This window comes from Musca domestica, unplaced genomic scaffold, assembly GCF_030504385.1.
Source record: "Musca domestica strain aabys unplaced genomic scaffold, Musca_domestica.polishedcontigs.V.1.1 3, whole genome shotgun sequence".
NCBI classification, from domain to species: domain Eukaryota; kingdom Metazoa; phylum Arthropoda; class Insecta; order Diptera; family Muscidae; genus Musca; species Musca domestica.
The window spans coordinates 2,162,794-2,446,367 of record NW_026712299.1 but is presented as its reverse complement, the minus strand read 5'-3'; the positions used below and the strand labels follow the sequence as shown (position 1 = coordinate 2,446,367).

The window sequence follows — 283,574 nt, the reverse complement described above, 5'->3', positions numbered from 1 at the left end:
TTCTCATACTAACATTTTTACCGACATAAAATACATAAATTTAACTATATATAGCGACGATATCGGCGTACTCCTTCTGGTATCTCTCTCCCTCAAAAGGGTCAATACACATGTCAGTTATAATAAAAATGATATGGCTCGACAAAAAAACTTTATCAATCATTTCCAATTAAAAATAATTTTCATTTGAAATATGATGTCCTTTTTTTGTTGTTCTTTTGTTTTTTTTTTTGTTTGCCACGAATTGCGAAAATGCTAATTGTCATTCAACAGCATTGAGTCTTTTTTAAAAAGTATATCTTTGTTATATGTCAACGTTTTAATGGCATAAACATTTAATTAGTGTCAATTAAAATAAATTTAATTAAAACTACGTGCGATTGCTGCAAATCGCGAAAACGGATGCAACTATAATGGAAACACAAACAGTGTAATGAGTCGTTGGTGAGAATCGGGGAAGGTATTAATGGTGGAGGGGGAGAGAGACATCGGAATGCATTATGAAAAGATTTTTTTAATTGATGTTTAATGATTATTAATAATACATTCTTTTAAAACGAATGGCTTTTCAAAAGGTTGTTTTTAAAAAAATAACAATAAAAGCGAAGCTAGAATTCCAAATATAACATGTGGCACTCGTCTTTAGTACTAAGTGCACTGGTAGAGCTAAACTAAGTAAAACCATTCATGAATTTGAATTATATTCTTGTTGTGACTTTTATATACCCCTAGCCATATGACTAGAGAAGGTATATATCATTTGATACGGCCAATACGTATCTTATCGAAAAACGGTTTTACACCCTAGGTCTCCTTGGGCTTAATCCGTTTCAGGATATTTGCAGTCGATCTAGCCATCTCCGTCCATCTGTCTGGCTGGTGCGCATGATAACTGTAGAAGGGAGCGTTCGATTTTGTCCAAACTTGGTACTTCGCAATTTTATTATGAACTTAGATCGAGTTCGGGTATGGGCAATATAAGTTCACTCCTTCCGGTATCCCCTACAAAAATTCGCAATTTTCAAAAAAATATTTTTCTGCACAGAAAGAGAAAGGATAATACAATTTTGGTCTTACTTTGCAAATCCTAGTACGTCAGGTGCGAAAATGGACAATATATGTCCACTCCATCAAGTACCTCCACCACAAAGGATCAAAATTTTTCATAATTATAACTCTAAATAAAAAGGGGATTAAAGAGTCCGATTGTCTTCATATAATACATATCACAATATTTTTTTTAACCCAAGGTCTTATGTGAAGAGGGAATATACCGGTCCACTCCTTTTGGTATCTCCCCCACAAGGGGTCCAAAATTTGAATATCAATGAAGATTATTCAGACTTGGCACATCTCAATATTTCCATTAACACAAGATTTGTAACAAAGATGGTAGAGATCAAGCCATTCGTTCTGGTACCTCCCCCACAAAGGATTAAAGGTATGAATAACCAAAAAGATTATTAAATCCGAAAAAAGCATTCAGTTTACCTCATACATCCCACATCTCATTATTTCTACTTACACAAGACCTGCAGTGAAGATGGAATATGTCGGTCCACGCTTTCTGGTACCTCCCCCACAATGGGTCAACATTTTGAATATCAACTCAAAAAACGTGAAATTAACACACGATTTCATTTGGCACATCTCTATATTTTCATCATCCATGGTACAGATCAGACCATACGGATACTTCCCCCACATAGGGTTCAAGAGTTTGAAAAACAAAACACCCAAAGAAGGTGAAAAAGCATCCAATAATAGATAAAGATGATTTTTTCGGAAATAAGAGGATTTCCACATTTTCCAAACATTTGCACATATCTCATATAGAGTATACGAAGTACACGATATAGTCCAAATATGGCATGTTGTAATAATTATATCAGACCTAGGTCAGATACGAATTGGACAATATTGTCCAACTTCTTTGGAACCTCAGTATGGCTATAGTTTTTGTACATCCCACCGAATTCGGTCTCGAAGCAAGCAAATCAAATTTGGAGAAAATCGGTTCAGATAAAGCTATAGCTCCCATATATATGTTTTATCCGATTTGAGGTTTAAAGTCCCTCACATGCGTAATATGCACTCCAGAAGAATGGTATTTGGTACCGGATATCAGATACTACTCGAAAATACCTCTGTCAAATTTTATCGAGATCGGTTCAGATTGGGACATAGCTCCCAAATATATCTTTATCCGATATCAGGTTTACTGTGCATCAAATGACCAATATCAGCCCAAATGGACCGATTTTTAGCCATTGCGACTGAATTTATCCTATGAACCAGTACTTCAAATTTATTGTTAATCGGTTCAGATATACCTATAGTACCCATATATATGTTTCATGCGGTTTGGGATTAAAGTCCCTCACATTCGTAATATGTATTTCACAACAATGATTTTTCGTACCAAATATTCGATACAGCTCCGAAATAAGTATATTAAATTTTGTGATATATATATTTTTAACCGATTTCGGGCTAATTGTGCACCAAATCGCCAATATTATTCCAAATGTCCTTAATTTTGGTATATCCGACCGAATTCAGTCTAGAATCAAGTACATCGAATTCGAAGAAAATCGGCTCAGATACAGCTATAGCTCCCATATATATATTTCATCCGATTTGGTGTTTAAGTTCCTCACATTCGTAATATGCACTCCACAAGAATGATTTTTGGTATCAGATATCATATACAGCCCAGAAATACCTCTGCTAAATTGTATCAAGATCGGTTCAGATTTGGATATAGCCCAGGCATACACGGTGGGGTAAAAAAACTGCAATAAACTCAACGCCATGTTTTTTTAAAATTTTATTGGATGATAGCAAAAAATGTCGGAAATAACGAATTATGGTCTTCAAACAGCCAATGAAATTGTCACACGGTGCCCGAATGTTGCGCTGCGGTATTTTGGCCCATTTTCGGCGAAGCTCTTTCTTGAGGCGATCGACAGTTCGATATTTTTTTAGTGCCTATCTTGCTTTTAAAAATACTCCAGACACAATAGTCCAAGGGATTGGTATCCGGAAATTTTGGTGGCCATTGTTCGCTGGAAATGATGCGAGGAACCTCATTTTGCAACCATTCTTGGGTGGGGCGAGCTGATTGCGATCCAAGGTCTGCGGTCAAAATATTTGCGTGCCCAAGGCTTCAATACAGCCTCCAGAATATTTATCCGATTTGGTGTTTAAGTCCCTCAACTTCGTAGCACGCACTCGACAAAAATGATGTTTGGTTCAAGATATTTTATAGAGCCCGGAAATACCTTTGCAAAATTGTATCAAGATCGGTTCAGATTTGGATATAGCTCCCATGTTTTTAGGTTAAGTGTACTAATGATGGCTAATATGTCCTACAATTGTGCAAATAATGGCTAATATCAGTCCAAATGGAATGAATTTCGGGATGTACGTGTCCATTTGGTAGAACTGGATATAAATTTCGTTACTATAATCCTTCTCGAAGTTATATCCTGCACTCGGTAGCAAAATAAGAATGTCTCTGTCAAATTTAGTGAAAATCGATTCAGAATTGGATATACCTCCGGTGTTGTTAGGTAGAGGAAAATATTTATAGAAGAACTTTGGGGAATGTTAATTGGATTGTTAAGATTGCTTTACAAATTTAGAGTCTCACGGCATCCACTGCCTTGCTTACACCACAATAAAAATATGATGAATAAAACTTAAAATATGAAAAACAAAACTAAATACTTTTTACCATTTCAACTTGTTTTTGTCAACAAAGACTAGACAACCAAAACAAAAAAAAAAAAAAAAAAAAAAAACTCGGTGTATTCTCAAAAACACCCGCACCATTGTCCTGGCATTGTTTTGTTTCGTTGGATTCCTTTGTAGCATTGTTAATAGGTAAATTCAAGCAAGCAAGCCATTTATATGTATGCATTGGTGTATATAGAAATATTTTCGTTTTTTTCTCTTCTGCGTTTTTGTTTTTAAATTCCTAGAATATTGGCTTTGAGCCACTTTTTATTTAAAACTTGTTTTTTTCTGGAGTTCTCTTTGTCATAGATTTTTTTTCTATTTCACTTTTTTCTGTTTGTGTTTCGTTCACAATATGCCACCTTTGCTTTGATTTCGGTATTCATTCAAATCTGTAAACAAAATATTTCTCTTTTTTCTTTAGTTGTCCGACTAGGTCTTTGTTATTGTCTGTAATGCCAAAGTGCATGAAAATCAAATTTAGTTTTTCTTCTTCTCTTGCGATTTTGCTTCGAAACAAAAAATCGAAGAAGACCAGTAAATATTATCAAGAATTTCTAGGTATTCTATTCTTATTTTTATTCTTTGGGATTTTCTTGGAACTTATTTTTCTCTTAAAATTGAGCAGTCTAAATATATTGGCAATTTAATTGGTAGGTTTATTTTTTATTAAGTGTTAGAAAAGTTTGGGATGAGTGATGGGGGGAAGTATTTTCACCATTTCATGTGGGACATGTGGGACGAAAATTGGAATAATTAGACTAATAAATGAAATATTAAGATGTTTATACATATCAATTGATACGACCAAAATGAGCTTCATTTTAATAGCGATTTTAGAGCCCATGACAGATTGTATGAAATCCACTTTAGGATATTTACCAAAATATATACCTATGGTGAAATTTTCCTTTTAGAAAATTGGATAGAAAATGTATTGCAAAAGGCGCTACTCCGAAATATTGACTTAAATTTAAAATTTTCTGCTAAGAGGTTGTCTACCCCCTTAGAAACCAAGATTCCAAATAAGGGATAAAAATGGTTTTCAAGGACCTCGATAAGCTTGAAATCAGGGGATATCTTCATAAGCGGGTTATACCTAAGCGTGACCGTATATTAATGGTTTCTTCCTTCTAAGAACTTAAATTACCAAAAAAGGTCCAATTCAGAGTGACAAATATGTCTAAAATAAAATAAATAAAATAATACGGGAGATACCTATACATACAATGAAAATCCATGAAAAAATGTGGCAAAAATCATCAAAATACCGAATATCGGGAGGTACCGTTACATGGGGACTATACCAAAACGTGGGCCGATATATCTCATTTTCAATACCAACCATCCTAGACACAATACAAATTATTCTGCTATATTTTAACGCTCTACGTCAAATAATGTGGCCTGTATCGTGATTTCAACAGACAGACAGACGGACATCGTTAAATCGACTTAGAATTTTATGCTGATTATGGGGTCTACGACGAATATTTAGACATGTTACAAAAGGAATGACAAAGTTAATATACCCTCCTTTCCAAGGTGGAGGGTATAAAAATACTTGAAATCGGGCTATAACCTATCGATACAAATGGGGGCTATATCATAATCTGGACCGACATGGCTCTAATTTTGTAAGAATAATTCTACATGTGACCCATAGGCCTGTTTCGGATAAAAAACCTCTATCTTAAATTTTGCAAAGAAAATAACAATATTTTTAAAGGCCTTTCCGTAAGGTTGAAGCTATGCATAACTAACTAGTTCCCGCTGCATTGTCAGAGAGAAGTTCACCTTAAAATTTTAGATTCGTTCCAAGAGTTCATGGTAGACATTTTTTGGTACTCAAAATAGACAATTTTGTCGGTATTGAAGATAAATGTATCCCCACAGCCTTGAGTCATGATAATTATAACTGTCGTCCCTTTATGGGAGAGGTTCAGAAGCAGTTGGCTAATATTGTCCAATTCGAATTTGACCTAAGTTTGATATAAATATTACAACGTTCCATATTAGGACTATATTGTGTACTTCCTATACTTTATATGAGATATGTGCAAATTTTTGGAAAATGTGTAAATATACGTAAACCCTTTATGGGAGAGGTACCAGAAGAAATGGTCCGATCTCTACTCTATTTATTACAGATCTTGTATTAATGGAAATATTGAGATGTACCAAGTCTGAATGGAATCAGATGTTAATAACGCGTTTTAAAGGCTTCAAAGATTTTTAAATTTGACCCTTTGTGGGGGAGGGGGACCAGAAGGAGTGGACCGATATACCCCATCTTTATAGCAGATCTTGTGTTAGTAAAAATAATAGGACGTGTGAAATATGAAGAGAACCGGATGCTTATTTCGGATTTTATAATCGTTTTGGTTATTCAAAACTTTGTCGGGAGGATATTAGTAAAACCATTGCAGAATGGACCCACGTCCAATTTTTCTGCCCACAACTATGCCAATGTCTTCAAATTTCAGAATTTTAGTTTAATTTATTCCCCTCAAAATCTAATTATATAACATAAAATACTAATATCCCTAGCAATCTACATCTCTCCACCAAGGCACTAGGAGTGATCCAAAATTAGTAGGATTTGCAAAAATCTCCACCAGATCTCAACACCAGATACCAATAGAAACACCGATGTCAAATTGCGGTATTTTAGCTCTATGCATTCATTTAATACCAAATTTAGTACTTTTCGAACAATTATAGTACACACTTCCAAAACCAACTCTACACCTCAATCCCCGATGCCAACAGAGATCTCAATATCAAATTTGATTTCAGCCTTATCGTTTAATCCAAAACCAAATTTACTACCATTCAGTACTTTTCGTACAAAAATATAGGGAACATTTCCATACCAACACCAAATCTCATACACTGATACGATCAGTAATTATACCCTCAGCCATATGGCTACAGAGGGTATATATCATTTGATACGGTCAAAACGTGCCTAGTCGAAATAACGGTTTTAGACCCTAGGTCTCTTTGGACCAAATCCGTTTCAGAACATTTGGAGTCGATCTAGCGATGTCCGTCCGTCCGTCTGTCTGTCTGGCTGGCTGGTGCGCACGATAACTCTTGAAGGGAGTATCCGATTTGGTCCAAACTTGATACATCGTAATATTTTTGTCAAACTTAGATCGAGTTCGGAGATGGGCAATATCGGTCCACTCCTTCTGGTACCTCCCCCACAAAAGGTCGAAATTTTCAAAAAAATTATTTTTTGCACAGAAAGAGAAGCGATAAACCGATTTTGCCCCAACTTTGCAAATCTTAATATTTGCGTCAGTGTTACCATTCATATCGGTCCACTCCATCAAGTACCTCCCCCACAAATGGTCAACATTTTGAATAATTACGACTCTCATAATATGTGATGTAAGAGTCCGATTGTCTTCAAATTTCACACATGCCAATATTTATGTTAGCCCAAGGTCTGATGTTAAGATGGAATATATCGGTAAATTCCTTCTGGTACCTCCCCCACAAATGGTCGAAATTTTAACAAATATATATTTTTTGCACAGAAAGAGAAACGATAATCCGATTTTGCTCAAACTTTGCAAATCCTGATATTTACATCAGTTCTAGGTCAGGTGCAAAAATGAATAACATAGGTCCACTCCATCAAGTACCTCCCCCACAAAAGGTCGAAATTTTAAATAATTACAACTCTCATAAAATGTGATGTAAGAGTCCGATTGTCTTCAAATTTCACACATCTTAATATTTATATTAACCCAAGGTCTGGTGTTAAGATGGAATATATCGGTCCACTCCTTCTGGTACCTCCCCCACAAAAGGTCAAGATTTTCAAAAAAAATAAAATATATAAAAAAATATATAAAAAAATTATTTTCTGCACAGAAAGAGAAACGATAATCCGATTTTGCTCAAACTTTGCAAATCCTGATATTTACATCAGTTCTAGGTCAGGTGCAAAAATGAATAACATAGGTCCACTCCATCAAGTACCTCCCCCACAAAAGGTCGAAATTTTAAATAATTACAACTCTCATAAAATGTGATGTAAGAGTCCGATTGTCTTCAAATTTCACACATCTTAATATTTATATTAACCCAAGGTCTGGTGTTAAGATGGAATATATCGGTCCACTCCTTCTGGTACCTCCCCCACAAAAGGTCAAGATTTTCAAAAAAAATAAAATATATAAAAAAATATATAAAAAAATTATTTTCTGCACAGAAAGAGAATCGATAATCCGATTTTGTTCCAACTTTGCAAGTCCTGATATTTACATCAGTTCTAGGTCAGGTGCAAAAATGAATAACATAGGTCCACTCCATCAAGTACCTCCCCCACAAAAGGTCGAAATTTTGAATATTCATCACGCTCTTAAAACACTTGAACACGATTCCATTCCAAAGAATCCGAAATAAACATCCAGTTCTCTTCATATTACACACGTCCCATTATTTCTACTAACTCAAGATCTGGTGTGAAGATGGGATATATCGGTCCACTCCTTCTGGTACCTCCCCCACAAAAGGTCAAAATTATGAGTATCCATGAAGTTCATAAAACGCAAAATTATCATCCGATTCTATTCAAACTAGGATGATGTATTTTATCTGTATTAGATGAAGTGTGAAAATGGAATACTTCGGTCCGCTGTATCTGTTACCTGACGCATATTTCCATTTTCCGAAAAGGTGCACATACCTCATATAAAGTACAAGAAGTAGTCGATATAGTCCAAATCTGTCACGTTCGTAACTCAAGGCTGAGGGTATACATCTGTCGGCAAAACCGACTGATACTATTTTACTTGTTTTAATATTAAATTGAATTTTATCACTATTTCTTCACTTATTACCAAATATAGTACCATTTCGTACTTTTCGTACACTTATTGTATACATTCCCAAAATCGCCTCTAAATTTCAACCACAGACACCAACAGTGATATCCGTATGAAATTTCAGATTCTTAGCTCCATTCCTTTGCCCAATGCCAAAGTTAGTACCATTCAGTACTTTTCGTACAATTATAGTACATATTTCGGAAACCCCCTCCTTATTTCCAGGCTACACATGAACAGTGACCCTAGTTTCGGATTTTATACACTATCAGTTCAACCAATGCCAAATTATACCAAATATAACCAAATATAAATTTTCCAAAACCGCTTATCACAAACCCACCTTTAACAGGGGCCCCAATACAAAATGTTTAAATTGCAGCTTCATCCGTTCATCCTAAAACAAATTAAGAATTCTATCTCTATTCCTTTGCCGAATACTAAATTAAGTACAATTTAGTACTTTCGTACAAATATGGGAGGAATTTCCAAACCACTGCCATATTTCAAACACAGATACCATTAGTAATTTAAGTAGCAATTTTGAGGATTCTAGTCCTATTTCTTTGCCCAATACCAAATTAAGTACCATTTAGTAATTTTCGTACAATTTTAGTACCAATTGCCGAAATCAACTCCATATGTCCAGACTACATGAAATGCCAAATAATACGAAATTTCAGATTTTAAGGGCTATCTTTCCAGCCAATACAAAATTGTACCAAATATAGTACTATTTAGTACTTTTCGTGTACTTGTAGTAAACATTTCCCAAAATTACCTACTAATCACAAATATACCACCAACAGGGACTCGAAATACAACATTTCAAAATTCCTCTTCATCCGTTCACCATAAACCATATTGTTTCAAATTTAGTACCATTTAGTACAATCCGCTCACATAGCTCACATTTTTGAGATTATCTTCGTATTTCAAACGTATATTCCATTTTTGATTCTCATTCCAAATTCTCAGCTTTTAACTCTATCCGTTCTTAAAATACAAAATTGCACCATTTTAGAAGTTTAGTACTATTTTTGAACTTTTCGTAGACTTTAGTTCGAATTTTCTTTTGGTACATTTATCCTGCTCTCCATCTGCGAGTCTCATTCCAAATTTCAGAAATCTAGCTCATATTGTTTGTCCAGTTCAAAATATTTTTTTATTTTAAATTCTAGTACATTTTAGTACTTTTCGTACTTTTTCAGTACGAATTCCCCCAAACCCTGACATATCACAGGCCTGTGCACCAAGACTGATCCTCGTGCTAAATTTCTAACTTCAGCCGTCTGAGCGTTGATTCACAGTCAGTTATTTCACTAATATTCTATATATAAATGGACCCTAAAAAAGTTTGGCCTGTCAACCTAAATTCCTATCTTTCGAACGAAAAGTTCGTAAATGGACCACGTAGGTCCACGTTTTCATATAGCCCCCATATAGTTTTAGTATTTGAAGTTCGAAATGGATACTACAGCCTTAGACAGAAAATTATCTGTACAGGTCCACGTCTTGGTATAGCCCCCATATAACGGTACGTTCCAATATTCGGTATTTTGATGATTTCAGCGTCATTTTTCACCGGATTTGTTTCAAATTACGTATTTTGAGTTCGCTATGGGAACTACAGTCTGTGACAGAAAATTGTCTATGCAGGTGCAGGTCTTCGTTTAGGCGCAATATATCACTACCTCCCTATATTCGGTATTTTCACTAGTTTAGGTACAAGAACTACCGAAATTTTTTGAGATATCGTATTTGAAGTTCGTAATGCTACAGCCTGTTACAGAAAATTGTCTATGCTCGTCCAGGTCTTCGCACAGCTCCGATATAACGATACCTCTCTATAAACGATATTTTGATGATTTTAGCTATATTATTCACCGTTTATTTCAAGTTTCGAATTGGAATATGGTAATGGTCTACGTACGTTGCGGTCCTCGTCGTATAGACCCCAATATAACGGCTATATTCAGTATTTTTAACATTTTAACAGAATTTTTTTAAGGATTTATTTGTTGAAAAATTCCACATTCGTTCCAAATGGTTGGCATTGAAAGTTCGATCCGGCCGAACTTCTTGCTTTTTAACTTGTTAATATTGTTTCATTAGTTCTTTTTAACTTCTCTCTCTATCTCTCTCCCTCTCTTACACTCTTTGAATTATTTCACTTTTAATAACAGCATGGCGTATGATTATTATAATATCCCAATCATAAAGTATACGCCCCATATCCCACTCTCAATAATTGATATTAATTAAATTATGTTTCCTGGTTCTTTTTTTCGTTTTGTAGGATCAAGACCAAGTACGTATTCCTGAAGAAACCGAACTTAATAACTCAAAAATGACGGTCAACAGTGCTGCCAGTGGTAGCGGTGATGAGCAGCAACAGCAGCAGGCCAACAGCAATCCAAAGCAAGCAAACGGCAATGGCAAGAGTATAGCAGGAGGACACGATGATCCAACGAATGACAGAGATGATGCTACATGATTTTTTGGGCAATGCCTCTGTTCTGTTGACAAATTAAGACACCCACACTCATAGACATGTCCCCCAAACCAAAACCCAACGTAAAAACACACGCACACATACACCAAACTAACAACACATACAGATACCGAGAGACACACACTGAGAGACCGACACATATGCTTAGTCGAAAAAATATGATGAAGATAAACAAATGAATGGAGGATACTGGATGATGGATGGATGGCAGGATGCATGAAATATACTGAAGTTTTACGGTTGGTTAGAAAACAAACGAGTGATATTAAGACAACAACAGCAGCACAACAACAAACAAAGAATGCTACATCATTGAGCGAACGAAGAGATATGTTTATGAAGAAATGTCAACTTTTCCCCACCCCTCTACACAAACACACACACCAACAAACTTTTATGTTTTTTGATAAATAGTCTTTAAATAAATTATTCATAATTATTATATTTTTAAAGCAACAAAAAAAGAAAACAAACAACACCAAGAATAAAAAATTGTGAAATTTATATCTTAAATTAATGCAATTTAGGGAGAAGGATGCTTAGAAGCCAATAAAGAAAAAAAAAAAAAAACAATAATGTCTGCAAAATTTTATTGTTAGAAATTTGAACAGATGTTCGAAGAAATTATCATAAAATTTTAATAAAGTAATAAACACACAAAAAAAGAAATTAAAATGAAATTGAGAAAAAAAGAAGGAATATTTTTTCTATGGGTTCTTTTGAAGACGAATTTGCATTTCACATTGAAAGAGGATTTCTCCCTGGAACTCATACCAAGGCATTGGATATTAGCCGGAGGTTATATAAAACTAAGAACATTTATATTTTATTACATGGCGTTTAATTTTGAAATTCAATTTATTCAAGAAAAAAACTTAATTTCTCTATCTAAATTCTTTCTACAGAAAGTAGATTAAATGATCTTCTACTTTCTCAATAGGATTCATTTTCACAGGTGCTATATAGCAACGTTTGTTGTACTTGTCCATTTCTAGTTTAAACAAGAGTCTAGAAATGTGCCGTCTTAAAAAAATCGACTCCGACTCCAGATCCGTTTTCGGAGTTCAAGTGTAGGAATCGAGCAATGTCGCCGTCTTGATCCCTTTTCTCTTTTTCAAAATTTTTGATCTGACAAAATTGGTTAATGGTGGCAGTAAAAAATAAAAAAAATCATCTGACTCAGCCTATGAAAATTTACCACGCATATGCATCGATCCTGTGGTCATTGAATAAAAAAACTACACTTTTTTGAGCCGGAAGTTCTTAAAGGATATCATACTTTAGATTGTTAAGAATTTGGCGGTAATTACAAGTTTTTTAAGACTCTTTCTTATTGGGCAATAAAACTCGAATGATCAATGGAAATAAAGAAAAGGTAAAACCTTATAGGCCAGTAAGAAACAGTCTTGAAATACAAATAAAAGCCCGTAAGGAAAAGTCTAAAGCCTACACCACTTTAAAGTAGATCATACCACCTATCAACATTTCGCTTTAGAGCAGTTATAATTTGTTTTCAGAGGGAACTATATATGGGAGGCATATCCAATTCCGAATCGATTTCCACTAAATTTGATGGAGACATTTTTATCTTTTATTCCAAATAACATTGCTATAAAGTACATGATATCACTTCGAGTAGGATTTTATTAAAAAATATGTATCGGAGCCGAGTTCCACCAAATGGAAGCGTACGTCCCATTATTTGCACAATAAACCTTGAATCGGAACTATATCCAAATCTTAGCCGATCTTGAAAAACTTTGGCAAATATATTTCCGAGCTCTATAAGATATTTAGTACCTAATATTATTGTAGTCGAATGCATATTACGAATTTGAGGCATTTGAATATCAAATCGGATGAAACATATGTATGGGAGCTATAGCTATATCTGAATCAATTTTAGCGTGCTTCTAAACTGAATTCGGTGCGATGTGCCAAAAATCAGCTCATTTGTTATTGACCATGTGCATGTGCACAATTAACCCAAAATCGGTTGAATATATATTTGAGCTATATCTAAATCTGAACCGTTCCAAATATCATTCTTGTTGAGTGCCAAATATCATTCTTGTTGAGTGCATATTACGAATGTATGGGACTTCACCATCAATTCACTTTCTTCTAGAATGAATTCGGTCTGCTGCATCAGGTAATTTGGACTGATATTGGCCATTTAGGGAACAATTAACCTGAAATCGATTGAAGACGTATATTTTTTTACTTACTAATTGTTCTTAAAAATCGGGCCTTCTGGATATGAAGTCTCCAAAAAAGGTTTTAGCAAATCGACGATTTTCGGGTACTTAGGCCTTACAACTATTCCTTCAGAATCCACGATATATGGATATGAAGTCCTTAGAAGTATTAATTCAAAGTATCCACTATCGTGCACGGTAATTTATCGAAAATAAGTTCTTCAAAATCCACAAATTTCCACAGAATATAAGTGAGAATGCAGTTAAAGTTTTCAAAATACCAAAGAGTGGGTGGAAATTATATGAGTGCAATACCAAGGTTTTGAACGAATACACAATTTCTTTAAATGTGGCTAATATTATCTAAACGGAGGCCGTGAGCCTATATACAGGGTGAGGAAAAAAAACTGCAACAAAGTCAAACGCCATATTTTTAATATTTTTTTTAATTTTATTAAATTAATGCAAAAAATTTCGGAAATTGCATCAAATTTTAGAATGAGTTTAGATTTGTTCGAATTGGTCATCTTTGGCACGAATTATGACCTTCAAACGATCAATGAAACCGTCACACGCTGCCCGAATGTTGCTATGCGGTATTTCGACCCATTCCCGGCGAAGCGCTTGCTTGAGGTGACCGACACTTCGGTATTTTTAGTGCCAACATTGCTTTCCAAAACACTCCAGACACAATAGTCCAACGGATTGGTATCCGCAGATTTTTGTGCGCTGGAAATGAAGCGAGAAACATCATTTTGTAACCATTCTTGGGTGGCCCGTGCTGAGTCCTGTTGGAATGTCCAAGGTCTGCGGCCAAAATGTTTGCGTGTCCAAGGCTTTAAAACACCCTCCAGAAAATTTTTCGCGATAATATTCGGCATTTACACTAATGCCACGGTCGATTAATACGAGCGAGGAGCGACCATCGGCTATTATGGCGGTACACCATCACCATGGCCGGCGCTTAAATTTTGGTGGCCAACCGAAGGCGCTTGAGTTTTGGTGGCCAACCAAAGGCGCACATTTTCAGCAGACCTCTTTGGCAAGTAAACACAATCATTTTCTTTGTTTAGGAACTGCTGGACAGTTCGCCACTTTCGGCCAAGTGAAGCCACTCTTTAGCTCTTTTGAGTCCATTTTCTTTCTGCTACTGTGTAAGTTTTTCCACTTTTTGGAATTTCAATGGCCTTACCCCGTGCTCATTTTTCAATAATTACAGAATGGAATATTGCGATATGTTCAGCTTACGAGCCATTTTTCGGCCACTGCGACGCGGGTCGCTTCTTTAGTTTTCAACCCATTTCTGCTGATGTTGCTGAAGTCGGGCTACGCTACCAATATCACGGTAACGAGCAATGGTACGAGACACAAAAGATTTATTCACATTTAAAGGCTGGAGTGCTCTAACGATAGCCACTTGTGGATTTCCCGCCAAATATAAAGAAATCACACTATCACGCTTGAGTTCCATCACGAATAACTTTTTTGCTAAAAACTTCTCATCAAAAGGCTTTTGTACGCTACTAAACAATATAATGAGCTGTCACTGGAATAATTTTAACAGCTTTCGGACGAGTGGCTTAGAAATGACAGCAGTCTGAAGTTGGTTGCATTTTTTTCATCTCTCCCTGTGTGGATCTCTTGTCTCACCGAACTAAGTCGATTTATCTATGTAAGTCCGTCCGTTCGTCCGTCCGTCTCTACAGGTCGCAATTATGACACGATTCTCATGAAATTGAAAATTTTAGGTGGGTTATGCTCAGCCTATTGTTTGTGGAGATGATCCCACAATATTTAGGGATGGAAACGGATCAAAAACAGAAAAAAACCTGATTTTGCAATTGCTCTACATGTTGCAATTTTAGACCAATCGAAGCAAAATTTAGCATCGAGTTAGACTTTAGGGCTGGGCAGGAGGAGCCTACTTATTTGGACGGTCATTGGACAACATGTAGCGGGTGAAATAGACCCTATTTTTTATGTAATAAATCCTGGCAAAACCAGAAATGTACGTAGATGTCACTTCTGACCATTATATTGACGCGGATATCCAAAATATCGGATATATAGCAAATTTGGTACAACGGTAAATTAAATTGATCTTAGTTATTTCGCTTATAAGTTAAGAAGCGCTGAGCTGATTTTTACAATTCTTTCAAATTTGAAATGGCCCCTTGCCAGAAAAAGTACAATGTAAGAAAATTGCGGAAAAATATGCCGATAGAAAAATTAATATTTGTGTATCTTTTTTCCAATTTTTGTCATATTTTTCATCGTATACGTCTTTTTCAATTTGATTTACAATTTTGAATTGTACATTTTGTAAAATTAGTTTTTTTACTACAACACTACGTGTTGAGAGTAGTACATTCAAGTCACAATTATTGTCCGATTCTTAAGAAATTAAGCATGCGTATAGGGTTGGGGTCAGAATTGAAGCCCATAGTTTTTCAAGATGTATATTTAGGGGTTCAAATGGACCAACAATTAAAAATTTCCTGATCCTGCAGTGGTTATACAGGTCACAATTAAAAACCAATCCACACGGAAGTTTGCATGAGGTTAGGGTTTTGGGCAGCCCAGAAGTGTAGCTTTTTGGACGACCCTTGAATTATATTTAGTGGGTGAAGTGGACCATAACTTTTGTGTAAAATTGTTTTGGATATCTATCTGCATGACATCGAGTGTAAATATAAGGAAAATATCCCCTGTAAAAAATCAAAGGCAACATTTGTGCAGGGCAGTATGGCATTATTTCAAATAATCGGCTAAAATGTGTTTGGACCCAAGGCGGTTTTACAATATATTATAGTGTTGAAGGGTATCACATGGTCGGCTCAGCACGGCTGTAGCCTTTGCTTACCTGTTCTTATTATAAGAAATACTTTTAAAAAAAATTCTTTATATATATTACCTTGTTAAAATATCTTGTTCGGGTTTAATAGTCGTAGAATATCTTCTATTTGTCTCTCGATGCATAAAAGACTCTTCAAGAACCATCAGCGGTTTGTTGTTATCAACTCTCTTTCAAGTGCATTATTAGGGACTCATTGGCATTTCAATGGCTATAGCCTTGTTTTTCCCCGCTTCGCAATTGACAAAGTTTCGCAAATAAGCAATGTACCTTCTATTCTATTGATATTCCGTTTCAATTTTCATAACGAATAAATTTCGTTTTGATTCACAAATTGAGTAGACAAATTGAAAATTCCTTGCAATTGCTGTGCAAAAAAAAAAAAAAACAAAAAGAAATCCCCTGTTTATCCATTTCGATGCGAATGTTATGAACTGCAAATGGCATTTCGGAGCTATGGTGTTTTGCTGTTGTGCGGGCGGCGTTACTGGTGGAGGAGTTTTGTAAGTGTGGGTGTGTGTGTGTGCCATATTGTGCATTTTGGAAGATACATGGAGTAAATGTAGTTGCAACAATCTCAGTTTGCTCTATGTGGCATTTAAGGTAGGTGGAATTGCTAAGGTGTTGTGAACAATGGTCTAGATTGGGATATTTGAAAACTTTGGGATATTTGAAACTTCATCAAAGTTTGATAATCCACGACTTTAATTTTTTTTTTTAAATTTGCCTTATCCTTTTTTGCAGAATGTAAATTTATTACCTCATTTTGTTTCAAAACTTTTATAGGAAAAATATCCTATACCACTATTTATGATATATCTGCCATATACTTGCTAGCGCTGATCATATTTTTTATATCCTACACCACAAGGTGGTCAGGGTGTTATGTCTTTGTGCATTTGTTTGTAATAGGCAAAAGAAAACAAGATAGACCCACAGTTCCTTTTGATGATCTGCATAGAATCACATTCTAAATCGATTTATGCATGCCCGTCCGTCCGAACGTCTGTCTCTCCGTCTGACCGTCTGTTTGTCCATGTAGTTTTGTAAACAGAGTAAAGTTCGCATTTATTTCCCGATCCAGATGAAATTTTGCACAAATCATTTGTTTGGCCCAATGACGAACTCTATTGAAATTGGAGATAATCGGTCAAAATTTAGATATAGCTACCATATATCTTCGTCCGATTTACCTTTTATTGTGCACCAAACGTGTAATATTAGCCCGAATAATGTGGAATTTTGCACATACAACCAATTTAAGCCTGAAAATAAGTATGCCCAATTTGATCGAAATCGGCCCACGTATAGCTAAAGCTTACATATATATTGTTCAACCGATTTGTTATTTTTGTCCTTCGCAGCCGTAATATGCACTCTGTAACAACAATATTTGGGGAAATATATCAAATACAGCTCAGAAATATTTTTGCCAAATTTTATAGAGATCGGTTCCGATTTGGATATAGCTCCCATATATAACTTCGTCCGATTTACAGTTCATTGTGCACCAAACGTATAATATTTGTCCAAATGGGATGGAATTTGGCACCTAATTTGGAATTGAGTCTAGAAGGTAGTATGCCAAATTTGGTTAAGATCGGTTCAGATATAGGTATAGCTCCCATATATACTGTTCATCCGATTTGTAATATTTGTTACCCACAGCCGTAATATGCACTCCGTAACAACGATATTCAGGAAAAAATATATCAAATACAGCTCAGAAATATCTTTGCCAAATTTTTCGGGATCGGTTCCGATTTAGATATACCTCCCATATATATCTTTATCCGATTTCAAATTAATTTTGCACCAAATGGGTAATACACGTCCGAATTTAAAAGATACAAATGCTTCGGCATATTTAGTCCTTTGAACTTTAAATTATAATTATAATCATAGCGTGTATGATTGAATTCTCCCATAAAAAACTTTTAATTGTTATGCGGAGCTCTACTAAATTAACAAAGTGGTGTAGGGTATCAAAAAGTCGGCCCCGTTGAAAAAATTTTTCTCCTAAAATTTGGCTTGAATATTAAAAATAGAAAATCGTACCACAGTGCTCACAACTAACCTAACAAACAAAATTGCAGAATTTTCATGGTCAATTCAATACGTTTTTTCATTCTCCATACCATTGTTTCTATGTATATATAATTTTTTTCTATGGCTTACGTTCTCAATTTGCTGAATTTCTCCTGATTCCTGTTTTTTTGTTGTTGTTCTCTTTTATTTTGTTATTTTGTGGAGAGGTAAACATTGTTACAGCAAATGAAACGTTTCAGGGAAATCACATGAATACACACACACACGAACCATTCGATGGATTTTCATTTGGGATATTTCGAATTTGGCACAGATCTACACGGCTTTTTTTCGTTTGGTTACTTTTCCTCTTGGCCCAATTGTATGGTTTATTCGTTGGATTCACGTTTTCCAATAATTCTCCAGCGATTTCTACGTTTACCGGACAAAGGTAATAAATCGTTTAAATGTTGTATTTTCTCATTGTGTTACTGTGTTTTTTTTTTCTCTTAAATATCTTTCAGCCTAAGCCTGGTGTGGGGAGGAGGAGGTGGAAAAGTTAACAAACAAGTAGGAGATGGAGTGGAAATCGTTCGAGCCGAAAACATTGTACCCTCAACTATTAACTGTCAAATGTTTAAAATCGAAAAAAAAATGTGGAGAAAGAGAGACGATTATTTAAGTGCGATTTAATGGACACACAATAGGTCTTCTTAGACAAATCTTAAAGAACTTTCTATGGAACGCTCTTTGAAATTCTGAAGGTCGGATACCAGATGTTCTCATATTAGATTAAGTCGTCTGCTGATGAGTGAAGATGAGGTCTTTTTAAAGAGAAACCCAGAGTTTCTTATAAATAACTAGTAAGTCTTATCTTGGATGACCAGCAGGTATTCCCAAAAAATAAGGCCTTCCTGTTGGTCTACTCATAGAAGCTTAAGGTCTTCGTCATAGAAGAGCTGAAGGTCTTCGTCATAGAAGAGCTGAAGGTCTTCGTCATAGAAGAGCTGAAGGTCTTCGTCATAGAAGAGCTGAAGGTCTTCGTCATAGAAGAGCTGAAGGTCTTCGTCATAGAAGAGCTGAAGGTCTTCGTCATAGAAGAGCTGAAGGTCTTCGTAAGAGCTGAGGTCTTCGTCATAGAAGAGCTGAAGGTCTTCGTCATAGAAGAGCTGAAGGTCTTCGTCATAGAAGAGCTGAAGGTCTTCGTCATAGAAGAGCTGAAGGTCTTCGTCATAGAAGAGCTGAAGGTCTTCGTCATAGAAGAGCTGAAGGTCTTCGTCATAGAAGAGCTGAAGGTCTTCGTCATAGAAGAGCTGAAGGTCTTCGTCATAGAAGAGCTGAAGGTCTTCGTCATAGAAGAGCTGAAGGTCTTCGTCACAGAAGAGCTGAAGGTCTTCTCATAGAAGACCAGATGGTGGTCTTCTCATAGAAGACCAGATGGTGGTCTTCTCATAGAAGACCAGATGATGGTCGTCTCATAGAAGACCAGATGGTGGTCTTCTCATAGAAGTCCAGCGGATCTTCTCATAGAAGACCAGATGGTGGTCTTCTCATAGAAGACCAGATGGCGGACTTCTTATAGAAGACTAAAAGGCGGTCTTCTCATAGAAGACCAGAGGGGTGGTCTTCTCATAGAAGACCAGAGGGGTTGTCTTCTCATAGAAGACCAGAGGGGTGGTCTTCTCATAGAAGACCAGAGGGGTGGCCTTCTCATAGAAGACCAGAGGGGTGGTCTTCTCATAGAAGACCAGAGGGGTGGTCTTCTCATAGAAAACTAGAGGGGTGGTCTTATCATAGAAGACCAGAGGGGTGGTCTTCTCATAGAAGACCAGAATGGTGGTCTTCTCATAGAAGAAGACCAGAAGTTGGTCTTCTCATAGAAGAAGACCAGAAGTTGGTCTTCTCATAGAAGACCAGAAGTTGTTCTTCTCATCGAAGACCAGAAGTTGGTCTTCTCATCGAAGACCAGAAGGTGGTCTTCTCATAAAAGACCAGAAGGCGGTCCTTTTATAGTAGACCAGAAGGCGGACTTCTTATAGTAGACCAGAAGGCGGTCTTCTCATAGAAGACCAGAAGTTGGTCTCCTCGTAGAAGACCATAAGTTGGTCTTCTCATAGAAGACCAGATAGTGGTCTTCTCATTGAAGACCAGATGGTGGTCTTCTCATTGAAGACCAGAAGGCGGTCTTCTCATTGAAGACCAGAAGGCGGTCTTCTATGAGAAGACCACCATCTGGTCTTCAATGAGAAGACCACTATCTGGTCTTCTATGAGAAGACCAACTTATGGTCTTCTACGAGGAGACCAACTTCTGGTCTTCTATGAGAAGACCGCCTTCTGGTCTACTATAAGAAGTCCGCCTTCTGGTCTACTATAAAAGGACACAATAGGTCTTCTTAGACAAATCTTAAAGAACTTTCTATGGAACGCTCTTTGAAATTCTGAAGGTCGGATACCAGATGTTCTCATATTAGATTAAGTCGTCTGCTGATGAGTGAAGATGAGGTCTTTTTAAAGAGAAACCCAGAGTTTCTTATAAATAACTAGTAAGTCTTATCTTGGATGACCAGCAGGTATTCCCAAAAAATAAGGCCTTCCTGTTGGTCTACTCATAGAAGCTTAAGGTCTTCGTCATAGAAGAGCTGAAGGTCTTCGTCATAGAAGAGCTGAAGGTCTTCGTCATAGAAGAGCTGAAGGTCTTCGTCATAGAAGAGCTGAAGGTCTTCGTCATAGAAGAGCTGAAGGTCTTCGTCATAGAAGAGCTGAAGGTCTTCGTCATAGAAGAGCTGAAGGTCTTCGTCATAGAAGAGCTGAAGGTCTTCGTCATAGAAGAGCTGAAGGTCTTCGTCATAGAAGAGCTGAAGGTCTTCGTCATAGAAGAGCTGAAGGTCTTCGTCATAGAAGAGCTGAAGGTCTTCGTCATAGAAGAGCTGAAGGTCTTCGTCATAGAAGAGCTGAAGGTCTTCGTCACAGAAGAGCTGAAGGTCTTCTCATAGAAGACCAGATGGTGGTCTTCTCATAGAAGACCAGATGGTGGTCTTCTCTTAGAAGACCAGATGATGGTCGTCTCATAGAAGACCAGATGGTGGTCTTCTCATAGAAGTCCAGCGGATCTTCTCATAGAAGACCAGATGGTGGTCTTCTCATAGAAGACCAGATGGCGGACTTCTTATAGAAGACTAAAAGGCGGTCTTCTCATAGAAGACCAGAGGGGTGGTCTTCTCATAGAAGACCAGAGGGGTTGTCTTCTCATAGAAGACCAGAGGGGTGGTCTTCTCATAGAAGACCAGAGGGTGGCCTTCTCATAGAAGACCAGAGGGGTGGTCTTCTCATAGAAGACCAGAGGGGTGGTCTTCTCATAGAAAACTAGAGGGGTGGTCTTATCATAGAAGACCAGAGGGGTGGTCTTCTCATAGAAGACCAGAATGGTGGTCTTCTCATAGAAGAAGACCAGAAGTTGGTCTTCTCATAGAAGAAGACCAGAAGTTGGTCTTCTCATAGAAGACCAGAAGTTGTTCTTCTCATCGAAGACCAGAAGTTGGTCTTCTCATCGAAGACCAGAAGGTGGTCTTCTCATAAAAGACCAGAAGGCGGTCCTTTTATAGTAGACCAGAAGGCGGACTTCTTATAGTAGACCAGAAGGCGGTCTTCTCATAGAAGACCAGAAGTTGGTCTCCTCGTAGAAGACCATAAGTTGGTCTTCTCATAGAAGACCAGATAGTGGTCTTCTCATTGAAGACCAGATGGTGGTCTTCTCATTGAAGACCAGAAGGCGGTCTTCTCATTGAAGACCAGAAGGCGGTCTTCTATGAGAAGACCAGAAGTTAGAAGACCAAGATGTCTTCTCGTAGAAGACCAGTAGGTCTTTTCTAAGAAGGTCAGGAGGTTTTCTCTTAGAAGATCAGGAGGTCTTCTCTTAAAAGATCAGGAGGTCTTCTCTTAAAAGATCAGGAGGTCTTCTCTTAAAAGATCAGGAGGTCTTCTCTTAGAAGATCAGGAGGTCTTCTCTTAGAAGAGGAGAAGAGGACCAGGAGTTCTTCTAGTATAGAAGATCTTTCATTAGGAGTTATAGGTCTTCCTAGCAGAGAAAACCAGCATATCTTCTCCATGGAATCCAATATTAGGAGACCAATGAAATCTTCTCGTCGAAATCCGTTTCGAAGCGACTCTTGGACATAACATACCGCTATTAGGACGTATTAAACCAAATTTGTTATTATTGAAATTTTAGGCTTTACAATAGCTTGAGTTACTGCTAATCCCCTCTCCCCTCCTTCTCCTCCTCATCCCTCTCCCTCCAGCCGTTCGCTTTTGGCCCCTAGAGAAATAATGAAATTAACAGAGATATGAACATGTTCAATTTGCATGCAATAAAATAAATCTCTTAATGGATTTGGTGTTCCAATTTTTGCTTTGACTGGCATTCGATATTGAAGTTAAATATTTGCAATTCATTTGTAGTTCCCCTGGGTAGCAGATGTCTGTGTTTATATTTTGGCATACACGTGTATATGTGTGTGTGTGTGTGTGAGGGTGGGAGAATATTTTCATGAGAAGTTGGGGTAGGATATAACGAATTTGTTTTTTATTTTCAACACTCAAAAAAGAAGGTGAAATATGGAAACAAATTTTTACAATATGATATTGAGTTTTATTTTTTGAGATTTCCACTAGGATAACAGTTACAGGGAATTTGTCAGATATGCAATAAATTTCATTGGGTTCGTTGTTGTGGCTATAAACAAAAACTTTGAAGTTATAAATTTAGTTTGGGATGGTATTACTTTTGATGTCAATGAAATGGGGGATAAAAGAAAAACTAAGGGAAATGGTAGGGTTCGAAAAGGGGTTATTGGTGACAATTTATTTACTATGAGAAGAAGAATTATTTTGTTTTTTATTAAGAAAAGCTGAATCTCTTGTATATACTATTCTGAGATTTAATTTAAAATTTTGAAATTAATTTAATTTTTTTCTCAACCTCTTAATTACTTTAAAATCCCCCACAGTTGACACAACATTACGACAAAATTTATGGCCACAGTTCAATTAACAACTTTCTATTCAATTTTCAACCACCCCCCATATTCTCGATATGAAATCGAAGCCGCAAAACGGAACAAAAACCATCTGAAACCTGAAAACCTAGATTAAGCATGTGTCATAGAAAAAATGGTGTTCTCCTCCACCCCCATTTGTTGCCCTTGCTGTTTTTCTTGGAGTTACGGAAAAGGTATAGGGAAAGAGAAAAAAGGCACTCCAACACACGAAAAAAAATCGAAGGTAACATAGATGCTGGCAAAACAAATAACAAACTTGCTGTGAACTACTACTGCTACCTTTCCTTCCGCTCGAACAAACAAATTTCTCTGATTGCATTACGTTCAAACTACTAAAATCGAATCAATGCTACCTACCAGTGCAAGAGTTCATAAAAAAACCGCCATTGTACTTTATTACATATTTTTTGCTGTTGCTGCTGCTCCCGCTGCAGTTGTTTTTGTTGTTGTTTTAAACAAATGGTAGTCAGCAAAAAAAAAAAAAAAGAAAAAATATTGAAGCCACAACAATAACAAGCTGGAACAAAAATTTGAATGGGGTGGAATACTTTGTGCCCTACGGTTAGAATTTTGTATTGAAAGAGACTGGATTTTTTGTTGCGAAATGGTATGACATGCAAGTTCGGCTTAAAAAATAACTCAAGGATTCATATTATTTTCTCGACTACCATAGGGGTTTGCCATCAACAGGCTTGTTTTGCCTCACTAGGGTACTTTTTAAGATCTGTAATCATAGGAATCTGTTTCAGTCTACTTGGAGTCAATTCGATCATGTCCATATGTTTTTCTGACCGGCTGGCACAGTAACTATCGAAAGGAGTATTCGATTTGTTCCAAACTTGGTACATCGCAATGTTTTTATCATACTTGAATCAATGTCGGAGATGGGCAATATCGGTGAACTCCATCCAATACCTCGCACCAAAAATCCTTCAAAATCTTAAAAAATAAAATAATAATTATTCAATATTAAATAAAGAAATGACCGATATGGTTTAAATTTGGTACAATATAACTTTTATTTAAGACCCAGGTCAGGTAGATTTGTATAATTCAACATTTAGAAGAGTCATACAAATATGTTGTGACCTGGTAATATTTTTTTAATTGGATCAAGGACTTTTCTTTAAAAATGTTTTAATGGATTTTAAACGTACAGGGTGAGATAAAAAACGTTAACAAAGACAAATGCCATAAATTTTACATTTTTTTTTTAATTTGATTGAATGAAAGCAAAAATGTCGGAAAAAGCCGATTTTAGAATAAGTTTAGATTTGTTAGAATTGTTCACCTTTGGTACGAATTATGGCCTTCAAATGGTCAATGAAACCGTCACACGCTGCTCAAATGTTGCTCCGCGGTACTTTGGCATTTTTTAGCGCCAACCTTGCTTTCCAAAATACTCCAGACACAATAGTCCAACGGATTCGTATCTAGAGATTTTGGTGGCCATTGTGCGCTGGAAATTAAGAGAGGAACCTCATTTTGTAACAATTCTTGTTCAGCGCGTGCTGAGTCCCGTGGGAATGTCCAAGGTCGGCGGCCAAAATGTTTGCGTACTCAAGGCCTTATTACATTCTCCAGAATATTTTCGCGATAATATTCGGCATTTATTCTGATTCCAAGGTCGATTAATACGAGCGGAGAGCGACGGCGCTTGAGTTCTGGTGGCCAACCGAAGGTGCACATTTTCAGCTGACCTCTGTGGTAAGTAAAAACGATCATTTAGTTTTTAAAAAACTGCTGGACAACGAATGTTTTCTCATCGGAGAAAACCAAATTCGGTAGTTCACCCCTTTCGGCTAAGCGAAGCCGAAATATTATATTCGGAGAACCGTCGGGCTACAGGCGTAGATTTTCATAGATTCTTTTTCGGAGGACCATCAGATAAGCGTGAATTATTATTATAAGTTTTCTGGGGTATCCGTAAGATTTGGGGACCATCAGATATGTAGGTGTGCATTTTTTAAATTTTTTAAAAGTACCATCAAAGCTTTATGGATGGATTTTGAAAGGATATTTTCAGAGGATCTTCAGAGCTACAGCCGTGGACTTTTTAATAATTTTCCGGATTTTTAAGGATATTTTTCATAGGAACATCATACCTACAGGCGTGGATTTTTAATGACTGGCGTTGTTTTTAAAGAATTTTTTCGGAGGACCATCAGAACTGTAGGCATGGTTTTTAAAGAATTTTTTCGGATGACCATCAGATCTGTAGGTGTGGTTTTTAAAGAATTTTTTTCGAAGGACCATCAGTACTGTAGGCGTGGTTTTTAAAGTTTTTTTTTTCGGAGGGTCATCAGTACTGTAGACGTTGTTTTTAAATATTTTTTTTTTCAGAGGACCATCAGAACTGTAGACGTGATTTTTAAAGTTTTTTTTTTCGGAGGACCATCAGAACTGTATGCGTGGTTTTTAAAGAATTTTCTTCGGAGGACCATCAGAACTGTAGGCATGGTTCTTACAGATTTTTTTCGGAGGACCATCAGAAATGTAGGCGTGGTTTTTAAACAATTTTTTTTTTTCGGATGACCATCAGATCTGTAGGTGTGGTTTTTAAAGAATTTTTTTCGGAGGGTCATCAGTACTGTAGACGTTGTTTTTAAATATTTTTTTTTCAGAGGACCATCAGAACTGTAGACGTGATTTTTAAAGTTTTTTTTTCGGAGGACGATCAGAACTGTAGGCGTGGTTTTTAAAGAATTTTCTTCGGAGGACCATCAGAACTGTAGGCATGGTTCTTACAGATTTTTTTTCGGAGGACCATCAAAACTGTTGGTGTGGTTTTTAAAGAATTTTTTTCGGAGGACCATCAGTACTGTAGGCGTGGATTTTAAAGATTTTTTTTTCGGAGGACCATCAGTACTGTAGACGTTGTTTTTAAATATTTTTTTTTTCAGAGGACCATCAGAACTGTAGACGTGATTTTTAAAGTTTTTTTTTCGGAGGACCATCAGAACTGTAGGCGTGGTTTTTAAAGAATTTTCTTCGGAGGACCATCAGAACTGTAGGCATGGTTCTTACAGATTTTTTTTCGGAGGACCATCAGAAATGTAGGCGTGGTTTTTAAAGATTTTTTTTTTTCGGAGGACCATCAGAACTGTAGGCGTGGTTTTTAAAGATTTTTTTTCGGAGGACCATCAGAACTGTAGGCGTGGTTTTTAAAGATTTTTTTCGGAGGACCATCAGAACTGTAGGCGTGGTTTTAAAGATTTTTTGTCGGAACACGAACTGGTTAAGATTCTGCAACTCTTGATTGCGGATATACAAATTTTATGCAGTCAATACGGAAACATTTATATAATCAAAATACCAATGCTCCGGTGTAGGGCATACTAAAATATATTCCCTACCTCCATTTGAAGTAAAACATATCCAGTGCATTCGAACCATTTGGTTTGATGCAGTAGGTGTTTGTGGTACAATCACAATTGTTTTTATTCTTCCAATTTGATGCAAACTTGTTTTATATGTTTACCACTACTACCACAGATCGAATGGGCGGACGGACGGACGGAGGGACGGCGGGAGGGCAGATCGACCAATTTAACTGGCGGCACCCTCATGATACGAATGCAGTTTAGATTCTGTTTCCTCTGTAAACTTGCATAACTTGCTGCCGGTATCTATGAATATAAAATATGCAGTAGTTTTGTTGTTTTGCTGTTGTTCAGCAATGGTATAAATTTCTATTGGTACACACACACACATATATACTGCCGAATATATTGAATCAAGTTTAAGCTCTGCTCTTGCTCTCTTTCGTTAGGTAGTTGCTTAATATTTACATACAATATATCTAGAAAATAAAATGATGCGATAAGGCAGAAAACGCTGGTGTTTTGATCCAATTTGCCGAATGTGCAATTGGGGAGGTGTGGGAAGGTTGTTTTTAGAATAAATCACAATCTGTATTAAAGAGTATTCAAATAATTGATCGACTGGATAACCTAGAATCAACGTCCAGATGACACGTCCGAAACTAGAATCTTGAAATTTTATCAGCAGGGCCAGTCCTAGTGCATAGACGTGTGATAAGGATGGGCTTTTGGAAATTCGGGTACGTAAAGTACTAAAATGTACTACAATTTAAATACTTTGAATTGGAAAATTGAATGAGCTGAATTTTAGAATGAGGGTCACTGTTGGAGTGCAGGATGGATGTACCAAAATGGTTTTGGGAATTCGAACATCAAGGTTATGGAAATTCTAAAATGATACCATTCGGTAATATGTAAATGGATAGAGCTAAAAGCTCGACATTTCGTATGAGAATCAAGGTTAGAAAGCAATTTTCATAGATGAAGGTGATTTTTGAAATGTGTACTAAGTGAGCGACTTGTACTATATGGTACAAAATTTGGACAGGTTGGTTTAGGGTGAACGAATGAAGTCGGAATTTTGTATAGGGCCCCTGTTGGTGATGGCTTTATCACAAAGGTTATTTTGTAATTATGTATTGCAAGTGCACGAAAAGTACTAAATAGTACTATTTTTGGTACAATATACAAATTAGAAATTTGGTATTATGGTCACTGTTTATGTACAGGGTGAGATAAAAAACTGCAACAAAGTCAAACGTCGTAAATGATAATATTTTTTTTTAATTTGATTGAATGAAAGCAAAACATGTCGGAAATAACATCAAATTTTAGAATAAGTTTAGATTTTGTTCGAATTTGTCATCTTTGGCATAAATTATGGCCTTCAAACGGCCAATGAAACCGTCACATGCTGCCCGAATTTTGCTCTGCGGTTTTTTGGCCCATTCCTGGCTAAGCGATTGCTTGAGGTGATCGACACTTTAGTATTTTTTAGTGCCAAACTTGCTTTCCAAAATACTCCGGACCCAAAAGTCCAACGGATTGGTATCCGGAGATTTTGATGGCCATTGTGCGCTGGAAATGAAGCGAGGAACTTCATTTTGTAACCATTCTTGGGTGGCGCGTGCTGAGTCCTGTTGGAATGTCCAAGGTCTGCGGCCATAATGTTTAAGTGCCCAAGACTTTAATACACCAGAATATTTTCGCGATAATATTCAGCATTTATTATAGGGCCACTGTCGATTAATACGAACTGTTGTGGCGGTCCACACCTTCACCATGGCCGGCGCTTGAGTTCTGGTGGCCAACCGAAGGTGCAGATTCTCAGCTGACCTCTTTGGCAAGTAAGCACGATGATTTGTTCGTTTGTTTGTTTTCAAACAGCTGGACAACGAATGTTTTCTCATCGGAGCGGAGAAAACCAAATTCGGCAGTTCACCACTTCAGGCAGGCGAAGCAACTCTTTAGCTCTTTTGAATCTATTTTCTTTCCGTTGCGGTGTAATTTTTTGCACTTTTTGGAATTTCAATGGCGTTACCCCGAGCGAATTTTTTAATATTTTTTATATTTGTTCAGCTCACGAATCATTCTTCGCCACAGCGATGCGGATTTCGATCAATTCGCTTCTTTACTTTTCGAACCATTTCAGCTGATATTGCTGTTTTCTTCCGTCCACATCCTTGACATCGCTACCAGTATCACGTAACGAGCGATGGTACGAGACACAAAAAATTTATTCACATTTAAATGCTGGAGAGCTCTAACGATAGCCACTTGTGGTTTTCCATCCAAACATAAAGAAATCACACTATAGCGCTTGAATTCCATCACGAATAACTTTTTTTCTGGAAGGTTCTCACCAAAATGCTTTTCTACGCTTGTAAATTATATAATGAGCTGTCACTGGAATAATTTTAACAGCTGTTGGGCTAGTGGCTTAGAAATGACAGCAGTCTGAATTTGGTTGCAGTTTTTTCATCTCACCCTGTACGAAAATAACTAAATGGTAATAAATTTGGTATTTGGTGAAGGGATAGTGCTGGTGATCTCAAATTTGATATTGAGGCCACTATTGGTATCCGGAATTGAGGTATGGAGGTAGTTTTGGTACGATTGTATACATTTTGGTGCAATTTGGTATTGGTTGAGCCGATTTAAGTCTGAAATTTTATATTAGGGCGTTGTGTAGCCTGGACATATGGAGGTGGGTTAGGAAATATATACTATACTTTTTCGAAAGGTACTAAACTATACTATATTTGGTATAGGATGAAGAGTTAGAGATAAAAGATATTTAAATTACTGATGGTTTGTGGGTTTAAAATTTGGCGGTGGTTAGGTAATGCGTCCTTTATTTGTACAAAAAGTAATAAATGGTGCTAAATTTGATATTGGAATCTCCAACTTGATATTCAGGTCTCTGTTGGTATCTGGAATTGAGATATTGAGGTGGTTTTCAAAATGTGTACTATATTTGTACGAAAAGTACTAAATTGTACTAAATTCGTTATTGGGTCAAATAATTGAACTAAAATCCTCATATTTGATATTGAGGTCTCTGTTGGTATCTGGAATTGAGATGTGGAGGTGTTTTTGGAAGGATTGTACCAATGGTACTAAATAGTACTAAATTTGGTCATGGGCGAATGAGGCGAGCTGGAAATTTGCTACTGTCTGTCTGTGTCTGATGTTGATATATGGAGATTTTTTTTGAAAATTCGTACTTTGATTGTTCGGAAAGTACTAAATTGTACTTTATTTGGTATTGGGTGAAGGGATTGGTCTAGAATCCTAAAATTTGATACAGAGCTTAAATCTTGAAATAAATACAGAGCTTAAATCTTGAAATTTTGTATGAGGACCTCTGCTGTGCCTAAGGTTGAGACATTGAGATTTTTTTTTTTTTAAATGAGTACTTTAATTTTTCGAAAAGTATTAAATGGTACTACACATGGTATTGGGTGAAGAGACAGATTTGGAATCCCGAAATTTTGTATGAGGACCTCTGCTGTGCCTGAGGTTGAGACATTGAGATTTTTTTTAAATGCGTACTTTTATTTTTCGAAAGGTATTAAATGGTACTACACATGGTATTGGGTGAAGGGACAGATCTAGGATCCCGAAAATCGATATGGATGTCACTGCTGAAGTCTGTAGTTGAGAAAAGTAGCTTGTTTTGGAAAAGCGTGCTATAATTGTACAAAATGGTACTAAATTTGGCAACGGAGGAAACTACAGAGTTTATATCTTGAAATTTTATATCAGGATGTCAGTGTGTGTCTGAGGTTGGGATATGGAAATTGATTGAAAATGAGTTCTTTAACCGTTTGAAAAGTGCTAAATGGTACTATATTGTGTATTGGGTGAAGGGATAGGAGTGGAATCCTAAAATTCGATATGGATGTCACTGTTAGTGCTTGTAGTTGAGAGAAACAGCTGGTTTTGGTGTGTGCGTACTTTAATTGTACTAAATGGTTACATTTGTATAATGGTGTAAATTAAAGAGCAAAAATCCTGCAACTTGATTTTGACGACACTCTTGCTATCAGAGGTTAAGATTTGGTGGTGCTTTGGTATTTATATAATTATGCGAAAAACACTAAATGGTACTATATTTGTTATTAGGTGAAGGAATAACGTTTAAGTTCTGAAATTTGATATTAAGATTACTTATGCCATCTGTGTTTGAAATTTGGCGGTGGTTTGGAAATACGTCCAATATTTGTACGAAAAATACTAAATTTGGTACTATGTGAAGGAATAGAGCCGGAATCCTCAAATTTAAAATTGAGGCCTGTTTTGGCAGTTGGAATTACTATATGGAGGTGGTTTTGGAAATGTTTACTTTAATTGTTCCAAAAGTACTAAATGTTACTAAATTTGTTATTGAGTGGAAAGAGAGGAAGTGTATGTCATTCTTAGTTTCTGTAGTTTAGAGAAGGAGCTTGTTTTGAAAATGCGTACCATATCTGTACTTAATGCTACTAAATTTGGCAGTGGGGGAATTTAATAGATCTGAAAATCCTGAAATTTGTTATTGAGGTCAGTGTTGGTATTTAAAATTGAGATATGGTTATTCTTTTGATAACGCGTACTATAATTATTCGAAAGGTACTAGGTGGTACTATACTTGATATTGGGCTGAAAACATGAAATTCACTATGGATGTCACCGTTTGTATTTGTAGTTGAGAGAAGGAGTTGATTTTGGGAATGCGTACTATAATTGTACTAAATATTACCAAAGTTGGCAATGAGGGAAATTATAAAGCTGAAGGTCACTGTTAGTATCTGATGTTGATATATGGAGATTGTTCTAAAAATGAGTAATATAATTGATCGAAAAGTACTAAATTAAACTAAATTTGGTATTTGGAGAAGTGATAGAGCTGGAATCTTGCAATTTGATATGTAGCTGGTTTTGGAAACACGTACCATAATTATATTAAACTTGTTAATGGTGGAATGGTACTTATTTTGGTAATCCTGGAATTTGATGTTATAGAGGTGGTTTTGGGAATGTGTACTATAATTGTACTACTGAAAAGTACTAACTGGTACTAAACTGGGTGTTGGGTGAAAGGATAGAGCTGCAATCCCGACATATGATATTGAGTTTTCTGTTGGTATTTGGGATTGAGAGAAGGATGTGGTTGTATGAAGAGTAATAAATAGTAGCAAATATGGTATTGGGTGAAGAAATAGAGCTGAAATCCTGAAATTTGTTATAGATTTCACCGTTGGTGTCTGTGGTTGATAGAAGAAATAGGCGTGGAACCATTGTGCGAAGGTTTAACTGATATGCTCTTCGGTAAATTTCAAAAAGAAAGATTTGGATGACTTTTTGGTGAAAAGATATGTATACCCTACAACACTATGTGTTGGGGGTATTATAAGTTTGATTGGGCCAAAAATTATGTAACACCTCGAAATATTGGTTTCCCACATAGCCGAGCTGAGTCGATCTAGCTATGTATGTCCGTCCGTCCGTCTGTTCATCTGACCATGTTAATTTGTAATCACTTTACAGGTCGCAATTATGGTGCGATTTTCACGAAATTTAGAATGGAGGTGGGGTTTGGGCCAGAATAGAACCCTATTTCTTTTGGAGATGATCTCATAATATTTAGGGGTTGAAATGGACCAAATACTGAAAAATTTCCTGATTTTGCAGATGCTCTACAGCTCGCAGTTATAGACCAATCGACGCGGAATTAAGCATGTGGCTATTTCAATTTTGATGGTAATCGGGTAATATTTGGTGGGTGAAAAGGCCATGACACTTGTGTTAAATAAAATCAAATTTTCCATTAAACCGCGAATATTTTTAATACCGGCGAAATCACAAAAAGACCGACAGGTCAATCCTGGCCGTTACGTAGATGCCGATAGTAAATATATCGGATATTTATAGCGAAATATGTACAATACATATATACAAAGGAAAGGGATATCAACTAAAATGCTTATATCTCAAGAATGGCTGGACCGATTTTGACAAATTTTGTCAATTCAGAATGCCCTCTTGGCATAAGAGAGTAAAATCTAAAAAAAATCGCATAAAAATGTGCCAATAATGGTGTTATTATAGATTTTGTAGCATTTTGTGACATTTTTTATTTTTTCATATTTTTTATCGCATGCGATTTTTTTCATTTTGACTTATAGTATTGAAATGTACATTTTGTAAAATTTTTACAGATTGCAATTATCGTCCGATCTTCACGAACATTTTCACAAGGGTAGGGTTAGGCTCAGAAGAGCTATTGTTTTCAAGGATGACCGCAATATTTTTAGGGGTTGAAATGGACCAACCACTAGAAATGTTCCTGATTTTGCAGCCGTTATAAAGTCGCAAAAAGAAACCAAAGGACAGCAGGTAGAATGGACCACTGAAAAAATACCAACATTACAGGCGATATCCGAAATACACAAAAGGCGAACTTCTGGCTTTTTTATGCTGATTTCGTTGATGAATATAGCCAAATATCATAGACAAGCAAATCATATAGATGAGTCTAAATTTGTAGATGTAGAACGGCTTTTTGCTTTTAGAGATGATCGCTAAATATTAAGGGGCTCAAATGAACCAAAACAGAAAAAAATTACTGATCACACAATTGAAGCCAGTCGACATGCCTGAGAAGAGAGTTAAGGATAGGGAAGAATTCTAGCTTTTTGGATGACTATTGGATTATGTTTAGCTGTAGATTGGACCACAGCAACTAACAGCACGACTGAGTGCACAAGTGTCGCTGGTCAAAATGGTAAGGACAATATCTGGGCAGTGCTCCATGACTAAATTTCAAAAGCGAAAATGGACTTGGACATAAGGGTGCTTCTAACATATTGTAGTGTTGTAGGGTATCACATGGTCGGCCCCGCACGACTATAGCCTTTGCTTACTTGTTTTTATTTTTGCTTTTCGATTAAGAAATATCTTGAAAATATGCCGCTGAGAAGTTAGCACGTAGTCCTAGGAGGTCGGCTGGTCCTTCAAGAGAGAGAATGCTAATGAGCTGTTCATCTATCGAGAGAAATGGTTAATGATCTGGCCTTCTATAAAGAGAAAAGGACAATGGGCTGCCATCCGATAGAGAGAAGGCTAATGCACTGTCCTTTGATGGAGAAAAATCCAATGAGCTGGTCTTCTATAAAGGGAGGGATATTGAGCTGCCCTGTAAGGGAGATAAAACAAATGGACTGGCTTTCTAGATAGGAAAGGCAATTGAGCTGGCCTACTAGAGAGAATAGGCAAATGTGCTAGCTTTCTAAAGATAAAAATTAGATGTGCTAGCATCCTATAGATTAAAGGTCAATGATCTACCCTTCTATATATGTAGAAGATTATGAGACCTGGTAGACGAATTTTCATCAATTTAAAATCAATGAGCTGTCCTTCATTTTTATTTCCTCTACTTTTTCGTTTTTCCATTTGGCTATTGAAACACATAAGCGGATTAATTTTCTCGGGCAATTTACAACTTAAATTTTTTCGAAAACGGATTAAATGAAGATTTCCAAATGCAAACTAATTGCTGGCTTTAGTCGAACAAACACAGAAAAAAATCGAGAGAAAGAGAAATTTATGCACGAATAACTTTAAACAATTCCACCATTGTTTTTCCACTTTTCCCATGCTTTTCTTTGTTTTTCGCCTTTTGTTATGAAGTTATTCCATTGTTATTTTTTTTTCTCCTCCAATTTTGAGGATATGTTTTTGTATGAGTTGTGTTGCTTACACACATCTATACATGAGTTGTGGTGTTGCGTGTTGAGTACCACGTTGTGATGTATGTGTGCGGTGTGTTCGAATGAATTTGCATTTTTAGCCCGAACAATACCTATACCATGAAATTCGTAATTGAACAATTTTATTTATTTCTGTAGAGAAGTACAGATATATATTTATTTCCACTAACACAAATGCAAGAACCTCCATCATCACGTAGAAATAACAGACACACACATACAAATAAGTCAATGCAAAACTAGCGCTGCATTTGCTCCAAATGCATCCAATTGAGAGCCATGTTTTCGTTTTTTTTTTGTTTCTCTCGTTATGTCGAGGTAGATTTCAATTCATTTATGACCATGGTTTTGTACTCTTCATATAAAGTTTTTTTTAGTGTTTTCGTATTTTTTTTTTTTTGGATACTAAATCCATCCTAAGCACCAAGCTGAAAGCGAATACTGTTGATTGTGCCCCAGCACATAGCAAGTGGATGGCGGTGGTAGGATGCATTCGTGCGCTGTGTATAATATCCCAGTTTGCTTTTTGTTTCAGCATTTGTTTCAAATGCTAAATAATCTCTGTTATATCAGTATATCCGGTAAGTGGTCGTATTTAGGTGTGAGAATTTATTCAAATGGTTCTCGGAATTGCGAACTAAGCGATATTTCGTGAGAAAAAAGTGTTATTGAAAAGAAGGAAATTTTGGAGGATTGAAAGTATTTTTGTTTTTGTTGGAAGGAATCCAAATTGTATGGGAATGAATATTTTTGAGAAAGATCTGGATTTTCAGATTTTTTTTTTTTTTTGGAGAATAATATTTTCTAAAGATAGGTGTAGAATATCAAAATATCTCACTAAGGTAGTCTATATTAAGGCTCCATCAGCTCAGCTGAAAAATTCCTTACCGTGTTATAATGGGATCCTACTACCCCGTTCTAAACAATGCCTATCCAACTGTTACCACTAAAAAGTCAGATATGAAATCTTAGCCTATATGCATACAAGAGCAAATGCCCATTACTTCGTCAGCGAAAAGTACACCTTAAAATTTTAGATTGGTTCCAACAGTTCGTGTTAGGCCTTTTTTGGTTCTCATAATTCACAAATTGATCGGCTTAACATTTTTTTTAAATCAAAACTTCATATTCAATTTCAAGGTAATCTGTATTATTCAAGGTTTTCCTTTTTCGAAAAGAAAAATGGGAAAACGTTTAACTTTTACACCAATGAGTTTTTAAAATCTTTTATTTTGAATTTAACCGAGGAGGATATAAGTAAAACCGTTGCTCAATAGGGCCACATTCAATTTTTCTGTTCAAAAATATTTTATGCAATCCCTAGAAACCAAGAGTGACCTAGGTACCACCTTTCAGAATTTTATCAGATGAATTCAACCAAACGGCACATTTTGTGGCATTTTTCACTTTTCGAAGAATCATAGAAGAAATTTTCAAAATCACCTCCATATCCTAACCACAGACACCAAGAGTGACACACATATCAAATTTCAGGTTTGTAGCTCTATTCCTTCACCAAATACCAAGTTTTGTACTATTTAGAACTCATGGTACCTTTATAATATAACTTTTGAAAAGCACCTCCAATTCTCCATCCCAGATAGCAACAGAGACCGCATTATCCAATTTTGTTATTCCAGACCAATCCCTTCCCATAATACCCAATATAGTACCACTCAGTACTTCACGAAAAATTAATGGTACAGATTTGCAAAACCAGATATGGACCATCTTAATTCCAGATACCAAGAGAGACATTTATATAAAATTTCTGGATTTTCGATCTATTCGTCCATCCAATACCAAATTTCGTACCTTTAGTACATTTGGTTTTGCACTCATTTGCAAAACCACCACCAAATCTCAATTCTAGATACCAAAAGAAAACTCAATATAAAAACAAGTAAGCAAAGGCTACAGTCGAGCGGCCGAGGATCGTGAGGATCGGGCGGTAATTACGACCTGCTGACAATTTTGCAGTTTTTTGGTCCATTTCAACCCCTAAATATATGGCGATCATCTCCAAAAAGAGTAGGCTTCTATTCCGACCCTCATCTTATCCCCATGCAAAATTTCGTAAGGATTGGGCCAAAAATGAGATCTGTATATGATATCCTGATATCCAAACTACTTAGTTTTGTTAGCTGTAGAAATATTATCAAATGTTTAATTCAAAATGAAAATATGCCAAAAATATGACAAAATTGAATAAATATGAGAAAATGTTACAAAATCAATATTTTCAGCTTTAGAGAGATGTTTTTATGCGATTTTTTAGACGTTTTTTCTTTCCTGCCAAGAGGCCATTCTGAATTAATGAGAACTGTCGAAATCAGTTCAGCCGTTCTCGACATATAAGAGATCTTTCAAGCATATCTTCTTTGATAGACATATATATCGCTCATATTTTGCTATATATCCGATTTGTTGGATGTTAACATCAATGTAAAGATCAGAAGTAACCTTGTCATGGCTTTGTGAATTCGCCGGGATTTAAAATATTCGCGGTTTAATGAAAAATTTTGAATTTTTTCAACACAAAAGATATGGTCTATTTTACCCGCTAAATATTATCCGATGACCACCCAAATTGGTAGGCTTCTTTCCCACCCTAAACTCTATCTACATGCGAAATTTCGCGTCGATTGGTCTATAATTGCGACCTGTATAGCTACTGCAAAATCCGGCATTTTTTCAGCATTTGGTCCATTTTAACCCCCTAAACATTTGGCGATCATCTCCAAAAGCAATAGGGTTCTATTCTGGTCCAAGCCCCACCTACATTCTAAATTTCGTGAAGATCGGGCCATAATTGCGATCTGTAGAGTGATTACAAATTAACATGGACAGACGGACAGTCGGACGGACGGACATACATAGCTAGATCGACTCAGCTCGGCAAGCTAGGAAGATCCATATATACTTTCCTATATGGGAAACCAATATTTCGAGGTGTTACATAATTTTTGGCCCAATCAAACTTATAATACCCCCAACACATAGTGTTGTAGGGTATAATTAAGGATTCCAATCCTTTTTCTTCACCTAATACCAAGTTCAGTACCATTTAACACTTTTTTTTGCAAATATAGTACACATTTACCAAACCACCTCCATATTTCAATTCCAGATATTTCCAGATCTATTTCATCAGCCAATACCCAATTTTTGTCCACTTAGTCCTTTTCGTACAAATATGGGACGTATGTCAAATCTCAAATCCAGTCAACATCATAATCTAAATTTTCGGATTTCAGCTCTACTCTTTCACCTTATATCAAATATTGTACTATTTAGTACTTTTCAATCCCAAATACCAACAGAGACCTAAATTCCACAGTTCGGGATTCCAGTTCTATTCCTTCATCTAATACCCAATTTAGTACCACTTAGTACTTTTCGAAAAAAATATAGTACACATTTCCAAAACGACCTCCAAATCTCAATTCACATACCCCATGAGTACGCCCCATGAGTACTAGTAGCAGTTAGTACTTTTGGATACAATTTAGATTTACTTTTTACACAACCGTTCCACAACACCTCAATTCGAGATGCCCATAGAGACCTCAATTTTAAATTAGAGGATTCCGTTTACCCAATTCGAAATTCAGTACAATTTAGAACGTTTCGTACAAATATAGAATATAAATAGAAAACGTTGCCAACCAATGCAAAATCTCAAACGCAGACACCATCAGTATTTTAAAAATCAAATTTCAGAATTTTATCACTATCTCTTCGCCCACTACACAAACTTCCAAAGCCACCTTCATATGGCAACCCACTCTACCCCACCTGGGTAGAGGCAACCCATGAATAGCTTCAAGCTCTATCTATTCATCAACTGCCAAATTGTACCAAATATAGTACTATTTAGTACTTTTCGCACAATTGTAATAGACATTTCTAAAACAACCTTCATATCTCAATTCCAGACACCAGTGAAGACCTCAATTTCAAATTCAAAAAAATTCCAGTTCCATCCCTTCACCGAATACCAAGTTCTACCTTTTAGTATTTTTCGTATAAGTATGGGAGACATTACAAATCCAAAACACAGACACCATAAGTGTTCTTAATATCGAATTTCAGAATTTAATCTCTATTCCTTCATCCAATACAATATTAGTACCATTTAGTACTTTTCGTAAAATTATAGTATATATTTCTGAAATCACCTCCATATGTCCAGGAATAACGACCTAATAAAAATTTCAGATACTAATACTAAATTTTACCAAATGCAGTACTTTTTAGTATTTTTCATTCACTTTTGGCACCCATTTCGAAAACCGCCTTTGTATCACAAACCTATCACGAACTACCCCTGAATACAAAATGTCAGCAATTTAGGTACACATTTCCGAAACCACCTTCATATGTCCAGGCTATACATGAGCAGCGACCCTAATACTAAATTTCATATTTCGAGCGCTATTTGTTCACTCAATACCAACCTGTACCAAAAATAGTACTATTTAGTATTTTTCGTGTTCATGTAGCATACATTTCTAAAAGGACTTCTTTATAACAAAGCTACCACCAACCGGGACCCCAATTAAAAATTTCAAAATTTCATCTTCATCTGTCGAAGTGTTCAAAATTTAGTACCATTTAGTACTTTTCGTACAAATAATAAGCACTTCCAACACTACCTCCATATATCAAGGCTGCAAATGAACAGCAACCCTAATACAAAGTTTCAGATAAATGCCAAATATAGTACTATTTAGTACTGTTTGTGCACTTGTAGCACACATTTCCGAGTTTACAACTTTCAGCTGCATCCGTTCACCCTAAACCAAACTGTCCCAAATTTGGTAACATTTAGTAATTTTAGTACAATAAAAATGCGCACTTCCCAAATCAACTCCGTATGTCATGGTTAGACATGAAGAGCAACCCTGAAACAATTACAGATTTCAAGCACTATCTTCTCCAAATTTAGTACTATTTAGTACTTTTCGTGCACTTGTAGTACACATTTCCAAAACCACTCCTTAGCATAATCCTACCACAAACGGGGAACTAACCTTTTCAAATTTTCAGATCCATCGATTCACCATTTCGTACAGTCGCACAGTTCGCACACTTTTTTCCAAAACCACCTTCATATATCAAACTCACATTTCAACCTTAATTCGCATACCAAATGTTTAGCTTTATGCGTGCACATAATACCAAACGGCACCATTTTAGAAATTTAGTACCATTTCCGAACTTTTCGTAATTGCAAAATTGGAACTTCCATAAACCCTTTGGAAACTCAATTCTGCACTCCATCATTGACTAGCATTCCAAATTTAATTTGTCTATTCTGTTTTTCCAATACCAAGTATTGAAGTTAATGTAAATTTAGTACTTTTCTTACCTCCCGTAGCCCAGCCTTATCACACGCCAACGCACCAATGTTGACCCTTTTATAAAATATGAAGATTATAGTTTTCGCCGTTTCATCTGTGCGTTGATTCTAGATCAGTCCGTCATTTTAAAACATTATTGAATTCCGGCAATTTTATTTAAAAATATATGACCCACTTCAATATTCAATTCGTAATGCAGTTTGACTGCTTCCATTGTTGTTATGTCGATGCCAGTGTCGTATGTGTTAGTGGTACTCTATAAAGTTTAAACAACCTATGAATTTAATGAAAGTTAGTAAAAGTTTGGTTATTAAAAATTTACACTTTCAGCAATTAGTTAGATAAAGATTTGATGGCACATTTTGGGTTCCGTATAGTTTATATATGCGTATGAGTGTGTGTATGTATGTGCGGGAACACACAAGCACATAATGGGAGAAACGAAAACTTTAATGGAAGAGGGAATATAAAATCGATTGAAATATAGGGAATATACCAATATTGTCAACGGCAATGAGGGAGAATAAAATTTTCTAAATAACAAAAATTAATAAAAATAATAAATCTATTAAAGTATTTCAGGAGAATATTTATTTTTTATAAATATTTTATTTTCGTCCTCGACTTAGAGGAATATTTATTAATTTTACTTAAATTAAATCAAATAACAATATAAATTCAGTAAATACCATTTCTCCATTATGGCAAAACTTACCCTCACTCATATTCAAACGCTGCCTGGCAAATTATAATAAAATTGTATTATATTTATGGTCGAGCTAATTTATATCAATTTACCCATTCGATTGGCTAATGATGGCGGTTTCATGAATTCACAAAACCATATTTTCTTTCTTTGATTGATATTGGTAACGGATATCATCACCAGCACCACAATCCTATGTGGCGTATGTGTGATTGATAATTATGGAAAAAATATGTTATTCATACGCCACGCTCATCAAAATTCTGCAATGAAAATAATACAATGAATTACTAACTCATTGATTTTGGCATTATATGAATGATTGAAATATCATTACAGAATGTTTTGCAACTAATTGACAATGAAACCATGATTCGAATGATTTTTATTTATGAAAATGTCAGAGTTGTGTTGAGTGATTGCTGAAAGCAAAAGGGATTGCTTTTGAATTGTAATTAACGTTTTGACAGAATGAATTTTCGCGGAGTGATTGGAGAATATAAGAAATTGAATTGTGTTCCACTTTTCTTATATCAATCATAATCAAGCTTTTACTCTTGCGGGGTTCTAAGGGTGTTTTACCACAATTCCAATTAAAAAAATGAATTGTTACGAGTTTCGGCTTCTTCATGCAGTAAATGCTCAATACAGATAAAATATCTTAAATTTACGTCGCATTTACCTGTATCGAAGTATTTGGAAGTAGCATCCCTATCTGCAACCGAATCGAGTGATATTTGAAATTTTGGGTTCTCTATGAATGAGACTTTAGTCCATTAAACTGTTTACACATTACATTACACACATTTAAAAGTCCTATACAGAAAATTTCCAAATTTCCAGATCTTAATGGCATAGTTTTCTTAAGAATTGTTTTAAGTAGATAACACCTCCATGTATCGTTGGTGCACACTTTATGGTATTTTGAAGGCTTTAACAGCATAAGATAGGACTTGTTCCAATATTAAACTAGTGAAAAAAAGTCAAAAGTCGGAAGGGGACGACTAAATGACACCCAATGGAAACGTACGTTCCGAAATTCACTCCATTTGGGCTAATATCAGCCACTATTTGTGCAATAAAACTGAAATCAGATTCAGAATATATAACAGCTATATCCAAATCATAGCCGTCTCTATAAAATTTGGCAAAGGTATTTGCGATGTTTAAAAGATATTTGTTACCAAATATCATTGTTGTCGAATGCAAAATACGAATGTGAGGGATTTAAGGACCAAATCTGAACCGATTTTCACCAAATTTGACGTACTTATATCCGACTGAATTCCGTCGGATGTGCCAAAATGCAGATGAATCGGACACAATTAACCCGAAATCGACTGAAGATATATTGGGAGGTATATCTGAATTTGAACCGATTCTCACCAATTTCAATTGGGTTCACCCTTGGGCCAAACAAATATTGTTTAAAATCCACGATTATGTCTTAAAGACCTTCGCGGTTATGGAAATTGTGTAAAAAATATAATTAACAATTTAATAATTATATATTTGCTAGTTTACAAAAATAAATAAACAAATGTGTTCAGAAAAGTTACCCGGAAGAGAATAACACAAAACAAAACCAGTAAAGAAAGTCCTAAAGTCGGGCGGGGCCAACTTTATGATACCCTACACCACATTGCTAATTTAGTAGAGCTCCAAATAACATTTAAAAGTTTTAATGGGAGAATTTAATCATACACGCTATGATTATAATTATTATTTAAAGTTCAGGGGACTAAATTGCCGAAGCATTTGTATCTTTTCAATTCAATTATATTGCCCATTTGGTGCAAAATTAATTTGAAATCAGATAAAGATATATATGAAAGCTATATCCAAACCTGAACCGATCTCGATAAAATTTGGCAAAGATATTTCTAAGCTGTATTTGATATATTTCCCTGAATATCGTTGTTACGGAGTGCATATTAAGGTTGTGGGTAACAAATATAATAAATCGGATGAACAAAATATATGGGAACTATAGCTATATCTGAATCGATCTTCACCAAATTTGGCATACTAGCTTCTGGACTCAATTCGTTAGCATGTGCGAAACTCCATCCCATTTGGGCAATTGGTGAACAAAAATAGTAAATCGGACGAAGTTATATATGGGAGCTATATCCAAATCTGAACCGATATCGATCAAATTTAGCATGGGTAATTCTGAGCTGTATTTGATATAGTTCCCCAAATATTACAGAGTGCATATTTCGGCTGCGGCTGATAAAAATAACAAATCGGATGAACAATATGTATGGGAGCTATAGCTATATCTGAACCGATTTCCATCAAATTTGGCATTCTTATTTTCAGGCCTAATTTGGTTGTGTGCAAAATTCCATACTATTCGGGCTGATATTACACGTTTGGTGCACAATAAAAGCCAAATCGGACAAAGATATATATGGGAGCTATATTTAAATATTTACCGATTATCTCCAATTTCAATCCTTGAGCCAAACAAACGTTGCTTGGAAAATTTCATTTCAATCGGATAATAATTGCGACCTGCATTTTGTTCACAAGAATACATGGACAGACGGACAGACGGACTGACATGCATAAATCAACTCAGAAAGTGATTCTATGGAGATCCTCAAAAGTAACTATGGGTCTACCTCACTTCCTTCTCCATGTTACAAACAAATGCACAAAGACATAATACCCTTATCACTATGTGGTGTAGGGTATAAACTGAACTGATGAGGATCGGGGGCTCCTTCCGAAACCACGTGTATATTAAATTTGTCATTCCGTTTGTAATACCTTGAAATATACATTTTAGACCCTAAAAAGTATACATATTCTTGATCAGCATGAAATTCTATGTCGATTTAGCGATGTTCGTCCGTCTCTCCATCCGTGGAAATCAATCTAGCTTCCGAACGAAATGAAGTAGATTATGAAAATGTTACTTAAATGTATATTATGTCTGCAGGACTTTTGGTATTAAAAATGGGCCAGGTAGGTTCACGTTTCGGTATAGCCCCCATATAACGGTACCTCCTGATATTCGGTGTTTTGATGATGTTTGCTACATTATTCACCGAAATAGTTTCAAATTTGGTGTTTGAATATCCTAATGGGTACTACAACCTATCACAGAAAATTGTCTGTGCAGGTCCACGTCTTCCTATAGCCCCCATAGGACGGTACCTCCCGATATTCTGTACTTTGTTGATTTTAGCGACATCATTAACCGGAATTGCTTCAAATTTGGTATTTGATGTTCGTAATGGATGCTACAGCGTATGACGGGAGATTGTCTGTGCAGGTCCACGTCTTCGTATAACACCCATATAACGGTTCCTCCTGATATTATGTTTTTTTATGTTTCTCATTTGAATATTGTAATAGCTTATGACAAATGTTAGCTATGCAGGTTCATGTCGTCGTATAGCCCCTAATATAACAGCTACATTCGGTATATTTAAGATTTCAACAGAATTTTTAACGGATTTTATTGTTTTTGAGAATTACCAAATTCGCTCCAAATGGTGGAGGGTATTTAAAATTCGGTCTGAAAATAATGGTATTAGGCTTTTTGCAAAAATAACTACAAATAATATGCCAGCACCGTTCTACCCAGAAAATATTTTTTAAAATTACAAATTATAACTTTGAAAGTTTGTTAAAAAAAATACTATAAAGAATCTATATTCAAGATCCCGAAACTCTGATAGTCGATGATAATCTGTCAAAAATATCCTTTTAAATCGCATTGTAACACCGATAATATCACTGGAAAAATCTGAAATTTAGATCTGAGGTCTTCAAAAAAAAAAAAAAAAAAAAAAAAAAAAAAAAAAATAAATAAATAAATAAACAAATAAATAATAAATAAAAAATAAATTAGAACATATTTAAGATGTATGTAAAATGTTATTTTTTATAAAATATTTAAATTATATTTAAATTTTTTAAGAATTGGAAATGTTCTAAGAAATTTACTTTTTAAGGACTAATCGTGGACTTTGTAAAAAAAACTTAATGCTGATATAAAAATTCAATATTTGTTTTAATAATTTTTCGAAACTCTTGACGTGGATTTTAAAAAAGTGTTTCTAAAATCCAATCCTTAGTTTTTTAAAAGATTTAAAAGCGGGCATTTTCTGGGAATTAGATTTTTGAAAATCTTATAATAGATTAGACGTATGCCAATTATGAGTTCGGCTATCCGCAAAAATTAAAGATTCGTTTGAATTAGTTTTAGAGGATTTATTTTAGAGAATTCTTATGATCTCGTCACTTGGGTAAATAAAGGTTTTTGTCGCAGAAGTTGTTTTTTAAATAACTTCTAGGGAGAATATCCCAGACAAAAAACAAGGGAACTTATGAGGATTGTTTGCTCTTTCCAAAACCTCCACTAATAAATAAACGTTGTTTTCATAAAAACAACAACAATGGGATTAAGCCTGACCATTTTGCAAAAACAAAATACTATGGTATCCCGAACAAAAAAGCCAACACTGTCCGGATTTATTTTAATTTGCAATTAGACAAAATATCAAATTACAACAAATTTGGAGGCAAAAACTTTCAAATGATATAGCAATAGCACCCATATATATGTTTCATCCGATTTGGGTTTTAAGTCCCTAAAATGCGTAATTTGCACTCTATAATGATGATATTTGGTACCAAATATCAGATTCGCCTCAGAAATAAGTGTTTAAAATTGTGATCAGATCAGTATAGATTTGGATATAGCTCCCATATGTATCTTTATCAGATTTCAAGTTTTTTGTGCCCCAAATGGCTAATATCAGCTCAAATGGATTGAATTTTGGCACATGCGACCGGATTCAGCCTGAAAGCAAGTGTGGGTTTTACTCCACAACAATAATTTTTGGTACCTGATATGAGTACAGTTCAGAAATAAGTGTTTTAAATTGTGTCAAGATCAGACTAGATTTGGATATAGCTCCCATATGTATCTTTATCCGATTACAAATTTTTTGTGCACCAAATGGCTAATATCAGCCCAAATTAACTGAATTATGGTACTTCCGATGGAATTCAGTCTAAAAGTAAGTGCTTAAAATTTTGGTGAAAATCGGTTCAGATAAAGCTATAGCTCCTATATATATATGTTCATCCGATTTGGTGTTAAAGTCCCTTACATGCGTAATATGCATTCCAAAACAATGATATTTTATACCAGGCATCAGATACTGCTTGGAAATACCTCTGCCAAATTTTATCGAGATCTGTTCAGACTTTTATATAGCTATGATATACATTTCCATCCGATATTACGGTTATTGCTCAACATATTTGTATTGTCAGCCCAAATTGAATAGGTTTTTTTGATATTCAACAAAATTTTACCATTTGGTGAAACTCGGCCCGGTATATCTATTGCTCCAATAAATATTTTCATTAATATATTTAAAATAATCCTTATTGAATATTATTGAATAATCCTTATCGAATCGAATATTATTTGGTTCATAGTTGGTATGATCTACTTCATATAAATTCCCAATATAATCTTATTTGTTACGTGAGTTCTATTTAAAACGTATAGTTATGTAGGGTATCATACGTTCGGCCCCTCCGGACCTTTGACCTTTTCTTACTGTTTTTTTTTGTTTTTTGGGATTAGATACCCTCAAAGTACCGAAAGATGCGTCGATATTTTTCATTCTGAAATTTCTTTTTGTATTTTTTATGGGAAAAATTTATTTTTTTTTGCCAGTTGGACCACCGAAATGGTTTTGATAAGTATTTCCGTATACGTCCCCGGGAAGCGAGTAAGTAGTTACATATCCCCAACTTGGTAGATTCAAATATCATGTGCCAGACTTATGATGTAGGGCATAAATCCATTTTGAATGTAGCCCTTTCTTACTTATTTTAATGTGTTATTGATTGTATTATATATTTATATTGCCTAATCCCCAATAGTAATTGTTAATTGTTCACACTTGCTGCCACACTTATTACATACTTATTGTAAAAAAAAATAGTTTGTAAATAACAAAACAACAACATGTGTTTGCAATTCAACAACATTCTAAATTAGATATGAATAATTTACGGATTTTCATTAATTCGCTTTTCTGCTTATCCGATCCGATAACATTTATTTGTCTGTGAATAATTTTCATTAATAAATAAGCATAAGCATTGCATATTAATGTTGATAATAAATTATAATTTCATTGACAAAAAACAAAAAAAAAAAAAAAAAAAAAAAAAAAACTCTTGAGCCCATAATTTAAGCACATAATTCGCAATAATTAGATCATAATGGGACAGAAAAATTATGTTAAACATCATCTAGAGGCATGAGAAATAGTAATAATAATAATAATTTAAATTATGCTATTAAAAATGACATTAAATAATTGATGGTAAACAATAGTGGAAATGTCATATTCAGTAAGTCAATGGCATTTATTTTAATAAAGAAATAAATAATAGCCAATGGGTAGACATCTTAACAGAAAAGCTAAAATTTCGCCATGTAAAAACATATGAGACACTCCCTATGCTCTCCCCTTAATCATATCATTATTTATAACCTGCACCACATAGTGGTAAGGGTATTATGTCTTTGTGCATTTGTTTGTGACATGGAGAAGGAAGCGAGATAGACCCATAGTTACTTTTGAGGATCTTCATACAATAACCTTCTGAGTCGATTTATGCATGTCAGTCTGTAGCAGGTATCATTTATTATCCGATTGAGATGAAATTGTCCAAAAAATACTCGCTTGGCCCAAGGACGAATCCCATCGAAATGGGTGAGAATCGGTTCAAATATAGATATAGCTCTAATATATATCTTCAACCGATTTCGGGTAAATTGTGCACCACATTGCCAATTTCCTGAATTTTTTAACATCCAACCAAATTGAGTCCATGGGCAAGTACAGAAAATTTGGAGAAAGCGATTCAGATATAGCTCCCATGTATATATTTCATCGGGTTAATTGTGCACAAAATGGCTAATATCAGTCCAATTTTGCACCAAATGGTCAATATCAGTCCAAATTACATGAATTTTGAAACATCCAACCAGATTCAGTCAAGATTTGATGAAAATCGGTTCAGATATAGCTCCCATATATATGTTTTATCCGATTTCAGGTTAATTATTCACTACGTGGTCAATATCAGTCCAATTGTCCTGAATTTTGGCACATCCAACCGAATTCGGTCAAGAAACTAGTACATCAGATTTGATTCAGATACAGCTATAGCTCCCATATATATATATATTTCATCCGATTTGGGATTTTAAGTCCCTTGCATGTGCTCCACAAGAATGATAATAGGTAACAGATAACTTATGGAGCTCAAAAATACATCTGTCAATTTTTTTCAAATTTGGATCAGATTATATGTCTCATCAGATTTTTGGTAAATTGTGCACCAAATGGCCAATATCAGTTCAAAATAACTGTATTTTGGCACATCCAACCGAATTCAGTCTAAAAGCAAGTACCTCAAATTTGGTGAAAATGGGTTCAGATATAGCCATAGCTCGTATATATATAGCTATAGCTCCCATATACAGGGTGAGATGAAAAATCTGCAACAAACTCCAGACTGCTGTCATTTCTAAGCCACTCGTCCGACAGCTGTTAAAATTATTCCAGTGACAGCTCATTATTTTGTTTACAAGCGTACAAAAGCAATTTGGTGAGAATTTCCCAGAAAAAAAGTTATTCGTGATTGAATTCAAGTGTAATTTCTTTATATTTGGCTGGAAAACCACAAGTGGCTATCGTCAGCGCATTCCAGCATTTAAATGTGAATAGATCTTTTGTGTCTCGTATCATCTCTCATTACCCTGACACTGGTAGCGTAGCCCGACGTCAAAGAAGTGGACGGAAGAAAACAGCAACATCAGCAGAAGGGGTTCGAAAAGTAAACGTGCAACTGATCGAAACCCGCGTCGCGGTGGCCGAATGAGGGCAATATTTCATTCCCCAAATATTGACAAGCTCGGAGTAAAGCCATTGAAATTCCAAAAATGCAAGAACTTACACCGCAACAGAGAGAAAATATACTCAAAAGAGCTAAAGAGTTGCTTCTCTTGGTGAACTGCCGAAAGTGGTGAACTGCCGAATTTGGTTTTCTCCGATGAGAAAACATTTGTTATCCAGCAGTTTGTAAACAAACCAAATGGTCGTGTTTACTTGCCAAAGAGGTCAGCTGAAAATGTGCACCTTCGGTTGGCCACCAGATCTCAAGCGCCGAGCGCCGGCCGTAGTGATGGTGTGGGCCGCCATAACAGCCGATGGTGGATCTCCGCTCGTATTAATCGACCGTGGCATCAGAATAAATGCCGAATATTATCGCGAAAATATTCTGGAGGGTGTATTAAAGTCTTGGGCACGCAAACATTTTGGCCGCAGACCATGGACATCCCAAGAGTACTCAGCACCATCGCACTCAGCGCACGTCACCCAAGAATGGTTACAAAATGAGGTTCCTCGCTTCATTTTCAACGCACAATACCCACCAAAATGTGCTTATACAAATCCGTCGGACTGTTGTGTCTAGAGTATTTTGGAAAGCTAGGTTGGCACTAAAAAATACTAAAGTGTCGATCACCTCAAGCAAGCGCTTCGCCGGAAATGGGCCAAAATACCGCAGAGCAACATTCGGGCAGCGTGTGACGGTTTCATTGGCCGTTTGAAGGACATAATTTGTGCCAAAGGTGCCCAAGTCGAACAAATCTAAACTTATTCTAAAATTTGATGCGATTTCCGACATTTTTTGCTTTTATTGAATAAAATTTAAAAAAAAATGTAAAAATTATGGCGTTTGACTTTGTTCAGTTTTTTTATTTCACTCTGTATATGTTTTATCCGATTTGGCGTTAAAGTCCCTCACATGCGTAATATGCACTCCACTAGAATAATGTTAAGTACCAGATAACAAGATTTTGTCGGGATCGGCTCCTATTAGGCTATAGCTCCCATATGTATATTTATCAGAGATCAGGTTTATTCGGCACCAAATGGCCAATATCAGTCCAAATGAACTGAATTTTGGCACATCCGATTTCAGCTTTTTTGTGCACCGGTCCGGTATGCCTCTTGCTCCAATTAATATTGTGTAATAAGGATAAGGATTATCGAAGTCATATCATGCTCTATACAGCAATGTTACGCATACGCATAGTGGTATAGGATATCATATAGTCGACCCCGCCCGACTTTTGACCTTTCCTTACTGTTTTAAAATATAATTTTAGTAATACGATAAAACGAAATTAATGTTTCGGAATTGCATAGATTGCATTTTTAACAGAAATTTCTAAATTTATTTATCTTTTAATTTTACATATCGTATTATGAAAATTACCTCCAACATCACCCTCCACTCCCTCTCCACACACCCTCGTATTAAATCATTATTAAAATTAAATTTCTATTTGAAATTCATAACTCATTTTTGGTAACCAATACCATGGTAATTTTTACACACACACTCTATTCCGCTAATGATTAAACACAATTTTCTGTATACATTAAATATCCTAATTGACCATAAACAAGTAACCAAAAATTGACTGAATATGAATCGCTTGTTGGTATTTACACACATACACATAAACAAATTTGCGTATTCATAATTAATTTTATGAAATTTTTGAATATTTTGTTTTTATTGTGGCGTTGCGTAAAAATTCACGATTTTTATGAATATTAAATACAATTTTATATTTCAGAATAATTATTTGAAAATGCAATTATAAATGCAATTGAATAAATGGGTACATGTTATGGCATAAATACATTGACTGTCAAAACACCAATTTGCTAGATTTCATAATTTTGTAATATTTTAATTGAAAAATATGTGGGAATTGGTGGCATGCAATTGATTGGGACGTCCTCTACTTAAAAATATATTTACTCAAATTAGCGGTGTGTTTGTGAATGTAAACATTATAAAAATTTTGAGAAATGGTTGTTTATCGGCCTTTTTATTTGATTTATAAATAATAAGATTTTTTTTTCGAGCTTTAGGCCATTTTCGTTTTTTTTTTTTTAATTATTTTCCAAAAAAGAGATTTCTTACATTTACATAAAATTGTCAGATTTACTTAACAGCTAAAGTAGTTTTTACTACCATTGTCTGGTGTTATTATTGCACTGATTATTTCTACGTATTGCACGATCTCTTCTTTGTCAAGTGTCGATAACAATAAGCTGCATTATCGGTGTCGCTTTTGTAATTGATCTTTTTGTTTGTTGGTATGGCCTAAAGCTCGAAAAAAATCTTATTATTTATAAATTATTAAAATAAATATGGTAGCAGGTATCATTTACTAAGGGCAAATTTGTAATATTTATTAGTTTTATCTCAATTCGGTGATCATATTAACATTATTGAAATTTTGTGGGAGGTGCCAAAACATAGGGACTAAAATTTTCACCCTCTATTTAAAGTATCCCCTTAATATTTAAATAGCTAATTTATATTTTCATGTGTGTGTAGAAGCCGAAAGGTTCAAAAGTTCGATTTTTTTTTGTAGATATTAGAAGATGTTTAAATTTCGGCCCGAACACGAAACTTAATTATTAAGACGCACCAATCCAGTTACAAGAAAAAAAGTATATGTCATACGTAGTTAAAATGTCACAAGACGTCTAGAAAAACAGTATCGTTTCTCGAACGATTTTTAGAGGCTTTGAAAACCTGAAAACTGGATCTTTTAATGGAATTCAAGCGCGTTAGTGTGATTTCTTTATATTTGGCTGGAAAACCAAAAGTTGCTATCCCCAGTGAACTCCGGCATTTAAATGTGAATAAATTTTTGGTGTCCCGTACCATCGCTCGTTACCGTGATACTGGTTGCGAGGTCCGATGTCAAGGAAGTGAACGGAAGAAATCAGCAATATCAGCAGAAATGGTTCAAAAAGTAAAGAAGCGACTTGATCGAAATCCGCGTCGCAGTGGTGGAAAAATGGCTGAACGTGAGCTGATCATATCGCGATATTCCATTCGGCAAATATTGAAAAATGAGATCAGGGTAAATCCATTGAAATACCAAAAAAGTGCAAGAACTTACACCGCAACAGAATGAAAATAGACTCAAAAGAGCTAAAGAGTTGCTTCGCTTGGCCGAAATTGGTGAACTGCCGAATTTGGGTTTCTCCGATGAGAAAACATTCGTTGTCCAGCAATTTGTAAACAAACAAAATGATCGCGTTAACTTGCCACAGAGGTCAGCTGAAAATGTGCACCTTCGGTTGGCCACTAGAACTCAAGCGCCGGCCATGGTGATGGTGTGGGCCGCCATGACAGCAGATGGTAGCTCTGCGCTTCTATTAATCGACCGTGGCAACAGGATAAATGCCAAATTTTATTGCGAAAATATTAAGGAATGTGTATTTAAACCTTGGGCACGCAAACATTTTTGCCGCAGACCTTGGACATTCTAATAGGACTCAACGCCATCGCACTCAGCATGCGCCACCCAAGAATGGTTACAAAATGAGGTTCCTCGCTTCATTTCCAGCGCACAATGACCACCAGAATCTCCGGACACCAATCCTAATGAACTATTGTATCTGGAGTATTTTGGAAAGCAAGGTTGGCACTAAAAATTAGCAAAGTGTCGATCACCTCAAACAAGCGTTTCGCCGGGAATGTGCCAAAATACAGCAGTGCAACGCGTGTGACGGTTTTATTGGTAGTTTGAAGGCCAAAATTCGTGCCAAAGTGACCAATTCGAACAAATCTTATTCAAAACTAAATTTTTCTAAAATTTGATGCTATATCAAACATTTTTTGCTTTGAAATTAAAATTTAATAAAAAATGTAACAATAATGGCGTTTGACTTTGCTGCAGTTTTTTACCTCACCCTGTATGACAGCTATATACTAATAAGCCCTAAACCAAATGAAACATATATATAGGACCTTTAGTTATACCTTAACCGATTTTCATGAAATCTGATGTTCATGCCTCTAGACTGATTTCGGTCGGATGTGCCACAGTTCAGGTCATTTGGACTGATTTCGGTCATGTGGTGCACAATTAACTCGAAACCGGTTGAAGATATATATGGAAACTATATCTATGTTTGAACCGATTCTCACCAGATTTAATAGGGTTCGTAATTGGGCAAAACAAATATTACGTGGAAAATCTAATTTAAATCGGGTAATAAATGCGATCTGCATTTTGTTCACAAAAGTATTGGACAGATTGACGGACAGACAAGCTGACATACATAAATCGACTCAGAAGGTGATTCAATGAAGAACACCAAAAGTAACTATGGGTCTATCTCGCTTCCATCTTCATGTTACAAAATATGCACAAAGATATAATACCCTTACCACAATGTGGTGTAGGGTATAAAAATGACCATAATTCCTAAATATTAAATTATCGGCGTTTTCAGCCATTATTTGTGATCACTTTTTTAGGCTTGAATTATTACATATTGTAAAATGGCCATAACTTCTTAAATATTGAGTTTTCGGCGCTTTTAGCTATTATTTGTGATCACTTTTATGAGCATGAATTATTACATATTTTAAAATAACCATAACCCCTTAAATATTGAGTTTTCGGCGTTTTTAGCTATTTTTGTGATCACCTTTTTAGGCTTGAATTATTACATATTGTTACATATACATATTCAGGACATTTGGAGTCGATCTAGCTGGTGCGCACGATAACTGTCGAAAGGAGTATCAGATTTGGTCCAAGCTTGGTACATCGTAATATATTTGTCAAACTTAGATCGAGTTCGGAGAAGGGCAAAAACCGTCTACTCCTTCTGGTACCTTCCCCACAAAAATCGAAATTTTTAAAAAATATATTTCCTGCACAAAAAGAGGAACGATAAGTCGATTTTGCCCCAACTTTTGTAAAATGTGATGTAAGTGTCCGATTGTCTTCAAATTTCACGCACCTCAATAATTTTATTAACACGAGGTCTGGTGCTGAGATGAAATACATCGGTTCACTCTTTCTGATACCTCCCCCACAAAAGCTCAATATTTTCAAAAAAATATATTTTGTGCACAGAAAGGGAAAAGATAATCCGATTTTGCTCCAACTTTGCGAAACCAAATATTTGCGTGAGTGCGAAAATGGACAATATCGGATCACTCTATCATGTACCTGCCCCACAAAGGGTCAACAATTTTGAATGATTACAAAATTTCACACATCTCAATAATTTAATTAACCAAAGGTCTGGTGTTAAGACGGAATACATCGGTTCACTCCTTCTGGTACCTCCCCCACAAAGGATCAAAGTTTTGAATAACCAGAACGATCATTCAATCCGAAATAAGCATCCGGTTCTCTTCAAATTACACACATTAAATTATTTTTATTAACCCAAAGGTTGGTGTGAATATGTGATATATCGGTCTACTCCTTCTAGTACCTCCCCCACAAACGGGTCAAAATTTTAAGTAACCATAAAGCTCCATTCAGACTTCCTACATCTCAGTATTTCCATTAATACCATATATGTTATAAAGTTGGTAGAGATCGGACCATTTCAACTGGCACCTCCCTCACAAAGAGTCAAAATTTTGAATTACCAAAACGATCATAGAATCCGAAATAAGCATTCAACTCTTCAAATTTCACATATACAAACATTTTTGCTAATACAAATTCTGTTGTGAATATGATATATATCTGCGAAACGCTTCTGGTACCTTACTCACAAAGGTTTACAATTTTTTTATATTTTTATCGTAAGTTATGAGAAACAAGTCAACGATTATTTATAACTGGCAATATCTAAATATTTTTCTCAACCAGAAACCTGAGATGAATATTGAAATTGTGATTTCCCATAAATTGGATATAAATGTTCGATTTTCTTGTATTTCCTTTTTTTTTATATGTATTAGATGAAGCGTGACAATGAAATACTTCGGTAGACTGTACCTGGTACCTCATGTACATGTTAACATTTTCTAAAAATTTTCATATGTGTCATGTAAATTGAAGTGAATATTTATAATGTATTTATTTAGGTCCGATACGAAATAGACAATATTGGCCCATTCCCCCAGAACGCACTCCATAGAAGGTCAGCAATTTGAATAATCATAACAGAAGTCAAAATATATTTAAATAATCGAACAATGGCTGAGCGTATTACTCTGTCGGCAGAACCGATAGATACCTTTTTTTAGACTTGATTTTTTACAAATTTTAAAAATAAAAGGCTAAATTAAATTTTTTTTGTTTTACTTACCTTAATGACATATTTTTTTCAAAAATCCTGTCTTAAAAACCCAATTCATTTCTTAAAGTTGTTCACTTTCCCACTCCAGGGCACATATCTGAAAATTATCCATTTCCGTATTAATTTTCCATTGAAATAAAAACACAAATTGTATTATTTTCGTTTTATCATCTCCTTCAGCTTTATTTTCCATTATTTCATACCTCTGCAAATAATTCATAATTGATTTCAATGATTATTTCCATGTAAGCGCTTTATAAATCCTTACGACATAAGGCTACATTTTCTCTTGCATTTTTCTCATATATTTTCTGCAATTTTCTCTTTTTTGTTGCATTGCATTATTTTAATTGTTTTGCTGTTTTTTTTTGTATTAGTGTGAGTGTGTCTATAATTAAGTTGTATTTATTTATTTGTGTTGTGTATTTTATCTTTTCTTCTTATTTTTTGTTAAACATTAACCATATCTCAAATTGTTTACTTAACTACATTTTGCATTAAATTTATAATTAAATTTATTTAGATTCTTACAGCTAAACATCCCACCCCAACAAAAAAAATAATGACATTCGCTTAATTAGAAAACCTTCTTACAAAAAAAGTTTTTTATTTTCAGTGTTAAATTTTGTTTTCTTATTTCCTCATTTAATTTGTTTTTTTTTTTTAATTTTTAGACAATTTTATTTTAGTTTAAATTTTATTTAACATTTTATTGAATTTTGTTTTGAATTGTTGTTATTATTTTTATATATCGTTTTCATAGTATTTTATTGTGTTTATTGTAAAGAAGAATTTGATTTTGTTTTCATTTTGTTGCGTGTTGTTGTTGTTATTGTTTAAAATTTGCTCACCAAACAAATATCGAAATAAAATTATAATAAAAGCCAGGCCAAAAAGGGCAACAACAATAAACTGGAAATATTGTTTTATATTAACATTATTGATTTAATTTTTTGGTTTTTAATTGTTTTATTATAACTAAATGTAATAAGTCAGTTACAATAAGGAAAGGGAATGCCTATAAACCATTATCTAAATTATTGGCATGAAAATTATATTTGAATTGTTGAACTGCAGAAAAAAGTTATAATAATATTGAATTATGATTGTGAAGGAATTATGTTCTGAGGAAGAACAAAAAAAACTTTATTTTTGTATATTTTCTATGGCCAACATTTTTTTAAAATAAATCAAAAAAAATAATCTTTTGAACAAAAAATGTTAGAAACTATTCATCTTTTTTAATTAGTCACAAACAGGACATGATACCACATTAATCGAAAAGGATTTTTGAATGGATAATTGAAAAAGCCTTCGTAATATACAAAAAAGTAAGGAAAGGTCAAAAGTCGACTATATGATACCCTGCACCACTATGTTATTTAGTAGAGCTCCCGTAGCAAAAATTGTAATCTTGGGAATTCATGTGAAGTAGATCATACCAACTATAAACCAAATAATATTGATATGACTTCTATAAGGATTGTATTAAACAAGCAAGCAAGAAAGACGTGCGGGACCGACCATATGATACCCTAAAACACTACAATATGATAGAAGTCCCCTTATGTCCAAATCCATTTAGGGAGATTTCGCTTTTGAAATTATGTTATATAGCACTGCCCAGATACTACCCTTAGTTTTTTGACCAGGGACATTTGCGCAATATTTACGCTCTTAGTTACAGCTAAATATAATCCAATGGTCATCCAAAATGCTAGACTTCTTCCCTGTCCTCAACTCGTCAACAAAACCAGAAGTTCGCCATTTGTGTATTTTGGATTTCGCCTGTAAGATATTTTTAGCGTTTCGGTAGAATGGAAATGTTGATATTTTTTCCCACAAAAGTAGCGATCTATTCTACCCGCTGTCCTAAACTCCAACTTCATGCGAGATTTCGTGTCCTTTGGTTTCTATTTGTGACCTTTATAACTGCTGCAAAATCAGGAACCTTTTTTAGTTGTTGGTTCATTTAAACCCCTAAATATATTGCGGACATTTTTAAAAACAATAGGCCTAGCGCTCCTGAGTCTAATCCTACCCCTATGCAAATTTTTGTGAGAATCGGACGATAATTACAACTTGTATATAATAACCCCAACCGGTGTTGTAAGGTGAAACAAGTAAAAAAGCAGATGAGTTAGGCCGGGCCGAAACCTTAATACCCTCCACAATTTATAAGAAACTCGAAAAAGTTCCAACGAAAAATAACGCTCAAATAAAAACCGTCATAAGTTATTTGTGTCATAAGCTGTAGCAACGGTTCCGAACTTAATATATGAAATTTGGAACAATTCCGTTGAATAATGCGCAAAAATTATGAAAATACCGAATATCTGGGGTACCGTTATATATGCGCTATACTAAAGCGTCGACCTATTTGGACAATTCTCTCCTAGGGAATAAAGTACTCAGAAGAAACCCCTTGTGTGCATTTTAAGGCAATTGCATTAAAAATTGTCTGAAATCATCAAAATACCGCATATCGGGGGAGTAGCGTTATAATTCTCCTCTATAAAATAAATTACTAGCAAGGAACCCCTTGTGAGGATTTTCAGGCAATTCCGTTGAAAAATGTGGCTGAAATCATTAAAATATCGAATATCGGGAGGAACCGCTATATAGGGGATATATGATATCGTGGGCCTATGTAGACAATTTTCTTCCAGGGGGTAATGTACTCACAAAGAACTCTTTATGTGGATATTCAGACAATTCCATTGAAAAATATGGCTAAAATCATCAAAATACAGAATATCGGGGGGTTCCGTTATATGGGGGCTATATTATATCGTGGACCTATAAGATAATTCTCTTTCAAGGGATAAAGTGCTCACAAGGAACTCCTTGTGTGGAATTTCAGACAATTCCATTGGAAAATGTGGCTAAAATCATCAAAATACCGAATATCGGGGATAACGTTATATGGGGGATACGTTATTGTGGACCTATATAGACGATTCTCCTTCAGGGTGTAAAGTACTCAGAAAGAACTTCTTTCGTAGTATTTCAAGCAATTCCATTGAAAAATTTGGCTAAAATCCGCAAAATACCGAATATTGGGGGGTACCGTTATATGGGGGCTATACGATATCGTGGACCGACAGATATGTGCAACTTTATCATCCTATCTTAATTCGTTTTGACTGCAACGTGATTACAACAGACGGGCGGACAGGGCTACGCTGATCAGAATGACGAACTTATTATATCCTCCATACTATGTATGGTATGGTATGGTATGGGTATAAAAACTTAACGTTAACATTTGAATTAGACAAATAAATTGATAAGACAAGGGATAGGGTCAGCATAGAAGCCTATTGTTGTTCTTGTAACAGTTCCCCATATTATGTTTGGGACCTGCTAATCTGGTGGTAACTCCAGGTTCAAAAATTCACTATGAATACCACTCAGGACTGTCTGATAGGATTCTTGATTTAGGGGCTCTCTCTTGTAGCGTTGGAAATCCCTATCTGGATTATGTTTGTCCTTCCTAACACGCCTGGATGGGGGAGTTTTATCCACCATACAATGGCTTGGATTTCTCCCACGATAACATCCTAGCAGGTACTGCAACGAAAGTATATGGTTATGCTGACGTACGGGAAGGACCTTCGCCACCTCATATAGATGCCTCATGAGGAGGCACCCTGTCGCAGTTCTCAGGGCATCATTCTGACAGTTCGGAATATTTTTCCACTGCGTAGAACTTATATTCGCAGACCACACTGGTGGCGCATAGCTGAAAAAAAAACTGACCTACCTCGTTATAAGAGGATAAAAAGATCTCCTCGTCCGCGCCCCAAATGCTGCTGGCTAACGCTTAGAGGACCTTGTTCCTATTTTTCATCTCGTCGCAAATAGCTGTGGCTTGGACGGGCGACTTGAACATGATATTGAATGTTACCCCTAGGATCTTGTTGTACCTTGTGGCGGACCATGTGTTAAAGAGTGTGACCCGTAATTTCGTGGCGGATATTTTCATAGCCTATTGTTGGGGTAGCTGATCGCAAATATTGAAGGGTTGATATGAACCCAAAAATAATGTTTTGCTGATTTTGCAGAGTCGCTCTATAGGTCAGTTATAGAACCATTGACGAAATTTTGCATGGAATTCGATGGGTAGAAACATATCTTTCTGGATGTTCATCGGATAACAAACAGTAGGTTAAAAAGACCTTGACTTTTGTGTAAAACATACAAAAAGGTCCATTCCTCGGCGAATATTTTCAATCATGAATGTCAATTCCGGGCGAAATCATAAGATGAGAAACCTTTACATTGATGCTATAAACCGGAATGAAAGTTTTCAAATATTTTTTGAAAGACCTTTTAGCACGACAAATGACGTAAATATTGGGTAATTTCCACGGAATTTTGCAGGGTCTCTTATCTCCGATAAACCCCTCAGCATTGCTATGTGGCACTACTTCAAGAATGCAATGTGCCAAAACATACATACATTTTGAAATCCATGAAACATTTGTGTTTTTTTCGCTAGAGCCAATTCCGGAGATGTATCTTGATGAAAAAATACCGATGTTTTACTTTTGTAATAGATACTGGATTTTTGGCAAAAATTGTTAAATTGGTGATGAATACATTACTTATAAACCCTGCTAATAGAAAAATAGGGACTGGACCTCTATATTTCGAGTGAGCTTTTAAAAAGTACATTTATGTGTTTAAGAAGAGTTAAGTTATCTTGGGCGCCATTCTGTGTTACATTCTCAAATCATACTCACATACTTATATTCTCAAAGGAATATGTTATTTAGTCCATCTTCGGCACATTGTATTATTTTTACCATTCCTAGATCAGTCTTGAAGATGGACGATTTCGGTCCACTCATTCTGGTACTTACCTAAAAAAGGTATTTTTTTTCAAAATAATTCATATTTGGTTTGAATTTTCTGTAGCAAAATTTGAAGGCTCATCCAAACTTTAATCCTCGCAAGTTTCAAGTAAGAATAAATTTCTATTTTTATACTTTTTATTAATTATTAATTAGCTATATTTGTTATTAATTTTAACTCAAAGTTTTAATGACGTAGTAACATTATGGCCAGAGAAAGCAATGTATTCCAAAATTATTATCCATTCAAAATTATTATTATTTTTTTCGACTAACCAAAAATTATGATAATACACCCACATCGCAAGTGCCTCTCAAATTCTATCCGAAATTGGCAATTAATTGGCTCATGTCAGCCAGTAATTTGCAGTTCACTTTCACTTCAAAATGAATTTTCTGTTAAAATCTTTAGGCCATCATTTTTATGATGAACGTGACATTAAATTTGTTAAAACATTCTAAAAATTCGATGGCTGGAAATGATTTTTTATGGTGTTGCTGTTGTTGTTTTTGTGTTAATTTTCTCTTTGGTGTTGTTGTGTTTTTTTTTTTTTTTTTTTTTTTTTCTTATTTGCCCTCGATTTTGTTTTCATTCTTCATTATGGCTTATAGGCATTACATAAAAATAAATATGGCAAAAATATCAAAGTAACACAGAGCTCAGAGCAAGGATGGATGGATGGATGAATGGTAGGATGGAAATGGAAAATAAGGGACGGACGAAAAATGCCAACAAAAATCATTTAATAAGTACGCTTTGTAAATTTAACTAACCAATTATTATTACTACTAGCACTACGGCAACGACCCGGATGGCTGCCATCAGCCTCGTCAACATCAGCATCATCATCATCATTTCGGTTGCTGCAGTCAATGCCACAAGCAGTTGTTTTTTTCATGCTCTTGCCCAGAGTCAAAGCAACCAAAGACTTGTGACTGCCAGGCTGACTGGCATATGGTCGAATATTATAATGAGCCAACTGTACTGCTGGTATGGGAATCGTTGCCATTCTCCCCAATGACCACCGTCCCGTGTGCCTCTTCGCCTCGCCATTTCCACCTCTACAGCTACGACTATGACTATTTGCACCATCAACGCCACCATTACTACCATCATTGCCCCCACCATCGCCAACGCCATCACCACAATCATCTCTGCCATCCACGCCGTTATTAACATCCACAACATCGCCGATAAAATGTGTCGTCGAATTTCACTGTATCAACGGTGAATGCTGTGAATTTTCACTAAAATCTACTGTATAATACATGTCGTTCTCCAAGTTCATGGCCAAATGGCGCTGAAAGGGCCGCTCATTTAATTGGCCTACATGATGATGGCGTTGCTGTTGTCCTGCTGACGATGACGATCCGGCTGCTGCTGTTGCTGACGCATTTGCGGTTGGCAAATGTCCAACACTATTACGTTGTAGTGGCGCCGATAAAGTTGAATTGGTTGCAACACGCATTGCATTGGCGCCCGTCGCCCCACCGCCACCCAGACCCTTGCCACTTAGCCAGTGTCGACTAATTTTCGATGTTGCCTGTTTGGTGCGCCAACGAAAGCCCAGTATGGGCAGAAAACCATAGGTCCGTGTTGAAAATTTACGATACGTTTGATTCACTTTACAGTGGCATATGGTAAGCTGTAATTAAAAAAAGGAAGAGAAGAACAAAACAACGAGAAAAGAGAGGAGGGAGAGAAGAAAAAAAAGTAGGAAATCATTATTTTTGTGCTCGAAAACAAGAAATGAGTTTTATTTTTACTGTTTTTTGCTTTTGCTATGCATTTTGTAAACTAACTATGCCTAAAAGGATATTATAATTGAGGTACAGTTGAGCTGACGGAAATTGAGGCAGAGCAAAAAACAAAAACAAGAAAATGCTGCATAACAAAATCATATTTAATCACAGAACAGATTTTTCATGTCCTGCAGGCAATGCAGAAAAGTTTTAGAATTGCTAGGAAAGTACAATATTTATGGCTGCAATTCAGAAACCTGAAGGGAAATTTTATGGCAGAGATGCTGCAGGAAATTCGAAAAGAAAGTATTTTGAAATGGGGTTAAATGAGATCTGTGTAGCACCAGAAATAGGGGATTTATTTGTAAGTTATATTTCAGGGGTTGAGAAGGAGCTGAAATAGAGTTTTTAGGGACGATCTAAAATGAGTTAATGAATATCAATAGATGTATCAATAGATGTATCAATAGATGTATGCTCCCAGCCTTGAGTTATGATTACTTCCTCTTTATAGGGAAAGTTCCGAATCAGTTTTCCATCAGACCTTGGGTTAATAAAAATATTGGGATGTGTGAAATTTGAAGATTATCGGACTCTTTCATCACATTGTATAAGAGCTGTAATTATTCAAAATTTTGACCCTTTTGGGGGAGGTACTTGATGGAGTGAACCGATATCATCCAGTTTTGCACCTGACCTAGAACTGACGCAGATATTAGGATTTGCTAAGTAGGAACAAAATCGGATTATTGCTTCTCTTTCTGTGCATTCCATCTTGGCACCAGACCTTGGGTGAATAAATGTATGGTGAAATTTAAAGACAATCGTACTCTTACATAACATTTTATAAGAGTTGTAATTATTCGAAATGTTGACAATTTGTGGGGGAGGTACCAGATGGAGTGGACCTATATTGTCGTACCTGATCTAGCACTGATGATAATATTAAGATTCGCAAAGTTGGTGCAAAATTGGATTATCCATTCTCTTTCTGTGCAATAAATTATTTTCTTTGAAAATTTTGACACTTTGCGTGGGAGGTACCAGAAGGAGTGGAGCGATTATTGGGATGTGTGAAATTTGTAGACAATCGGAGTCTTTCATTAATTTCTTTCAGAATTTTGAAATTTTGTGTGGAAGGCACCAGAAGTAGTGGACCGATATTGTCCATCTCCGAACTCGATCTAAGTTTGACAATAATATTACGATGTACCAACTTTGGATCAAATCGGATCGTGCGCACCAGCCAGCCAGAGACAGACAGACGGAAGGATGGACGCACAGACGGACAGACGGACATCGCTAGATCGACTCCAATTGTTATGAAACGGATTTGGTTCAAAGAGACCTAGGGTCTAAAACCGTTATTTCGATGAGGCACCTTTTGGCCGTAACAAATGATATATACCCTCTCTAACCTTATGACTATAGAAGAATCTGTGATTGCATTAAATAGACAGAAAACCTCATGAAGACCTTATACAGGTGGCTGACCTTTCATTGATAGAAGACTTTCTGTTAATAGAATACTTTCTAGTCTCCTTTGATGGAAGAACATCCTTCTATGGATAATGACTTTGTAATAGCCCTTTAAGAAAGAAACAACTTCTGAAGACCTCCTGTACACATATGACTGAATGGCATCAACTGAGAGAAGACTCCTTAAAGGCCATACCGACCCTAGTCAGGCGTTCTATGAATAATATACTATCTCAAGGCCTTCCCGGAAAAGACAAACTTTTCAAGGACTTCCATTAAAACCCTCTGTGGATAGACGATCTACCAAATTCACCAATGAAGTTAATGCTCGTCTATTGAAGTAGATTCCCTGGAGCCGACTTCAACTCGTCTGTGAAGAGCAACTTCCTGAAACCGACTTCAACTCGTCTATGAAGAGCGACTTCCTGAAGCCGACTTCAACTTGTTTATGAAGAGCGACTTCCTGAAACCAACTTCAACTCGTCTATGAAGAGCGACTTCCTGAAGCCGACTTCAACTTGTTTATGAAGAGCGACTTCCTGAAGGCGTCCTTCAACTCGTCTGTGAAGAGCGACTTCCTAAAGCCAACTTCAACTCGTCTATGAAGAGCGACTCCCTGAAGGCGTCCTTCAACTCGTCTATGAAGAGCGACTCCCTGAAGGCGTCCTTCAACTCGTCTATGCAAATAGACTCCCTGAAGGCGTCCTTCAACTCGTCTATGCAAATAGACTCCCTGAAGGCGTCCTTCAACTCGTCTATGAAGGTCGACTCCCTGAAGCCGACTTCAACTCGTCTATGAAGGTCGACTCCCTGAAGCCGACTTCAACTCGTCTATGAATAGCGGCTTCCTGAAACCCACTTCAACTCGTCTATGACGAGCGACTTCCTGAAGTCCCCATACATAGGCTCCCTGAAGCCCCCAAAAGCTCGTCTATGTGGAGACACTCCTTGATGTCACTTTCAGCTCGCCTATGTAAATATACGTCCGGCAGCCCCATGAAGACCCCTTTCAGCTCACTTATGCAAATAGAGTTCCTGAAGGCCCCCTTCAGCTCGCCTATGTAAATATATTCCCAGAATGTCCACTTTCAGCTCGCCTATGTTAATAGACAGCCTATGTTTTTCCTTATGGAACCCCTCTCCCTAATCCTGAGAGCATATACTCCCATCCCCGAACCCGCCCAATAGCTCGTGTATATACTGATCTCTACCTCTTACGTTTTTCCTTATGGAACCCCTCTCCCTCATTCTGACAGCATAGACTCCCGTCCCCGAACTGGGTTACAAAGATCCATGGTCTCAATTCTACTACTCTCTTTCTAAACACATTGACCATGTGTAATATTAATTTTCCTCGTTGTAAATGAGTCCAAATGAGTTTCCAACATTAAATTATGGCCATAAAAAAACTAATTAACATTTGCTTTGAAACCAAACCACATAATGTGTTGGGTTGGCAGAGGACAACATTTCATTCTCTTTTTCTGGGAATGGACAACAAATTCCGTACATTAAAGTTGAAGCAATTAAAGAAAAGCCATAGTGGATTGTTGGGAACAGTGATGCTTATAAAATATCGTTTAGCAGTGACCCAAATCATTAGGTTGTCTGAATTTTAAAATTTGGATTAACCAGAAAAAAGAAGAGGCTTAAGTGTGGTAGTTATATTATCAGGGTCTCATGGGACATTTTCAAATTTAAATTTAACTCCTTAAATTCCCAAATTCCTGTTTTTCTTTCATTTACCCATTTCGTTGTTTGGCTCATTTTTAATAAAAAGTCAGTACATCAGAAAACTTTTCATATTTCCCACATCTTCAACGCACCACAATCTTTACAAGTTTCCGAATTAAAGTAAATATTTGTTAACCATGTCTAGACATGGCCAACCAATAAAAATCTCCCACAATATATGAATTCAATAAATTCAACTATTTTCCAAACAACAATTAAATACTTACATAGAGTGCGACAAAGAAGATGACCAAAGCCAATACAATCGCTGCTGTATAGGCATTGTGCAGTTCAATGGGACTTTTCAGGACAACAGATGAACCGAAACTTTTGTCATTAAAATTTCGAGCACTCGTATCGTCGACCATAAATTCACTGGAACTAACCACCGTTTCCACAACAAATTCATCTGCAAGTGGATAATGTGATACCGTAACCATATCGAATGGAGGTCAGCAATAACAAAAATCGATGGCAGAACAACAGCAAAGAAGGCAGGGCGGTGGCGGGTGGTAGACATCAGACATGAAAATATAAATAAAATAAAAACAATGAATAGTTTTTCATTTGGAAAAAGTAGCAACACACACTAGAATAATAAAATTAATATTAGAACAGGGCAAGGCAGAGAGCCTCAAAAATATTTTGTGATTGTATGTGTTTTGAAATAACAAAATATTGCAAGTGTTTTTTTGCCCCTCTTTACAGAGTGAGAAATAATTGGTTTTCTTTAAATTTTAAATTTAAAATTTTCTGTTTTCAAAACAACTTCGTTGTTAAAAATTAATATTTTGATCAGACAATTCGGAGATATATTTGCACAGTTATTTCAATATGTTTCATTTTAAAATAAAAAAAATATATAAGTTGACATTTTCAAAAATGTTATATAATTTTTATTAAAAAAAATTTATTAAACACAAATAATAATTTCGGACTTAACATCCTAACCATCTAAGTTGATCCTTTAAAAATTAATACCGATTACCACAGGCTGACATACGCAAATAGTTGTAGAATTTTATGCTGATCAGAAACGCATATCCTGCGTTGGGTCCTAAAATATTATGTCTACGAATTACAAACAGAATGACAAACATCACATCCTGTTATTTTCCCTAATATTGACTAAGAACGTACATATAATTTCAGAGAAATCAAGGGATATGAAAATGTCCATTAATTTGGAAGGACAATAAATTTGTCCAACAACATGAAATAAATGCCTATTACTAACATGTGAATTCGTATGCAAATTTTGTCAAATAGAATTCAATCAAAAAAGATAAGTCTTAAAATTTATAATTTTTACAAATTCGGAAATATTTGTTCCGAATATGTAGTAAGATATATTTGTGCTCCAATATTTCTTACGGTGTATTCATAAAAATATCCGACAGCACCTTCCTCAACGACTGCTCGAACAAAACTAAATATTCTCCCAAAACCATTTTGACAGAAAATTCAAAACAATTTATTTTTTACAATTGTGTTGGTGAACACACAGATATCCCAAGGGATACTCTTTGCCTAGCCCTGTATTAGAACATGGGTATAACAACAACAATGACAACATTACCTATGGCTACAATATATAAATTTCATTTATATGCGTTCATATATCAAATATCGTGTGTGTGTGTGGAGTGTATGTAGGAATGAGGTTTTGCATTTCGGGGCTTGAGCGAAATTGTGTGGCATATCGTGATATGCGGTTTTGTTGAAATTTGCAATTTAATATGAAAACAATATCAACAATTTCGAGTTTGGTTTTGTTATTAGTTTCAAATACAAGTAAACCAAATATTATGTGCATTACATGTGTATATACCTATAGTGTTTTGGTTACTTGTATTTTTAAGGGTTGTTTACGTATAGATTGCATATTAGGCAACATAAGCTACAGAATTTGGAATTTATGAAATATTGAAAAATTTAAATACATGTTCTTGAAGAATTCAACAATTTATATGACACTGGTAAGAAGTGGCTTTACATACGGAATCTCCAACGGAGACTTGATGTTGTTAAAAATATTGTCAGGGAGGTAAAAAATACAGTGAATCTGTATTTTCCACGTTCGGTCCTGGCTTACGTCTATTGTAAATATTACCTCGTGCCTGATTTCTATACCCTACACCACAAGGTGGTCAGGGTATTATGTCTTTGTGCATTTGTTTGTAACAGGCAAAAGGAAACGAGATAGACCCATAGTTAATTTTGATGATCTGCATAGAATCACATTCTGAGTCGATTTATACATGTCCGTCCGTCCGTCCGTCAGTCCATGTATTTTTGTGAACAAAATGCAGGTCGCATTTATTACCCGATTGAGATGAAATTTTCCAAACAACATTTGTTTGGCTCAAGGACGAACCCTATTGATATTGTAGATAATCGGTAAAAATTTAGATGTAGCTCCCATATATATCTTCGTCCGATTTGATTTTTATTGTGCACCAAACGTGTAATATCAGTCCGAATAGTATGGAATTTTGCACATACAACCAAATGAGGCCTGAAAATAAGTATGCCAAATTTTATCGAAATCAGTTCAGATATAGCTATAGCTCCCATATATATTGTTCATCCGATTTGTTATTTTTGTCCTCGGCAGCCGTAATATGCACTCTGTAGCAACAATATTTGGGGAAATATAACAAATGCAGCTCAGATATACCTTTGCTAAATTTTATCGAGATCGAGATCGGTTCAGATTTGGATATAGCTCCCATATATAATTTCGTCCGATTTACTTTTGATTGTGCACCAAACGTCTAATATTTGGCCAAATGGGATGAAATTTGACACTTACGACCGAATTGAGTCCAGAAGCTAGTACGTCAAATTTGGTGGAGATCGGTTCAGATATAGCTATAGCTCCCATATATACTGCTCATCCGATTTTTTACCCACAGCCGTAATATGCACTCCGTAACAACGATATTCAGGGAAATATATCAAATACAGCTTAGAAATATCTTTGCCAAATTTTATCGAGATCGGTTCCGATTTGGATATAGCTCCCATATATATTTTTATCCGATTTCAAATTAATTGTGCACCAAATAGAAATGGAAATGAATTCTCCCATAAAAACTTTTAATTGTTATGCGGAGCTCTACTAAATTAGCAAAGTGGTGTAGGGTATCATAAAGTCGGCCCGCCCGACTTTAAGACTTTCTTTACTGGTTTATATTAGAAATGGGTAAAATTCTTTCACGCTTTATTTTGGCTCATTCATGGCGCAGCGCTTGCTTGAGGTGATTGACACTTTGGTATTTTTTAGTGCCAATATTGCTTACCAAAATACTCCAGACACAATAATCCAACGGATTAGTATCGGGAAAAAGACAGAAAATTGTCTGTGCAGGTCCATGTCTTCGTATAGCCCCCATATAACGGTACCTCCGGATATTCGGTTTTTTGTTGATTTTAGCGACATTATTCACCGGAATTGTTTCAAATTTGCTATTTGAAGTTCGCATTGGATACTACAGTCTATGATAGACAATTGTCTGTGCAGGTTCACGTCTTCGTATAGCCCCCATATAACTGTACCTCCCGATATTCGATACTTTCTTGATTTTAGCTGCATTATTGACCGGAATTCTTTCAAATTCGGTATTTGATGTTCGTAGCAGATACTATAGCCTCAGACAGAAAATTGTTTATGCAGGTCCAGGTCTTCGTATAGCCCCCATATAACGATACCTCCCGATATTGGGTATTTTGATGATTTTAGCGACATTATTCACCGGAATTGTGTCAAATGTGGTATTTGAAGTTCGTAATGGATACTACAGCCTATGCCAGAAAGTTGTCTATGCAGGTCCAGGACTTTGTATAGGTCCCACTTATAACTGCCTCCCTATATTCGGTATTTTGATGATTTAAGCGACATTATTCACCGGAATTGTTTCGAGTTTGGTATTTGAAGTTCGTAATGAATAGTACAGCCTATGACAGAAAATTGTCTGTGCAGGTCCACGTCTTCGTATAGCCCCCATATAACGGTACCTCCCTATGTACGGTATTTTGATGATTTAAACTACAGTATTCACCGTTTTTTTTTTAAGTTTCGAATTTGAATGTGGTAGTGGCTGATGACAACAATGTAGGTCCCCAATAACGGCTATATTCGGTATTTTTAAGATTTTAACAGAAATTTTAACCGGTTTTATTTTTTAAAAATTTCCAAATTCGTTCCAAATGGTGGAAGGGTATTCAAAGTTCGGCCCGGCCGAACTTACTACTTTTTAACTTGTTAATTTTTAGCTGAGCTTATTTTTGAGTTATACACCAATAGTTGAAGGGCAATAAAATAATCCAAAATGAAAATTTTGAAAAGGATTTTTTTTTTTGGTTTGGCTCCAATGCGGTTTTTTTTGACGTTTTGTTAGTTAATTTATTAAAATATTTAAATTCCATTTCCCGATTTTTGGGTCCTAAAAGATTAAGATAATCGAAGCAAAAACTCGGTTTGACGGAAGACATGTCGACGGATCCCAACATATCACAAATTATTTTGTATACGTTGTGTAAAGAGTTATGATAATTAAAAGCTTTGAACCTTCGCGGTAGCGATAGCAAAAGGAGTGGACCAACATGGAAAGTACCAGAAGGAGTCATCTTAGGAAATATTCTAAGGGAGGTAAAAAATTCAGTGAATCAATATTTTCCATGTCCGATCCTGACATATTGTTTGATGTAAATATTACCTACACATTTGTATACCCTCAGCCACATGGCCAGAGTCCATATATATCATTTGATACGGACAAAACGTCGCTCATCGACGGTTAAACCCTAGGTCTCCTTGAACCGAATCAGTTTCATGATCTTTGGAGTCGATCTAACGATATCTGTCTGTTTGGCTGGCTGGTGCGTACGATAACTCTCGAAAGGAGTATCCGAATTGGTCCAAACTTGGTACAACGTAATATTATTATCACACTTAGATCGAGTTCGGCGATGGGCAATATCAATCAACTTCTTCTGGTACCTCCACCACGAAAAATGTTTTACTGCACAGAAAGAGAAATCCTAAATTTTGGATCAATACTAGGTCAGGTGCGAAAATGGAGAATATCGGTCCACTCAATCAATCCAATCCTCCCCCCAGAAAGGATCAAACTTTTGATACTCGCATCAGTGCTAAATCAGGTGCGGAAATGGACAATAAAGGCCCTCTCCATTAATCCACTCCTCTCAAAGAAAGGGTTAACATCTTGAATAATCATCCATCCATCAAGTATCTCCCCCACAAATTGTCAATATTTTGAATAATTATAACCCTTATAAAATGCAATGTGAGAGTCCGCTTGTCTCCAACTTACACACGTCACAATATTTCTGGTCTGGTGTGAAGATGGAATATATCGGTCCACTTCTGCTGGTACATCCCCCACAAAGGGTCTAATTTTGGAATAAGCAAAACGATGATAAAACCCGAAGCAAGCCTCTGGTTCTCTTTATGTGAATCTTATTATATCTATGTGTGAATCTTATTATATCTACTAACATAAGATCTGCTGTGAAGATGGGTTATATAGATCCACTCATTCTGGTACCTCCCCCACAATGGGTCAAAATTTTGAATATGCCCAAAATTAATACCCGATTCCATTCAGACTTGGGATATCTCAATATTTCTATCAACGCAAGATTTGTTGTAAAAATGGTAGAGATCGGATTATTCCTTTTGGTACCTACCCCACAAAGGGTCAAAGTTTTGAATAACCAGAACGATTATAAAATCCGAAATAAGTATCCGGTTATCTGCATATTTCACACAACATTATTTCCACTAACACAAGATCTCCTGTCGACTCCTTCTGGTACCTTAATGAGTCAATTTTTTTAATATCCATCAATAACGCAAAACAAACATCCGATTCCATTCAGACTTGGTACATCTCAATATTTTTATTAACACACGATTTATAAAGATGGTAGAGATCGGACCATTTCTTCTGGTATCTCTTCTGCATGGGCCCCAAGGGAGCGATATAGGCATCCAACTCTCTTAAAATTTCCCACATAAAAAAAAAATTAGGTTCGATAAGAAATAGTCAATTTTGGATCATTCCTTTGGAACTATCTCCTTAGAGAGGATAGACATGTGTCGGCAAAACCGACTGATACTTTTTTTTCAAACTTTTATAGGAAGGAGAACCGATATTACATAGTGTCATGTTTTCTCCAAATTCTTAACACTTGCCTGTTTTCCAGGTACATTTTGGCAGTATCGCATGGTATCACCTGATATTAGGTTTATGATGATTTTAAATACGATTTTTCCATGAAATTGAAAAAATTGAAATTCACAAGAGTCTTCTGTACCAGAATAATTGCCTATTTAAGTTACCCTTTTCGAATAGGAATTTTGAAGTCTCTAACTGCTTTCCCCAATGTATTTCCCTGATATTTACAGCTTTAAGTGGAACTCGTTCGAATATTAAATTCAGACCCTTATATTTAATTTAATTTATTAAAAGTTAGACCCGACCGAACTTGATGTTGCTTTATTGTTATTGGTTTATTTGTATACACTCCACCATAGTATGGAGGGTATATTTAGTTTGTCTTTTCATTTGTAACACCTCGAAATATACATTTAAGACCCCACAAAGTATATATATTCTTGATCAGCATAAAATTCTATGTCGATTAAGCGATGTCCGTCCGTCTGCCCCTCTGTGGAAATCACTCTAGCTTCCGAACGAATTGAAGTAGATTGATAAAATATTGCTCAATTGTATGTTATGTCTGCAGGACTTTTGGTATTGAAAATGGGCTATTTAGGTCCACGTTTTGATATAGCCACCATATAACGGTACCTCCCGATATTCGGTATTTTGATGATTTTAGCGACATTATTCACCGGAATTGTTTCAAATTTTGTATTTAAAGTTCATAATGGATACTACAGCCTAAGACAGAAAATTGTCTGAGCAGGTCCGCGTCTTCGTATAACCCCCATATAACGGTACCTCCCGATGTTCGGTATTTTAATGATTTTAGGGACGTTTTTCACCAGAATTATTTTAAATTTGATATTTGAATTTCGTAATGGATAGTACAGCCTACTACAGAAAATTATTGTGCAGGTCCACGTCTTCGTATAGCCCCCATATAACGGTACCTCCCGGTATTCGGTATTTTGATTTTATTATTTAATTTATTATATCCGAATTTTTCTAAGTTTCGCATTTGAATATTGTAATGGCTTAATGACAAATGTTACATACGCAGGTTCATGTCGTCGTATAGACCCTAATATAATAGCTACATTCGGTATTTTTAAGATTTTAAGAGAATTTAATTTTTTAACGGATTTTATTGTTTTTGAGAAATGCCAAATTCGTTCCAAATGGTGGAGGGTATTCAAAGTTCGGCCCGGCCGAACTTACAGCTTTTTTTTCAAAATTCTTTCGTTTTATAGCTCACACCTAAAATGTCTGCGTGTGTTATAGGGTGATAAAGGAGAAGCAGGGTATTTTAAATTGGCTGTAATTCTTTAAATATTAACATTTCGGCGTTTTTAGCCTATTCATTTGTTTAGTTTCTAAATATAGAAATAAATAAATATTCTAAAAACTCCCAAGATGCTAAAAATTATGAGGTGTGGTTTTAAGTAGGCTATAACATATACTGGACCTATACAGTAACCTTCAAATTCGATAATCGCCATTCTTTTTTTAATTTTAATAACTTAAATACATTTTTGTTAAAAAATGTCGAGGTTCAGATTTCATATAGGTGGAAATTATAATTTTATATAGGTAGAGAATCAGAAGTCTCTCCTCCTGATTAGCTTATTTTACGAGATTAATCTTTTTCACCCTAAACTTTTTACTAATTACAAATTATTTTCAAACTCTAAATCTCATTTAACTTTAATCCACACTTTAATCCACACTTTAATGCATTTTAAATGAATAAATTTGCAACACTCTCCCCACAATGTGTGTTATAAAATAAAACCCAGAAAAAAAACTAATCGCACTTCATTAAAATTTTAACAAATAGTTTTATATAATTTCACAACAAATTTAGTAAGAATTTGCGGGTCATTTGTAAATAATGTCCAACCAAAACCTTGCAAACATTTACTGTTGTTGGGATATGTTGTTGTTGTCGTCATCATCGTCGCTTGACCCATATCCATGGTTATGCCCGCAGCAGAAACCGTTGCATGCATTCTAAATATAACTCACCTTCACACATTGTTCCCGTGTAACCAGGACGACAGGCACAATAGAAGGAATCACCACTGGACCAGCAGGTGCCACCGTGTGTGCATGGATTTACATTGCATTGCTGTGAAATAAAAGAAAAAGACAGAAGATAAAAAGAGACGATAAAAATAAATATGGGTAAAACATTCATTTATGGTGCGGGAGGATGTGGTGTATCCGGGTGTGTGTGTGAGGGAAATACCAATGAACAAAATAAATATTTATTTGAGGTGTGTTGTGGATAGTGGTAAATGTGGTTACCGCTACATACTTCTATAATAGAATGTTTGTTTTTTTTTTTCCGATGACAGGACAACAGAGGCCATTTAAGAGCAAAATGTCATTTGCGATGTAAAATTGGAAGTCTGGTTAGAGTAAAAATTTATAAAATTGAAGAGTTGCGAGTTCAAATCAAATTGATGATTTGCTTCTTCGTATGTGGTATAAAGAATTTCTATTAATTGAATTTAGGTAAAGAGAATTTTTACTCCAAACAGCATTTTTTGTAGTAAGAATTTTCAAAAACACCTCTCAACCCTAATGCCAAATTTCAGATTTTAAGCCCCATTTGACTTGTACCAAATTTAGTACCATTTCGTAGTTTCCGTATAAGTGTAACTAATTTCCAAAACCACCTCCTTATATTAACCAAATCCCTCAGACTTACATAAAATACCAAGAGGTCCGAAATTTAGTGTTGTCTAGTATTTTTGGTACACTTTTGGTCCGGATTTTCAAGAAACCAGTCCAAAACTCAAGCGCCGGCCATGGCGATGGTGTGGGCTGCTATAACAGCCGATGGTCGCTCTCCGCTCGTATTAATCGACCGTTGCATCAGAATAAATGCCGAATATTATCTCAAAAATATTTTGGATGGTGTATTAAAGCCTTGGGCATGCAAACATTTTGGCTGCAGACCTTGGACATTCCAACAGGACTGAGCATCATCGCACTAAGCACGCGCTACCCAAGAATAATTATAAAATGAGGTTCCTCGCTTCATTTCCAACGCACAATGGCCACCAAAATCTCCGGATACCAACCCGTTGAACTTTTGGGTCAGGAGTATTTGGAAAGCCAAGTTGGCACTTAAAAATACAAAAGTGTCGAACACCTCAAGCAAGTGCTTCGCCGGGAACGGGCCAAAATACCGCACAGCAACATTCGGGCAGCGTGTGACGGTTTTATTGGCCGTTTGAAGGCCATAATTCGCGTCAAAGGTGACCAATTCAAACAAATCTAAACTTATTCTAAAATTTGATGCTAATTTCCAACATTTTTTATTTTCATTAAAATTTAAAAAAATTTAAAAAATATGGTGTTTGACTTTGTCGCAGTTTTTTATCTCACCCTGTATAGGTTCACCAAAATCCAATTTCTATTAAATTTAGTACACATAAGTACAAATTTCCAAAAATGCCTCAATATCTCAATTCTACACTCTGAGTGTAATCATATTTTAAAATTTCAGAATACCAGCTCCATCCGTTCCTCCAAATCCAAATTGTACCAAATTTATTACCAATTAGTACGCAAAAGTACAAATTTCTAAAACTACGTCCATATATCAATCCTACACTCTGACAATAATCTTATATCCAATTTTCAGGATTTCAATTTTATTGGTTCTCCCAAATTGTGCCAAAATTAGTAGGTATTTAGTACATATAAGTACGATTTTGCAAAAGTACCGACAATAGTAATCTTATTTCCAATTTTCAGGATTCCAATTCTATTGGTTCTCCCAAATATAGTATCATTCAGTACTTTTCGTGCACATCAATGCACATTTGGAAAACTTCCTTCATATCTCAATCGTACACTCCACCAGTAATATGTGTTAAAATTTCAGGATTCCACCTCCAACCGTTCCTCCGAATCCAAATTGTAATAAATTTAGTACCGTTTAGCATTTTTCGTATACATAAGAATAGACTTCCAAAACTACCTCTTTACATCGACTCTACTTCTCAATCTTGATTCATATTCCAAATTTCAACATTTTAGCTCTAACCGTTCGCATGATACGAAATGGTACCAAATGTAGTACATTTTTGTACTTTTCGTAAACTGATAGTGCAATTTTCAAATTTAAGATTTCTAGCTCTATTGGTTCGTCAAATACAAATGGTACCATATATAATACATTTTAGTACTTTTCGTACCGTTCTAGCACCATCTTCCAAAAACCCAGCTTTATCTGACATCTTCGGACCAAGGTTGACCTCCACCCAAAAATTGCAAGATTATAGTTTCAGCCGTTTCATTTGCGCTTTGATGAATCTTTAAGTCAGTCACCCAGTCGTTCAATCAGTCTGTTTATACCGTCAACCATATGGCTAGAGAGGGTATAAATCATTTAATATGGCCAAAACGTGCCTCATCGAAATAACGGTTTTAGATCCTGAGTCTCTTTGGACTAAATCCGTTTCAGGATATTTGGAGTCGATTTAGTGATGATCGTCCGTCCATCTGTCCGGAAGTATCCGATTTGGTCCAAACTTGGTGCATTATTATTATCGAACTTATTTCGAGACCGGAGATAGCCAATATGGGTGTAAAATAACAATGTCGGTCCACTCCGTCAAGTAATGGAATATAACGGTCCACTTCTTATGGTACCTACCCCCCAAAAGGTTGAAATTTTTGGAAAAAAAATATTCTCCAAAGAAAGAGAAACGATAATCAGATTTTATTCCTACTTTGCAAATCGTAATATTTGCATCAGTGCTATCACACATCTCAATATTTTTATTAAGCCAAGGTCTGCTGTGAAGGTGGAATATATCAGTCTACTCCTTCTGGTACCTCCCTCCCCACAAAGGCTTAAACATTCGAAATACCATGAAGCTCGTAAAATGCGAAATTAACATCCAATTCTATTCAGACTTGGCACATCTCAATATTTCTGTCAACAGAAAATTAGTTTAAAGATGGAGAGAATCGGACTATATTTGTTGGTGTCTCCCCACATAGGGCTCAAGATTTTGAAAAACAAAACGCTCAAAGAAAGCGAAATAAGCATCTAACTCTCTTCAAATTTCACATATTCAAAAAATTTTGCTAACACAAGGTCTGTTGTGAAAATGATATATATCTGCGAACCTCTTCTGGTACCTCTCCCACAACGAGTCACAATTTTCAATATTTTTATCTATCATAGCATGCGAAACAAGTGAGCGATTCTTTACATCTTGCTATATCTAATTATTTCTCTCAACCAGAAACCTGAGATGAATATGGCATTTATGATAGCAATATTTGTTATCTGTAGTAGATGATGTAGGAAAATGGAACACTTCGGTCGAACATGTTTGGTACCTCACCTACATTTTAACATAATCTAAAAATTATCACATATCTCATATAAAGTGAAGGAAAAAGTCTATGTAGTCCAAACTTGGCACGTCGCAATATTTATGTCTTGTTTATTTAGGTCCGATACGAAATTGTCAATATTGGTCCATTCCTTTGGAATCTACTCCATAGAGGGTCAACAATTCGAATAATCATTTCATAAGTCAAAATATATTTAAATAATCGAACATTGACTGAGGGTATACATCTGCCGGCAAACCGACTTATACTTTTTAACTTCTTATTAATATAGATGACCTCATAAGTAATCCTAAATATAGGTAAATTTTGATGATCTTCCACCAATTGTAGAGCTTTGATTGTACTCTGTCAGAATGCCTTTTATAGACATGGATATGAAAACCTATATCTTTCTAGAGATACGTGACGAGATATTCTAGCGTCTTGAAGGACTTCTATAGATAGTACCACTTTAAAGGATTTCCCATTGATAGGATACCTTTGGAAGATCTTATCAGGATTTAATATACGCAGACGAATCTGTGAAGGTCATCTCTAAATGGAAAACTTTCGTAAGGTCTACCACAGAGATAAACTTTAAAAAGTCTTCTATGGACAGATAATTTTCAAAAGATTTCACATGAAGAGAAGACCTTTTGAGATTTCACAATGTAGAGAAGTCCTATAGAAGACCTCCCGTGCCAGAAGACCTTATGAAAGACTGTTGCCTCTAGCGGGAAATTTGTAAGGCCTTCAGTTACTTAGTCAAGCACTTCCCTTTTCTATTAAAATAGATTGTTACACAGCTATATTCAAATAGATCACACTTCACCAAGTGTATTAAAATATCAAGTACTCCATGGCGTATAATTACTACAACGTATTGAATTGTGATATAACTCATACGCCTTCCGTAATTGTAAGTTATCCACAGACACACACATAATTCCAATGCTTTATTATTATGAGATTGTATGCGGGAGAACACACGTTCACATGCGTTCAATATTTGATATGCATAAGTTTGCAATTACCATTATTTTTAATGTATCAATAATTATAGATAGTTTATGCCAAGCCAAGTGGAGGAACAGATGGCGTCGCATGGTTTATAATTATTATAAATTATTGATGCCATGGTTTTATCGGCATGACAGTGAACTGAATAAATTGTTGTATTTACTGCACAACATGTGTCAAAATTACAGGGTCGTTTGGGTATCACAAGATAGCATATAATTACGACGACGAGTAAGGATACATATGGAGCATTAAACATACTGATTTGTGCGTGTCTTCTTTTATTATGTAATTTGCCTGAAGGCAGTAATTTGTATTAAAATATGAATAAATATATGCAAATTGTACTTAATTAGTTTGCATATTAAAATATCAATTGAAGTGATATTGCTCTGGCAGTCCAGTATGCCTCCAAAAACTCGCGATTGTATTTAAATGATAAAAATAAGGTATTGAAGGAAAATTCCAATAATTATTAACAAAATTCTAAAATATTAGCTCAAATACGAGAATCCTTTTTTTGCAAATATTTGAAGGAAAATTCCAATACTTATTAACAAAATTCTAAAATATTAGCTCAAATACGAGAATCCTTTTTTGCAAATATTTGCGATGTTAGCGACAAAATCAAATAATTTTCAAAAATGCACAATAGTAGCTTTAATGGACGAAATTGGATAAAATTTTATATGGACCTTATGAAGTGAGTTTCTCTAAAATGTTTTAAAAAATATTTTACTGACACTAATAGTCCATAAAATATATTCTCTAATGATAAGGTTTATATCTTTTTAATGTACGATATACTATGTATTGTCCGATTATAGCTTTAAAGGTACTTCATAAAATTTTCATTTGCAAAATGTGATAATTTTGAAAGATTTTGCTTTTGAAATTATGTCTCGGAGCACTGTCCAGATATTAAGCTTAGCATTTTGACCAGGCACATTTTCCCAATATTTATGCACTCCGTCGTGCTGTTAGTTTTTGTGGTCCATTTTACGGCTAAATATAATCCAATGGTTATCCAAAATGCTAAAATTCTTCCCCGTTCTTAACTCTCTTCTCAGGCGTGGCGATTGGCTTCAATCGTGAAATCAGGTTTTTTTTGGTTCATTGAACCGCTAATTATTTTGCGATCATCTTCAAAAGCAAGAGGTCCCTCTGTGTCTCTAAATTTAGACTCATCTATACAATATTTGGCTATATTCGTCAACGAAATCAGCTTAAAAAACCCACAAGTTCGCCTATTGTGTATTTCGAATATCGCCTGTAAGTAATGTTAGTATTTTTTCACACAAAAGTCCGTGGTCCATTCTGCCTGCTGCCTTAAATTCTAACTTCATGCAAGATTTCGTGTCCATTGGTTTCTATTTGTGACCTTTATGACGGCTGCAAAATCTGGAACATTTTGAGTTGCTGATCCATTTCAACCCCTAAATATATTGCGGACATCTTTGAAAACAATAGACTTAGCCCTTCTGAGCCTAATCCTACCTTTCTGAAAAATTTGTGAGGATCGGACGATAATTGCAACCTGTATATAAATAATAACCCCAACCTGTGTTGTAAAGTGCAATAATATTACCAAATATACACTTCAATATTATAAGTCAAATTGAAAAAATCGCATGCGATAAAAATATGAAAAAATAAAAAAATGTCACAAAATACTACAAAATCTATATTAACATCATTATTGGAATCTTTTTATGAGATTTTTTTTTAGATTTTATACTTTTATGCCAAAACGGCATTCTAAATGTACAAAATTTGTCAAAATCGCTCCAGCCATTCTGGAGATATAAGCATTCTAGCTAACATCCCCTTCCTTTGTATAAACACATTGTTTATATTTCGCTATATATATCCGATATATTTACTACCGGCATCTACGTAACGGTCAGAGTTGACCTGTTCGCCTATTTGTGATTTCGCCGGCATTAAAAATATTAGCAGTTTAATGGAAAATTTGACTTGTATTTATCATAAATATTACCCGAAGACCATCAAAATTGGAAGGTTTCTGCCCAGCCCTAAGCTCTAGACCCATGCTAACTTCCGCTTCGATTGGTCTATAATTGCGACCTGTAGAGAATCTGCAAAATCATGAAATTTTTCAGTTTTTGGTCCATTTCAACCCCTAAATCCAAATCTCCAAAAAATTGGGTTCTATTCAGGCCCAACCTCGACCTCCGTTCTAAATTTCGTGAAGATCAGGCCATAATTGCGACCTGTAGAGTGATTGCAAATTAACATGGACAGACGGACAGATGGACGGACGGACATACATAGCTAGATACATACATAAGAAGATCCATATATACTTTCCTATGTGTGAAACCAATATTTCGAGGTGTGACATAATTTTTGGGCCAATCAAATTTTTAATACCCCCAACACATAGTGTTGTAGGGTATAATTACAAAAAAATCAAAAATGTATGTCCAATTTTATGCGAAATCATAAAGTCCATATTCGTCTAAGGTTTTTGGTTGAGTGAAATATTCAGATATAGCAAGTTGCAGATAATGGTTGATTTGTTTCCCAAGTTATGACATATAAAAGAAATGAAACCTGTGAACCTTCATGGGTGAGGTACCAGAATGGTGTTCGCAGAAATATTTCATCTTCACAACAGATCTAGTGTTAGGAAAAATATTTGGATGTGTAAAATTTGAAAAGAGTCGGGTGCTTATTTCTCTTTCTTTGAGCGTTTTTCTTTAATCCCATGTGGTGTAGGTACCAGAAGAAATGGTCCGATCTATACCATCTTTATAACAGATCTTGTGTTAATGAAAATATTAAGATCGACCAAGTCTGAAGGAAATCGGATGTTAATTTCGTGTTTTATGAATATTTCATTAATATTTAAAAAGTTGACCCTTTGTGGGGGAGGTACCAGAAGGAGTGAATCGATGTATTCCATCTTCACACCAGACCTGGGGTTATTAAAAATATTGTGATGTTTGTAATTTGAAGAGAACCGGATGCTTACTTCGGATTTTGTAATCGGTTTGGTTATTCAAAATTTTGACCCTTTGTGGGGGAGGTACCAGAAGGAGTGAACCAATATATTTCGTCTTCAGACCATTAAATATTATTAATAAGTAAAATAGCAGTAAGTTCGGCCTGGCCGAACTTTAATACCCTCCACCATTCGGAACGAATTAGGACATTTTCAAAAAATTAAAATAAGATCCCGGAAGGTGCCGATTTATGGGGGGATACTGTTATATGTGGACTATATGATATCGTGGACCCATATAGATAATTCTCTTTCAATGAAGGCAGTACTCACAAGGAATTCGTTGTGCGGATTTTCAGACCATTCTATTGAAAAATGTGGCTAAAATCATCAAAACTGCGAATATCGAGGGATATCGTTATATGGGATTTGTACGATATTTTAGACCTATGTAGATAAATCCCTTTCAGAGGTAAAGTGCTCACAAGGAACCCCTTGTGTAGAATTTTAGACAATTCCGTCGAAAAATACGGCTAAAATCATCAAAATACCGAATATCGGGGGTACCGTTATATGGAGGCTATACGATATCGTGGACCTATAAAGACAATTCTCATTCAGGGGGTGAAGTGCCCACAATGATCTCATTGTGTGGATTTTTCTACAATTCCATTTGAAAATGTGGTTAAAATCATCAAAATACCGAATATCGGGGGTACCGTTATATGCGGGCTGTATGATATCGTGGTCCTATATAGACAATTCTCTGTCAAAAGATAAAGTGCTCCTAGAGAACTACTTGTGTGGATTTTCATAAAATTTCATTGAAAAATGTGGTTAAAATCATCAAAATACCGGATATAGGGGGTATCATTATATGGGGGCCATACGATATCGTGGACGGATATAGCCCATCTTCGAGCTTGACCTGCCTGCAGATAAAAGAGAGATCTGGGCAAAATTTTAGCTTTCTATCTTAATTCGTTTAGCCTGTAGCGAGATTACAACAGACGGACAGAGGGATAACAGGGCTAAATCGTCTTAGAATTTTACGCTTATCAAGAATATATATACTTTGTTGGGTCTAAAATTATTATTTCGATGACTTACAAACGGAATGACGAACATAATATACCCTCCATACTATGTATAGTGGAGGGTATAAATATATAGTTATGCTTGTTATTTGAAGACCATCGGCCACTTACATCACATTTTATAAGAGTTATAATTATTCAAAATATTGACTCTTTTTTGACCTGACCTAGCACTGACGCAAATATTAGGATGTGCAAAGTTGGAGCAAAATCGGATTATCCTTTCATTTTTTTTCTATGCAAAAATATATTTTTTGAAAATTTCGGCATTATGTGGGGGAGGTACCAGGAGGAGTGGACCGATATTGCCTATCTCCGAACTCGATCAAAGTTTGATAATAATATTACGATGTACCATGTTTGGATACTCCGAAAGTAATCGTGCGCACTAGCAAGCCAGACAGGCGACATGATGGACGAATGGATACCCTTAGATCCAATGTGTTCTTAATGTCCTTAAACTGATTTGGTCCAATGAGACCTATGATCTAAAACCACTATTTCGGTGAGGCACATTTTAACATCAAATGATACCCTCTATAGTCATGTGGCTGAGAGGTTTTTTTCCTCTAAAAAATCGTACTTATTTTGTTTTAAATTTTTTGGCTCTTGTAAAAATATTTTTGAGTTCCCAATCGGACAGTTCTGGAGAAATTCTGCATTTCTATTCTAATAAAGTTTGAAAAATATTTTGTGTGGAAATCTGAACTCTCCTGCTCAACTTTTTATACCCTACAACACTATATGTTGGAGGTATTATAAGTTTGATTGGGCCAAAAATTATGTAACACCACGAAATATTGGTTTCCCATATAGGAAAGTATATATGGATCTTCCTAGCTCGCCGAGCTGAGTCGATCTAGCTATGTATGTCCGTCCGTCCGTCTGTCCATATTAATTTGTAATCACGCTACAGGTCGCAATTATAGCCCGATCCTAACGAAATTTTGCACGAAGGTGGGGTTAGGGTCAAAATAGAAGCCTATTTCTTTTGGAGATGATCGCCAAATGTTTAGGGGTTGAAATGGACCAAAAACTAAAAAAATTCCTGATTTGGCAGTTGCTCTAGAGGTCGCAGTTACCGACCAATTAGCAAAGTATATCTCGCTGAGCTGAGCCATGTTAATTTGTAATCACTCTACAGGTCGTTGTTAGCTAGAATGCTTATATCTCAAGAATGGCTGGACCGATTATGACAAATTTTGTCAATTTAGAATGCCCACTAGACATAAAAGTATAAGATCTAAAAAAAAAACAAGTAAGCAAAGGCTACAGTCGAGCGGGGCCGACCGTTGAATACCCTACAACACTATAATAAACCATACATTTTATTAGGCGAAATACTCGACAGAATTCCACAAGATATTGTGACAAATAATAAAAGAAAACCATCAGGTTTCGTTCTCTAATTTTCGAATAAAAGCAACTTAAACTAAGTTGCTCATTTCCAATTTATTTGTAGATGTTGCACTTAAATGGTCTTCCTAGATCTGGAACCAATATTTCCCAAAGACCCATAATCTCTCAGAAGTGGCAAAAGATTAACATTTATTATTGGTTTTTGACTGAAACACATCTATATGACGTTTGACTATAATCTTCAACGAAATCAGCGTTAATGAAATAGTCAGAAGTGGGTCTTTCCTGTATTTGTGAATTCTCCAAAAAGTCACTGGAATGGACATTTTCGTATTTTGTGTACAAAAGTTGGCAAACTATTTCACACATTGAATATTTTTGGATGGCCATCCGAAACTGCTTGGCTTTTGCAATGTGCGGTAACCCCCATTCAAATGTGCGTGAGGATCGGGCGGTAATTACGACCTACCGACAGTTTTGCAGTTTTTTGGTCCATTTCAACCCCTAAATATATGGCGATCATCTCCAAAAAGAGTAGGCTTCTATTCTGACCCTCATCTTATCCCCATGCAAAATTTTGTAAGGATCGGGCCATAAATGCAATCTGTACATGATATCCTGATAACCTAACTACTTAGTTTTGTTAGCTATAGAAATATTACCAAATGTTTAATTCAAAATGAAAATATGCCAAAAAAATATGACAAAATGGAAAAAATATGAGAAAATGTTACAAAATCAATATTTTTATCTTTAGAGAGATATTTGTATGCGTTTTTTTGACGTTTTTCCTTTCCTGCCAAGAGGCCATTCTGAATTAATGAGAACTGTCGAAATCAGTTCAGCCGTTCTCGACATATAAGAGATCTTTCAAGCATATCTTCTTTGATAGACATATATATCGCATATATTTGCTATATATTCGATTTTTTGGATCTTAACATCAATGTAAAGGTCAGTAGTAACCTTGTCATGGCTTTGAGATTTCGCCGGGGTTTAAAGTATTCGTTCTTTAATGAAACATTTTGAATTTTTTCAACAGAAAAGATATGGTCTATTTTACCCGCTAAATATTATCCGATAACCACCCAAATTGGACGGACATACATAGCTAGATCGACTCAGCTCGGCGAAATAGGAAGATCCATATATACTTTCCTATGTGGGAAATCAATATTTCGTGGTGTTACATAATTTTTGGCCCAATCAAACTTATAATTCCCCCAACACATAGTGGTGTAGGGTATAAATATGCCAATAAAGATGTTAATATAGATTTTGTAATATTTTGTGATTTTTTTTTTTATTTTTTCATATTTTTTATCGCATGCGATTTTTTCAATTTGACTTATATTTTGTAATATTTTTTATCATCTTACAACACAGGTTGGGGATATTATATAAGTATTGCAAATATCGTCCGATCCTCACGAAAATTCTCACAAGGGTAGGGTTGGGCTCAGAAGGGCTAGGCCTATTGTTTTCAAAGATGTCCGCAATATATTATGGGGTTGAAATGGACTAACAACTAAAAATTTTCCTGATTTTGCAGCCGTTATAAAGGTAACAAATAGAAACCAAAGGACACGAAATCTCACATAAAATTAGAGCTAGGACAGCGGGTACAATGGACCACTAATTTTGTGTGAAAAAATACCAGCATAACTTACAGGCGATATCCGAAATACACAAAATGCGAATTTTTGGATTTTTTATGCTGATTTCGTTGACGAATATAGCCAAATATCGTAGACAAGCAAATCATATAGATGAGTCTAAATTTGGAGATACAGAGGGGCTTCCTGCTTTTGGAGATGGTTGCAAAATAACCAAAAACAGAAATGATTTTCCGATCACACAATTGAAGCCAATTGACACGCCTGTGAAGAGAGTTAAGGACAGGGAAGAATTCTAGAATTTTGGATGACCATTGGATTACATTTATCTGTAAAATGGACTACAACAACTAACAACAACAACCCGACGGAGTGCATAAATGTTGGGCAAATGTCCCTAGTCAAAATCCTAATTTCAAAAGCGAAATCTTCCAATATGGATTTGGACATAAAGGGGCTTCTAACATATTGTAGTGTTGTAGGGTATAACATAATCAGCCCCGCACGACTATGGCCTTTTCATACTTGTTTTCATTTGGGAGTTGTCAGTCCTATAACTGCCATATAATATTCGTAAAACATTAAGATTTTAAAGACGTTTATCGTTAGGTTTTTACTTAAAAATACGCAATTGTTTCCCTAGATCTACTTCAAGGTGAGATTTACAGAAGTTATTAACACACAACAACACCAACTGTATCAGAAGCAGCATCAAGTAAAAAAATACCAAGTGTTATGGACATTTCATTGAAATTAATTGCTTAGAAATTTTCGGAAAACAATTTTGCACCACAATGACACTTCATATTAACATGGAAAGATACACACCAACACACACACACACACATACATCACAATGGCACTTTCCAAGTTAAATACAAAACTCAAATTCATATCGTCTAAACGAGAGCAAATAAAACTTTTGGTAAAACTAAGTGAAGGTACGGAGAAATGTAACATGTAATGGATGGGGGGGGGGGGGGTATAGAAGTGGGCGATTACAAGTGTTTACAAAACTTCCCCACTTTCATTCTCCCTCCCTACCTCTCTCTCTTTCTCTCTCTTGAAACTAATGAATAAACCATAAATTTGTTAGTTGTAACCATTGTGGTGGCTGTTATCCCAGTGATAACCACTACAATTTACCTAATTGACAATCATGGCAAGGACAATCAACTGGGTAGAGAGAACAAAAAAATAGTAACGATGTAGTAGAGGGGCGATTGCTTTATGCTTCGTAACCTGGAATTATGTTGAAGTTTACAACGAAATCCTCAGGAATTTTGTTGCTTATAATACTGACAATTTTTGATTTTTGTTTTCAATAAATCTTTTATTTATGGTATATTTAAATCCGCGATAATGGAAAAAAGATTCATGCACAGTTCATCATGTCGTTTGTACCAAGGTCTATAAAATACACACTTAAGACAAGAACTGCGCCAGAAACAAAAATGTGGATCAATAACGTAGATTTTTTTAAAGAATATCTAATATCTAGGCCAATAAGCGCGGATTTTTAAAGATTATTTTCTCAAGAACCAACTGACCAATAGACGTGGATTTTTTTAAAGAATATTTTTTCAAGGACCAAATGACCAATAGACTTGGATTTTTTAAAGAATATTTTTTCAAGGACCAAAAGACCAATAGACGTGTTTTTTTAAGAATATTTTTTGAGGATATGAACATGAATAAACGTGGATTTCTTAAAGAATATTTTTTCAAGGATATGAAGACCAATAAACGTTGATTTTTTAAAGAATATTTTTTCAGGGATATGAAGACTAATAAATAAGAAATATTTTTCAAGGACCAAAAGGCCAATAAACGTGGATTATTTAAAGAATATTTTTTCAAGGACCTGAAGGCCATTAAACGTATATTTTTTAAAGAATATTTCTTCAAGGACCTGAAGGCCATTAAACGTATATTTTTTAAAGAATATTTTTTCATGGACCAGCAGACCAATAAACGTCGATTTTCTTAAAGAATATTTTTTCCAGGACCAAAAGACAAATAAAAAATATAATATGGATTTTTTAAAGTATATTTTTTCAAGCACCAAAAGACCAATAAACGTGGATTTCTTAAAGAATTTTTTTTCAAGGATCAATAAACGTGATTTTTTTAAAGAATAATTTTTCAAGGACCTGAAGACTGATAAACGTGGATTTTTTAAAGAATATTTTTTCAAGGATCAATAAACGTGATTTTTTTAAAGAATAATTTTTCAAGGACCTGAAGATTGATAAACGTGGATTTTTTACAGAATATTTTTTCAAGGATCAATAAACGTGATTTTTTTAAAGAATAATTTTTCAAGGACCTGAAGACTGATAAACTTGGACTTTTTAAAGAATAATTTTTCAAGGACCTGAAGACTGATAAACTTGGACTTTTTAAAGAATAATTTTTCAAGGACCTGAAGACCAAAAACCGTGGATTTTTTAAAGACCTGTAGAAAAAATAAACGTGGATTTTTTAAAGATTGTTATTTTAAAGGCCTGTAGAAAAAATTAACGTTGATTTTTTAAAGATTATTTTTTCAAAGACCTGAAGATCACTAAATGTATATTTTTTAAAGAATATTTTTCAGTGATTTTTTTATAGAATATTTTTTTAAGGATTTTTTAAAGAATATTTTTTCAAGGACCAATAAACGTGAATATTTTTTAAAATATTTGTTCAAGGACAAAAAGCGTGTTTTTTTAAGAATATTTTTTCAAGGAAGTTTTAAAGAATATATGTTCAAGGACCAATAAACGTGGATATTATTTAAAGTATTTTTTCAAAGACCAATAAGGGTTTTTTTAAAGAATATTTTTTCAAGGACCAATAAACGTGGATATTTTTTAAAGAATATTTTGTCAAGGACAATAAATGTGGATTTTTTTAAAAAATATTTTTTCAAGGACCAATAAACTTGGATATTTTTTAAAAAATATTTTTTCAAGGACCAATAAACGTAGATATTTTTTAAACAATATTATCTTAGGGATTTTTTTTTAAATATTATTTCAAGGACCAATAAACCTGGATAGTTTTTAAAAAACGGACCACTAAACGTGAATATTTTCTAAAGAATATTATTTCAAGGATTTTTTAAAAAGTATTTTTTCAAGGACCAATAAACGCGGATTCTTTTAAAGAATATTTTTAAGTACCCTAATTTAAGGATAAATAAATCCCGGGACGTGGATTTTTAAAATATTTTTTTAAGGACCTTTTTTCAAGGATTAAATTCCGAGACGAGGTTTTTAAAATATATTTTAAAGGTTTTTTTTTCAAGGATTAAATTCCGAGACGTGGTTTTTTAAAGAATATTTTATTGATCTTTCTTTAAAGAGACGTGTATTTTTTAAAGAATAATTTTAAGGACCCTTTTTTGGAAGTATAATTAAACCCCGATACGTGAATTTATAAAATAAATGTTTTCAAAGTACTGTTAGATCCCGAGACGTGCATGTTTAAGATTCTTTTTAGGAATAATTTGATCCTGAGTCGCGAATTTTTAGGATTATTTTTTTGGGGATTATTCGAAAAAGAGGACGTGTATTTTAAGCAAAACGCTTTCATTGATTCGGGTCAATGAACCTGCAATCAAATTTTGGAGGACTACAAGAGGATTTTTAAAGAATACTTTTCAAGCTTTATTAAATAAGGATTAAAAAAAAATTATATTAACTGCCCAAAAAAGGGATTTTTAAAATATTATCTTAATTTATTTCGATTTCAGGAATATTTTTCATAGAGTTGCGGATTTCTTTTTCTATAATATCTTTTTCACTTTTTTTATCATGTGTCACATTGCGTAATGCAGTGTATGCAAAATTCGTCTCGAACACATCCAAACTCCCCACCCTATTTGTTGTTGTCATTCAATACTCACCGTTCTCAACATTTCATTGCAATCTGGACCATTACGTCCCCCAAGGCATTCACAGCTGTAGTCATTACCGTGATCGATGCAGCGTCGTCCTTCAGGACATGGTTTACTAGCGCAAAAATCCACCTGAAATTGCAAACCAACAAACAACAAAATGTAATAGAATGAGTGAGTGAGTGAATGAATAAAGAAAGAGAAATTTTTGCAAAGTGCTTGTATTACGTACAAGAGCAAAGAAAAAAACCAATAAAGAATAAAATTAGGGGAGAATAAAGTAAAATGATACTTAAGTCGTAGAAAGATGATTTTTTTGCTGTCGTAGTGGGTTGGACTATTCCCTGTTGAAATAATTTTCCCAATGGTCTTGGCAAATTTCACTTTAATTTTACTTCAAGAACGTACTTCAAATAATTAAAATTATGAAACAATATGCATTTTTATATTCCCATCCCTGGAATGCCATAGTTTTTTTTAGATTTTTATTTGAATTGGGAGGGAAAGAGTAAAAGCACTTTAAATGTAATAAATTTAAGTATTTAGTTAATATTGAGGGTGGATGGGTTTTTTAAATTGGCTCGGGATTAAGACACAAATTATAAACATTAAGGAATGGAATATTTTTTCACTCCTCCGTCCTTATTAATTTGATTCTTTGTTTTTTTCTTTTTAATCTACATTCTACTTCCTCAACTCACCTTGATGTGACACCTTGTGCCAGTGTATCCTTTGCTGCAGCGACATTCATAACTGCCAATATGATCGATGCACTCTCCACCATTTTGACAGGGATTCGATTCGCATTCATTGTACTCGAAGTTACACAGTTCACCAGCAAAACCTGAAAATATGGAATATTATCAAATTTCATATTATGAATTTTAAATGCATTAATAAACATAGCTTTGTAAATAGTTCCTCACTAGGGGAAATATTTTTGGAGCCATTAGAATGCTCAAGGTTAATATTCTAAGCCTATAAATATATAAAAGGATTAACGAGAATCAACTCCCAGACGAAACGTCTGAAGATAGAATCTTAGAAATGTGTCAGCCTTGTTGTGATGCCGGGTGATAAGGATGGGTTTTTCGTGGATTCTGTGGTTTCCCTTTAAAGAGTTCGAAAAGTACTAAAATACACCAAAAATTTAATACTTTTTATTGCACGAAAAAATGAGCTAGAATTTGAAATAAAAGTCACTGATGAAGTGCAGCATAGATGTAAAGTAAGTTTATTATGTAAAGGCGGTTTTTGGAAACCGCAAGAAAAGTACTAATAGTACTGTATTTGGTACACTCAGGTAGTGGGTGAACAGATAGTGCTTGAAATCTGAAATTTCGTATTAGTTCATGTGTAGCCTATACATATTAAGGGGAAGGGTTGTAAAATTTTTTTCTGCTGCCATCGACAAATCAAGTATCAGAATTCGCCAAAAATCGCCAAAACGAAACTTCCTCATTTTATGTTATATATTATACAGCATTTAGCTTTTTATACCCTCCACCTTGAAAAGGAGGGTATATAAACTTTGATATTTGTAGCTCATAATGGGTTCTAGCTCCGGCGACAGAATATTGAAAATTTAGGTTCACCCTTTCCTATAGCGCACATATAAGGATACTCACCGAAATTGTTTCAAATGTGGTATTTAGAAGATTTGGTAAATGACAAACCTTGATTTATAAAAACGACCTCACCCACTTTATGTTTTTATACCCTCCACCATAGTATGAAGGGTATATTAAGTTTGTCATTCCGTTTGTAACACCTCGAAATACATATTATGGACCCCACAAAGTATATATATATTTATGATCAGCATAAAATTCTATGTCGATTTAGCGATGTGCGTCCGTCTATCCGTCTGTGGAAATCAATCTAGCTTCCGAACGAAATTTAGTAGGTTAATAAAATGTTACTCAAATGTGTATTATGTCTGACTATTGGTATTGAAAATGGGTGATGTAGGTCCACGTTTTGGTATAGCCCCCATATAATGGTACCTCCCTTTTTTCGGTATTTTGGTGAATTAAGCGATATTGTTCACCAGAAATGTTTCAAATTTGGTACTTAAAGTTCGTAGTAGATACTGCAGCCTATGACAGAAAATTGTCTGTGCAGGTCCACGCCTTCGTATAGTCCCCATATAACGGTACCCCCCGATATTCGGTATGTTGATGATTTGAGCCACATTATTTACAGGAATTTCTTCAAATTTGTCATTTAAAGTTCGCAACGGATGCTACAGCCTTTGACCGAAAATTGTCTATGCAAGTCCACGTCTTCATATAGCCCTCATATAATGGTTCCTCCCTATTTTCGGTATTTTGGTGATTTAAGCGACATTATTCACCTGGAATGTTTCAAATTAGGCATTTGAAGTTCGCAACGGATACTACAGCCAAAGACAGAAAATTCTTTGTGCATGTCCACGCCTTCGTATAGTCCCCATATAATGGTACCCCCCGATATTCGGTATTTTGATGATTTGAGCGACATTATTCACCGGAATTGTTTCAAATTTGGTATTTGAAGTTCGTACAGCCTACAGTTTGTGCAGGTTTACATTTTGGTATAGCTAATATACAATAATATCTAATATATAATAATATAGCTAATATATATAATAATATCTGTATTCTGCATTTTGATATTTATAGCTACATTATTCACCAATTTTTTTTCAAGTTTCGCATTTTAATATTGTAATGGCTTATGACCAAAGTCGTCGTATAGACCATAATATAAAGTGTATATTCGGTATTTTTAAGATTTTAGCAGAATTTTTAACGGATTTTATTTTTTTGAAAAATGCCAAATTCGTCCCAAAAACTTAAATATTTTTTACTTGTTTTTTTTTATCCAACAGGACATAATACAATAGACAAAATGCGTAATTTCCTATAATTCGCCAAAAATTCTATAATCCGCCAAAAAATCGCCATGTCGCCAAATCAAAAATTAAGTCGCCAAACGTGGCGATTTTTAGAAATCACCATATCTGACAGCCCTGTGGAGGGCGTTTCCGATACGTGTACTGAATTTGTACGAAAAGTACTAAATGGTACAAAATTTGGTATTGGTTGAAGGGATAGAGATAAAATTCTGAAATGTCATATCTTTGATGGCATACAGGTTGAGATGAAAAAAACTGCAATCAATTTCAGACTGCTGTCATTTCTAAGCCACTCGTCCGACAGCTGTTAAAATTATTCCAGTGACAGCTCATTATATTGTTTACAAGCGTACGAAAGCATTTTGGTGCGAATTCTCCATAAAAAAGTTATTCGTGGTGGAATTCAAGCGTGATAGAGTGATTTCTTTATATTTGGCTGGAAAACCACAGGTGGCTATCGTTAAAGCACTCCAGCATTAAAATGTGAATAAATCTTTTGTGAATCGTACCATCGCTCTTTACCGTGATACTGGTAGCGTAGCCCGACTTCAAGGAAGTGGACGGAAGAAAACAGCAACATCAGCAGAAATGGTTCGAAAAGTAAAGAAGCAACTTGATCGAAACCAGCGTCGCAGTGGCCGAAAAATGGCTCGTGAGCTGAACATACTGCAATATTCCATTCGGCAAATATTGAAAAATGAATTCGGGGTAAAGCCGCAACAGAAAGAAAATAGACTCAAAAGAGCTAAGGAGTTGCTTAGCTTGGCCGAAAGTGGTGAGCTCCCGAATTTGGTGTTCTCCGATGAGAAAACATTCGTTGTCCAGCAGTTTGTAAACAAACAAAGTGATCGTGTTTACTTGCTAAAGAGGTCAGCTGATAATGTGCACCTTCGATTGGCCATCAGAATTCAAGCGCCGGCCGTTGTGATGGTGTGGGCCGCCATAACAGCTGATGCTCGCTCGTATTAATCGATCTTGGCATCAGAATAAATGCCGAATATTATGGCGAAAATATTCTGAAGGGTATATTAAAGCCTTAGCCATGCAAACATTTTGGCAGCAGACCTTGGACATTCCAACAGGACTCAGCACCTGCACACTCAGCACGCACCACACAAGAATGGTTACAAAATGAGGTTCCTCACTTCATTTCCAGCGCACAATTATCACCAAAATCTCCGGATACCAATCCATTAGACTATTGTGTCTGGAGTATTTTGGAAAGAAATGTTGGCACTAAAAAATACCAAAGTTTTGATCACCTCAAGCAAGCGCTTCGCCGGAAACTAAATTTTGTATTGGTTAAAGGAAATTGTATGTTACGATTTCGGATTGTATGTTTGTTTGAGTTTTGGCGGTAGTTAGCTAGCACGTTCTTTATTTGTACAACAAGTGCTAAAGGGTACTAAATTTGGAATTGGGTTAAGGGATATTCCAGGGAATCCTCAAATTTGATATTGAGGTCTCTGTTGGTATTTGGTATTGAGAAGTGGAGTTGGTTTTGGAAACGTGTACTATTATTGTATAAAAAATACTAAATTTGGGTTCGGAAATGTTTACTATATCTGTTAGAAAAGTAATAAGTGGTACGTAATTGGGTATTGGGTGAAGGGTACCACGAAATTTAATATTGATGTCTCTGTTGGTGTTGAAAATGTGTATTATATTTTTACGAAAATTACTATATTTTGTATAGGGTGAAGGAATAGAGCCGAACTCCTGAAATTTGATATAGTTGTCACTGTTGGTACATGAGGTTGAGATTTGGAGTTGTGTACTATAATTGTTCTTAAAGTACTAGGTGGTATTGTGTGAATGGATAGAGCTTGAATTCTCAAATTTGGTCTCTGTTCGTATCTGAAATTCAGATGTGGAGGTGGTTTGGGAAACCTGTGCTATAATTTTACGAAAAAAGTAAAGTATTTGGTCAAGGAATAGAGCTTAAATCCTGAAATTTCATATAGATGTCACTGGTGGTTTCTCAGCGTGATACTGAGCGAAGCTGGATGAAAAATTCATGTATATGTCACTCTTGGTGTTTGCGGTTAATATATGGAGGTGGTTTTAGAAATGTCTACTATAATTGTTCGAAAAGCACTAAATGGTATTGAATTGGGTATTGGGTAATGGTATAGCGTTGGAATCCTAAAATTTGATATTGAGGTCTCTGTTTCGTTTCATTTGTGATTATACTGCGTGAAAAGGAAAGGAAAGAAATAATAAAAGTTGAGAGAGGTGAAAGTTGATAGATCCTTATTGAGAGTTGAAAGGATGGAGAAGAGCGTCGAATAGAGTAGTGTATTAACCACGCCCACCGAGCCAGTAAAGCTGGTATCCTTGGATATCCTTGTAGTCTGCTTGACTACTTATTAATGTCTCCAGCAACCGTTTTTTTTTTTTTTTCTGAAAATCCTGCAGTCTGCTCGATTACTTATTAACGTCTCTTGCAACGGTATTCTTGAACATACTGTAGTCTGCTTGAGTACTTATAAAGGTCTCCTGCAACCGTATCCTTGAATATCCTGTAGTCTGCTTGAATACTTATTAAATTCTCTTGCAACCGTATCCTTGAACATACTGTAGTCTGCTTGAGTACTTATTAAGTTCTCTTGCAGCCCTATCATTGAATATCCTGTAGTCTGCTTGAGTACTTATTAAGTTATCTTGCAACCGTATCTTTGAAAATCCTGCAGAGTGCTCGATTATTTACTAGGGCTTCTTGCAACCGTATCCTAGATCCTTGTAGTCTACTTGAGTACTTATTAATGCCAAACAACAACATTCAGCCTCCAGTGTATTTTCGCGAGAGATAGTCCCCATTAATTTTCTGTTGAATTCTTGTTGGAGTAGACTGCAATGAAGCCTTCCTTCACGCATTCCACAATGTTGTTCTTCCATCTTAGTTGACTTTTTAAAATTGTGCCTAGATATTTGGCTTCAGAAGAACGGTCTAAATATATGTAGTCATATGTCAAGATTTTCTAGGATACAAGCGATCAGCAAATTTTAACTCCGGAGTTAATTTGAACTGCAAAGTTTGCATATCCACTTAAAACACATTCACATACCTACTTCATTGTGGTTTATAAAAGGCTATAGCACAATTGATTTCGTCAGGCATAATGTCTTTCAATTTCCACTTGTCGCGAAAGAAGCCATTTTAATATTTTCCTTACAAAAATATTTCTTACAATCAGTCCTCGCTTGCAAGGACTCTCACTCACTCTCAGTGCGGATGCAACAACTTTTTGATTTCTGCTAGGATATGTTAATTTATTCTACAGCTGAAAAGGAAATGTGTGTAATTTTTTTTCAGAATTTTATTTTTTCTTCTCCTTTTTATTATTATTTATGCTCCTCGTTCATATTGTCGTCACATTCATTAATTTCCACAAATGAGAAAAACATGAAATGAGTGGAAATTGAGGTTTTTATTTTCTGCTTTTCTTTTAATAAAATCGTTGGCATTGAACCACAGGGTAAATTGCAATCAATGGAAATATATGAAAAAAAAAAAAATAGAAACATTTCCTTTTGAGTAGTTCCACGTTTTATTTATTGCAATCTTTTTGCTCTGTGATACCTTTCAGGTAGATAAGGTTAATGAAGATAATGAACAGTATTTTGTTTGGTGCATTCATTAATTTAATCAATAATTTTAACATTGAATTGCAGTTCATGAGTAAGTAAATGCAAAATTTTATTTTTTTAGGGAAGTATGGGTTGAATTTCAATTCAATTTGGGATTTTTTTAACATTTCCATAATCCTGAAAAATGTTAGTAAACTTGGCCAAAAAATAGAAATTTTGAAAAAAAAAATCTAAAATTTGAAGGGAAAATCCAAATAAAATACGTCTGAAAAATATATTTTGTTCAGCCCCATTTTGTAATCATGCTAGAGTAGAAATCAGGTATTCACATCCAAATACCGAGGTTTAACAAAATGATGTTCTTTTTCAAATAGACATTTTCAAAATAACCTAAAATATGAAGGAAATATCCAAAGAATATACGATTGAAAAATCTATTTTGTTGAGCCCCATTTTTTAACCATGCTAGAGTCGAAACAACACATTCACGTCCAAATGCCGACTTTTAACAAAACGATGTTCTTTTTTAATTGATGGAACTTTACAGATTTTTGACTTGTATACTTTTTGGTCCAGTTTAACGGGGAAATTTGAAAAATATAATTTTCGGAAAATTCTTTAAATCAAAAAATACTTACCAGGCTGGCAGAAACAACGGAATCCATCCTCCTGGTCTACACATATACCATGAATACACGGTGAAGATTCACATTCATTCAATATATGTTGGCACAAGGGTCCTGTAAAGCCAGGGGCACATTCACACCTTTATTTTTTTTTTAAAGAATGGGAAGAAAGAAAATTATAAATTACATTATCATAATAAATTTCAAGGTATATATTAAAATTTTAAAATTTTAGATCTAAAAAAAAGTAAGGAAAAATAAAAGCCGGGCGGTGTCGACTTTATGATAGCCAACACCTCCATGGCGGGTTATAAATCTTTCTGAGAGATAAACAAATTATGTTTTCAGACACATAAAGCCTTCTTCATTATTACAACTTATAAGCAAAAGGTCAGACCATCTTCCATTTATTTTTATTACCTACGGCACTATGTGCTGGGGGTATTAAAAGTTTGATTGGGCCAAAAAATATGTAACACCTCGAATTATTATTTTCCCACATAGGACATTATATATGGATCTTCCTATCTCGCCGAGCTGAGTCGATCTAGCCATATATATCCGTCCGTCCGTCCGTCTGTCCATCCATGTTAATTTGTAATCACCGTACAATTATGGCCCGATCTTCACGAAATTTAGAATGGTGGTGAGGCGAGGCCAATTTTGACCGTTACATAGATGCCGCTAGTAAATATATCGGATATATATAGCGATTGAAATTATCGTTCGATCCTCACGAAAATTTTCATAAGGGTAGGGTTAGGGTCAGAAGGGCTAAGCCTATTGTTTTTAAAGATGTCCGCATATATTTAGGGGTTGAAACGGACCAACTACTTAATATGTGTCTGATTTTGCAGCCGTTATAGAGGCCACCAATAACAAGCAGATAAGAGTTGAGGACAGCGAGTTGAATAGATTAACATTTCAATTCTACCGAAACGATAAAAATAACTTACAGGCGAAATCCAAAATACAAAATGGCAAACTTCTGACTTTTTTTATGCTAACTTCGTTGCTGAATATAGCCAAATGTCGTAGACAAGCAAATCATAAATCGTAGATGATCGCAAAATATTTAGGGGTTCAAATGAACCAAAAACAAAAAATTTCCTGATCACATAATTAAAACTAATCGACACGGAATTTTGCATGACAAGAGAGTGAAGGCCAGGGAAGAAGTCTAGCATTTTGGATGGCCATTGAATTATATTTAGCTGTAACTAACAGCACGACGGAGTGGGTAAATATTGGCTAAATGTCCCTTGTCAAAAAACTAAGGCATAACATAATTTTAAAAGCGAAATCTTCCAAAATGTAGTCTTGTAGGGTATCACATGGTCGGCTCCGCACAACTATAGCCTTTGCTTACTTCTTTTAAATCAAAGAGCACCATTAAATTGATCTATACGTGTATATCTGTTTGCAGATTCCGTAGCTTGTTTTCTTGAAATGAGTCAGTCAAATCTAATGAGAATTTTTGTAGACTATTTCTTTCTTTTAATTAGATTATTTCTCATTTATTTGACAAAAAAAAAACGAGTTCAAAATTAGCAGTCGGTCGACCTCAGCAATTGACCATTAATTTATGTACGTTTTTTTACGTACCATAAAGGTTGTATCTATATATATATTCCATGCTTAAACTCAAGCAAACATTTTAAGAGAACTGTGGAATAATTTCAAACTTTACGAGAGCTTATGTTATTAAAAATGTTGCGAAGTTAAAACAATTATCGGTGAATTATTTTGCTTTTTATAAGACGTATAATAAATCAAAATTTTTACCAATTGTGGGAAGAGGTTTTAAAAGGAGTACCCCATACCAGAGTTATTTCTTCGGTAAAAATGTCGAGATATACGAGAATTCTATATAATTTTATTCTAATGTTATAAGTATTATGTTCAACATTTTGACCCTCTGTGGGGGAGATACCATAGGAAGTAGGGGGGAGGTAACACTTTATTCCATATTCTATCCTACCTTTCTATGTTAGGTGATAAAATTATGGGCGGAATTTAAAAAATGTCAAATAGTACCAGTCGGTCTTGCCGACAGATGGCCAAAACTAAAGCAACTTAAATCGCTAAGACGATAAATGTCCTGTAACTTTTACAAAAATAAACAAAACGTAATTATTTTTCCTGTTTTAAATGAGGGGTTTAATTCACTTTTAAGAAACTAAAAATAAAAATACAAAAATAATTTTGAACGAAAAATAATATGTGGAAAACTAAAATGACCCAATTTTTGTTTGGTCAAAACTAAAGCAACTTTTGATTTTTTATTTTAAAATAATTAAATTTTGGCTCGTAGTCGATAGCATAACCATTATTTTTGATAGCAGCTGCACACCTACGAGGCATTGAATCTATATCACGCTCAATTTGATCCTTGGGTGTGCTTTCCCAGGCACCCCGAATTCTTTAGAAAATGTTGTGCTTATTTATTTCCGAATCTCTCTTGATCTTCCTATCTACGATACTCCAAAGGTTTTCTAAGGAGTTTAGGTCAGGTGATTGTGCCGGCCATAACAAAACATGAATTTTTGACTCCCGCAACCAATATTTGACAAGTTTTGATACAAGTTTGGGATCATTGTCATGCTGAAACACCCAAATCAGCCGAATATTTTACTCAGCGTAAGGGAACAACGTGATGTCCAACACATCTTTGTAAACAAACCGATCCACAGCTTCCTTTATTTTATGGATACGCCCAAGTCCATAGAAAGAAAAACAGCGCCACGCCATTTTTGACCCTCCCTCATGCTTCACTGTACCTTTGCAACACTGCGGCTTGAGTCCTTCATTTTTGCTCTTCTCACCGTAAAATTTTTCACGTCTGAGCCTTAAATATTAAACGTAGACTCATCCCAGAAATGATGTTTTTTCCATTGAGCTTGATTCCACTTAATATTATCGTTTCCGAAAGTCTTTTTGATTTTTTCAGATATAAATGGTTTTTTGATGTCTTACGGGCATGCAGACCAGCTGCCACTACTCGCCTACGCACTGATCTCGAGCTTATATCCAATGATTGCTCTCTCACCAATCCAGTTGAACTCTTAAATTGTGTTTTTTTTATTTCTCTCACAATTTGTTGATCAGTACGGGCTGAAGTTTTTCACGGCCTTCATCCGTTATAGACTGTTACTACTGATCCAGTTTCAAAAAACCGACTTAGTATACAGAAATAATTATGAAATCACATAAATATTTATGAAATATTTCTCGGAAATCATTTTCTGTGATATATACTGTTTTGATAGTCACTGATAATTTGCTGTTTTATTCAGGTACTGTATTTGCTTCTAGCCATTTTTAAAATTTTTTTGGGCAGTACTTAAAAAACGAAAAGAAAAACACATACTGTTGTAAAAAACTTCCCAAAATAATTTATGACAAGCGAAATTGTAGAAGGAAGCAAAAAGCGATAAATATCACAGTAAAAACAACTGAAATTGCAGCGGTTATATGAATATACAACAGAGTTGCTTTTGTTTTGTCCAAGCCAAAATCGGGATAATTGACTTTACCAAACATTATTTTTTATATAAAAATTAATAATTATAATTTAAATATATAATTTAATAATTATAATTTTGGTTTTACGTTTTAGGTTTTTAAAAAGTGAATAAAGTACCTAATTTAAAACAAGAAAAACTTTCTCATTTTCTTTATTTTTGAAAAAGTTACAGGGCATTCATTCTCCTTGTAATTTCAGTTGCTTTAGTTTTGGCCACCAGTGTATACGCCAAGCCTTGACTCATGATTATTCAAACTCTTGACTATTTATGGAGGAGGTTCCTAATAGTTGGCCAATATTGACCAATTCGTATCTGACGTAAGACTTATTTAAATATTACAACGTGACAGATTTGGACTATATCTACTACTTCCGGTACTTTATATGAGATATATGCAAATTTTTGGACAATTTGGAAATATGTGTGAAGTAACAAATATAGCGGGCCGAAGTGTTCCATGTTCATACTTCAACTAATGCAGATACAAATTTTGGTATATTCAAACTTTGAAGAAAATCGATCATTTATATCCAATGTTCTGCGAAATCATAATATTCGATAAATGTATCAGATTTCTGGATAAGAATCACCTATTTGTATCGCATGTTATGACAGATATAAGTATTGTAAATTGTGACCCTTTGTGGGTAAGTTACCAGAAGGGGTTGGCAGATGTATATCATCTTCGCAACAGATCTTGTTTTACCAAAAATGTTTGTATATGGGAAACTTGATGAGATAGAACGATGGATTTGGATGCTTATTTCGCTTTATTTGATAGTTTTTTTTTTCAAAATCTTGTATCCTATATGGGGAAGGTACCAGAAGAAATGGCGTGATCTCTACCATCTTTATAACAGATGGTGTGTTCACGGTAATATTAAGATGGTTCAAGTCTGAATGGAATCTGACGTTATTCTCGCGTTTTATGAGCTTCATGGATACTTAAAATGTCGACCCTTTGTAGGGGAGGTACCAGAAGGAGTGGACCGATATAACCCATCGTCATACCAGACCTTGGGCTAATAAAAAATCATGATGTGTGTAAAGAGAATCCGGTGCTTATCTCGGATTTTATGATCGTTTTGGTTATTCAAAGTTTTCACCATTTGTGGGGGAGGTACCCGAATGAATGGTCCGATCCATCTTTATAACATATCTTGTATTAATAGAAATATTGATATATACCACATGTGAATGGAATCGGATGTTTATTTCGTGTTTTATGAGCTTCATAAATATTCAAAATATTTACCCTCTGTGGTGGAGATACTAGAAAAAGTGGCCCCATATATTTCATATTCACACCAGACCTTAGATTAATAAAAATATTGTGATGTTTTAATTTTTTGAAGACAATCGGACTTTCACATCTCATTTTATAAGGGTTATAATTATTCCAAATTCGGACCATATGTGGGGGAGGAACTTGATGAAGTAGGCCGATATTGTCCATCTTCGTACCTGACCTGGCATTGATGCAAACTTGGATCAAAATCGGATTATTATGTGATAATTTTTAGAAAATATAGAAATGTGCGTGAGGTGCCAGATATTGTAGACCCAAGTGTAATACTATGCTAATAAAAGTAATGGAATTTGCTAAATGTAAACAAATCATAAATTAATTTTAAATGTTATGCTAAAAATAGTAAAACAAAATTTTAATTTTTCGGTGGGGTATCACAAATAGTGGACGAAAAATGCCATATGCAAATCAGATCTCTTGGTGAGGGAAATATTTAGAAATACAAGGTTTTAATGGAATCGCTGACTTGTTTCGCAAAGAATTTGATCCTTTGTGGTGGGCGTACCAGAAGAGGTTGGCCGATATATATCATACTCACACCATATATTGTGCTAGTAGAAATATTAAGATGTGTGGGACTTGTGTGGGAGGTACCAGAAGGAAGGATCCGACATATTCCATCTTTACATCTGTTCTTATGTTCACAAAAATATTGGGATGTGCCAAGTTTCGGATGCTCATTTCAAATTTAATGAGCTAAGTGTTATCACCTTTATGGGAAGGTACCGGAAGAAGTGTATCGATATCTATAATCTTCACAACAGATCATATGCTAGTAGAAATATTAATATATATAAAATTTGAAGAGAGAAGGATGTTAATTTCGTATTTTATGGTCTTTTTGTAATTTAAAAATTTGGCCCCTTTGTAGAGGAGGTACCAGAAGGAGTTGACCTATATTCGCCATCTCCGAACTCGACCTATGATTGACAATAATATTATGATGTACCTAGTTTAAATCAAATCGGTTACTTCCTTATAGATTTATTGTACTGCCCTGCCAGACAGACGGACGGGCGGAGCTCTAGGTTGACTCCAAATGTCCTGAAACTTATTTTGATCTAGGATCTAAAACCGTCATTTCACTTTTTGGCCGTAATGATATACACCATCTGCAGCCACATGACTGAGGGTATAATAAGTATTCGATTCGTAGAACAAGATTTCAAATGATGCTTGTAAAACATAATAATGATATTTTTGTTTGCTAATTTTTGCTAAAACCTCGGAAATTTTCCAATTTTAAATGTTCTCTAGTTTTTATCACATGGTCGGCCCCGCACGACTATAGCCTTTGCTTACTTGTTTTGTTTTATTATTATTTTTTGTTTTTGATATTGGAGGTTATTCTTTGGTATGATATATTTTTCAAACATATACGATATAGGTTCAACTTCGATTATCTTTAGTTAGAAGATAAGCGAATACTGGTAAAGTTGATGGTAGTTTCGGAATATGAAATTATATTTCTTATCCAATAAATTCCAAGAACATTTAAATACAAAATTATTTTATTTATCATTATTGTTATTGTATGGTTATCTTAGCCTTTGGTAAAAACAATTCATTGTAGACTTGGTATTGTTAAGAAAAAATGCCAGACAATACAAATCATATTTCCATCTCCAAATTTTTTCCCCTCTTATCAAACTACCACAATTGTATTGAAATCCCCCCAGTGTATCATGAATTTCAATTATTTAGCAACAATTGAATTAATGTTCACCGCAAGCAGCCATCAGCATTTGGCCATAAATGTTGCGGTAGAAACGTTTCTCCGCTTCTTTTTTTGTTTTGTAAAAAAAAAAAAAATACAAAGACTAATAAAATTTTATGCAGGATTTATTCAATACTGTGTGCCCGGATTGTGTGCTATTTTTCTGCTTTGCTTACCTAAAATGTGTTGAGTTTCCCACACAGCTACCGCCGTTCATACATTCCGCCGGATTGCAGGGATCCAATTCGTATTGACAGTTTTTACCCGTATATCCTGTAATTGAAAGTCATTGTTATTTTTTCGGTTACAACGGTTGGTGATGAGGATGAGAACGGGGACGGGGATGAGTATTGAAAGCATTTATTCATGTGTAGAGAGTGAAGAAGAAAAAGCGAGGACGAAACGACAAGCAAACAAAGGGAGATAAAAAATTGTCCCTATCATTATTGTAATTGTGGCGTCCAAGCGAGAGAGTGAGTGACTGTCAGAATGTAAGGATATTATGGAACACAATCCATTTAGTTTACCATACCAATAATACAACATCAACATAAATTGAAATCTGCTTTATGGTCAAGAGTTTTTTTTTCGTATTTTTCGGTTCTCTTTTTATGATTTCAGCCATTGTGCGCCAGTATACTCTGCTAAATTATGCATAAACGTTTATTTTATACAATTAAATTGGTCGGCGAATGAATTTCATGTTATGGTATTTGTAAGGATAATCTTGGATATAAATGAATTTGAACAATACAGAATGAAATATTGATGGTCTATATGGGGGAAAGGACCATTCTTTTGAATATGGAAGAAAGTCATTAAATTTGGCCATTCGTTTTCATATATACAGGGTGAAATGAAAAAACTGCAACAAAGTCAAACGCTATAAATTTAATTTTTTTTTTTAATTTTATCGTTTGAAAGCAAAAAATGACGGAATTTAGAATAAGTTTAGATTTGTTCGAATTGGTCACCTTTGGCACGAATTATGGCCTTCAAACGACCAATGAAACCGTCACACGCTGCCTGAATGTTGCCTTGCGGTATCTTGGCCCATTCCCGGCGACGCGATTGCCTGAGGTGAATGACACTTTGGAATTTTTTAGTGCCAACCTTGCTTCCCAAAATACTCCTGACATAATAGTCCAACGGATTGGTATCCGGAGATTTTGGAAGAGGAACCTCATTTTGGAACCATTCTTGGGTGGTGCGTGCTGAGTGCGATGGTGCTGAGTCCTGTTGGAATGTCCAAGGCATGCGGCCAAAATGTTTGGCTTTAATACACCTTCCAGAATATTTTCGCGATAATATTCGGCATTTATCTGATATCACGGTCGATTAATACGAGCGGAGAGCTACCATCGGCTGTCACCATGGCCGTCGCTTGATTTCTGGTGGCCAACCGAAGGTGCATATTTTCTGCTGACCTCTTTGGCATGTAAACGCGATCATTTTGTTTATTACAACGACTGGACAACGACTGTTTTCTCATCGGAAAAAACCAAATTCGGCAGTTCACCAAGCGAAGCAACTCGTTAGCTCTTTTGAGTCTATTTTTTTTGTGTTGCGGTGTAAGTCCTTGCCCTTTTTGGTATTTCAATGGCTTTACCCCGAGGTCATTTTTCAATATTTGCCGAATGGAATATTGCGATATATTCAGTTCACGAGCCATTTTTCGGCCACTACGACGCAGGTTTCGATCAAGTCGCTTCTATACTTTTCGAACCGTTTCTGCTGATGTTGCTGTATTCTTCCGTTCACTTCCTTGGCGGCGGGCTACGCTACCAGTATCATGGTAACGAGCCAAAGTACTAGACAAAAAAAATTATTCCCAATTAAATGCTGGAGTGCTCTAACGATAAAATCATCAAAATACCGAATATCGGGGGTACCATTATAGGGGGGCTATACGAAGACGTGGAACTGCCCATTACGAATTTTAAATACCAAAATTTAAATAGTTCCGGTAAAAAATACCGAATATGGAGAGAGGGGGGGTGCCGTTATATGGGGCTATACGAAGGCGTAGACTTACATGGCTCATTTTCAGTATTAAGCTGTATTATCCATTACGAAGTTCAAATGCTAAATTTGAAACAATTCCGGTAAATAATGTCGCCAAAATCATCAAAATACCGAATATGGGGGGTTCCGTTATATGGGGGCTATACGAAGACGTGGACCTGCATAGACAATTTTCTTTCACAGGCTGTAGTATCACTTACGAACTTCTAAAGCGCAATTTGAAACGATTCCGGTAAATAATGACGCTAAAATTATCAAAATACCGAATATCGGGGGTTACCGTTATTCGGGGGCTACACGAAGACGTGGACCTGGACAGACAACTTTCTGTCATAGGCTGTAGTATTCGTTACGAAATTCAAATACCAAATTTGAAATGGTTCCGGTAAATAATGTCGCTAAGATCATGAAAATACCGAATATCGAGGGGTACCATTATATGGGGGCTATACGAAGTCGTGGGCCTACACGGCTCATTTTCTGTCTTAGGATGTAGTATCCATTTCGAACTTCAAATACATAATTTGAAATAATTCCGGTAAATAATATCGCTAAAATCATCAAAATGCCGAATATCGGGGGTACCGTTATTTGGGAGCTACACGAAGACGTGGACCTGGACAGACAATTTTCTGTCATAGGCTGAAGTATCGATTACGAAATTCAAATACAAAATTTGAAATAATTCCGGTAAATAATGTCGCTAAGATCATGAAAATACCGAATATCGAGGGGTACCATTATATGGGGGCTATACGAAGACGTGGACCTGCATAGATAATTTTCTGTCACAGGCTGTAGTATCCATTACGAACTTCAAAAACGAAATTTGAAACAATTCCGGTAAATAATGTCGCCAAAATCGTCAAAATACCGAACATCGGGGGTTCCGTTATATGGGGTATAGTCCCCATGGGGAAGACACACAGACAATTTCTGTCGTAGGCTGTAGTATCCATTACGAAATTCAAAATTCCGGTAAATAATGTCGCTAAAATCATCAAAATACCGAATTTTGGGGGGTACCGTTATATGGGGGCTATACGAAGACGTGGACCTACATGGCTCATTTTCTGTCTTAGGATGAAGTATCTAGTACAAATTTCAAATACAAAATTTGAAATAGTTCCGTTAAAAAATGTCACTAAAATCATCAAAATACCGAATACCGGGTGGTACCGTTATATGGGGGCTATACGAAGACGTGGACCTATATGGCCCATTTTCAATACCAAAAGTCCTGCAGAGATAATACAAATTTGAGTTAAATTGTATCAACCTACTTCAATTCGTTAGGAAGCTAGAGTGATTTCCACAGACGGATAGACGGACATACGGACGGACAACGCTAAATCGATATAGAATTTTATGCTGATCGAGAATAGATGTACTTCGTGGGGTCTTAAATGTATATTTCGAGGTGTTACAAAGGTGTTAATATACCCTCCATACTATGGTGGAGGGTATGAAAATTATGGAAGTCACCTACATTTTTTTTGTTTTGATTTCCTGAAAATTAGCTATCTTAGCTTTGCTTGATGGCGAACTGGTTTGAGTCCAACTAAGTAAAAAGAAATCCAATATTTATTTTTTTAATTAACTACCCTGAAAGCGATTTAGGCTTTATAAATAAAGAAAACTCTATTTCCTTCATTTTATATAAACTATTTATCAATTGCCTTTAGCAATTCCATAGATAACAGGAACAGAATAGCAATGACAACGACCGGAGATGCAAAATAGAAGAAGAAAACTAACAGTTAAACAATCTCAAGCTGTGCTCCAAACTCAATTAAGGTCAAATCTGTGTACTTTGTTGTCGCCACGTTTATTCCAACCATTCTCTCTCCCCCCTCTCTCTCTCTCTCTCTTGTCACTCTTCAGCATCATCCTTCAACTGTGCATGAAAAGGATACATCCGTCGAAAAGATGTAACAGAGTCCAGCACAACAATACTTACACGCCGGGATACCCTCAAAGCAACTACGCGAACACAGCTAAAGTTCAACAGAAAACAAAACAGATTGCAACAGAAAAAAAAATAAAATCACAACAACGACAACAAAAAATTCAACAAAAAAGAAAAACCTCAACAAATTAAAAACAAACGCTTTGTTACTCTGCAACCGCTTGAGTAACGGAAAGACTACCCACGATGTTTGATGAGGAAATCGTGGAGCAAAAAAATACATTTCTGACAAAAGAGATAAAGGCTGGGTTTAACAAAAAAAGTAAAAAAATGGTGGCCAAACCTTGGTCGCATTGTCGTTGTTAAGTGCTCAGCGTGAGCTTATGGTCACCGGAAAATTACAAAAATCCGTTCAAGAAAACCATTTAACCACAAAATATTGTTAAACCGAATCGCTGCGCAGTTGGTAGGAATGTTGCAGAAAACAGCCATCCTTAATGAACATCCGTTAATTATTGGTGGATAATTAACAATTAGTGTCAGAGAAATATCGAAAGGAAATTTGTGGGAAAGATAAGTAAAGGGAAGTGTGAAAGAAATCAGGGATCAGGGAAGGGGAGAGGAGCATTGGAGTGAATATAACTAAACTCGATTAACAAAAATTCTACAAATGTTGGACTTAAGGAATTGCATTTTTACAGACGTTTCATAATATATTTAGTTAAAACTTGTGCAGACCAGTTTTCCACAAAAAGAAGTCCTTTTTATAGGACCTACATATATAAGATATATGTTTAAAAGTCTCTTATAGGTTATCTATAGACATTAGACACTATAAACCTTAGTCTTTGGACTTAAGATATTTACCAAGACGTCAGAGGATTTTCAACACGTCCTTTGAGAACATATGACGGGGACATAAAACGAAATAACCTTAAAATGCCCTCTATTCAAAGGAGAAATGTCAGAAGTATTCTAGACATACATAGACATTTGACAGATTTTCCATAGAGAAGAGATTTAAGAGGTGACCTATATATAGCATATTTTTAGCAGGTCCCCTACGCATAAAATCCCTTCAACAGGTCATCTATGGATATTTTCAGAGATACAAGCTCTCCATGGAAAAACATTCAGCCTTCAATGGGTTGTTAAAACAATTTAGCAGGTCCTATGTGCACAGAAGACATTTTGCAAGTCTGCTGAGAACAGAATTCATTGCGTTCTGCAAATAGAAGACCCTCAAGCTCTTCTTGGTCTAGTTCGTTTTATGCATGATAGTACTACAGCTCATGTGTATATAGAAAACAATTCACCTTTCAAAACTCGTCCTATATATAGAATATAAATAGAATATTTTTATCAGGTCCCCTATGGATAAAACCCTTCAACAGGTCCCCCATGGATATTTTCAGAGAAGAAGACACAAGCTCTCTATGGAAAAACCCTCAGACTTCAATGGGTTGTTAAACAATTTTTAGCAGGTCTTTGGTCACAGAATACATTTTGCAAGTCTTCTGAGAACAGGTTTCTTTGTGAACGAATTTGGATAGAAGACCCTCAAGCTCTTCTTGGACCAGGTCGTTTAAAAATGATACTACTCCATCCGGGTGTATATAGGAAACAATTCACCTTTCACAACTCGTCAAACATCCAGCTTGTCTATGTCGAGAGATGATCTTCAGCTCGGCTATGTCGAAAACTACCTTCAGTTCGTCTAAATCGAGAAACGACCTTCAGCTAATCTGAAAATCATCAGCTCAGCTATGTCGAGAGACAACCTTCAGCTCTTCTGTGTCGAGCGATGACCTTCTATGTCGAGAGACGACCTTCAGTTCGTCTTTGTCGAAAGACGACGTTCAGCTCGTAGAGATGACCTTCAGCTCGAACATTAGCTTGTCTGTGTCGAGGGAAGTCCTGTCTAAATCGATGTTCGATATTTTGATGTTTTTGCCTCACCTCTAATTTGACATTTCGGATCCTGATTGGTTTAACTTATTCACTTCGAAAAAGTGTCAGTATAGGTCTAGTATTTGCTATATACTCCTTCAATTTACCTTCCGATTTTTGGAATTTTTAAGGTTTCTGTCGCAAGTGTCAAACAAATTAGCTGAAACATGACATTTCCCATTTTGTATACCCTCCACCATAGTATGGAGGGAATATTAAGTTTGCCATTTCGTTTGTAACACCTCCAAATATACATTTAAGACCCCAAAATATATATTCTCGATCAGCATAAAATTCTCTGTCGATTTAGCAATATCCGTCCGTCTGTCCGTCTGTGGAAATCACTTTAGCTTCCGAACGAAATAAAGTAGGTTGATAAAAATTTACTCAAATGTGTATTATGTCTGCAGGACTTTTGCTAATGAAAATGGACCATGTAGGTCCAAGTCTTCGTATTGCTCTCATATAACGGTACCTCCCGATATTCGGTATTTTGATGTTTTTAGCGACATTATTTACTGGAATTATTTCAAATTTTGTATTTGAAGTTCGTAATGGATTCTACAGCCTCTGACAGAGAATTGTTTGTGCAGGTCCGCAATTGTTTCAAATTTGGTGTTTGATGTTCGTAGTGGATGCTACAGTATCAGACTGAAAATGGGCCATGTAGGTCCACGTCTTCGTATAACCCCCATATAACGGTACCCCCCGAATATACGGTCTTTTGATGATTTTAGCGACATTTTTTACCAGAACTATTTCAAATTTGGTATTTGAAGTTCGAAATGAATACTACAGCCTATGACAGAAAATTGTCTCTGCCTGCCCACGTCTTCGTATAGCCCCCATATAACGGTACCTCCCGATATTCGGTATTTTGATGTTTTTAGCGACATAATTTACCGGAATTGTTTCAAACTTCGCATTTGAAGTTCGAAATGAATACTACAGCCTATGACAGAAAATTGTCTCTGCCTGCCCACGTCTTCGTATAGCCCCCATATAACGGTACAACCCGATATTCGGTATTTTGATGTTTTTAGCGACATAATTTACCGGAATTGTTTAAAATTTTGCATTTGAAGTTCGTAATGGATACTACAGCCTATGACCGAAAATTGTCTGTGTAGGTCCACGGCTTCGAATAGCCCCCATATAACGGTACCACCCGACATTCGGTATTTTTATGATTTTAGCGACATTATTTACTGGAATTATTTCAAATTTTGTATTTGAAGTTCGTAATGGATTCTACAGCCTCTGACAGAGAATTGTTTGTGTAGGTCCACGGCTTCGAATAGCCCCCATATAACGGTACCACCCGATATTCGGTATTTTTATGATTTTAGCGACATTATTTACTGGAATTATTTCAAATTTTGTATTTGAAGTTCGTAATGGATTCTACAGCCTCTGACAGAGAATTGTTTGTGCAGGTCCTCATTTTATAACCCCCATGGTACCTCCCTATATTCGGTATTCAGATTATTTTAGCTACATTTTAAACAGATATTTTTCAAGTTCCGCATTGGAATATTGCAATAGGTTGTGACAAAAGTTGCCTATGCTGGTCCACGTCGTCGTATAGACCCTAATATGCGGCTACATTCGGTATTTTGAAGATTTTAATAGAATTGTTAACAGATTTTATTTTTTTGAAAATGGTTAAATTTGTACCAAATGGTGGAGGGTATTAAAGTTCTGCCCGGCCGAACTTACAGCTTTTTTACTTTTTAGGTTCTCAAGCACAATTGTTATACCAAGTACTGGTCCTATACAGACAGAAAAATGTCAGTATAGGACCAGTACTTGGTATAACCCCAATGCAACGTGGTCTCCTGCTTTTCGATATTTTGTGGATTTTTTCCAAAATGCTCAACCAAATAAGTTTTGCCCTTATGATAGGTATGTTGTCAATTTTCGTCGGAGGTAGCTGTAATTTGTAATTGCAGGTTCTTATTATGTGGAGTATATCCGTGAAAAGCTTCTGTATAAGTGTACAATTTTCTTTATAATACTACTTCTTGTTTTCGGTATTTTGAATGGCATTAACGGTATTAAGGTAATTTTTAGTCACGTTTTCTAGGCGAATGGCTCTATATTGAAAATTGAAATCCGGAGTTGAAAATGTCATCGCAAAATAGTTGCTCAATGTTACTCTCATATAGTCCTCAAATTATTGGTATTTTAACAGATTTTAATATTTTTTCAAGTCGCAAAATTTTATGATTTTAAGACATGTTTAAAGCGGGTCATAAATTTCAAATTGTGTATATTACCCCCTGTAATCAATAATACACTCACTCGCTCTTCAAATATATCATATTTTGGTTTTACTTACAGTTCCTGAATTATAACTTTTACATAATTTCAACTACTTACCATACGGACACAAGCATTGATAGGAATTACCCTCGTGACCTTGAGACAAATCAACGCATATGCCATTATTTGTACATGGGCTGGGTGTGCAGGCATCAATCTCCTCGCAGTGTGGTCCAGCAAAACCGCTGCAGCACTGACATTCATACTCCTCCATGTCGCTGTCGGAAAAGCAGACACCTTTTCCAGAGCAATCAGCACCTTCACCACAATTTTCGGTTTTTGTGGTGACCTTGAGACGGACACACTGTGAACCCCACAACTCCGAGACCACTGGACATGAAATTATAGAAGAAGAAAATGAAAAAAGTTAAACATTTAATGAGGAGAATATAAATTGACATTGATATTTTTCTGTTTTTAAAAGGATACTCTGCAACTTGTCTCTTGACATTAAAAACACCAAGTACTTAACTACTTAATTAACAACAAAATGAAAAAAAAGAAAAATATACAACAATAGGGTTAATTATGCAAATGTGACATCAGCCGGAAGTTTCGGAAGGACTCTTTGGTGTGTATGTGTGTTTATGTCACCAAGTGACAATGCCAGCCGGCTTTGCTGCTGTTGACATTTAACTTTTTAACCCGTTGTTAAAATAGTAAATGCCAAGGCATCAGTTTTTGGGGTAACAAAATATGTTCGTAGCAGATAAGGTCAAGTGAAGTGTTTTATATTTTTTTGTCCTCCAAAGCACAGATTTTGGGTTATGCCGCTGTTGGTTGAAATAATATAAAAAACTAAATTTATTTTGCCATATATAAGGGTACTTTGGTTGAGGGGATTTAATTTCAAAATAAATTATGTCCAGATATCCCTTTGAACTATTTAGATAAGTACCAGCATTTTCCTTTTTATGTATTTGAGCCGAACATAATTTATTTGTTTGTGATCAAAGGTTTTTATTTTTCTATGATAAACATGAGCACATAAATTTCGTATGTGGATATGGGATATTTGTGAGCGAGTAAACAAAAAATAAAGCGAAATAGAGAAATGGTATATTTTGCAGATTACAAAGAATAAACTTATTCAATGTGTGATGTTGACCCGCTTATTTTATACAACCTTTTTCAATAGAAACAAATGAGAATGAGGTATGGCATGAGTGAAACGTTTATAGCTCCAACAAAGAAAACTATTTTACTAATATTAAATTTTATGGAAAATTTGGAAAAGCGCTTCAAAATTACAAAAAAAATGAATACCCTCCACCATTTGGTACAAAATTGGCAATTTTCAAAAAAAAAAAAAATGAAATCCGTTAAAAATTCTGTTAAAATCTTAAAAATACCGAATGTAGCCGTATATTAGGGCCTATACGACGACGTAGACCTGCACAAGCAACTTTTGTCACAAGCTATTATAATATTCAAATGCGAAGTTTGAAAAAAAATCTGTTTATAATGATCAAAATATCGAATATAGGGAGGTGTAACGTGGTTTTCTCGTCGGCTGAGGTAAGCTCAGCTGTACCCAGGGTCGCCATAAGGACCCACTAAACCTTATGAAATAATAAGAGTAGATTTCTCCCTTTCCTGGGGGTAAATATCGGATGTTTTATTGATCTTTAATTCTAGATTACAATCTACTCGGGTTGAAATACGATAAGATAAGTATTGAATATAGGATGGCAAATGGACTTCGGATATGTTCGTGACTCCAAGGTGATGTTGCTGAATTGGTGATCGGGGATTCGATGTTGACTCGTATCGTAGGCAGGCGGGTGTACGATTCGTGAACAATCGGGAGTGATGATGTCGGGTGTACGCAATGAGTACTCGGGTGGTTGATATGAGTGTGGCTAGTCGACGATCGGATACTCGGGGATGACCGTCGGAGGTTGATTGTGAAGAAGATAGGGAATTACGATGTTGCGTTCGGGTGACGCTTGCGTTGACGATTTGAAGGTAATCGGGAACTTTTGGTCGTCGGTCGTCGACGATCAGATTATTACGATGATTGCGCTCGGCCGATGCGGTCTGTTGACGATTTGACGGTACTCGGGAACTTGTGTTCGTTGATGATTTGAAGGTAATCGGGACTTGTGGTCGTCGGTTGTCGACGATCAGGAATTATGATGATTGTGTTCGGGTGATGCGGTCTGTTGACGATTTGAAGGTAATCGGGACTTGTGGTCGTCGGTTGTCGACGATCAGGAATTATGATGATTGTGTTCGGGTGATGCGGTCTGTTGACGACTTGTCGGTAATCGGGAACAGCTGTCCAGGTCTTCGTGATCGGATTGACATTCGTACTGGTTGGGCAGCTCGTTGAGGGTAGATTCGGCAACCGATGCGTTCGTGTAGATGGTTCGGGGTTCGTTCGTGTTCGACAGCTCGTTGAGGGTAGATTCGGCAACAGATGCGTTCGTGTAGATGGTTCGGGGCTCGTTCGTGTTCGACAGCTCGTTGAGGGTAGATTCGGCAACCGATGCGTTCGTGTAGATGGTTCGGGGCTCGTTCGTGTTCGACAGCTCGTTGAGGGTAGATTCAGCAACCGATGCGTTCGTGTAGATGGTTCGGGGCTCGTTCGTCAGCTCGGGTTTCTGTTATTCGGGTCGGCTACAGGGGCGAGGTAACTAGCCTAGCTACGATTCTCTAACTACGTCTACTCCACTACCAACGTTTGACTATAATACGGAACAGCGAGCCGAAACTCCTGTGGAACAGCGAGCCGAAGCTCCTGTGGAACAGCGAGCCGAAACTCCTGTGTAAATGAATTACCAGCCACTCAAATTAATGAGAGCCAGTCTTGGAAAAAGTATTCCCGACTAACGCTTTTATTAGTCGGAGGACGGCCGATGATCTTTAGAAAAATCACTAGCTACCCTTTGGCAAGCTCCTGCAGTAGCGAGCCTCCCCCCATCGCACCTAAAACCGAACGCTATATGTGACCGGTTCAACCAAGTCATTGCGAATTTTTAGCCTTACGCTGTGAACAGCACACCAACGAAAAGTACTTTGTTCCCCACGCGCCCAATGAATGCTGCGTTTGCTGGCTAGTGCTGTTGTCGCCTTGCTGACTGCGTATGACCGAGTCGTGTGTGCATGATGGTGGTGGTGGTTGGTTGGTGCTGTTAGCGTCGCACTTGCAGTGGCCGCTGTTGTTGTTCTCTTTGTGTAATAGGTGCGGTTGTTTGTTCGTATAAATGTACGTGATGAAATCAGCACGTTACATCCCCCCCCTGCTTGGGAAAGTGATGCTTCACGGAGATAGTCGTGCTGGTTTTGTCGGGTTATATGATAATGTGCTGGTGCTTCGGGATGGCCAGCCTCGGTCGAGTTTCGTTGGGGATAGTTCTGCAGAAGTGGTTTAGATGGTGGATCCGTCTGTCTCTTCGATAAACTTGCCGGCGGGGACACCGATTTCGCTTTTATGGTAATTCGGTGTCTTGATTTCGGGGGTTTGCAAGTTTTAGGGAGCGATTGGACTGGAACTTCCAAAAGCTTAGCCTTCGTAAAATCGGTGTGGTTGACTAATTTAGTATGAAATCGGACGGATCTTTGAGCTCTGGTGCGGAAATCGTTGTATTTTTCATAGGCTCGTCGGTGAGGTATTGCTTCACTCTCGGGTAACTTGTTCTTCTTTCGGGACGACAGCACCCAGTCCGATATGCTGTGCAGGTAATGCAGACCGGAGCGATCACTAATTGCTGCCTTGGGGACGACCTTCCCGTCTAAGACGATATCCAGACCTCTCTTCAGCAGGAAATCCATCCCTAGAACTACAGGTTCGGCAAGTGTTGGTAGTACTGTTGCCTCTATGGAGGTGGCTTGGTCGTTGAAGACAATCGACACGGGGTATACCCTTCCACAGGTGGCCATTTGTTGGTCGGCAAGCTGAACTCTTCGGGTTATTGTGATCGGTTTAACCCCTTTCATGTCCACGAACTTGCCGACAGAGCTATCGATGTAGGTAAGCGAAGCTCCGGTATCTACGAGAGCCCACAAACCTTTCCCATTGAGGGAGATCCAAATGTAATATCTCCCATGATGATCGGTGTTGATGGTCGGGTTCATTCGGCACTCGCAGTTCCGGGATAGTATACCCTCCTTGCCACAATGGGAGCAAAACAATTTTCCCTTTTCTTGGCATTGGTAGCGTACATGGCCCTTCTTTTTGCAACGCCAACAATGCGTTGACCTAATATATCCGTCCGAGGTCTGCGATACCATGTGGGAAGTATGTGGACGTTCGACACGAGCCTCGTCTTTCTTTAAAAGCTCGAAGTCGTCCACCAAAGACAACAATTCGTCTAAGGTCTGGAAGTCATTCCGACGAATGTAATGACGGTATTCGGGACGAAGGCCGTCGTAAATCCGATCTAGGTGGTCCATTAGTCGTAGGGTAGGATGTTGCTTTGCCATGGTCAGCATTTGAAGTATGAAATCCTTGGCTTTTTCCCGGTTAAACTGTCGACGGTTATAGAACGAGTGTTCAAGTTGTGTTAAATGCCGTTTTGACAAGAAAAATTTCTCGGCCTCCGTTCGGAACGATTTCCAGGTCGTGATATCCCCCATCTTGACTCTATACCATTTGAGTGCGTTACCTTCCAGGATACAGGGCAGGGTGGATACGAGTCGGTCGTGGGGAATTCGGTAGCACTCGGCCAACTCCTCTAGTCTTTCCAAAAACTCGGATAGATCTCCTTCGCCTGTAAATTTTAAGTTCCATCGCTGTACCATACTCATGGTCTCGGAATCACAACTCTCCCGGCGAGGAGGTCGTTCGGGAATCTGCAGACACTCTTGAGTGACGACTGTTTTCTCTTCTGCCTTGAGCTCATTTTCCAAATCCCGTAATAAATTCTCGGTCGAACTCCTCAATCGCTTTTTCCTCACGAAGTCCGCCAGTTGCCTCCTTAGGTACTCGACAGTATATCCTTCTGTCTGTATACTTGCCGCCTGGCACTGTTCTATAAGTTGTTCCCTTCTCAGAAGAAAAATCCATCCTAAGGATTCGGGTTTCAATTTCTTATCGCATTTCCGACTTGACTCGTCCTCGTTGGCGGATGTTTCGGTTTTGCCGCAGTGCGATTTCGAATCAGGTCCCTGCTCGGGCGCCATTTGTAACGTGGTTTTCTCGTCGGCTGAGGTAAGCTCAGCTGTACCCAGGGTCGCCATAAGGACCCACTAAACCTTATGAAATAATAAGAGTAGATTTCTCCCTTTCCTGGGGGTAAATATCGGATGTTTTATTGATCTTTAATTCTAGATTACAATCTACTCGGGTTGAAATACGATAAGATAAGTATTGAATATAGGATGGCAAATGGACTTCGGATATGTTCGTGACTCCAAGGTGATGTTGCTGAATTGGTGATCGGGGATTCGATGTTGACTCGTATCGTAGGCAGGCGGGTGTACGATTCGTGAACAATCGGGAGTGATGATGTCGGGTGTACGCAATGAGTACTCGGGTGGTTGATATGAGTGTGGCTAGTCGACGATCGGATACTCGGGGATGACCGTCGGAGGTTGATTGTGAAGAAGATAGGGAATTACGATGTTGCGTTCGGGTGACGCTTGCGTTGACGATTTGAAGGTAATCGGGAACTTTTGGTCGTCGGTCGTCGACGATCAGATTATTACGATGATTGCGCTCGGCCGATGCGGTCTGTTGACGATTTGACGGTACTCGGGAACTTGTGTTCGTTGATGATTTGAAGGTAATCGGGACTTGTGGTCGTCGGTTGTCGACGATCAGGAATTATGATGATTGTGTTCGGGTGATGCGGTCTGTTGACGATTTGAAGGTAATCGGGACTTGTGGTCGTCGGTTGTCGACGATCAGGAATTATGATGATTGTGTTCGGGTGATGCGGTCTGTTGACGACTTGTCGGTAATCGGGAACAGCTGTCCAGGTCTTCGTGATCGGATTGACATTCGTACTGGTTGGGCAGCTCGTTGAGGGTAGATTCGGCAACCGATGCGTTCGTGTAGATGGTTCGGGGTTCGTTCGTGTTCGACAGCTCGTTGAGGGTAGATTCGGCAACAGATGCGTTCGTGTAGATGGTTCGGGGCTCGTTCGTGTTCGACAGCTCGTTGAGGGTAGATTCGGCAACCGATGCGTTCGTGTAGATGGTTCGGGGCTCGTTCGTGTTCGACAGCTCGTTGAGGGTAGATTCAGCAACCGATGCGTTCGTGTAGATGGTTCGGGGCTCGTTCGTCAGCTCGGGTTTCTGTTATTCGGGTCGGCTACAGGGGCGAGGTAACTAGCCTAGCTACGATTCTCTAACTACGTCTACTCCACTACCAACGTTTGACTATAATACGGAACAGCGAGCCGAAACTCCTGTGGAACAGCGAGCCGAAGCTCCTGTGGAACAGCGAACCGAAGTTCCTGTGGAACAGCGAGCCGAAACTCCTGTGGAACAGCGAGCCGAAGCTCCTGTGGAACAGCGAGCCGAAACTCCTGTGGAACAGCGAACCGAAGTTCCTGTGGAACAGCGAGCCGAAGCTCCTGTGGAACAGCGAACCGAAGTTCCTGTGGAACAGCGAACCGAAGTTCCTGTGGAACAGCGAACCGAAGTTCCTGTGGAACAGCGAGCCGAAACTCCTGTGGAACAGCGAGCCGAAACTCCTGTGGAACAGCGAACCGAAGTTCCTGTGGAACAGCGAACCGAAGTTCCTGTGGAACAGCGAGCCGAAACTCCTGTGGAACAGCGAACCGAAGTTCCTGTGGAACAGCGAGCCGAAGCTCCTGTGGAACAGCGAGCCGAAACTCCTGTGTAAATGAATTACCAGCCACTCAAATTAATGAGAGCCAGTCTTGGAAAAAGTATTCCCGACTAACGCTTTTATTAGTCGGAGGACGGCCGATGATCTTTAGAAAAATCACTAGCTACCCTTTGGCAAGCTCCTGCAGTAGCGAGCCTCCCCCCATCGCACCTAAAACCGAACGCTATATGTGACCGGTTCAACCAAGTCATTGCGAATTTTTAGCCTTACGCTGTGAACAGCACACCAACGAAAAGTACTTTGTTCCCCACGCGCCCAATGAATGCTGCGTTTGCTGGCTAGTGCTGTTGTCGCCTTGCTGACTGCGTATGACCGAGTCGTGTGTGCATGATGGTGGTGGTGGTTGGTTGGTGCTGTTAGCGTCGCACTTGCAGTGGCCGCTGTTGTTGTTCTCTTTGTGTAATAGGTGCGGTTGTTTGTTCGTATAAATGTACGTGATGAAATCAGCACGTTACAGAGGTACCATGGGACTTATAAAACGTGGACCTGCAAAGACAATTTTCTGTCACAGGCTGTAGTATCCATTACGAATTTCAAATACAAAATGTGAAATAATTCCGCTTAGTAATGTCGCTAAAATCATCAAAATACCGAATATCGGGGGTTCCGTTATATGGGGACTATACGAAGAAGTGACCCTGTATACGAAATTTATTGTCATAGGCTGAAGTGCCCATGATGAACTTCAAATACGAAATTTGTTACAATTACGTTGAATAATGTCGCAAAAATCATGAAAATGCGGAGTATTGGGAGGTACCGTCAATGGAGCTATACGAAGTCGTGGACATGCATACGAATATTTTTGCATGGACATGCATACTAATATTTTTTGTAGTACCCATTAAGATACCAAATTTGAATCGCTTCCGGTGAATAATTTTGCTGAAATCTTCAAACTACCGACTATCGGGAGGTACCGTTATATGGGGCTATACGAAGACGTAGTTTTTCCCTCACAGCCGTAAAACATGCTCCGTAAAATCGATATTCGGGAAGTATATCCAATACAACTCAGAAATACCTTTGCCAAATTATATATATATCGCTTCAGATTTGGATATACCTCCGATATACAGTGGTGGCCATATCATATGCAACTGAAATCTAACCTTTACCAAAAACCGTGAAAAATTTTTCTGAAAACAAAATTATGCAATTATTTTTTTAAATATTATTTTTTATTGCTTGTAGTTTAAGAAAAAAAAACATATACTCCATAGATATTCAATTCATTTATAAAAAAAATTAGAAAAAGATATTCAGTCTTATTATGAAGTGGCCAAAACATATGCAACTAATTAAATCGAGCTCAGTAAAGTGCAAATAAAGTTAATATTTTGTTGCAAATCCGTTGTTGTCGATTACAGCCTGACATCTTCGAGGCATTGACGCTATAAGATTGTCAATGACGCTTTTTGGGATTGATTTCCAGGCATCTTCCAGCCGGCAAAATAAAACATCTAAACTTGTACAATTTTCTCGATCAATTTTTTTGTTTACGATTTCCCACAGGTTCTCTATTGGGTTTAAATCTGGGGATTGGGGTGGCCATTCCATTACCGTAACTCTATTATCGGCAAACCACGATTTGACCACCTTCGAAGCGTGTTTGGGGTCGTTGTCCTGTTGAAAGACCCACCGCAATGGCATATTATATTCTGCGAATGGGAGCATTACCCTTTGCAATATGTCTTTATACATAAATCTATCCATAATACCAACAATTCTATGTAGGGGGCCAACTCCAGCACCAGAAAAACAACCCCACACCATTATATTGCCCCCTCCATGCTTGACCGTTTTTTTACAGTAACGTGCTTCGAGTCGTTTTCCTTCTGGTCGCCTTACATAGCACATGCCATCGCTACCAATGATGTTAAATTTGGACTCATCACTAAATAATATAGTTCTCCATTTACTCTCTGTCCAATTTATATGAGCTTTAGCAAATTCCAAACGCTTTTTCTGGTTTCGCTTCGATATCAGTGGTTTTTTTGCAGGACGTCTTGCGCAGAGGGAGGCTTGTAAAAGTCTTCTACGGATGGTGCGAGCAGAAACTGGCAACTGAAATCTTTCCACTATCTTAGAGGAAGATATAAATGGGTCTTTTTTCACGTGTCTGATTATTAATTTGTCCGTCCGATCGCTTGTTTTTCGACTTCGACCACCACGGTGTATAACAGAGACTTGTGAATTTTTTTTGTAATTATTAATGATGCGCGATATGGAGCTTTTATGAACGGTATATTTCTCGGCAATACATTTCTGTGATAATCCAGAAGAATACGCAGTCACAATTCGTTGTCAGAGCTCAAATCCAAATTTATCGCGTGCCATTTTTGACCAAACTCTATTGTAGCTTTGTGAAAAAACAACGCAATAAAAATGTGAAGGTAGCTTTAAATCTCTTTACGCAGTGTCTCTAGCTAATAATAAGAAGAACAATAGAACAAAGGAAATTGTAAAAATGCCGTTATTTAAACCAAATATATAAAGTTGCATATGTTTTGACCACACCAAATTTCATATTTGTCAACAAAACACCTGTGAACATAGAGATATAAACAAAAGCTGCACATTTTGATAATAATTTGAAATCGTAAGAACGTATTGACTATAATTAACCCATCTTTATATACTTCGTTGTGAAATTTACAAATTTATATAGCCTTTTAACGTAGATGAATCTTAGTTGCATATGATATGGCCACCACTGTATATCTTTACTTGATTACAAATTTATTGTGTACCAATTGGGTAATAAAAGACAGAAAGTGTAGGCTGGTAAGAAAGTGTATAAAATTTGGTGAAAATCGGCTATGGTATAGACATATACATGCTTAATCCGATTTTTTACTTAACCCCCCTTCACACCCGTGAAATGCTTTTCACAACAACGACGAAAGTGTATAAAATTGGAGGAAAATCGATTATGGTATAGACATATATATGTTTCATCCGATTTTTTATTTAAACTTCCCTTCACACCCGTAACATGCTCTCCACAACAACGATATTTGATATAAGCTATCAGATACATCATATAAATACCTCTTCTAAATTCTAAAGAGATCTTCATATAGCTCAAATAGGATTGATTTTGATGAGTGTCGGGTCTTATACAAATTCCTCCGCAAATTTAGTATAAATCGATTCAGAGGAGGATATACATGGTGAGATAAAAAAACTGCAACAAAATCAAACGGCATAATTTTTACAATTTTTTTCTTAATTTTATTGAACGAAAGCAAAAATGTCGGAAATAGCATCAAATTTTAGCATAAGTTTAGCTGCGAAGCGCTTGCTTGAGGTGATCGACACTTTGGTATTTTTTTTTTTGTGCAACCTTGCTTTCCAGAATACTTCAGACACAATAGTTCAACGGAATGGTATCCGGAGATTTTGGTAGCCGTTGTGCGCTGGAAATGAAGCGAGGAACCTCATTTTGTAACCATTCTTGGGTGGCGCGTGCTGAGTGCGATGGTGCTGAGTCCTGAGTCCGGCTGTTATGGCGGCCCACACCATCATGGCCATGGCCGACGCTTGAGTTCTGGTGGCCAACCGAAGCTACACATTACAAGATAACCTCTTTTGCGAGTAATCACAATCATTTTGTTTGTTTACAAACTGTTGGACGACGAATGTTTTCTCTTCGGAGAAAACCCAATTCGGCAATTCACAACTTTAGCCAAGCGAAGCAACTCTTTAGCTCTTTTGAGTCTATTTTCTTTCTGCTGCGGTGTAAGTTCTTGAACTTTTTGAAATTTCAATGGCTTTGCCCCGAGCTCATTCTCCAATATTTGCCGAATTGAATATTGCGATATGTTCAGCTCACGAGGCATTTTTCGGCCACTGCGACAAGGGTTTCGATCAAGTCGCTTCTTTACTTTTCGAACCATTTCTGCTGATGTTGCTGTTTTCTTCCGTCCACTAAAATGTGTTTTTAATATAATGGAATTCCTGACATTTAGGTAAGATGTTGATCTTTGATTTTAAAATAAGGGACCAAAAAGACCCCTATTTTGACACACTCGAACTTTTGGCCAAAAGATTGCTCCTATTTATGCCCTACTCCACAAGGTGGTCAGGGTATTATGTATTGGTGCATTTGTGTGTAACAGGCAACAGGAAACGAGATACACCCATTGTTCTTTTTGATGATCTGCATAGAATCACATCCTGAGTCGATTTATGCATGTCCGTCCGTCTGTCCATGTATTTTTTTAAACAGGTCACATTTATTTCACGATCCAAATGAAATTTTGCACATATAATTTGCTTGGTCCAAGGACGAAACCTATTGAAATTGGAGATAATAGGTAAAAATTTAGATATAGCTCCCATATATATCTTAGTCCGATTTCCTTTTTATTGTGCACCAAACGTGTAATATCAGCCCGAGTGGAATGGAATTTTGCACATACAACCAAGTTAGGCCTGAAAAAAAGTATGCCAAATTTGATCGAAATCGGTTCAGATATAGCTATAGTTCTCATAATTATATATTGTTTATCCCATTTATTGTTTTTGTCCACCCAGCCGTAATATGCACTCTGTAACAACAATATTTGGGGATATATATCAAATACAGCACCAAATACATTTGCTGAATTTTATCGAGATCGGGTAAGATTTGGATATAACTCCCATATATAACTTCATCCGATTTACTTTTTTTGTGCACCAAACGTGTAGTATTTGGATGGAATTTGGCACTTAGGACCGAATTTAGTCTAGAAGGTAGTATGCCAAATTTGGTGAAGATCGGTTTAGATATAGCTATAGCTCCCATATATACTGTTCATCCGATTTGTTATATTTGTTACCCACAGCCGTAATATGCACTCCGTAACAACGATATTCAGGGAAATACATCAAATGCAGCTCATAAATACCTTTGTTAAATTTTATCAAAATCGGTTCAGATTTGGATATAGCTCCCATATATAACTTCGTCCGATTTGCCTTTTATTGTCCACCAAACGTGTAATATTAGCCCAAATGGGATGGAATTTGGCACAACGACCTAATTGAGTCTAGAAACTAGTATGGCAAATTTGGTGAAGATCGATTCAGATATAGCTATAGCTCCCATATATACTGTTCATCCGATTTGTTATATTTGTTACCCACAGCCGTAATATGCACTCCATTACAACGATATTCAGGGAAATATATCAAATACAGCTCAGAAATATCTTTGCCAAATTTTATCGAGATCAGTTCAGATTTGGATATAGCTCCCATATATATCTTTATTTGATTTTAAAGTAATTTTGCACCAAATGGGCAATACAAGTCCGAATTCAAAAGGTTCAATTGCTTCGGCATATTTAGTCCTTTGAACTTTAAATTATAATTATAATCATAGCGTATATGGTAGAATTCTCCCATAAAAAATGTTTAATTGTTATGTGAAGGTCCCGCCCGACATTAAGATTTTCTTGACTGCACGGATTTCATGGAATCTTAATTCGAAAATTTTTAAAAGTGATAATTCACTTTGGTGGGGCGTTACTTTACAATTGAAACTCTCAAACCGCTGATACATGTGTTTTCTTTTATTAGGTCTACTATCATAATCTGCTGGATTTTCCCCGTAGTTTTTGGAAAAATTGTAATATCTGTTTAATGTCCACTCCATTTGAAAGTTGACTATCGAAAAAGTAATTACAATACTAATTCTCCGTCCAACTACAATCAGCAATCACTACACTCACACACTTCTACCAAAATCAAAACCTTTAAAAAACTAATTTGTTTTACAGTTCCATTTTTTGTGTGGGGCAGCAATTCTCTCGTCACTCATTTTTGTTATTCCCCCAACACAAATGCCTCTTAACCTCTTTTCAAAGTCGCTTACAAAACATTTCCCATTGACAGATAACGGTATTACAACACCGCATAAAGCAAGGCAATGACATGACAAAAACTGCAGTTAACGTTAGTGTTCTATGGAGGCGATGGAAGATGGATGGAGGAGGGACGGGTAGTGAAAAGGATATGGATATGGGATGGGGGGACACACTAAAGTAGTTCTTTCATTTAGTTGATTCTCTCTTCGTTGTCATTCATTAAACGACGACCCCTGAGTGTGAACGCATTGAATGAATAGTGGCTGCCTGGCTAGCGGTGGTGGTTGGTGGTGTTGTAACTTGTGTTGAATGTTTGTTCGTTTGTTTGTTTGCCAGCTGAAAGTCGACGTTTACATGCAACGTCTAGTTATCTTTCCCATTCATTGAGTTGAGCCAGGAATTATAGTTAATACAAAGTAACACGGCACAGTAGTCGACCGTTCTACCGACTATCTAACGAAGGTATACCGGAATTGCTCTGGTTTCAGGCAAAACAAACAAGAGTCATTTAAAAAGTATATTGGAGCAATGAGAATTGTGAATGTGTGTATGTGTGGTTTTTTACTTTTTCTTCGTGCCATTCATAAAGTTTGACTGGAGGATTAGGGGGAATGTCATAGATCATGGAAGTGAATTAAGCGCACATAAAAGTTTGCAAGAAATCAAAGAATTTCGAAAGAAGTTCTGTTTTAATTTAAAAAAAAAAGATGCATGTGGTGAAGGGTCGGCGTAGGTGTTTCAGTTCGGATTTAACACATATTGTTGTAGTACATAATACTTTGCGACAAAATTCAATTTTTCTCAATAATTATGGGGAAGAATCAGCAGATTAAAAGTTTACATCGAAAAGTAAAAGTAAGTAAGTAAAGTAAAAGTAGAGGGGCAAATTCCCCCCTCTTTCACGCTTTTGGATATTTTCAGATTAAGATTCCTCGTAATCCTTGCATTTAAGGTAGGAATTATTTCGCCGAAAATGTTAATCTTGAGCGAGTTATAAAAGGTTCTTTGTGGTCCTTTTGTTACGACCCCTTTAAACGGGATCGGAGCAAGTCAAAATATTCCAGAAAATCATTTCTCATAAAGTTCTACTGTAGGCCCTAGAAGGTCCTATGTCTAAATCTTATCTAAACGCCAGAAATTTATTTATATATAAAAAATAAATTTTAGGCTTAAAGCCGTACTTCTCTCTCTATTTCCTGTACATATCAACAAACGTTTTCAGTTGGCATTTTGAGCTTTTTTTATGTAAAAAATCTGTTAAAAAAAAATTAAAATTCACCTCTTGGTGCATCTTGTTTAAATTTTATAGCAAATTAAGAAAGAATGCTAAGTTTTGCAGAAATAAACAATGATATTTATTAACAAAAATGTACGTATGTATACAAATTTATTTTTTCCGAGACTCACTCTCTCCTCAAAAAATAATGTATAAAGGGTGATTTTGTCCTGGATTGGATACATGTTAAATTAACTGTAAAAAAAAAACACTTAAACATAATTTTTTTTAATTTAATGTCTTCTAGGACCTACAGTAAAATTTTTGTCACATAATTTTGTGAAATATTTTGTCTTGTTACGATCCCGTTTAACGGAAGTTTTTGACAATTGATCAAAATATCAGACGTCTAACCAATTTTAACAAATTTGATATAGAAAAATATGTAGATTTACCAAGTCTGAAAAGTATCGAAGAACTGTTTCGCAGGTTATGAGAGATATAAGTATTAAAAATTGTGAAATTGTGGTTCAATATATAATAACTTCCCACCACATTTTGCTTGAGAAAAATATTGGGATATGTTCAATTTGAAAACAATCGGATGTTTATTCTCCATTTTATTATTCAAAATTTTAACCCGTTGTGGGGGAGGTATCAGAAGGAGTGTCCCGATATATTCCATCTTCAAATTTTGTTCTTTTTTGATGGAAACATTGAGATATGCCGAGTTTGAAAGGAACCGTATATTTCGCGCTATTCAAAATTTTGACCCGTTGTGGGGAAGGTACCAGAAGAAGTTGTCCGGCATATTCCATCTTAAAACCTGGTTTTGTGTTGATAGAAATAGTGGGATTTGTGAAATTTGAAGAGAATCTGATGCTTATTTCGTATTTTATGAAAGATATAATTATTCAAAATTCATTATAACACTTATTCATTACTTTATAAGAGTTATAATTATTCCAAATTTGGATCTCTTGTGGGGGAGGTACTTGATGGAGTGGGTTCATATTGCCCATTTTCGCATACGATCTAGCACTGATTCAAAAATTTGGATTTGCTAAGTTTGAACAAAATTGGATCATCTATACTCTTTCTGTGCAATATTTTTTTTTTTATTTTTATACCCTACACCACAAGGTGGTCAGGGTATTATGTCTTTGTGCATTTGTTTGTAACAGGCAAAAGGAAACGAGATAGACCCATAGTTCCTTTTGATGATCTGCATAGAATTACTTTCTGAGTTGATTTATGCATGTCAGTCCGTCTGTCCGTCCGTCTGTCCGTCCGTCTGTCCGTCCGTCTGTCCATGTATTCTTGTGAACAAAATGTAGGTCGCATTTATTATCCGATTGAGATGAAATTTTCCAAACAACATTTGTTGGGCCCAAAGACGAACCCTATTGAAATTGGAGATAATCGGTAAAAATTTAGATATAGCTGCCATATATATCTTCGTCAGATTTGCCTTTTATTGTGCACCAAACGTGTAATATCAACCCGAATAGTATGGAATTTTGCACATACAACCAAATTAGGCCTGAAAATAAGAATGCCAAATTTGATGGAAATCGGTTCAGATATAGCTATAGCTCCCATACATATTGTTCATCCGATTTGTTATTTTTATCAGCCGCAGCCGTAATATGCACTCTGTAATAAAAATACTTAGGGAAAACAGAAATACCTTTGCTAAATTTTATCGAGATCGGCTCAGATTTGGATAAAGCTCCCATATATATCTTCGTCCGATTTGCCTTTTATTGTGCACCAAAAGTCTAATATTTGCCCAAATGGGATGGAATTTGGCACATACAACCGAATTGAGTCTAGAAGGTAGTATGCCAAATTTGATCGAAATCGGTTCAGATATAGCTATAGCTCCCATATATATATATTGTTTATCCGATTTGTTATTTTAGCCCTCCGCAGCCGTAATATGCACTCTGTAATAAAAATATTTTGGGAAATATATCAAATGCAGCTCAGAAATACCTTTGCTAAATTTTATCGAGATCGGCTCAGATTTGGATATAGCTCCCGATTGTCCGATTTTAAATTAATTGTGCACCAAATGGGCAATACAAGTGCGAATTTAAAAGATACATTATAATTATAATCATAAATTATAATTATAATCATAGCGTGTATGATGGAATTCTCCCACAAAAGCTTTTGATTGTTATGTGGAGCTCTACTAAATTAGCAAAGTGGTGTAGGGTATCATAAAGTCGGCCCCGCCCGGCTTTAGGACTTTCATTACTATGTTTTTTTTTTTTTTTTGTAAAATTTGACATCCACCTTGCCCTACTTAGTTATCCACAAAATCCATGGATTCATAGCTTGTGAATAATAGTTTAAAAGTGGTGTAGGGTATCATAAAGTCGGCCTCGCCCGGCATTAGGACTTTCTCTGCTGTTTTTTTTTTTTTTTTGTAAAATTTGACATCGACCTTGCCTTACTTAGTTATCCATACAAATCCATGGATTCAAAGCTTGTGAATAATAGTTGACAGAGAGATATTTCGAGATATATCACCCGAAAATAAAAAAAATAATATTTCCTCCTTATTATGGCGGAGGCTACAAAAATCTTTGCTGGGTTGATGCAGCCTTCACTGCATTTTAATAGAATTCCACAGCATTGAATTATTTGAATTATATTATATTTCAGTCACTTCAGGAAGTGGCATTAATTTGACATGATGAATACCCCTAATAATCAGAAACAATCAAGGACTGTTTTCACTTCCCTCTTATTACATGCATTTCTATGCAAATTACCAACACATACACATAATACACAAATACATCCATTGCAATATGAGTTTTCATGGCATCCTTTTATTAGATTTCATTTTTTTTTTTTTTCATTTTATTTTTTATTCTATTCCCCATTGAAACAAACTAACAACGATAGCTACCCATTATCAATGTGAATTAGTTACAAAACTTTAACAAACACATATTTTTTTTTCTTTATTCGAATGCATATTTTTTCTATGAATCCTTTTTATTATATATTTTATTTCATTCAACAATCTATACTCACCAATTAGCAAGTTAACTCCTTCGGTTAGGTCCTTATCGTACAGTGTTACCAACTTTCTGCCATCGACTATGAGTGGTGTTATATCCAGCAGGATACCCTCGGTAACGTCACAGTGTTCATGTCCGGAACGTGTTACCTGATACACCTGAGTGTTGTGTGCACTGCGGAAGCCACATAAAAGAATTCACAATAAGCACACACACCCACACACATAGAGATATACAATAGCACATTTGACATCGCCAGCCATAGAGTAAACAGCAGCAGCATCATCATCGCAAGCATCAAGAGCATCGTTGTTGTCATTTGTGAAGTTGCAGAAAGAGATATGAAAAGAGAAACACAAAAAACACAAATGTATAAAAAATTTGAAAAATAGAGAAAAACACGTTAAGAAAAATAACTTTTAATGGCGAGGAAAAAAAAAACAAGTAGCAAGTTCTGAGGGATCCACAAATCAGTGTTGAATAGAACATCAGAAAAGGGAATTGTACAAAATTTCCATTGAGTTTTAAGGACATTAAATTTGTTAGGTAATGTTGAGAGCTGAGAGTTAAGTTTTGGGGATAGATGTCGTGTTAACCGAACTACCTGCCACCTTTGGGTATAGGAGTGGGATTTTATAGAAAGTTGGTAATAGAATTATGTGATTGAAGAATAGAACATAAGGAAGGCGATATTTTAGTAGATTTCAGAAATTTAATCAAAAAAAAAAAATGAATTTCGATTCATAATAAATTTTTTTTACAAGTGGGCGCATATTAAAGATTTCATAACGTTCGAAGCTCTAAAAATTAACACGCAAAAAATCATAATACCCTCCACCATTTGGAACAAATTTGGAAATTTTCAAAAAATAAGATCCATTAAAAAATCTGTTAAAATCCTAAAAATACTGGTCGCTATATTGGAGTCCATACGAAGACGTGGACCTGGCCCACAGTCAACTTTGGTCATAAACCATTACAATACTAAAATACGAAACTTAAAAAAAATCCTGTGAATAATTTAGCTAAAATCGTCAAAATACCGAATATAGAGAGGTACTGATATATGGGGCTTATGCGAAGACCTGGGTCTGCCTAGTCAATTTTCTGTCACAAGCTGTAGTATATACTAGGAACTTCAAATCCCAAATGTCAAACAATTTCGGTGAATATTGTACCTAAAATCATCAAAATACCGAATACAGGGAGGTATTGATATATGGGAGATATACGAAGACCGGGAGCTGCATAGACAATTTTCTGACATAGACTATGGTTCCCATTACTAACTCTTTATACGAAATTTGAAACAACTCTTACATGGACCTGCAAGGACAATTTTCTGTGACAGACTGCACTACCTATAGGGAACTTCAAATACGAAATTTCAAACAATTTCGTTGAATATTGTACCTAAAACCAAATCAAAATACGGAATACATACGGAATATGGAGGTACTGATATATGGGGCCTATACGAAGACCTGCATACACAATTTTTTGTCATAGGCTGTAGTACCCATTACGAATTCTAAATACGAAATTTGAAACAACTCCGATAAATAATGTCGCTAAAATCATCACAATACTGAATATAGGGTGGTACCTTTATATAGAGGGCATACGAAGATGTGAGCATGTTTACGCAATTTTTTGTCATAGTCTGTAGTACCCATTACGAATTCTAAACCCAAATTTAGAACAACTCCGGTGAATAATATCCCTAAAATCGTCAAAATATCGAATATCCGGGGGTATCGTTGTATGTGGGCTATACGATATCGTGGACCTTTGTAGATATTTATCTTCCAGGGGGTAAGTACTCAGAAGGAACTTCTTTTGTGGATTTTCAGATAATTTCATTTCAAAATTTTGCAACCTCCGAATATCGGGGTTACCCTTACATGAGGGCTATACGATATCGTATACCAATATAAAGACTGATGTGTGCAAAATTTTAGATTCCTATCTTTATTCGTTTGGACACTAGAGTGGTTACAACAGACGGACAGAAGGACAGGGTTAAATCGTCTTAGAATTTTACGTTGATCAAGAATATCTAAAATTATTATTTCGATGAGTAACAAACGGAACAATGAAATTAATATACCCTCCATGTTATGTATGGTGGAGGGTATACAAATTTTATGATCCGCGAAGTATACATCTTTGGAAAAAAATATCCATCTATCTGTCAGTCTGCAAAATGCATAGTACTGAGGATATACTAAGTTTGCGTTATATTTGTAACTACTCGAAATTTAATAATGATGGTCACTCTTGGTCCGAAGCGTTTAGATAAGACTAGATTTTTAGAAATTCGAACTAGAACGGCACCTAAAGTATTAAAAGGTACTAGATATGGTACCCTTTGTATTGGAGGAAGCAGTAGAGCTGGAAATCTTTCATTTGGAATTCGCACTATTAGTGTACGAAAAGTACAAAAATGTTCTAAGTTTAATAGGATTTCGTATCATGTGCACGGTTAGAGCTAAAAATTGACATTCAGAATATGAATCAAGGTTGAGAAGTACAGTCGATATAAGGAGGTTCTTTTGGACGTGTGTATACGAAAAGGGTTCTAAATTTGGTACAATTCGATTTTGAAGGAACGGATGGAGCTGGAATCCTGAAATTTGAAATTTACATTATGTACCCGAAAGGTACTAAATGTTACTAAATTTGATACAATTTCGATTTGGATGAACCAATAGACCTGGAATTCTGAAATTAAGAGATAAGATTAATATTGCATTCTGGCACTGAGAAATGTATATAGTGTTGGAAATTCGTACTTATGTGTACTAAATTAGGTTCAGTTATAATTTTTGTTGAACCAATAGAGTTGGATTCCTGAAATTTGGAAATATGATTACAATTGCATTGTAGGACTGGAAATTTAGGAAATTTAGGAAATGGTAGGAAATTTCGGTTTTATATAGACAATGTTCTGTCATAGAAGGTAGAATCCATTTTGGACTCAAAAGAAGGAATATTAAAATATTCCATTAGGAATTGTGGCTAAAATCATCAAACTACCGATTATAGTAAGGTGTATAAACAATGTTCTGTCGCAGGATTTATAACCCATTATGAACTCAAAATAGCGAATTTTAAACTATTCAGTTGGAAAATGTGGGTGAAATATTCAAAGTACCGACTCTCCGGAGGTACAGTTATATGGGGCTATATAAAATCGTTGCCCGATTTAGCTCATCTCTGCACATGATTTGCCTACAGACAAAAGGCAGCTCTATGCTAAATTTTAGGTTTCTATCACAACCGGTTTGGACCCTAGCTTGATTGAAACAGACGGACAGATAAAAGAACCAACATGGGTGAATCGCCATAGAAATTTACTCTGATGGATCAAAACTGATTATTTCCATGAGTTACAAACGAGATGTCAAACTTAATATCCCCCGATAAGTGTGTGAATATTCAGACTTGAATTTCAAACGCAACAATGCCGTTGGGTATGAGGACAAATGTCCCCATTTACTCCAATGGCCAGCTAATATCAAACATAGAACACTGTTTTATATAATATTCCCATTTAATATAATGAGCAATGTGTTATATTGTTATTCAATTTCTAATCAAAAACATGCTGAAGTTGATGTTCTGCAAAATCTCCTTTATAACCATTTCCAACCAATCAGCCATATTCTCAAAGTTCACCTTCACAGCACTTTCTGTAGCTGAAGTTTATTCAAATGTTTCAATTAGGTTGTTTGAAAACAATCTCAATAAAGCTCCATTTTAGTTTTCAGTTTCCAGCTATCCATGGCTTTGCGAACATTTATGCAGCCATATTAAAGCCAACCGATCATTTACATTTTTTGCCCTGCTAGCCATTTTTTGCCGGAAGTGCTATGGCTTTCCGTGTAGCAGTGGCCAAAGTGTAAAATGCAAATACCAACAAAAAAAAAAAAAAAAGAGAATAACCTTCAACCATATTGTAAGTGACTTTAAATCCGTGCAAAGAATTTCCAACGAGCGTAGACCTAAAAACCTTTTAGCACTAATCCTTTGAATTGACACACACAGAGACAGACGCATACATACACATCAGTACATCAGCATATATGTGTGGATCTTGTAGTAAGCAGAGCATACAAGTTGGATATGGATGCATGTAAATGTAAAGGGTTGGATGAAAGGAAAAATATTTGGAGAACATATGTAAATCTGGGCGAGTGAAAGAAAATAGGGAGTGCGGTCTTTTTCTCTTTGTGGGAAAGAAAACATGCATAATGGGTTGTCAGGTTATGCCTCCAGACATGGTTTTTTTTGAATATTTGATAAGGGGTGGAGGCGTTGTATATTGATGAAGAAATTAAAAAAGAAACGTGGGAAGCAATGCCCGTCGTGTTCATTGATGTAGTTCAGAGTGACGGGATGAACATAAAAATCAGTATTTTGCCGATTTTCTTTTGAGTATTTTTTGTTCTTGTATCAGCAAGATAATCCAAATTGGCTTAGTTATATTTGGTATTAGGAGGATACAATAAGATTGATGTTGGGATAGGTTGTATGTAATGAGAATATTTCGACGTAGGCGGAGTCGATTATTTCTGGATTTTTACACCTAAATCTGTACACATGACAAGACATGATTTAAAACCTAAAAAAAATTGAGTTCGACCGAACCGAACTTTCAATACTCTCCTTTATACACCACCAAAAACATTTATAAATAATAGTATGTGGATTTTGGATTTTTTCGACTTCGGCGAACAAAGCTGATTGCTATCGAAATCGCCTATAAATACCGGAATACCCGGCTCTTTCTTGGATCACAGGATATTAGTTGTTTAAATGCGGTATCAGACAGACATCTTATGGAAACCAACAAGGACTGAATTGGCCAAATTAAAATATCTTGCATGAAGCATGATCCTCGATGTCTGAAATCAGCCAACGATGTCGGGAGAATAGTGCCTTTGTTCAAGAAAGAGAAATGAGAAATCTTGTCCAATCACATACACTCCTTGGTTAAGGACCTTGCTATTTTCAGAATCACAGCAAGGAGGGCCACTACCTGCCTTTAAGGATTCACAAAAATGTTAAATTATGAGTTCCGAATGATATTAGTAAGTCCTTTGCACATTGGACCCATATCAAATTTTGCTGTTCAAAACAATTTGAACATCTCCATGTGTTAACTGGAGAAATCAACAGTGTCCTCAATATCAAATTACAGAATTTCAGCTCTATCTCTCCACCCAATGTCAAATTTAGTACCATTAAAGTACGCATATCTAAAGCCAGCTCCATAGACACCAACAGTGACATCCATAACAAGCTTCGGGATTCCCGCACTATCCCTCCACCCAATGTCAAACTTAGTACTTTTAGTAGAATTATAGTGTACATTTCGAAAACCACCTTAATCCTAGATACCAACATAGACCTCAATATCGAATTTCAAAATTTCAGCTCTATCCTTCACCCAAGACAAAATTTCGTAATATTTAGCAAGCAAACCAAAATCAATCAACATTGCTCCATCCTATAAACCAACATTGATCTAAAATTAGTACCATTTAGTACTTTCCGAACAATTATAGTACGCATTTTCAAAACAATTTTCATATCTCAACCTCATTTATCACCCCCATTACTAAATTTTCAAGATTTCATCGCTATTTCTGCACCCAATACCAAATTTAGTAAAAATTAGTAGTTTTCGAATAATTACAGTACGTACTTCTAAAACCACATTCATATTTTAATTTCAGATACCAACATATACCTCAATATCAAATTTTAGGAATCCAGCCCTATATCTTCACACATTACCAAATTTAGTACCACTTAGTACTTTTCGTACAATCATAGTACACATTTCCAAACCATTCCCAAATCTCTGTCTCAGATACCAACAGAGACTTCGATATCAAATTTGAGGATTCCAGCCCTATCCGTCTATCCAATACTTCAATGTCTCAATCCTAGTTACTAACAGATAAGTCAATATCAAATTTGATAATTCTCTTCACCCAATACCCAATATGTACTATTTAGTACCTGTTTGTACAATTATAGCACACAATTCCAATATCATCTCCCATTCTTAATCCCAGATACCAATATATACCTGAATATCAAATTTGAGGATCCATGCCCTATCCTAATACCAAATATGGTACTATTTGGTACTTTTCGTAGATATAGAGAACACTTTTCAAAACCACCTTTCAAAAACCACCTCAATCCAATATATCAACAGAGACCTCAAAATCAAATTGTCAATTCAGTACCAAAATATCAATAACCAATTTAATGCATGTTTCCAAATCGCATGCATAGTCGAAATAGTGGTTTTAGAACCTAGGACTCTTTGTATCAAATCCGTTTCAGAACATTTGGATTCGATCTAGCGATGTCCGTCCGTCCGTCTGTCTGTCTGGCTGGTGCGCACGAAGGGAGTAGCCGATTTGGTCCAAACTTGGTACATCATAATATTTTTTATACCCTACACCACAAGGTGGTCAGGGTATTATGTCTTTGTGCATTTGTTTGTAACAGGCAAAAGGAAACAAGTTAGACCCATAGTTCCTTTTGATGATCTGCATAGAATCACATTCTGAGTCGATTTATGCATGCCCGTCTGTCCGTCCGTCCGTCTGTCCATGTATTTTTCTAAACAAAGTACAGATCGCATTTATTGCCCTATCCAGATGAAATTTGGCACAAATCATTTGTTTGGCCCAAGAACGAACCCTATTGAAATTGGAGATAATCGGTCAAAATTTGGATATAGCTCCCATATATATCTTCGTCCGATTGGCCTTTTATTGTGCACCAAACGTGTAATATCAGCCCGAATAGTATGGAATTTTGCAGATACAACCAAATTAAACCTGAAAATAAGTATGCCAAATTTGATCGAAATCGGTTCAGATATAGCTATAGCTCCCATATATATTTTTCATCCGATTTGCTATTTTTGTCGTTCGCAGCCGTAATATGCACTCTGTAACAACAATATTTTGGGGAAATATATCAAATACAGCTCAGAAATACATTTGCTAAATTTTATGGAGATCGGTTCAGATTTGGATATAGCTCCCATACATAACTTCGTCCGATTTACATTTTATTGTGCTCCAAACGTCTAATATTTGTCCACATGGGATGGAATTTGGCATTTACGACCGAAATGAGTCTAGAAGCTAGTATGTCAAATTTGGTGAAGATCGGTTCAGATATAGCTATAGCTCCCATATATATTGTTAATCCGATTTGTTGTATTTGTTACACACATCCGTAATATGCACTTCGTAACAACGATATTCAGGGAAATATATCAAATACAGCTCAGAAATATCTTTGCTAAATTTTATCGAGATCGGTTCAGATCTCTTTAACTGATTTCAAATTAATTTTGCATCAAATGGGCAATACAAGTCCGATTTTAAAAGATACAAATGCTTCGGCGTATTTAGTCCTTTGAGCTTTAAATTATAATCATAGCGTGTACGATTGAATTCTCCCATAAAAACTTCTAATTGTTATGTGGAGCTCAACTAAATCAGCAAAGTGGTGTAGGGTATCATAAAATCGGCCCCGCCCGACTTTAGGACTTACTTTACTGGTTATTTTTTTTTAATTTTTATCTGTCATAACTTGCCAAACAAGTCAGCGATTCTTTATAGCTTGCTATATCTATATATATCTCTCTTTGCCGGAAACCTAAATAAATAAATAAATTGTAATAAATGTTCGATTTTCTTGTAATATTGACCATACATATAAAAATATTATATGTATTAGATGAAGCTTGGAAATTTAATACTTCGGTCGACTATATCTGGTACCTCACGCACATGTTAACATTTTCTAAAAATTATCATATTATCATGTAAAGTGAAGGAAATTACCAATATTTATGTCATATTTATTTAGGTCCGATACGAAATGACCAATATTGGCCCATTCCTTCGGAACTTACTTCATAAGGGGTTAAACATTTGAATAGTCATGACAGATGTCAAAATATTTTTAAATAATCATACATTGGCTGAGGGTATACATCTGTCAACAAAACCGACAGATACTTTTTAACTTGTTTTACTAGAGTATGGCGTATGGAGCGTATGAGTATTAAACAGGACGGAGAATATTATGTATACGCGGAATATCATTTGTACTTCTTTAATCATAGCATTTTCAAAATTAGATTTTAACACTGAACAAACCTCAAAATATACGTAATGACTTGTATCTAAAAATTGGATCTAACAAAATATAGTTTAGGTACTTGTCCAAGGTTTTTTGTTATTGGAAGTGGCTATTCCTCTTCCATAGACCGATGGCTGCTTTTCACAAATATTTTTTAGAATTAAATTAGCTTTGGTAAACTTCAATTTAGATAAATTTTACTTGGACTTTTTTTTAAGATATAATATTAATGTAGCAAAAAAAGAAAAACACTTTTGAAGCGTTCCCATGGCTATAATTAAAACCAAGTATCCCACAATAAAATCCCTCCAACTCGTTACATACACGATTATGTTTTTTAATTTATTAAATTAATATTTTCATTTTATATTTTTCATTTTCATCATCCCACACACCAATTCCATTGTTGTATACTTTTCATTAACTACAAAGGATGTTGGGGTTGCCTTCTTCTTCTTTTTGTTCTTATAATAGCCCCGGGGCCATAACTTTGTTTATGGAAAAATGTCATGAAAAAAGGAAAGGTGTAAAAACAGATATTTAACATTTTATTCATTCTTGTTGTTTTTCAACTTGATAAAAAAAACACAACAAAACACGGACTAGGGCAATGCAGAATAGACGATTATGAATGGCAAAAAAAAAAAAAAAAACGGAAACCTGGAACTAATAAAAACAATCCCACATAAAAACTCAACATTAAATGTAAATGTATGCGCAAAGCGAAAAACATTCACATAAAATAAATTTTATGTTCAAATTTAAGTGCTGCCACACCAACAGATTTCCCTTTTGCAGTATTTTCCCCCCGGGGACATTTAAAGTGGATTTAGCTTATGGATGTGGGATCTTATCAAATATTACTTTGTTATGCTGCAGATAAATCAGAAGAAAAAATATTTTCCCTTTTTTCAGCATTTGTTTTGCCAAGCCCCCAGACCCGCACACATTTGAGTTGCAAAGATTTTATTTTTGTATGTTTAATATTCAATTAACAGCTATGCAAAAAAAAAAAAAAACAGAAAGAGGAATATTTTAAATTTTTAAAAAAGTATTAATTTTATATCCTTAGGCGGTTGAAAATGTTTTGTAACTATGTAGCAGGGATTTGTAAGGAAAAACTCGCATATTCCCTTAGATTGTCCAAAGCGTAAATCCGGGGTGAAAATAATTTGCAGTTAGAACAGTCGATTTTTAAATTTTTTTGAACGGAAATTTTTTTTCAAGGGCCAAAAGACCGTTAAACGTGTGTTTTAAAAAAAAAAAATTTTTTCAAGGACCAAAAGACCAAAAAAATATTTTTTCAAAGAGCAAAAGAACAATAAACGTTGATTTTTTAAAAAATATTTTTTCAAGGATCAAAAGACCAATAAACCTGGATTTTTTAAAGAATATTTTTTCAAGGACCAAAAGACCAATAAACGTGGATTTTTTAAAAGAACATTTTTTCAAGGACCAAAAAAACCAATAAACGTGGATTTTTTAAAGAATATTTTTTCAAGGACCAAAAGACCAATAAACGTGGATTTTTTAAAGAATATTTTTTCAAGGACCAAAAGACCAATAAACGTGGATTCTTTAAAGAATATTTTTTCAAGGACCAAAAGACCAATAAACGTGGATTTTTTAAAGAATATTTTTTCAAGGACCAAAAGACCAATAAACGTGGATTCTTTAAAGAATATTTTTTCAAGGACCAAAAGACCAATAAACGTGGATTTTTTAAAGAATATTTTTTCAAGGACCAAAAGACCAATAAACGTGGATTGTTTAAAGAATATTTTTTCAAAGGACTAAAAGACCAATAAACGTGGATTTTTTAAAGAATATTTTTTCATGCACCAAAAGACAAATAAACGTGGATTTTTGAAAAAAATATTTTTCAAGCACCAAAAGACCAATAAAAGTTGATTTTTTTAAAGAATATTTTTTCAAGGACCAAAAGACCAATAAACGTGGATTTTTTTAAAAGTATGTTTTCAAGGACCAAAAGACCAATAAACGTTGATTTTTTAAAAAATATTTTTTCAAGGACCAAAAGACCAATAAAAGTTGATTTTTTTAAAAATATTTTTTCAACTTTTATTGGACCAAAAGACCAATAAAAGTTGATTTTTTTAAAAATATTTTTTCAAGGACCAAAAGGCCAATAAACGTCGATTTTTTAAAGAATATTTTTTCAAGGACCAAAAGACTAATAAACGTGGATTTTTTGAAGAATATTTTTTCAAGGACCAAAAAAAAACTAATAAACGTGGATTTTTTAAAGAATATTTTTTCAAGGACCAAAAGACTAATAAACGTGGATTTTTTAAAGAATATTTTTTCAAGGACCAAAAGACTAATAAACGTGGATTTTTTAAAGAATATTTTTTCAAGGACCAAAAGACTAATAAACGTGGATTTTTTAAAGAATATTTTTTCAAGGACCAAAAGACTAATAAACGTGGATTTTTTAAAGAATATTTTTTCAAGGACCAAAAGACTAATAAACGTGGATTTTTTAAAGAATATTTTTTCAAGGACCAAAAGACTAATAAACGTGGATTTTTTAAAGAATATTTTTTCAAGGACCAAAAGACTAATAAACGTGGATTTTTTAAAGAATATTTTTTCAAGGACCAAAAGACTAATAAACGTGGATTTTTTAAAGAATATTTTTTCAAGGACCAAAAGACTAATAAACGTGGATTTTTTAAAGAATATTTTTTCAAGGACCAAAAGACTAATAAACGTGGATTTTTTAAAGAATATTTTTTCAAGGACCAAAAGACTAATAAACGTGGATTTTTTAAAGAATATTTTTTCAAGGACCAAAAGACTAATAAACGTGGATTTTTTAAAGAATATTTTTTCAAGGACCAAAAGACTAATAAACGTGGATTTTTTAAAGAATATTTTTTCAAGGACCATCAGACAAATAAACGTGGATTTTTTAAAGAATATTTTTTCAAGGACCAAAAGACTAATAAACGTGGATTTTTAAAGAATATTTTTTCAAGGACCAAAAGACTAATAAACGTGGATTTTTTAAAGAATATTTTTTCAAGGACCAAAAGACTAATAAACGTGGATTTTTTAAAGAATATTTTTTCAAGGACCAAAAGACTAATAAACGTGGATTTTTTAAAGAATATTTTTTCAAGGACCAAAAGACTAATAAACGTGGATTTTTTAAAGAATATTTTTTCAAGGACCAAAAGACTAATAAACGTGGATTTTTTAAAGAATATTTTTTCAAGGACCAAAAGACTAATAAACGTGGATTTTTTAAAGAATATTTTTTCAAGGACCAAAAGACTAATAAACGTGGATTTTTTAAAGAATATTTTTTCAAGGACCAAAAGACTAATAAACGTGGATTTTTTAAAGAATATTTTTTCAAGGACCAAAAGACTAATAAACGTGGATTTTTTAAAGAATATTTTTTCAAGGACCAAAAGACTAATAAACTTGGATTTTTTAAAGAATATTTTTTCAAGGACCAAAAGACTAATAAACGTGGATTTTTTAAAGAATATTTTTTCAAGGACCAAAAGACTAATAAACGTGGATTTTTTAAAGAATATTTTTTCAAGGACCATCAGACAAATAAACGTGGATTTTTTAAAGAATATTTTTTCAAGGACCATCAGACAAATAAACGTGGATTTTTTAAAGAATATTTTTTCAAGGACCAAAAGACTAATAAACGTGGATTTTTTAAAGAATATTTTTTCAAGGACCAAAAGACTAATAAACGTGGATTTTTTAAAGAATATTTTTTCAAGGACCAAAAGACTAATAAACGTGGATTTTTTAAAGAATATTTTTTCAAGGACCAAAAGACTAATAAACGTGGATTTTTTAAAGAATATTTTTTCAAGGACCAAAAGACTAATAAACGTGGATTTTTTAAAGAATATTTTTTCAAGGACCAAAAGACTAATAAACGTGGATTTTTTAAAGAATATTTTTTCAAGGACCAAAAGACTAAAAAACGTGGATTTTTTAAAGAATATTTTTGCAAGGACCATCCCAACAATAAACGTGGATTTTTTAAAGAATATTTTTTCAAGGACCAAAAGACTAAAAAACGTGGATTTTTTAAAGAATATTTTTGCAAGGACCATCCCAACAATAAACGTGGATTTTTTAAAGAATATTTTGTCAAGGGCCATAAACTTGTATAAAGAACTTTTTAATTTGATATCAAAATCATCTCCTGTTTTCGTTCTCTTCTTGAGTTTGTAATTAAAGTTTGTTTCCAGCATTTAATTTTGTTCGAATTCCGACACAACTTTCCCAGGGTCATTAAATTTCCAAGCAAATCCGTCCACTATCTTTTATTATTTAATGAAGCGAGTAATGCGATAAGTAAGGCAGAGAAATGTCATAGCTTTCCACGCAAAGAATACAATAGCCTTAAGAAACTTGCAAAACTCAAGAAAAAGAAGACTCAGATAAATGCCGTTTCTTTAAAATTTTCATTATTTTCACAAAGACGACAACAAAAACAAAAACTTAGAAGACAAATAGTGGGTAAAATGAGCAAACTCTCTATCTCTCTTTCTACCTCTCGACTTTACTCAAATAACTCTCCCAAGGATAATCGAATGTCCTTGACTAGTCCAACTTACCTGGTTGTTAGATTTACCTCCTTCGGATTTAAGAGGGCATCGTTTATTTCAACAATTAATATATCGCCTGATTGGATTTCAGCCTCTCCCTCCCAGGAGACCATCATGGCTGTGCAGTCCTTGTCCGTTTTACAGTTCTCCGGTGTCTGTAAAGAAGAGGAAAAGGACATGGATAAAAAGAAATGTTAAAAAAACACCATTCAAAAAAGGTTAAGGAAATTGAAAGCAAATAAAGAAGGACAAAAACAAAACCGAAGGCAGAAAAAAGTGGGTTATAATACTATATGGCGTTGTTCCAAAATAAAATTGTTTATGGGGACACATATGTATGGTGGCTACGCATATCGTCGAATGGTATCTACGGATTTTGGGTATTTGTTTTCATTTCTCCATTGATTTCATTATTCAAATAAGCAGATCCTTGTCATAAATTTCCTCTTAATAAATATTCAATTTTTTCACTCCAGCCAAACAGACCTCAGCAACCGCAAGAAGGATATAAGGAAAGAGCAAGAACAACAAAAAATGGAAATGCTTGAGGCTGAATATTAAAGAGAAACGAAAAAAGGTAGATTTATCAAATATCCATCAGCAAATGGCAACACACGAGCCAACACACACACACACACACACACGCACTCATGTGGGAAAATATGACTTAAAAACACAAGCTCCCCCTTTCCCTCTACTAGCCATGCTGCCATCTGCACATCAATAATAGGAAACATAAACAACTGGGAACATAAATCGAAATCCTTGATGACCTCATAACCTTTTCCTGATTATTTCCTTCCTTACATTATGCCCGCATGTTTTTCGGTTTTCTTGGTTATGTTTTTTTCTTTGTTTCTTGGTGGGAATCATGTGTTTGTTTGCCCAGTTCGTAAACCACACAAATTTATGTATGAATTTTATATGCAAACATATGAACAAATAAATTATTTATTTAAAGCAAGCAAGATATAAAATATTTTAAGAAAATGAAAGGATATTCTTGCTTTGTGAAAAAATATCTAGGTTTGTATTTTTTTGTGGATGTTTAGATGATAGGTACTTAGTAGTAGATAATATGGAATATTATCCGCTTTGAGAGTTTGATTTTTATACCCTCCACCATAGTATGGAGGGTATATTAAGTTTGTCATCCCGTTTGTAACACCTCGAAATATACATTTTAGACACCACAAAGTATATATATTCTTGATCAGCATAAAATTCTATGTCGATTTGGCAACGTCCGTCCGTCTGTGAAAATCACTCTAGCTTCCGAACGAAATGAAGCAGGTTGATAAAATTTTACTCAAATATATGTTATGTCTTCACACTTTTTGGTATTGAAAATGGGCCATGTAGGTCCACGTTTTGGTATAGCAAATTTCCGTATTTGGTGATTTAAGCGACATTATTCACCGGCATTTTTTCAAATTTGGCATTTGGAGTTCGTAATGGATACTACAGCCTATGACAAAAATTGGCTGTGCAGGTCCACGTCTTCGTATTGCACCGAATTTTTTTCGCATTTGAATTTTTTAACGGCTTATGACAGAAGTTGTCTATGCAGATCCCCGTCGTCATATAGACCCCAATATAATGGCTCCATTCGGTATTTTTAAGATTTTAACAGCATTTTTAACGGGTTTTATTTTTTTTTTTTTTTTTTTGAAAATCGCCAAACTCGTTCCAAATTATGGAGGGTATTCAAAGTTCGGCCCGGCCGAACTTACAGCTTTTAACTTGTTTTTTATTTGATGTGTGATATTAGAAGAGAACTGGATGCCTTTTTTCGGATTTAATAATCGTTTTAGTTATTCAAAACTTTGACCCTTTGTGTGGGAGGTACCAGAAGGAATGGCCCTATCTGTACAATATTCTTAGCATATCTTGTGTTTTTGGAAATATTGAGATGTACCAAGTTTGAATGGAATCGGATGTTAATTTCGTGTTTTATGAACTTCACGGATATTCAAAATGTTGACCCTTTGTGTGGAAAGTACCTGAAGGAGACAACCGATATATTCCATATTCACATCAAATCTTGTGTTAGTAGATATAATAGGATGTGTGTAATATGATAAAAACCGAGAGAACTGGATGCCTTTTTTCGGATTTAATAATCGTTTTAGTTATTCAAAACTTTGACCCTTTGTGTGGGAGGTACCAGAAGGAATGGCCCTATCTGTACCATATTCTTAGCATATCTTGTGTTTTTGGAAATATTGAGATGTACCAAGTTTGAATGGAATCGGATGTTAATTTCGTGTTTTATGAACTTCACGGATATTCAAAATGTTGACCCTTTGTGTGGAAAGTACCTGAAGGAGACAACCGATATATTCCATATTCACATCAAATCTTGTGTTAGTAGATATAATAGGATGTGTGTAATATGATAAAAACCGGATGTTTTTTTTTTTTTTTTTTTTTTTTTTTTTTTGGATTTTATGATTATTTTGGTTATTCAAAACCTTGGTCCTTTGTGGGAGAGGTATCAGAAGAAATTGTCCAATCTCTACCATCTTCAAAACAGATATTGGTATATCCTAGATTAAATTTAATTTTGAGTTTCTAAACAAACCAAATTTAACGAATTTTCCGAATTCGTTGTACATTTTTTCAGAGAAAGAAAAATGCAAATATCACTGTTGTGTATGGTACTTAAACCCGAAATCGGATGAAACGTACGTATGGGAGATATAGGTATATCTGAAACGATTTTCAGAAAATTTGAAGTATTCGCTTCGAAAATGAATTCGATCGGATGTGGTGAAATCCATTCTATTTGGCCGAATATTACACATATGGCGATATCGGACGAAAATATATGTAGGACCTATATCTAATTCCGAAGCGATATCCAACAAAATTGCCAGACATACTTTTGGAAATGGTGCATATCTTAGCTTGAGCTGAAGGCCAGCAAGTAATGATAGTTAGAAAACTATATTTTACTTGTTTCTTAAAAAATAATTACAGGTGCTTCCAATAGAATCGATATTGAGTATTAATATGGACATTACTATTGGTTGATTTAAACTACTTAAAGCCTCCAACCGAATTTTTCATTTTGAATTTTAGAACGTTAGGGAACTTTCCCAAATCACCAGAACAAGAACCTAATTTTGGGATTTCCAAACAAAATTGATTGTGGTTTAATTATTATATTTTTGAATGGAAAAATACCTTCTTTCAAAAATCGATTCAATATAAGCCCCAGGTTTAATATGGCCTTCATAGAGTTTTAACCAACCGTTTTTATTATAAATTCAAGAATTCTAGCTGTTCTCGTTCCCATTTATTGCAGATTGGTTTCTTAAAAGTACCGAAATCGTAAAATGTTTTAATCGAAACTTTGGAATCTTCGTCCAAAGCTATATATAAAATTTCGGAATTCTAGTTCTAACCAGTAAGGAAAGCTCAAAAGTCGGACGGGGCCGACTATATGATACCCTACACCACTATGCATATTTAGTAAAGCTCTCGTAAAAGAAAGGTTTATATTGAACTCTATGAGATATATGAAACAAAATATGATTATGGTAGAGTGCATATTCCGAAAGTTGGAGATTTAAACACCAAATCGGATGAAACGTATGTATGGAGCTAGAGCTATATCTGAACCGATTTCAATCAAGTTTTAAATGAAACTAGAATTAATTCGCTAGGAAGTGCAACTTTCACTCATTTGGGCTGAAACTAGCCATTTGGTGCAGAAGAAACCTTAAATCGGACGAAGATATATAGGGAAGCTATATCCAAATCTTATCTGATCTTGATAAAATTTGAATCATGTATTGCTGGGCTGAATCATATATCGGGTACCAAATATCATTTTTGTGGGGCGTATATTACGAATGTGAGGGACTTACACACCAAATCGGAAGAAACATATATATGGGAGATATAGCTATATCGGAACCGATTTCCACCAAATTAAAAGTATTTATTTCTATACTAAATTCGGTCGGAAGTGCCAAAATTCACACCATTTGGACTGATATTAGCCATTTGGTGCACAAGAAACCTAAAATCGGAAGATGAAGATATACATGGGAGCTATATCGAAATTTGAACCGAACTTGATAACATTTGATGTATGAATTGCTAGGCTGTATCTGATATCTGATGTTAAATATCAGTCTTGTGGAGTGCATAAGTTATGATACGAAATATTTGTATCAAACCAATGTAAAATATTCTTCTCTTTGTTTTCTCTTATTTTTGATTATCATTACCTACTTTCTTTTTACCTAGTTTTAGTCTTAATTTTTATTATAACATCTTCTTTCCATATTTTTATCAACGTACCGTTATTTCTTTTCATTCTTAGTTTTAGAACAAAGTTATAAAATTATGTATTCTAGTTTTAAGTTTAGTTTAATTGTGACTGTCGGAATACAAGGTTGTAAACCGGATCAAATACAAATATAATTTAAAATTGAAAAAACCATAAATTGTTTTATTTAAATTACTTAACTGGCGCAGTCGTTTGTCGAACCATTTTTTAAACTGAAGTTTTGAAAAAAAAAAAAATAATTGAAGGGCACTTCTTGCAATTCAAAAACTAAACCAAATTTAAAGAAAATCATTTAAATATCAAAAGGTATGTGTATACCTAATTTTTATTAACTAAGTGAAAAAGTGTACAAAAGTACAAACTACTACACCGAAAATAAAATAACCTATTCTTATTAATATTTAAAGTCTAAAATTTAATTTTAAATTTCCTAAAACCTTAAAAACTTGATAAAATTTCATCATCAAATCAAATGATTATGTAACCAATAAAAACTTTAAAAAATGGCATAGTAACAGTCTTAGCAAAGCAAAGCAAAGCAAAAATAAAAAAAATATGTAAAGAAAAGAAACTTGCAAAAATTTGGCATAGTAACAATCATAACAACAAAGAAAAAATAATAAACAAAAAAAAATATTATAAAGAAAAGAAAGAATTACAGAAGAGCGAACCAGCCGCAAATAAATATCACTCTCATCTCTAATTAAACAAAAATCAAATAAAAAAATGCTGTCTACCAATGATGTTCTAAAAGACGCTCAGAGAATCCACGAGTTTAGAGGCGACGATGCTTATGCTCTCTCATCATTTTTAAGAGAAGTAGAAACTGTTTTCACTCTTGTGCAATCAAATCCAGATGTTAAGGAATACATTTATCAGAGAGTTGTTCTAAATAAGTTGCAGGGACAAGCTCTCCATATATTGAGAACATTGGGGCTGAATCCAACGTGGGAGGAGGTAAAGGAAGCATTGATTAGTAATTTTGGGGTAAGAGAAAGTTACCATCAACTCTTTCAAGATGCGTTTGCTGCGAGAAATAGTAATATTGTGAATTATTATAACTTTTTAAGAGATATTTTATGTAAAATTAATGAGAAATTCGAATATGATAAGGAAAAACCTGCTGAATTTAATAATGTAAATTCAGAAAAAATTATTTTAAAGACATTCATAAATAACATAGACGTAAATTTAGCATCAGTTATAATTAATAGAAACATTGTAAAATTAAGAGAAGCTTTTAATTTACTAGAAAGAGAGGGGTTAATTCGTAATAATTTTAATAAAGAAGGTAATAACAACAACTGCCACTGTAACTCTATTAAAAGAAGTACAATATTACAGCACAACTTTGAGAACCAAAATGTACATAGACCTGTTCACTCCCCAACACCATTTCATAATTTCGGACAACATAAAAATAATTATCAAAACAAATCTAATTATAATAATTATGGTACACAAAGTAGAAATTTTTCAAATAGAACAAATAGTAATTTCCAAGAAAACTATCCCCAAAATAATAACAATTGGTATCCCAATAGATATAATACCAATTCCTCTCAGGGAGCAATACCTAAAAATACATTCCACAAAACAAATAGTACAAATTCCCGACATAGTAATAATATACAAATGGATGTAGAACATTTCCAAGAGGGTTCTCCTAACCTAGTTCAAGATGAAGTAAATTTTCACATAGGTGCCCATCCAAACCACTTCCAATAGTAACACTTACGATTGGTGATCATAAAATTAAGACTTTGGTTGACACTGGATCATCAACATCCCTATTAAATGAAGATAAGTTACAAGAATATAAGAGATTACCATTAAAAACTCCTTTATGCTTCTCATCGTTGAATAATAGGACTAATATAACTCATGAAATTATATCACAACTGCCAATTGAATTCCAAGAAGACGGTACTATTTCTTGGAAATTAACAAAATTTGATGGGAAGCAATTCGATGCAATTCTGGGACAGAATATTTTAAAACCATTAGGTGCAATTATTGATATGAAATCAGAGACACTGACAATAAATCAAAATACCATAGAATTTGTTAAAACGTGTCCATATTTGGATCATGAGATTTATCGGTTAGAAATAACAGAAATTGACAATAATATATTGGATCAACTATACCATGGCTTAAATAAGGAGGAATCTTTACAACTAGATTTTCTTTTAGAAACATATAAAGACTTAATATATACTGAGAGCCAAACTTTGACAAACACAAATCTAGTTCAACATGAAATACATACAACGAATGACAGACCATTATATACAAAAATGTATCGCTACCCTCAAATCCACGAAAAAGAAATATATAGACAAATAGATGAAATGTTAAAACAGGGCATTATAAAGGAAAGTAATTCGCCATACAATAGTCCGTTATGTATAGTACCTAAGAAAATTTATCACTCAGGGGATCAAAAATGGCGAATTGTAATAGATTATCGAAAACTGAACGAAGTCACCACAGATGATAAGTTTCCTATCCCTAATATTGAAAATATATTAGATAAGTTAGGACGTGCCCAATACTTCACAACAATTGATTTGGCTAAAGGGTTTCACCAAATTCTTCTCAAAGAAGAAGACCGGTCGAAAACTGCATTTTCCACCCCTTATGGGCACTACGAATATGTCAGAATGCCATTCGGCTTAAAGAATGCTCCTGCCACATTCCAGAGGTTCATAAACGCTGTTTTGCGAGAACTTATAAATAAAATTTGTGTTGTTTACTTAGACGACATATTAATATTCTCTACAAGTCTACAAGAACATATATGTAATATAAAGAAAGTATTCAATGTATTAAGAGAGGCTAACCTCAAAATTCAAATTAATAAATGTTCATTTTTTTCTAAAGAAACATTATATCTTGGTCACATTTTGACATCTGAAGGAGTCAAACCCAATCCGACTAAAGTCGAAACTATCCAGAAGCTTAAGCTTCCAAATACGGTTAAAGGAATTAAGTCCTTTTTAGGAATGACTGGGTATTATCGGAAATTTATAAGGGACTATTCTCAGGTAGCATACCCTATAATTAAGTATTTAAAAAAGGATGTAAAGTTAAACGTTTGCGACCCAAATTATAGAAATGCTTTTGAAAAACTTAAGTTAATTATAACAGAAGCGCCGGTACTGAAATATCCCGATTTTAAACAATCATTTCAGCTGATCACAGATGCTAGCTTAAATGCTCTAGGAGCAGTCTTACAACAAAATGGTCACCCGATTTCGTTTGCTAGTAGAACCTTGAATAACCACGAAAAAAATTATTCAGCTACGGAGAAAGAATTATTAGCAATAGTTTGGGCTACAGCATATTTCCGACCATATTTATATGGAGCCAAATTCGAAATTTTATCAGATCATCAACCTTTAAAATGGTTGTTTATAAAATCCCAGAGTAGAGATTTGAATCCGAGATTATATAGATGGATGATAAAGTTAAGTGAATATAATATAAGAGTAAACTACATTAAAGGGAAAGATAATGTTGTTGCAGATTTTCTTAGTAGAATCAATGAAAATGGAGAAATTTATTTATTTAAATCCCACAATGAGGAGGGTTCCTTGTTTAACAATGTGCAAACTGAAATGGAGACCGTTCACTCACAGGAGGAGGAGAGGAATGATCATATTCCCATTTTCAATACTGTGGTAAATAGATTCAGAACTCAAATAATTTTGACGAAGAATAAGATAAAAGATATAGAACAAAAAAATGGAAATAAAAAAATATTTATCGATTCAGTAGATATTGCGGAAAATTTAGATAGTATATTACTTCAAAATGTAGAAAAAGGTAAAGTGGGAATATATACAGAGCTTGATGATCATAGCTACAATCTTCTACAAAAAAGGATTATCGATTTATTTGACGGACATAATGAAATTAAATTTGTTAGATGTTCTTATCATGCTGTAGATATGCCTACTGAGGACGAAACGTTTGCACAGATACATCAATGTCACAAAAACGAAACCGGTCATACGGGCATAAACGAAAATTACGAAGGTTTGAAAAGACTGATATATTTTCCAAATTTAAAGCTTTTGGTGCAAAAATATGTCGATAATTGTGACATTTGCAATAGATCTAAATTTGATAACAGAAACCCCAACCGACGTTAATCAAATAATCCACATGGATGTGTACACAAATTCCAAATCCAATTTTTTAACCTTTATTGACCGTTTTTCGAAATTTGCTTCTTGTTTTTATCTCGAAGATAGGAATAATCAAACCATAATCGAAAAAATTAGACAATACATATCACAAAAAGGGCATTTTGTTAAACTTGTAACAGACAATGAATTTAAAAGCGTTAATATTAAAGATTTTTTGAAAAATGAAAATATTACACTTCACTTGGCGATGCCAAATAGTCACACTGGTAATGGGGATATTGAAAGACTACACAATACAATAAGCGAAAAAATACGAATTATGACAATTGAAAGTTCAACGATGAGCATAAAAGATAAAATTAGCAAGTGTATTGAGTTTTACAATAATAGTTTTCATTCGGTCACAAAAAAAAAAACCATTTGATATTGAACATGGAAATTGTGACAAAACTAAAGTCTACGAATACATTTTAAATATGGACTAATAATAGGACTAATATAACTCATGAAATTATATCACAACTGCCAATTGAATTCCAAGAAGACGGTACTATTTCTTGGAAATTAACAAAATTTGATGGGAAGCAATTCGATGCAATTCTGGGACAGAATATTTTAAAACCATTAGGTGCAATTATTGATATGAAATCAGAGACACTGACAATAAATCAAAATACCATAGAATTTGTTAAAACGTGTCCATATTTGGATCATGAGATTTATCGGTTAGAAATAACAGAAATTGACAATAATATATTGGATCAACTATACCATGGCTTAAATAAGGAGGAATCTTTACAACTAGATTTTCTTTTAGAAACATATAAAGACTTAATATATACTGAGAGCCAAACTTTGACAAACACAAATCTAGTTCAACATGAAATACATACAACGAATGACAGACCATTATATACAAAAATGTATCGCTACCCTCAAATCCACGAAAAAGAAATATATAGACAAATATATGAAATGTTAAAACAGGGCATTATAAAGGAAAGTAATTCGCCATACAATAGTCCGTTATGTATAGTACCTAAGAAAATTTATCACTCAGGGGATCAAAAATGGCGAATTGTAATAGATTATCGAAAACTGAACGAAGTCACCACAGATGATAAGTTTCCTATCCCTAATATTGAAAATATATTAGATAAGTTAGGACGTGCCCAATACTTCACAACAATTGATTTGGCTAAAGGGTTTCACCAAATTCTTCTCAAAGAAGAAGACCGGTCGAAAACTGCATTTTCCACCCCTTATGGGCACTACGAATATGTCAGAATGCCATTCGGCTTAAAGAATGCTCCTGCCACATTCCAGAGGTTCATAAACGCTGTTTTGCGAGAACTTATAAATAAAATTTGTGTTGTTTACTTAGACGACATATTAATATTCTCTACAAGTCTACAAGAACATATATGTAATATAAAGAAAGTATTCAATGTATTAAGAGAGGCTAACCTCAAAATTCAAATTAATAAATGTTCATTTTTTTCTAAAGAAACATTATATCTTGGTCACATTTTGACATCTGAAGGAGTCAAACCCAATCCGACTAAAGTCGAAACTATCCAGAAGCTTAAGCTTCCAAATACGGTTAAAGGAATTAAGTCCTTTTTAGGAATGACTGGGTATTATCGGAAATTTATAAGGGACTATTCTCAGGTAGCATACCCTATAATTAAGTATTTAAAAAAGGATGTAAAGTTAAACGTTTGCGACCCAAATTATAGAAATGCTTTTGAAAAACTTAAGTTAATTATAACAGAAGCGCCGGTACTGAAATATCCCGATTTTAAACAATCATTTCAGCTGATCACAGATGCTAGCTTAAATGCTCTAGGAGCAGTCTTACAACAAAATGGTCACCCGATTTCGTTTGCTAGTAGAACCTTGAATAACCACGAAAAAAATTATTCAGCTACGGAGAAAGAATTATTAGCAATAGTTTGGGCTACAGCATATTTCCGACCATATTTATATGGAGCCAAATTCGAAATTTTATCAGATCATCAACCTTTAAAATGGTTGTTTATAAAATCCCAGAGTAGAGATTTGAATCCGAGATTATATAGATGGATGATAAAGTTAAGTGAATATAATATAAGAGTAAACTACATTAAAGGGAAAGATAATGTTGTTGCAGATTTTCTTAGTAGAATCAATGAAAATGGAGAAATTTATTTATTTAAATCCCACAATGAGGAGGGTTCCTTGTTTAACAATGTGCAAACTGAAATGGAGACCGTTCACTCACAGGAGGAGGAGAGGAATGATCATATTCCCATTTTCAATACTGTGGTAAATAGATTCAGAACTCAAATAATTTTGACGAAGAATAAGATAAAAGATATAGAACAAAAAAATGGAAATAAAAAAATATTTATCGATTCAGTAGATATTGCGGAAAATTTAGATAGTATATTACTTCAAAATGTAGAAAAAGGTAAAGTGGGAATATATACAGAGCTTGATGATCATAGCTACAATCTTCTACAAAAAAGGATTATCGATTTATTTGACGGACATAATGAAATTAAATTTGTTAGATGTTCTTATCATGCTGTAGATATGCCTACTGAGGACGAAACGTTTGCACAGATACATCAATGTCACAAAAACGAAACCGGTCATACGGGCATAAACGAAAATTACGAAGGTTTGAAAAGACTGATATATTTTCCAAATTTAAAGCTTTTGGTGCAAAAATATGTCGATAATTGTGACATTTGCAATAGATCTAAATTTGATAACAGAAACCCCAACCGACGTTAATCAAATAATCCACATGGATGTGTACACAAATTCCAAATCCAATTTTTTAACCTTTATTGACCGTTTTTCGAAATTTGCTTCTTGTTTTTATCTCGAAGATAGGAATAATCAAACCATAATCGAAAAAATTAGACAATACATATCACAAAAAGGGCATTTTGTTAAACTTGTAACAGACAATGAATTTAAAAGCGTTAATATTAAAGATTTTTTGAAAAATGAAAATATTACACTTCACTTGGCGATGCCAAATAGTCACACTGGTAATGGGGATATTGAAAGACTACACAATACAATAAGCGAAAAAATACGAATTATGACAATTGAAAGTTCAACGATGAGCATAAAAGATAAAATTAGCAAGTGTATTGAGTTTTACAATAATAGTTTTCATTCGGTCACAAAAAAAAAAACCATTTGATATTGAACATGGAAATTGTGACAAAACTAAAGTCTACGAATACATTTTAAATATGGACTAATAATAGGACTAATATAACTCATGAAATTATATCACAACTGCCAATTGAATTCCAAGAAGACGGTACTATTTCTTGGAAATTAACAAAATTTGATGGGAAGCAATTCGATGCAATTCTGGGACAGAATATTTTAAAACCATTAGGTGCAATTATTGATATGAAATCAGAGACACTGACAATAAATCAAAATACCATAGAATTTGTTAAAACGTGTCCATATTTGGATCATGAGATTTATCGGTTAGAAATAACAGAAATTGACAATAATATATTGGATCAACTATACCATGGCTTAAATAAGGAGGAATCTTTACAACTAGATTTTCTTTTAGAAACATATAAAGACTTAATATATACTGAGAGCCAAACTTTGACAAACACAAATCTAGTTCAACATGAAATACATACAACGAATGACAGACCATTATATACAAAAATGTATCGCTACCCTCAAATCCACGAAAAAGAAATATATAGACAAATAGATGAAATGTTAAAACAGGGCATTATAAAGGAAAGTAATTCGCCATACAATAGTCCGTTATGTATAGTACCTAAGAAAATTTATCACTCAGGGGATCAAAAATGGCGAATTGTAATAGATTATCGAAAACTGAACGAAGTCACCACAGATGATAAGTTTCCTATCCCTAATATTGAAAATATATTAGATAAGTTAGGACGTGCCCAATACTTCACAACAATTGATTTGGCTAAAGGGTTTCACCAAATTCTTCTCAAAGAAGAAGACCGGTCGAAAACTGCATTTTCCACCCCTTATGGGCACTACGAATATGTCAGAATGCCATTCGGCTTAAAGAATGCTCCTGCCACATTCCAGAGGTTCATAAACGCTGTTTTGCGAGAACTTATAAATAAAATTTGTGTTGTTTACTTAGACGACATATTAATATTCTCTACAAGTCTACAAGAACATATATGTAATATAAAGAAAGTATTCAATGTATTAAGAGAGGCTAACCTCAAAATTCAAATTAATAAATGTTCATTTTTTTCTAAAGAAACATTATATCTTGGTCACATTTTGACATCTGAAGGAGTCAAACCCAATCCGACTAAAGTCGAAACTATCCAGAAGCTTAAGCTTCCAAATACGGTTAAAGGAATTAAGTCCTTTTTAGGAATGACTGGGTATTATCGGAAATTTATAAGGGACTATTCTCAGGTAGCATACCCTATAATTAAGTATTTAAAAAAGGATGTAAAGTTAAACGTTTGCGACCCAAATTATAGAAATGCTTTTGAAAAACTTAAGTTAATTATAACAGAAGCGCCGGTACTGAAATATCCCGATTTTAAACAATCATTTCAGCTGATCACAGATGCTAGCTTAAATGCTCTAGGAGCAGTCTTACAACAAAATGGTCACCCGATTTCGTTTGCTAGTAGAACCTTGAATAACCACGAAAAAAATTATTCAGCTACGGAGAAAGAATTATTAGCAATAGTTTGGGCTACAGCATATTTCCGACCATATTTATATGGAGCCAAATTCGAAATTTTATCAGATCATCAACCTTTAAAATGGTTGTTTATAAAATCCCAGAGTAGAGATTTGAATCCGAGATTATATAGATGGATGATAAAGTTAAGTGAATATAATATAAGAGTAAACTACATTAAAGGGAAAGATAATGTTGTTGCAGATTTTCTTAGTAGAATCAATGAAAATGGAGAAATTTATTTATTTAAATCCCACAATGAGGAGGGTTCCTTGTTTAACAATGTGCAAACTGAAATGGAGACCGTTCACTCACAGGAGGAGGAGAGGAATGATCATATTCCCATTTTCAATACTGTGGTAAATAGATTCAGAACTCAAATAATTTTGACGAAGAATAAGATAAAAGATATAGAACAAAAAAATGGAAATAAAAAAATATTTATCGATTCAGTAGATATTGCGGAAAATTTAGATAGTATATTACTTCAAAATGTAGAAAAAGGTAAAGTGGGAATATATACAGAGCTTGATGATCATAGCTACAATCTTCTACAAAAAAGGATTATCGATTTATTTGACGGACATAATGAAATTAAATTTGTTAGATGTTCTTATCATGCTGTAGATATGCCTACTGAGGACGAAACGTTTGCACAGATACATCAATGTCACAAAAACGAAACCGGTCATACGGGCATAAACGAAAATTACGAAGGTTTGAAAAGACTGATATATTTTCCAAATTTAAAGCTTTTGGTGCAAAAATATGTCGATAATTGTGACATTTGCAATAGATCTAAATTTGATAACAGAAACCCCAACCGACGTTAATCAAATAATCCACATGGATGTGTACACAAATTCCAAATCCAATTTTTTAACCTTTATTGACCGTTTTTCGAAATTTGCTTCTTGTTTTTATCTCGAAGATAGGAATAATCAAACCATAATCGAAAAAATTAGACAATACATATCACAAAAAGGGCATTTTGTTAAACTTGTAACAGACAATGAATTTAAAAGCGTTAATATTAAAGATTTTTTGAAAAATGAAAATATTACACTTCACTTGGCGATGCCAAATAGTCACACTGGTAATGGGGATATTGAAAGACTACACAATACAATAAGCGAAAAAATACGAATTATGACAATTGAAAGTTCAACGATGAGCATAAAAGATAAAATTAGCAAGTGTATTGAGTTTTACAATAATAGTTTTCATTCGGTCACAAAAAAAAAAACCATTTGATATTGAACATGGAAATTGTGACAAAACTAAAGTCTACGAATACATTTTAAAAACTAAAAAAGAATATATTGAAAAGAGAAATAAAAAAAGAGAGAATTATATTGAAAGAAGAGAAAAAGGGTATATTAAAAATTATAGAGCTGTAAGACACAAAGAACAACCGAAATTTAGAGTAAGTGAATTGAAAAATGTACATTGCTCAAATATTCAAAGAACAAAAAAATACAGTGGCGTTGTTGAAACTACAAATTTTGATAAATAAAATATTGAAACTCTATAGAAAACAAAATGTGAATATGGCTATTTTTATAATACGATACACACTTAAATATGTCCATTATAATAGCATAAATTTGAATTAATAAAATGTCATTTTTGAGACACAGGAGTATCCAAATTTTAGCGGAGGGGTAGTTATGATACGAAATATTTGTATCAAACCAATGTAAAATATTCTTCTCTTTGTTTTCTCTTATTTTTGATTATCATTACCTACTTTCTTTTTACCTAGTTTTAGTCTTAATTTTTATTATAACATCTTCTTTCCATATTTTTATCAACGTACCGTTATTTCTTTTCATTCTTAGTTTTAGAACAAAGTTATAAAATTATGTATTCTAGTTTTAAGTTTAGTTTAATTGTGACTGTCGGAATACAAGGTTGTAAACCGGATCAAATACAAATATAATTTAAAATTGAAAAAACCATAAATTGTTTTATTTAAATTACTTAACTCATATAACGAATGTAAGGGTCTTAAACACCAAAATTGGATGGAACATGTATATGGGAGCTATATCTAAATTTGGACCGATTTTCACCGATTTCATAGGGTTCGTCCTTGTGCCAAACCAATGTTATTTAGAAAATTTCATCTCAATCGAATAATAAATGCGACCTGCATTTTGTTTAAATACATGGACAGACGGACGGACAGACCACTTACCACTATGTGGTGTAGGGTATAAAAATAGGATATTTATTACTTTTTCCAAATACCAACAGTACAAGATTCCAAAAAAAGCATTACACCTTTGGTGATCTGCATGCGTAATTTTGAAGAAGAACCTTCCAAAAATTATACATTTTAAAATAATGAATGAAACTTTAGAATGTTTGCCACCTATTCTATATCCCATTTCTATAACCACATTTGTTAACACTTACACTCACTCCATCCAACCAATATTTATCTGGACCTATACCAATGTTTGCAACCACATTTTATCAAATATGCATTTTGGGGTGTTTCATGCCAACAAATTGTTATTGAAAACTCTTTACCAGGAATGATAAATAAATATTTATTCAATTGTAATAAAATTGGTCAGTTTATGGGAAAGGACACGTTCAAATGCATGCCATTTCCAAGGAAGAGAGATATTCAGTATATGTGTGTGTGTGAAACTGGAAGTGACTATGAGTTTCAGATTCCAAGAATTAAAATGGAAGCAAGATAAGTGGATTTCCAATCCAAAAGATGTTTATAAATATTGGTATGTGAGTACACATTTCAAGAACATGCTTTCTAAATGACAAGATTGTGTGCGAGGGTTTTCTGCTTGTTGCGAAGTGGAAATTACAATCACAGTTCATTTAAATAGGAATGGAATAGTAATGTGATATATTGAGATAGAGAATAAGGTAAGATCATTAAATAAATTCGGATTTAGATTTCTTAAGCTGCGAGTTGGGTTTTTATAGAAATGTGTGCTAACAAGTAAGAAAGTATCGGTCGGTTTTGCAGACAGATGTATACCCTCAGCCAATTTTAGATTATTTAAAAATGTTTTGACTTCTGTTATTATTATTCAAATATTTAACCCCTTATGCAGTAGATTCCGAAGGAATGGGTCATTTCGTATCGGACCTAAATAAATATGATATAAATATTGTGACGTGCTAGGTTGGACTGTGTTGATGGAATTATTGGGATGTACCAAGTCTTGAATGGTATCGGTTGCCCATTTCGCTTTTTATGAGCTTCATGGATATTCAAAATCTTCACAACGGATCTTTTGTTAGTGGAAATAATGGGATGTGTGAAATTTAAAGAGAACCTGATGCTTATTTCGGATTTTATAAACGTGTTGGTTATTTAAAACATTGACCCTTTGTGGGGAGGTACAAGAAGGAATAGTCCAATCTATACTGTTTTTTTTTTTATTTTAACAGATCCTGTGTCCATAGAATTATGCAGATGTACCAAGGGTATTGAAATGCATTTAGTCGTACTTAATATCGTAGTGTTGGAACTACAATTATAAAATTTTGGCATTTAACTTTGCCTGACGAAACAAGGGTTTTCTTGTACAAATTCGGTTCTAAAAAAATATATAGGAGTAGAAAGGGAATAGGAAAGAAGTAAAGAAAGTTCAAAAGTCGAGCAAGGCCGACTGTAGAATACCCTACACCACTACGAATCACTAAATCAACGGCCACACGGACTGCGGAGATGAGAACACAGCTGAATGTGCAGGTCGAGGGGCTCATAATTCCGACCGCTAACTACCCCAAAATACTTGCGGTTACATTCGATTGCATGTTCAAGAAAAGTAGGAACAAGGTCCTCAAGGCACTTGCTGTCAGAACTTGGGGTGCGGATAAGGAAACCTTGTCGACCTCTTGTAAGGCGGTAGGTCGGTCTGTGGTTAGCTATGCGGCTCCAGTGTTGTCGACGAATACAAGTGCAACGCAGTGGGAAAGTATTCAGACCTACCAGAATGCCGACGTGAGTACTGCAACAGGGTGCCACCTCATGACCCCTGTGGACCATTTACATGAGGAGACGAAGGTTTTTCCCTTGCGTCAGCATAATCATATGCTTTCGTTGCAGTACCTGGGTGTTATCGTAGGATTCATCCTAACTACCATATGGTGGACAGAACTCCCCCACCCAGACGTGTCAGGAAGGAGAGAGAGGTCCAGCGATATAAGAGAGAGCCCCTAGATCATGAAGCCTATCAAGCGGGTCTGAATAGCATTCATACAGAGGCAGTCGCTAAGGTAGTAAACAATTACAGTATGAATGCCTTCCTCGGAGTCCACATCCCATCCATTGCATCTTAGTTGAACGTCGGCTGCCTAGGGTAGTTTTGGCCAAACTACGTTCAGGATGGTGCAGCCCTCTTGATTCATATTGGGCACGAATTGATCAAGATGTGCGGAACGCCTGCCCAGCGTGCGATACAGGCCTGCACAATGCGCTGCACCTGTTTAATTGTCCAGCCAAGATTACCCAACTCCGTCTAGAGGATTTTTGCTACAGCCCATAAAGGTAACAAAATTCATAAACCTGGACATCGAGGTAGAACCAGATTAATTAGTAAAAAAAACAACGGAGCACGTTGTCACTGCTACAACAACAAAACCGCTACGAATATTTAGTAGAGATCTCGTAAAAATATATGTGTATTGGGAATTTATGTGAGGTATTATTTGAATGTGTATCATGGCCTTCCTTTGAAATCACAAGGAACTAATATATGGGACGGATATCAAATTCTGAACCGATTTACACCAAATTTGGTGGAGGCATTTGTACCTCACATACCAAATAACATGATATAGAGTACATACTCACTTCGCGAAGGAATATATAAAAACATATTTATCGGAGCCGAGATTAACCAAATAGAACCTGTAAGGAAAGGCCAAAAAGGGGGGGGTCGGGCAGACTATATAACAACCTACAACACTATGCGTATTTAGTAGAGCTGCCGTGACAAAAAAGTTTATGTATATTGGGAATTTATGTGTAGTAGATCATGCCTACTATGAACTTTACTTGAATGGTATCATGGTTTTAGAGTAGTCACAATTTGGGAACTATGTCCAACTCTGAATCGATTTTCAACAAATGAATCAATTCGCCTAGACCGAGTTTCACCAAATGGAAAAATTCGGTTGAATCTGAAAAAAATCTATCCAATTTGTGCTGATATTACAAATATGGTGGAAAATAACCTAATATCGGATAAAGATGTATGTCGAAGGTATAAAAAATCTGAGCCGATCTCGATAAAATTTGGCAGAGGTATTTTCGATCTGTATCTAATGTTTGGTATAAAATATCCCTGTTGTGAGGGATATTTACACCAAATCGGATGAAACATATATATATTGGAGCTTTAGATATATTTGAACCGATTTTCACCTTAATATTAAGTACTTGCTTCTAGACCAAAATTCCGTCGGATGTGCCAAAATTCAGTCCTTTTGGGCTGATATTAGCCATTTGGTGCACAATAGACCTGCAATCGGATCAATAGATATTGAAATCGGATATAGAAATCGGAACCAATCTTGACAAAATTTTAGGTATTTTTGAGCACCATGAATAATCTGGTACCAAATAAGATTGTTGTAGAGTTCATATTACGCATGTGAGGGACTTAAAACCCCAAATCGGATGAAACCTATGAATGGGGCTATAGCTATATCTGAACCGATTTTTACCAAATTTGACGCGCTATATTTTTTTTTTTTTTGAACTGAATTCGGTCGGATGTGCTAAAATTCGGTCCATTTGGGCTGATATTGACCATTTGATGCACAATTAACCAGAAATCGGTCAAAGATATGTATGGGAGCTACATCCAAATCTCAGCCGATCTTCACAAAATTTTAGACATTTATATCTGAATTATATTTGATATCTGGTAACAAAAATTATTGTTGTGCAGTGCATATTACGCATGTGAGGAACTTAAAGCCCCAAATCGGATGAAATTTGATATACTTGCTTCTATACTGAATTCCGTCGGAAGCGCCAAGTTTAAGGGTTGAAATCGGTTGAAGATATAGATGGGATCTATATCTAAATTTGAACCGATTCTCACAAATTTCAATAGGGTTCGTCCTTGGGCCAAATATTGTTTGGAAAATATCATCTCAATCGGATAATAAATGCGACCTGCATTTTGTTCACAAACATAAATGGATGGACGGACGAAAGACGGACTGACATACATAAATCGCCACATACATAAATTACCACTTTGTGGTATAGGGTATAAAAATTCGGTTGAATGCCGAAAATCCATCCAATAGCGCATGGGATGAAGATGTATATGGAAGCGATCTCTAAATTTGAGTCGATCTCGATAAAATTTGGAAATTGTATTTCTGAGGTCTATGGGATATCTGGCACCAAATATCATTTCTGTTGAGTGCACATTACTAATGTGAGGGATTTAAACGAAAATCGCAGAAAACATATATATGGAAGCTATAGCTATATCTGAATCGATATATATGGAAGCTATAGCTATATCTGAACCGATTTTCGCCAAATCTGAAGTAAATGTTCTAGGCTAAATTCGGTTGGAAGTACCAAAATACACTCCATTTTTGACTAATATAAATCTTTTGATGCACAATAAACCTTAAATAGGTCGAAGATATATTTGGGAGCTACATCTAAATTTGGACCGATTACGAGGATTCTTCAATTTTTTGTCAGAGGCTGTAGTACCCATTACGAAATTTGAAATAATTATAAAATCATTAAAATACCGAATATTGAGATGTACCGTTATGTGGGGGTTATACGGAGGACCATACAACAATTGGATTGTTTAAAAAATAAACATAGGACAGGTCAGGTCTGAATTCGTGGGTTTTTATAGATTTTTCTTTAAAGAATTATGAGGTTTGGGTTTTAAAGTTTTTTTGCAGAGACTTAATGGAATTCAAGAATTTTTTTAAACGTGTGATCGATAACTCTTCAGAGCTATACATGTGATTTTTTATAACCTTCCTAATGGAAAAAAAAGGGTACATCGATTTTTTTATTTTATCCAAATATTCTTCGACGACCCTATAACTACCCCTTTAGACCTTTTAATCAACATACTTCTTTTTCGATTAAACTATGTCCGCTGTTGGAATCAAGAAGTATTTTTGGAATTTTCTGGCTCTAAAGCTGAGAAAATTTGATAGATGAAGTGGAAAAGGTCTGGTATATTCAAATTAAGGAAATGGGTATAAATAAGGAAGATATTTCTGAATTTATTGTCAAAGACACAAAACTACTAAATTGTACAAATAAGTTTTGCATTCTTGTGGTAGGAAAGATTTTTAAAAATTCCAATTTATACTGCTACCAAATATTGTTACACTGCCGCAAAATATATTACCTTTTTCCACAGATATATTTACTATATATCACTTAACCTACCAACATTTGTTCAATATTAAATTGCTCTCAGCAACATGGAAAGACCTTCCTCTCTCTCCTCTAAAAACCACCATTCATTTTTTCATAATTTATTTTTTTTTTTTAATTTCATTTTATACCATTCCACCAAAGTTTTTCTTCATTTCCTTATTTGTTTACATTTAATTAAGATTTTTTCTGCTCTTCAGCAGAGAAAAAAAAATACAAGGCCCAGGGATGAGTGTCTCCTCAGCTCATAACAAAAAAAGACAACAAGGTTTTCATTAACACCCGGCCTCCCATAATGGGAAAATTGAAACATGTCCATTAATAATACAAAACAATATGCTGTTTATAATTCCCCCAGTGTATATTTTACAGGTACACATTTTTTTGTTTAAAGTTCACCTTGTCAGGTTTTTGTTTTTTTTTTTTTTGCTATGTTCCTCTTTCCGCACTGCTACGAAGGTTGCCAACATCAATGAAGGATATAAATAAATAATTTGTTTAACAGTAACATCAGGAGTAACAAGAACAACAGGATTTTATGACAACAAATGTTGAGCGCAAGAGAAAGAGAACAAAACACATTGTAGTTTAAAACAAAATATGAAAACTTTAAAAATTGGATGTCAGTCTGTGGCAATGAGGCCTTTGATGAAATGCCAAAATGAATATCTTGAAATTTTTTTTTCTTTAAAGTACTTAAATTAAAATTAAATTTTTTTTCCTACGAATTGGTATTTTTATATGGAATGAAAACAAAAATAAAGTTAAGTCATTTTGCTTTGCAACTTGTGAAATATTGATGAAACAAAAGTAATAATATCGTTTCTTTATAAAGTCCAATAACAGACCATATCCCTGGAAACAAGGAAACATGTGTGAATGAGTGGAGATAAGCTAATGAATTATTTAATGGATTTACTTCGTCTGCAGATGTTAGAAGGCAATGGACAAGTAGGAGAAGAACTTTTCTAAGTCGTTATGATTTTTTTTATTAAAAGTTGTTTGTTATTTTGTTGTAAGATTTCATTAGGAAAAGTTTACAAATTTTACAATTTTTTAATAAATTTAATTTTTATGTTGATGCCAGAAACAATTCAAAATTTCTGAATATTAACTTAATAGATGAGAGAATAGAAAAAAAAAACAGTAAAGAAAGGTCAAAAGTCGGGCCGACTATATGATACCCTTTACCACTATGCATATTTAGCAGGGCTTCCGTAACAAAATTTAAAATTTAGAATCGGCTTTCACTAAATTTGGCGGAGACATTTTTTATCTCTTATTCCAAATAACATTGCTATAGAGTGCACATATATATCGGATCCGAGTTCCACCAAATTTAAATCCACGTCCCATCCATCTGATGCTCGGTACCAAATATCATTGTTTCAGATTGCATATTACGAAAATGAGGAATCGAATAAAGCATGTATATGGGAGCTATAGCTATATTTGAACCGATTTTTACCAAATTTGATCACTTGCTTTTAGGCAGATTTCCGTTAAATGTTCCAAAATTCAGGTCATTTGGATTGATATTAGCCATTTGGTGCACAATAAACCTAAAATCGGATAAAGTTGTATGTAGGAGCTATATACGAATCTGAACCGATTATCACAAAATTGTAAGCACTTATTTCTGAGGTGTATGTGATGTCTGGAACCAAAAATCATTGTTGTGGAGTGCATACTATGCATGTGAGGGACTTAAAACCCCAAATCGGATGAAACATATATATGGGAGCTGTAGTAATATCTAAACCGATTTTCTATGTACTTGCTTCTCGACTTAATGCCATTTGGTCCACAGTTAAACCGAAATCGGTTGAAGATATGTATGGGAGCCATATCTAAATTTGAATCGATTCTCACCAATTTCAGTAGGTTTTGTCCTTGAGCCAAACAAAAATTGGTTGGAAAACCACTGATGGTCTTTGCAACTATTCTATTTTTTGAAAATCCAAATGTATTAATCGGTTGGTTCTTGAAGTAACATTCTTTAAAAATCAACGTATATTGGTCCGAAGGACATTCCAAACATTTTCTTAAAAAATCATTTTTTTAGCCTGATGGTCCTTAAAGAATATTCTTTGAAAAATCCACTTTTTAATGGTCTTATGGTCCTTAAAAAATATTCTTTGAAAAATCGACTTTTTAATGGTTTTATGGTCCTTAAAAAATATTATTTGAAAAATTCATTTTTTAATGATTTTATGGTCCTTAAAAAGTATTCTGTGAAAAATCCACGCTTAATGATGCTTAAACAATATTCTTTGAAAAATCCACTTTTTAATGGTCTTATGGTCCTTAAAAAATATTCTTTGAAAAATCCAATTTTTAATGGTCTTATGGTCCTTAAAAAATATTCTTTGAAAAATCCAATTTTTAATGGTCTTATGGTCCTTAAAAGTATTCTTTGAAAAATCCACGCTTAATGATCCTTAAACAATATTCTTTAGAAATCCACTTTTTAATAATCTTATGGTCCTTAAAAAATATTCTTTCATAAATCCACTTTTGTTATAAAAATATTCTTCAAAAATCCACTTTTTAATGGTTTTATGGTCCTTAAAAGTATTCTTTGAAAAATCCACGCTTAATGATCCTTAAACAATATTCTTTAGAAATCCACTTTTTAATAATCTTATGGTCCTTAAAAAATATTCTTTGAAAAATATTCTTATGGTCCTTAAAAAATATTCTTTCATAAATCCACTTTTGTAATAAAAATATTCTTCAAAAATCCACTTTTTAATGGTTTTATGGTCCTTAAAAAGTATTCTTTGAAAAAACCACACTTAATGATCCTTAAACAATATTCTTTGAAAAATCCACTTTTTAATGGTCTTATGGTCCTTAAAAAATATTCTTTGAAAAATCCACTTTTTAATGGTCTTATGGTCCTTAAAAAATATTTTTTGAAAAATCCACTTTTTAATGGTCTTATGGTCCTTAAAAAATATTATTTGAAAAATCAACTTTTTAATGGTCTTATGGTCCTTAAAAAATATTCTTTGAAAAATCCACGTTTATTATTCTTTGAAAAATCCACTTTTTAATGGTCTTATGGTCCTTAAAAAATATTCTTTGAAAAATCCACGTTTATTATTCTTTGAAAAATCCACTTTTTAATGGTCTTATGGTCCTTAAAAAATATTCTTTAAAAAATCCACGTTTATTATTCTTTAAAAAATCCACGTTTATTGGTATTGTATAAGTTCGATACGTTCCACCACAACTTTCCAATGCTCGATCAATCACGGATGCTGATTGGCGCACAGGCATCTCCTCTACAACTCCCCTGGCGGAGACCGTAGTGAGCGGATCGTCGCTGGGCATTGGTTGTTGTCGGTAGGCTCACCTTGCTCTCATTGGAAGTAGTTGTAGTTGTATTAGTAGACAGACATGGGACCCTCAGCGGTCACTCAGAACCATTGCGTTCACTTGTCTTTAGTCTTTGAAACGAAACCCAACACGGCCACTGTCGCCAACACACCATAATTGAAAAGAGGTAATTTTGTTGTTGAAAAGAAAGATACAATAAAGCATAAATTATATTAAGAGTTAATACTAATTTATCTTTGTTTTATTTCTCGTTATTTTCTTTCTTTTTACTTAAACCACACGCGCGAATCACCCGCACCAAACCTCTCACCTACACATCACACCTCTCACATAATAAATCTGGGGAGTTATCGTTGTCGTTGCTACCGCTGTCGAAGTCTTTCCCCCACTCCCCTGAGTTAAACATTTGGTCGTATCGAGCCGGATTCGAGCCAACATTTGCTATCGTGGATGAAGAAATCACTGGATTACTCTCATCATCACCAACATATTTTACTAAGAAACAGGTACGTAAATTCAGATTTCTATTTGAAGTGAGCTACTCGCGTTTCTTAGTGCATATTAATTTGTTTAGTTATGGTCGAATTGCAATTGCTTTACGCGCGTGTAATTGCTACAAAAAATACAGTCCACATATTATTCGTTGTACTGATCAACCTACGCCTTTCGTTTGAAAACAAGTCAGTTGGTCGACTTATATTAACACTTCTTGTGTTAGTCAAGTGCATTCCCCTACAACAAGTAGTTCTGTTGTTGTGAAAATAATTAGTTTTCTTTGTACTGATCATCCGTCGTCGCGTTGATCATACAAAAATATTTGGTGCTCTTGCTCCGCTTCGTTCATTTGTTTCGTTTTCTAACTCTAATTTCCAAAGTCGAAATATTTGTTAGTATTGACAGCCTCATTTACCAAAAACAACATCCAATAATCTCTTTTTGCTTCGCTCACAATTCATTTTACATCGATCCAACAAGTGGATCTTTAAAGAGTTGTTGATGTTGTTTTATTCCCCCTCGTTGTATCTCTACTCCCTCGCCTTAGCTGAAGAAGAATTTGCATCACCACATTTGTTATTACAGCACACATACATATTTTATCACATTCGGTCGTTTGGTTTATTTGTTTTTGCATTCCTCACCAACCAAACTGTGCTGTAATTCTAACTCCAACATTTCTTTTCTCCTCTAAAGGCTGAGCTCTGTAATGAGAATTTGTTTCTAATTTATAAAAACAACGCACATATAATAACAGTCCACATCTCTGTCGGTTGTTTATTTGTCGTCCTCTCCAACAACACTTGTTGCAATTCTCCTTCTTTTTCTTAACATAGATCAATTCTCACTTGAGAATTTACATTGCCAAAAATTGCAACAACAATATCTCATCATTCCACGCGCCCTTTTTAGCGTCGGTTTGATATTCAATAGAAATAACAACAAATTGTTTTGATCTCCAACTCTCACTGTTGGATCGTTTGTTGCGTCGGTTCTTGTGTGGGTGCGTAGCTGCTTACGCATAGTAATTTCTCTGCCGACGTCGCTTGTGTTTTATTCCTCTTTGTGCGATATCCGTTGTTGGTTCGGCACAGTGGGATAAAACAGCACAAATTGTGAATTTTTTGTAATTAATTTTAGAAATTATTTTTAGATAATTTTCTGAAATATTTTTGATTGGTAGTAGGGTTTTTGGAATTTTTGGACAAATTCACCCTACATTCGGCATTCTTTGCAGAAATATTTAGCAAAACATATTGGTGAAAATTAATCGTTTTTTTGTCTAGTTTTGCACAAATTAAAATATTAATTATCTTATGCTTGATCAATTGAAACTCTACGTTGGGTTTTTGGAATTTTTGGACAAATTCACCCTACCTTCGGCATTCTTTGCACATATTCGAGAAACATATATTAGTTGAAATTTTTCGTTTTGTGGCTATTCTTGTGATTGTTTGGGCAATTATTTAATAGTTGTTTGAAATATTTGTGACTCTCAGTAGGATTTTGGTATTTTTGGAATAATACACCCTATTTTTGGCATACACTAAAACAAATTTGGACCAGTAATATTAAATATTTTGCCATATCATTGAATTTTGTTGCACTTATTGGTAATTACAATTACATATTGAGACAAATAGTCGTTGCTATTGGAGCATCTTACATCAGTCTACTACCATTCTTAGTACATCTTGTCGAACAGAGGAAGGTTTTCTTAAATTTTTTAAATTTTAAATTTCTTTCAGCTATAGCGCATTTCCTTTATTTACATAAAAGTAGTTTATATTAAACTAGTTACATAATGTCGATAACGCCAGTTACTCGCTTTGTTAGAGCTTCTAACACACTTCTCAAATCTGTTGAATTCTTCGAACAGATAAAAGAATCTCAATTCACTGTATGTAATCTTGAAATTCGAATTTCGGAAATTCAAGAATTGTGGGATAAGGTCTTGAGCACTTACACTGAGTGCAAAAACTACCTCACGGCATCCGAGACTGCACAGGTTGATAATTTGGATGGCGTTGAGGATAAATATAATAATTCATTTATCGCATACCATTGGTATTTGACCACAATTAAGCGGCATCTGGCTCGTCTCAAATCACCCGTCTATGAGAATTGTTCTGCTATAGCTCCTCCTCCTAATAGTGATAGTGTTACACCACCTTCAGGCTTGCTTTCGAGCGAACCTAACTCATCGGTTCCTGTGCAGTCTGTTTCTTCACCCGTTGATGCTTTCTCCGAATCTTCCCCCAATAATAGTTGCTCCAATCCACCCTACCATAGTCATTCTCTTGTATTGCCGCCTATTGATATCGAAATCTTTGCTGGAGATTTTATTTCTTGGCCTACCTTTCGCGATTTATTTACCACCCTATTTGTGAAAAATGCACGCCTTACAGATATTGAACGTTTCTGCTATCTTAGGCAGAAGACTACCGGTGAGGCTCGCGAAATCGTTTGCAGATTTCCACTCACAAATCGCAGTTTTCCATTGGCATGGAAAGCTTTGATGGATGCGTACGATAATAAGCGCATTCTAGTAAGTAGCCATATCACAAACTTGTTTGATATTCCTCCACTAAAAATTGAAACTTGTTCGGGTTTGAAAAGTGTCCAACGTGGAATTAATAGTTGTCTCGCTGCAATGGCCGTCTATGACGTCGCCACGGATCAGTGGGATCCAATTATTGTACATATTTGTTTGCAGCGTTTGCCTTTAACCACCTTGACTTTGTGGGAGCAAAGTTTAAAAAATAAGTCGTTGTTGCCTTCCTGGCCAGATTTAGATGCTTTCCTCACTGAAAGAATACAAACTTTGCAATGTATTCAACATATACGTAGAAATCTGCCCACAAACATTGTTTCTCCTAGTTTCTTGCCTAAATCGTTGCCATCAAAGAGTGTTTCACCTCATCGCTACTTAACTAGGTCGTTAGCATCCAAGCATGCTTGTACATCTGGTTCCACCATTAACAAGCCATTGGCACATGGGCCAAAATCTGTGCGTGTCCCCCGGTCTACTAATTCATTGTCGAATAGTAATTGTCCCATTTGTTCTAACCAGGGTCATGTTCTTCGACTCTGCCCAACCTTTATAAATCTTTCGTTTGAGGACAAATTTTCGATTGTCAAGAAGAATAGGTGTTGTATAAATTGCCTATCTCGTGGTCATGCTGTTAAAAATTGTCACAGCACAAATAGTTGCAAATCGTGCAAACAAAGGCATCACAGCCTCCTTCACCGGCCACAAATTAATAGAGTCGTTTCAACATCGCAAAATGTAATTTTGAAATCTAAGAAGCTACCTCCGTCTTTTACCAAAGTCAAAAGTCGAGGTCCAAAGCCTTCTAAAACAGCCCCACTCTCTACAAAAAATAGTTCGAATAGCCAGTCTCCCAACACCATTCTAGATAATGTGCTTCTGGGAACTGCAATAGTCAACATCGTCCATGATGGTAAATCCTTTACTGCTCGTGCTATAATAGACCCTTCTTCTAGGGCATCGATTATTAGTAAAAGGCTTAGAAATACTCTTGGAATTCCGACTCACACTGGCATTCAAAAATCTAAACTTGCTGCTCCAAGGGAAGTTTGTTCTCTTCAGTTGTCTTCCCCTAAAAATTCATCTAGAATTGTCAAAACTAAAGCGTTAGTCTTACCTAAAATTAAGGGGAAGTTGTTTTCGTCACCATCTATTAGCAATTTGAAGACTCGGATTCCTAACTTAGATTTAGCGGATTCTTTCGATAATAGCTCAATAGATTTGCTACTTGGCGCTGACTTGTATCCCAAAATTCTAGAAGCTGAGCCTCCAAAAATTGTTTTGGATTCGTTGCTGGCCCAAAAATCTATTTTCGGGTACATCCTTACCGGTTCAGTACCTCCCGCGACTGTAACCTAATCTTGCATCACGAATTGAAATCGACCAATTTAGAAAGGAATCGTATCTTTTATAATCGAAATTTGCTGAAAACATTAATTGCGCAAAACATTGAAATTGTAGACCGAATCTGTCGGCAATTCGTCAAATCGCTATGATAAAAAAAAAAACGAAAATCTGCAACTATAGCTCACTTAGGAATCTGAATTTACGTTCCTTCCTAACTTATAATAAATTGATATTAATTGCTAGACTCGTAGTTCTAGCAAGGGGGCCGGAATGTATAAGTTCGATACGTTCCACCACAACTTTCCAATGCTCGATCAATCACGGATGCTGATTGGCGCACAGGCATCTCCTCTACAACTCCCCTGGCGGAGACCGTAGTGAGCGGATCGTCGCTGGGCATTGGTTGTTGTCGGTAGGCTCACCTTGCTCTCATTGGAAGTAGTTGTAGTTGTATTAGTAGACAGACATGGGACCCTCAGCGGTCACTCAGAACCATTGCGTTCACTTGTCTTTAGTCTTTGAAACGAAACCCAACACGGCCACTGTCGCCAACACACCATAATTGAAAAGAGGTAATTTTGTTGTTGAAAAGAAAGATACAATAAAGCATAAATTATATTAAGAGTTAATACTAATTTATCTTTGTTTTATTTCTCGTTATTTTCTTTCTTTTTACTTAAACCACACGCGCGAATCACCCGCACCAAACCTCTCACCTACACATCACACCTCTCACATAATAACTCTGGGGAGTTTTGTTGTTGTTGCCGCTATACGAAGCCTTTCCCCCACTCCCCTGAGTTAAACAGGTATCTTGGTCCTTGAAAAAATATTCTTTAAAAAATCCACGTTTATTGGTCTCTTGGTCCTTGAAAAAATATTCTTTAAAAAATCCACGTTTATTGGTCTCTTGGTCCTTGAAAAAATATTCTTTAAAAAATCCACGTTTATTGGTCTCTTGGTCCTTGAAAAAATATTCTTTAAAAAATCCACGTTTATTGGTCTCTTTGTCCTTGAAAAATATTCTTTAAAAAATCCACGTTTATTGGTCTCTTGGTCCTTGAAAAAATATTCTTTAAAAAATCCACGTTTATTGGTCTCTTTGTCCTTGAAAAAATATTATTTAAAAAATCCACGTTTATTGGTCTCTTGGTCCTTGAAAAAATATTCTTTAAAAATCCACATTTATTGGTCTCTTTCTCCTTGAAAAAATATTCTTTAAAAAATCCACGTTTATTGGTCTCTTGGTCCTTGAAAAAATATTCTTCAAAAAATCCACGTTTATTGGTTTCTTGGTCCTTGAAAAAATATTCTTTAAAAAATGCACATTTATTTTTCTGATGGTCCTTGAAAAAATATTCTTTAAAAAATCCACATTTATTGGTCTGCATGTCTTTGAAAAAATATTCCTAAAATCCACGTTTTTGTTGGGGTGTTCCTTGAAAAAAATATTTTAAAAAATCCACGTTTATTGGTCTCTTGGTCCTTGAAAAAATATTCTTTAAAAAAGCCAGGTTTATTAGTCTTATGGTCCTTGGAAAATTTTTTCTTAAAAATCCACGTATATTGGGTATGAAGATCCTTTCAAAAATATTCTTCAAAAAATCCACGTTTGTTGTTGTATTAGGCCTTGGAAAGTACATTCTTTTATAAATCCGCCTTTATCTGTTTTTATTTTCATATCTCCTGGAGTACACTAAATGTTATCAAAATTCCATTATAAAACATCATTACTTTCCTATCTCTATTTCTTTTAAATTTAAATTTTCCCCCTCCATGAATCTCCTCATAAAACAGGAATTTCTAATAGCTGGACGAGCGACCATAACCTAAAAATGGAAAACAAAAAAATATATAGCTTGCTTGTGATATAGCACCGACCATTTAGTACACTCACTATCCAGCCTTTGTTTCAGGTAACACAATGGTGGAGCACACCTATCGACCAGGGTTATTAAGTTTTATTTGCCACTCTTTTCACACACACACAAGCGTAAACGTTCCATGATAAACACAGGACGAGCAAAGCAAACTGAAAAATACAACATCATTCTAAATGATGTTCTTTTGTTTTCGTGACTTCTATTGAAATACCGGACAAATAGCAGCTGAAGCTGCAGCAGCAGCCACAGCAACAACAAACGAGAATGACAACAACAACATCAAAACGGGCAGTAATAACAAAAACAACATCGTAAATGACCCAGCTTGTGAAAATTGATTTTTAACATTTTATTAGCCCGATGGGAATAGCGTTCCAGTAAAAATTCTAAATTAAATATGGGGTGGTGGAGAGGAGAGGCAACAGGGATGGAGAGAGAGAGAGGACAAGAGATTTACGCGCAACATGGCGTTAGGGAAAAGTTTCAGGTGTTTACTTTTAATAAATAATGGACCGGCGAACGTTGTACACTAAGTAAATGTCTTGTTCGTGATAATTCGTGAGTGAATTTTTAAAACACCAAATGCTTCTTTATCGATTCGAATGGCATCGATATTAAAGTTTAAGTTTTATTGAGGAAGGAATACATTGGTAGAAGTAAGTATCAGGTATAGAGGGAGGTCATTAGGTTGCTGCTATCAGATACAGAAACTTTTAATGGACGCTATGTAAGGTAAAGGGAACCCCTTAAACATCCAGGCAGCGGTTGTTGTCCAAAACGTAAATGATATTCTTCGGGATGAAGAAACCTTAAAAATTTTCAATTTTTTTTTTTTTTGAAAAAAAGTCTTAGTTAAAATGACCACAGAGTCGATTAAGTTTTTGAAAATTCGTCTTAAAAAATCAATAAAATACATGAAAATAATTAAACAATTCCGGAATTCCTGATCAAGAAGTCTTAACAAAATATTTTTGAAAACATATTTCTTTGACAATTATTTCAAAAGAATCCAAAATAATAATGTCCGATAATGTCTTTCGAAAATATAGGTGTCCCTACCAGAACGTAATTTCGAAATTTTAAATGAAATACGTGTGTCAAAAAAATCGTGAAACTTTATTGCATCGTAAAGTAGCCAGAATGACGTTATATATGGAAGAAGATATGGGCAGATGACCACCACTACTCTATATGTGGACTGTACTAAAAGGATCGACCTTTATTAATAATTTTTTGTTTCCACAGAAGAAGAGCTAAAAATACCCAAACTTGACGAAATTAAATGGAAGACATGGCCAAGACCTAATATATACTTGAAATCTGAGTTATCCTTAAAAAAAAACCAATTTCAGATCTGGATCCAAACCAAAATCTCTGTCAAATTTCAAAGCGAAATACAACGAAATGAAATGAAATACACGAAATGAAATGAAAAATTGCAACCAACTTCCGACTGCTGTCATTTCTAAGCCACTCGTCGGACAGCTGTTAAAATTATTCCAGTGACAGCTCATAATATTTTTTTCAAGCGTACAAAAGCATTTTGGTGAGAATTTCCCAAAAAGAAAGTTATTCGTGATGGAATTCAAGCGTGATAGTGTGATTTATTTACATTTGGCTGGAAAGCCACAAGTGGCTATCATTAGAGCACTTCAGCATTTAAATGTGAATAAATCTTTTGTGTCTCGTATCATCGCTCGTTACTCGGTCGGTGATACTGGTAGCGTAGCCCGACGTCAAGGAAATGGACGGAAGAAAACAGCAACATCAGCAGAAATGGTACAAAAAGTAAAAAGCGACTTGATCGAAATCCGAGTCACAGTGGCCGAAAAAAGGCTCGTGAGCTGAACATATCGCAATATTTCATTCGGCAAATATTGAAAAATGAGCTCGGGATAAAGCCATTGAAATACCAAAAAGTGCAAGAACTTACACTGCGACAGAAAGAAAATCGACTCACAAGAGCTGAAGCTAAAAATCTACTTCGCTTGACCGAAAGTGGTGAACTGCCCAATTTTGTTTTCTCCGCTCCGATGAGAAAACATTCGTTGTATAGTAGTTTGTAAACAAACAAAATGATCGTGTTTACTTGCCAAAGAGGTCAGCTTAAAATGTGCACCTTCGGTTGGCCATCAGAACTCAAGCTCCGGCCATGGTTATGGTGCAGGCCGCCATAACAGCCGATGGCCACTCTCCGCTCATATTAATCCCACGGTCGATTAATATGAGCGGAGAGTGACCAACGGCTGTTATGGCAGCCACACCATCATTAGAATAAATGCCGAATATTATTGCGAAAATATTCTGGAGGGTGTATTAAAGCCTTGGGCACGTAAACCATTTGGCCACAGACTATGGACATTCTAACAGGATTCAACACCATCGCACTCAGCACGCGCCATCCAAGAATGGTTACAAAATGATATTCCTCGCTTCATTTCCATCTCACAATGGCTACCAAAATCTCCGTATACCAATCCGTTGGACTATTGTGTCTGGAGTATTTTGGAAAGCAATGTTGGCACTAAAAATATCAAAATGTCGATCACCGCAAGCAAGCGCTTCGTCGGAAATGGGGCAAAATACCGCAGAGCAACATTCGGGCAGCATGTAACGGTTACATTGGCCGTTTGAAGGCCATAATTCGTGCCAAAGGTGATCAATTCGAACAAATTTAAAGTTATTCTAAAATTTTATGCGTTTGACTTTGTTGCAGTTTTTTTTTATCTCATACTGTATATCATTTGATACTGCTCATCGGTTTTAGACCTAAAGTCTGTTGAACCAAATCATGCCTGTCAGACTGGTTCCATAACTCTGGAAAGGGAGTAGCCGAGTTGAAATGACCACAAAAGGCCGAACTTTTTTCTCTCTTGTGAGAAGATGGGATATATCGGTCCACTCCTTCTGGTATCTCCCCTAAAGAGGGTCAACATTTTGAGTATCCATGCAGCTCATAAAACGCGAAATTAACATCCGATTCCATTCAGACTTGGTATATCTCAATATTTCCATCAACACAAGATCCGTTATAAAGAGGGTAGAGATCGCTCCATTTCTTATGGTAACTCCCCCACATAGGGTTCAAGATTTTTTAAAAACAAAACACCCGAAGAAAGCGAGATAAGCATTCAACTCTCTTCGAATTTCAGACATCCAAATAGTTTTGCTAATGCAATATATGCTGTGAAGATGATATATATCTGCCAAACCCTTCTGCTACTTCGCCCAGAAGGGGTTACAATTTCCAATTCTTATATGTTTTATAACTTGCGAAACCAGTTGGCGATTCTTTACAAAGAGCTATATGTAAGTATTTTTCTTAATCAGAAATCTGATATGAATATGTGATTTATCGAAATTTATGATTTCGCATAAAAGGGGATGCAAATGTTCGATTTCTTTGAATTGTCCACTTACCGAAAAACTTGCACATATCTCATATAAATTAGTGGAAGTAGTCGATACGGTCCAAACCTGGCACTTTTAATATTTATGTCAGTTTTAGGTCAGATACGAATTTGTCAATATTGGCCAACTGCTTCGGAACCTCCCCCATAAAGGGTCAAAAGTTTGAACAATCATAACTCAAGGTTGGGGGTATACAATTGTCCGCAAAACCGACTGATACTATTTTCATGGTTTTTATTATTTATTGATTCCAAGTGTTTCGGTAAAATTTACACTTTTGATGCCTTCTATGAATTTTGTGACAAATAATTTTGTAAAATACCGACCTGTTTAAAGGGAGTTTTAATCCATATTTTAAAAATATGACCAAAAAAACTCCTTTGCTGACTCGCTTGAGAGTTAAAATTGTTGACCAAAATATTTCTTTTGTTTTTATCTGCAATTGTATCACAGACACTATATAGCTAAAATGGAAGAATTTCGAGGAATTTTAATCCAAAAATTTCCAAAAGTGAGGAGGTAAGAATTTTCTCCTTTGCGACGTGAACTTTCATCTCATATAGACATAGAGGCTCTAATACCACTGCTTTGATAATAATGTGCTTTACCAAAAAAAAAAAAAAACAAAAAAAAAAAAAAAAAAATCAAGAGTAAGGAAAGATCAAAAGTCTACATGATACCCTAAACCACCATGAGTATTTAGTAGAGATCCGGTAAAAAAAGTTTATGTTGGGAATTTATGTAAAGTAGATCATACCAACTATGAACCAAATAACATTCCTGTAGGGCATGATATGACTTCGATAAGTAATATATTAAAAAATATTTATTTCAGCAATCGACATACCGGACCGAGTTTCAGCAAATTGTAAAATTCGGTTGAATATGAAACATGTAAAAAAACATTAAGTTCGGCCGGGCCAAACTTTTAATACCCTCCACCTTAGGGTAAAAGAAACATTAGAAGAAATGTGGCAAAAACCATTAAAATGCCGAATATAGGGAGGTACCGTTATATGGGGGCTTCACCAAAACGTGGACCTGTAATTACAATGTTTCGCCACACGAACTAGGACCCATTATGACCCACAAATACCAATTTTTAGACAAATCAGTGAATAATGTGGCAAAAACCATCAAAATACCGAATATCGGGAGGTACCGTTATATGGGGGCTATATCAAATCATGGACCCATGCATGCAAATGTTTCGCCGCCGAAGCGGGAACCCATTATGACCAACAAATACCAATTTTCAGACAAATCCGTGAAAAAATGTTGCAAAAATAATCAAAATACCGAATATCGGGAGGTACCGTTATATGGGGACTATACCAAAACGTGGACCGATATATCTCATTTTCAATACCAACCATCCTAGACACAACACAAATTGCTCTGCTAAATTTTGGCGTTCTACGTCAAATAATGTGGGCTGTATCGTGAATTCAACAGACAGACGTACAGACAGAATATATGCTGATTATGAATATATATACTTTATGGGGTCTAAGACGAATATTTAAGGATGTTACAAACGGAATGACAAAGTTAATATACCCTCCTTTCCAAGGTGGAGGGTGTAAAAATCTATTAAATTTTGGGCTGATATTACATATATCAAAGCTATATAAAAATCTGAACCATTCTCGATGACATTTCCAGAGGTATTTTCGAGCTGTATTTGGTGCCCGCTATCAAATATCATTGTTCTGGAGTGCATATTACGCATGTGAGGGATTTTAACACTAAATTGGATGAAACATACATACATACATAACCAAAATTTAAAATACTTGATTTTAGATCGAAATCTGTCGGAAGATTCAAAATTCGGTTCAATTGGGCTAATACTAGCCATTATTTGCACAATAAATCTGAAATTGGATTAAAGATATGTATGGGAGCTATATCCACATCTGAATCGATAAAATTTGGCAAAGGTATTTCCGAGCTCTATAAGACACCTGATGCCAAATATCATTGTTGCCGAATGCATTTTAGGTATTTGAGTGATTTAAACACCAAATCGTATGAAACATATACACTGGTGGCCAAAACTAAAGCAACTGAAATTACAAGGAGAATGAATGCCCTGTAACTTTTTCAAAAATTAAGAAAATGAGAAAGTTTTTCTTGTTTTAAATTAGGTACTTTATTCACTTTTTAAAAACCTAAAACATAAAACCAAAATTCATTTTTTTATAAAAAATAATGTTTGGTAAAGTCAATTAACTCGATTTTGGCTTGGACAAAACAAAAGCAACTCTGTTGTACATTCATATAACCGCTGCAATTTCAGTTGTTTTTACTGTGATATTTATCGCTTTTTGCTTCCTTCGACAATTTCGCTTGTCATAAATCCTTTTTGAGAAGTTTTTTACAACAGTATGTGTTTTTCTTTTCGTTTTTTAAGTACTTCCCAAAAAAAGTTTAAAAATGGCTAAAAGCAAATACAGTACCTGAATAAAACAGCAAATTATCAGTGACTATCAAAACAACATATCATAGAAAATGATTTCCGAGAAATAATTCATAAATATTTATGTGATTTCATATTTATTTCTGTATAGTAAGTCAGTTTTTTGAAACTGGATCAGTAGTAACAGTCTATAACGGATGAAGGCCGTGAAAAACTTCAGCCCGTACTGATCCACAAATTGTGAGAGAAATAAAAAACAACTATTTAAGAGTTCAACTGGATTGGTGAGAGAGCAATCATTGGATATAAGCTCGAGATCAGTGCGTAGACGAGTAGTGGCAGCTGGTCTGCATGCCCGTAAGACATCAAAAAACCATTTATATCTGAAAAAATCAAAAAGGCTTTCGGAAACGATAATATTAAGTGGAATCAAGTTCAATGGAAAAAACATTATTTCTGGGATGAGTCTACATTTAATATTAAAGGCTCAGACGTGAAAAATTTTACGGTGAGAAGGCCAAAAAATGAAGGACTCAAGTCGCAGTGTTGGAAAGGTACAGTGAAGCATGAGGGAGGGTCAAAAATGGCGTGGCGCTGTTTTTCTTTCTATGGACTTGGGCCTATCCATAAAATAAAGGAAGTTGTGGATCGGTTTGTTTACAAAGACATCACGTTGTTCCCTTACGCTGAGTAAAATATTCGGCTGATTTGGGTGTTTCAGCATGACAAGGATCCTAAACTTGTCAAATATTGGTTGCGGGAGTCAAAAATTCATTTTTTGTTATGGCCGGCACAATCAACTGACCTGAACTCCTTAGAAAACCTTTGGAGTATCGTAGATAGGAAGATCAAGAGAGATTCGGAAATAAATAAGCACAACATTTTCTAAAGAATTCGGGGAAGGCACACCCAAGGATCAAATTGAGCGTGTTATAGATTCAATGCCTCGTAGGTGTGCAGCTGCTATCAAAAATAATGGTTATGCTATCGACCAAAATTTAATTATTTTAAAATAAAAAATCAAAAGTTGCTTTAGTTTTGACCAAGCAAAAATTGGGTCATTTTAGTTTTCCACATATTATTTTTCGTTCAAAATTATTTTTGTATTTTTATTTTTAGTTTCTTAAAAGTGAATTAAACCCCCTATTTAAAACTGGAAAAATAATTACGATTTGTTTATTTTTGTAAAAGTTACAGGACATTTATTGTCTTTGCGATTTAAGTTGCTTTAGTTTTGGCCACCAGTGTATATGGGAGCTATAGATCCCAAATTTGATGTTCTTTCTTCAAGACTGAATTCGGTCAGATGTGCCAAAATTGTGGTCATTTGTATTGATATTTGCCATTTGGTGCATAAGTAACCCGAAATCGGTTGAAGATATATAGGAGCTATATATAAATCCGATCCGATTATCACAAATTTCAAATTTCATCTCAATCGGATAATAAATGAGACCTACATTTTGTTCACGAGAATACATGGACAGACGGACGGGCAGACGACGGATTGACATGCATAAATCGACTCAGAAAGTGATTCTATGAAGATTCTCAAAAGTAACTATGTGCATAAGCACAAGGACATAATACCCTTACCATTATGTGGCGTAGGGTACAAAAAATTGTGCCCCAAAATACCCACTTATGTCCAGTTTACTAATTTCGATGACATCGCCATAATTAGCCTTCAGAAATATTATTTTGAAAATCACTCATGAATTCTTAAAATAAATCGCTTTTCTGGAAGTTATTCAAATGGAAAGAAAATCTCAACTTAATTACAGCAAATAAACTTCCATTCATATTGTTAAAATTCTCCAAATTGCTGTTTTTTTTTTTTTCAATTTCCATCCAACTACTCCATTAAAATGCATTCATTTCGAAAATTGAAATTACTGCAGAAAATGCTTTTTCTCCGAAAACTAAGTCTTTACTTCCACTAAGATTTAACGTAATTATTATTTTTTGCATTTTGAGAAAAAAAGGAAACCGAGAAGGAAAGGAAAAAATACCAAACTGCAAGCTCCAGATATATGTCGGGGAAAACGGAAGCCATGAAAAAATACAACATGGTACTCCGCAGAAACAACAACAACATGAATATGAAAGACGCAAAACCACCCTTCAGAACACATTCAACAAAATGATGTTAATTAAACATCATTCAACGCTTCAACAATCAAAAGAAGGGCTTTTCATATTCTCCTTTATTTGCTCTTTTTCTATTTTATTTTATTTTCTTTTTTTTGTTTTTTTTTTTTCATCTTTTACAGTCGGTTGTGTATTTCTGCAAATGATGTTTGTGTTATGTTGATCCAGACGGTGTGGTCGGACAGTATTCAGACTTGGAGAATAGTTTTTTTTTTTGTTTTTGCTAACAATTCCAAAACTTTTGGTACTTGGTAAGCCAAATATTGTATAAAACTTATAAAGACTTTTTATATAAAATAAATAAATATTTTTGATTACAAATAGCCATCACTGCAAAAATTTGCTGTCCTTAAGACGTTGTATTTTTTTTTTAATTGAATGAAGAATAATATTTTTTCAAATGTACTAGTTTTGATATCGATGTTCATAAGCAAAATTTTCAGTACCAATTTTACGGTAGATACATCGGGTATTTAATATCAGATCTAGTGTGAACTTTCAAAGAGAAAACATACTATTCGGACCAAACTTCCGAGTTATAGCGTGATGAATTATTTATATCTCTTTGAATATTTTGATACCCTCCACCATTCCATGCAGGGTGTGTTGACTTTGTCAAACCGTTTGTAATTCCCCGAAATACTCTTGATAGACCAACGTGTGTATATATATTAGGGGTCAGCAAAAAATTCTAAGTCTGCCTATTGTAATCACGAACGAACAATCTGACGAACGAATTGAGACAGAAGGCTAGAATTTTTCACATATGTATATTTTGCGAGTAGGCAGGTATAGCCCCCGAATATACCTACTGATATTCGGTATTTTGATGATATTATCGACATAATTCACCGGAATTATTTAAATTTTTTTATTTCAAGTTCGGAATCATTACTACAGTCTTGAGCAAAATATTAAACATGCAAACAACCGTCTTCTTATAGATCCAATATAACGACTTTTATTTAAACGGCATTTTTTGACGGATATTTTTTGAACATTTTCCAGTTCCTTGCAAATTGTGGAGGTGGAGGGTATTAAATCAACTAGGCCAAACTTATCTGCCTTTTTCCCTGTTACATGTTAAAGAACATATCTTCAATAAAACCGACTGGATTTTTCTTAGATTTTTTTTGTTCTTCTAACTCGATTATTTCTAATTCCCATTCGTCCTTCATTTCTTGAACCGGAAGATAAGTACCACAAGTAAAGATTTTCCGACATGAAAATGTTCTATAAAATTGTTCCCTTGGGTAAATTTCTCATCTCCGATTGTCATTAAACTTAGAAGAAGAAAAATGTGCTTATATTAGAGAAAGTGTAAACTTTGAATACATCACACAACTGATCCTGCTCCGTACAAAACTTCAACAAGTTTGGAAAATTTGGCACATCTTAATATTTAAACGTACGTTATGTTCAGAAATTTACAATTATATTGACAATATTCACTTACTCCTTCCTGTACCTCCCCCACAAAGAGCATACTACCCTCTAGGGAGTAGGTTCCAAAGAAATGGGCCCATAATTTCGTATCGGTCCTAAAAAAATGTGATATAAATATTGCGGCGAGGCAGGTTTGGACTATATTGGTTACTTTCTTCACTTTGTACGAAATATGTGATCATGTGCGTGAGGTACCAGATATAGTCTACCGAAGTATTAAATTTTCATATTTTATGTCCAATTTCAAACATTTATATCCAATTGTATGCGAAATCATATTCAGCCCAGGATTCTGGTTGAAAGAAATATTTAGTTGTAAAGGACCACTGACTTGTTTCACAAGTTATGATAGATAAAAATATTGAAAATTGTGACTCTTTGTGGGTTAGATACCAGAAAAACTGCGAACCCCAGTTTTATATCATCTTCATAACAGATTTTGCGTTTTCAAACATATTTGTATGTGTGAAATGCAAAGAGAGCTTTTTTCGCATACTTTGAGCGTTTCGCTTTTCAAAATTGTTAACTCTCGGTGGGGGAGATATCTGAATACATGGTCCGATCTATACCATATATAATTGGATGTTAATTTCGCATTTTATGACCTTTATGGATATTCAAAATTTTGACCCTCTGTGGATGAGGTACCAGAATGAGTGAACCGATGTATCCCATCTTCACAAAATATCTTGTGTTAAATTTGAAGAGCACCGGATGCTTATTTCGGATTTTAAGATCGTTTTGGTTACTAAAAATTTTGACCCGTTGTACTCTATTTACTCATATTCTGATGTGTGTAATTTGAAGACAATCGGAATCTTACATCACATTCTTAAGAGTTATAATTATTTAAAATTTTGACCCTTTGTGGGGGAGGTACTTGATGGAGTGCTCATTTTCGCACCTGGCCTAGCACTGATACAAATATTAGGTTTTGCAAAGTTGGAGCAAAATCAGATTATCCTCTAACTTTCTGTACAGTTACAGTTTGGTATTTTTTAGTACCAACCTTGCTTTCCAAAATATTCCAGACAAAATAGTCCAACGGATTGGTATCCGGAGATTTTGGTGGCCATTGTGCGCTGGAATTGAAGCGAGGAACCTCATTTTGTAACCATTCTTGGGTGGCGCGTTCTGAATGCGATGGTGCTGAGTCCTGTTGGAATGTCCAAGGTTTGAGGTCAAATTTGGAATTCCAATGGCTTTACCCCTAGCTCTCTTTTTAATATTTGCCGAATGGAATATTGCGATATGTTCAGCTCACGAGTCATTTTTCGACCACTGCGACGCGGGTTTCGATCAAGTCGCTTCTTTACTTTTCGAACCATTTCCGCTGATGTTGCTGTTTTCTTCCGTCCATTTCCCTGACATCGAACTACGCTACCAGTATCACGGTAACGAGAGATGGAACGAGACACAAAAGATTTATTCACATTTAAATGCTGGAGTGCTCTAACGCTAGCCACATGTTGTTTTCCAGCCAAATATAAATGAATTCCATCACGAAGAACATTTTTTCTGGAAAATTCCCACCAAAATGCTTTTGTAAATTTGTAAACAATATAATGAGCTGTCACAGGAATAATTTTAACAGCTGTCAGACGAGTGGCTTAGAAATGACAGCAGTCTGAAATTGGTTGGAGTTTTTTCATCTCAACCTGTACACCCTCTGTAGCCATATGGCTGAGGGCATAAAAAATTAAAACTTTCAGAAAGTGTGATATTTTTTTCACTTGCAGTCCTTTTTGCTGTGTGAAATTGACTAAGAAGTCCTCCACAGCAAACGGTTAAAATTTTGAGAATATCAAATGAATATAAAATGGTGTAACTTATATGAGGGGAAAATGGTGTAACTGTATGTATCCAAATTTAAAACGTCCTTATATTGTTTTATCAGGATTCAATATGGAGTACACATTCCGCAATTTGTCGACATGTTGAAAAATTATGAATCGGCCAAAATGTTGATGATGTCACTGACTTGGTCCAATTTTTTTATACCCTCCACCATAGTATGGAGGGTATGTTAAGTTTGTGATTCCGTTTGAAACACCTCTTATCAGCATAAAATTCAATGTCGATTTAGCAATGTCTGTCCGTCTCTGCGTCTATCCGTCGGTCCATCTGTGGAAATCACTCTAGCTTCCGAATGAAATGAAATAGGTTGATAAAATTTTACGGAAATGTATATTATGTCTTTAGGATTTTTGGTGTTGAAAATGGTCCATGTAGGTCAAAGTTTTGGTATAGCCCCATAAAATGGTACCTCCCGATATTCGAAATTTTGGTTACTTTAGAAAAATTATTTACCGGAGTTGTTTCAAATTTGGTATTTGGAGTCGGTAATGCATACTACAGTCTATGACAGAAAATTGTCTGTGCAGGTCCACGTCTTCGTTTAGCCCCCATATAATGGTACCTCCCGATATTCCAAATTTTGATTATTTTAGAAAAATTATTTACCGGAATTCTTTCATATTTGGTTATTGAAGTTCTTAATGGATACAACAGCCTAAGACAGAAAATTGTCTGTGCAGGTCTACGTCTTCGTATAGCCCCCCCTATAATGGTACCTCCCTATATTCGGTATTTTGATGATTTTAGCTACATTTTTCACCGATTTTTTTTTCAAGTTTTCCATTTGAATTTTGCAATGGCTTTTGACAAAAGTTGTCTATGCAGTTCCACGTCGTCATATAGGCCTTAATTTCACGGATTTATTATTATTATTTATTTATTTATTTATTTTTTTTTATACCCTACATCACATAGTGGTAAGGGTATTATGTCTTTGTGCATTTGTTTGTAACATGGAGAAGGAAACGAGATAGACCCATACTTACTTTTGAGAACCTTCATAGAATCACTTTCTGAGTCGATTTATGCATGTCAGTCCGTCTGTCCGTCCGTCCGTCTGTCCATGTATTCTTGTGAACAAAATGCAGGTCGCATTTATTATCCGATTGAGATGAAATTTTCCAAACAACATTTTTTTGGCCCAAGGACGAACCCTATTGAAATTGGTGAGAATCGGATCAAATTTAGATATAGCTCCCATATATATCTTCATACGATTTAGGGTTAAATGTGCACCAAATGTCAGTCTAAATTACCTGAATTTTGGCACAACCAACCGAGTTCGGCCTAGAAGCAAGTATATCAAATTTGGAGAAATCGGTTCAGATATAGCTATAGCTCCCATATACATCTTTCATCCGATTTGATCTTTAAGTCCCTCACATTCCTACTATGCACTCCACAACCGTGATATTTGGTACCTGGTATTAGATGGAGCACAGAAATAGCTGTTTTAAATTTTATCGAAATCGGTTAAGATTTAGATATAGCTTCCATATATACCTTCATCCGATTTCGGGTTAATTGGCCACCAAATGGCCAATATCAGCCCAAATGGCCCGAATTTTGGCACATGTGACCGAGATTAGCCTTAAAGCAGATACAACAAATTTGGAAAAAATCGGTTCAGAAACAGCTATTGCTCCCATATATATGTTTTATCCGATTTGGTGTTTAAGCCTCTCACTTTCGTAATATGCACTCCACAAGAATGATATTTGGTACCAGATAAAAGATACAGCCCAGAAATAGCTGTTTGTAATTTTATCGAAATCGGTTCAGATTTGGATATAGCTCCCATATATATCTTCATCCTATTTCGGGTTAATTGTGCACCAAATGGCCGATATAAGTCCAAATGGACTGAATTTTAGTACATCGGACCAAATTCAGCCTAGAAGCAAGTATATCAAATTTAGTGAAAATCGGTTCAGATATAGATATAGCAACCATATATATGTTTCATCCGATTTAGTGTTTTAGTCCTTACATTCGTAATATTCACTCCACAACCGTGATATTTGGTACCAGGTATTAGATGGAGCACAGGAATAGCAGTTTTAAATTTTACCGAAATCGGTTCAGATTTGGATATAGCTCCCATATATATCTTCATCCGATTTCGGGTGATTGACCACCAAATGGCCGTAATAGCATCAATTTTGGCAAATCCGACCGAAATCAGCTTATTTTAGTAAAAATCGGTTCAGATATAGCTATAGCTCCCGTATATATCTTCATCCGATTTCGTGTTAATTGTGCATCAAATGGCCAATATCAGCCCAATGGCATGAATTTTCGTACATAAGACTGAATTCAGTCTAGAAGCTAATACGTCAAATTTGGAGAAACCCGGTTCAGAGATAGCTATAGTTCGTAAAATGCACGATAGAATTAGATAGATTTTGATTTTGTACCAAATATCTCATAGAGCTCTGAAATGCCCTGTATAAACCTTTTTACGAGAGCTCTACTAAATATGCATAGTGGTGTAGGGTATCATATAGTCGGCCCCGCCCGACTTTTGAGCTTTCCTCACTGGTTTTTTTTTTTGAAAATTTGCCAAATTTGTCAATTTTTTGCAAAATCAGAATTAGCCCAATATGCCGATGATGTCTCTGACTTGGTACATTTTTTGTTTTATTATACCCTCCACCAAAAAAAGTATGGAGGGTATATTAAGTTCGTCATTCCGTTTGTAACTCATCGAAATAATCATTTTAGACCCAACAAAGTATATATATTCTTGATCAGCATAAAATTCTAAGACGATTTAGCCCTGTCCGTCCGTCTGTCCATCTGTCCGTCCGTCTGTCCATCTGTCTGTCCGTCCGTCTGTCCGTCTGTCCGTCTGTCCGTCTGTCCGTCTGTTGTAATCACGCTACAGTCTAAACGAATTAAGATAGGAAGCTAAAATTTTGCACAGATCTCTCTTTTGTCTGCAGGCAGGTCAAGTTCGAAGATGGGCTATATCGGTCCACCATATCGTATAGCGCCCATATAACGGTACCCCCCGATATTTGGTATTTTGATGATTTTATCCACATTTTTCAGTGGAATTGTCTGAAATTCCACAAAAGGAGTCCCATGTGGGCATTTTACTCCCTCAAAAAGAATTGTCTATATATGTCCACGATATCGTATATCCCCCATATAACTAAACTCCCCGATATTCGGTATTTTGATGATGTTAGCCACACTTTTCAATGGAATTGTCTTAAAATCCCCACAAGTAGTTCCTTGTGAGTACTTCACCCCCAGAGAGAGAATTGTCTATACAGGTCCACGATATCGTATATCCCCCATATAACGGTACCCCCCGATATTCGGTATTTTTATGATTTTAGCCACATTTTTCATCGGAATTATCTGAAAATCCACACAAGGAGTTCCTTGTGGGTACTTTATACCTCGGCAGAGAATTATCTATATAGGTACACGATATCGTAAAGCCCTCACATAACGGTACCCACGATATTCGGTATTTTGATGTTTTTAGCCATATTTTTCAACGGAATGGTTTTTTGTACACAAGGGGTTCTTTGTGAGCACTTTATATAGGTTAACGATAACGTATAGCTCCCATATAACGATATCCCGCGATATTCGTTATTTTGAAAATCCACACAAGGAGTTCCCTGTGAGTACTTTACACGCAGACATAGATTTGTCTTTATATGTCCACAATATCGTATATCCCCCCATATTGATGATTTTATATTTTATTTTTTTTGAAAATTTTCTAATTCGTTCCAAATGGTGGAGAGTATTCAAAGTTCGGGCCGGTCGAACTTACTGCTTTTTTACTTGTTTTATTTTAATTTTTTTTGAGCATTTTAGTATGTTTGACAAACTTCTCGGATTCTTTCGCATAAATTGTAGGAATTTTCAAAACTCATAAATCTCACATAATTTGTGTGGTGAATCCGAAGTTATGATCTCGTTATATTTCTATGAAACTTATATATTTTAGTCATGCAAAGCCCGATTGTTGGAAATTAAAATGTTATTAAATGCAAAACTTTAATTTTATTTTGCCGAAAATCCACAACCTTTTTCCTAATTTTACGAGAAAACTTCTCTCTTTCAATAGCCTCTGAAAAAAGGAAATTAGAAATTGAATTTTCTAACTCTACAAAAAATTGCGTAAAATTTGCTTTAAATTTGAGCTGCTAAAAAAATTTTGTGACTTAATTTGAGCTGGGTGCATTTTTTGTTGCTTTGCTTTCTTTTTTGCTGGAAAACTTAAGCATGCCACAAAGACAAACGTTTTGTGGCAAAGCTGGTGGCGGATTTGGTTGAGGCGAAAAAGCTGCAATGGCAAGCAGAAACCACTTACGTTACTGCTCGACGAAGAAGAACAATTTTGAGAGTTAGAACGAAGTACCCATCGATTATAAGCAAACCAAGAGGTGGGAGTCCAAAAGGGTTTGCAGATCTAAATGTTGAAAACAAAATAAAATATTCAAATTATCTACAGATAGAAAGAGACAGATAAATAGAGAGATAGAGAGGGAGAAAAGTAGTATATAAAGAAAGGAAATGAAGTCGAAATTAAATTAAAGAAGCCAAGTGGAAATAAATAAAATCAAACAGACGTGCTTAGATGAAATGAAGAAATCGCTAATGGATGGAATGGTGTTCAGCTCTAGGAACCTGGGATGCAACCATTAAAATTACTTTCATTTAAAATTCCAAATTAAGTTTCCGTAATGAAGGTCACGTCTGCGGACTTTAACCCATGGAATTACATAGGATCCACGAAGGAGATCATAAATAACCTCATTACGGAAACGGAATTTTGTTCAAGGCGTCTATAAAGAGATATATAGAGACCTATAGAGACCACCTTCAGGTGGTCTGCAATAAACAGTCTTCCGGTGGTCGGTCTATAGAGACCGCCTTCAAGGTGGCCTCTAAGACCGCCTTCAAGTGGTTGGTATTTAGAGACCTTCAGGTGATCTATAGAGACCGCCTTTATGGAGACCACCACCGCCGGTCTATGGAGACCACCCTCCGATGGTCTATAGAGACCGCCTTCCGGTGGTCTATAGAGTCCGCCTTTCGGTGGTCTATAGAGACCGCCTTTCGGTGGTCTTAAAAGAGACCGCCTTCAGGTGCTCTGTATAGAGACCGCCTTCAGGTGGTCTATATAGAGACCGCCTTCAGGTGGTCTGTAGAGACCGTCTACCGGTGGTCTATAAAGAGACCACCTCCAGCTGGTCTGTAGAGACCGTCTACCGGTGGTCTTTATAGAGACCACCTTCAGCTGGTCTATAGAGAGACCACCTTCAGCTGGTCTATAGAGAGACCACCTTCAGCTGGTCTATAGAGAGACCACCTTCAGCTGGTCTATAGAGAGACCACCTTCAGCTGGTCTATATAGAGACCACCTTCAGCTGGTCTATAGAGAGACCACCTTCAGCTGGTCTATAGAGAGACCACCTTCAGCTGGTCTATAGAGAGACCACCTTCAGCTGGTCTATAGAGAGACCACCTTCAGCTGGTCTATAGAGAGACCACCTTCAGCTGGTCTATAGAGAGACCACCTTCAGCTGAGCTGGTCTATAGAGAGACCACCTTCAGCTGGTCTATAGAGAGACCACCTTCAGCTGGTCTATAGAGAGACCACCTTCAGCTGGTCTATAGAGAGACCACCTTCAGCTGGTCTATAGAGAGACCACCTTCAGCTGGTCTATAGAGAGACCACCTTCAGCTGGTCTATAGAGAGACCACCTTCAGCTGGTCTATAGAGAGACCACCTTCAGCTGGTCTATAGAGAGACCACCTTCAGCTGGTCTATAGAGAGACCACCTTCAGCTGGTCTATAGAGAGACCACCTTCAGCTGGTCTATAGAGAGACCACCTTCAGCTGGTCTATAGAGAGACCACCTTCAGCTGGTCTATAGAGAGACCACCTTCAGCTGGTCTATATAGAGACCACCTTCAGGTGGTATATAAAGACCGCCTTTAGGTCGTATATAAAGAACGCCTTTTGGTGGTCTATTGGGGCCGCCTTAGGTGGTCTCCACCGAAATGAAGTATTCTGCCGGCTTCAGGTGGTCTATAGAGACCACCTCAGGTTGTCTCCACCGATGTGAAGTTCAAAATACTCTCCCAACTATATGAGGGTTAAGCACACTACCCATTTCTCTAGATTTACATGCTTACGTTTAGTCTACACTTTGTTTATCCTTGGCATGAATAAATGGCAATACAGGAACTCACACTTAAGCCTTCCCATAAATTGTAACTACAACCTAGTTACGAAGTGTTAAGGAAAATTTCACCAAATTTCACTGCAAAACAAAGGACAAGAAAAAGGGGGAAAACACCTCTTCTTCTTTCTCTTCTGCATTTCTAGGAATGCCAGTTGTTGTGTAAACTATTTAAATTTAAATAAAAACAGACAACTAACTAACTTTGTTTCTCCGCTTTATCGGGAGGCGAAAGAATAGCAACAAAACGAAAAGAAGAAAAGGAAAACTAACTAAAAGTGACGAGCACTTTGTTGAGAATGACAGAAATCTCATTTTGGATTTGTTCGTAATGTTGTTTACATTCGAGTGGGTCACTTCGAAACAATTCTGTAGAAAAATCGGAATTTATTGCGAATTTAAAGAGAAGAGTTAGAATTATGATTATTTTGAGAGATTGAGGTGGAACACGAACGACTTTTTTGTGAACAATTATTTTCTGAACTTCCGATTTTGTTCACTTTTTCGGGAAGTCATCAGAACTTATATTTCCCACACTTTTGGAGAAATTATTTTATTTCTATCTCTAAAAACTGCCAACACGTGGTCTCTAAAGACCGTCTTTAGGTGGTCTATAAAAGACCGCCTTCAGGTCAGATTTTAATCACTTTTTCGGAAAGTCACCAGAACTTATATTTCCCACACTTTTGGAGCCAAATTTTTTATTTCTAAAAAATTAAACTTTTTTGCATCAGGAGACATTTTTAACCCCTTTCTGGCAAAACCCTTTTGACCTAACAACAATGACTTTTATTCCACGAAAATCTACAAAATATCATTCCTAATTTTCATTTCTCATATTTCCGACTAAATGTTTGACATGACTAATTTGTTACACAGAATGTCTTTTAAACTTTCTATTCCCTAAAAAAACCATATGCTTGTCAACCCAACTCTTATCCTTCCTTTGGCATTTATATACTCGTCTTTATCACCACACATAATAAACTCACACAGATACATAGTCGCTTGGATGTTACAAAATGTTACATCCGTATTCCAGAAACACACACAAACATTTTACAAGTGTTCATAATTTGTTTTAGTTTGTATTTTACAAATGTTATTAAAGGCTTAGGTTATGGACGTGCCTCTGACAACTGCAAAACATAATTTTTGATGACCAGTCTAGCCATCAAAATGGAGTGTATTAAATGTGAAATACAAATGCGGATAAAATGGACATTTCGTGTGTCCCATCATAAATAGATGTGGGCTTCGTGAATGCACGATTCAAAGAAAATTAAAATGTGTTCTACAAGACTTATGTAGTTAGGTGTTCTTGTTTTGGACTTCTTTATAATTTTTTTTTTTTTACATATTTTTGTTAAAGTTATATATGATATTTTACAGGTTCTTTATAGATTAAATACCCCAAATTATATATTACAACCCTTTTGAAGAAAAAAAAAAAACAGTAAAGAATGTCTTAAAGTCGGGCGAGGCCGACTCTATGATACTCTACACCACTATGCTAATTTAGTAGTGTTCCACATAACAATTAAAAGTTGTAATGGGAGAATTCAATCATACACGCTTTGATTATAATTATAATTTAAAGTTCAAAGGACTAAATATGCCGAAGCATTTGTATCTTTTCAATTCGGACTTGTATTGTCCATTTGGTGCAGAATTAATTTGAAATCGGATAAAGATATATACGGGAGCTATATCCAAATCGGAACCGATCTCGATAAAATTTGGCAAAGATATTTCAGAGCTGTATTTGATATATTTCCCTGAATATCGTTGTTACGGAGTGCATAATACGGTTGTGGGAAACAAATATAACAAATCGGATGAACAGAATGTATGGGAGCTATAGCTATATCTGAACGGATCTTCAGCAAATTTGACATACTAGCTTCTAGACTAAATTCAGTCCTAAGTGCCACCCCATTCGGGCAAATATTAGACGTTTGGTGCACAATATAAGGTAAATCGGACGAAGTTATGTATGGGAGCTATATCCAAATCTGAAACGATCTCGATAAAATTTGGCACATGTATTTCTGGGCTCTATTTGATATATTTCCCCAAATACTGTTGTTACAGAGTGCATATTACGGCTGCGGAGGACTAAAATAACAAATCAGATGAACAATATATATGGGAGCTATAGCTATATCTGAACCGATTTCGATCAAATTTGGTATACTTATTTTCAAGCCTAATATGGTTGTATGTAATTGCAAACTATTCGGGCTGATATTACACGTTTGGTGCACAAAAAAAGGCAAATCGGACGAAGATATAAATGGGAGCTATATCTAAATTTTTACAGATTATCTCCAATTTCAATAGGGTTCGTCCTTGGGCCAAACAAATGTTGTTTGGAAAATTTCATCTCAATCGGATCATAAGTGCAACCTGCATTTCGTTCACAAGAATACATGGACAGACGGACGGACGGACAGACGGACTGAGATTCTCAAAAGTAACTATGGGTCTATCTTGCTTCCTTCTCCATGTTACAAACAAATGCACAAAGACATAATACCCTTACCACCACGTAGTGTAGGTATAAAAAAACATTTGTTCTACAAGACTTTTGTGGATGGTGTTCTTGTGTGGGTCTTTGAGACATATTTTTTTTACAAATTCTAGGTAAAATTACCTTGGTAGTCAAAATTTATATAATAATAATTTTATAGTATTTTTATATATACACAAATGATCTATTACAATCCTTTTGAGAAATAAAAACGATAACGGGTATTCTGTAGAAAATAGGTAGAAAACTATAAAACTATTTTATACAGAGACAAACTTTTGTATATAGGAGCTTTGGAGGTACTCTATAGATGGACAAATGTTTAGAGGTCATACATGGATACTGAAATTTTACAAGTGCTCTTTAGCTTGGAGATCATTTACAGACTTTCTGAAGAAGGTCTTTTACGGAATGAAGACATCTGAAAGTTCTGTAATAGACAAAACACTTTTTTCAGATCTTAACAGTTATAGAAAAACTTATACTTAGTGCCTACAAATAAAGGTTCTTATGAGATATTTTCTTTAAATAATAGATTTTAGCAGGTTTATTTACTATAGAATTATTACTCGAATCATGGGAATAAGGTCTTGCTCGGAAATACCTTTGCCTAGTTTTATCGAGAACAGCTAAGTATTCGATATAGCTACCATATATACGCTTAATCCGATTTCAGGGTATATATTTGATCAGCATAAAATTCTATGTCGATTTATTGATGTCCGCCCGTCTGTCCGTCTATCCGTCTGTGGTAATCACTCTAGCTTCCGAACGAAATGAAGTAGGTTGATAAAATTTTACTCAAATGTGTATTATGTCTGCAGGCATTGGTATTGAAAATGGTCCATGTAGGTCCACGTCTTCGTATAGCCCCCATATCAGGGTACCTCCCGATATTCGGTATTTTTATGGTTTTAGCGACATTATTTACCGGAATTGTTTCAAATTTTGGTATTTAAAGTTCGTAATGAATACTACAGCCTATGACAGAAAATTGTCTATGCAGGTCCACGTTTTATAACCTCCCTATTCGATATTTTGATGATTTAAGCTACATTATAAAAATATTTTTTCAAGTTTCGCTTTTGAATATTGTAATAGCTTCTGACAAAAGTTGCCTATGCATATCCACTTCGCCGTATAGACCCTAATATACGGCTACATTCGGTATTTTTAAAATTTTAACACAATTTTGAAGGAATTTTATTTTTTTGAAAATTGTTAAATTTGTACCAAATGGTGGAGGGTATTCAAAGTTCGGCCCGGCTTACAGCTTTTTTAGTTGTTTAATATAATCCTTTTCGAAGTGATATCATGCCCGTCAAATTTAGTGAAAATCGATTCAGAATTGGATATGCCTCCCTTTGAAACCAAATTATGACTGCTCTAAAGAAAAATGTTGATAGGTGTTGATAGGTAGGTGCTATCCTACATCACTTTCCACATTTAGTAGAGCTATCCAAAACAAATCAACGTTTTTTAAGGGGAATTTATGAGAATCAAATAATTCCAACTACGATCATTTTTGAATGTGAAAGCAATTATAATTTAAAGCCAGAAGTAAATAATATATGGGAGATATATCATCCTTCAAATCAAATTCTACTAAATTTAACGAAATTCATCAAAATCCATCCTATTTGACCTGATATTTCACTACTTAGGCACAATAAACGTTAAATCGTATATATACAAATCTGAACCGATCTCTGAAAATTTTAACAGAGGTATTTCTAAGCTGTATCAGTATAGCTGGTGCCAAATGTCTTGTTATGTAGAACATTTTACGGATACTAGGGACTGAAATGTAAATCGGTAATACCTATAAATGGGGCCAATACTTATATCTTAACCGATTTTCACCAAATTTAATACACTTTCTTTCAGGCTGAATTCGTTCGTATGTGTCTAGAACAAAATTTTTTTTTGCAGATTGTTATGACTAGCTACGATCGCAATTTAAATAAGTTTTTAACTATATATTCAAGAAAGAGAGATCCCTTTGTGACGCGCTTGAGTTTTAATTTTTTTTTTTTTTTTTTTGGTATTCATCTGCAATATTGCGGTAGACATTATAAACCTAGAATCTACCCCCTCCATTAGGGTTACTTTCAACTTTTAGTAAACTTTCAAAACGCCGCTACATGTGCCTTATGTTTTTTAGCTCTACTTTCATAATATGCAGAATTTTTATTGTACTTCCATTCTATATTCCTGTAGTCATTACAAGCCTGTAAAAATTCTTCTACTTTTTTTTTAAACGGAAATACCTTATTCCCATGATTCGAGTAATAATTCTATAGTAAATAAACCTACTAAAATCTATTATTTAAAGAAAATATCTCATAAGAACCTTTATTTGTAGGCACTAAGTCAAAGTTTTTCTATAACTGTTAAGATCTGAAAAAAGTGTTTTGTCTATTACAGAACTTTCAGATGTCTTCATTCCGTAAAAGACCTTCTTCTATCGTCTGGTATTAAATATCATTGTTGTCGAATGCGTATTACGAATGTGAGGACCTAAACACCAAATCGGATGAAACATATACATGGGAGATATAGCTATATCTGAAGAGATTTTCAATTTTCCAAATTTGAAATAGTTGCTTCTACACTGTGGGATGTGCCGAAACTCAGGTCATATTGGCCATTTGTTGCACAATTAACCTGAAATCGGTTGAAGATGTATGCGAGCTATATCTAAATCTGTTCCGATTATCACCAATTTTAATAGGGTTCGTCCTTGGGCCAAACAAGTATTGTTTGCAAAATTTCATCTCAATCGGATAATAAATGTGACGTGCATTTTGTTCACAAGAATACATGGACAGACGGACTGATATGCATAAATCGACTCAGACAGTGATCCTACGAAGATCATCAAAAGTAACTATGGTCTATCTCGTTAACTTCGCCATGTTGCAAAGAAATGCACAAAAAATATGATAAGATCCTGATCGGTTCATTTGTTTGGCCCAGAAACAAAACCTACTGAAATTAGTGACAATGGGTACAAATTAAGATATATCTCCCATATTTCACTTCAGCCGATTCCACGCCTATACGATGTATCTTGGAGAACTCGACCAAATTTAGATTAGAATCTTGTACTTAAAATTAGGAGAAAATCGGAATTTTACTGGCCTTCCATTGATTGGTGACATTATAACGGTCTCCCATTGATAGACGAGCTTTAACATGACCTCTATGGATCGAAAGTCATTTAGAAGAAGATTTAGAAGTCATTGTCTAAGAAGGGCAAACCTTTTAAAGGTCTATTTTAAATCAAAGTTTGTTCTGTGGATGGAATACCTGTGAGAGGTCTTGTGCAAAACGGAAATCTTTGACAATTTTTCAATTGATAGACCTGGTATCTGACCTACATGTCTAGATTACATATTACAGGCGTTTTATTTATCAACTTTCTAAAGACCTGCTATCAGCCCCCCATAATTACAGAAATACCTTATAGAGGACCTCAATAAATTCTCAATGTACTTAAATAATTTTCTACTTCAGAATTCAATAATTGAAATTTTTTTCTGATAAAAAACCTCCTCGTAGTCCATTTTATGGTTTTTTTCCTATCTCCTTGAATTAAGAAAAACATTCACTTACTTATAAAGACATTGCCAAGAAAATGTAATATCTTCTCAAGCTAAGAAAATTTAGTTATAAAACTTGGCAATTTTATTCAATTTGTATTAAGGTTTTTATCAGGCCAAAAACACACACGTTTTCATTTTCTTTCTATCCAAGAGCCCAATCTCCGCACTCCTACCGGACTGAAATCTTTAAATTGAGAATAACATTAGTGTGGGTAGGTTATGTGAGCTTGTTTGGAATACATTTAAACTAATATGTGTGCAACCCAGTGAACATTTTCTTGGAGGTATTAGTGATACTCCAAGAAAATAATGGAGTATTTTTGGAAGATATTAAAGTAGAGTCTATGAAAGTTATAGTTTTGCAATTTAAACAATTTGGATCTCTTCGGGTATTTTTTGTAAGTTCAAGGAACATAGTCATATATAACATAGACAAGAAAAATAAATATAATACACTTTAAGAAATTTATTGCAAATCTTTTGGAGGAAAGCTTAATATGAGCTTATTTGGCATAATACAGGGTGAGATAAAAAAACTGTAACGCCAAGTCAAACGCCATAAATTTGACATTTTTTATACCCTATATCACAAGGTGGTCAGGGATTTTGTGTTTGTGCATTTGTATGTAACAGGCAAAAGGAAACGAGATAGACCCATACTTCCTTTTGATGATTTCCATAGAATCACATTTTGAGTCGATTTATGTATGTCCGTCCGTCTGTCTGTCCATATATTTTTGTAAACAAAGTACAGTTCGCATTTATTGTCCGATCCAGATGAAATTTTGAAATTGGAGATAATCGGTAAAAATTTAGATATATCTCCCATATATATCTTCGTCCAATTTGCCTTTTATTGTGCACCAAACGTGTAATATCAGCCCGAATGGTATGGAATTTTGCACATACAACTAATTTAGGTCTGAAAATAAGTATGCCAAATTTGATCGAAATCGGTTCAGATACAACTATAGCTCCCATATATATATATTGTTCATCGGATTTGTTATTTTAGTCCTCCGCAGCCGTAATATGCACTCTGTAACAAGAATATTTAGGGAAATATATCAAATGCAGCTCAGAAATACCTTTGCAAAATTTCATCGAGATCGGTTCAGATTTGAATATAGCTCCCATATATAACTTCGTCCGATTTACCTTTTATTGTGCACCACCATTGAGTCTAGAAGCTAGTATGCCAAATTTGGTGAAGATCGGTTCAGATGTAGTTATAGCTCCCATATATACTTTTCATCCGATTTATTATTTTTGTCCTTCGCAGCCGTAATATGCACTCCGTAACAACGATATTCAGGAAAATATATCAAATACAACTCAGAAATATCTTTGCCAAATTTTGTCGAGATCGGTTCCGATTTGGATATAGCTCCCATATATATCTTTATCCGATTTGAAATTAATTGTGCACCAAATGGGCAATACAAGTCCGAATTTAAAAGATACAAATGCTTCGGCATATTTAGTCCATTGAACTTTAAATTATAATTGTAATCATAGTGTGTATGATTGAATTCTCCCATTACAACTTTTAATTGTTATGTGGAGCTCTACTAAATTAGCAAAGTGGTGTAGGGTATCATAAAGTCGGCCCCGTCCGACAATAGGAACTTTTTTACTGGTTTAGATTTTATGGAATGAAAGCAAAAAATGTCGGAAATAGCATCAAATTTAAGAAGCCAAACTTGCTTTTCAAAATACTCCAGACACAATAGTCCAACGGATTGGTATCCGGATATTTTCGTGGCCATTGTGCGTTGGAAATGCAGTGAAGAACCTCATTTTGTGACCACTCTTGGGTGGCGCGTGCTGAGTACAATGGTGCTGAGTCCTGTTGGAATGTCCAAGGTCTGCGGGCAAAATGTTTGCGTACCCAAGGCTTTAATATACCCTCCAGAATATTTTCGCTGTTCATCACTTTCGGCCAAGCAAAGCAACTCGTTAGCTCTTTTGAGTCTATTTTCATCCTATTGCGGTGTAAGTTTTTGCACTTTTGGAATATCAATGGATTTATCCCGAGCTCATTTTTCAATATTTGCCGAATGGAAATTACGACATGTTCAGCTCACAAGCCATTTTTCGGCCACTGCGACGCGGGTTTCGATTAAGTCGCTTCTTTACTTTTCGAACCATTTCCACCACTGATGTTGCTGTTTTCTTCCGTCCATTTCCTTGACATCGGGTTACGCCCCCAGTATCACAGTAATTAGCGATGGCACCAGCCACAAAATATTCATTCACATTTAAATGCTGGAGTGGTCTGACGGTAGCCACTTGTGGTTTGAGATAGAAGGCTAAAATTTTTGTGCACATGTTTATTTTTTTAGTAGTCAGGTTAAGTTCGTAAATGGGTCATGTAAGTCCACGTTTTCATATTGCTCCCATATAACGGTACCTTCCGATATTCGGTATTTTAATGATTTTAGCGACATTATTCAACGGAATTGTTTCAAATTTGGCATTTGAAGTTCGTAATGGATACTATAGCTTATGACAGAAAATTGTCTGTCCACGTCTTTGTATAGACCCCATATAACGGTACCTCCCTATATTCGGTATTTTGATGATTTTAGCGATATTATTCATCGGAATTGTTTCAAATTCGGCATTTGAAGTTCGAAAAGGATACTACAGGTTATGACAAAAAATTGTCTGTGCAGTTTCACGTCTTCGTATAGCCCCCCTATAACGGCACCTCCCTATATTCGACATTTTGATGATTTTAGCGATATTATTCATCGGAATTGTTTCAAATTTGGCATTTGAAGTTCGTAAAGGATACTACAGATTATGACAAAAAATTGTCTGTGCAGGTTCACGTCTTCGTATAGCCCCCCTATAACGGTACCTCCTAATATTCTGATGATGATGATTTTAGCGACATTATTCATCGGAGTAGTTTCAAATTACGTATTGAGAGTTCGTAATGGAAACTACATTCTGTGACGCAAAATGTTTTATGCAGGCCCAGGTCTTCGTATAGGCCCCATACATCAGTACCTCCCGAAATTCGGTATTTTGACGATTTTATTTACAATACTCACCGAAATTGTATGAGATGTCGTATTTGAAGTTCGTAATGGATGCTACATCCTGTGACCGAAAATTGTCTATGCAGGTTCAGGTCTTTGTATAGCTCCGATATAACGATACCTCCCAATATACGGTATTTTGAAGATGCTATATTATACCCGTATATAATATGGTACTGGCCTATAACCAACAATGCCTATGTTGGTTCACGTTGTATAGACCCCAATATAATGGCTATATTCGGCAATTTAAAATTTTAACAGAATTTTTAACGGATTTTATTTTTTTGAAAATTTCTAAATTCGTTACAAATGGTGGAGGGTATTCAAAGTTCGGACCGGCCGAACTTACTGCTTTTTAACTTGTTGGTTTCTAAAATAATTATTTCCTGGTGTTACACAGGACATGGCAAAATCAATATAACAATTGAATGTCCATTCAAAAGGATATCCATGGTTCTAATATTTTGAATCTATAAACAGGATGTGAAAGTCCTATTTTTAAGATATTTAAGCCTTCACGTAATTTCCCCATTTTTTTAAAGAACATTTATAAATTTCCTTTTCTAGGCAGTTCTTCACTAAAATTGTTCGCTGGGTTACCCAAAAAAAAAAAAAAAAAATCTTCATGTGTGTTTGTATATTTTAGAAAAACACATCTAATAGAAATCCCAACTAATATCAAAAATAAAACAGCAGAAGCAACAACAACAACACCACTAACATCTACTTATATTACATACATCCCATGAGGTTTTTATGTAAATTTCGCCCGAAGGTTACATTTGGCCAAAATAATTTCTCTAATGCGGTTGTCTAATGGACCTCTACACTTATGCACACACACCCACTCTCTCACATATACACACTGGTACACAGCATTTCTAAGTATTCTCATTTGTGTGTGTGTGTGTCCTCACAGAATGTTAGATATGTAGAACATTTTAGCTCGAAATTGCTCTTATAAACTAACCATAAAGTTAAGTAATGAACAACAACAGCAACAAGAATAATAATAGTAAAAATGTTGTTGGCCAAAAATAAAAAGAAACGAGTGTTAAATGAGAAAATTTCTCATCTTCACAAAAAGCAATTTAAATTTTCCCTAATATTTAGAACAAACTGACCGTAAACTTATTCTATCCGATAATCATGAATTACATTGGTGTTGGTTGGGAGAGGGGTGGGGTCAATGGCGGTCAGTGCTGGGTACGATTGGTATAAGGGAATGGGTGGTTTGTGGGTTAATAAGAAGAACGGTACAAGGCGTTGAAATATATCAAAGGCATCGTGAAAGTATTTTTATTTTTAGACTTAAAAGTAAACTTTGAATAGGAGAGGGTACATTTCCTATAAAAGACCTGCTATACATTCTATATAAAAAAGTCTAAAAAAATGCTTTCCCAATTGTGGAAGAGCTGTCGAAGTTCCTATATTTGTTTTATCTTTGCAAGGTCTTCTATTTTTGCAAAATCCTTAGCGGACCTTCACCTACACAATATTCTTCAAATCTTCTCGCTACAAAAGATTCTTGGAAGCTGTTCTTTCTATTGAAGGTTATGATAGACATCCTTTCAATAGAATAGGCTTGGAAAGTCTAGAGTCTTGGGGTGACCCTTAGAATTTGTAAAATAGATAGACATTAAAGGGTTTGTTTTTTAAGACATATTCCTGGAAAATCAACTATTTATTCATTACTATATCAATGGACTTGTAGGTGGTCTTTTCTACATGGAAGTCCAAGTTTAGATATAGAAACGCCGATATATTTCATGTGTCTATATAAGACCTCAAAAAATTATACAATGCTGAATATACAAGATGAGATGAAAAAACTGCAATCAATTTCAGACTGCTGCCATTTCTAAGCCACTCCTCCGACAGCTGTTAAAATTTTCCAGCGATAGCTCATTATATTGTTTACAAGCATACAAAAGCATTTTGGTGAGAATTTTCCAGAAAAAAAGTTATTCATGATGGAATTCAAGCGTGATAGTGTGATATCTTTGTATTTGCTTGGAAAACCACAAGTGGCTATCGTTAAAGCACTCCAGCATTTAAATGTGAAAAAAATCTTTTCTGTTTCGTACCATCGCTCGTTTCCGTGATACTAGTAACGTAGCCCGACGTCAAAGAAGTGGACGGAAGAAAACAGCAACATCAGCAGAAATAGCTCGAAAAGTAAGGAAGCGACTTGATCGAAACCCGCGTCGCAGTGGCCGAAAAATGGCTCGTGAGCTGAACATATCACAGTATTCCATTCAGCAAATATTGAAAAATTATCTCGGGCTAAAGCCATTGAAATTCCAAACAATGCAAGAACTGACACCGCAACCGAAAGAAAATAGACTTAAAAGAGCTAAGGAGTTGCATCGCTGCCGAATTTAGTCTTCTCCGCTCCGATGAGAAAACATTCGTTGTTCAGCAGTTTATATACAAACAAAATGATCGTGTTTACTTGCAAAAGAGGTCTGCTGGCCACCAGAACTCAAGCGCCGGTCATGGTGATGGTGTGGATCGCCATAACAGCCGATGGTCGCTCTCCGCTCGTATTAATCGACCGTGACATGAGATAAATGCCGAATATTATCGCGAAAATATTCTGGAGGGTGTGTTAAAGCACGCAAAGGACAAAGGACATTCTAAGAGGACTCAACACCATCGCCCTCAGCACGCGCCACCCAAGCATGCGCTATGATTATAATTTAAAGTCATGCCGAAATATTTGTATCTTTTAAATTCGGACTTGTGTCGCCCATTTGGTGCACAAATAATTTAAATTCGGATAAAAATATATATGGGAGCTATATCCAAATCTGAACCGATCTTGATAAAATTTGGCAAAGATATTTCTGAGCTGTATTTGATATATTTCCCTGAATATCGTTGTTACGGAGTGCATATTACGGTTGTGGGTAACAAATACAACAAATCGGATGAACAATATATATGGAAGCTATAGCTATATCTGAACCGATCTTCACCAAATTTGACATACTAGATTCTAGACTCAATTCGGCTGTAAGTGCCAAATTCCATCCCATTTAGACAAATATTAGACGTTTAGTGCACAATATAGGGTAAATCGGACGAAGTTATAAATGAGAGCTATATCCAAATCTAAACCGATGTCGATAAAATTTAGCAAATGTATTTCTGAGCTGTATTTGATATATTTCCCCAAATATTTTTGTTGTAGAGTGCATATTACGGCTGCGAAGGACAAAATTAACAAATCGGATGAACAATATATATGGGGGCTATAGCTATATCTGAACCGATTTCGATCAAATTTGGTATACTTATTTTCAGGCCTAATTTGGGTGTATATGCAAAATTCTATATAATTCGGACTGATATTACACTTTTGGTGCACAATAAAAGATAAATCGGACGAAGATATATATGGGAGCTATATCAAAATTTTGATCGATTATCTCCAATTTCAATAGGGTCCGTCCTTGGGCCAAACAAATGACAATAAATGCGACCTGTACTTTGTTTACAAAAATACATGGACAGACGAACGGACATGTATAAATCGACTCAAAATGTGATTCTATGCAGATCATCAAAAGGAACTACTGGTCTATCTCGTTTCCTTTTGTCTGTTACAAACAAATGTACAAAGACATAATACACTGACCACCTTGTGGTGTAGGGTATAAAATTGTAAAAATTATGGCGTTTGACTTGTTGCAGTTTTTTTTTTATCTCACCCTGTAATGTCTACTCATAAACCAGAAGAAAAAAGAAATGGGTTCTATCCTTTAAAGGGTCTTCGAAAAATGTCCTATTAATTTTTAAGGCAAACAAGTTAAAAGGCAGTAGATTCGGCCGGGCCGAACTTTGAATACCCTCCACCATTTGGAACGAAGTCAGAAATTTTCAATTTTCTATACGACGTGGACCTACATAGGCATTGTTTGTGATAAGCTATTGCCATATTCAAATTCGAAACTTGATGTAAACGGTGTATAATGTAGCTAAAATCATTAAAATATCCTACATAGGGAGGTACCTCTATATCGGAGCTGTGCGAAGATCTGGACCTGCATAGACAATTTTCTGTCACAGGCTGTAGCATCAATTACGAACTTCAAATAGAACATCTCAAACAATTTCGGTAGGTATTGTACCTAAACTAGAAAAATACCGAATATAGGGAAGTACTGATATATGGAACCTATACGAAGACCTACCTGCATAGACAATTTTCTGACACAGACTGTAGTTAATATCACGAACTCTAAATACGAAATTTTAAACAATTCCGGTAATTAAGACGCGAAAATCACCAAAATACCGAATACGGGAGGTACCATTATATGGTACTATACGAAGACGAGGATCTGCACATACTATTTTCTGTCATAGACTGTAGTATTCATTACGAACTTCAAATACCAAATTTGAAACAATTCCGTTAAATAATGTCGCTAAAATCATCAAAAAATTGAATATCGGGAGGTACCATTATATGGGGGCTATACAAAGACGTGGACCTGCACAGACGATTTTCTGTCTTAGGCTGTGGTTATCTATTACGAACTTCAAATACCAAATTTGAAACATTTCTGGTGAATAATGTCACTTAAACCACCAAAGTACCGAAAATTGGGGGTACCGTTATATGGGGGCTATACCAAATCGTGGACCTACATGACCCATTTTCAATACCAAAAGTCCTGCAGATATAATATACATTCGAGTAAAATTTTATCAACCTACTTCATTTCGTTCGGAAGCTAGAGTGATTTCCTCAGACAGCCAGGCGGACGGACATCGCTAAATCGACATAGGATTTTATGCTGATCAAGAATATAAAGTATTCTAAAATGTATATTTCGAGGTGTTACAAACAGAATGACAAACTTAATATACCCTCCATACTATGGTGAATGGTATAAAAATAATAATAATTTTTTTATTACTCACTATAATGCCTACTCATAGATCAGAAGCTAAAAACAGTGAGTTTGACCATTGAAATGTTCTCCGAAAATGTCTCTCCTTATTGTGAATGCTAACAAAAACTTTAAAATGATGTAATATATTGTGCTTCCCTTGAAAACCTAGAGTTATAACACCATTTTTTGACTTCGTTGAATCTTTTCTTTTTAACTGTTAATTTAATTTTTTTCCCCAAAAAAAAATAAATCACCATGCAAATGTAACATTGCACAATTTGTAAATTGTAAATCTAAAATACAAAGAGAATTGAGTGCTCTTAAAAAATCGTTAAAAAAGTGTGTCTACTGAGCCAGAAAGATGTACATACACCATCCATATATATTTCATTTCATTTTATCAAAACCGACAACAACAGCAATGGGGAAATAAAACCTCAAAAGTGTGATTTCATTTTTCCCGCAATCATTGCTTGGAACATTTCCAACTAAAAACTCAGATAAAATCCAAAAATCAAACACTGCCGTCATTATTAGGCTTTGATTAAAAAATGGTTGGCCCATAACAATCCTCTTTTGGTGAATCTTTAACTGTATTCTCCTTTCCATTTTTTTTTTTTTGAGTTTTCTCCACGAAAAGAAACCCTAAATAATCTCTGTAATTCCCCTCCCTATATATATAGAGTGCAAAGAGATGAAAGAAATATATTTAAGATAATTTAGATTAAATGCGATATTAGCCCCATTTAACAAAGATGCCAATGAAAATGAAAAGAAAAATTGCTGTGAAAAAACAAGATTCACTTTCATCTTCTCCGGTTTTTTTCTTTAGTTTCTTTCAGATGGACTTCATTATCTGTTTGGGGGGTGAAAAACAAGATGAGCTAAGGGGAGATCTGATGACTAGAAAACAAGTAGAAAAGAATAATGTGGCTGCAGTAATCGTAAAAGATTGGCTTCAGAATTGTAATAGTGGGGTAATTGAAGAAGAACAGAAGCATGGAGGAAATTTGCAGCAATCCAAGTTGTCGGAAATGTCTATAGATAGAATGTAGCGGAAAAGGGTGTGTTTTGGGGGAATTACGAATAGACTGCATTATTTTAAATTTCATAATTTAAAGGATTGAACTACTGAACTTAATGAATTACACAGTTTAGTTGGTTTATTTGAAATTCGTGTTACACGGCTATGATACGATTTTAAAGGCAATGAACTGTTGCTATGGAGCTAAAAATTATACCAGGTTTTTTGTTGGGATGCCGCCATGAATAATTAAAAAATAGGAAATTTGCGTCACTTGGTACGTAAATTAGGATGAACAAAATGGACCAATAGGTCACCGCGTGGAGTGGTGTGTTGTGGTAGTGGTTTGGGGTGTTGTTAGCATGTTAGCATGTGGGGGCAAAAGGCTTAAAAGAACACTGAAAGAAAATCTCGCTATTGACCACAAAATCTGATGAGACTTGTAACAATGTATATAAATTTTATATAACTTCGTTTTCGTACTTTCGTGATTTTTTTCAATTTTTGTTGTCTCCGATTTCTCGCTTTCTCGGGTTTATTTTAATTTTATTATGCCAGTAGGTGCTGTTAGAATATTATCTATTTTTATACCCTACACCACAAGGTGGTCAGGGTATTATGTCTTTGTGCATTTGTTTGTAACAGGCAGAAGGAAACGAGATAGACCCATAGTTCCTTTTGATGATCTGCATAGAATCATATTCTGAGTCGATTTATGCATGTCCGTCCGTCCGTCTGTCCGTCCGTCTGTCCGTCTGTCCATGTATTTTTGTAAACAAAGTACAGTTTGCATTTATTTCCCTATCCAGATGAAATTTTGCACAGATCTTTTATTTGGCCCAAGGACGAACCCCATTGAAATTGGAGATAGTCGGTCAAAATTTAGATATAGCTTTCATACATATCTTCGTCCGATTTGCATTTTATTGTGCACCAAACGTGTACTATCAGACCGAATAGTATGGAATTTTGCACATACAACCAAATTAGGCCTGAAAATAAGTATGCCAAATTTGATCGAAATCGGTTAAGATATAGCTAGAGCTTCCATATATATTGTTCGTCCGATTTGTTATTTTTGTCCTCCGCAGCCGTAATATGCACTCTGTAACAACAATATTTGAGGAAATATATCAAATGCAGCTCAAAAATACTTTTGCTAAATTCTATCAAAATCGGTTCAGATTTGGATATAGCTCCCATATATAACTTCGTCCGATTTACCTTTTATTGTGCACCAAACATCTAATATTTGGCCAAATTGGATGAAATTTGGCACTTACAACCGAATTGAGTCTGGTAGCTAATATGTCAAATTTCGGGAAGATCGCTTCAGATGTAGCTAAAGCTCCAATATATATTGTTCATCCGATTTGTTGTATAGGCGTAACCTGCATAGCCGTAATATGGACTCCGTAACAACGATATATCTTTGCCAAATTCTAACAAGATCGGTTCAGATTTGGACATAGCATATATATATATATATATATATATATATATATATATATATATATATATATATATATATATATATATATATATATATATATATATATATATATATATATATATATATATATATATATATATATATATATATACGATTTCAAGTTAATTGTGCACCAAATGGATAATACAGGGCCGAATTGAAAAGGCGCAAATACCTCGATAAATTTAGTAGAAATCGATTCAGTGGAGGATATTCCTCCCATATATTAGTTCCTCTGGACTTTTCATCTGTATACTATAATTATAGTTGGTGTGATTTAATTCTCACAAATTCCCCATTAAAACTTTTATTTGTTATGTGAAGCTCTACTAAATATACAAGATGGTGTAGGGTATCATAAAGTCGGTCCCGCCCGACTTTAATTCTTTTTCTTTTTTTTTGAAAGTTGCCAAATTCGTTCCTAATGGTGGAGGGTATTAAGAGTTCGGCCCAGCTGATCTTAGCTGTTTTTATTTATTTATTTTTTTTTTTTTTTTGAAATTTTTCAAGTTCCTACCAAATGGTAGCGGATATTAAAAGTCCGTCCCGGCTGAACTTAGCTGCTATTTTACGTGTTTGACTGTGAAATTTCGACGATATTTTTTTAAACGCTTTTGAAACTTTGCTCGAAAAAAATCCCCTTATTCAATGAAGATATTGGGATTATTTGGTTATAATCTTTGTCACGCTCATGACAAGAACCTTAAAGGTGTCTTCCTTGCAGCTCTTATAGATTTAATCTTAACATGAGCATGAAAAAGAATGTGATTATAAAGTCGAGAGAAATTGCATGCAAGAATTACATCATCAATGGTAAAAGAGAAGAAAAATAAAGAAAGCGAAAAAAAGACTGGAATATCAAAGAAAAGTCGAACAAAGCCCAAAACCAATAGCAGAACCAAAAACCATATGATGGTGCAGCTAAGGAGGGCTCGTACAAATGAGAGAAAGAAAAAAGAACGATCGAAAGAAAGCAAGAAAAAAAAACATATGTCATTTGTGTAATATAACCCCTGTAGTTTCAGCCATAAGACTCTCTGCACACGGACACACACATACATACAACTGTGTGCAACTACAAAATAAATCCTATGCAGTTGAGTCTCTCTCACACACACACACACACACTCAGACACTTACCATTATGGGTAGCAGCAATTCATGCGTTTCGTTGCCACGCCACAAATGTGAATCCTGCGGTACATTGGGTATCTCACATTCCAGCGAATTGATTTTCTCCTGCAAACGACTTAGGATGCGGGGTCGTACAATGGGTTTCATTGCGGATTTTGTGGGATTTGTTGAGTGTGACGCAGTAGGCCTCCATGTGGGCGGTGGATAAATGTAGGAGGGTACCAGGACTGAGGGTGAGGATGAAGCTGGGTCCGAGGATGATTGTTCCGCTGGTGTGGAAGTGGAAGAAGATGTTGCAGAAGACAACGATGATGTTAAATTATTTGATCTGCTCTCCTGTGGTCTTGAGCTGGTCAAAGTAGTTGGATTAGTTGTAAGAATTGCAGTTGTCGTTGTTGTTGCTGCTGCTGATGACCATGTTGTGGTTGGTTTAGTTTTTCCAGGGCTGTGGTCCTCAGGTGTTGCTGTCGAGGATTTACTTGTTTCAGTTTTTTGAGTAGCATCCTCGTTGTTGTTGTTATTGTTGTTGCTGCTGCTGCTGGGTAACATGGTTTTTATCAACAACTTGGCTTTTTTCAATTCCTTGTGAAACTTTTTGGTTGTCGTTGTTGTTGTTGATGCTGATGCCGCTGTTGTTGTTGCTGTCAGTAATTCAACATTTATTTTGGGAGTACTGCTTGCCTCCCCCATCTCATCCTTGTTGTGTGGCCTGGCTGACTGTTGCACGGTGACTCTCTTTATGGCCAAACTTTTCTGTGGCTGTTCATGAATCTCCTCCAGTTTGGCTATTTTCGGTGAATGCAAAACCGCAAAACTATTCAAAGTCAAAGATGAGCCGGCTCGTGCTCCGGGAGCTATGTCTTCTTCTTTTAACATGTTCAGGGAATCGGGTTCCGTATGCAGTTGTTGTTGTTGCTGTTGTTGTTTGTTTTTATGCTGCAACATTTCATTGTAAAGTTCTTTGCTGTTGTAAAACTTGGTAGTGGAGAATTCCGGCTGTTGACGGGGCACATGCATGGCATTCATGTCATGGCCTTGATTTGGGCCAGCACCCAGGGAAACTGCTGCCCCTCCTCCCCCTGTAGATGGTGTTTCTTGGGCTCCGGCTATGGGTGGGTTTAAGTGTTGCTTGGGTTCATTTAAATTGCTGCTGAATTTGGTGTTGGCAAAGTCAAAGTGTTGCATGGCATGATCGGCATCGCTGGCTATACGATGCATGGGAAAATCAAAACTTTTCTTAACCCGCCGCTCAATAAATTCCACTGGCCTCATTATGCGCATATTATGCGGGGCTCCGGCAGCTAGGTCCTGGGAACGATGGGTGTTGGGTGGAGATTTTTCATGATTCACCAAGAGGGTGGCATAGGGTTTGTGGGTGCTTGGTACAGGAGTTTCTTGGGAGGGCTTTGATGTCGTTGTTGCTGTGGCTGACTGCTCTCCCGCCTCCATTGTGGTAAACTCTTCCATGTCCTTCTTGTCATTAATGTCTGTGGCAAACTCTTTGAGACGGAACTTCTCCTCTATTTCGGTTATCACACCATCTTCCTCCTGCAATACTTTCCCTGTGAAATCCACTGCCACTGGGGTGGCCGGATGCAAATAGGGACTCCAATTGATGTTGTGTTCATAGGGTGCCTGATGGAATTTTTTCAGCTCACCATTATGTTTTTCCGGATGGTCATAGTCCTCAACTTCGTTGGGCATAAGATTTTGTTTCCATTCCTGCTCTTCAATGACATTTTTGGGAGTAAAAATTGTTCGCTCCGCCAGCAGTTTATTGTTGGCCTCCTGGATCAGGGGCTTAAAGTCATCGAGGGAGAGTTGTTGTCCTTCGAAGATTTTCAAGGATTCTTGATTTTCCGATGTTGTAGGAATAGATTTGGGGTTACTGGTCTCTGGATTTTGAGGCTTTAAATTATTTGGCGAGAGTTCTTGCTCTGGCTCAATTGAAGATTTCGTATAGTCCAGCCTGTCTGTGGAAGAGAGAGGGGAAGAGAGTGATGGCCTGGGAAGAGAGCTCTCTTGTATCAGGGAGGGTTGATTTTCCCTGGAGGTTTTCAAGGAGTCCTGTTTCTCCGAAGATGAAATTACTGCGACTTTTGAGTAACTAACTTCGGGAGAGGAGAGTCGCTGTTCATTGGAAGTTTCCAAGGATCCAGGTTTTTCGGAATTTGAGGGAGAAGAGAATTTTGAGTTCCTAGCCTCTGGAGTCTCTTGTTTCAAATTGCCCAGGGAAAATTGTTGTTGTTTTGCAATTTTCAAAGATTCAGGAATTTCAACAGATCTAAGATTTCTAGCCTCCTCAAACAAAGGCTTCAGACCATCCAAGGAGTGTTGCGCCTCTCTTGAAGTTTCCAATGATTTTTGATTCTCCGCAACAGAAGAAAGGTAGGGAAGGGGTGGTGTGGAGCCTTCATCCTTGTTTAGATCCCTTAAATTTCCTCCGGACCTCGAATATTCATCTAAATTTAAATTTTCCTCTTGTGGCTTGAGAGATGATGGTGGAATATTTCCGGAGCTGCTGCTGCTGGTGTCAGCTTTAAATTGCTGGGAATCGTTGACAATTTCCGTTTTATCTGCCATTTCATCTTCTTCTCCTCCAACACCAGCAATTGTTGTAAATGGTAGATTTGTTGTCGTTGTTGGAAATTTATTGTCCACCTCCAACTTCTCCTCCATCACCTTCTCATCCTCCCCCACCCCATTGTTATCTGTTGCTGTCGCTTTTAATGTAATCACATTGTTGTGTACATTCGCTGTCGTTGTCTGTGCATTTCCGTTTACTTGTTGCTGCACTTCCGTTTCCTTTAGCATAGACACTTCCGTTGTTAATGTTTGTTGCTTTTGTTGCTCTTCATGGGGTTGATAATGTTGTTGTTGTTGTTCTTCTGGTTGCTTTTGCTTGATTATAGTTTGTTGTTCTGTCATTGTCGTGATTTGTTGCTGGCCTTTTTCAACATCGACATCGGCTAAAGCAACAGCTCCTTCTAAAGACGCTTTGTTCGTGTCCTCCTTCCGCTGAGCATTCTCTGGTGGCCCAGCCATTGTTGTTACCTTTCGTAAGGTTTTTATTGTTGTTGTTGTTGTTGTTGTTCTTGATTGTTCACCTTCATTGAGAATGGTTGTTGCTGGAGCATTCGAGGATGCCAGTGTTGGGGTATGGGTCTCGGCCAAAGCACTTTGCAGAGGTGTTGAGGGTATTGACGCCTCTGTTGTTCTGCGAGCAACATCCTGCTTAGCTTCAATGACAACAGATTCATGGCTGCTCAAAGTTCCAGCTGTTGACGGTGTAAAATGCAAATCATCTGCTTTTCCATTGTCATTTAACGAAGAAGTAGAAGAAGACCTTGTTAGAGAAGGTGTTGCTGTTGCCGCACCATTGCCATCTTCAGGAATCTGACTCGCCACTGGTGTTGGTGTCCTTGTTGTTGTTGTTGCAATATTCAATGCCACCGTCATTTGGCTTGCCAATAAGCCAATGACCATTAAGGCCATCCAATTTCGGGACATTTTGATGTTGCCTCTCATTTTGTTAAATTATTTGAAATAATTATTCAATTCGATTTCAATTTGATGTTCTTTTCCAAGTTATTGTTTTGATTTTTGGAATTTTTATAATTCCCCTCCACTGCCTTGTTGCTGGAACAATTTTCCACAAAAGGCCACAAACGAAACTTTGACTTCTATATAATTTTTCAAAATTGTTGGCATTTTATTTTCAATTCAGAATTGTGGCTAAAGCGGCTGTCGCTTTGTTACATTTCCATTTGGACTTCTGTAAAGAAAAAAAAAAAAATGCAAAAAATATGACGGTTATTAATTTATTCATAAATGATTAATAATTATTTTTATAATTATTATTGTTGTTTGTGTGTGTGTGTGCGTTACATTTTTAAATGAGTTTTAATTAATTGCATTTTTTTGTGGCCATTTCGAATACATTTGTAAATCATTTTGTCCACATCAATAAAATTCGCCATTGTGTACAAAAATAATAATAATAATAGCCATTGGCTTTCGAAGGGCTACCGTTCGTAATGTTTTTTTGTTGTTGGTTTTAGTGGGGCGGATGAGGATGTCAAATGGTTGGAAAGCTTAGATATTATATAAAGGGATTTGGGTGTCTTATTTCCCATTGAAAATTTTAGCAAACATTAAAATAATTTATGGGCAATACGATGCGAACCTAACAATATTCCTCTAGCGTGCTTTGACAAATTTATCAAAGTCTATTTTTTTCGTATACACAGGGTGAGATGAAACAAGTAAAAAAACATTAAGTTCGGCCGTGCCAAACTTTTAATATTCCCCACCTTAGGGTACAGGAAACATTATAAGAAATGTGGCAAAAACCATTAAAATGCCGAATATCGGGAGGTACCGTTATATGGGGGCAATACCAAATCGTGGACCTATAATTACAATGACTCGCCACACGAAGTGGGACCCATTATGATCTACAAATACCAATTTTCAGATAAATCCGTAAAAAAATGTGAAATAAATCATCAAAATACCGAATATCGGGAGGTACAGTTATATGGGGACTATACCAGAACTTTGGCCGATATATCTCATTTACCAACCATCCTAGACACAATACAAATTGCTCTGCTAAATTTTGGCGCTCTACGTCAAATAATGTGGGCTGCATTGTGATTTCAACAGACGGACAGACAGACAGACGGAAATCGTTAAACCGACTTAGACTTATGGGGTCTACGGCAAATATTTAAGGATTTTACAAACGGAATGACAAAGTTAATATACCCTCCTTTCCAAGGTGCAGGGTATAAAAACTGCAACCACATTCAGACTGCTGTCATTTCTATGCCACTTGTCCGACAGCTGTTAAAATTGTTCCAGTGACAGCTTATTATATTGTTTACAAGCGTACACAAGCATTTGGTGAGAATTTTCCAGAAAAAAAGTTATTCGTGATGAAATTCAAGCATGAGAGTGTGTGTCTCGTAACATCGCTCGTTACCGTGATAGTGGTAGAGTAGCCCGACGTCAAGGAAGTGGGCGGAAGAAAACAGCAACCACAGCAGAAATGGTTCGAAAAGTAAAGAAGCGACTTGATCGAAACTCGCGTCGCAGTGACCGAAAAATGGCTCGTGAGCTGAACATATCGCAATATTCTATTCGGCAAATATTAAAAAGTGAGCTCGGGTTAAAGCCATTGAATGCAAAAAATGCAAGAACTTACACCGCAACAGAAAGAAAATAGACTCAAAAGAGCTAAAGAGTTGATTCGTTTGCCTGAAAGTGGTGAACTGCCGATTTTGGTTTTTTCGATGAGGAAACATTCGTTGTAAAGCATTTTGTAAATGTGCACCTTCAGTTGGACACAGATCTCAAGCGCCGGCCATGGTGATGGTGGGGGCCGCCATACCAGTTGATGGTCGCTTTCCGCTCATATTAATCGACCGTGGCATCAGAATAAATGCCAAATTTTATCACGAAAATTTATTAGGTACGCAAATATTTTGGTTACAAAAAAAGCTCCTCGCTTTATTTGCAGCGCACAATGGCCACCAAAATCTCCGGATATCAATCCATTGGACTATTTTGCCTGGAGTATTTTGGAAAGCAAGGTTGGCACTAAAAAATACGAAAGTGTTCGAAGAAATCGAAACTTATTCTAAAATTTGATGCTATTTCCTGCTATTTTTGGCTTTCTATCATTAAAATTAAAAAAAAAAAAATGGCTTTGTTTTAGCTCACCCTGTATACGGACCAATCCATATCCACAACAGATACCAGTGTTTATTTAGAAGACAATCGTACACTTACATTGCATTTTATAAGTGTTATAATTATTCGCAGTATTGAGCCTTTTCGGGGAAGGTAATTGATTGAGTGGACCGATATTTTCCGTTGTCGCACCTGATAATATGTTCATCAGTGCCAGGTCAGGTGCGAAAATGGACAATATCGGCCCACTCCATCAAGTACCTACCTCCCCAACAAAGAGTCAACATTTTGAATAATTACAACTCTTATAAAATATGATGTAAGAGCCCGATTGTCTTTAAACTTCCCACATCCCAATAATTTTATTAACCCAAGGTCTGGTGTGAAAATGGAATGTATCGATGTACTCCTTCTGGTACCTCCCCCACAAATGGTCGAAATTTCCTAAAAATATTTTTTGCATAGAAAGAGAAACGACAATACGATATTGCTTGAACTTTACGAATCCTAATATTTGCATCAGTGCTAGGTCAGGTGCGAAAATGGTGTAAGAGTCCGATTGTCTTCAAATTTCACACATCCCAATAATTTTATTAGCCCAAGGTCTGGTGCTCAGATGGAATACAGCGATCTTGGATTTATAAAAATATTGGGAAGTGTGAAATTTTAAGACATTCGGATTCTTACATCACATTTTATACGAATTATAATTATTCAAAATTTTTACCCTTTGTTGGGGTCACTTAGTGGAGTGGACCGATATTATCCATTTTAGAATCGTACCTCTGATGCAAACATTAGGATTTGCAAAGTTGGAGCAATAACGAATTATCGATTCTCTTTCTGTGCAAAAAATATTTTTTGAAAATTTCGACCTTTTGACAATTTTTGCACCAGACCAAAATCGAATTATTGCTTCTATTTCTGTGCATGCCTGCATACCCTATGCATACCCTACAACACTATGTGTTGTTTGATTGGGCCAAAAATTATGTAACACCTCGAAATATTGATTTCCCACATAGGAAAGTATATATGGATCTTCCTAGCTCGCCGAGCTGAGTCGATCTAGCTATGTATGTCCGTCCGTCCGTCTGTCCGTCTGTCCATGTTAATTTGTAATCACTCTACAGGTCGCAATTATGGCCCGATCTTCACGAAATTTGGAATGGAGGTCGGGGTTGGGCCAGAACAGAGCCCTATTTCTTTTTGAGATGATCGCCAAATGTTTAGGGGTTGAAATGGACCAAATACCGAAAAAATGTCGGATTTTGCAGTAGCTATACAGGTCGAAATTATAGACCAATCGACGCGAAACTTCGCTTGTATATAGAGTTTAAGGCGGGGAAGAAGCCTACCAATTTGGGTGGTCATCGGATAAAATTTAGCGGGTAAACTAGACCATATCTTTTGTGTTGAAAAAATTCAAAATTTTTCATTAAACCGCGAATATTTTAAATCCCGGCGAAATCACCAAGCCATGGCAAGGTTACTTCTGATCTTTACATTGGTGTTAACATCCAACAAAACGGATATATAGCAAAATATGTGCGATATATATGTCTATCAAAGAAGATATGCTTGAAAAATCTCTTATATGTCGAGAACGGCTGAACTGATTTCGACAGTTCTCATTAATTCAGAATGGCCATTTGGCAGGAAAGAAAAAACGTTTAAAAAAATCGCATAAAAATATCTCTCTAAAGATAAAAATATGGATTTTGTAAAATTTTCTCATAATTTTTCAATTTTGTCATATTTTTGGCATATTTTCATTTTGAATTAAACATTTGGTAATATTTCTACAGCTAACAAAACTAAGTAGTTAGGATATCAGGATATCATATACAGATCGCATTTATGGCCCGATCCTTACGAAATTTTGCATGGGGATAAGATGAGGGTCAGAATAGAAGCCTACTCTTTTTGGAGATGATCGCCATATATTTAGGGGTTGAAATGGACAAAAAAACTGCAAAATTATCAGGAAGTCATAATTATCGCCCGATCCTCATGCACATTTGAATGGGGATTACCGGACATTGCAAAAGCCAAGCAGTTTTGGATGGCCATCCAAAAATATTCAATGTTTGAAGGAGTTTGCCAACTTTTGTAGACAAAATACGAAAATGTCCATTCCAGTGACTTTTTGGAGAATTCACAAACACAGGAAAGACGCACTTCTGACTATTTCGTTAACGCTGATTTCGTTGAAGAATATAGTCAAATGACTGTATCTCATGTAGATGCGTTTCAGTCAAAAACCAATAATAAATGTTAATCTTTTGCCACTTCTGAGAGATTAAAGGTCTTTGGGAAATATTAGTTCCAGATCTAGGAAGACCATTTAAGTGCAACATCTACTAATAATTTGGAAATGAGCAAATTAGTTGAGGTTGCTATTGTTCGAAAATTAGAGAACGAAACCTGATGGTTTTCTTTTATTATTTGTCACAATATCTTGTGGAATTCTTTCGAGTATCTTGCCTATATATACTGTGTAGTTTATTATAGTGTTGTAGGGTATTCAACGGTCGGCCCCGCTCGACTGTAGCCTCTGCTTACTTGTTTCGATTAAGTAGGTACTTCTATATTTTTATATTTTTTATACCCTACCACACTTTGTGTGGGAGGTATTATAAGTTTTTATTATGTCTTATGTAACACCTCGAAATATAGGAAAGTATATATGGATCTTCCTATCTCGCCGAGCTGAGTCGATCTAGTTATGTATGTTCGTCCGTCCGTCTGTCCATGTTAATTTGTAATCACTCTACAGGTCGCGAAATTGAAAATGGAGGTGGGGTCAAGGCCAGAATAAAACCTTATTTCTTTTGGAGATGATCGCATAGTATTTACGGGTTGAAATGGACCAAAAACTGAAAAATTTCCTGATTTTGCAGTTGCTCTACAGGTCGCAATTACAGACCAATCAAAGCGGACATCAGCATGGGGCTAGAGCTTGCGGTTGAGCAGAAGCCTTCCCATTTTGATGGTCATCGGGTAATATTTAGTGGGTGAAATAGACCATAATATTTGTGTTAAATAACAGTCAAATTTTCCATAAAACCGCGAATATAAATATATATCGGAAATATATAGCAAAATATATATAATGTGTATATGCAAAGGAAGGGAATGTTAGCTTGAATGCATATATCTCATCAATGGCTGGACCGATTTTGACAAATTTTGTCAATTCAGAATGCCCTCTTGGCATAAAAGTACAAAATCTAAAAAAAAAAAATCGAATAAAAAGTTGCCAATAACGATGTTAATAAAGATTTTGTAGTATTTTGTGACATATTTTTATTTTTTCATATTTTTTATCGCATGCGATTTTTTCAATTTGACTTATAATATTTTGTAGTATTCTTTCATCTTACAACACAGGTTGGGATTTTTATATAAGGATTGCAAATATCGTCCGATGGGATCAGAAGGGCTAGGCCTATTGTTTTCAAATATGTCCGCAATGAATTAGGGGTTGAAATGGACCAAAAAGTGTCGCAAAAGGTTAAAGTTTAGGACAGCGGGTAGCATGGACCACTACTTTTGTGTGAAAAATACCAGCATTACTTACAGGCGATATCCGAAATACACTTCTGGCTTTTTTGTGCTGATTTCGTTGACGAATATAGCCAAATATCGTAGACAAGCAAATCGTATAGATGAGTCTAAATTTGCAGATACGGAGGGGCTTATTGCTTTTGGAGATGATTGAAAAATATTTAGGGGTTCAAATGAACCAAAAATAGAAAAAATTCCTGATCAAACAATTGAAGCCTATAAACACGCCTGAAAAGAGAGTTAAGGGCAGGGCAGAAGTCTAGCATTTTGGATTACCATTGGATTATATTTAGGTGTAATTACATTTATACCACAAGAACTAACAGCACGATGAAGTGCATTCCTGGTCAAAGTGCTAAGGGTAATATCTGGGTAGTGCTCCGTGACATAATTTCAAAAACGAAATCTTCCAAAATGGATTAGGACATAAGGGGGCTTCTAATATATTCTAGTGTTGTAGGGTATCACATGGTCGGCCCCGCACGACCATAGCCTTTGCTTACTTGTTTTTTTTTTTTATTTGCCACATTTTTCTACGGATTTGTCTAAATATTGGTATGTGTAGGTAGTAATGAGTTTTAGCTCCAGTGGCGGAACACTGCATGTATAGGTACAGGTATAATAGTACCTCCTGATATTCGGTATTTTCATGATTTTTGCACATATTTCCAAAGATTTACCTAGAAATTTTTATTTTTAGATCATGATGCGTTCTAGTTTCGTTGGCGGAACATTGTATGTATGGTCCACGTTTTCGTATATCCCTCATATAACGATACTTCCCGATATTTTTGCTAAATTATGATTTTTGATTTTTGCTAAATTTTTCCACGGATTTGTCTAAAAATTGGTACATGCAGGTCATAGTGGGCTGTAGCTCCAGTGGTGGAACATTGTATATATAGGTCCGCATTTTCGTATAGCCCCCATATAACTGTACCTTCCGATATTCGGTATTTTCATAATTGTTGTCAAATATTTTCACGAATTGGTCTAAAATTTGGTATTTGTAGTTCTTGATAAGTTTTCGCTACCGTGGTAGAACATTGAATATCTAGGTATATGTTTTCCTATAGCCGCCATATAACGGTACCCACTGATATTCGGTATTTTGATAATCCTTGTCACATTTACCCGCGGATTTTTTTAAATTAGGCATTTAAGACTTGCAATAGATAATAAGCCTTGCAGTATAAAGTTCTCAAAATTGGTACTTTTTTTGGTATGGCGCCACATATAAAGGACTCATTTACTTCATGTTTTTTTTATTATTAATATTATTTATTTATTTTATTATTATTATTATTATTTTTTTTTTTTTTTTGAAGATTTTAACTGCAATTTAAAGTGGAACAAGTTTGAAGTCAAATACTTCTATTCAAATGTTATATATAACCAATGGTGGAGGGTATTAAAAGTTCAACACTATGTGTTGGGGGTATTCTAAGATTGATGGGGGCAAAATTTATGTAACACCTCGAAGTATTGGTTTCCCACATAGGAAAGTATATACGGATCGTCCTATCTCGTCGAGCTTAGTCGATCTAGTTATGTATGTCCATCCGTCCGTCTGTCCATGTTAATTTGTAATCATGCTACAGGTCGCAATAATGGCCCGTTCCTCACGAAATTGAAAGTAGAGGTGGGATTAGGATCAAAATTATTTTTGGAGATGGTTGTAAAATATTTAGGGGTTAAAATGGACCAAAAACAGATAATTTTCCTGATTTTGCACTTGCTCTATAGGCCACAATTATGAGCGAATCGATGCGAACATTTACATGGATTAAGAGTTTAGGAGTTAGAGTTTAGTAATCGACACGGAATTTCACATTAGAAGAGATTTAAGGTCAGGGAAGGAGTCTAGCATTTTGGATAACTATTGGATTATCTATAATTATATAATGGACCATAACTTTCGTGTAATATTGTTTTGAATACCTAACAAGACGACGGAGTGCGTAAATATTTGCCCAATTCTCCGGGTCAAAAGCCTATTTCTTTTGGAGATGATCGCCTAATGTTTAGGGGTTGAAATGGACCAAATACAGAAAAAATGTCGGATTTTGCAGTAGCTATAGGTCGCAATTATAGACCAATCGACGCGGAATTTCGCATGTAGCTAGAGTTTAGAGCGGGGAAGAAGCCTACCAATTTGGGTGGTCATTGGATAATATTTAGCGGCTAAAATTGACCATATTTTTCATTAAACCGCGAATATTTTAAATCCCGGCGAAATCATAAAGCCATGACAAGGTTACTTCTGATCTTTACATTGATGTTTACATCCAACAAATCGGATATATAGCAAAATATGTGCGATATATATGTCCATCAAAGAAGATATGCTTGAAAGATCTCTTATATGTCGAGAACGGCTGAACTGATTTCGACAGTTCTCATTTATTCAGAATGGCTTCTTGGCAAGAAAGAAAAATCGTCTAAAAAATCGCATAAAAATATCTCTCTTAAACTGAAAATATTGATTTTGTAACATTTTCTCATATTTTTTCAATTTTGTCATATTTTTGGCATATTTTCATTTTGAATTAAACATTTGGTAATATTTCTACAGCTAACAAAACTAAGTAGTTAGGATATCAGGATATCATATACAGATCGCATTTATGGCCCGATCCTTACGAAATTTTGCATGGGGATAAGATGAGGGTCAGAATAGAAGCCTACTCTTTTTGGAGATGATCGCCATATATTTAGGGGTTGAAATGGACCAAAAAACTGCAAAATTGTCAGCAGGTCGAGTATCTTGCCTCTTTAAACTGTATCGTTTATTATAGTGTTGTAGGGTATTCAACGGTCGGCCCCGCTAGACTGTAGCCTTTGCTTACTTGTTTTAATTTAGTATTATTATTATTATTTTTTTTTTTTGATGCGAACCTCTTTGGCAAGAAAGAATAAACATGTGTATCCCTGAGGACTATCCTTCCAAATCACCAAATTGTAAAATAGCTACTATATTAGATTACTCTACACTTATTTCCTATAACATACACTGATTTCGGGCCTATAAAATATTCTCCATTTTATTTTATGTTATTGTCTCCATTACCAGAAACCTGAGCTTTTTTACCCCCTTAACTTGATGTGAACCAACCACATAAAAAAATGTTTCAGTGTCGTCTGCATGTGATGCTGATTTAAAACAGCTCCTTTCAAATGTGGTGTGTCAAATTTCCTGGAATTTTGCTCATTTGTACAAGTATCCTTCAGCAATAATATCGCACTTAAAAAATTCTAAAAAACGTCATGGCAAACGATTGTCGAAACATTTCGCATCAGTTGCAAAGTTAATATTTACTTTGCACAACTAAAATACTTTTCTTATTTTAGCTAAATAGGTTTTCTATTTATTCATTTCACTTGAATATTATTACACTTATTAAATAGGCTTCGATTTTAAGTTATTTGTCTTTGATTTTCAATTGCTTGTGTGTGGGCATGTTATTTTGGTTTTTTCTCCTTCAGAGTCTATTCTTAAACGTTTATTTAAATAAATATTGAATTTCTCTGATATTTTGTTGCTTAGGCAAATATTTACTCAAGTGAAAATTAAATGTCTTTGACTTGAAGATTGAAATCAATTTGAATGTTGGAGATTATTTCCCTAAAAAAAATACAGAGACAAAAAAAAACCAATTGCCTATCGTTGAGTGCATGCATGTATATATGTGTGTGTGCGTTTTCTGTTTGTGTAATCACAGTATTTCTTTATGGTTCACTGAGGAAATACAAAAATCCCCTAATGCAAATACAAAATAATACTTCCATTGAAGCTGGCTAAGACAACACTTGCCAAAGTTTATGCTTTTCGATTATCCTCAGAAAATTGATTTTTATCGTCAGGGACAGAGTGGAAAAAATAAAAAAAAAACATAATAGCAGTAGAATGTGTATCTCTGTGTCTGTGTGTGTGAGAGCGTGTGTTTTGTGGAAAATGGAACAAAGCTCTGAAACACAAGAATAAAGAAAACACCAGTCGGAGATTTCGAAAACAAATTCTATTGTTATGTGAATTTCCAGAGAAAAGAGTAATTCGATAGGATGTGACACACATGGGTGGTTCTTGGGTAATTATTGAGTTGCTTCTGTGTATTTGGTAGGAAGTTCAATAACCTCGACTGCAGTAGAAGTAGGATGACTAAAAAATAGAGTAATGATAAAAAGTGAGACCTTGCAGTTATAGGGGAAAACGGAGAAAATAAAAATTTATGTGCTATGGCCTTGGACAATATTTCGAAAAATATTCATTTAAAAATTGTACCTTAGAAACATACAACATTAACGATCTATATTTAAAAAAAAATCTTCTTAGAGAATATTAAAATTTTTTTAAAAAAATTGGTCGATTAAGGTTCACTAATAGTTCTAGTCCCTACACGACCATATCTGTTGGTTTCTTACCGGCCGAACTTAATATATTTATACCCTCCACCATAAATACTACGGAGGGTGTGTTAAGTTCATCATTCCATTTGAAAATCATAGAAATAATACTTTTAGACCTAACAAATATATATTCTTGATCAGCGTAAAATTCCGTCTGATCAGATCTTTTGTGTGCAGGCAGGTCAAGTTCGGAGAGGGGCAATGTAGGTACACGGTAACGTATAGTCCCCAAATAACGGCATACCACTTTACCCCTGGAAGAGAATTGTCTATATACATCCATGATATCGTATATCCCCCATAAAACGGTGCCTTCCGATATTTTAAATATTTTTAAAGAAATTGTTTCAAATTTCGTATATAAAATTTGTAATGAGTACTATAGCCTATGAAAAACAAGTAAAAAAGTTGTATGTTCGGCTGGGTCGAATTTTTAATACCATCCACAGTTTGGACCGAATTTGGCAGTTTTCAAAAAATAAAATCTGTTAAAATCTTAAAAATACCGAATGTAGCCGTTATATTAGAGTATATACGACGACCTGGATCTGCACAGACAATTTTCTGTCGTAGGCTCTAGTATCTATTGCGAATTTCAAATACCAAATTTGTAACAATTCCGGCGAATAATGTCGGTAAAATCATCAAAATGCCGATTATCGGGAGGTACCATTATACGGGGGCTACGTGGACCTACATAACCCATTTTCAATATCATAAGTCCTGCAGACATAGTACACATTTGAGCAAAATTTTATCAACCTACTTCATTTCGTTCGGAAGATAGAGTGATTTCCACAGATGGACGGACGGATAGAGGGACGGACATTGCTAAAATGACATAGAATTTTATGCCGATCAAGAATATATATATTTTCAGGCGTCTAAAATGTATATTTCGAGGTGTTAGATTTGGAATGACAAGCTAAATATAGCCTCTATACTATGGTGGAGGGTATAAAAATTGCGTATGTATGTCTACGTGTTTGTATAGCCCCCATATAACGGTGCCTCCCGATATTCGGTATTTTAATAATTATAGGGCCATTATTCACCGGAATTGTTTCAAATTTCGTATTTAAATTTCATAATTTAATTACATTACAGCCTATGACTTATGCCCTATGTAACGGGATTTCTTTGAGTGGTATTTTTTGACGGTAGTTTTTGGAAAATTTTCAAGTACCTTCAAAATTGGTGGGGTATTAAAATTTCCGCTTTTATTTGTTTTACTTCTTATACCCTCAGCCATATGGTTAAAGAGGGTATATATCATTTGATATGGCCATAATGTGCCTCTTCGAAATAATGGTTTATGACTCCAGGTCTCCTTGGAACAAATCCGTTTTTTTTTTTTCATCTATCTGTCTGGCTGCTGAGCACGATAACTCTGGAAGGGAGTAACCAATTTGGTCCAAACTTGGCACATCGTAATATTACTATCAAACTTAGATCGAGTTCGGAGATTGGCAACATCACTCTTTATGGTACCTCCCTCACAACAGGTCAACATTTTCGGAGGAAATAACTTAACTCAACGTATTCGATTAAGTTAAGTCATGTACGAAAATGGAAAAGCGAAATGAGCATTAGATTTTTTTCAAACGTTACACATTCGAATATTATCAGCAACACGAAATTCAGTTTGGAGATAGAATATATATCCTCTACTCCTTCTGGTACCACCCTCACAAAAGTTCAAAATATTGAATAATTATAACTACTATAAAATTTGGAATAAGAGTTAAAATCATAAAATGTCGAATATCGGCAGGTACAGTTTTATGGGGGCTATACCAAAACTTCTACCGACATATCCCATTTACGAACTTAATCTGCCTACTGGCAAAATGCACTTATGTGCAAAATTTTAGCCTTCTAGATAGTGTGATTACAACAGAATGAAGGATAAAGTTAATATGCCTTCCATAGCATAAAAATATTTAAATAAACAAACATTTCTCGAGAAAAATGTTCCGAAAAACCGACTGATACTTTCTATGTTCCAGAACCTAAAACAATCTACTAACTTTGCATTTTTTTTGATATCGTAAATTAAAAATTGTTTATCGTAATAAACATTTTTACATTCTTGCTGTTCTGAACAGACAAACTTTTTAACTTGTTTTATTGTTTAACAAGTATGCAAAGGCTATAGTCGTGCGGGGCCGACCATGTGATACCCTACAACATTACAATATTTTAGAAGCCCCTTAATGTCCAAATCCATTTTGGAAAATTTCCCTTTTGAAATTATGTCACGGAGTACTGCTCAGATATTACCCTTAGCTTTTTGACATTTGCCCAATATTTACGCACTACGTCGTGCTGTTGGTTGTTGTGGTCCATTTTACAGCTAAATATAATCCAATGGTCATCCAAAATGCTAGAATTCTTCCCTATCCTTAACTCTCTTCTCAGGCGTGTCGATGGGCTTCGATTGTGTGATCAGAAATTTTTTTCAGTTTTTGGTCCATTTAAACACCCAAATATATTGCGGACATCTTTGAAAACAATGGGCCTTGCCCTTGTGAAAATTTTCGTGAGGATCGGACGATAATTGAAATACACTTCAATATTATAAGTCAAATTGAAAAAATCGCCTGCTATAAAATATATGAAAAAAATGTAACAGAATACTACAAAATCTATATTAACATTTCATTTTATCAACATTTTATACTTCTATGCCAAGAGGACATTCTGAAATCGATCCAGCCATTCTTTAGAGTAACGATCAGAAGTGACCTGTTCGTCTATTTGTGATTACGCCAGGATTAATAATATTCGCGATTTAATGGAAAATTTTACTTTTATTTAACACAAATTTTATAGTCTATTTCACCCACTAAATATTATCTGATGACCATCAAAATTGGAAGACTTCCGCCCAGCCCTAAGCTCTAGCCCCATACTAACTTCCGTTTCGATTGGTCTATAATTGCAACCTGTAGAGCAACTGCAAAATCAGCAAATTTTTCAGTTTTTGCTCCATTTCAACCTCTAAATGTTATGCGATCATCTCCAAAAGCAATAGGGTTCTATTCTGGCTATAGCCCCACCTCCATTCTAAATTTACAAATTAACATGGACAGACGGACGGACGGACATACATAGCTAGATCAACTCAGCTCGGCGAGCTAGGAAGATCCATATATACTTTCCTATGTGGGAAACCAATATTTCGAGGTGTTACATAATTTTGGCCCAATCAAACTTATAATACCCCAACACATAGTGTGGTAGGGTATAAAAACACAAACAATTTCAAAATAATTTGAACATTTTTTTTCTAGCCCTGATTTGAAAAAAAAAAATAATTATGAAAACATGACAATGACAAAATCTTAAAAAGAAATAAATATTTGATATGGAAGAGATGTACCGAATTACCAGTTTTGAGAATTCTAAGGAGGTTCCCAATATTGTGAGGAATTCTGAGAATAATTGAATGAATGAATTCTTGAGAATTGTCTTAATAGAGTCCACAAGAAACCGGGAATGGTTAAGGGATCTGTAAAACTCCCTTTGGTACGTTCTATGAAGACTTCTTTGGTAGCGATTTACGATTTTTCACTGGCTGACAACTTCAACAATGAAGAAAATTCTCAACAGAAAGCCGTTCCAAATGGCTACAACAATCTCATCATAGTATTTGCTGGAATATTGATTTCGGAACTCGTCAGATGGTAAGTCTTCGAATCGGATTTCTCTGTGATCTCTATGAACTTACGAGGAGGAAATTTTTGTTTCCACATACCTGGACAGAAGCGCTTACTTTTTATGATTCATCTAACCTAGTCTAGCGAAATTTGATTCCTTGACTTAAAATAGAGACTAACAGTACGTTTACATATAAAAGGGTTAACCCACTGGATTTGGATTAAAATTGTCATATCCATTACTTATACTTCAAATAAATCCTTTTAAAGTAGGTTAACCCTACAAAAAGTTCTAACGTAAACATGGCATAATGTCGTTAAATCATAACAATTTCACAAAGCCATTGAAAAGCAGTCAAGGGTCCCTCCCTGGACTTATCCATGAAGTGATGTGATTATCAATTCCAAAACGCCTATAATGTGGTGCACTTGTTATACCCTCCACCATACTATGGAGGGTATATTCATTTTGTCATTCCGCTTGTAACTCATCGAAACAATGATCTTGGACCACAAAAAGAATATATATTCTTGATCAGCGTAAAATTCTAAGACGATTTAGCCATGTCCGTCTGTCTGTCTTCGTGTCTGTCTGTTGTAATCACGCTATCTTTCGAACAAATTGAAACAGAAGGCTAACATTTTACACACATGTTAATTTTGCCAGTAGGCAGGTTAAGTTCGTAAATGGGCCATGTAGGTCCACGTTTTCATATAGCCCCCATATAACAGTACCTCCCGATATTCGGTATTTTGATGCTTTAAGCGACATTATTCACCGGAATTGTGTCAAATTTGCTATTTAAAGTTTTAAATGGATACTACCGCCTATGACAGAAAATTGTCTGTGCAGGTCCTTGTCTTCGTAAAGCACCCATATAATGGTACCTCCCGATATTAGAAATGTTGGTGATTTTTAGCGACATTATTCATTGGAATTATTTCAAATTGGGTATTTGAAGTTCGAAATGGATACTACAACATAAGACAGAAAATTGTCTATACAGGTCCACATCTTCGTATAGCCCCCATATAATGGCACCTCCCGATATTAGGTATTTTGGTGATTTTTAGCGACATTATTCATCGAAATTGTTTCAAATTTGGTATTTGAAGTTCTTAATGGATACTCCAGCCTACGACAGAAAATTGTCTATGCAGGTAGGTCTTCGTATAGGTCCCATATATCAGTAACTCCCTATATTCGGTATTTTTCGAGTTTAGGTACAATACCCACCGAAATTGTTTGAGATGTTGTATTTGAGGTTCGTAAATGATGCTACAGCCTGTGACAGAAAATTGTCTATGCAAATCCGGGTCTTCGCACAGCTCCGATATAACGGTATCTCCCTGTACACGATATTTTAATGATTTTAGCTACATTATTCACCGTTTATTTCAAGTCTTGAATTTAAATATGATAATGGCTTATGACAAACAATGCCTATGTAGGTCCACGTCGTATGGAAAATTCAAAATTTCCAACTTCATTCCAAATGGTGGAGGGTATTCAAAGTTCGGCCCGGCCGAACTTACTTCTTTTTAACTTGTTTTTAATTGCACGTTTCTTTATCAAAGTTATATAAGTTATGCATTATCATATTTAACTAGCAATTCCAGCACTCCTTCTCTACTCCCTATAAATTCCAGAAGCATGCAGCATAAAATAGAAATAAACTGCAAGTGCAAATACTTCAACTATGCCGCATCCACACACAAACGTCAACTAAGACATGACGACATGAGAACAATGCAAATAAAGTTAAATGTTTTAATTAAGTTATCAATCGAATCTTAAGTGCCATTAAAACAACTATTAAATCTACATTAAATTTTAAATTTCAATATTATTTTTCAAATTGCAGAACTCATTGTCTTTGCAAACGTTATACAAACAGAATTAAGGCTCGCATATATTCCGTGTGCCACCCCAGCTCCATTCCTGTAAAATTACATATGTAAATATGTTATTGTATCACTGTTTCGGGTAGGCACACTCCTTCCCCCCTTCCCTTGCCCGGTTTGTATATTTGTGCGTAATGTTAATTGCTATGATTACTTGTGCATGAAACCCTGCAATTATTTATGGCCCTTTGTCTGGTTGCTCATAAATCAAATCAGAACTTCACACATACTTTGTATTGTCCATAATCGGAAAAGGGGCTAACGGAAATGTGCGTGTGTGAGTGAGTATACGTATGTGTGGTTTCATCAGTTTAGGCTGTTTGGCAAATATAAATGACAGTTTTAGAGTTTTCTTAAATATCTGATATATGATATGGTAAACAATGGCATTGGTGTCCGTTATGGTTGTCGGTCATGCTAGATATTTACAGAGAATATAAATATAAAGTGTTTGACAAAAATAATTGGAAATTGAAACTATTTATTACAATACCCCTATTATAAATGATAAATAAAAAGAAGACTTCTATCACAGGTAGACTCTTGAGAGATCTTCTATCATTAAATCTCTAAAAAAATCATGAGGTTTCACAAGATTGGCTTGAAGATAAAGGAGGAGTAGAAATTATTGGAAAAAAATTTTTTTGTTGAAAATATTGTCACAAGTCATCTTCAGTGAAAATGTGCGGAAAATATTAATAAATCATAATAATTCAAAAATTCAAACTTGAAGAACTTTCTAAAAACGCATGAAAATGCATCTTCCTTATCAGTATGTTGAAAATAATAGGTTATACCAAAAAATAAATAAATAAATAAAAAACAATACATTGTTTATGTAGATGAAAAGCTTGAAACAACCGTTTTTGACGAAAACCCCAGGCAGAGGGCAAAGTAGAGATAAGATTAAGCACCATTCAAAAAATTGAACAAACATTTTTGCACTTCCTGTAAAATTGAATAGAAAACTTCCCATATTTTAGAAGCTTTTGCGAGGTGATGACCATATTAAAATTGCGGAATAAAATTTTACATTTAATATAGCTTCCATCATGGAATCCATAAAATATCCTAACCTAAAATTTCAGAATTTGGAAAATTTTCAAACTAATTAATAGCATAATTTAGCATTATGAGTTCCCATGGGGTAAAAATTCAAACCAACAAGTAATATGTACTGGGTCCCCATTGTAGTTTAAAAAAAAAATAGAACCTTCTTGTAATTACTTTGCCGAAATCAGGTTAAAAATACCTATCCTGATTACGGCAAAGTAATTACAAGAAAGTTGTTATTTTTGTTCTTTAATATATCAGAAATATCAACACATATGGCATCATTTGGAAAGAAGGGTAGGCAATAATAAAATTACTTTGCCGTAATCAGATCAAGAATACCTACCTGCTATAAGAATTTCAGGTCCATCCGAGCATAGCCCCTAACTAAATTTAAGCCTTGTTTTATTCTTTTTTGTTTCTAGGGATTATGTCCGAAAAAATCAGATAAAATTCCCACAACAAATGGTCATACTCCCCGCATCCAAAACCGAACATAACCCCCACTTTATTACGAGGGTTAGAACCAAAAAAAAAATAGTTAAAAAGCACTAAGTTCGGCCAGGCCGAACTTTGAATACCCTCCACCATTTGGAACGAATTTGGAAATTTTCAAAAAATAAAATCCTTCAAAAATTCTATTTAAATTCTAAAAATACCGAAAATAAACATTATATTGGGGTGCATATGACTTGGACTTACATAGGCATTGTTTGTCATAAGTCATTACCATATTCAAATTTGAAACTCGAAATAAACGGTGAATAATGTAGCTAAAATCATCAAAATACAGTATATAGGGAAGTACCGCTATATCGGATCTATACGAAGACCTGGGCCTGCATAGACAATTTTCTGTCACAGGCTGTAGCATCCATTACGAACTTCAAATACCAAATTTGAAACAATTCCTCGCTCAGAGGTGTCCACAAAACGACACAGGCGCGGAAAGCTACGTCTAATCAAAACGGCTAAATTCCTCAGCCCTAATGTCTGAAGACATTTTTGCAGATATTCTCTCTGTATAAGATTTTGCATGGGCCCTTTTTATATTACATTTTAAAGGGTATCTGTTTAGAGAAGACTTTTTCATGAGCTTATGTCTATGAACAAATTTCAAACGCTTTCTGTCTGAGAAAGACCATTTAAACATCTTCTGATTATTGAAATTGGTTTCCCACATAGGAAAGTATATATGGATCATCCTAGCTCGCCGAGCTGACTCGATCTAGCTATGTATGTCCGTCTGTCCGTCTGTTCATGTTAATTTGTAATGAAGCTACACGTCGCAATTATGGCCCGATCCTCACGAAATAGAACCCTATTGTTTTTGGAGATGATCGCAAAATATTTAGTGGTTGAAATGGACCAAAAACAGAAAAAATACTTGATTTTGCAGTTGTTTTACAGGCCACAATTATAGACCAATCGGCGCGGAATTTAGCATGGAGTTAGGACTGGGCAGAAGCGTACAAATTTGGATGGTCATCGGACCACACTTAGCGAGTAAAATAGGCTATAACTTTTTTTGTAAAAAATACGAAATTTTCCACTAAACTGCGAATATTTTTAATCCTGGCGAAATCACAAATACACGAAAATGTCACCTCTGACCGTAACATTGATGCACCTATCCAAAATCTCTATCAAAGAAGGGAATGTTAGTTAGATCGGTGATAAGTCAAAAGCGCTGGACTGATTTTCACAATTCTCATCAATTCGCAATGGTTTCTTGCCAGAAAAGGATAACATCAAAGAAAATCGCGTAAAAATCTGCCAATAAAAAAGTGAATATTTTTTGTTACATTTTTTCAATTTTTGTCATATTTTTTATCGCATGCGATTTTTATACCCTACAACACTATGTGTTGGGGATTTATAAGTTTGATTGGGCCAAAAATTATGTAACACCTCGAAATATTGGTTTCCCATATAGGAAAGTATATATGGATCTTCGTAGCTCGCCGAGCTGAGTCGATCTAGCTATGTATATCCGTCCGTCCGTCTGTCCATGTTAATTTGTAATCACTCTACAGGTCGCAATTTAGGGGTTGAAATGGACCAAAAACTGGGGCTAGAGCTTAGTGGGTAAAATAGACCATAACATTTGTGTTAAATAAAAGTCAAATTTTCCATCAAACCGCGAATATTTTTAATTCCGGCGAAATCACAAATAACCGAACAGGTCAATTCTGACCGTTATGTAGATGCCGATAGTAAATATATTGGTTATATATAGCGAAATACATACAATGTGTATACACAAAGGAAGGGGGTGTTAGTTAGAATGCTTATATCTCAAAAATGGGTGGACCGATTTTGACAAATTTTGTCAATTCAGAATGCCCTCCTGTCATTTAAGTATAAAATCTAAAAAAATCGCAGAAAAATATGCCAATAATGATGGTAATTTAGATTTTGTAGTATTTTGTGACATTTTTTTATATTTTCATATTTTTATCGCATGCGATTTTTTCAATTTGACTTATAATATTGAAGTGTATATTTTGTAATATTTTTTTCACCTTACAACACAGGTTGGGGATATTATATAAGTAGGGTAGTGTTGGGCTCAGAAGGGCTAGGCCTATAGTTTTCGAAGATGTCCGCAATATATTAGGGGTTGAAATGGACCAACAACTAAAAATGTTCCTGATTTTGCAGCCGTTATAAAGGCCAGAAATATTTACCAAAGGACACGAAATCTCGCATAAAGTTAGAGTTTAGGACAGCGAGTACAATGTACCACTAAGTTTGTGTGAAAAAATACCAACATTACTTACAGGCGATATCCGAAATACACAAAAGGCGAACTTCTGGCTTTTTTATGCTGATTTCGTTGTCGAATTTAGCGAAATATCTTAGACAAGCAAATCATACAGATGAGTTTAAATTTGGAGATACGGAGGGGCATCTTGCTTTTGGAGATGATCGCAAAATATTTAGAGGTTCAAGTGAACCAACAGAAAAACTTCCTTATCACAAAATTGAAGCTAATCGACACGCCTGTGAAAAGAGTTAAGGACAGGGAAGAGTTCTATCATTTTTGAAGACCATTGGATTATATTTAGCAGTAAAGTGGACCACAACTACTAACAGCACGACGGATTGCGTAAATATTAGGCAAATGCCCCTGGTCAACATGCTAAGGGTAATATCTGGACAGTGCTCCATGAAATAATTTCAAAAGAGAAAACTTCCAAAAGGGATTTGGACATAGAGGGGCTTCTTACATATAGTAGTGTTGTAGGGTATCACATGGTCGGCCCCGCACGACTATAGCCTTTGCTTACTTGTTTCTACTTGACTTGCAATTTTGAATTGTAATTTCTACACCCCCAACACTATGTGTTGAAGGTATTATATACAGGTCGCAATTATCGTCCGTTCCTCACGAAATTTTTAATGGGGTATCGTTGGGGTGAGAATTAAAGCCTACTGTTATGGAGATTCAAATACAGAGGTCCAAATGGACCAAAAAAACATTTTTTGAAAGAGGGAAGAAGTCGAGCATATTGGATGTCCATTGGATTATACTTAGCTGTAAAATGGACCATGGCTTTTGTGGATTTTTTTTTTTTTTTGAATACATAACAACAATGCGGAATGCGTTGTTATGTTGTCTGGGCAGGCCTCTATGACATTATTTCAATATCGAAATCTTCCAAAATGAATTAGACATAAGAGGGGCTTCTAACATATTGTAGTGTTGTAGGGTATCACATGGTCGGCCCAGCACGACTATAGCCTTTGCTTACTTGTTTAATTGTAAACTCTTTTTGATTATTTTTGATTGTATTTTTAAGAGTTTTTTATCAATATTGGAATTTTTAAGAATATTTTTCAAACATACATTTTAATAATGTTTTCCTAACTCTTAAAGCCAAAATCTTTAAATTTTGTCACGAATTTTTATATGTGTATCCAAAATGCCCCATAAACGCCTTCATAAACTATTCTACTCGCACTTGATATCTATGCACCCCAGTGCGTATAATTGTTATGAATAATAAAATGTACTTTAATGCGTATACGAACGTGTCACGCTCATTTAGTTTAACACTTAATTCCGACTAATTTTAGTCCGATTATGATCGCTGCAGATGGTGTGTATGTTTTCTCGCTACTCCCCAAAAGCAGATTATACTTAACAGCTTACGCTGTGATATAAGACATGTTTTGTTTTTGTTATATATACGGAACACATGTGTACCTTTCGTACAAATTACGTATATCGAATAATATGTACTTATCACACTCGAATTTGAAACAAACATAGAGACAAATGTTTAATGACATAATGTTTTAAGAAGCTTGACAAAAAGTGATTTTTTTTACTTTTTGAAATAATGACAGAGACACAAAAGAGGCCACGATATAAACCTTAACAAATGTAGCCCTTTACAAGTGTAAATGTTCTTAAAGGGAATGCAGCAGTTTTAAACGTAACTTTTTTAGGAATATTTTCCGATAAAATTTTGGCGCCTCAATTGTGTTTTTGTAAAAGGGATTTTCTATGATTTTTAATAGCCTTAAAAATAATTTTTTAAATTCTATATGCTCTTAAATGGAATATAGAAATTTTAAGCGGAACTTTTTATACCCTACAACACTATGTGTTGGGGGTATTATAAGTTTGATTGGGCAGAATTTATGTAACACCTCGAAATATTGATTTCCCACATAGGAAAGTATATATGGATCTTCCTAGCTCGCCGAGCTGAGTCGATCTAGCTATGTATGTCCGTCCGTCCGTCTGTCCGTCTGTCCGTCTGTCCATGTTAATTTGTAATCACTCTACAGGTCGCAATTATGGCCCGATCTTCACGAAATTTAGAATGTAGGTGGGGTTAAGGTCAGAATAGAACCCTATTTCTTTTGGAGATGATCGCATAATATTTAGGGGTTGAAATGGACCAAAAACTGAAAAAATTCCTGATTTTGCAGTTGCTCTACAGGTCGCAATTATAGACCAATCGACCCGGAATTGCGCATGTAGCTAGAGTTTAGGGCGGGGAAGAAGCCTACCCATTTGGGTGGTCATCGGATAATATTTAGCGGGTAAAATAGACCATATCTTTTGTGTTGAAAAAAATCAAAATTTTTCATTAAACCGCGAATATTTTAAATCCCGGCGAAATCAAAAGCCATGACAAGGTTACCTCTGATCTTTACATTGATGTTAACATCCATCAAATCGGATATATAGCAAAATATGTGCGATATATATGTCTATCAAAGAAGATATGCTTGAAAGATCTCTTATATGTCGAGAACGGCTGAACTGATTTCGACAGTTCTCATTAATTCAGAATGGCCTCTTCGCAGGAAAGAAAAAACGTCTAAAAAAATCGCATAAAAATATCTCTCTAAAGATGAAAATATTGATTTTGTAAAATTTTCTCATATTTTTTCAATTTTGTCATATTTTTGGCATATTTTCATTTTGAATTAAACATTTGGTAATATTTCTACAGCTAACAAAACTAAGTAGTTAGGATATCAGGATATCATATACAGATCGCATTTATGGCCCGATCCTTATGGAATTTTGCATGGGGATAAGATGAGGGTCAGAATAGAAGCCTACTCTTTTTGGAGATAATCGCCATATATTTAGGGGTTGAAATGGACAAAAAAAAACTGCAACATTTTCAGCAAGTCGTAATTATCGCCCGATCGCATTTGAATGGAGGTTACCGGGCATTGCAAAAGCCAAATAGTTTTGGATGGCTATCCAAAAATATTCAATGTGTGAAATAGTTTGCCAACTTTTGTAGACAAAATACGAAAATATCCATTCCAGTGTCTTTTTGGAGAATTCACAAATACAGGAAAGACGCACTTCTGACTATTTCGTTAACGCCGATTTCGTTGAAGAATATAGTCAAATGTTTGTATCTCATATAGATGCGTTTCAGTCAAAAACCAATAATAAATGTTAATCTTTTGCCACTTCTGAGAGATTATAGGTCTTTGGGAAATATTGGTTCCAGATCTAGGAAGACCATCTACCAATAAATTGGAAATGAGCAAATTAGTTTAAGTTGATATTATTTTTTCTTTTTTCTTTTATTATTTGCCACAATATATTGTGGAATTCTTTCGAGTATCTCGCCTATATAAACTGTATCGTTTATTATAGTGTTGTAGGGTATTCAACGGTCGACCCCGCTCGACTGTAGGCTTTGCTTACTTGTTAGAAATAATTTATAAAATATTATGTGACCTCAATCGTGTTTTTCCAAAAAAGATTTTCTATGATTTTTTAGTAGACTTACAAATAATTTTTTTAGAAAAAAATTGTAATAACTTCATCGAAATAATGGTTTTAGACCCTAGGTCTTATTGAACCACATCTGTTTCAGGACATTTGGTGTCTATTTAGCTTTATCCTTCCATCCGTCCATCGGTCTGCCTGGCTAGCTGGTACGCACGAAGGCAGTATCCGATTTTATCCAAACTTGGCACATCGTAATATTATTATTAAGCTTATATCGAGTTCAGAGATGGACAATACCTGTCCACTCCATCTTTTACCTCCCCCAAAAAGGGAAACATTTTTAAAGAAAAAAATTGACTGCACAGAAAGAGAAAGGATAAACCGATTTTATTCCACCTTTGCAAATCTTAATATTTGCATCAGTGCTAGGTCAGGGGCGAAAATGAACAATATCGGTCCACTCCATCAAGTATCTCACCCACAAAGGGTCGAAATTTTGAATAATTATAACTTTTATAAAATGTTATGTAATAGTCTGATTATCTTCATATTACACACATCACACAATTTGTATTAACCCAAGATCTGGTGTGAATATTGAATATAACTATCCAATCCTTCTGGTACCTCCACCACAAAATTGTCAAAATTTTGAGTATCCATGCAGCGCATAAAACGTGAAATTAACATTGGATTCCATTCAGACTAGGCACATCCCAATTTTTCAATCAACATAAGATCTGTTATAAAGATGATAGATATCAGAACATTCCTTCTGGTAACTCCCCCAGAAAAGGTCAAAATTTTGAATAACTGAAACGATTATAAAATCCGACATAAGCATTCGGTTCTCATCAAATTTCAAACATCACAATATTTTTATTAACCCAAGGACTGGTGTGAAAATGGGATATATCGGCTCAATCCTTCTCTAAAACAAAATGGTCAAAATTTTGAATATCCATGCAGCTCATAAAACGCGAAATTAACATCTGATTCTATTAAGACTAGGCACGTCTCAATATTTCAATAAACACAAGATCTGTTATAAAGATGGTAGAGATCGAACCATTCCTTCTGGTACCTCCCCCACAAATTGTCAAAATTTTGAATAACTGAAACGATTATAAAATCCGAAATAAGTATTGGTTTCTCATCAAATTTCACACATCACAATATTTTTATTAACCCAAGATCTGGTGTGAACATGAAATATATCGGACCAATCATTCTGGTACCTTCCCCCCAAAGTTGTCAAAATTTTGAATATACATGAAGCTTATAAAACGCGACATTAACATCCGATTCTACTCAGACTAGGCTCATCTCAATATTTCCATCATCACAAGATCTATTATAAAGATTGTAGATATTGGACCATTCCTTCTAGTACCTCCCCCACAAAGGTTCAAAGTTTCGAATAACTAAAACGGTTATAAAATCCGAAATAAGCATCCGGTTCTCTTCATACTTTACACATCCCATTAGTTCTACTAGAATAAGATCTGCTGTAAATATGGAATTTATCGGTGCACCCCTTCTGGTACCTCCCCCACAAAAGGTTCAATATTTTCAATACTTATATCAATCAGAAATGGCTAAACAATTTAACATCCTTTACAAATTGTTATATTTAAATATTTCTCTGAACCAGAAACCTGGAACGAATATGGATTATACGATTTCGAATATTTACGATTTCGCACAAAATTGAATATAAATGTTCGATTTTGATTTCGATCCGATTTTTTAAAAATTTAACTGCATGAACATATTTATACCCTACAACACTATGTGTTGGGTTATAAGTTTGATTGACACCACGAAATATTGGTTTCCCACATAAGAAAGTATATATGGATCTTCCTATCTCGCCGAGATGAGTCGATCTAGCTATGCATGTCCGGAGTTTTGGTCAGAATAGAACCCTATTGCTTTTGGAGATGATCGTATAATAATTAGGGGTTGAAATGGACCAAAAACTAAAAAATTTCCTTATTTTACAAGTGCTCTACAGGTTGCAATTATGGACCAATCGAAGCGGAAATTAGCATGGGGCTAGAGCTTAGGGCTAGGCAGAAGCCTTCTAATTTTGAAGGTCATCGGGTAATATTTAGTGGGTGATATAGACCATAACATTATTATTATAAAAGACAAATTTTCCATTAAACCGCAAATATTTTTAATCCCGGCGAAATCACAAATTGACGAACAGGTCAATTCTGACCGTTACGTCGATACCGATAGTCAATATATCGAATATACATAGAGCGAAATATATACAATGTGCATATACAAAAGAAGGGGATGTTAGCCAGAGTGCTTATATCTCAAGAATGGCTGGACCGATTTTTGAACAATTTCCTCTTGGCAACAAAGTATAAAATCAAAAAACTTGCATAAAAAGATGCCAAAAATAATGTAGTACAGATTTTGTAGTATTTTGTGAAATTTTTTTATTTTTATATACTACAGCACTATGTGTTGGGGATATTATAAGTTTGATTGGGCCAAAAATTATGTAACACCACGAAATATTGGTTTCCCACATAGGAAAGTATATATGGATCTTCCTATCTCGACGAGTTAAATCGATCTAGCTATGTATGTCTGTCCGTCCGTCTGTCCATATTAATTTATAATCAAGCTACAGGTTGATTATGAACCGATCCTCAGGAAATCGAAAATGGAGGTGGGGTTGTGGTCAGAATAGAACCCTATTGTTTTTTGAGATGATCGCACGATATTAAGGGGTTGAAATGGACCAAAAACAGAAAAAATTCCTGATTTTTCAGTTGCTCTATAGGCCACAATTATGAACAAATCGACGCGAAAATTTGCTTGGAGTTAAGGTTTAGGAGTGGGAAGAAACCTACCAATTTAGGCGGCCATCGGACAATAATTAGCGGGTAAAATGGAGCCTTACTTTTATGTAAGAAAATAGGAAAATGTCTACTAAACCGCTAATATTTCCAATCCCAGCCAAATCACAAATACATTAAATGATCACTTCTGATCGTTAGAGTGATGCTAATAGCCAAGACATCGGATACATAGCAAAATAGGTACAATACATATTTAAAAGAATTGATCTTATTTATTCTGCTTATAAATCAAGAACCGCTGGACCGATTTTCACAATTCCCATCAATTCGGAATGGTCTTTTGCCATAAAACGATAAAATCTAAGAAAATCGCGGAAAAATATACCAATAAAAAAGTGAATATCTTTTGTCGATTTTTTTTTTCAATTTTTGTCATATTTCTTATCGCATGCGATTTTTTTAATTTGACTTAAAATTTTGAATTGTAAATTTTCTAAATTTTTACACCCCCCAACACCATGTTTTGAGGGTATTATGTGTATATTATCGTCCGATCCGGTCCTAATAGACTAATATTTTTTTCTAATTTTGTAGTCGCTCTGCAGGCAACAATTGAAAACTTATCGACACGGAATTTCGCATCAGAAGAGAGTTAAGGACAGGGAAGAAGTATAACATTTTGGATGATCATTGGATTATATTTAGCTGTACGGAGTACGTAAATATTGGCCAAATCCTCCGGGTCAAACAAAAACTAAGGGTAACCTATGTGCAGGGCTCTTTGACATTATTTCAAAAACAAAATCTTGGATTTGGATATAAGGCGACTTCGAACATACTGTAGTGTTGTAGGGTATCACATGGTCGGCCCCGCACGACTATAGCCATTGCTTACTTGTTTTTTAATATTTTTGTAGGGACTGGTGGCAGAATAAAGGCAAATTTTTTTCAAGGTTTTCAGAGATCACTTATTCCTGGATTTCCAGAAGATTTTGTTAGAGCCTAACATAAAATTTCCAAAACTATTACTATAACTATTTTAATGTCATAAATAAATTCGAAATGTGCCCTAGTTCCAGCTTAATTGATTGTTATGCAATATTCAAAATACAAACTTTTAAATATTAAAAATAATGTAATTTTAATAAGTGACTTAATAAATAATGTCTCAGCCATCATCCTAATAAGCCTCAACTACATCAAGTCGCTTGTTTACATTCATTAAGATTTTAATTATAAATTGCCTTGGAATATTTACATCTAAGCTCCCTTTGTTGTTGTTGGTGTTACCAGTGAAGCAGTAACTGCTTAAGATTCTACTGATGGTGCTCTGTTATTGTAATTTGCCACCGCTGCCGCTGAACCCCTTTCAAGCTACATCAAATAATTAATTTTTCGTTGTTTAACCAAACAGAGACAGAGAGAGAGAGACTATCTATTGTATGAGTATGTTAAAGGATTATGTCATAAACTTATTTTTATGCCTAAAGGATAACGAAAATTTAAATTTGCCATTACATTCAAGGAAACAATTTGGAAACACGTGCACATACACACTCACTTCCACCCACACATAAAGGTTATCGTTTTGAAAGTGCACAAAGAAAATATCTTCACTTTCACCAACTCCCCTTGGATAGTGGATCATCGACATCGAGAAGCAGTTGTTGGGCGCTATTTAAGTGATTTTAAATTTATGCAAATTCTTTACAACTTATCAAAGTAATAAAGTCATGAGAAAATACGCTTGCCGTTATGGCTGCTGTCTGGCAGGTGTGAAGCGTCGGGGCTAATGGGTTTTTCAGTAAAAGCAGCCATCACTAAAGAGAAAACGTAACGACTTGGTATTATTAAAGGCTTGGAGAAAGTTTTGTGCGGTTATTAAAATTAATCTGGGTTATTTGTGGTAATTTTTTTATTGGAATTCGTATTGTAAAGACGAAATTTTTATAGATATCTTTCCAACACTTTAAGAGAGTGAAAAGGTTAAAAGGCTTTTTCAAAGTCTCTTTTAAATAGAAGATATTTAAAAGATCTTTTAAGGAAGAATCCTCCCTAACGACCTTCTACAAAATTATTAAATTAAAACCAGTAAAGAAGGTCTTAAAGTCGGGCGGACCGACTTTATGATACCCTACACCACTTTGCTAATTTAGTAGAGCTCCGCATAACAATTAAAAATTTTTATGAGAGAATTCACTCATACACGCTATGATTATAATTATTATTTAAAGTTCAAATAACTAAATTTGCCGTAACATTTGTATCTTTTAAATTCGGACTTGTATTATCCATTTAGTTCACAATTAATTTGAAATCGGATAAAGATATATATGGGAGCTATATCCAAATCTGTACCGATCACGAAGAAATTTGGCAAAGATATTTCTGAGCTGTATTTGATATATTTCCCTGAATATAGTTGTTACGGAGTGCATATTAAGGCTGTGGGTAACAAATATAACAAATCGGATGAACAGTCTATATGGGAGCTATAGCTATATCTGAACCGATCTTCACCAAATTTGACATAATAGCTTCTACTTTCAATTCGGTCGTAAGTGCCCAATTTAATCCCATTTGGACAAATATTAGACGTTTGGTGCACAATAAATGGTAAATCGGACGAAGTTATATATGGGAGCTATATCCAAATCTGAACTGATCTGGATAAAATTTAGCAAATGTATTTCTGAGCTGTATTTAATATATTTCGCCAAATATTGTTGTTGCAGAGTGCATATTACGGCGGTGGTGGACAAAAATAACAAATCGGATGAACAATATACATGGGAGCTATAGCTATATCTGAACCGATTTCGATCAAATTTGGCATACTTATGTTCAGGCCTAATTTGGGTGTATATGCAAAATTCCACACAATTCGGGCTGATATTACACGTTTGGTGCACAATAAAAGGCAAATCGGACGAACATATATATGGGAGCTATATCTAAATTTTGACCGATTATCTCCAATTTCAATAGGGTTCGTCCTTGGGCCAAACAAATGATCTGTGCAAAATTTCATCTGGATCGGGCAATAAATGCGACCTGTACTTTGTTTACAAAAATACATGGACAGACGGACAGACGGACGGACGGACGGACAGACGGACGGACGGACATGCATAAATCGACTCAGAATGTGATTCTATGCAGATCATCAAAAGGAACTATGGATCTATCTCGTTTCCTTTTGCCTGTTACAAACAAATGCACAAAGACATAATACCCTGACCACCTTGTGGTGTAGGGTATAATTAATAAATTAAAATGGCCATAACACTTTAAATATTGAGTTGCTTGAGTTTTCAGGTGTTATTTGTGAGTTCTTTTCTAGGCATGCATTATTAAGTATTTTCAAATGGCCATAACTCATTTAATATTGAGTTGTAAAAGAACTTCTATATAGAGTGTACGAGTTCCGATACAGGCATATTGACTTGTAGGGGTTCTAAATCTACAGAATAGATTTAGAGCCGAAAGTATTTTTTGTACGAAGACGAACAACAATAATTATGAATTTTAGACAACGCAACAGGCATTCAGACGATACTTACGTGTTGCTAAATAAAATTTGATTGTAAAAATAATTCTATTTTTTGTGCCAAAAGTTTTGCTTCTTGCTTCTTCTTTCTTAGTAATCATCCTCTCTTGATGACAACAGTTAATTGTTGAGGTATCGACTGATAGCTCATCGGCGTCATGAACCAGGAACCTCAACATAAAGAGTATCTCTAAGATTCCTTCCTATATCTACGATACCTTCTATTATGAAATTACCTTCAAGTAGTATCTCAAGTTCAGAAGAAATTGAAAAAAAAATACCTTCCATTAACATAAGATCACTCAGAGGTTAAAAAATATTCTTAATACAGCCATAAGACCTTGAAAAGATCATTCCATAACAAGTAAAAAAATTGTAAGTTCGACCGGACCAAACTTTGAATACCCTCCACCATTTGGAACGAATTTTTCAATTCTCAAAAACTATAGAATCCTTTAAAAATTCTGTTAAAATCTTTAAAATACCGAGTGTAGCTGTTATTTTAGGGTTTATACGTCGACATGGACCTGCATAGGTAACTTTTGTCATAAGCCATCCCAATATTCAAATGCGAAACTTAAAAGAAAAAAAATTGGGGGGTACCGTTATATGGGGGCTATACGAAGACGTGGACCTACACAGTCAATTTTTTACCGTAGGCTGTAGTATACATTTCGAACTTTAAATACTAAATTTGAAACAATTCTGTCACTAAAATGATCAAAACACCGAATATTGGAATGTACCGTTATATGGGGGCTATACCAAAACGTAGACCCTGATGGCCCATTTTCAATACCAAGAGTCCTGCAGACATAATATACATTTGAGTAAAATTGTATCAATCTACTTCATTTCGTTCGGAAGCTAGAGTGATTTCCACATAGACGGACAGACGGACGGACATCGCTAAGTCGACATAGAATTTTATGCTGAATATAGAATATATATACTTTGTGGGGTGTAAAATGTATATTTCGAGGTCGGAATGACAAACTTAATACTATGGTGGAGGGTATAATAAAATACATAACAAACTAGTTCATTATCTACGGGTGGGGACTCCGGTCGTTTGTATGAAAACTCTGCGTATGAGTGATATCAAATATATGATATTTATATAATATATATTTATATAAATCACGTAATACGTTTTGCAACAGGTGTACTGAACAATGAAAAAAATATATAATAGCTTAGTGTCCTTGGAGAAAAGTTCTTAAAAATAATAGAAAATGTAACCAAAAGTTTTTGAGAAGATCAGAAAATTCTGAAAGCTTTGTATTCTGAATGAAAGATGCACAATACGATGTTGAATGGTGATCTTTCCTGACTAGAATTGGCATATAGCTTTCCAACTTCAGAACTTACATCGTGCTTCCTTCCAAATAGAACTGAAAGTGCGAAATTCGTTGGGACTGCAATCAGTGTAATACCGAGTAGGAAAAAGCACCGTATTATACGGACTACACAAAAAGAGTATAGCGAATTAAAAATTTCCAGATTCCGAACCCTTAAATATACTTTAAATCGCAGTTACCGTTATATGCTTTCGTGAGTAATAACACTGTGCAACAGACAATCTTTGGATTTGGGAGATTCTAAGTGAATAGAAAAGGATATTGGGTTCCTGGGCCAAACTTTTTTAGGGTCCATTATTTATAGCGTTAACCATACACAAAGGGCTTCAACTATTTTGCTCTATACTCCGCAAAAGGTACGGTAGAGTTTTAATTTTGATACAGTCCTATGGTTTACACGTCATTCATCATTTGTTTAAAATATGGGTCATTTCGGTCTACATTTTTATATAGCCCGCACATAAGAGTTTTCCCTGATTTAGAGTATTTGACTTATTTTAGCGATACATTTTCAAACTAATTTTCTCAAGTTTTGGTTATTTGAGATTTTAGTAAGATGCAACATTCCTACAAAACCAGATTTTCCCTTAGATTTGGCTAAAATGTGAATTTGGGCTGATTTGGGTTCAAAGAACCATCTTACATGGGACTATTGTACACAGTTGATATATACTTTTTATAACCTACACCTTGAATAGTATGAAGGGTCAAAACGTATTAAGTTAGGAAGTTAAAATTTTGCACAGATCAGTATTTTGTCTACAGGCAGGTCAAGTTCGAAGATGGGTAATATCGGTCTACGATATCGTATAGCCCCCATACAATGGCACCCCTCGATATTCGGTATTTTGACGAGTTTAGGTACAATACCCACCGAAATGGTTTGAGATATCGAATTTGACGTAAGTAATGGATGCTTTAGCCTGTGACAGAAAATTGTCTATGCTGGTCCAGCTCTTCGCACAGCTCCGATATAACGGTACCTCCCTATATACAATATTTTGATAATTTTAGCTACCTTATTCACCGTTTATTTCAAGTTTCGAATTTGAATATGGTAATGACTAATGGCAAACAATGCCTATGTAGGTCCACGTCGTATAGACCCCATATATAACGGCCATATTCGGTATTTTTAAAATTTAACAGCATTTTTTAAGGATTTTATTTTTTTTTTTTAATTTCCAAATTCGTTCCAAATGGAACGAAGTTCGGCCCAGCCGAACTTACTGCTTTTTAATTTCTTTTTTTTTTTTTTTTTTTTTTTTTTTTTTTTGTAAAAGAGCTTAAATTCCTCAGAAAATATTTTACTAAAACACAGTAGTATTCCTCTGAATTCGAGAAGATACTAAAGAGAATAAAAATCCTTAAAAATTACCTGATCTCTCCTAAATATTTTCCATTTTCTTTGCGTAGTTCTGCCCTCAGTTTATTACCACGTTCCGCTCATTCTCATTAAAAGCAAATGCCGACGGATAAATACAACAACAACAACCTGTATTGCATTATATTCCACATTAAAATTGTCATATTTAATGACATCATTTTACGGTCACATCTATGAAAAATAAGCCCATGCAAGTAAATCCAAAATAATGATGCCATAATAATGATAATAATGATCTTAACATTCGGCTTTCTTTGGAGCTCACATATGGCTCACATTTACTCTATGGTAATGAAAGTACAAAGCATCAATTTATAAGTGTGTGTGAGAGCAGTTACTACATTGAAATTGTCTACCATAAAAAATACATATTTAATGGTATTCACTTATTTATGGAGATCTAAACGAACGTAGAAAAGTATAACGAGCATAAAGTCTTAACAACTGATTCCAATACATCTGCACATAAAAAGCGCAGATACATACACACACCCATATATCCGTACATCGTAATATTATTTTAATATGAGTGGATGGCTGGCTGGCTGGTTGGATGACTGCTGCTGCTAGGCAACAAAAACAACATAAATTGTGCTTACAAAACAGCCACGTATCCACCTACCGTCGTTGTTCGTTCGGTCGCTCGTTCGTTTTTATGAATGAATGAGAAATGTAATTTTGTGAATAGACAGACAAACAATGACTGGAACCAACTCCTATCTAGCAGCGAGTTCGCAGCGTAGCAATACGCCCACAAAAATATGAGTGAAATTGAATTCAACAATTAAATTTGCTAAATAGCAAAATATCTTGTCTAAATATTTTTATTCAATTTTTGCACATTTACAATAACAGTGAATGTTGATTTAGGCATGTTAAATCAGCAAATAGTTAAATTGTGGCAAATATTTTACACAAAAAGGAGATCGGTTATGAAAATATAGCAGAAATTTACATTTCACGAGAAAATAAGAAATGCTAAAAAATTAAAAAAGAGACCAATACACATAGAGTTTTAAAGAAAATTAAAATAATGTTTTTTTCAAGGACCAATAAACGTGGATTTTTTAAAGAATATTTTTTCAAGGACCAATAAACGTGGCCTTTTAAAAAATATTTTTTCAAGGACCAATAAACGTGGATTTTTTATAGAATATTTTTTCAAGGACCATTGGTGGAATTTTTAAAGAATATTTTTTCAAGGACTAATAAACGTGGAGTTTTTAAAGAATATTTTTTCAAGGACCAATAAATGTGGATTTTTAAAGAATATTCTTTTAAGGACCAATAAACGTGGATTTTTTAAAGAATATTGTTTCAAGGACCAATAAACGTGGATTTTTTTAAGAATATTTTTTCAAGGACCAATAAACGTGGATTTTTTAAAGAATATTGTTTCAAGGACCAATAAACGTGGATTTTTTTAAGAATATTTTTTCAAGGACCAATAAACGTGGATTTTTTAAAAGAATATTTATTCAAGGACCAATAAACGTGGATTTTTTTTACAATAATCGTGGATTTTTAAAGAATATTTTTTCAAGGACCAATAAACGTGGATTTTTTTTACAATAATCGTGGATTTTTAAAGAATATTTTTTCAAGGACCAAAAAACGTGGATTTTTTTTACAATAATCGTGGATTTTTAAAGAATATTTTTTCAAGGACCAAAAAACGTGGATTTTTTTTACAATAATCGTGGATTTTTAAAGAATATTTTTTCAAGGACCAAAAAACGTGGATTTTTTTTACAATAATCGTGGATTTTTAAAGAATATTTTTTCAAGGACCAATAAACGTGGATTTTTTAAAGAATATTTTTTCAAGAACCTTAAGACAAATAAACCTAGATTTTTTAAAAGAATATTTTTTCAAGAACCTTAAGACAAATAAAACTAGATTTTTTAAAAGAATATTTTTTCAAGGACCAATAAACGTGGATTTTTTTACAATAATCATGGATTTTTAACGAATATTTTTTCAAGGACCAATAAACGTAGATTTTTCAAAGAATATTTTTTCAAGAACCTTAAGACAAATAAACCTAATTTTTTTAAAGAATATTTTCTCAAGGACCTTAAGACAAATAAACCTGGATTTAAAAAAAAAAAAAAAAAATTCAAGGAACATCAGATCAAAATTCGTGAATTTTAATTTTTTTTTCAAAAACCAACTCAACAATAAACGTGGATTTTTTAAAGAATATTTTTTTAAGGACCTGAAGACCAAAAAAAGTGGATTTTTTAAAGAATTTTTTTTCAAGGACCATCAGACCAATAAACTTGGATTTTTTGAAGAATATTTTTCAAGGACCATCAGACCAATAAACGCGGATTTTTTAAAGAATATTTTTCAAGGACCATCAGACCAATAAACGCGGATTTTTTAAAGAATATTTTTTCAAGGATTAATTAACGTCGATTTTTTAAAGAATATTTTTTTCAATTTTTTTTTCAAAGTCCAAAAAACGTGGATTTTTTAAAGAATATTTTTTTTCAATTTATTTTTCAAAGACCAAAAAAACGTGGATTTTTTAAAGAATATTTTTTTTCAATTTATTTTTCAAAGACCAAAAAAACGTGGATTTTTTAAAGAATATTTTTTTTCAATTTATTTTTCAAAGACCAAAAAAACGTGGATTTTTTAAAGAATATTTTTTTTCAAAGACCAAAATAACGTGGATTTTTTAAAAAATATTTTTTAAAATTTTTTTTTCAAAGACCAAAGAAACCTGGATTTTTTAAAGAATATTTTTTTTTCAATTTTTTTTTCATAGACCAAAAAAAAGTGGATTTTTTAAAGAATATGTTTTCAAGGACCTGAAGACCAAAAAAACGAGGATTTTTTAAAGAATATTTTTTCAAGGACCTAAAGACCAAAAAACGTGGATTTTGTAAAGGATATTTTTTCAAGGACCTGAAGACCAAAAAAACGAGGATTTTTTAAAGAATATTTTTTTAAGGACCTAAAGACCAAAAAACGTGTTTTTTTAAAGAATATTTTTTCTAGGACCTGAAGACCAAAAAAAACGTGGATTTTTTAAAGAATATTTTTTCAAGGACCCGAAGACCAAAAAACGTGGATTTTTTAAAGAATATTTTTCAAGGACCTGAAGACCAAAAAACGAGGATTTTTTAAAAAATATTTTTTCAAGGACCTGAAGACCAAAAAACGTGGATTTTTTAAAAAATATTTTTTTAAGGACCATGTGAAAGATGTACAACTTGTCCCTCATATTTAGGTTAATTTTCGGTGTGAACTTTCAAAACACCGATACACTTTTCTTCTGCTTTTTAGCTCTACTTTCATAACTTGCTGGATTTTTCCATAATTTTTGAAAATTTGAATTTTATCGAACAGCGTGTTTATTCTATGAGAAACTCTTTTAAAGGAGTTTTAGACTCTTGGCAGAATTTGTGAATTTTCAAGTGTTCCTGGAAAAACACTAGCTTTGAACAATAATCTAGGAATTTTTGAGAACAATTTTGTACAACTATTTGGTAAATAATAGTCTATTTTCAAGAATGTTTTTGAAAGGTTTCTTAAAGAATTTTCTATGCTTCTTAAGTTTTATAATTTTTATTTCCCAAATATTCCCACATTGTTTTGGAAATAGAAAATCCAAACAACAAAAATAGCTCACACTTCAAGAGCGTAGCAATGAAGTAATTTCTCAGCAGGCCACTTATTATTGTGATTCCCATTAACCGATGACATCTAGAAGCATCAATGGCAAATGTCACTGGCAGTTCTAAGGCTTAACAAAATTTATAACATCTTTCAACTCATAGCTCAAGCTCATAATGGACGAATAATTCTTAGCTAGATGTTCTTTCACGCACACACACACAGTGTCAAAACGAGAAAATTCTCTACTGGAAATATAAATCTAGAAACACTTAAGTTATGCAAAAGAAAGACTTAGGAAAACAGCAAAAAAATCAAATAAATAAAACCAACAGACAAAAAAAATATTTGTCACGAAAATAAGACAAGAGTACGAAGAAAGTTCTTCATCTTCAACTCAAAGAGCAAAGAAAAATAATTCAAACACAAAGACACAGCAAAATTCATTACGAAGGGAATGAATACAAGTGCTATTGAAGTGGGAACACTTCTCAATGCGTGTACACACACATACGTTCTCAAGCGCAGAAGAGGAAAGCAATCTAAACTAAAATAGAAGCAAAGCAAAATAAATATGCACAACACATACACACGCATATTTCCTTGTTCATGTGAGCTGTGCTTGTCAACAACAAAAGACGAAAGATAAACAAAACAACGACATCACATTTGTACCTATAAATATATGAATATATTTCTATGGTTAAGTGCAGAGAGAGAGTCATATATGTACTCATTCCAATGCTCATCCCGAGAAGGCCATTATTGACGGGGAGCATAGGGAAAAACAATATTTATGATGTATGAAATGCTAAATGGATATGGGAACGAAAAACACAGCCGCAGTATCACAAATTATCTCTGGCTTCAACCCCAATATAATGTCTTCTTAAAAACTAGGAATTAAAAATGTTTTTTAAAATAATTGACGTACCAGAACTCTGTTTCAACACGTAAAAATAAGTAAGCAAAGGCTACAGTCATGCGGGGCCGACCATGTGATACCCTACAACACTACAATATGTTAGAAGCCTCCTTATGTCCAAATCCATTTTGGAAGATTTCGCTTTCGAAATTATGTAACGGAGCACTGCCCAGATATTATCCTTAGCATTTTGACCAGGGACATTTGCACATTATTTACGCACTCCGTCGTGCTCTCTCCTCAGGCGTGTTGATTGGCTTCAATTGTGTGATCAGAACATTTTTTTTTGTTTTTGGTTCATTTGAGCCCCTAAATATTTTTCGATCATCTCCAAAAGCAAGATGTCCCTCTGTATCTCCAAATTTAGATTCATCTATACGAATTGCTTGTCTACGAAATTTGGCTATATTCGTTAACGAAATCAGCATAAAAAAACCAGAAGTTCGGCTTTTGTGTACATCGGATAAGTAATGCTAGTATTTTTTCACACAAAAGTAGTGGTCCATTCTATCCGCTGTCCTAAACTCTAACTTCATGTGAGACTTCGTGTACTTTGGATTGTATTTGTGTCCCTGTGCCCGGCTGCAAAATCAGGAACATATTTACTTGTTGGTCCATTTCAACCTCTAAATATATTGCGGACATCTTTGAAAACAATAGGTCTGAGCCTAACCCTACACTTGTGAAAATTTTCGTGAAGATCGGCCGATAATTGCAACCTGTATATAATAATAACCCCAAACTGTGTTGTAAGGTGAAAAAATATTACAAAATATACACTTCAATATTATAAGTCAAATTGAAAAAATCGCATGCGATAAAAATATGAAAAAATTAAAAAATGTCACAAAATACTACAAAATCTTTATTAACATTATTATTATTCACCCACTAAATATTACCCGATGTCCATCAAAATTGGAAGGCTTCTGCCCAGCTCTAAGCTCTAGGAACATGCTACCTTCGATTGGTCTATAATTGCGACTTGTAGAGCAGCTGCAAAATCTGGAAAATTTTCAGTTTTTTACACCCCTAGATATTATGCGATCATCTCCAAAAGCAATATGGTTATATTCTGGCCCCTATCCCCACCTCCAAATTTCGTGAAGATCGGGCTATAATTGCGACTTGTAGAGTGATTACAAATTAACATGGACAGACAGACGGACGGACATACATAGCTTGATCGACTCAGCTCGGCGAGATAGGAAGATCCATATTTACTTTCCTATGTGGGAAACCAATAGTTCGAGGTGTTACAAAATTTTTGGCCCAATCAAACTTATAATACCCCCAACACATACTGTTGTAGGGTATAAACACTAAGTTCGGCCAGGCGGAACTTTTTATTCCGCCCACCTAAGGGTAAAGGAAATATTAGAACCCATTATGACCCACAAATACCAATTTTTAGACATATTCGTGGGAAAATGTGGCAAAAATCATCAAAATACCGAATATCGGCAGGTTATATGGAGGCTATCTTAAATCGTGAACCTATACATACAATGTTTCGTCACATGAACTAGGAACCATTATGACCTACAAATACCACTTTTCAGACAAATGCGCAAAAAATATGGCAAATGGATGTATTGTGATTTCAACAGACAGACAGACGGCGATTACAGGGTGAGATGAAAAAACTGCTGTGAAAAGACTGCTGTCGTTTCTAGGGCACTCGTTAAAATTATTCCAGTGACAGCATAATATATTGTTTACAAGCCTACAAAAGCATTTTGGTGAGAATTTTCCAGAAAAAAAGTAAGTCGTGATGGAATTCAAGCGTGATAGTGTGATTTCTTCATATTTGGCTGGAAAACCACAAGTGGCTATCGTTAGAGCACCCCGCATTTAAATGTGAATATATCTTTTGTGTCTCTTACCATTGCTCGTTACCGTGATCCTGGTAGCGTAGCCCGACGTCAAGGAAGTGTAAGGAAGAAAATAGCAACATCAGCAGAAATGGACTTGATCGAAACCCGCGTCGCAGTGGCCGAAAATGGCTCGTGAGCTCAAAATATCGCAATATTAAATTCGGCAAATATTTTAAAATGAGTTCGGGGTAAAGCCATTGGAGAGTGGAGAGTGTATTAAAGCCTTGGGCACGCAAACCTTTTGGTCGCAGACCTTGGACATTCCAGCAGGATTTAGCACCATCGCACTCAGCCCGCGTCACCCAAGAATGGTTACACAATGAGGTTCCTCGCTTCATTTCCAGCCCGCAATGGCCACCAAAATCCCTAGATACCAATCTGTTGGACTATTGTGTCTGGAGTATTTTGGAAAGCAAGGTTGGCACTAAAAAATACCAAAGTATCGATCATCTCAAGCTAGCGCTTCGCCGGGAATGGGCCAAAATACCACAGAGCAATATTCGGGCGGCGTGTAACAATTTCATTGGCCGTTTGAATGCCATAATTCGTGTCAAAGGTGGCCAATAAGAAAAAATCAAAATTCATTCTAAAATTTTATGCTATTTCCGATATTTTTTGTTTCGTTCAATAAAATTTAAAAAAAAAAAATTAAAAATTATGGAGTTTGACTTTGTTGCAGTTCTTTATCTCATCCTCTAGCACGACTATCTTATCAAAAACATTACAGTAGCTACGGAAAATTTTTTGTAATGTCAAAACGCATGTTTTTTCAAGGAATTTTCTTTGAAGGACTATCAGGGCAACAATCATATATTTTTGATGATTAATATTTGAAGGTATATTTAGTTAAAAAAGTGGGATTTTAAGAAGTATTTTTTGAAGGTCTATCGATATATTTTTGTTTATTTTTGAAAGTATATGAAATAACTGTTGTTTTTTTTTTTTGATCATTTTGATTTCAAGTATTTTTCTATTCTCCTGATGATACTTAGTACACTCGATTAATAGTTACTATTTATTTATTTTATATATACACATCCTATATATGTTAGGGATTTATTCCTGTTTCCATGGCGAAGTTGAGAAGTGTTGGGGGGCCTTCCATCCAAAATATGAGGAAAAAGAGTTTCTGGATTTTAAGACGCTTAAGACAAAATACCCTTCTTGCCTTATTTGTATTCTGAAAATGTATTTGGCAGAAAGTCGCTTGGTGTTTCGAATTGGACTATTTACTATTGGAAGATATTCTCTTCATTTGGTTTTTGTGTTGTTTTTTTATTACTTCTCTGACTGTAGGTTTTATATCCTGGCTATAATCTAAGCTCAATTCAGACACGGATACCTTGTATTCTTTCAATTAATCCCTGTAAGGTTACTAGCATCGACTTTTTTTGAAAACTTTTGGAGGAGCATTAGCGTTCGAGCCTTATTAGTCATTTCTAAGTTTTTAAGGACAATGTAGATTTGGTTCCCCCTAAATATCGACCTTAAATATCGAGACTGAAATGGCAAAACAAATTATGATATGAAAAATATTTACGGAAATACAGATTAAATTGTCCAACCAAATCATTCATTACATAAAATTCCTTGCACAACAATTTCCGCCAACCACACATGCACCCATTTAAATAGGCACTTTGCACGTCAGTCAACAGTGGACGTAAATGGCCCTGAATTTTCTTTCTTTCCTTTTTTTTGTGAATTAAAGAAACAAAGAAGTACTTTTTATTTGTCTAAACAGATATAGACCCCGACCTGCTTTGTCATAACCAACATTATCTAAGCCACTATTCTTAGGCGACCCCGCCGCTTCACTCCCCTTCCAAAACAAAACTAGACAATCGTAACCAACCGTTCACAATACAAAAAAGTGCCATCCTACCACGAATGCTAACAATAAAAGCGTAGAAGATTCTTTAAAGTGTGCGTCACATATACAATTGTTTATTGTGTGTGTGTGTGTTCAAGATCCTGTCATATACGAGTATGTACATACCATACACATGCCTGTGTACATATTTACATGCATACGCCAAAGTTAAACAAATGTTTACGGCTTAAAATAGCGGACACTTTTGCCTATTGTCAGCTGGAATAGGGTTATGATAGGGGAGGCTACTTTTTGTTATGTGTCATATGTTAAGTTAGGGATGCACGATATGCGGTATATATAGAGATCGAAACTGACAAAATGAGATTTGTAGAAAGAAGATTTTAATTAATACTATTGTTGTGTCTGAAGGGAGTTTGCCCGAATACGAATGTGAACTTTAATTATTTAGAGTCCTTGAGTTATCATTTGAACTTTTTTGCTACAAGTAGTATTCATTGAAAATTAAATATATGAAACATTTTATATTATTAATATAAATTACAGATTAATTTACAATTTATTCTGAAGGGCTAAAAAGTAAAAAAATTGAGGAATTATGGAGATTTTTTGTACGGCTATCAGTTCAAAAATCGTGGAAGGTTAAGGGATATTATTATAGGGGCTATCAGGTGAAGAATTGTGGAATTTTAAGGAATAGTTTTAAGAAGAGTTTTGTTTACCATTTTTATAGTCGGAATTGTGGATATTTAAGGGATATGCTTTTTTAAGAAAAGGTTCGAAATATTTTTAATAGCATAATAGCAGAATAACTATGGAAATAAGTGTAATTTTTTTAAAGTATCGGAATTTAAAAATATTAATAAAAAACCAAGTAAACTTTATTGATACACACCACCATTTTTTTAAGGAACTTTAAAATATTTCCAAAAAATCCCATAGAAAAATACCTCTCAAATGGAACACCTTTACGAAGTCGTGGATATTCATAATTCATTTTTTGTCATATACTGTAGTACCGATTCCGAACTTCAAATACCAAATTTGAAACCATTTCGGCAAAATGGGGAGCCAAAATCATCAAAAGTGCGAATATTAGGATGTACCGTTATATAGGAGCTATATGAAGACGTGGACCTGAATAGCTATTTTTTTTTTGTCATAGATTGGAGTACACATTACGAACTTCAACTAAGAAATTTAAAACAGAAAAATATCTCCAAAATCAAAAAATATCGAATATCTGGAGTTATATGGGGGCTATACGAAGACGTGGACCGACATATGTCATTTACAAACTTAAAGGTTTGCAAAATTTTAGAAAAAAATTAAGAACAAATTTAAAATTTAATATTGAAAATCCACGATTTATTCTGTTATTATTCAGAAAACTGTAAATGTATTTTTAAAAATCAATAATTTTTGACTAGCCTACTTTTGACAAATATACGTGTTTCTTGACCAGGAAGTCCTTAAAATATGCATTTTTATACAAAACGCTGTTTTAGGGCAACAACTTTTAAAAATATATAAAAAATACGATTCTCTTTATGGAAGTCATTAAAAAAATATTCGCAGAAAAATCGATGGAATATTGTGAGATAGGATATTTAAAACAACATGATGTTTAGGGGAGGCAGAATAACAAATAAACATATGTTTACAATTTTTAAAGTTCTTAACTTGAATGAAAAAATTTATAAAGCAGTTCTACCGGGCCGAACTTTGAATACCCTCCACCATTTGGAACGAATTTGAAATTTTCTAAAAATAAAATCCGTTAAAAATTCTATTAGAATTTTAAAAATACCCAATATAGCCGGTATATTGGGATATATACGACATGGACGTACATAAGCATTGTTTGTCATAAGCCATTACCCTTTTAAAATTCAAAACTTGAAATAAACGGTGAATAATGTAGCTAAAATCTTTAAAATACCATATGTAGGGAGGTACCGTTATATCGGAGTTATATGAAGACGTGGACCTGCATAGACAATTTCCTGTCACATTACGAACTTCAAATACGACATCTCAAACAACTTCGGTGAGTATTGTACCTAAAATCGCCAAAACACCGAATATAGGGAGGTTCTGATATATGGGGCCTCTACGGAGACCTGGACTTGCATAGACAAGTTTCAATCACAGACTGTAGTTCCCACTGCGAACTCTAAATACGTAATTTGAAACAATCCGGTGAATAATGACGCTAAAATCATTAAAAATACCGAATATAGGGAGGTACCGTTATGTGGGGCCTATACGAAGACGTGGACCTGCACAGACAATTTTCTGGCATAGGCTGTAGTGTCTATTACGAACTTAAAATACCAAATTTGAAAGAATTCCGGTGAATAATGTCCCTAAAATCATCAAAATACCGAATATCGGGAGGTATCGTTTTACTGGGGCTATACCAAAACGTGGACCTACATGGCCCATTTTTAATATGTCCTGCAGACATAATATACATTTGAGTAAAATTTTATCAATCTACTTCAATTCGTTCGGAAGCTAGAGTGATTTCCACAGACCGATGGACATCGCTAAATCGGCATAGAATTTTATGCTGATCAAGAATGTATGTACTTTGTGGGGTCTAAAATGTGTATTTCGAGGTGTTATAAACGGAATGACAAACTTAATATACCCTCCATACTGGAGGGTATAAAAAAATACTAGACAGATATATTTAAATACAGCCACGGACATATCGGATTCAAATGAGTTGTTATTTCGATGATGCACAATTTGTCGGAATAAATGATGAAGAAAAAAGTAATAATTCCAAAATTCTAATATTAAAAAAAATCCTTTGACATAATATTACTCTTCTAGTCGGTTAAATTTTAAATATTTCCGACAAAAATAATCTCTGAGAGAACTTCAACCATTCCTACATTCAGCGGGCGACAACTAAAAATCTGAAAATAAAAATGACCAACTGCGAAAGATATCATATCGCATACAAATAAAATTCTGAAATGGCCTTGGAATTGAAATTATAGCTTAAAGAAAGTAGATTAATGAATTTTAGTAGAAATTCAGAAATTTTGACATTTTGTCAAAAAATAATTTCAATTCTACTTTCAAGGACTTAGGTTTTCCCTATTGACGCGACTTTACACATACCAATTACATTACGGTCTACATCTGTGCTTTTGAACACCTTTTTTATGTGTTGGTTTTTTTCTGATTACATTGACTCGACCCATTTTATTTACCCTATATCCGTGTACATCTTATCTACGTATATATGTAAGTCAGTCATGTGAACATATAGTGCAGTAGCACTTGCCTTTTGTAAGACAGTTTACAGAAAGTCGTAGTCATAAAAGAAACCACAACATCTGTGTGACTGCCATACACAATGGCAATGTTTAAGCTTACCCCGAAACACCCTTACAACACACACACGCACCACATGAACACCCACATTCACTCACACAATGACTCATACACACACACACCTCGCAGCAGTCATTGCGGCGACAATGGCGGTGGCATTGGTGGTAGTGATACTATTCTCGGTTATAAAAGACAGTAGCGACTGACTGCAAATAGGACTCTGTGGTTTCAACGCTTGGCCCATGGCATGAACTTGGTTTATGGCGGTTGGTGGTGGTTGAGGTGGTGGCTGTTTTGGCCGGGGTGTTACCACTTTTATGACTTTTGTTATTTCAACGTTGTTGGGATATTACAAAAGTTTGTCACACTTTATGTCACCTTTAAATATCAATCTAGAATATTTGTCCAATTTAAAACCACCACAATTTTTTCCCAAAGTCATTTGTAACGTTTTTATAGAGGTCGTTTTTCTTGGCATGGTGGGGTGGAATGGGCGAGTGATGTAAAGTGTAGAACACAAATAATGCATTAGATGTCAACACTACTTTGCCTATAAAAAAAGGAAAACAAATTTGTAAGTTGCCATATTTTATGTCGCTTGTACTATAAAACAGGGCATAACTTTCTTAATATGTTTTATTGTGGAAGAGTGGCGGGGGGTAGCAATTAGTAAGGGACATTATTTGTTTATTTATGGCACCTGCAGATGCTGAGTGGGTGACATGAACTTGATTAGCATTTGTTTGGTGTTATAACCGTCCTATAACCCAAGACTTTTTTGATATAATTTGGTTTGAATTTGTATTTTTATACCCTCTGTCATACAAAATCTTGAGGAAATGCACAATTCTAAAACAAGTCTACAATATTGGCGGTTTGTCGTTCGAAGGGAACGCTTAATATGAAAATGGAATATATCGTTTCACATTTATTGACGTTCTCTTTTAACGGCACCGCCCGATTCTAGGTTTTTTGAAGGTTTCGATCACATTTTACAAAATTAGCTGATATTAATTGATTGTGTCAAAAAAAAAAAAATAATAATAATAATAACAATAATAAAAATAAATAAATCGAAATCGGTCCACATTCGAGTAGGTGCTGACACCGATTTTATGTATTTTAAGGATATCGCATTATCTCATTTATTTACAATTCGTAATTTAGACTTTCCAATAAATACCACAGCATAAATATTCGCATTGACTTTAAAATATTTTAACATCCAGCACAAATAGAGGGTGAGATAAAAAAACTGCAACCAACTTCAAACTGCTGTCATTTCTAAGCCACTCGTCCGGCAGCTGTTAAAATTATTCCAGTGACAGCTCTTATTTTGTTTCCAAGCGCACAAAAGCATTTATGAGATCATTTTCCAGAAAAAAAGTCATTCGTGACGGAATTCAAGCGTGATAGTGTGTTCTTTATATTTGGCTGGAAAATCAAAAGTGGCTATCGTTAGAGCACTCCAGTCTTTAACTGTGAATAAATCTCTTGTGTCTCGTACCATTGCTCATTACCGTGACACTGGTAGCTTAGCCCGACGTCAAGGAAGTGGACGGAAGAAAACAGCAACATCAGCAGAAATGGTTTCAAAAGTATAGAACCGACTTGATCGAAATCCGCGTCGCAGTGACCGAAAAATGGCTCGTGAGCTAAATATATCACAATATTCCATTCGGCAAATATTGAAAAATGGGCTCGGGGTAAAGCCCTTGAAATTCCAAAAAGGACAAGAACTTACATCGCATCTGAAAAAATAGACTCAAAGGAGCTAAAGAGTTGCTTCGCTTGGCCGAAAGTGGTGAACTGCCTAATTTGAATTTGGGTTTCTCCGCTCCGATAAGAAAACATTGATTGTCCAGCAGTTTGTAAACAAACAAAATGATCGTGTTTACTTGCCAAAGAGGTCAGCTGAAAATGTTCACCTTCGGTTGGCCAGCAGAACTCAAGTGCCGGCCATGGTGATGGTGTGGGCCGCCATAACATTGGACATTCCAACAGGACTCCGTTTGAAGGCCATAATTCATGCCAAAGGTGACCTATTCGGACAAAGCTAAACTTATTCTAAAACTTATTCTAAAAAATTAAAAAATGTAAAAATTATGGCGATTGACTTTGTTGTAGATTTTTTTTATCTCATCCCGTAGCTCTCAGCATAGAGGTAAGGCTAATGTATTTTAAAATATTTCGACAATAAAATCGTATTGTGATGGGTTAGAAATGTTCTTTTAGAAAAGAAGGAAGTTTCATATTTTAAGGCACATCATAACTGAATAATTATACAAATTTAACGGATGTTGTGAAAGTTTCCCATTCTAAAGACCTGGTCTTATGTTGAGTGTTAACTTTATGTCATTTTAAGATAGCGTTTAATGCTTTGTGAAATACATATATATACATCATATCCTAGGTTACTTCAAAACTTGGCACTGCAATTTGTTAAGTATCTAGGATGGTTGGTATTGAAAATTAGCGGTCCATATTTTGGTATATTCCCCATATAATGACACCTCCTTATATACTATATATTGATGATTTTTGTCACATTTTTCTACGGACTTGTCTAAAAATTCGTATATGTAGTTCGTAATGAGTTCTAGCTCCGGTGACAGCACATTGAATATTTAGGTAGATAACAATCCTACAATGGCTGCATTATATGGTTTCCTAGTCCTATTTTTAAAATTGTTTGAATGAATATTAAATGTTAATGTTAACTCCGAATCCATTGTTCATTCCAAAAATATATGGATTTCAATCCTGCACGCATTTTTTGTTCACTATCAGAATGCTTTATTTGAATTTTTAGGTCAATACCTCACACTTTTAGGCTGAGTCGACTGATATATTTCCCCTTACCACATAACCATATATTTATATATAACCTTTGTCCAATATATATAATAGATCAAATATTTGTAAAAATAATGCTGTGTATAATCTTTGCAAAAAAAAAAATGGGGTTGTTGCAATTATTAAAAGTTCTGACCAGTGGGCAAATATTGAACATATTGTTGCATACAATTTTGACTCCATGTTCTGATAAAAATATACCATATATACCACGTACCATGCTGAGACTAGACCAAGTATTCGTCTCGATTTATATTATATGACTTTTGTGGGGAATTATATCGGCTCAGAGAGTGAGCCGATATGTGCAATTTTTAGAAATACTTGAATGCAGTCAAAAATAAACTGTGGAATAAATTTAAAAAAAATTGACTCTCATTCTATCTTTAATAATCTCCTCAGTTTATCTTCAAGAGCACAAAGTTGTTTTAGTTTAGAAAAAAAGAAAATTTAAAGCTTCGAAAACTAACTTGGACAAAAAAATTGACTCCAACAATGGCTATCAGTTTCTAATTATTTTGAAAGTGGTCCATTTATTTATATATTATGAAGATATCTCCCTATTTTATGTATTTTAACTATGATCTAGCTATGTATTCATGTTAAATTGTAATTCATGTTAAATTAAATGGCTACAGGTCGCCCAATCCTAACGAAATTTTAGATGGAGGTGGGGTTAAGGTTAGAATAGAAGCCTATTGTATTGATCGCCAAATATTAACGGATTGAAATGAACCAAAAAATACAAATTCCATAGATACACTAGTGGTCACAATTATCGTCAAATCTACTGGAAATATTGCACAGGCCTAGAGTTTAGCCATGGAAAGAAGCCTAACAATTTGAATGACTATCGAATAATATTTAGCGGCTGAAATATACCATAACTTTTATGTAAACGATACGAAACTTTCAATTGAACCGTGAATATTTGTAATTTCAGTAAAATGACAAATACACAGAAACGTCACTTCCGACCGTTAAATTGGTGCTGATATCCACCATGTCACATATATAACAAAATCTCATATATCAAAGAAGGGGATTTATTTTTTTTTTTAGGTGGTCTAAAATGCCAATTCGGAATGGCTTTTTGACAGAAAAGAATAAAATTTAGAAAAATCGCTTACAAAATACTGAAGCCTAGCATTTTTGATGGCCACAGAATAATATTTTTCCGGTGACCACAATTTTGTATGAAAAGAATACCAAAATTAACGGAAACACGAATATGAAAGGCACTCGTCCGACCTTTACATTGATACACATATCGAAGATGCAGGAAATCATATAGAGGATTTTGGAATTTTGCTCAACATTTGTTTTTATAATGTAGTAGATATGTATTTTGAAGGAGGCCCCTTCAATAAGCCCTCGATACCTTGGCAAAAAATATATCGTCTGTTTTTAGGCATTTGATATATTTTAGCTTATTTTACCGAATTATCTGCACTACATGGTATTTAGAGCTCTTAATATGTATATATTAATTTACCGTTACCAATTATTTTTCATTTGCTTTTTTAAAAATAATTTTTTCAGAAATTATCTGTCTGAGATTTTAATAGCTTTGACACAAAAATATATTTTATTTATTTTTTAATCACAAAATGTTTAGCATTGAATCGAAGAACGGAGGCTTAAATTGCAATTCTACCACTTGGTTGAATTAGGACACACTTTCTAGAGATATTTTTTGACTTTGAAAACAACTATTTTTGAAATTTTGTCATTGACAAATTATTTTCTTTAAACGATGTTAGTTGTTGTACTTCATACATATACCTTACATGCATACATCTTCATCCGATCTTTTTGTTTATAAAATTGTAATTTCTAAAAATGTTCATAATGTTTCCTATCTTTCAGTTATGCTGTTTTTTTTTTTAAAAAAGACAAAATTTTTAGTGTAAATCTCAGCCCCCTAAAAAATCTCCAAATTAATATTTTGTGTAATTTAGTTGCCTTCGATAATTAGATAGATCCCATAAGAGCATTTACAGTACCAAAATATATATTGGGGTTGTGGTATGTTTTCAAATTCTAATATTTAATTATTTATTCCAAATTAAAATCGGTTGAATGAAACAAACTAAAAAAGGAGACTTTTCCATTATCGACCACATACGTGTGGATATGCAAACAAAAGAAAATGTCACAAAAACTAAAATCCCAACCTAACCGAATTCGATATCAGTTGCATCGAAATAACAATAACCCAAAACGCCAAGACCTAGACAATAAGACCGACCCACATGCACACACACACACACACCCGCAAACAATCGAACACAAAATATTGAGCCCCATGGCATAGCACTTACCAATTTATTGAACCGACTTTAAGGACAATAACAAACGAGCACGCAGACACGCACACACACGAAACTTTTTTTTCGCCAATCTATAGCTTTAGCCAGACACAAAGAATGTGTGCCGAAAATCGGGTTATTTGAGCAGGGCGATAGGCGGAGAATGTTTTTGCACACACCAAAAGCAAATCACAAAATGATAATACTGATGGCGGCAGCAAGTCTGTCTGTTTGTTGGGTGGTTGTTTGGTCGGTCGTTTGGTTTGTTTGTTGGTTGGTTTGGTTTGGTTGCCCTTGAGTAATCCACAATTATCTGATGTTGATGATGATGTCTCAATACTCACAAGACTATATAGATGGGGTATTTAGATGGAACATATAGATGACACATATATCAATGTATGTGTGTGTGTGTTTGGTAAACTCATACACTCTCACACACACAAGTTTTTTATATATAAATATGTATGTTGTTTGAAACGATATCGGGGATTTGTTATTGAAAGCCGTTGCGTTGCGTCTTTAAATATTTTTTTTTTTTTTTGATTCTAAGGAGATTTGAATTAATCCTCTTATGTTTTTTTGTTGTTGTCGTTTTCTTTTGAGGGATCTTAACACCGAATCACATCAAATCCAATACAATTTTTAAATGTTAAACAAATTGACGGAGTTAAAATTTATTTTGTCACTAAGGGCATGGATTTTGTAACCTTTTTGTTGTTTCTGTTTTTTTTTCGAAAATTTTTAAATTTCTCCCCTTTTTCAAATCTTTAATTTATCAATCTTTTAAAACCCCATTTTCATTTGAGTCGAAAAAAAAACGTCGCTAAAAATTAACAACGACATTTCATAATGACATCATCATCTTCAGTTTGTTCCCATTTGCTCAACGATGAGAGGGGTAATGATGCTTTGCACAAAAATACAAAACTTGTTATTTAACTTTTGCTTTAAAAAAAGATATTCGATATCCTTGACGGGTTTTAATGTCCCGATGCCAGCTAAACTCTGGTCGTTGTACTCGTTTTGGGGATTTGTTTTCATTTAATTTCTACTGTTTTCCATACTCGTCCGTTTTTTCTCATGAAAACGCCTTAAAAAAATACCGTATTCACCTTTAATTTTTTTTGTTTTTGTTTTGCTTCAGAATTCTTTCAGTGTCACACGCACGCACACACACACACAGACAATACTTCTCCTAGAAAATTTTCTGTTTTAATGTTTTTTCCTTTTTTTTTTTTTTGAACCGTACCGTTTCGATTTAATTCCGCAATTGCGACCGTAACGTTTTGAAGTTTATCTGCAACTGATTTCACATGATTCCAAAACGAAAGCCTTTTGCTGTTACGGCACTCAGCATCACAAGGATGCTGTAAAAGCTTTTGCTCTGCACCACACAAAAGCTTTTCCTCGAGCCAAGAGAAAAATACTGGGATTTTATTAAAATGTTTTGCTTTTTTGTTTTGCTAACATCTTTTAAGGGTTCCACACAATGCCGCTAACTGTGAGACATGTTTTGGCTTCCTCTTTCTGCCGTACTTATCATCCACGTTTTCCTCGTTCGTTCCATTTTAACCGTGTGGTTTGTTGATATAAACAATAACGTGATTTGGTTTACCAATACCATTACATCCGGTGTGTTTCTTAGGGTTCTGTCCCTGTTTGGGGGAAATTTGGACCAATACACTTGAATGTGCTTACCTTAGGGCAGCGTGTCTGAAGACCATCTTCAATTAGTTACGTGTGAGCAGACACGTGTAATTTGAACAAGTAAAAAAACATTAAGTTCGGCCGGGCCAAACTTTTAATACCCTCCACCTTAGGGTAAAAGAAACATTAGAAGAAATGTGGCAAAAACCATTAAAATGACGAATATCGGCAGGTACCGTTATATAGGGGCTACACCAAAACGTGGACCTATAATTACAATGTTTCGCTACACGAACTAGGACCCATTATGACCCACAAATACCAATTTTTAGACAAATCAGTGAAAAAAGTGTGGCAAAAACCATAAAAATACCGAATATCGGGAGGTACTGTTATATGGGGGCTATACCAAAACATGGACCCATACATGCAATGTTTCGCCACCGGAGCTGGAACCCATTATGACCCACAAATACCAATTTTCAGACAAATCCGTGAAAAAAGGTTGCGAAAATCATCAAATTACCGAATATCGGGAGGTACCGTTATATGGGGGCTATACCAAATCATGAACCCATACATGCAATGTTTCGCCACCGGAGCTGGAACCCATTATGACCCACAAATACCAATTTTCAGACAAATCCGTGAAAAAAGGTTGCGAAAATCATCAAATTACCGAATATCGGGAGGTACCGTTATATGGGGGCTATACCAAATCATGAACCCATACATGCAATGTTTCGCCACCGGAGCTGGAAACCATTATGACCCACAAATACCAATTTTTAGACAAATCCGTAAAAAAATGTGGCAAAAAAAAACTAAAATACCGAATATCGGGAGGTACCTTTATATGGGGGCTATACCACAACGTGGACCTATATATGCAATGTTTTGCCACACGCTCAGGGACCCGTTATGACCTACAAATACCAATTTCCAGACAAATCCGTGAAAAAATGTGGCATAAATCATCAAAATACCGAATATCGGGATGTACCGTTATATGGGGACTATATCAGAACGTGGACCGATATATCTCATTTTCAATACCAACCATCCTAGACACAATGCAAATAGCTCTGCTAAATTTTGGCGCTCTACGTCAAATAATGGGGGCTGTATCGTGATTTCAACAGACAGACAGACAGACAGACAGACGGACAGACAGACGGACAGACAGACAGACGGACATCGTTAAATCGACTTAGAATTTTATGCTGATTATGAATATATATACTTTATGGGGTCTAAGACGAATATTTAAGGATGTTACAAACGGAATGACAAAGTTAATATACCCTCCTTTCCAAGGTGGAGGGTATAAAATTGAAGTTAAACTAAGTTCATTTGTATATCTTTTAGCAAGGATTTGGTAAAGATTTTTCATAGTTTTCCGTCAGTTATGGTAGAGCGTTGCTTCTATATTCTCAAACCCCAAGGCAAATTTCACCGAGAGAATATAGAGTAGAAAAAAATGTAGAGGAGAAAACAAATTATAAAATGTCAAAAGCGCCAAAAGAAATATACCCTCAGCATATCGTTTCACCTCGTTTTGTCCACATTGCGGTAGAAATATCACACTGGTCTAGGGGCTAAAAAAGAATATACGGCGTTCTGAAAGTTTAATTAGCAAATTAATTTAAATAGAGGCGGAAAAGTCCTCCGGAATCCATCCATACATACTGTCTCCACCAATATTGGAAATAAGAATAGTTTGGTCTAAAATTATAACCCTCAAGCGATTCCAAAAAGGTGTCTTTTTGATTCTTTTTTAATATTATGGTTAAAAACTCGCTTTTAACGGTACTGTTGCAAAAAAATCCATAAAATTATTTTGTCAGAAAATTCAACTACAGTTCCTGGAAATCGTCAAAAGTCATTTCTTGGGAAAAGCGTCAAAGTACGAGTTATTATACTTCAAACTTCATTGTGAACAAAACAAATTTGAATACTTAATATGTACAAAATTGCAAAATTGTTAATAATACAGTAAAGAAAGGCCAAAAGTCGACTACATAATATTCTACACCACTCTATATATTTAGCAGAGCTACCTATAAAATGTAATCGTTTGTTTTGGAAATTTATGTGAAGTAGATATTTTTAATGCTTATTGACTTTATGTGTCTTCCATTTTGGGCTAATGTTACATACTTGATAAACAATAATCATCAAATCGGCTGAAGATAAATATGGGAGGTATATCCAAAAATGAGCCGATTTTAATGAAATTTGGCAGAGGCATTTCTGAGTAAATCTGATATCTGGCTTCAAATATCATTCTTGTGAAGGGCAAATCGGATGAAACATATATATGGGTGCTATACCTATAAATGAACCGATTTGAAATCGAACGAAAATATAAATGGGAGCAATATCTAAATTTGGACCGTTTATCACCAATTTTAATATGATTCGTCCTTGGATCAAACAAATGGTGTATGAAAATTGCATCCCAATCGGACAATAAATGCGTCCTGCATTTTGCTCACAAAAATACATGGACGGGCATACATAAATCGACTCAGAATGTGATTTTATGCAGTTCATCGAAATGAACTATGTGTCTATCTCGCTTCCTTCTCTATGTTACAAACAAATGCACAAAGATTCAATACCCTGACCACGGTGTGGTGTAAAGTATAAACAGAAATTATTTTTAAATTTTCTTTTATCAATTTTTCTGGAATTTTTTCTAGTTGACGTTTAATAGTCTCATAAAATTTTATTTCTAGTGGAAGGTGTCTAAAGGAGAAATATTCCACAGGAAAAACTCGTTTTTAGATTGAAATCCTAAAGACGTTATGGGCTCCTTGTTGAGGCTCTTTAATAGTATTCTATGGTACCCCTATGTGTTGACATATATTTTGCAATATTTAGGATAGAGATTTCATATGTGATATGTGTGACAGGATTTTTGAACTATACCCAACATCATTGGTACAGAAAATGGGTTATATCGGTCAACTTTCTGGAATAGTCACTTTGTAAGGATAAATGTGGTTCAGTATAAAAATAAAATAAAATGAACATTTGAAGATTTTTGCCCGACGAAACCTTCAATCCTAAAATGATTTTTATCCCGATTTCCTTTACGCTATAAAAAAATACCACATCTAGTGTCATTTTTTATGATTCGCAAGTTTACAATTTATATTTTAAAATCCAACTGTTTATTTCAAATGTTAACAAGTTAGAGTGTTTTTTTTTTTTTAAATAAACCATCATTTGTAGGTTATACCAATTTGTGGAAATTAATCGAACATCTTTCGCAAAGAGGGAACAAATATTTCAATAAAACAAAATGTAAAGTTTCAGCTGATCTGGAGTTACAGTTATATGGGGCTATGTCAAATTGTAGAACTGAATAGAGAATTTTCGCAAGGAGAGAACAGACCTACCAAGAACATTAATTGTCAAGTTTCATCTAATTTGGTTGGAGATTTTGCCAAAAACTTTCAAAAATTCGAAAATCGGTAGGTCCCGTTATGTGGTTGCCATACCTTGGATCCTGATCGAACATTTTTGCAGGGAGAGGACAGATCTACACCTAAACGTGGACCAATAAAGCCTTTTTATACACTCCACAATTTCATTGAGGGTATATTTGCTTTGTCATTCCGTTTGTAACTCCTCGAAATATTCATAATATACCCTACATATTATATATATATTCTGGATCAGCGTAAAATTCTAAGACGATCTACCGATATCCGTCCTTCTGTCGTCTGTACGTCTGACTATCTGTCTGTTGTAATCACGCTGTCTTTCGAACGAATTGAGATAGAAGGTTAAAATTTTGCATACATGCGTTTTCGTATAGCCCCCATATGACGGTACCTCCCGATACTCGGTATTTTCATGATTTCAGCAACTTAATTCACCGAAATCACTTCAAATTTCGTATTTGAAGATCTTAATGGTTTTTACAGCTTGTGACCCAAATTTGTGTATGCAGGTTCACGTCTTTGTATAGCACCCATATAACGGTACCTCCATATATTCGGTATTTTGATGATTTCCGCAACATTATTCACCGGAATCGTTTTAAATCTAGTATTGGAAGATTTTAATGGGTACTACAATATAGGGCAAAAAATCATATGCAGGTCCATGTTTTCGTATAGCCTCCATATGACGGTAACTGCCGATATTCGGTATTTTCATGATTTTAGCGACATTATTTACCGGAATTATTTCAAACTTTCTATTGGAAGATCTTAATGTGTACTATAACCTATGGCTTCGTATGCAAGATCACGTCTTTGTATAGTCCCCATAGTTTTTTCAGTTTTGCAATTTTTTCGATATCATAAAGGAATAAGGTTATCGCAGTAAACAGTTTTACATTCCTAATGTTCTGAAATGTCCCGGCCGAACTTTTAATACCCTCCACCATTTGAAAGGAACTTGAAATTTTTCAAAAAAAAAAAAAAAAAAAAAAATCCAAAAACTACCACTTACATGAAACCCGTTAGCTATTAAGCGTTAGCTTTTAAGCGTTTCGAAAATAATTAATTTACAACAATGCCGCACCGTAAACAACGAATAGTAAACCGTAATGATAAATGCTATCAAACATAAAAGCCTTACAATGTTAGAGGAATTTGCATTTCGTATTCCATTGTTGCTTGGCTGTTCCTTTTGGATCGGTTTCTATTAACTGGGTTTTAAGATTTATTCTCATTTTATGTCTTTTTCAGAATTCGCAAACGAAATGCACAGCATCTGCAGGTTGTAGACTAAACAATCTCATTTCCGTTGCCATTGCCGTTGCCATTGCATTGCATTGCAAATTTTGTTATGGCGTAATGGAAATGGAAATGCAACGACAACAACAGCAGCAGCAACGGTGTAAGCGTATGCATTGTATGTTTATATATATATTGTGTATTTGAAGAAAAATCGTTTTCCTGAGAATTTCTACACATACACACACACACACCTACATAAATCAGATTGTTTGTTGTTTCTATTGAAGAATAAACTATGAGCCAAAATGCTAGCTATGATTTTTTATACCCTCTACTATAGTGTGGAGGGTATATTAGCTTTGTCATTCCCTTTATAGCACCTCGAAATATACATTTTAGACCCCACAAAGTATATATATTCTAGATCAGCATAACATTATCCGTCCGTCTTTGGAAATCACTCTAGCTTCCGAACGAAATAAAGTAAGTTGATAAAAATTTACTCAAATGTGTATTATGTCTGCAGGACTTTTTGTATTGAAAATGGGCCATGTAGGTCCATGTCTTCGTATAGCCCCCATATAACGGTACCTACCGATATGCGGTATTTTGATAATTTTAGCGACATTATTTACCGGAATTGTTTCAAAATTAGTATTTGAAGTTTGTAATGAATACTACAGCCTAAAACAGAAAATGGGCCATGTAGGTCCACGTCTTCGTATAGACCCCATATAACAGTACCTCCCGATATTCGGTATTTTGATTATTTTAGCGGCATTATTTACTGGAAATATTTCAAAATTTAGTATTTGAAATTCGTAATGAATACTACAGCTTTTGACAGAAAATTGTCTGTGTAGGTCCACGTCTTCGTATAGCCCCCATATAACGGTACCTCCCGATATTCGGTATTTTGATTATTTTAGCGGCATTACTCACCGGAATTGTTTCAAATTTTGTATTTGAAGTTCGTAATGGATACTACAGCCTGTGACAGAAATTGTCCATGCAGGTCCACGTCTTCGTATAGCCCCCATATAACGGTACCCCCGATATACGGTATTTTGATGATTTTAGCGACATTATTTACCAGAATTATTTCAAATTTTGTATTTGAAGTTCGTAATGGATACTATATCCTGTGCCAGAAAATTGTCAGTGCAGGCTTATGACAAAAGTTGCGTACGCAGGTCTAGGTCGCCGTACAGACCCTAATATACGGCTACATTCGGTATTTTAAGGTTTTAATAGAATTTTTTGTGAATTTTAATTTTCTGAAAATTGCCAAATTTGTACCAAATGGTGGAGGGTATTCAAAGGCCCTGCCGAACTTAAAACTGTTTTACTTGTTTTTGTTTTATTTTGTTTGTTTTGTTTTACTTTCCATTTTCATTTTTCGAAAACAAAAAGCCCGTCGCATTCATATTGCTATCATTATGTATAGCTGCGGATAGATAGTGAATAGTGAAGTGAAAGGAATGCATTTGCTTTTTCATATCTCACCACAAGGACGCTTATCGAAACATTAAAACAGCCACTTGTAAATGTTGTGTCACATTCAGACGCAACATAAATAGAAGCAGCAGCTGCTGCTGCTGCCGCCGCTGTGCAACAGGAGTAGCTGCTCAACGGGAATAATCGTTGGCATTGTTGATTCTGGGTTAAGTGCCTCACTAGAGATTTTGATTGAAAAGAAATGGACTGTTTTGAAAAAAAGAATAAAAAGCGAAACGAGAACTTGTCGAATGTTATGACAATATCATGAATAGAAATGATAATTTTTTTAGCAGCGATTTAATGGCAATGGATAATGGATATAACTAACCAGCAAGTGCCTGCTATTCACTGTCAACGAAAAATCAACCTTAAAATTTTGGATTTCTTCAAACAGTTTGTGTTAGGCCTTTTAATATCCTCCACCATGCATAGTATGGAGGGTATATTAAGTTTGTCATTCCGTTTGAAACTCATCGAAATAATAATTTGAGACCTAACAAAGTATAGATATTCTTGATCAGCGTAAAATTCTAAGACGACTTAGCCTTGCCCGCCCCTCAGGCACTAGCAGTGACGCCCATATCAAATTTGACGATTCCAGCTCTATCCCTTCTCCTAATACCAAATTAAATACCAATTAGTAGTTTTCGAACAATTAAGATGATGGAGATATGGTGGTGGTTTTGGAAAACCACCACCATATCTCCATCTAAGATACCAACAGAGACTTCAATATCAAGCTTTATCACTTTTCCCAAAATGGTACCACTTAGTACTCAATTATTCTCACAGTATACATTTCCGAAATTACCTCCATATGTTCAGGCTCCACATGAACTGGGATGCTTTTCAGATTTAAAGCAACATCTGTTCAACCAATACCATATTGTACCACAATATAGTATTGTTTTTTGGATTTCATAGGAGCAGGGACCCAAATATAAAATTTCAAAATTCTACCCATTGTGTGGATGCAGGAGGCCCCCAGTACCGTTTTTATACCCTCAGCCATATGGCTTCCCTCTCTAGCCATATATATATCATTTGATAGGTCAAAACGTACCTAGTCGGAATAACTGTTTAACGCACTAGGTCTCTTTGAACCAAATCCGTTTCAGGATATATGGAGTCTATCTAGCGATGTCCGTCCGTCCGTCAGTCTGTCTGACTGGTGCGCACAATAACTCTCGAATGGAGTATCCTATTTGGTGTAAACTTGGAACATCGTAATATTTTTGTAAAAATTAGATCGAGTTCGGAAAAGGCAATATCGGTCCACTCCTTCTGGAAGCTCCCCCTCAAAAAGTAGAAATTTTCAAAAAATATATTCTTTGCGCGGAAAGATGAAGCAATAATCCGATATTGCTCCAACTTTGCAAATCCTAATATTTGCGTCAGTTCTAGATAAGATGCAAAAATTGATAATATCGACCCACTCCTCCTAGTACCTCCCCCACAAAGGGTCAAATTTTTTTAATAATAAAATGTGATGTAAGAATCCGATTGTCTTCAAATTTCACTCATACAAATATTTTAATAAACTAAAGATCTGGTGTATAGAGGGAATATATCGGGCCACTCCTTCTGGTATCTCAATCACAAAACGTCGAAATGTTCAAAAAAAATATTTTCTGCAAAGAAACCGAAATGATAATCCGATTTTGCCTAATATCCTAATATTTGCATCAGTGCTAGATTATATGCGAAAATTGACAATACCGGTCCACTCCATCAAGTACCTCCCCCACAAAGGGTCAACATTTTCAATAATTCCAACTATTATGATATGTGATGTAAGAGTCCGATTGTCTTCACTTTTTACACATCCCAATATTTTTATAAAACCCAAGATCTGGTGTTAAAATGGAATATATCGGTCCACTCCTTCTGGTACCTCCCCAACAAAAAGGTAGAAATTTTGAATATCCATTAAACTCATAAAACGCGAAATTAATATCCGATTCCATTTATTCTTGGCACATCTGAATATTTCTATCAACACAGGATCTTCTATAAAGACGATAGAGATCGTACCATTCCTTCTATAGAGTCAAAATTTTGAATAACAAAAACGTCTATAAAATCCGAAATAAGCATCAAGTTCTCTTTGAATTTCACATATTCCATTATTTCTACAAACACAAGATCTGTTGTGAAGATGGGATATATCGGTCCACTCCTTTTGGCACCTCCCCCACAAATGCTCAAAATTTTGAATATCTATGAAGCCTACAAGATACGAAATTAACATCCAATTGTATTCAGACTTGGTACATCTCAATATTTCCTTCAACTCAAGATCTATTATGAAGATGGTACGGTTCAATATTTTGAAAAATAAAACGCTAAGGAAGAAAGCGAAATAAGCATCCAAATCTCGTCAAATTTCACACGTCCAAACATTTTTTCGAACACAAGATCTGTTCTGTTCCCGACAAGTTGAAACTTTATACAAATTTTCTGTTAGCCCTGAGCATTTTATTTATAAGCTTGATTGGGCCAAAATTTATGTAACACCTAATTGATTTCCCACATAGGGAAGTATATTTGGATCTTCCTATCTCGGCGAGCTGAGTCGTTCAAGCTATGTCTGTCCGTCCGTCCGTCTGTCCGTCTGTCCATGTTAATTTGTAATCACTCTACAGGTCGCAATTATGGCCCGATCTTTACGAAATTTAGAATGGAGGTGGGGTTAAGAATAGAACCCTATTTTTTGGAGATGATCGCATAATATTTAGGGGTTGAAATGGACCAAAAACTGAAAAATTTCCTGATTTTGCACCTGTTCTACAGGTCACAATTTTAGACCAATCGAAGCGGAAGTTAGCATGGGGCTAGAGCTTTGGGCTGGGCAGTAGCCTTCCAATTTTGATGGTCATCGGGTAATATTTAGTGAATGAAATAGACCATAACATTTGTGTTAAATAAAAGTCAAATTTCCCATTAAACCGCGAATAATTTTGATCCCCGAGAAATCACAAATAGACGAACAGGTCAATTCTGACCGTTACATCGATGCCGATAGTAAATATATCGGATATATATAGAGAAATATGTACAGTATGTATATACAAGGAAGGGGATGTTAGCTAAAATGCTTATATCTCAAGAATGGCTGGTGCGATTTTGACAAATTTTGTCAATTCAGAATGCCCTCTTGGCATAAAAGAACAAAATCTAAAAAAAATCGTATAAGAAGATGCCTATAATGATGTTAATATAGATTTTGTAGTATTTTGTGACATTTTTTTGTATTTTTTCATATTTTTTATCGCATGCGATTTTTTCAATTTGACTTATAATATTGAAGTGTAAATTTTGTGATATTTTTTCACCTTACAACACAGGTTGGGGTTATTATATATAGATTGCAATTATCCTCACGAAAAAAGGTAGGGTTAGGCTCAGAAGGGTTAGACCTATTGTTTTCAAAGGTGTCCGCAATACATTTAGGGGTTGAAATGGACCAACAACTAAAAATGTTCCTGAGTTTGTAGCCGTTATAAAGGTCACAAATAGAATCCAAAGGACACGAAATCTCGCATGAAGTTAGAGTTTAGAACATCGGGTAGAATGGACCACTACTTTTGTGTGAAAAAATACCATACAAATATAGTAGACAAGCTCGTAGATGAGTCTAAATTTGGAGATACAGAGGGGCCTCTTGTTTTTGGAGATGATCGCAAAATAGTTAGGGGTTCAAACGAACCAAAAACAGAAAAAAATTCCTGATTACACAATTGAAGCCAATCGACATGCCTGAGAATAATGTTAAGGACATCGAAGAAGTCTAGTATTTTGGTTGACCATTAGATTAAATTTATCCGTGACATAATTTCAAAGGCGAAATCTTCCAAAATGGATTTAGACATAAGGGGCTTTTAACATATTGTAGTGTTGTAGGGTATTACATAGTCGGCCCCGCACGACTATAGCTTTTGCTTACTTGTTATAATTGTATTCCATTGAGTAAGAAATTTTACGCCATTGAGTGTTAAATTAAATTTTAAAGAAATACTAATACAAAAGATTATAAATATGAAAATTTTCTATAAAAACAGATTTATCTCTTTAGTTTGTAATTAAATTTCCCAAAACAAACTCACGAACATTTTAATAACACAAAACTTTAAAAGTGATTTATGAATTATGTCCTTCTATCTGTATCAGATTTTATCTACGACCGCCTTTTGTGATAAAGGAAAATTCCTTTTAAAAGTGTTACACTGTTCTCGCCAGCAACAACACCCATACCAGCATCGTCTTTATCCCCATCTGAAAGTGTGTAATACACTGCCGTAAAGCAACTCAAGCTGATGTATTGATTGGTCTCCCCACAATAATGTTATTAAAAACTTCCGGTCCAAGGGACACACTTACCTACATCAAGAGAGGATACAAGCAGACATAAAGTCACATTGAACATCGTCGTCGTCATCATCATAATCATCCACTGAGAAATTTTATGGCAGTGAATTTAAGCGATTTCATGGAAAATTTTCCTAGGCAGTTATTTATGAACTTTAATGGGGGTTTATAATGGGTGGAAGTGAATGTTGTTATCAACGTCAATGGTGTATTTTTATACACTTAACCTTCAAAAGGAGGGCATACTAAGTTTTTCATTCCTTTTGTAATATCCCTAAATGTAAGCCGTAGACTCCATAAATTATATATATTCATATTCAGCATACAATTCTACATCGATTTAAGGATGTCCGTTTGTCTGTCTTTTGAAATCACGATACAGCCAACATTATTTGACGTATAGCTTAAAATTTTTGCAGAACAATTTGTATTGTGTCTAGGATGGTTGGTGTTTAAATTGAGATATATCAGTCCACGTTTGGATATAGCCGCCATATAACGATGCCAAGATATTTTGATGACTTTTGCCATATTTTTTCACGGATTTGTTTAAAAATGTGTATTTTTAGGTCATAATGGGTTATAGCTCCGGTGGCAAAAAATTTTATGAATAGGTCCATATTAGGGTTTTTGATGATTTTTGCCAAACAGAAAACCACAAGTGGCTATCGTTAAAGCACTCCAGCATTTAAATGTGAATAAATCTTTTGTGTCTCGTACCATCGCTCGTTACCGTGATACTGCAACATCAGCAGAAATGGTTCAAAAAGTAAAGAAGCGACTTGATCGAAACCCGCATCGCAATGGCTCGTGAGCTGAACATATCGCAATATTCCATTCGTCAAATATTGAAAAATTAGCTCGGGGTAAAGACATTGAAATTCCAAAAAATGCAAGAACTTACCTTCGGTTGGCCACCAAAACTCAAGCGCCGACCATGGTAATGGTGTGGGCTGCCATAACAGCCGATGGTCGTTCCCCGCCGAATATTATCGCGAAATATTCTGGAGGGTGTATTAAAGCTCTGGGCACGCAAACATTTCAGCAAACATCAAACATCAGCACCTTCGCACTCAGCACGCGCCACCCAAGAATGTTTACAAAATGAGATTCCTCGCTTCATTTCCAGCGCACAATGGCTACCAAAATCCCGGGATACCAATCCGTTGGACTATTGTGTCTGGAGTATTTTTGTAAGCAAGGTTGGCACTTAAATATACCAAAGTGTCGATCACCTCAAGCAAGCGCTTCGCCGGGAATGAGCCAAAATACCGCAGAACAACATTCGGGCAGCGTGTGACGTGTGTGTTCATTGGCCGTTTTAAGGCCATAATTCGTGCCAAAGTTAACCAATACAAAAAAATCTAAACTTATTCTAAGATTTGATGCTATTTCCGACATGTTTTGTTATCATTCAATAAAATTAAAAAAAAAAAAATGAGAATTATGGCGTTTGACTTTGTTGCTGTTTTTTATCCCACCTTTTACCTATAGTCCACGTTTTCGTATAATGGTTCCTTCGGATATTCGGTATTTTGATGATTTTTCCAAGGATTTGTCCAAAAAATGATATTTGTGGATAGTAAAGGGTACTACTGTAGAGGAACATTGTAAGTATAGGTCACGTTTTGGGTATATCCCCCTTATAACGGTACCTCCGGATATTCATTTTTTGATAATTTTTTTGTCACATTTTCCAACGGATTTGTTTAAAAATTTGTGTTTGAGTTCTGACTCCGGCGACGGAACATTGAATATTTTTGTCCACGTTTTCCTATAGCGCACATATAGCGATGTCCATCGATATTTGGTATTTTGATAATCCTAGTCACATTTATCCACGAAATTGTTTCAAATTTGGTATTTTAGAAGATATGGTAGATTAAAATCCTTGAAGTATAAAATTGTCTATTGAGGTTTCCGTTTTGGTATGGCCCCCCATATAACCGCCTAACGCACTCTATGGTTTTCTTGGAAAGTTTAACAGCATTACCCAAATGGACTTACTGGTATTTGTAGTCTAAAGTGGAACACGTGTGAATTCAGATACTTTTGTATAAAAATGTTTTTTTTTTCTTTACCCAATGTTGGAAAAGTTCAGCCTGGCCGAACTTAATGTTTTCTTACTTGTTTAAGAATGATTTGTTCAAGAAAATGTGGACAATCGATCGAAGATTTTTTTAAATGATTTTAGAGCACTCATTGTAAAATTTTGTAAAAATAGTGTGATTTTCAAGAGATCTTAAAATTATTCAATGGGACTATAAAGAAATATCCACAAAAATATATCGTTAATTTTGTATTTCAAATTTTACCATTTGATTCACGTTTTGCAATAGAATGTTACCTTTTCTTCACTCGTGCAGGATATTAAATCGTCTAAAAACTCTTGTAAAACACCCTCTAAAAATCAATTTGTTCTCGTTGACGATAAACTCGTTATAAGTCCAACAAAATCCTCGGATGAGATGTGTGTGTGTGTGTTTGGTATGAAACTTTGTCAACTGGTAAAACGTGTCGCATTGCAGGTATTACTAATTCTTAGCCAGATAGCAGATGGAAAATACCAACAAGCAATAGCAACAACATCAACAGCAATATACAACATAAAAATTTATATCAATCGAATAGACTTACAAAAAGCACACACCGGCCACACACTCACACATATGTGCAATAAATACTGCCATTTCATCAGTCAAAATAAAAAATAAAGAAAAAAACAACAACATCTGTTTATATAGAACCTGTATGGTCCTGTGTGTGTATGTGTAAGTTTCTGAACTCAATATAGAGTTGGTTTTTTCTCGTGCGGCCACTCTTTTGAACTCTCGCTCTCTTATAGAGTCAGTGTGTGGAAGAATTTAATTAAATATCGAAGACCAGAAATCAAATTGAATTTCTCGACCGCAATGAAATCAAAAAGACAGGCCAGGCAGTGCAACTTTATCCTTCGCTCAACGAAAGATGAAATGGAATTGACCAAGGTTGACAAACAAGCAAAAAAAAAAAAAAATGAAAACTTTATTTTTTATTGACAATTTTTAGTACAAAATTTAAGAGAATATTTAAGAAATAATGGAAGACCAAATAACAAGGGAGTTATGGTCAAAATAAGAAAATTAAATGTTCCCAGTTAAAAACGACAATTTAAAACATACTGCAAAAACACAATGATAAAGAAATTGTAATTTTTTCAAAATGGAAGTGTACCTTTCCGATTTTTTAATTTTCCGTTAATGTAAAAATAGTATTAAATATGGGACAACATTCGGAGACAAGGTCATATTCTGGAATTGCATATTTTTTAGTAGATATAATTTTACCTTACCACCAACCTTAGTTTCAATAAGTTTATATAAACCAGAGGTTTATATAGGGAATGTCTGCAAAGAAGATAAATAAATCATAAAAATTATAACCCGGAAGGAAATTGGCCGGAGCAAATTGAAACATGTGTACCCCAAATCCCATCCAAGTTATTACATTTTGGTGCACAATCAATATGAAATGCGATGAAGGTATGTATGGGAGCTACAGGGTTGCCCATATTCGACGGACCCATCTGGCAACGCCATAACTATTGACAGAGATGTCACATCGCTTAATGACATACCGCGTTTGAAGCGTTAGTCCAAGCAGATTTTTACCATGAACCAATACACGCCACGCGAGCACTCTGAAATAGTTGAAATTTACATTCAACAGAAGAAGTCAATTGTGAAAACTCAACGTGCTTTTAAAACATTAAAAAATGTGAGAAGTGCGCCTTCTAAGAACACCATTAAGCGTTTATACGAAAAATTTTCGACTGGTAAGTCTCTTTGTAATCCGAAGAGTCCATATAAAATCGACCAAGGCGATCGGCCGAGAATATCGCTGCCGTACGAGCCAGTATTGAGAGGTCCCCAAGAACATCGCAAAAACACCGTTCTCAGCAGTTGTGCTTGGCTCGGTCCACTTTACAACGGATTATTCGCATTGATTTGCATTTGTTCCCGTACAAAATTCAATTGACGCAAAGAATGTTGCCTGCGGACAAGCCTCGTCGATTGGAATGAGCCCAAAAAAAACATGGGTCAGTCGAATATGGGCAACCCTGTATATTAAAATATGAACTGATCTCTATAAAGTTTAACATAGGTATTTGTATGCTTTCTCTTATAACTGGCACCTTATATCATTATTTGGAGTGCAATTTAGGTGTGTGAGTGGCTTAAATACAAAATCGGAAGAAACATACAAATATATGGGTCCTATAGCTGTATCTGAACCAATTTTCATCAAATTCATGGAACGCATTTGGAAATTTTCAAAAAAAAAAAAAAAAAAAAAAAAAATCTGTTAAAATCTTAACCAGTAAAAAAAAACATCAAGTTCGGCCGGGTCGAACTTTTGATACCCTCTACCTTAGAGTAAAGGAAACATTTTTATATAAAAGCATCTGAATTCACCTTAAACTTCATATACCAGTAAGACCGGTTGGATAATGCAGTTAAACTTATCAAAAAAAAAAAAAAAAACATAAAGTGAATGAGACCGTTGTATGGGACCATACCAAAACGGGAACCTATTTGGACAATTTTATACTTCAAGGATTGTCATCTGTCAAATTTTCTAAAATAACAAATTTATATGCGTAAATGTGATTAGGGTTAACAACATACAGAATATCGATGGGCATCGTTATATGTGCGCTATAGGAAAACGTGGAACTAAATATTCAATATTCTGCCACCGGTCTAGAACCCATTATGAACTGCGAATATCAATTTATGGACAAATCCGTGGAAAAATGAGGTAAAAATCATCGAAATACAAGAAATGGGGTGGTACCGTTATATGGAGGCTATATGAAGGCCTGGACCCGCATAGGCAATTTTCTGCCACAGTGTGAATAATGTTGCTAAAATCATCAAAATCCGGAATGTAGAAAGGTACCGTTGTATGGGGGCTCTACAATATCGTGGACCTATATAGACAATATTCTTCAAGGGGGTATAATACTCAGAAGGAACTCCCTGGTTTTCAGACAATTCCATTGAAAAATTTGGCTACAATCACAAAAATACCGGATATCGGGGGTACCGTTATATGAGGGCTATATGATATCGTTGACCGATATAGCTCATTTTCGAACTCGACATTCCTGCAGACAAAATACAGATCTGTGCAAAGTTTTACATTCCTATTTTAATTCGTTTTGACCCTAACGTGGTTAGGACAGACGGAGAGGCACAACACAAATAAGGCTGAAGAATCTCGGTTGGAAATAAGTTTGAAGGTGGTTGTGAAAATGCATACTAAGTGCGCGAATTGTAGTAAATGGTACTAAATTTGCAACTGAATGGTTTGGGGTGAACGGAAAAAGCTCTAATTTTAAAATATTGTATTGGGGTCCCTGTTTGGTTATTGGTTTGTGATAAAGAGGTGGTCTTGGAGATGCCTACTACAAGAGCACCAAAAGTACTAAATTATACTATATTTGGTATAATTCGGTATTGGTTGAACAGATAGTGCTTGAAATCTGATATTTTTTATGAGGGTCGTCGTTTATGTGTAGCCTAGTAACTTGGAGATAGTTTCAGTAGGGTTTACTCTAATTGTTTTAAAAGTACTAATTGGCATTAAATTTGGTATTAGGTGGAGAGTTAGGGATGTAATCCACAAATTTGATACTGAGGTCTCGGTTGGCATCTAGAATTGCGATATTGAGGTCATTTCGGAAATGTGTACTATAATTGTACGAGAAGTGCTGAGTATACAGGGTGAGATTAAAAACTGCAACCAACTTCAGACTGCTGTCATTTCTAAGCCACTGGTTCGACAGCTGTTAAAACTATTCCAGTGACAGGTCATTATATTGTTTATAAGCGTACAAAATCATATTGGTGAGTATTTTCCAGAAAAAAAGTTATTCGTGATGGAATTCAAGCGTGATAGTGTGATTTCTTTATAATTAGCCGGAAAACCACAAGTAGCTATCGCTAGATCAGCCCAGCATTTAAATGTGAACAAATCTTTTGTGTCTCGTACCATCGCTCGTTACCGTGATACTCGTAGCGTACCCGACGACATCAACAGAAATGGTTTGAACAGTAAATAAGCGACATGATCGAAACCCGCGTCGCAGTGGCTGTAAAATGCCTCGTGAGCTGCACATATCGAAATATTGCATTCGGCAAATATTGAAAAATGAGCTCGGGGTAAAGTTATTGAAATTCCAAAAAAAAGCAAGAACTTACACCGCAACAGAAAGAAAATAGACTCAAAAGAGCTAAAGAGTTGCTTCGATTGCCGAAAGTGGTGAATTGCCGAATTTGGAGAACTCAAGCGCCAGCCATGGTGATGGTGTGGGCCGCCATAATAATCGGCCGTGGTATCAGAATAAATGCCGAATATTATCGCGAAAATATTCTGGAGGGTGTATTAAAGCCGTGGCCACGCAAACATTTTGGGCTTGAACATTCCAGCACCATTGCACTCAGCACGCCCCACCCAAGAATAATTACAAAATGAGGTTTCTCGCTTCATTTCCAGCGCACTATGGCCACCAAAAACTCCAGATACCGATCCGTTGAACTATTGTGTCGGGAGTATTTTAGAAAGCAAGTTTGGCACTAAAAAATGCCAAAGAGTCGATCACCTCAAGCAAGCGCTTCGCTGGAAATGGGCCAAAATACCGCAGAGCAACATTCGAGCAGCGTGTGACGTTTTCATTGGCCGTTTGAAGGCCATATGGGGGCTTTACGAAAACGTGGACCAACATGACCCATATACGAACTTAACCCGCCTAGTGGTAAACTATGCATGTATGCAAAATTTTAGCCTTCTATCTCAATTCGTTTGGAAGATAGTGTGATTACAACAGGCGGACGGTCATCGCTAGATCATCTTATAATTTTACGCTGATCCAGAATATATATACTTTGTAGGGTGTATTATGAATATTTCGAGGAGTTACAAACGTAATGACCAAGCTATAGAATGGCGGAGGTTATAAAAAGATTTAATATACGTGGGAAATTTACTCTAAGGTACCTTATAAAATCTTGAACACAAACGATTACATCCAAAAGACAATTTTAAGATAACGAAAAAGGATATCAAAGAATCTTGCCAGGGTTAACTGTCTACAAAGGGTGCCTCGAACCTGATTCTTTTTTCGGCAAAGACTATCACGTCAACATTGCTACCTAAATTATTTTCTTGTTTTCAAAGTATTAAATTTTTAATTTCCTGGTTGACGAAGAAGAGTTTAAGAATCTTTCTTTTGAATACTCAAATAAGCCCCATATTCCCTAGATACCACCTTCTAATTCCAACTATGCCATTTACCCAATATTAAATGTGACAGTTTTTAAATCAATTCCCAGAGATGATCAAAGGATTTAGTTTACGGCCACCCACGTAGAAGGAACATTCATGAATAGGAAATTAATCCTTAACGAATAATAACTGCCAATTAATTACGCCATACATATTCGACTACACCTACTAATTTCTAGGATATTGCCTACGCATATGTGTGAGTGTGTGAGTGTGCGTGTGTGCGTGTGTGCGTCACCAAATGTGCCTACTTTCAGTTTAGTTGCTTTCTAACCGCACAATCTTTAATTCCCTCTTGTTGGATGGGAAACCTTGTAGCAAACGGCTTTTGTTCATGAAATAATTATCAAAACGAAATACTGGAGAAGCTGGCAAAGCTGGCGAAGCAGAAGATGCCATGGCCAAGGCGTAGGACTCAATGGGTTTTAACCGCAATCGAGTTAACGGTGCCGGCACGTGTTTACATGACTTTGTACTTTGTATAATGACAATATTCGTGTGTGTGGAGGGTGAACATACATGAACACATGTATGTGTTCATATACCAACACACACACATTCTCTCCCACAAAACCACAAACAGTCGATTTGTGCTGTTTAAACTTTATTCACTCTGTATCATATCACATATCCATTCAAATACATTTATCTTTTCCGATATGACATGGGTCTCTATGGAGGTTATTTGTCAATGACTGGCCTTTGTTTAGTTGACAGCGAAAATGCGATATTTGGTTTCGGCATCAAAGGAATTTCAATCCTTTTATATATGTGAACATATGTATGCGAGGTTTTAATCCCTTTTCAAAGTGTTAATATTTTCCAATTAACAAAGGTTGACAGCCAGTTATCGGTTATATTTAAATAGTTGTATAGTTAAGTGTCAAATGAATGCTGGTATATTAAGCGTTACAGATGATAATAGGTGTGTCTAGCCATAATTTTGGTGAACATATTTGCATTAATGTTGATAATATTAAAGAGGCAAAAATAGCTTGGAGAATAGAGAATATTTGAAATTTTATATGTTAGGACTATTAGACAAATAAGCTTGTTAAACATTAAAAAAAAAAAACAAGAAAAACAAGTAAGCAAAGGCTACAGTCGACCGGGGCCGACCGTTGAATACCCTACAACACTATAATAAACGATACAGTTTATATAGGCGAGATACCCGAAAGAATTCCACAAGATATTGTGACAAATAATAACAGAAAACCATCAAGTTTCGTTCTCTAGTTTTCGAATAATAGCAACTTAAACTAATCTGCTCATTTCCAATTTATTGGTAGATGTTGCACTTAAATTGTCTTCCTAGATCTGGAACCAATATTCAACAAATATTCAACGAAATCAGCGTTAACGAAATAGTCAGAAGTGCGTCTTTCCTGTATTTCTGAATTCTCCAAGAAGTCACTGAAATGGACATTTTCGTATTTAGTCTACAAAAGTTGGCAAACTATTTCACACATTGAATATTTTTGGATGGCCATCCAAAACTGCTTGGCTTTTGCAATGTCCGGTAACCCCCTTTCAAATGTGCGTGAGGATCGGGCGATAATTACGACCTGCTGACAATTTTGCAGTTTTTTGGTCCATTTCAACCCCTACATATATGGCGATCATCTCCAAAAAGAGTAGGCTTCTATTCAGACCCTCATCTTATCCCCATGCAAAATTTCGTAAGGATCGGGCCATAAATGCGACCTGTATATGATATCCTGATATCCTAACTACTTAGTTTTGTTAGCTGTAGAAATATTACCAAATGTTTAATTCAAAATTAAAATATGCCAAAAATATGACAAAATTGAAAAAATATGAGAACATTTTACAAAATCAATATTTTCAGCTTTAGAGAGATATTTTTATGCGATTTTTTTAGACGTTTTATCTTTCCTGCCAGGAGGCCATTCTGAATTGATGAGAACTGTCGAAATCAGTTCAGCCGTTCTCGACATATAAGAGATCTTTCAAGCATATCTTCTTTGATAGACATATATATCGCACATATTTTGCTATATATCTGATCTGTTGGATGTTAACATCAATGTAAAGATCAGAAGTAACCTTCTCATGGCTTTGTGATTTCTCCGGGATTTTTTGAATTTTTTCAACACAAAAGATATGGTCTATTTTACCCGCTAAATATTTTCCGATGACCACCCAAATTGCTAGGCTTCTTGCCAGCCCTAAACTCTAACTACATGCGAAATTCCGCGTCGATTGGTCTATAATTGCGACCTGTATAGATACTGCAAAATCCGACATTTTTTCAGTATTTGGTCCATTTCAACCCCTAAACATTTGGCGATCATCTCCAAAAGAAATAGGCTTCTATTCTGGCCCTAACCCCACCTTCGTGCAAAATTTCGTAAGGATCGGGCCATAATTGCGACCTGTAATGTGATTACAAATTAACATGGACAGACGGACGGACGGACGGACATACATAGCTAGATCGACTCAGCTCGGAGAGCTAGGAAGATCCATATATACTTTCCTATATGGGAAACCAATATTTCGAGGTGTTACATAAATTCTGGCCCAATCAAACTTATAATACCCCCAACAGATAGTGTAGGGTATAAAAAAGATCCGTTTAAAATTCTGATTAAATCTTAAAAATTAGGTTCTATACGAAGACGTAGACCTGCATAACAATCATAATCCAATACAATATTCAAATACGAAACTAGAAAAAAATCCGGTGAATAAAATCAAAATACCGAATATAGGGAGGTACATATATATGGGGCCTATACGACGACCTGGACCTGCAGAGACAATTTTCTGACATAGACTGTAGTTCCTATACGAACTCTAAATACGAAATTTGAAACATCTTGGGTAAAAATGTCGCTAAAATCATTAAAATACCGAATATCGGGAGGTACCGTTATATGATGGCTATACGAAGACATATACCGACACAGACAATTTTCTGTCATAGACTAACTAACTTTACGATTCATCAACGTCCAGACAAAACGGCCGAAGCTAGATTCTTGAAATTATGGGTGGGGGGTCACTCATGGTGTCAGATAAGAATGGGTTTTTGGAAGTTCGCACTAGAATGGTACGATAAGTATTAAAAGGTATAAAATATGGTATCCTTTGTATTTGAGAAATTAGTAGAGCTAGAACTCTTAAATTAGGAATGAGGGTCACTCCATCAGTGACAACAAAATGGTCTTTGGAAATTCGCACTTTAAGATGTCTAGAGTTAGTTTTGGAAAAGTGTGTACTCAGGTATACGAAAAGTACTAAACGCTTTCAATTTGAATTTGGAGGAACGGATACGAAACGGTAAAAATTGGAATTTGGGGGAACGGATGGAGCTGGAATTCTCAAATTTTAAATTGGCATTACTAGCGAAGTGTAGGATTGGGATATGGAGGAATATTTCGAAATTTGTATTTATGTGCATTAAAAGTGCTAAATGGTACTAAATTTGGTACAATTTCGATTTGGGTGAACCGATTGTGTTGGAATTTTTAAGCTTAGAAAAAATGTAGGTAGTTTTAAAAATCCGTATCTATGTGTACTAAATAATACAAAATTTGGAAAAAATTAAATTTTGGGAGAAAATAGAGTTGGAATCCTGAAATTTGGAAATAATATTACTATTGCATTGTTGGACTGTTCTAAATTGTACTAAATTTGGAACATTTCGGTTTATGATGAACGTATAAAGCTTGTAATTTTGAATTTTTGTGTTGGTATTAGGTGAAGAGATATATCTGAAATCCTGACATTTTATATTAAGGTTCCTGTATCTGGATTTGAGATATTCAAGTAGTTTTTGAAATTTGTAATATAATTGTACGAAAAGTAACAAGTGGTACTAAATTGGGAATTGTGTGAAGGGATAGTGCTGGAGGTCCTAAATTTAACACTGAGGTCTCAGTTAGTATCTAGGGTTGAGACATTGATTTGATTTGGAAATGCGTTCTATAATTGTACAAAAAGTACTACATTTGGTATTCGGTGAAGAAAAAGAGCTGAAATCCTGAAATTTTATATTGAGGTCTCTATTGGTGTCTGGAATTGAGATATTGAGGTAGTTTTGGAAATGTGTAATATAATTGTACGAAAAGTACCAAGTGGTACTAAATTGGGTATTGTCTGAGGGGATAGAACTGGAGGTCCTAAATTTAACACTAAGGGCTCAGTTAGTATATAGGTTTGAGATATGGATGTACTTGTACTATAATTGTATGAAAAATACTAAATTTGGTATAGGGTCAAGAAATAGAGCTGAAATCCTAAAATTTTATATTGAGGTCTCTATTGGTGTCTGGTTTTACCTATATTCTCATCGCAAACTTAAATATGAAAGACTTTGACGATTTTCGAAAATAAAAATATTCAACTGACTGAAATAAATATCGTGGACGGACGTATCTCTTTTTTTAAACCAAACATTTTAATGACAACGCATGGCTGGCATCGGAACTGAATTTTATATGGGGAAAGTCCTTCTCAAGAGATACCATATCTACAATAGATCATATGAAACCGTTCTTGAATATTGTTCAGAAAAATACCCATTTCCATTCTTCCTTTTTCGTCAAAATAAATGCTTCAAAATATCGAATATCACGTGGTACCGTCAGATATGGGCTTTCTCAAATAGTGGACGAACATTAAATATTATTTATGAGAAGTTCAACTACCAATGGAAAACCCGAAACAACAATTTTCAACTGCTTTTGTTGGAAACGGAGGCAAACATATTAAAAATACCCAAAATTAGAAAAACAAGTTAAAAAGTATCGCTCGGTATTGCCGCCAGATATATACCCTCAGCATATGTTCGATTATCTAAATATATTTTGACTAGTGTTAAGATTACTCAAACGTTTGACCCTCTATGGAGCAGATCAAGAAGGAATGGGCCAATATTGCCCATTTCCTATCGGACCCAAAATATGATATAAATATTTCGACAGATGTACCAAGTCTAAATGGAATCGGATGTTACTTTGGCGTTTTATGAGCTTCGTGGGTACTCAACATTTCAATATTTTATGGGGGAGGTACCAGAAGGAGTGGACCGATGTATTCCCCCTTCACACCAGACCATGGGTTAATACAAATATTGGGATGTGTGAAATTTGAAGACAATCGGACTCTTACATCACATTTTATGAGAGTTGTAATTTTTCAAAATTTTGACGATTTGTGGGGGAGGTACTTGATAGAGTGGACCGATATTGTCCATTTTCACACCTGACCTAGCACTGACGCAAATATTAGGATTTGCAAAGTTGGAGCTAATTCGGATTATCCTTTCTCTTTCTGTGCAAAAAATATATTTTTTGAAAATTTCGACCTTTTGTGGGGGAGGTACCAGAAGGAGTGGACCGATATTGCCCATCTCCGAACTCGATCTAAGTTTGACAAAAATATTACGATGTAGCCAATTTGGACCAAATCGGATACTCCCTTCGAGAGTTATCGTGCGCACCAGCCAGACAGACAGACAGACAGACAGACGGACGGACGGACGGACGGACGGACGGACGGTCGGACGGACATCGCTAGATCGACTTCAAATGTTCTGAAACGGATTTGGTCCAAAGAGACCTAGGGTCTAAAACCGTTATTTCGACTAGGCACGTTTTGGCCGTATCAAATGATATATTCCCTCTGTAGCCATATGGCTGAGGGTATAAAAACATCGCTGATAGAACTGAGTCAATCCAGTTCATAATTCAGTATACCAGTTCTAAAAGTATGAGTGATTTCATACATTTCATATCACTCATACGCTGAGTCATACACAGAACTAGATCCGGAACCAGTTCATTCAATCGAACTAAACTGGCACAGCACTACTTGATATATGCTGACTGTATCCATTTTTTTTTTGTGGGTAATAGTCGATCTAGTGGTTTTATATCGATTTAATATATTTTTTAGGCGTACTGAGGCCTATAATAGATATAAGAAAGTTTTGTTTTTTAAATAAGGTGGTGGTGCTTATGTAGATGAAGTGTTTATGTTCAGAACCTAAATACTTTTTCTTTTTAAGACTAAGAAGAAGCACTGCAGACAGAGAACCCCTGCAGGAACAAAAAAGCGAATAAAAATCTGAATGGGTGCAGGAAACTTGTGGAACATAGAACAGAAGTTCCCGTGGAACCTAAGACTATAGTAGGCCAGTCATGTTCGATGAAACGAATTTGTTATTTATTTAGTTCTGCGGTCTCCGGTTGTTTGTATGAATACCCTACGTATGAGTGATATGAAATATATGAAATCACTTATACGTTCTCGGAGTCCCAACAGAGTGCTTGGTTCAATAGTCCAAGAGGATATTTTATTTTTATTTCCACAGCGTTTTTGTCGGAGTAGTGTCAGTCTAGTTCATAGCCTTGTGCTGAACTACAAGACTATGAACTAGACTGACACTACTCTGCCAAAGACGCTGGGCCGCTATAACAGTCGATGGTCGCTCTCCGCTCGTATTTATCATGGCATCACAATAAATGCCGAATATTTTCGCGAAAATATTTTGGGGGTGTATTAAAACTTTGGACACGCAAACATTTTGGCCGCAGACCTTGGACATTCCAACAGGACTTAGCACCA

The 283,574-nt window shown here is 35.2% G+C and overlaps 2 protein-coding genes across 4 annotated transcripts in view; one reads left to right on the top strand and one right to left on the bottom strand.

The window, feature by feature from the left end:
• The window catches only part of LOC101900156 (uncharacterized), a 213,319-nt gene extending 201,643 nt beyond the window's left edge, over nt 1–11,676 (top strand). For both annotated transcript variants that reach the window (XM_059124593.1, XM_059124594.1), the window contains one exon: nt 10,885–11,676. In XM_059124593.1, coding sequence (XP_058980576.1) covers nt 10,885–11,082 — 198 coding nt within the window. In that variant the 3' untranslated portion in view covers nt 11,083–11,676. The remainder of the gene's footprint in view (nt 1–10,884) is intronic.
• A 43,084-nt stretch (nt 11,677–54,760) lies between these two features.
• On the bottom strand, nt 54,761–258,713 carry LOC101894833 (mucin-4-like). 2 transcript variants are annotated; one of them, XM_059124549.1, is made up of 13 exons: nt 257,440–258,713; nt 205,008–208,776; nt 185,372–185,470; nt 139,525–139,670; nt 126,729–126,889; nt 109,856–110,128; nt 101,766–101,862; nt 95,049–95,176; nt 88,622–88,764; nt 87,930–88,052; nt 72,639–72,741; nt 64,644–64,825; nt 54,761–61,106 (listed from the first exon to the last, which is right to left on the bottom strand). In XM_059124549.1, exons 2-13 carry the CDS (start codon nt 208,527–208,529, stop codon nt 60,675–60,677), a joined length of 5,409 nt encoding a protein of 1,802 aa, XP_058980532.1. In that variant the 5' UTR covers nt 208,530–208,776; nt 257,440–258,713; the 3' UTR covers nt 54,761–60,674. The 2 variants fall into 2 exon arrangements, with proteins under 2 accessions (XP_058980532.1, XP_058980533.1); XM_059124550.1 differs by lacking the exon at nt 185,372–185,470.
• Nucleotides 258,714–283,574: the final 24,861 nt, after the last annotated feature.

Coding starts and splice junctions, on each gene's coding strand:
- LOC101894833 (XM_059124549.1), bottom strand. CDS start 208,529: ATGAGAGGCAACATCAAAATGTCCCGAAATTGGATGGCCTTAATGGTC. Junction 139,671..185,371: donor CTTCTTCGTCGAGCAGTAAC/GTAAGTGGTTTC, acceptor TCTTCTTTACAG/ACACCGGAGAACTGTAAAAC. Junction 95,177..101,765: donor GGAAACTCAACACATTTTAG/GTAAGCAAAGCA, acceptor AAAAAAATAAAG/GTGTGAATGTGCCCCTGGCT.